Genomic DNA, 274,305 nt, shown 5'->3' on the forward strand with positions numbered 1-274,305 from the left:
CTGGTCAAGATTGTCGATATCCTTCATTTTGTGGCATTTCTTCATTTTTCTGCTGTTGGCCCAGCTGTTTTTTTGTTTTGCTTTTTTTTCTTCCAGATTTCCCCTCCTAAGCTTTTTATTATGAGTTAAGTGGGGATTTATGTATCGGATCGTGCATTCAACAACTTAGGAAATGTCCCAATGGCTTTCCCTCACCCCCACCCCCACCCCCGTTATTTTTCCCCCACTTCCCTTTTCTGGGCCACTCTTCCCCTTCACCCAGTTTTATACCAGTCTACCTACCTTCTAACTCAAAATCCCAAACTTACTTTGCTGACTGCCATTGCAGGGGCTGGGGGCGGCGGGATCCTCTGTCCCCTTGGCAATGGCAACTCTTGTACTGTCGCCCATCATCCAGGATAAAGTGTAGGCATCTATCTGCCTTTGCAGCCCCGCCGGATCACTAAGATGCCCCTCAGCGAGTAGTGTCGCCCACTCTAGGAAACACTGCTATAGCCTATTTTTCTCCCCCCCCCCCCCGCCTGCCTCTAGTAACCTGCTGCAAAGTCGGTTTCTTTTGGCATGAAAACCTAACCGTTCCAGGTGTTATAAAATCTTAGCCATAATAATTGAGCACCTGACTTGCTATATCTCTTCCCCTGTCTAAATCTGACTACTTTCAAGAATATTTTAAGAATAGGTCTTTGTGGAAAAACTTAGGAAGCTTTGAATTACACCGTTTTGTTTTTTAATCACATGTTTAAGCAAGCATTTGTCTTTTATCTAAGGCTGGGGTGGGGGTATCTTCCAGATCAGCTGACATAACAGGCCTCACCAAAGAGAAGCAGGCTCCAGCTTTGTTTATTAAATGGCCCGTGGCAGAAATGGGCTCCCCATCCCTGATCTGAGAATACTGTTGACTAGTTGTGTTTTTCCCTGTGCAATTTGTCACTTTGGGAGTGCTCGGACATTTGGCTTTGGCCTGGATGTTGTTAAAGTACATTCACTACAATATATCTTATCTGCTTGTTACCTTTGATTTGCATCAATTTATGTGTTTCTATTTTTCTTAATTCTGGAAAACATTTTCTCATTACTTCCTTAAACATTTCCTCCTGTACCCTCGGCCGCTTCACCTTACCTGCTTCCTTTCAGTAAAGCCCTTCAGGTCGATGCTCACCGATTGAGAGTTTGCTGGTGGCACTCTTGGCTAAGTGATGAGCTGCCAACCACAAGATTGGCAATTCAAACCTGCCAGAGGAGTCTTGGAGGTGTAGTGGTTCCTTGTTGGGTTGCTAACTGCAAAGCCAGCAGTTCAAAACCACCAATCATTCTGTGAAAGATGGGCTTTCAACTTCCAATTCCGGTTTCAGGAGCTCACAGGGACAGTTCTGCCCTGAGTGTGGGAGTCGCTCTGTAGGAGCAAGATAGGGTGGTCTACTTCTGTAAAGAATTAGTCTTGAAACCCCTATATAGGTTGCTATGAGTTGAACTTGGCCTTTTTCCTGGTTTCCTTTTTCATGCGGCTAAAACTTCCCCATATTACCTTATTATTTATTTATTTAAATTCTTAGGCAGTATAAACGTAGTTTGTAATCTCTGGAGCACCAGTTCTTTGGACCTATAGGTCAGTCCGTAGCATCCAGTTCTCCCTTTGCTATATTTACTGATGAATGGCCAATGCCCCATATCTACCTGTGTTCCTGCCAGTGGACTGAAGAGAGAGGTCGTGACTTCCAGACATCTCACAGCCAGAGGGTCACTCCGCCTGCAACACTTTGAAGAGCCACTTTCAGGTCCCGAGGAAGAAGCCACTCCAGGAGGTGTCAGGACCCTTCCTTGTCATTTGCTGACGTCTTTTCCCCCAAGCAGTCAGGGTGCTAGGCATGGGCAAGAGTGGACGTCTCTGGAGCCCATCATTGGTCCTTCTGCCTCCACAGGATGGAGGATTATTTTTACCGTCTTGGATTTGGTAGGTTGAGTTTTGGCAGTTTGGGGTTTTTTTGGTGATGGTTCCTCATGTGCACACTCTCTTCCAAGTTGGATTATTTCTATAGGGTTAATTCTGTCTTACTAGGAACCAAAGTCCCTAGTCTAGTGGCTCTCAACCTTCCTAATGCCACAGCCATTGGTGACCCCCCCCCATCAAAAAATTATTTTCATTACTACTTCATAACTTTAATTTTGTTACTCTTAATGAATTGGTGACTCCCATGAAAGGATCGTTTTACCCCCAAAGAGGAGGTCTTTTAAATTTCAATCCTTGTTATATTTTAGTTGTCTCTCTTTAAAAACTTCTAAGTATATCCAGTCTGTTACCTTGCTTGGTTGTTGGTGGTTTTATTATGCAATTTGAAAACTGTTTTTAAGGGCAACTTTGGTCTATTTAATCTACTGCAATTACTATTAGTTAATGTTACTTTGTTCCCCATCGAATACCACTTTCTTTGGGCCTGAATGGGCTGTCTTAATTTCCTCTCCTTTTTGGTTTGGAAGTCATATATCCTGGTTAGGACATTTTAGTGGATTTATTAGTATCTGTGATATGAATACTTTAATCAGTATCCCTACTATCCTGCTCTGGAAGGACTGCAGATTACTCTCAGTCAGTCACCATCACCGCCACTCCCGTCCTGCATGTTCTTCTGCAGTATTTCCACCTCCTCTCGGCTCTGTCCCCTTCGGATGACCTGGAAAGAGGGACACTAGTTACTGGCTCCTTGAATGCCATTGTAGAAGTGCTTCCTGCATGTGAGGGAGAGAACACGGATTTTCGAGCTAAGGTGGAATACAGTGGTGGTAGTGGTCTCTCCTATCGGATTCTCCACTAGCTGGCATTACCCACCGATGGGCACTTGCCTCAGAAGAACCCGCCCAGAGGCACAGGTGTTTCATCTCGATGTAAAATAACTGCATGGGGACGTTTCCTGGGTATTGACTATGCCATCATTGGCCTGCCACTTAAAGTTGGTGTTAAGATTTGTGCTGTTAGAGACCTTTCAGCAGGCTGTACATAGGTCTGAGGTTCTTTTAGGCCCAGGTTTCAGAAGGAACGATTTTATGCCTGTTGGGGATTTTCTTGAAGCCCGGTGGGCATTGCAGAGAAAACCACGTGATTGCAAGTCCTCCCTGACAACTTGATTCTCCCGGCCACTCGCATCCAGGTGGTCAGTCCACTTGAGGTGCTGGTGAGAGCCCTTGGTGCCTGAGAGCTCTGCGTGTGGCGGTCACCCACAGGTGTCCTCCGTGTAGCCACCTTCCTGTCTGGAGACTCTAACAAGCTGTAGCCATTGGCAGCACGAAGTCTGAAGTGAACATGTTTGCCCTGGACTCGCCCTCGACTCTTCCTTTAGCGAGTTTGTAGAAACAGATCTTTGAAAGCTTGTTTGGCCTGAGACCAGCTGGTGGAAGTTTGCTGCCAACCGCCCCTCCCTGCTCCACAGGTCTCTAGCGCTCCACTCCGCGCCCTTACTGCCTGCTCTTCCTGAGGATCCAGCAGCACAGGGCTCTGAGCACGCTCACAGCTGCACCCGCTGCAGCCCTCATGGGCAGGACGGTGGGAGGGGGAGCATCAGTGTCGCCTGATGGCTGATGACTCGGGCCTCTTGGAGGCCTGCCTGTCACTGAAGTGGACCTGGACTCAGAGCGTCAACAATAGTTTTTGTTCTTTTTTTTTAATGCAGTGGCTAGCGCAAAGTTTATTTCTCATAAAAGCCCAATGGCCATTCTCGACAGGTGGCCCTCCTGTGGTCCTTGAAGGGTCACCGGGAGCAGTTGTTCATGGGGCAGATTGAGTTTGGTACACACCCTCTGCCTTTATAGGGCAGAAAGCTGGGGAATAGCCCTCTCCTGGGAAAGGGAATCCTTCCCATCTGCCCCAAGCACACACTCCTCACCAGGCTTTTGCTGGGTACAGGGCCAATTGTGTTCATCTGGACCCAGCCCCACCGTCCCGCCCAAGAGAACGTGTGCTTCTGGCAGATTTGAGTTCTCCCTTGACCGAATTTACTTCCTTCACTCCAGGTACTTGGTAGAAATGTGCCCCCTAATTTGCTGAGCCTGAAACTCTGGGGTCCCGGCAGGCTGTTTGTTATAACAAGCACTGCAGGAAATTCTCATCCAGGCTCAGATTTGACTCCAGGCTGCTGGGCCCACGTTCTGACCCTTTTGTTGACTTAAATGTGTGAGCTAAGTGACTTCATCTGGCTGTGGGGGTCCAGCCCTCCCAACCCCATCCCTCAGATTGCTTCATAAGTAACACAGGATGACTGAGGCGGCGGGGCCAAACTTACTGATGGGAAACCCACAGGGGAAGAGTAGTGGCCACAGCCTGGACGTGAGGGCAGCGTCCCTGCTTGGGCATGGCGGACAGTTCCTGTTTGTGTACAAAAGGTATGAAAACAATGGGCAGAAAACTCCCCGCCCTTGGCCAAGGGTAGCAGGCAGCCAGCAGGGTGCTGGGCTGACGTGCTCCTGGCCAGCAGGGTCCCAGTGCTGATGCCTGCCCCATGGACAGCCATCCCAGAGGCGCCGTACCACGGAGGCACAGCTGGTCACACGTGGCCCAGCTCGGGGGCGAGGCACAAAACAGCAGGTGAGCATACAATTAAATAGCAGGTTTAATCATCTCACAACAGACAGTAGTGTAGTAGTATAAAGTCTCTTTTAAAAAGTCTCTCCCCGCTAACCCTCCGATTTCTCCTCAGCAGAGGCCCTGGTGGAGGGGCAGGTAGAAGGAAGTCTTTCTAAGTGGAGGGTGCCTTGTAAGTGGCCCAGAGCCCTCCAAGGGCTGAGCGTGCACACCCCCATGGACACGCGCATGCAGGGACCACAGTGGGGCAATCACACACATGCACTCACATGCCACATATTCCAGTCAGCCTGTGGTTGCCCCCACTGGGGACCAGGAGTGGTGGCAGCGCCCTACAGCAGCAGTGGGAGTCCGAGAAAGAGGAGGACTGCAGTGTGTGTCCAGCCAGCTACTCTGCACAGGCCACCTCCGCTCCTCTGGATCCCTGAAACACCAGCCGCCCGTCCACCCCTGGCCAACAGAAAAGGGAGTGGGGCTCCAGGGCCCAGAAACGGGATCTGTACCACCCTTGTCAGTGGGGAGCGGAGGGGGTGCCCGTGTCCTCGGGGCCCAGAGGACAACAAAGCACAGGCCCTCTGTGCACCTGGTGCCGGTGGTGCTTGGTGCTGCGTCCCTGGTGCAGGGATTAGGGGCAGCTCTTGGCAGAACTTCCCAGTGCCACAGCCAGGCTACCCACTTCGGGGGTACTCTTGCTCCTGCCAGAGGTGGAGAAGGCCAGGAGCCTGCTGCGTCTCCCACTGGGACGGGGAAGGCGCTTGCAGAGCAGGAGGTCCTGAGATGAGCAGCTTTGGGAGGCCTCTAGGTCAGGTTTGAGGAGGAAACTCTTCATTCACAGCTTGATCACCGGGTCCTGGAGGAGGGCTGGCTCAAGTACCAGAGGCTCTGGTTGGGTGTGAGGGTGGTGAGACCACCGGTGCTGGGAGAGCAGCTGCGCGCAGATCCGAGAGGGCTCACAGCCCAGTCTGGCCGTGCTCTGGCCCTGGCACTGCCCACCCACGCCCTGAGGAGTCGGAAGAGCTTGCTACAAGATCTCCTCCCGGGGGTTTCTGGCCTTCAGCGGAGCCTGCCCGTTGGGCACAGAGCCATTCTGACCGTGGAGCAGTTTGCCCTTCTCTCGGTCTGGCCACGTGAAGATGGCATCATCGCTGTCCAGCTCGGACTCGGAGTGCATCAGGCTGCTGCTCAGCGCGGGGCCTTTCTGCTTGAGGCCTGCAAGGGAGGTGGGAAGCTAGAGCCAGCCCTGTACCACCCCACCATCCCCACTCCCCACCCCTGCCTAAAGAGAAAGTCCAGGCCCGCTGTGGGAGGGCAGAGGGGAAGGCAGCGGTTGCAGTCCCTCAGCAGGCTGGGTGAGCAGTCCTCCAAGGAGAGCCCCAGGCTAGAGCCTGGAGAAGAGCAGGCTGAGTGCCCCCAGCTGCTGAGCAGCCCATCTATGGAGTTAGTTCCCCTTCTGTGAGGACAGCACCCCACAGGGCTGGGGTCCAGACGGTTCTACCCTAGCACCTGCCACAGTGCCTGGCCCAGAGCTCCCACTTTGTCACGTGTGGAAGGAAGGCAGCAGTTCTGTAAGTGCTGGTGGCGGGCAGATTTTAAAAGGGAGGCAACGGGTTGGGGTGAGCTGTGCTAGGCCATGGGCACTGTGTCTAATACCAAAACCCTCTTGGGCGGCCAGTGCTACCCCAGACCTGCCACCCTTTGCTCTGTGTCCTCATCTCCAAGATAGGGTGGCAGGACAGAGAGGCAGGATGCACCACCAACAGGAACTCAGACTCCAGAAGAAGAGCGTGACCTTGCCGGCTCAGAGAAGCTGGGGAGTGGCAACGTCTCTGACATGGAAGGTGCGACCATTTTGCTCCAAGTGGATGCCTGCTCTGCGGACTCCCTGCTTGTGGCTGGCACTGACCCACTGACCGGTGGTGTGTGTGTGGTTTTTGTGTGTGTGTGTGTGTGTGTGTGTGTGTTTGTGTGTGTGTGTGTGTGGTGGGGCTGGCGGGGCCTATAGAGACAGCCAGTTGGGGGTTAAGTGGTGTCTGTGGGAATCCTAATGCCTGTGCCTGCGCTTTAAAGCCCGTTTGGGAGTGAACTGTCTTTGTCATGTTATTGAGGCAGGGATTAGGGCTGAGGTAGCTGAGAGGTAGCTGAGCTCATCTCTTGTAAGATATAAAGAGATTATACAAGTGAACAGGGAGGGGACAGACAGAGGTCAGGACACAAGAACGGAGAGGCAGGAGCTGAAAAGACCAGGGCCTGCCTTCCTCAAAATCTAGGCTCCGGCTCTGCTTCCGGGAAGCCACTCCTGAGGCTGATCTCATCCGCCTGTGGTGTTTCAAAAGCAACAACACAAACACGTCTTAACCACCTCTGCAAGGAGCCCTCCTTTGCTGCATCGGCTGCAACATGCTCATGGGCTTCCTGTCCAGAGAGCCCTGGACTTCACTGTCCCCTCAACACACACACACACACACACACACACACACACAGAAAGGACATTTCTGTGTGTCCAGCCTCCTTTTGGCTTTCCCTTCTGCAGTCATTAGTCCTTCTTCTCTAACTTGCTCGCTTAGTCACCAGTGATCTCTCCAGTGCCCCGTGCGGGGATCCACTCCTACCCTTGGGCCTCTGCAGCACTCGGTGTGATAGCTCGCCCTCAGGCGTGCCCTCCTCCCCTGAGAGTCCTCCTTGGGTTCTTTTGTCCTCCATTTTCCCCATCAATTGAATCGGTCTTCTCTTACCCAGTGAGGTAGTTATTGTGCCAAACTGGCTGATAAACACAGGTGGGGTTAATTGAAAGGCAGAGGGATAAATGGCTCAGTGAGCCTCACCTTTCTAGTTCTCTGGCCTCTTGCTTTCCGATGATCGGACCAGGATGCAGCTGCCTTAGCCAGTTCCCTACTTTAGCTGGCAAGGCTCACTTCCTGCAAGACATCCCTGAGGAGAAGCCACATGGACCTACCCCGATGCAGCCCTGGGTGCTGGAGCACCCGTGTGGAGACCCCTGCCAACGCTGAAATGCTTACACATTCACTGACTCAGCTTTCCTGCAGTCGGCATCATTGCGTGTGTTTTGTGAGATGGAGGAGGACTTGGTGGATTGGTGTTGGACATATGGGTTAATGTTGGACTTGTGGGCTTGAGCAGCACTGGGTTGGGATGTTTCCTGAATACGCACTTAACCTTTATATAAAACTTTCTCTTATACATGGGTTTCTGTGGATTTGTTTCTTTAAAGTACCCAGACTAATACACCCAGTCAATCCTGTCCTCCCACCCCTGCTGACACCTTACTGTTGGTGCCGTCATCACTTCCTCCTCAGATGGCTCCAGCAATCTCTTCCCTTCCATCTGTGATATGGGGACACTACGCTAACTTCCTCCACAGTGTCACCATCGGGATGAACACTTAACCTCTTGGGCTCCTGGTTGGAACTTTCCAAAGTTGGGTCCTACTCAGTTCTCCAGTCTCAAGCCCGCTCATAACTGCCCTCCGTCCTGATTATCAACGTTTCCCAGAAGGTGACCACACACAACCCACAGCGATGCTCAAACAACATCTCTGAAAATCACCCTTCCCGTCTCCCTTTCTCATGCTTTTGCCAACATATCACTACTCTGTCTTCTCCCAGAGTGCATTTTAAATCTATCTGCCTCTGTATTTAATCCTCTCTTCTCCAGAAAGAAACTTCTGTTTACTCCTCCCTCACTCGTGCCCTTCTAATTCAAATAGCCGCGACCGTTCAGGTCCCTGGCCTTGACCACCTAGGACGGCTTGGACAGCTGAAGTTCAGTTAGCTGAAAGGGAGACACAGGCTGAGAAGAGCCAGAGCTTTGGCCCCTCTGTAAAGCCGAAGACCCATGGAGAGGGACGACCTGCAACTTGAGACCTGCCTCCCAGCCTTAGTCAGACCAGGGTCTGCACAAGTGAGCAAGCAGGGGTAGGGGACCGACAGCTGGCTCTGGGCACTACCTGAGCGGGACGTGGGCTTCAGCTCCAGGCTTTCCTGGTCAGTGGCATCCAGGACCTTGTACCTGCTTTTCCTCTTGGGTTTTCCTTTTTGCCTGAAAAACATAAGCCCCCACCCTGCTCAGGAAGGAGGTTCTGTGTGAGGTTCAGGAACAGACCCAGGGTCCTTTCGGGGGGAGGGGGGCATTAATGGGAAGGGTGCCCTTCTCTTCTTGCTCAGGCAAAGTACAAAGTGTGATTCTTTCTCAACGGTTCCTCACTAATTCTGGACAAAGGCCAGGGACGCAGCCTGCATCAGCACGGCCCCCTACTCCAGGGTCAGGGGCCAGCAAGTCATTCGCAGTGCCGCTCAAGCGTGGGAGGCCCTTGGCCGTCCTTCCATGGCCAGTGTGCCCAAGAGTGCAGGCTGGCCTCCAGCTCTGCCACTTACTCTCCAAGTATCCTTCAACAGGGGTTGTGCTTTCCTGAACCGACTTCCTTCTCTGTACGCTGAGGAAGGGTCGTTATGCTGTTATGCTAATTAAAGAAGATATGGTTGCCAGTAGATTCCAAGGCATGGGGCCTCTGTGTGTGCAGGGAAGAACCACCCCTGAGGGTCTGTGACTTTTTGGGGGCAGACCCCGCACATGTCTTGGGGGTTCAAACAGCTCACCTTCCAGCTAGTAGTTGAGTGCTTAACTGTGTGCACCACTCAGTAACTCCTTAAAATAGATATGACCTACACAATGTTATCATGGTGCTTGGCATGCAGTGACACAGGGGTCATACTTTATTATACGAAAAAGATACAATAAGTATACACATTAAATATCATAAAACTAGCTAGGAAGACACAAGTGAAACACTCCAGAGCACCTAACCTCAGCCTATAATTAAATGGAAACATGCATTGGTTGAGGTCACAGCAGAAAGGAAGGCAGAACCAGGGCCTTGCTCCATGCTCAGTGTTGAGGTGCTGGTGCCGAGGTGTGGAGTACCAAGGGACCCACGTGCCCTCCCACCGTCACAGCCTCATCTCTCTACCTGGGCCACCAATGGGGTGTGCTTCTGCCTTCAAGTGGGTTCGGGGGTGAGGAAGGCCTTTCTGAACACGCGAGGGGTGGACCAAACGACGGCGATAAGGTGACGGGGGGAAGGGAGGGAAGCCAGGCCCCAGTTGCAGTCCTTCCACGGGGAGGGCATGAAGTTCTCTGCCCCGTGAACACATGACTGTAAAGCCAGATGCACTTACCTTTTACAACAACAGACGACAGTCCAAGACAGGATTCCCATGGCAACAATAATGACAAAGGAAGCAATGATGACATACAACACGCTCCACTCTGTCGAGAAAAACAAACCAGTGAGGGCTATGACGGCAGAGGCGGGAAGGTTTGGGCAGGAGGTGGCTCCATCCAGCTGGGAGGCAGGAACTTGGGCTGAGGGCAGCTGGTTTTCAAGTCCTTAGAACTGTCTCTGCTTTCCAGTCCCTGCTCTGGGGCCCCCGAGCTCTGGACAGCTGGGGGCTGGAAGAGCTGGCACAGAGGGCTGTGGAGGGAACAGGCCCTCCAGAAGAACAGGGGCCCTGTAGTCGGTCAGGTTTTAGGTTGCGATTTGCAACAAGTCTGAATTAAGCTTGGGCTTCCTTACACGGCTGGTTCCGTGTGCCTCTACCCTTGAGCAAGTGCGGAGGAAGGGAGTAAAAGTCCTCTGCAAACAGAAGACACACAAAGTTCTTTTCCTTGGCTGCTCATCTGCCTCGCAAACACCAACACCCACCCACTCAGCTCTGAAGCACATTCTGTGCCAACCCGGCTGGCACAGTGCCAAGGAGAAAACTCACCACAGTTGCTGTCGCCATCCCTTAGCTGCACCTTGATGAAATTCTCCATCCAAAAAGGGTCGCAGATACAGCGCTTGGTGAATGAGTCACAGTGACCATGGTCCGAGCAAGTCAGCTGACACGCTGAAGGCAGCAGGAAAGGGAAGACGGTCAAAGCCAGTGGGGACAACGGCCTCCAGGATCCACTGAGATGGGAAAGTGCCAACTGCCCAGTGCTGGCATCTGACCTGGCCACCATGGCTTAGTCAGACCAGAGCAACGAGGAGGGCCAGCAAAGAGCCCCGTCTGGAGATCAGCAGTTGTTCAGTGCCCTGGACCTCCTTCCTTGACAAAACTACATACGTCGGATTAGAAAGAAGAGTAATCATCTTTATTTTTAAAATCTTTTAAGAGCACAAATGTGGAGCTGTCAGTGTGTGTGCCCGTGTCTGTGTTGAAGCACTAACAACACAGAGAAGCAGAGGGAGAAACGATCGGAACGGGGAAGCGGTCAGAAGTGAAAACAGCATCTTGTCAGGCAAGGGGAGATGAAATTCTAGGATTCTCTCTGCCTCAAAGCCATGGCGTCTACTACTAACGCTGGAGCTTGTGTGTGGCCTGCCTCCAGAATTGAGGGAAATCATACACCCCAGCCAGGTTTGTGAAAATGAAGATGTCATCTCCTCCCAGTTGCCCGCCCCCCTCCTCCTGTGGACCCAGGTTAAGAGCTCCTTCCCATTTCCCTGCTCCCTTATATTCTCATTTTTACCTTAAAGCAATGTTTTATCACTTCATCTTCTACTTTATTGGGGGTTCATACAACTCTTATCATAATCAATCCATACATCGATTGTATGTCAAGCACATTTTTATATTTGTTGCCCTCATCTTCTCAACTACTGGAAATGGTGCGACCCAAACAAACAGTGTGCGAGAATAATGATACAGTATGGGAACATGACTTCTGTAGAAATGGGTAAACGAAAAGCCTACTTTGCTGTGTCAACTCTCCTGTTAGATACAATAAAGTATTTTCTAAAAACAAACAAATAAAAAAGCTCCTTCCCTGAGGCAGCCAGGGCTCATCACACTCCCTCTGGTGATGGGCAGGCCCCTGCGTCCACGACCCGGCACCACTCACCAACAGTGTTGATTTCCAGGGCTCGGAAGATGAGAAAGTCTGCCTTTTGCTTCCGCAGCTCACTTTTGAGCAGTGCTGCCACCTCGTGGCCCTTGAAGAGCTGGTGGGGAGGCTCGTTTTGAACAAAAAAGACCATCTTGGTGCTGCAGAGAGACACGACAGCAGGGTGAGTGGAGCTCCAGTGAGCAGCACCGCCAGTTGCTACAGTTTCCCAAGGACCTCCTACCTCCTGTTGCACCAGGCGCTGCGCTAAGTCCCTCTCAGCATTGTCTCACAACAAGCCTGGGAAAGGGGAGATGAGCATCATTCCCGGTTCCCACTGGGGCTCAGAGCAGTTACGAAACTTGCCCAAGGTCACACAGTTCATTTATGGCAGAGCCAGGTCCCAACCCTGGCCCATCTGCTCCGGAGCATCGGCCATTTAAAAATGCCGCAGGTTGCCTGACACAACGACAGGGAACCCAGAGGGCTAGAAAACTGGGAGTGTGGTATGGCTAGATCCCTGTGGTCAGCCTTGGAACTGCTGAAACTGGGGCGGTGCTGGGTTTGCATCGCGGTTACTCAGTCCTGAGGTACACCAGAATGCTCTCTCTATACAGCATTATCAAGAGGTCAGTCTATGTATAGCCTTAGGACACAAAGAAAGACCCTCCACAATGGTGTGGTTGGTGTGAATGACATTACTCCTGCCCAGAATCTGACTGCTTTCTGACTGTCAATTTCTGCTAGACAGACTGGGTTGGAACACTCTTCTGGGCAGCCCAAAATCTGTTCCCCATGCCTTAGCCCTGTTCTTGGGAGACTGCTTCCTGAGCTCCACATTTGTCTCATAAATGGTCAGTGGATCGGGCTGGGTTAGAGGTCTGTCAGCTCTTGTCCCCTTGTGCCGTGGGGGTGGGGGTCAGACCTGGGTCTCTCAGAGGCCCAGGGCCAGTGGGCTCCATGTGACATGAAGTTTGGGAACACTGTCACAGCCTCTTGAAAAGCTTGCTGCAGAGTGAGGCTGACAAAGGGCGTTCTAGATTCCAGAATCACGAAACAAACTCGTGCCATAAAAACACACTGTCCATTTTCCATGACCGCACACCTGCCCTGGCCCCCAGTTACCTGATCCTTGCTTAGTTTCAACTTGCGCTTACAGTCCCATAACCTCCAACCTGCATCTCCCCAGGAGTGACCTCCTCCTCTCTCCTCTGTCCTCCCAAGGAACCAGATCTATCTTTGACAATGCCAGCTAGAATATCTACCCCAGATCTTCCAATCGCCAAAGAAGCTCATCATGATGACCGCCCACGCGCTGAGCATACAAACACCGTCTTATTCATCCTCAATAGCAACTCTGCACAATCTCCAAACCGCCCTGCCCTCCACTTGATTCCGACTCATAGTGACCCTATGAGGGACGGGAGAACTGCCGGGCGGTTCTAAGTCTACAGCTCTGCAGGAGGAGACGGTCTCATCTGTCTCCCTCAGGATGGCTGCTGGTTCCAAAGTGCTGACCCTGCAGTGCGCAGCCACCACTTAACTCCTCCACCACCAGGATCCATTGCTTCATACAGGTGATGGCATCGGTTCAGGCCCCCACACCCGCGGGCCTCGAGCCCGGCTCTTTCCCACTGCTCTGTGCTATCTCCTTCCTCCTCCTGCGCTCTTCTACTGTGTCCATTCTGCCACCGCTCAAGCCACACAGCCAGAGTCATCAATGGTGCACCCTCCACCTCCTCCTGCATGTGCGGCCATGCCAGCACCCTGGCTGACATCTCTCTGCTGCCTCTACCTCGCCAATTCCACCACTGAGGCCAACCCAAGCAGCCATGTTCCCTGTACTTCCCCCTGGGCAGCTGAGCACAGCGGAGTGAGCCCAGGGAACCCTGACTGGGAAGCGCAAGCCCTGCTCCAGTGGACTGCATCAGTAGCTCCTCCTGTCAGGTCTTTAACCTTCACCGAGACCTCACTTTTTCTCAAAGCCACTATCACAACTTGACCCTAATTTTGCTCAGAGGCTTCTCCCAACCTTTTCAGTTCCCTCTGGCTACCACCTCATTCCCATCTGCTCACAGTGGTTTCACACACAAAACCCAGGGCGTTAGAAACCACCCTCTCAGCGCCCCCCGGACTGCCTCTAAACTCACCTGTGACAGCGCTACGTTCTTCTGCTCCTTCTCCTTCCAGACTCAGTGGTCCTGCTCCTGCCCGAGACCCCCTCCCCACTTCTGTAAACTCTGCCCTTTTCGCGCTATAAATAAGCTCCAATACTTCCTCTCATGAAAAGTCATGCAGTGAGTTTTGGTTTTATCACCCATATGACCGTCAGCACAAACTTTCTTGAAAAGCTATTATTCTTACCATCTCTAGGGCTGCACACCAGGCCTTTTATCCTCCACTCCTAACAGCTCAGGAAAATGCTCTTCTTGCTAAGGTTCTGATAACCGACTACTAGTCAGAAGCCCACAGGCCTGTCTGGTTCTCACACCCTTCCAGGCCCTGGCACATCTGAAGCCTAGAACCAGCCCCCTATTGTCCAAGAACCCCTTCCCCTCCAGCAGACAACTCTGCCTGGTTGGCCTCTTTCCTTCCTAGCTTCCTCTGCGAACTCTTTTTTCCGTCCTACTCCTGAAATACTAGTGCCCCCAGAGTTCTCTCTCACCCCTCGGACACTCTCCCAGGCTGACTCAATGTCCTGAGCTGGACTCCTGCCTGGGTGTGCGCCGGGGAATGCCAACGTTGGACTTTTGCCTCCATCCTCACTCCCAGCCTGCACTGACTGCTACCTGGTGGAACATCTTCAAATCCAATAGTCAAACTCAACCTTCTTTCCTTCTAAACAACTCCTTCGGTATCCCTAATCTCAGCTAATGGTATTCACCGTCTTTCTGGTCCCCCAAATCCAAAGCCCCACATCTGATGCCTCATTTACCTGCACTCCCAAAGTCTCATTTGCTTATTTAATCTCCAAAATTTCTTCTCACTTCATCCTCCCTGCCATCCCCAGGGTCACTATCCTAACTTAGGTCTTTGTCACTCTGTTACTAGACCAGTCCTTCCTGCTTGCTCTCTAAGCCTTTGGTCTCTCTCTACCACAGTCTAACCTCTGCACTACCAATCTTTTTTTTTTAATTCACCTAACTAGGAATCTCGTTTTAAAAACAAAATGAACCGTAACTTCACACTTCTAAAACAAATCAACTTGGGTCTTTCAGACAAAACTGAAAAACTAACCTCTTGGCTTGTCTAGGACTGTTGACATCTCAACAGACTTACCGCCAACCACATCTTCACTTCTAATGGAGGAGGAAAAAGCCCTCACTACGACCAGAGTCAGGTGGCTCCCCTGTTTCAAATCCCCCCTTCATTCTCCTTGCTGCCAACACAACTTTTACTTCTTCTGGGAGCTCTCTGGACTGCCCTGCACCCACACCCCCCTGGAAGAAGTCACTGCTCCATTCAATGAGTGGTTCCTGGTCAGAAAGCCTCCTTATAAGCTATTTGCCTGCTCAGTCAAGAACCCCAGGGGGCCCCTGGCCTTTCCTTTTCTCCCCCCAGTCATTGCCCAGCTACCTCTGCTCCGTGTATGGCTGAATCTTTTGCACAATGATGTCGGAATCCAGCACCCCCAGAAGGACCCCAATCTGGCGGATGAACATCCCCTTCAGCCTCTCAGTTAGCTGGCTGACGTTGACATCCAAGATGATCTCCACCAGGTTGTTTTTCCTGGGATCTGGAAGGCATGTGGATCAGTCATGGTTTTAGAAGTAGAAGAAACACAGACCTGCCTCTGTGCATCTGCTATGGCACAGGAGAGAAGCGCACGGACTTCTGGCACATGGAAAGGCACAAAAGGGAATTCTACTAATTCCATCTGGGGCTGGCTTGAAAGCTTCTAAAACATTCTTGGTCTCTGCACCCACCAGAGAATTACTGGGGATAAATGAAGCAAGAGGGGGTACTAGAGGGAGGTGGGGAAGAGAGGAATGTGTCGGGGCTTTGTTGAAAAGCCCAGGCCTAGGTGGCTTTGCTGAGTTCTCCAGGCCAAGTGGTGGGTGGCAAGCAACCTCTCCCAGCCCACATCTAGTTTCTGATGCCCTGATGAACTTGGTCTACCTTTGCTTTTCAAAGCAATTCTGGGGGGGGAAATGCCCAGCTCAACAAGCTTACTGGTAATGGGAATGGACCTGCCCCCACAGCGCACACACAGACAATCCAGGCAGTCAAGAAAGAAGGATCTGTTAAGAGTACTACTGCTGCTGCCACACCATCTCCTTACAACTCTAGAGCTATGAAACTAATGTTTCACTGTTGACTACAGCCCAGAGACCGCTCTACATTTTGAAGTTGAAAGCGATAATTCAGAATACCTTATTCCCATACTGTTCCGATGTGTAAATTTGCGTAACTTACCAACTACCTACGATCTGATTTTAAACACAGCAGAGACTAATGGTGTCTTGGATGTTGTCCTTTCTAGAGGCAGGACAAGGATTGAAAGACTTCCCAAGGCTCCTTCCCATCGGACACATTCATAATACGGCTTGGTCCGCATAGTAAAGAGCGGGTTTAAAGTTAATAACATGGTCTCATCAGATGCTTAGCAGTTTGTAAGTCTCCACCCTCTTCCCCTCCCCCACAGTTCCTCTCCACCACCAAATTAGCCTCAAAGCAAAACAAAAACATTGTTCTGTTTAAGGAGAAAATTTTATTTCTGCAAATCTTAAAAATGTAAAGGACACCAGTTACTCTACCTTCCCTGGGTTGTCAGACAAAGCCTCAGGCTTAACTTATAAAAATAAATTGTTTTCTGCATCTGGGTGCTGATGAGACATCATGACTCAAGTTCTCCCTGTGCTCAATTCCCAACCCCCTGAGCCCTCTCTCCTCAGTCACACATGGAGGAGAAAGTGCTGGCCGAGGGACACAAAGGCCGGGTTCTGACACAACTGCCCTGTGACACTGAGCACGCCCTGCCCTCTGTGTTTCTATCGTTCGGGCTGAGATGCCCTGGGAGAGGCCCTCCGTGTGTGAACAGAAGAGGTGTGTTGGAATCAGCAGTCTCTACTGGGTCACTAAAAGGAGCCTCGTGGTGCAGTGCTGCTAACCACTAGGTCAGTGGTTCAAAAGCACCAGCTGTTCCTTAGGCGAAAGCTGAAGCTTTCTGCTCCTGTCAAGAGTTACAGTCTCAGAAACCCACCGGGCCATCCTACTCTGTCCTGCAGGGTCGCTCACCAGGAATAAGAATCAGCTTGATGGCGGTGGATTTGATTTCGGGGTTTGACAGGGTCACTATGAGTCAGAAAACTCAATAGTAATGCATTTGGGGCTGTGTCATGGATTTTTCAACGTGGGATTTCTAGATTTCTTTTTCTTTTAAGCTGGACATGCCCTCAGAAAGGGGGTCTCAGGAGAGAGCTTTCAGTTGGCTGATCTGTCTCTAAGTGAACTCACCAGGTTTCACCTCCACAGTGGCCCGGTCTGTGTCACTCTCTCCCTTTGCATCCGTCACTTTCAGGTGAAATGTGTAGGTTCCCTCCACCAGGTTGGAGAGGAGGAGGATGGGGTGATGGTCAGAGCGGTTTAACACCTCCTGGGGGGATAACAAGGCAACACTGCAGAAGCAAACACCAGCCTAGCGAGTCCAGGAACTGAGCCCCTGTGCTAGACTGTCCACTCTGGGCAATTCCTGCTCTGAGGGCACTGCAGCCCCCAGCCACTGGACTCAGGGGACAAAAGTATATCCTGTGTCTTGCAAACAAGTCATTTCTCCTCCCTGGCTGCTCCCAGTGTCTAAGCCAAGTTCAACACAAAAGACTACTTGGTAAAAACCCATTCTGGAATATCAGCACCCCACCTCTCCCCCGAGACGTACCCCTGCTGCTGGGCTCCCATCCTCTCGAGTCCAGCGGTAGCTGATGATTCCTTTGTCATCTGAGGACCTGGTGCCGTCCAGCTCTGCTGTGCTCGTGGGCAAGGTAATCATGACACTCCCTGTAATCTTGGCTACCGGTGGTTTGTTCATTTCTAGCCGAGACAAAAACCCGTGAAAGAACATCATTTTCTGAGAAAGGGAGTTTCTTTATGATGTGCCCATTCCAAACCCCAGCGCTGCAGGTCCTCTTGTAGACACCACAGCAATGGGCCCGAGCAGCCTCTCCAAAAGGAAGCTGCTCCTCCGCTGTTGGGTGACACAGTCATGGGGAACAATGCCCCGCTATTGTGGAATGTGGCTTTCAGTCAGCGACTATTTTTTTAAATGTCCCTTTTGAAGCATGATTTAAAAATTTTATTTTCTGACCATCTTTTTATTCCTTCCTTAATATTAAAAAAAAAAGACAAAGAGGGCCCTACTTGAAGCTTGCCTGCCTATTCAGACATTAGTGTTTAGTGAGGCCAGCTATGGACCCATGTCCCACAGCCCCCACTGATCCCTGCATCCACACACCAGAGCAAAGTCGCTTCCGGCTGCCGGCTGGGGCTTGCAGGCTCACAGCACTGCACAGGAAGCTGCAGTGCCGCACAGTCATTCTAAGGTCTGGCAGCAGGTGTCGCTGTGGCTAACAGGAAAATCCCAGAAACCCGCAGGTCCTGGCAGCACACAGGCAGAAATTAACATGCCAGGGAGAATCGCCTTAACTCTTTATCTATTCAGGAAGGGAGAGGATGAGTTTTTTAAAAAGAAAAAGAATTCACCTTAGAGTCATTTAGTTCAATGCTGTTATAGAAAAGCAATTAGCAGCTGCCCTCATCCTTCGGGCTTTCCGCCCACCCCTGGTTGTCTCCCCTCCACCTGTGCAGCCAAACAAGGGCTGTGCACCAGCCCAAGGTGGGGAAGTACCTTCTCTGACAATGACGTTCACGGAGCTCTGGCTTTGCAGGTTCCTCTCATCTTTGACAGTCAAGGTGAACACATAGGCTCCCCCCTGCAGCCCCGTCACCGTGGCAACACTGCTGTTAGCGTTCTCCAGCCGTACCCCCTCCGGTCCCCTGGACAAAGAGAAACCAGAGGGTGGAGCTGTACCTGTCTGCGGCTTTCTGGTCCTGAAGCAGCAGGCAGTGCGGATTTCCGCCTCAGCGAAGATGTGAACCCTTGTTCCCCAGACCTTGAGAGCACATGTTTAAAAATATTCCATTTGAACAAAGTATCATTTGGCCCCAAAATACAGGCTACCCGCTGATCAGAAAATTTCAGTCACCAGTTGTCAAACACACCTAGCTTTATCCTTTATAGAAGCTTCTAGAACATTCCAACTCTTTTCTTCCAGTCTGTCAAAGAAAGCTCGCTACAGAAAGAATGTGTTCTGATCCAAAGAATGATTTAAAAGAGGTATTTCTGAAAAGCATTTCTGGCTCAGTAGTTAGTTCAGCTCTTGCCAGCAAAGCCAAAATGCATTTCTTCATCACATGCCAACATCCTTCCTGATGAGAAGTCAAGGGAGGGAACTGGGCCAAGGTTGCACAAGACCTCTCAGGGCAAAGCTGTCTTCTGCTCAGCAGTTCTCTGGGGCCACCGAGGACCTACAGGTGCAGGGAAGGAGCACTGTGCCCACACTCATGTCACAGAGGCTGCACAGAACGGGGAACCCTTCTGCCCGGGTTAAGAACGCCCTGCAGCTTTCCTGAAAAAAACACAGCGACCAGAGACATCTGCACGTGACCAGGATTTTGCCTTATTTTAAAATTTATAACCCCTGACCTCAGTACCCCTTATGAAATCTTGCTCCATGGAGCTAGGCTAAGCATTATCTCAGCCTTAATATCGATCAATCTCAACTGAAAGGTTTATCAGCCATATCTTAAACAAAGAGAATTAAAGCAAGCTGGACTGAGGGATTAGCTTCTCAAAAGGTAGAAACAAGACCTAGAGGAAATCATTTCTAGAATCCAATTTCAGCCATCAAAAATCAAGTGGTTTCTGAAGTTCGCTCGCTCACTCATTGCCATCAAATCAATTCTGAGTCCTAGCGCCCTTGCAGGACAGAGAAGTGCCTCTTTGGTTTTGTAGGATTTCAAATCTTTATAGGAGTCGAAAGCCTCATTTTGTCCTTAGGAGCAGCTCGTGAGTTTAAAGGGCTGTCAGTGTGGTTTGCAGCTCAGGCAGCGCCAGGGCTCTGACAAAGTCCCTAAGTCAAATAAATATACCCACCACAAAGCCCAGTCTGGCCTATGACTGCCACCTTTGGAATCGAGAAAGTTTTTAAGTCTTCCCAAGAACTGTCCTGCTTCTTGTGGATGGAGCTTGCATATAATCTGACTTCCATTTGTTTTGGTATAAGGGGGCTGGAAGAAACTGTGAGAACTAGGAATGGCTTGACCAGGCAGCTCCAGTTTAATTAGGAATGGTCCTGGGTACTGCCTGCCTTCGGCCTCTGGCTAACATAATTGGTAACTGGTATCTTCAAGAAATGGTAACAGTGATAAGAGTTGTATGAGCCCCTAATAAAATGATTTAAAAACAAACAAAAAGAAATGGTAACAGATTAACGCTTTCATTTTGTAGATGAATTTTCAATTCCCTTTAATAGCTGTTCTGCCCATCCCCCTGCCAGCCTGACCCAGTTAATTTTGAGTAACAGTATTTTTCTGCTCCATTACCCCTTCCATCCTGCCTCTCCAGTGTAATTAAACCATGCATTTCAGCTGAAGGCCTGTACCTGAAAAAGCACCAGGACCACACACGACTACCTGGGGCTAGCTGATGCTATGCAGCCTCTTTTGCTTTCCCTTTCCTTCCCAAAAGTGCCTGTAATAGAATTTTCTGAGCAATGAAGTTTGAACCTATAAACGTGTCTTTCTCAGTCAGCCCCCAGGTAAGCTAAGAAGACCAGGTTACGTCTTAAAAGCCAAAGACGGCCTCGCATGTCAAAGGTCTGATTCCTTTACATAGGGTTCTGGTGTCAGTACTCACTGTGTTTTTTCCCAGAGATAGGAAATAATTTTCTGATCATCGGAGCTTTTGCTGCCATCCAGGGTTGTGCTGTCCACGGGAAGGGTCAGCTCTTTATCAGGGCCTGCATCTGCCTGAGGTGGCTTGTTATTTTCTAGAAGACAGACACTTGGTCATCAAAAGCAGCCAGTTCAGCTGGGAAAGGAGAGGAACCAACTGGGACATATGCTCTTGGAGCCATGGAATTCTGCCTCCCAGCCCACAGACTGTCAGCTACTGTGAGAGATGTGGATTCAGTCAAGGAGCTCACAGTGACGACGATCAGACAGGAACATATCAATCCACCTTGGGAAAGTTATAATGCCATGCTAACTTTGAAATGTCATGTTACAGGAGCTCAATGGAAAGGGCTTGAGGGCTAGGGATGGTTGATTCCCTTCAGGAAATGTGCTGTTAAAGGTTATAGTAAGACTTGGGGTGTCCCAGAAGCTAGCTCCTAGATTCCCCCGAAAGCCCAATAACCAGTCAAGGGCAAGGGTGTAAGTGGAGGCTGTAAGAGTAAAGTACGTACTCTTATCTCTTGCTATGAAGAGAACAGAAGGGATGGACAAGAGAAGCTTCCAATTGATGCCTCTTGCTTCTATCTTTACACAGTTCAGAACTCAATTCCTCCTCTCTCCCTAGCTTAGAGGGACCAGCTAATAAAAGAGTCTGTACCACAAGGTCGGGACTTACCGGGCTGCACAATAACAGTCACTTGAGTTGTGGCCTGTTGTCCTATTGTGTCAGTCACCGTGAGCTGGTAGGTGTAGTCTCCTTCTTGCATCGCCGAGAGCTGTAGAGTTGGCGTTCTAACCCCCTGTGTGTATAAACACAGGACACATGGAAAAGCAGACCACCCGAATCAGCACATCACCTGGGACCTCCTACTCTGGTAGAAATGAATTAACCTGTTTTCTAACCCTATATTGGAATTAGGGCTATGACTTCTCAGTTCAGCATAATTTGTGAGTGCTGAGTCAGACATCTAGGGACAGCTGGCTAAAAGTCTTCCCTTTAAGGGAACAGCCTTCCCTGACACAGCAGCAATTTCAAATAAAGCCAGAGATCTCACAAGGGAAAACATGCGGAGATAACAAAAATCAGTCTCTGAGATCCAAGCCAGAGAAAGTGTCATGAGCATACAATGAAATCACACAGCTTAAAACACAATGCTGAACAAGTCCCTCTTGTGACTAAGGTCATAGGGTGATCCAAAGACAGTCTGATCAATCAAATTCCACAGCAGTTCATTCATTTCAATACCTTCAATGTACCTACCATCACTTATCCCACATCTTCCCTATTTTTCCTGTTTCCATTCCTTTTTTCCCAACCCTCTGAACTTAGTCCTTGCGTAAATGTTGCCCTTTTGATAGTAACTGGTGAGTTATTCTAATAAGGAGGTGAGTTCAGGTCCAGACCTGAAGAGTGACTAAGGGTCATGTCCTACCAGTCTCCATCTGACCAGAGCCTGCTCTCTTTTATGGTTTTGAGTTTTCTTCCACACATTTTTCTCATTCTCTATCCATAATTTTTAAATGTGATTCTTTTCCAAGCAGTTGGGGGTGGTAGCCAGGACTCATCTAGTGTTTCTGGTCTCAGAATTGCGGAGACTGGTGACTGTGTGGTACAATAGTCTAGACAAATTGTTTCCGTATGTCTTTCATCATTCTTCCTTCCTCGACAGGGAGGGAGAGACCAATAGTTGCACCTCAGATGACCATTCGGGAGCTATGAAGACCACAGTGGCTACTCACCAAACCAGGACATGCAGCATTGTCTCTGTGGACTATTTTGTGCTGATTGACCTTGGTTGTCCCCTGAGATTATAGTCATAAGCCCTCAATTTTTATAATCTTTCAGTTAAAGGCCCTTAAATGTTCTAGATTTGTGGACGGATTTGCTTTTCATCTAAATTGCTTTCTAATCCAAACCTAGTGTTGGTAATTAAAATGGACCAGAAATAAGCCTTGATTGGGTAATCTAACCAAGCAGCAATAGTTCCCAGCAAGAGAAAATAGTAACTGCCCCTCCTACCTGCATCTCCACCACTTTTCCTTTGCTGCTTGGGCTGAGGGACCACTCATAGCTGCTGATGCCATGATCATCAGTGCTCTGGTTCCCAAAGAGAGTGATGGAGTTTTGGGGTAGGGTGATGACTTGATTGGGGCCTGCGTTGGCCACAGGAGGATAATCCACAGCCTTATTCACTGTTAGGCTTGCAGTAGTAGAGTTGGTAGCTCCATCTGAGTCGACTACAGTCAAGCTATGAAGGTAGAGAGAGGAGTGTAATCAGGGATGCACTATAAACAAAGAGGAATAATAGTTACCGGACCGAGCGTCAAGGTTAAGAGATACCAAAGTGGCAGCAGGTATCAGTTCGTCCCTATTCCTCTTGAGAAGGCAGAGTATAATGATAAACAGTAACATGGACTGAGCTTTACCATGTGCACTGCTCCAAGTGCTTTCCAGCTCAGTGACTCCTTACTACAGCTCTGTAAAGTGTTTTCACTTAACAAATGAAGATATGGAGGCAAAAAGAGGTAAAACAACTTGCTCAAGATCAGTTTGAAAGCAGCAGGGTCAAGATCTCAAACCAGGTAATTCGTCTTCAGAACCACTTTGCTGCCTGTGGGTATCAGACCTATGGAGGGCGCTGTCTGATATGGCACTCATGATAACCAGATGCAGTTCACAATAACTCTATGACATAGGTATCATAGATTATACTTCAGAGGAAGGATAATTCAAAGAAACCTGCCCAGAGGTATACAGTGCGCCAAGATGCAAGCCCATTACTCAGATCCCAAAGCCTGGAAACCAAAGTTTTAAGAAAAGATTGAGCCCTGGTTCCTATTTCTGTGGGGTTCAGAGAAGCTACTAAAAAGAGAGTTAAAGTCTATTATGCAGCAGGCGCTTTCTCCGATCCTGCTAAGTGCAGCTACGTGCATATCACAAGAATGGATGCCCTGGGCAGTGGGCCTCGGAATGGATGGGGAGGGCTGACCCAAACAGAGCAGGAGCTCGAGGAGAAAAGGAGCTCTTGTGCAGCGCGGCCCCACAGCTTGTGGCAGTGCGCAGCAGGGTCTTCAAGATGGAAGCGGGAAAGCCATGTCCGACAGCAGTCTCTCCCCTAAAGGGCCCTTCTGGCTGAAGAAGAGCCTAAAGCTTCTCAAGCCGCCTCCAAATGTGAGCATGAGCAAGCAAGGAGCTCTGAGTTCCTTTCTTTTTGCTGACAGAAAGAGGAAATGCCTAGGAAAGACGCAGAGGTTGTTCAAATCTCATAATCAGTCACAAATTAAGCCAGGTATCTGTGTATTTTTCCTTTAACCATCCCCTTTTATTTATGAACTGAAAGGGAGTTTGGCTATTATTGTCTTTATGAGAAAAACAAACACTGAAAACAGCAGGCACACACATACATACAAATCATCAAATCATCTGAAAAATAAAAACCCGAGAAATGTTGTCTCTATTTGTCTCCTAGAACAGAGCAAAAGGAAGTGCTGGACAAACAGCAAAATAGCAGTTGCCCGTTGCTCTTTCACCTCAACCAGTCTCCAGCTTGCTTGTGAATCCAGGAGGAGCGGACCTGACCACAGGGCTGGGGAAAGAGGCAACTGCCAGGCAAAGTGGAGGAGAGGGAAAGGCAAGTGAAGTACAAACACTCAGTCGATCCCATCCTGCTATTTCATATTAAAAAAAAAATGGAGGCCTACTCAAAAAGAATCACCTCCGATACCCAATGCACCCAAAACACTGTAGATTAAGATTGTGGTCCAAAGCTCAGACACTGGAGTTGGTGTGGCCTTGGGCAGGTTACTTAACCTTTCTGAGCCTAAATTCCATGAGGTATGAGAATAATACCAGCTACAAGGATTAAATGAGATATTGCATGCAAAGAGTTCAGAACAGCATTCAATAAATGTTTTAAGAAATATCCATAAACATTATTTTTAAAAGGGTCATCCTGGCACAGGTTAAACTTCATCAATGGGGAAAATCCCTATATTGGCAAGAAACCAACTCAAATCTCCACCATAAGCCTATAAATGGGCTCCAATCTTGGTGGCAGGCAGCTAGCCTTTCATTCCCCTGAAGTCTTCAGACCATAGGATGTTCTTAGGTCAGAATGTGGATATTTAAAGACACAGGAGTTGTGGTACTAGAGCACTTACTACTGTTTCCCTATTAGTGTTGAAAACTTGACTGACCTGAGAGCCCTTAAGGAAGACTGGGGCCTGTGAATAAACTGCCAAACCAGGTTAGGTGCCACACAGTGGCACTAAGTGCACTAGGGAAAGAAGAAAGACATAGTCACTTCTCTCTGGTCTAGAGGAAGCTCTCAGAACCTTGTGGAAAAATTTAGTTGGTCCTTAAGGATGAATAGAACTTCAACACACTAAGAAGGACGTTCAAGGCAGTATAATCAAAATATGTATGGGTCAAGTCAAGAAATGGTAGTAAAATGAGCCCTGACTTGGGAGTTAAAAAATATACACTGAGGTCCCCTGAGAACTTACTAAGTACACTCTAAGCATCATTTTTCTCAGCTGTAAAATGTTCATGTCATTTGCTTGATAGCTCCTATACAAATTCTTTGTTACAATGAATTATGTTAACATAAGGAGGATCACTAACTCTAGAGTTAGCCTCAGCCTTAAATTCTTACTAATCACATTCTATAATGTCTTTCTCCAAAAGGACTTTTTTTTAAATAAAATTCTCCGAAAAGTCAGAGAGAACATGAAGAAGATCCTAAATATCCTCATCAGCTATTACTCACAAAGGAGAAGAGTTTGAGGTGTCGATTGTTGAAGAAAGCGTTTCCCAAGTGGAAGGAACAACGAGGAGAGCAGGTTCCTTTTAGATATGTCCTGAGAAGAGACAAAGGCTGGCAGACCTTTTACCTTAATTAACAGCTGTGCCCTCTGCTTCCCTCCACCTGAGGACTATAGGCCCCTGCAAAGTGAGCGATCTACAGGCCTTTGTGAAAATGTGTAAACAGGACCCACGCTTTCTGCACACCAAGGGAGTGGGTGGAGAGAGCACGGGTGGTAAAATACCACCTGCTACTCAGAAAGCCAAATCAGAAGAAAATACCAAGGAAAAACAGATGATAAGAAGAAAAACATAAAGACAGATGATCCATCAAGTGAGAAAATTGACAATGAAGGTGTAACTAAACTAGATACAGATGTCCCTCAAGAAATGTGAGATGAAACTGTAGAGATAACCAAAGAGATGAGGGATCAGGCAAAGGATGAGGTTGTGGCTGCCACTGATCCCCTAAATCAGTGGTTCTCAACCTGTGGTCGACCCCTTTGGTGATCAAACAACCTTTTCACAGGGGTTGCCAGATTCATTACAGTAGCAAAATTTCAGTTATGAAGTAGCAACGAAAATAATTTTATGGCTGGAAGGGGGGTCACCACAACATGAGGAATTGTATTAAAGGGTCGCGGCATTAGGAAGGTTGAGAAGCCCTTTCCTAAATGATGGTGAACTACAGAAGTACTGATCTATTCAATCATGCCATCAAACTGAATCCTCACCTTGCCCTTCTTTATTCCAGGAGAGCCAGTGTCTAAGTCGAATTACAGAAGCTAAACGCTACCACCCGACACTAGGACAGTCACTGAAATTAATCCTGATTCCGCTCAGCCTTACAAGTGGCGAGGGAAAGCACACAGACTTTTGGGCCACTGGGAAGAAGCTGCACGTCATTGACCTTGCCCTTGCTTGTAAACTGAACTATGATGAAGATGCTACCGCAATGCTGAAATAAGTTCAGCCAAGGGCCCAGAAAACTGCAGAGCTGGAGAAAGGGGAAACCAGTGAAGAGTGAGAGATCACTCCAGGTCTCCCAGGGAAGAATATGAACAAACCCAGGGAGGATTAAGCTAGAGGACAATCAGGAGCTCAGCATGGCTCCTTTCCAGATGGCTTTTTTGGGCAGGATGTCTGCTGGAGGAAAGCCTGGAATGGGAGGGGTACCCCTGGCAGGGCAGAAATGTCTGGGCTCAATGAGATTCTTAGTGATCCAGAGGTTCTTGCCACCAACACAGGATCCAGAAGTTCTGGTAGCATTCCAGATTGTGGCCCAGAAGCCAGCAAAAATGTCAAAATATCACAGTAACCCTAAGGTTATGAATCTCATCAGTAAAATTGTCAGCCAAATTTGGAGCTCAAGCATAATGCTCGTTTGACAAATAAGGCCCTTATTGGGGGGGGGGGGATTTGGTGTTCTGACACATAAAGCTTTGAGAAGGGGAACTGTTATGAATTCTGATTACTTCACAAGAAGCTTGGCCCTAAAATGTATCACTGTTGTAATCACAATCATTCCAGAGCTCAAAGATCCTAGGGAACCAAAGCCTATGTAATCAACCAACTCCACTGTGAATTTCCTGTTTGTCAGCGCTGCTCCTATAAGAATACAAAACCCATAAGGACCACTGGAGAAAGACCTTGAGCCCCATCTGTATTTACCTGAAAGTGTAGTTCCCAGGGACAAGTTTACTTAGTTTTAATATGGCTGTATCTTCAGAAATCTTCTCTTCCCTCAGAGGGCCCTTAAGTTCCTCCCAGTGGTACTGGACGATTTTGTCGTCATCGGTGCTTTCTTGACCAAAAAGAAACATCAGTTACAACATGAGAGTACTGAATCTCAGTGCTTACTCCGTTTACACAGAGAAGGGCAGCTACACAGAAATTTGAGGCTAGGAAAAGTTCATGACGTTACAGACTCTCGCTCCGGAGTGCCTTTTCCCTTAGAATACTGGGTCATTCTGCCCCTCCATGCATATCCCACTGTGTGGTTTCCAAGGACGCCAACACAGACAGTCTCTGGTTAAAATGCTACTGCATCAAAAAATGAAAATCAATCACTCTGAAACACATGGAAAGATACTCAATTTCATTTACAAGAAATGTAAATGAGGACAATTTAATTGGTAAAGATGAAAGTTTAATAACACAGATATACAGGTAATGGTAGAGAGAAATAGGCACAGGCTTATAAGTCACAACAGAAGCATAAATTTACACAACCTCTCTAAAGAGCAACTTGGCCATCTGGATCAAATTTTAAAATGCACATGCCCTGTGCCTTGCAATATCCTATTCTAGGGATTGATCCTACATATGCACTTGCACATATGTAAAGTGTCAGGTGCGCAAGATTATTCATGGTAGCATCAAGTAATCAAAATGGTCACCAACAGACATTAAAAACGAAGTACATGTGATGTACATTCATATAATGGAATACTATGCAACTGTTAAAAGAATGTATGAATGAATGAAAAAGTATTTCATGTGTTAATTCAGAAAAATTATCCAAAAAAATTTTTTTGGAGAAGCAAGCAACGTGTGAATAAGGAGGATTAACAAAAAGGAGGAGGAGGATAAAAAAACATGTCATATTGTCTAAGTATGCACAGACCATCTCTGGAAGAGACCAGAACCAGTCGGCCCATTGGCTGTCTGCAGGAGACTGGGTAGCTGGGAGACAGGGCTGGCAGTGCTCTTTTCATTTATGTATTATTTGGCCTTTACATGTTACTTCACTGCGACCTACTTAGAAAGGCACAATAGCATGGTGCTTTGTGAGCCCTTGCTACCATCCTCTAACACAAATGCCCTGTCCTGTTCTTTCTCTCTACTCTTGGCCTCCTATTCCCCTAGCTTCCTCTTTGCTTCACTTTGCACAAGATCCCTCCACTAACGCAGTGACTGCCTACTGGTGCCAAGACAGCGGGGAACTGAGCCCTTATGAGTTTCAAAAGCCATCAGGCAAACACTAACGAGATAAGAGGCCTCAAATCTCCTGCACACACGAGCCAGGGTCGAAGGCAAAGGTTCAAAAACCCTCTCCTGTTAGGAGCCCAAGCAGTGGATGGAGTTCATTCTGTGGGCTCTCTGGGTTCAAGAAGGTTGACAAGAATCTTGCTAGTAGTGATGGCTAGTGAGAGTTCCTCAGTCAGGCGAGGATAGAAAGGAGCTTTGTTTACATATAACTGAGAAAGGCAATTTCATCAAAGCAAATCTGAAGACCAATGTGCTTCAACTAAAATAATATTAAGTACATGTACAATCCCAGGACTACTGCTTGAAAACCAGTCACACTGGGGTTTTTTTTAATAGGTTAAATGGTTGGTCTTCCCATAACATCATTAAAAATGGCCTAAACAGAATGCAGGTATAGCTGGCCTCAAATCTTCCACCAGAGTTTTTCCATCACAATACTCAGTGAGTGTTCTTTGTAGCAGCATGCTTGGACAAGTACTCACGGCTGCCATCAATGACTGTGGAAGTGGTTGGCAGAGAGATTTTCTGAAACTGTGGTGACACAATGGCAACAGGAGGCCGGTTCTTACGGGGCTCTGCAAGAAAGTGATACAGAAGAAATTAAGAGAGGGGCTCTATAAAGTACAGGAATAAACAAATCACATCCGTGTAGATTAATACCAGTTTCCATAATGTAACTAATGATTGAACCATCATCACTAAATGGGAAATTCGCAGATCAAGTTTTCCTTACAATTTAAGACACTTACGTAAATGTATACTTTTCCAAACCTGACCATTCCTGAGACCGTGCTCTAGGGATCCTTTCAATGCTCATGTGACAGCTACTCTATGGAAAGTACTAAAGCAGCAAGTGTCTGCTTTGAAACAAACCTAACCAGAGGTGGACAACAGAGCAGCTTTGTGTAATAAAGACCATAGGCAGCCATTCCTTGGCACAGAGTGTGCTGACAAGGTATTGAGTGAGTTCTCAACCATCCTTGAGCTGTGTGTGAAGGAAAGGTCACAGACTACTCTGGTCTACTCCAATGACTAGGAGCTGCCACCTCAGCAGCTTTTTCTTTAAGGAATGATCAACTGGTGTTTAAGCTGATCACATTTTTAAGAAAGTGAAAACGTGACTTTCCAATGAACTTTTGTTTTACTCTATCAGCAAAGATAAAAGTTAGTATTAAGAATCTGGGCCAGTGACACAGTACCGCTCTGCAACTTCCTAAATTTCTTTGAAAAATACAACACAGAATACCTTACATTTGCACTGAGTTCTACCAACAACAGATCATTTAAAATGAGTGATATCATTTTGTTTTCAAAATGAAAGCAGATCGGTGGGGTTTAGATGAGGAACTCTGCACAAAGACCCACATCTCTGGAAAAGGGGAGAAAGAGTCAACCACTTGGTTGGTTCTCTGTCTGAATGCTTTTCCTAGGCTCCTGACTTCACTGGGTCTATATATTATAATACAAATGTGGTTCCCTCTCAGCATGACCCCTTGGAAAAGTAGTTCTCTGGGCAATAGCTCAGGTGATTCTGTACGCAGACCATGTGACTAATGTTGCCCTGCTTAGCTCAGTGTACCAACAAGAACCAAAGAATTACTTTTGCCATTCCTAACTCTTCATTCCACTGAACTAGGAACTATCCAGTAAATACATTACCAAAAAAGAGAGTGGGAGGGACTTCAAATTACATCTCCATCTCCTTGGGAATCCTTTAGAGGAAACAATGAGGTTACTTCCAGGACAGGGAAACTTACCTGGCTTTACTGTCACATTCACATAGCCTTCACCATGGGCATTTTGACCATCTACAATCACTTTGAATTCATACAACCCTTGAGTGAGCTGCAGAAATGAAAGAAGATCTTTAAGAGGAGGACAAAAGAGCAGCCATTATGTTTAAAGTACATATATAAAAGTCTATGAACTTTCCCAGGCTGAATCTGTCTTTTTTTACTGCTTCCCAAACGAACAAAGTAAACAAGCTGAAGAGATAAAACAATGGATTATACACCGAATACACATAGTTTTTAAAATATGAATCCTATTACCAGCTGACTCTAGGAAAACAGAAGGGGTTTTAGTATCTCCATACTCCAATTTTCTTTTCAGAAGAACATTAAGGGCCTCTAACCATTCTACTGCTCAGAGTTATGAAATTAAAATAATCATCCCTGCAAAGAAAAACACTCTGTAAACATATGAAATAGCTCCCAAATAGCTGAATATTTTCCCCTTTAGACTTCTAACTGCAAGAAACATAAGAGGAAAAAACAATAAAGTTGTCCAAAATCCCTCTAGGTTTACACACAACTCAACATAGTCCCTTATTTCCTTCCAATCCTTGACCACATACAAAAAGTAATAATTTTAAGTGTTCATTCAACAAACAATTAAAAAGAACCATTACCCAATTATTGTCCTACAGATGAATAAGGTAATATTCCTGCCTTCAAGAGCTTATATTTCAATGGCAATTAGGGTCTTGCTAAAATCAAGGTATGTATCAAACTTTGTATTGTGCTTTCTCTCATTCATTTAGCATGAACATGTTCCCAAATTATATTTGAATGGCTGCAGAACAGTACATGAACAAATATGTCACGCTTCATACAAGCATGCACACTGTTGGGTTTTGGGGTTGTTCCAAATGTTTACTATAAATAATGCTGTGATGAACATCTTTCACACTAATGGTGGCTTAATTTTCAATTATCTTCTCTACATACTGTATAAACTCGTGTATAAGCCAAGTTTTTCAACACAATTCTTATGCAGTTTTTGTGGCAAAATGAGGTGCCTTGGCTGACATTCGGGTCGGCTGATACTCGAGTGTGTACGGTAGGTGCTAACTGATCTTTTGGCACGTGGCATTTGTGACTACTTCCTCCTTCTTGTCATACTCTCCCTCCTGGGCCCTCACGTCTCTGCTCATTTCCTTCAGAATCCTCTTCCTTCATCCTTTACGTAGCAGTGTTTCCCCGTATTCCAACCTCAATTTGTTTATCTCTTCATTGTCTGTACTCTCCCTGGTTGGTTTTTAATAATTCTTTGCCTATAGTTATTATCGACTTGAGGATAGAGAGAAAATTTACCTTTCTAGACCAAACATGTGCCCTGATCCCTAACCCCTTACTCTCTAAATTCTTGAACTAACCCAGTAAAATGTCTCATAATCCAAATTCACTGTATCAAAAAATAATCATCCTATTCCCTAAAGCTGCTTCTGTGTGCTCCTCACTGCAGTGGCTATCACTAAAATGTCAACAACGTCCACCCACATACCCACGCCACAAAGCTTCTTAGGAATTATCCTAAACTCCTCTTCTCCACGGTGATCAAGTTGACCCCCACTAAATGTCCAAGTCCACTCATGTATCTTCACTGTGGTGCTGAATCGCTCAATGCAACATATTATTCAAAGCATGGCCTCGAGAGATGGGAAAAACAGCAACAAAAAACCCACTGCCATTGAATCAATTTTGACTTCTAACAACTGTATAAGTCATAACTCTTTGTAGAAGCAGAACTGCCATCTTTCTTCCACGGAGCGGCTGGTAGGTTCAAACCACCGATCATTCTGTTAGCAGTCAAATGCTTTAACCACGATGCAATCACAGCTCCAATTCAAAACTCCCTTTTAGAGTTATAGCAAAAATAAAACAAAGCAACAAACTACCTCTTAATAGCTTTGTAAACTTTAGCCAAATCGCTTTGTTTTTCTAATTTTTAGTCTTGTAATTTTAAAACGGGCATTAAATACATGTTGGGATGGTACAATTAAGCCAATGAATGAATTAATTGTGGAAAACATTTAGCACTGTATCTAACACATGGTACGAGTTCAACAGGTAGTTTAAAATTATTGTTTTCACCATGACCCCAGTGCTGCTTCCAAGTTCAGACTAGACTGGAACCTGTACACAGGTATAGAAAGGGATGGGAGCTCCCAACACACAGAATCCAGGAACAGGAGTGGTGATACCAGAAGGGTAGGGAGAAGAGGGGGAGAGGAAGGGTCAATGGGGGAACCGATCGCAAAGATCAACACATAACCATGCACCCCTCTATCAGGGGAAGAACAACAGAAAACCTGGGGGAAGGGAGACAGCAGTCAGTGTGAGAGATGAAAATATTAACAATGTACAGTCTATCAGGGGGATGAGTGGGTAGAGTAGGTAGAGGGAAGGAAAAAAAAGAGCTGGTACCGAGAGCTCAATAGAAAGTAAATGTCTAGAAGAGAATGAGGGCAACATATGTACAAACACACCTGATTCAATTGATGTATGGATTGTGATAAGAGTTGTACAAGCCCCAATAAAATGATTTTTTTTAATTCTAAAAGAGCAAAAAAATCATTCATTGAGTTTTTCAGTTTTTATTTCAACAGATTTCTCATTGGTCTCCTGGTTTTGAATCTTTTATCTCCCTCAATCTGCATTCAAGGTGATCTAAACCATAAATGTACATAGTCCTGTGGTCACAAATAACCAACTTGTCTCCCAAATTCTAAAATCCTTGCTACCCTTAAAAGCTGGTAAGTATATGATTATTTCACATATCACCAATCTTCTCACCATAAATGAAATTCTGAGAATTATACACTAACAAATACTGGATGTCAGCCACACTTTTGAAGGATTCGCTGCTGAAGGATTGTTGCACAAAAATTCTATGACATCATATATTTTGGGAAAGTGGCCGGCGCTTCTACCCCAGCCCTGCAAGTAGTGAAAGGAGGCAGAGTCACCTTGGATAATTTGAGGATCTGGGAATGTTTCCCTTCCATTTCTCCACTGTAGTCTCTAGGATGAGTAATCAGCTGCCAGTTGAAGGTGTAGGTTTCTCCTAAAGAAGGGCAGTTACAAAAATCATGACAACACACACCTACACATAAGGGGTAGCCACACAGCCTGCTAATAACGAATCACTTCTAAATCTTGACAAGGCCTTAGTTTGAAAGATTTTACCCTAAAGCCTTTAAGGAAACCAAGTCATTTTCTGAGGGGAGGAGTAGGACATGGGATATAGATTCTGCTGATTCAAGGACAATTAAGGCTTCTTCCATTCTCTCCCAGCAATGTCATTCCGGCCCCATATCTAGCTTCTCCAGAGTCAATCCGCCCTAAAAAATACCAGGTTGCTCATGATGTGGCATCCCAGTGAAAATACATGCCCTACCAACCACTACAGATGAACTCATTGGGAACAAAGGCCATTTTCTTACAAAACTTCTTGTGCAACAAAGAACAGCAATGACTTCTAAATAACATGGTTCAAAAATAGCTTTCTACAGAGTGCTAACAATGCTTGTCTCACTGAGGTCATCACACCCTGGTGAGTTAAAAGAGCTACTTCATGCCTGCTGAGCTAAATAACACACTGAGGAAGATGGTAGGGAATGGCCCATTTAAAACAGGCCCCACTAAAATTAATTAAGATCAAATGAAGCATTAAATGGTCCTCATTTGTAGCTCAGACTGTATCAGTGGGTAGGCTGCTGTTGTGCTGTTGGGTGCCAGTGGCAGGTCCAACTCACAGTGACCCTATGCTCCGAGAAAGAAAACACTGCCCAGGTTTTTACCAGCCTCCCAATCATGGCCATGTTTGAGCGTACTGTTGGAACCACTATGTCAATCTCTCTCTCTGAGGGTCTTCGTTTTCACTGACCTTCCTCTACTTTACCAAGCCCGCTGCTCTTCTCCAGGGATTGGTCCATCCTGATAACATTTCCAAAGTGCATCCAACAGAATCTCGCTATCCTCACTTCTAAGGAACATCATGGCTGTATTCCTTACAAGAAAGATTTGTCTGTTCTCTGGCAGTCAATGGGACCTTCAATAGTATTCAACAACCCCATAATCCAAATGCATTACTTCTTATTCCTGTGTTCCTCATTCACTGACGAGCTCTCACATATACTAGAGAAGACTGAAAAAGCCAGGGCTTAGGTCAGATTCACCTTAGTCAAAAAAGTGGCATCTTATTTTGCTTTGATAGCATTTTAAAGAGATGTCACTTGAAAGTGATATTTTACTTTATTTACTATGTTAGCATTAGAAAAAAATCTTTTGCAGCAGAATGGCCCAATGCAATGCACTATTTTACTTCTTAAAAGCTGCTTCCATTGGCATTAATTATGGATCCCAGTAAAATGAAATCCTTGGCAATTTCAATCTTTTCTCCATTTATCATGTCATTTGTACAATTTGTGGAGGCTTTGTTTTCTTTATATTGAGATATAATCCATCGTGAAATCTGTAGACTTTGATTTTCATCAGTCTAAGTGCTTCAAGTCCTCTTCATTTTTAGCAAGCAAGGTTGTGTCCTCTGCATACCAAAGGTTGTTAAGGAGACTTCCTCCAATCCTAATGCCATGTTCTTCTTCATACACCCCAGCTTCTCAAGTTATTTGCTCAGTATACAAACTGAACCATGCCCAAGACCCAAACCCACTGGCATTAAGTTGATGCCAACTCACAGCAACCCTATACAGGGTTTCTGGGACTGCAAATCACTTCGGGAGCAGGCAGCCTCGCATCTTCCACAGGTATGTTTGAATAACAGACCTTACAGTAAGCCGTCCATTACTAACCCTGACACACACCTTTTCTGCTTTTAAGACACACAGTATCCCCTTGTTCTGTTTGAATGATTGCCTTGGTCTGGTCCATTCGGTCGAATATTGTTGCACAGTCAATAAAGGTAAACCTTTTTTCTGGTATTCTCTACTTTCACCAGAGATCCATCTGAAACTAGCAATCAAGTCCTTCATCTCATGTGCTCTTCAGTCCAAATTTCAGGCCAACTTCAAGAGAACAGCAGGGAAGGCAACAACAGATTCCTACTGTCTAAGTGGTCTTAAGCCATTTTGGGAGCAAACTGTACTTTGAAGGGTGGTATTTCGTAGGTAGGTTCAGTTACTACCCAAAAGTAAAAAAAGAAAACTTTTTTTTTAATTTCAGGAATTCAAATGTTAAAAGTTAGCAAACAGATCCAAATTCCAAGATCCCCTTCAACTTCAGGTCTGATTTTATTTTATAAGCAAACAATACAAAGTTTATGGTGCTCTCCCTTCCTGTCCCTTCAAATGATAGAGTCTGTTTGGGCCAGCTCTTGCAAATGTGTACATAGGAGTTGGATGAAGAGCGGAAAGGAAGGAGCAAGAAGACTGGTGCTAAAAGATGACATCACTTCTAAATGTAACTGGACAGTTTCTCCACACAGAAAAAGAGACACATATTAGTTTGGGAACTGCTAATCTTATAATCTCTAAGGCTGGCAAAACAAACTTCTTAAAAGGACAAAATTCCTAGGACAGGAAAGCTCAGAGGATACACTGTGCCTTACAGCTCGTAATTTGCCCCAGAGTAGGAACAACTGAATATAATTCTGCTTTCAATGATTAGGATAGTGGTGTTCAACCAAGTCTCCAAACTGTATAGGAAGTCTGAGAAGTGCTTCAGGGCAGTCACAGATATGAGGACAGAAGAGGAGCAGGCCGACTTGGTCCTCCCCATCACCCCTAATCTTTGAAAGTTTGAAACTCCCACCTCATGTGTGTGATAAAGACTGATGAAATGTTGAAATGTTGAAAAGAATCTGTTTCTGCACTGGTGTATTTTGGGATATCAAGCTACAAAACTATATTAACTCACAGAAATGTATATGTAAATATGGGTTAGAAAAGAAAACTACAGTGGAGCTAAGCATGTCGATTACAAAAGAGTATATCTCAAGTATTCTCAAACAACATTTCTCTAATAAGTTTAACCTCTGTCACCTACTAGGTTTTTGTACAAGATAAACAGGTTAACCTGAATCTCAGTTTATATTATGTACTAAAGTAGGTTAGGATTTTGTGGTGAAGTGAAATTTCTTAATTTGACTCTGCTATTCATGTCTCTGTGGAGCTCTGGTGGTATAGTGGTTACACACTGGGCTGCTATGCACAAGGTCCAAAGTTCAAAACCACAGAGCAGGAGAAAGACATGGCTTTCTACTCTCCTAAAGAGTTACAATCTTGGAAACTCACAGGGGCAGTTCTACCCTGTTCTATAGGGTCACTATGAGTTGACATCAACTTGATGGCAGTGAGTTTGGTTCTGATTTATTTGGTGAGACTATGCAAACAGGATATGTGAAATGTTAACGGATGAGACTGGTCCACGTTAGTTGTCATTCCTCTGTGTAGACGAGAATGAGGCAGCAGAAGCCATGCAAGCCAAGCCCAGAAGCCAAGGCAAGGCGATGATCAGACAGAGCAGAGGAGCAGCACCAACTATCAGACTATGAGAAAGAGCAACAGGTAAGCTACCTGGTCCCTTTGAATCAGACAATCATGTGGTTTACTAGACTGGGAATGATAAAATCAAGAGAAATGCCTGGCTGTGGAACAGACCATCAATTACTCATATGTAAATTCAAGTTGAAGCTGAACAAAATTAAAGCAAGTCCACAAAAACAAAACACGACCTTGAGTATATCCTGTCTAAATTTTGAAAACATCTCAAGATTTGATGCATTGAACACTAATGGCAGAAAACCCGAGGAATTGTGGGATGCCATCAAGAACATCGTACACGAAGAATGTAAAAGATCATTAAAAAAAGAAAGAAAAGATCAAATTAGATGTCAAAAGACTCTGACATTTGCTCTTAATCACAGAGTAGCTAAGGCAAATGGAAATAATGATGAAGTAAAAGAAAATATGACAAGGACATTTCTTCTGTGGTCACTCTGTGAGTTTCTTGGAGCCTCTATCAGTGCCTCTAACAGATGCTCTGGCAGAGAGCATCCAAAGGTTTACCACCTCTGTGGCCCTTAGGAGCCATTATGAGGAGGGCCCTGGGAAGAACTTGTCATTTCAGTGGAAAACAAGTGGCGGTAATGGTTTGTGATGACTGTGTTCTTTGGGTCTGGATTTGCCACACCTTTCTTTATAATAAGACACCAATCGCCTAAGAAATAAGGATGGTTAAGTTCATCTGTAAAACACATAAGAACATTTTAAGAAATCTGACCTCTGAAAATTGGATGAAGTTCTGTGGAACTTACAGCATACTGGTTATGTTTGTAAATAAGCTTAAAACATTAAAAATATATATGACAAAGGACAAATCAAGGAGACAAAGTAGTATAATGAAATATACAAAATATGTGGGGTCACTATGAGTTAGAACCAACTCGACTGTACCTAACAGCTACAAGAAGCCAAACCACTGAAAACCATGGCCCAGATAAGATGACATACAACCTTAACCATAACAATCCCCATATTAATTTAAAAAGGGGGAGGGGGGGTTTGAATCTCTGAAAAGTTAAGTAATTTGCTTAAAATCACATAGCTGATGAGTAGCTCAACTGGGATTGGGACTAAAGCTGGACATTATAGACTATGATCTCAAAAACTATATTAAATTGCCTTTCTCATCACATCAATATGTGTATTAAAGTCTTTACCATGGGCTGTTATACGGACTAAATGAGATAAAGTAGGAGGCTATCATTACAAAATAATGCATTAAGGAAGTTTTACCTTCAAGAGGTTCTTGGAGAACATATGCATTTAATTGAACTTCATTCTTAGGCAGGGTCATCTGAACACTCTCACCAGCTGACACAACCAGTTCCTTTACAGCTGGAAACAAAGTAAATAGAGAAGAGATAAGAAATTAGGTCTAGACTGTCCTACATTTTTCCTTCCTTTTGTAAACTCCTATTACCATCTTTAGTTCCTCATTACTTTGGGCAGTTTGGATCAGAGAGTGTTTTGTTGTGGAGGGACTGTAGTATGCATGGTAGAATTTTCTGCAGGATCCTTCAGCTTCATTTATTACCTATTAGTAGAATCCATCATTACCACCACAGTTGTAACTACCAAAAACACTTTCAGATATTGCCTAATGTCCATTAGAGTGCAAAATAACACTGTACAGACACATTCATCCTCCCCCATGATATATAAATTCTATAACACTCAACATGAATTGTGCATTTGATATGAGACACAGGAACTAGAAACACTTAAAGCGAATAGCTGGTTGGTCCTCCATATCTCAAGATTGGGAAATAAGAAAGGCTTGTTACATAAATGTGAATCTTGAAATTCACCTATCTCTGCTTTGGAACATTACACTTGGGGAGAGATGAAACCAACCTTTATGTAATTGTCAAGACAGAAAATGAACTCTATAAAGTGATTTTCAAAAAGAAAGAAAGAAATCACTATATTCAACAAAAATATAATGGACAAAAAAATGGCTATTCAATATGGTACAATCCAAACCCTTCACAATTACACTAGAAACTACAAGCATTTTCCTGAAATACAAAAATTACTCTGGTGCCTTAGGACTGAAACCTAAAATGTTATGTTCCACTTAAGGATATCCTAAGAAATTACGTTCTGGCAAAAACTCACTTTCACTAGTTTTACTACAAACACTCTTTCGACTATTTCAGGGAACAAAGATCAACGTAGTTTCCCTAATGAACCATTTTCTCCTAACACCTTAGAATAGCATCTATGAAGCACAAACTGACTAAAGGAACCCATTATGAGTAAATCTCCTTCCTATGGGTTCCTTTATTTATAAAAATGCTGTCAAAATCACAGAGTGATATATAACTGACCTAAACTAGCAAGTCAGAAGGCAAATGAGTGTGCTGATCCAATTCTTTCTTCCTAGTAGCTTCTGTCAGCTTGATTCTTTGAGCAGTGTTTAATTAACTCTTGTGCCTTTAAGTTTTAAGCAAAGTGGAATCTGGCTCTGGAAAATGAGTCTCATAAGTTTCTATAGGGTCTGGAGCCTGCTGAAAAAAGAGTTTTCGAGTTCCAAGTCCTATGATTATGAACGATTACAAGGTTTTATTCATCTAACTTCCAATTCCAGTACGTGTCATTTAACATGCATGAGGCATTCTGGTAAACAGGACGTTATGAAATTGGACTATGTGAACATATTTAACATGGAATCCCACTGCTGCCACTGCAGTGCCACTGCTGAGAGAGGCCAGAGAAACCGGTAATACTGGCCGCAGAGCACGAGGGCTCCTGTTCAACCCACTTGAGGAGCAGAAGCAGCCTGTGCCTGCAATGTTACTGCCAGTCCTTCAGACAAAATAAAAGAGCTAGCACAGAGCCACGTCTTCTGTCTTACGGTCTAGTGCTACAAGAGTCTGGGTTGGAGGCCTTTAAAACCATTAGGAAAACATAATGAACCAAACGAGACCAGCTTTCCCATTAAGGAAAAACAAACAAACTTCCGGGACATTAGATATATTATGTGTTTGGACGTTAAAGAACACACACCTGCATTCAAAAGTCATACCTCCCTCCTTCTACTCCTCTGAAAGGGAACACTTGTATCAATGTCCCACTTTCCCATACTATTACAAAGGGCAGGAGCACAGGGCTTCACCTGGTGCTGATGTGCTCTGGGAAGAGGCCTGTGGGGTAGGGGTAGCATAATTGTAGGAGGGAGCCACTGGTAGAGAGGTAGCAATCTGGATTTTCACAGGACTTTTTACTTGCTGGGTGCTGGGTGTGGCACTGGGACCCTCTGAAGGCTCAGGTTGAACTGATGCATTCTTTGGCCAATCAGGAATCTCTGCAGTCAGGTCCATAGTCAAGGGACTGGAAATTGTAGCTGCCTTGGGGACATAAAGAAACAAAAAATAAGTCATTTGAAGCATGTAAAAGTTATATACTGTTTTACGAGGTTACATTTCATGAAATAATTGCACTTTGAAACTTTTTGAAAGTGTAATGGTCTCATAGAATGGGAATAGAGAGAGAAATATAGAACCTCAAGTTCCTCAGGCAAAAAGCCACTTGCGGTGGACCATGTGAGACTGAAGACACCCTAAGACTATTTCCCTGAGATACACTTTAAACCTTGAACCAAAACTAGCCCCTAAGGGGACTATTTAACTAAATAACAGATTGGCTCGCAAAATATCACCTGTGAGTACTGTGCTCTTTTTACAAACCATCTAGATGAAGCCAAACAGTCAACGATTATTTTTAAACAAAGATGAGAACATAAGAGCACAGGAAAACAGAACAACTAGAATGGAAGTACTGAGAATTATGAGTACAACCAATGTCACTGAGCAATTTATGTAGACATTGTTGAGTGGGAACCTAAACTGCTGGGTAAATCTTCACCAAAACCACAAAATACCTAAAACAAACAAAAACCAGGCTAATCTTATAACCCAAAGACAACTGGTACTAAAATGTTAATATAAATCTTTGCTCTTTTTTTGTAAAGCATCTTATAATCCTATTACATATAATACTCTCATCTTCTTTTCTCAATGTCAAGTGCATTTGTATTCAATCTTTCTACAAATATTTATTGAGCACTTATAATAGAAAACAGATTTTGTAGATCTAAATAATAAGTAAAATAATTATGTGCACCTAACCCACCCAAGGGGAGGGTATTGTTCATATCTCCACAGGGAAAGAGGGACCAGACTTCAACCCAGTGCTCCAAGACATGAATGCAACATATTGGCATGAAACAGGGAACCAGTAGAGAGGTCTGAGGGGTCGACCTCAATCCCAACTACATGGACAGTACCCCCTTCCCACAGAAGAATTCACTTCAGAGGACAGCACTTAAGCTACAGCTCAAGGGGAGGGTCATGTCTGATCAAAGAACACAGGAGCAAATGAAGAGAGAGGAAAAGGGAATGGAGCACATCCTGGCCAACCAATCCCTGAGGACAATATTGCTGTGCAGAGCAGCCAATCCACAGAGGACCATAGGGCTGGCCCCACAATGAGATACACGGCTTTCACTGACCCACAGCACTATGGAGGACAACACTGGAGACACAGTGCGAGAATCACGCCAGATCTGACCCCACCACACTGAGGCAAAACACTACTGCTGTGCAACAGAACAGCAAAGGGAACAGGGCAACAAAGTCCCCAGGGAATACCAAAATAGACTTTGGGGCCAGGGTGTGGCACCCATCACTCATCCAGAAAACACTTTATCCTAAAGGTCAAAAACAGACCTTAAACTATTTACAGGTTTTTCTTTTTTTGTTTTGTTTTTTAATCCTTGTTGTTTTCTTTTCTTTTGTTGCTTTGTTTTGCTCTGTCTTGCTTTTTTATGTGCATATTATTATCTCTACAAGTCTATCTAGATAAGATAGGCGGGATAAAGGAGCTGGAGGAGAAAACAATGGGACCAGACCATGGTTTGTTGACCTTTAGGAGTGTTCACTGGGGAATATGGGAGGGGGGAGGGGTGGGGAAGTGGGTGTCAACAAACTCAGGGACAAGGGAACAACAGTGATGAAAAATAATCAATGACGAGGAGGGTGTATGAGGCCTGATAGGGTTTAAGGGCAATGTAATCAAGAGGAATTACTGAAACCCAAATGAAGGCTAAACATGACAGTGGGACAAGAGGAAAGCAAAAGGAAATAGAGGAAAGAACTGAGAGGCAAAGGGCATTTATAGAGGTCTAAATACAGACATGTACACATGTAAATATATTTATATATAATGATGGGGAAATAGATCTATGTACATATATTTATAGGTTTAATATTAAGGTAGCAGATCGACATTGGGCTTCTACTTAAGTACTCCCTCAATGCAAGAACACTTTGTTCTATTAAACTGGTATTCCATGATGCTCAACTTCCTGATTCGATTGCTGAAGATTAATGGGTGCATAAGCAAATGTGGTGAAGAAAGCTGATGGTGCCCGGATATCAAAAGAATATAGCGTCTAGGGTCTTAAAGGCTTGAAGATAAACAAGCAGCCATCTAAAGGAGAAGCAAAAAAGCCCACATGGAAGAAGCACACCAGCCTGTGTGATCACGAGGTTTTGAAAGGATCAGGTATCAAAGAACAAAAAATCATATCATTGTGAATGAGGGGGAATGCGAAGTAGAGACCCAAAGCCCATCTGCAGGCAACTGGACATCCCCTTACAGAAGGGTTACGGGGAGGTAATGAACCAGTCAGGGTGCTGTACAGCACCGATGAAACACACAACTTTTCTCTAGTTCTTTAATGCTTCCTCACCTGCCACTATCACGACCCCAATTCTACTTTACAAATCTGGCTAGACCAGAGGATGTACACTGGTACAGATAAGAGCTAAAAACAAAAGGAATCCAGGACAGATAAACCTTTCAGGGCCAATAATGAGAGTAGTGATACCAGGAGGGTAAGGGTAAGGTCAAGTAGAAAGGGGGAACAGATCACAAGGATCTACATATAACCACCTCCCTGGGGAAGAAAACAAAAAAAGTGGGGGAAGGCAGACATTGGACAGTGTAAGATATGAAAAAATAATGATACCGGTGTACGCGGGGCTGCGGCCGGGTGGGCGGCATGTCCGGGACTGAGAGGGGCGCGCGTGGCGGGGAGCGGGGAGAAGATGCTGTCCCCTTCGGCTTCAGCTCGAAGCCCACAGTAGAGGACATCCGCCGCCTCCATACCTAGTTCACTGCTGAGCGAGACTGGGACCAGTTCCACAGGCCTCGGAACCTCCTCCTGGCCTTGGTGGGGGAAGTCGGGGAGCTGGCTGAAATTTTTCAGTGGAAGCCCGATGAGGAGCCTGGACCCCAAGCCTGGCCTGCCAGGGAGCGAGCGGCCCTTGAGGAGGAGCTTAGTGACGTCCTCATCTATCTCGTGGCCTTGGCAGCCCGCTGCCGGGTGGACCTGCCCCAGGCAGTGCTCTCCAAGATGGACACCAACCGGCGCCGGTATCCAGCCCATCTGGCCCGAGGCTCTGCCTGCAAGTATACGGACCTGCCTCAGGAGGCTGCCTCCAAAGACCAGGTGGCGGCACCTGCAGACCTTACTCCCCAAGACTCCACAGGACAGACATCCACCTAGGGTCCAGGACACAGCACCTGCAACTCAGCACAGAATCTGAGGAGCGGGGCAGGCTGGTCACCGAACCTTTTTTGGTCCTCTCTCAGGTCACGTGCCTGGGGACCTTGGGCAGACAGCCTCCACTTTTCCTAATAAAACTGTGGGCAGCAAAAAAAAAAGATACCAAGGGCTCATGTAGAAAGCAAATATTTTTACAACAAATGTACAAATGTGCTTGACACAATGGATAGATGTATGGATTGTGATGAAAGTTGTATGAGCCCCCAATAAAATGATTTAAAAATATATCTATTTCTATAAAATCACAGAAAACTTTATTAAGAATAGCAAAATGAAAAAAAACAACAACTATATGCTCAGCACATACACAAGCTAGTTGGGGAGAAAAATATCGGTAAGTTATGAGAACCACAGAAGCACAGTCCATGAATACTTTACTCTTCTCCCTTGGAGAAGAGGTGGGTGTGGAAAAGGATAACTTTTTGAAAGATTTTGTCTTCCTGGAGGAAAAAGAGAGCTGAATTTTAAAGGATAAGTAGTTGTTTATGAGACAAAAGGACGAGGGAGGGGATGAGTATAGGTACAAACAATAAGATTAACATTTTGTGTCAAGGGAACTGAGTCATAGGCAATTTTTTTGTTCTTAAGCACAAAATAAGAGGTAGGGAGTAATGGAAGATGAGCTGGAAAGAAGGGCCAAAGTAAAGGTGACATTAAATGATACTTTGAGGAGGCAGGTAATGTTGAGCAATGAGTTGCTGGGTGGTGCAGAGCCCTCAAGTGAAAGTGTACAGGTTCATGTAAACTCAAGGGTGCCTCAGAAGAAATACCTGGGAATCTCCTTCCAAAACTCCATCCATCAATAGCCCTATGGAGCACAGTTCAACTCTGACACACATGGAGTTACCATGATGCAGATATAAGTTAACAGCAACTAGTTAGTGTCAACTGCAGAGAAGCATCGCTGTCAGGTCTCTGTTTAATAGCCTATGAAGGCTGTAAGGAGCACAGGTGATGGAATGGGTAGACACTTGGCTGCTAATTCAAAGGCTGACAGTTGGAACCTACCCACAGCTTCACAAAAGAAAAGACCTGCCAATCTGCTCCGGTGAAGATTATAGCTAAGGAACCCCCTGGAACAGTTCTACATTGAACCATTGAAAATGCTGAGAGTCAGAAGCTACTCAACAGCACACAGAAACACTAATTTAGAAGACTATGGATTTTAAAAGTACAGCAACAACAAGGATATTACCTAGAAGAGCACTGCATTCACACAATGAGAAACGAATGAATAAACATGGTTGGTGCTATGAATTTTTTTAATCAACTTATTTCTATATAAAATACCTGTGTAAAGTGTATATATCTCCCAGCAATTATAGGAAAGTTCAAAATAACAGAAAATGACAAGTGCTCGTAATGGTGGGCAGAGACTAGAATTGTCATAGACTTCTGGGTGGAACAGTAAAATGGTACAACCATTATGGGAAACCATGTGCTCTTTCCTTAAAATGCTAGGACACTTGAGGATATGACATACATAGGTGCCACATCTGACCTCATCTGGCGACACAAAGGGGAAGAATTCAACTGCATACCAGCTCACAGCCACAAAGCAGAGGCTGGACACGCCTCCACTCTCCTCGTTTACCCAGTTCTGACATCACGGTGTTCCATTTCCCTACTGAGTTCAGTGCTATATTGCAATGGCCACGCAGAGCTCACAGAGTACTCACAATTACGGGAGTTTATTAGAGAAATATACAGGCTACACAAATCAGGATCAGAAACAGTCCTTTTTTCTACAGCACCTCTTCTCAGCCATAATGGCAAGCACGTCTCTCTGATCTTCAATCACTCAGACACAGGATCCCTTGGCATCTACCCTGTCCAGACATGTTACAAAGCTCCTTTAAACTGATAAATGCCCAAAGGGCACCCAGCCTCTTAACCAAAGGCACTTGGTTTTACTCATTCCATGGCCAGAAAGCCAGCCACTCCGCCTTACAGACTGAGGCTTACAGTGGAGTGGTATGCCTCTCTGGGCATCTATTAGCAGACCTGAAAGAACTCTGTAACATGTTCAGATGAGCAACTCCACCCTGAGCATTCCTCACTAACATTACAGCTTGTTAATGTCCTCGATAAACTCTTTAATCATGAATTTTGTCTGTGAGCTCTATGTAGCCATTGCAATGGATATTAAAACCAGAGAGAGAATAAAGAAAACACTAAAACACCACATATTCCATCTGGGCTTATGAAATTATGAACACGGTGTTTCCATCTCTGTAACCACTCACCAAAAAACTCTGAGCCCTTTGATTTACACTACATCAAAATCACAGTTTTCGCACCCTCAATGGAGTCCAATTGTGTTCCTTTTAAATATTTTTGGCGTATTATCAATACATTCATTGAAGTATTATTCACAGTAGCAAAAAGATGGAAACAAAGTGTTCATCAACAGATGAATGAATAAACAAGCTGTGGTACATACATTCATACAATGGAATACTATGCAACATTAAGTGAAAGCAATGAATCCACAAAACCCCTCACAACATGGATTAACCTACAGGACATTATATTGAGTGGAACATATCAGTCATAAGAGGGAAAATACAACACGAAACCACTAGTATAAAAAGTCAAGGAAAGGTTTGCATACAAGAAAACAACAACATTTTTTATGGTTACCAGGTATAAGTGGAGGGGCGGGGATATCACTAAATAAATAGAGAGTAGGCATATATGAATTGGAGTAAAGGGAAATGTAACATAAAATAAGGAGGTGATCAGCACAGTATCAATAAGGTGAAGGAAGGCACTAAAAGGTTCACAAGAGTTACAAACAACCACAACACCCCCATCGAGTCAATTCCAACCCAGAATGACCTGATATAGGGTTTCTGAGGCTGTCAAACGTTACGGGAGTAGATAAACTCATTTTCCTCCTGGCAAGTGGCTGGTGGGTTAAACCACTGGTCTTGTAGTTAGCAGTCAAGCACTACACCAGACAGTGCCACAAGAGCTCCTTACAGACAACAAAGGTAAATATTATTACATCCACAATCCTTCAATATCAGTAATAACAATACACACACAGGAAAACATGAAAGCTGAACAGTTATGGGTAGGCAAACAGGACAACACTCATATCCATATATACGCTTAGCAGAGGGTATTTGCATCGCTATAAATATATTTATGTACACAGTAGACCAAATGGGACAAGGGCATGAAAAACTCTTAGATATAACCAAACACCTTGAAGCAATGAGTCACTGGGTTTGGGGGCTTAGGACCACAACCTTGGGGAACAATTGATTAGCATAACACAATTCACAATGTTCGTTATCCTACTATGTTGAGTAGATGAGGGTATTAAAAGCTATGTGAGTTGTTCTCTAACATGAAACTATGGGTCTCTCCCTATCCAGAGGAAAAGAGAGTGAAAAAAAAACCCAAAAGACCTGTCCAAATGACCATTGGCCTGCACAAACCAGTCTCCATTACTCTGAAGCAAGAATCATTCAATGGTGGCGATTCCCACTATGGACTACTCTGATCTAAACCACAGAAATTTCTGGGCAGGATGGAGAAAACTATAAAACAAAATTCAAAATCGTAAAAAGACTAGGTTTACTGGTCTGATAGAGACTGGTGGAAACTCTGAGAATATAGCCCTCAGACATCATTCAAATCGAGCATGGAATCCAATCCCAGAGATCACCTTACAGGCAAACAACAGTTCTATACAGAGAACAATACAACGCTGAAGAACATACTCCTCAGAATAATCCAGCACCCAAGACCAAAAAAGGGCAGCATTTGCCCCAAAACAAGGGTCAGAAGGCAAGAAGGGGCAGGAAAAGGCAAATGGAAACATGGAACAGAAAGATGCTGTTACACTGAGGGGACTCTAACATTATGATACAAAATGTATACAAACTAGCAAATGGAAAATGAAATTACCAAGTAAACTTTCAAACTACAATTAAAAAAAGTATATGTCACCTATTTTAGATAACTGATGTAAGAGTTTTGACACTCCTGTAATCAGAATTCAGAAGGAACATTTCCATCATCCACCAAAGTTGGCTCAAGTAATTTTTCAGTAATTTCCTGCCTCCATTCTGAGGCTTAGAAGCAGCCACTTATTTATTTTCTACTATTACAGTTTGGATTTTCTTGTATTTCATTTAAAAGGAATTATATACATACTATTTTTGTTTCTGTATGTTTTTGACTGAACAAACTAATTTTGAAATGCATTCATGTTTGTGTGTGAATCAGTAGTACATACATTCTTATTACCAAACAGTAGTTCATTGGAGATATACCATATTTGTTTATCTTTTCATTTATTGATAGAGATTTGTTTTGAGTTCTCCAAAACTATTATGAATAAAGCTGCTAAATATTTTAATACAAAGATTTCAGTGAACATATGGTTTATTTAATCTCTGGTAAATACTTGGGTAAATTGCTGATCATATATTAGTATAAGTAATAAGTTGTAAAACTTATCTAATGAACTGTTACTCGACATGAATCTAGTGTTTCACAATTCCACCAGCAATGTATAAGAGCACCAGTTAGTTATTTAACACGTGGTCTTTTTATTTTATATATATATAGCTATTCTACTGGTTACAGCATGGCATCAAATTGTTATTTGACCTGCATTTTCCTAATCACTAATGGTAAACATCTTTCCATGAGCTTATTAAGTATTCAGATATTTTCTTTGGTGAAGTTTACTCCAATCTTTACCCATTTTTTATAGCTGAACACCATATGAACACCATAAACTGAACATTTTAATGTATACAATCTAACCCATTTTCACATATGTGAACATCCATGAAATGATTGCCACAATCAAGATAATAAAACATATCTGTCACTTCCAAAGATTCTTTCTATTCCTTTGAAATACCTTTTCCCTACACTGCCTATTCCTTAAGCAATCCGTTCCCTATCTGTACAGGTTAGTCAGCATTTCCTAGAATTTCATTCAAAGGGAAACATACAGTATGAACTCTTTTTTTCCTCTGGTCTAACATCTTTCATGCACCACAATTACTTTGTTTCCCATTCACATTGTTGTACATATCAATAGTCTGTTCCTTTTTATTACTGAGTTGCATTCAGTTGTATAGAGAAAAATTAAGTTGTTAAGGATTTCATTCTATTTGGATCAACAATCAATGGCCATGAAAGCAGCAGTCAAGAAATAAAATTACTTGCATTGGTGAATGGTGGGCAAATCTTTAAAGTTCTATAAAACAAAGATGTCACTTTCATGACTTAGCTATGACTGACCTGAAACAAAACAAAAAAACCTTACTGCCACTGAACCAATTCAGAGCAACCCTATAGGTCAGAGAACTGCTCCTGTGAGTTTCCAAATTTGTAAATCTGTTCAAGAGTAGGAAATCTCTTGTTTCTCCCCTGGAGTGGTTAATGGTTTTAAACGGCTAATCCAGCAGTAAGTAGTCTAACACATAACCTACTACCCCACCAAGACCTCTCACTTCAAGTGCATGCAAAAAATTTGAACAACGGAGCCCCGAATAAAATGATTTTTTAATTTGCACAATGAAAATGAGAATTAATGCATCTAAATTGCAATATTGGTTAAGAATGTTTAATATACCATGGAACGCCAAAGTGAACAAACTGGTTTTAGAAGAAATAAAATCAGAATAGTTCCTTAGAAGAGGGGATGGCGAAACTTTATTTTCCTTACTTTGGACAAGTTATCTGGAAAGACCAACCTCTAATAAAAAGAAATCATGATGGGTAAAGCAAGAGTCACATAAGGTGGGGGGAGAGGGGAGGGGAAAAAAGAGCTGGTACCAAGGGCTCAGTAGAAAGTAAATGTCTAGAAGAGAATGAGGACAACATATGTACAAACATGCCTGATTCAATCACTGTATGGATGGTGATAAGAGTTGTATGAGCCCCCAATAAAATGAGCCCCCAATTAAAAAAAAGTCACATAAAACTAGGGAAAGTTTCAATGAGATAGACTGACACAATAGGCACAATAGGCTCAAATTTACCAATGGTCATGAAGAGAATGCAAGACTAGAACACATTTCATTCTGTTATAGATTATATTAGCAGATCAACAGCAACTAACAAACACCACCATTCTACTATATGAATATATTACCATTTGTTTATCATTCACCAATAGATAGATGGGTTGATTCCAGTTTGGAGCTAATACAAGTTAAGCATTTATAAACATTCATCGATAGATCTTTGTATTAACATAATTTTTCTTGAGTAAACATTTTTAAATGAAATGTCTGTCTGGTATATTAGTTCTATTACTGCTAGAACAAAAACACTGTAAGTGGAAGGCATGAACAAATTTATTCACAGTTTAGAAGGCTAGAAGTCTGAATTCAGAGTACTTGTTCTAAAGGAAAGCTCTTTCTCTGTTAGCTCTTGAAGAGGGTCCTTGTCTCTTCAATGTCTATGAATCCAGCTTTCCTTGGCATCTATCTTCCCTACAACCTAATCCAGGAGTCCTCAAACTTTTTAAATAGGGGGCCAGTTCACTGTCCCTCAGACCTGTTGGAGGGCCAGACTATAGTTTAAAAAAAACTATGAACAAATTCCTATGCACACTGCACATATCTTATTTTGAAGTGAAAAACAAAATGGGGCAAAAACACCTGGCGGCCTGGATAAATATCCTCGGTGGGCCTGGGTAGGGTATTCTCACAGTAGGAACAACAGTCCCAAAAGACATGCTCTGCTCTTAACTCTTCTTTCTTGGTGGTCATCAGGCCCCTCCTTCTCTGCTCATTTCTCAGACACCCACTGGGACAGTTCTACCCAGTCTTACAGGGTTGCTATGAGTCTCCATCAATGGATGGTCGTGATTTGTTGTTTCTTGTAAGAAAAAAGGTCATACCTTTTTTGTAAAAAAGGCTCCAGGTAGACATAAATTTTGAAGGGATACTATCAATCCACTACAGTGGCATGTATCTCTATTATTTAGTTAAATTCTCTCAGCAATGTTCTGCAGTTTTCATTGTATAGTCTTTACACATACTTTGTTAAATCTATTCCTCCTAAGTACTCCATTCTTTTGGATGCTATTGTATACTTTTAAGTCTTTTCAATTTCAAGTAGTTCATTTCTTTTTTCTTTAAACATTTTATTAGGGGCTCATACAACTCTTAACACAATCCATACATACATCAATTGTGTAAAGCACAACTGTGTATTCATTGCCCTCATCATTTTTAAAGCATTTGCTCTCCACTTAAGCCCTTTGCATCAGGTCCTCTTGTTTTTCCCCCTCGCTCCCTGCTCCCTACTCCCTCATGAGCCCTTGATAATTTATAAATTATTATTTTGTCTTATCTTGCCCTGTCTGATGCCTCCCTTCACCCCCTTTTCTGTTGTCCATCTCCCAGGGAGGAGGTTACATGTAGATCCCTGTAATCAGTTCTCTCTTTCCAACCCACTCTCCCTCTACCCTCCCAGTATTGCCGTTCACACCCCTGGTCCTGAAGGTATCATCCACCCTGGATTCCCTGTGCCTCCAGCTCCTATCTGCACCAGTGTACATCCTCTGCTCTATCCAGACTTGCAAGACAGAATTTGGATCATGATAGCTGGGGGGGGGGGGAAGCATTTAGGAACTAGAGGAAAGCTATATTCTTCATTGGTGCTATATCGCACCCTGACTGACGCATCTCCTCCCCTAAGCCCCTCTGCAAGGGGATCTCCAGTGGCCGGCAAATGGGCTTTGGGTCTCCACTCTGCACTTCTCCCTTCATTCACTATGATAAGATTTTTTTTTTGTTCTGATGATGCCTTATACCTGATCCCTTCGACACCTTGTGATTGCACAGGCTGGTGTGCTTCTTCCATGTGGACTTTGTTGCTTCTGAGCTAGATGGCCGCTTGTTTACCTTCAAGCCTTTAAGACCCCAGATGCTATCTCTTTTGATAGCTGGGCACCATCAGCTTTCTTCGCCACATTTGATTATTCACCTGTTTGTCCTCAGCGATCGTATCATGGAGGTGAGCACACAATGATATGGTTTTTTGTTCTTTAATGCCTGATACCTGATCCCTTCGGAACCATGTGATCACACAGGCTGGTGTGTTCTTCCATGTGGGCTTTGTTGCTTCTGAGCTAGATGGCTTCTTGTTTATTTTCAAGCCTTTAAGACCCCAGACGCTATATCTTTTGATAGCCAGACACCCTCCGCTTTCTTCACCACATTTGCTTATTGACCCGCTTTGTCTTCAGTGGTTGTGTCGGGAAGGTGAGCATCATAGAATCCCAATTTAATAGAGGGGAGTATTCTTGCATTGAGGGAGTACTTGAGTAGAGGTCTAATGTCCTTCCGCCACCTTAATACTACACTTACAAATATAGGCACATAGATCTAGTTCCCCATCATATATATATTTGCATAAGTTCATTTCTAATATATTCAGAAAGTATACAATATCATCTAAAAGAATGTTATGAGTAAAAGCAGTATTCTTATCTTCATCTATAATCAGTTTTCCTTTATTTTCTTATATTATTCATTGGCCACGGCTTCCAGTATAATATTGCTCAAGTACTCCCTCAACACAAGAGCACTTTGTTCTAACAATTCGGCAGTCTGAGATGCTCACCTTCCTGGCACAATTGCTGATGACAAAGGGTCACAAGCAAATGTGGTGAAGAAAAATGATGGTGCCCAGCTACCAAAAGATATAGCATCTGAAGTCTTAAACCTGAAGATAAACAAGTAGCCATCTAGCTGAGAGACAACAAAAGCCACATGGAAGAAGCACACTGGCCTGTCCTGACTCGATCGCTGAGGACAAAGTGGGTGCATAAGCAAAAGTTGTGAAGAAAGCTGATTGTGCCCGGCTATCAAATGATGTAGCATATGGGGTCTTAAAGGCTTGAAGACAATCAGGCGGCCATCTAGCTAAGAAACAACAAAGCCCACACAGAAAAAGCACACCAGCCTACCCTGACACGAAAGCTGAAGACAAAGAGGATGTATAGGCAAATGCAGTGAAGAAAGCTGATGGTGCCCGGTTATCAAAATATATAGAATCTGGGGTCCCAGAGGCTGAAAGATAAACAAGGGGCCATCTAACTGAGAAACAACAAAGCCCACATGGAAAATGCACACCAGCCTGTGAGATTACAAGGCGTCAAAGGGATAAGGTATCAGGCATCAAAGACCAAAAAAAAAAAAAAAAATCATAGTATTGTGAATGAGGGGGCGTGCAGAGTGGGGACCCAGGGCCCATCTACAGGAAATTGGACATTCCCTTGCAAAAGGGCTGTGGGGAGGTGACCAGCCAGTCAGAGTGCAGTGTAGCAATGATGAAACATACAATTTTCCTCTAGTTCTTAAATGCTTCCTTCTCCCCCAGTATCATGATCCCAATTCTACCTTACCTATCCGGCTGGACTGGAGGATGTACACTGACACAGATAGGAACTGGAAATACAGGGAATCCAGGACAGATGAACCCCTCAGGATCAGTGGTGAGAGTGGCAATATTGGGAGGGTGGAGGGAGGGTAAGGGAGGAAGGGGGAACAAATGACAAGGTCTGCATATAACCTCCTCCCTGGAGGACGGACAGTGGAGAACTGGGTGAGGGAGATGTCGGATGGTGTAAGATATGAGAAAATAATAATTATTTATAAATTGTCAAGGGTTCAGGGGGAGGGGGGAGCAGGGAGGGAGGGAAAAATGAGGACCTGATACCAAGAGCTCAAGTAGAAAGCAGGTGTTTTGAGAATGAAGATGGTAACATACATATGAATGTGCTGGACACAAATGATGTATGTACGGATTATGAAAAGAGTTGTATGAGCCCCTAATAAAATGGTTAAATATATATATTTCCTATATTGAGTAACTATCACGTCATTTTCCTTCAAATCTTTGAACAGTTTCCTTTAACATTTTAAACATATTTTAGCAACTGTTTTACAGTTTTACTGCCAAATGTAACAGCTAGGCCACTCAGAATATATTTCTATTGACTAACTTTTTCTCTGAGCATGGATGATACTCTCCTACTTATTTCTTTGCATGTCTTACAATATCTGGTTGAAAACTATACATTTTAAGTAATATATTGTAACATTTCTCGATTCTTCTATTTTTCTGGGAACTATTGGTTGCTTTCAGTATCACCCCTGAACCTAAATTGTAGAATCTGACTGCCCCACACCGCACCCCACCCCATCTCAAGCCTATATAGCATCAACTCTTGTCAATCCACTTATATGCTGACTGGGATCAACTTCTAAATAGTAGAAAATACTCAAATATCCCTTGATTTTTATTTTTTACCAGGTTCTCTTGTACATGTGTACTTTCTCATCAAGAATTCATGGATATGTGGAAAGTTTATCTCAGTCTTTCTATGGCTCTCTGACTTTCAGGATCTTCCTATTAAGTTTCTGGCAAATCTACAATTCACTCTAATGGGCATTGTAAACTTGTGCCAGCAAAGCTGTGAATTCTCCCCACTTTCCCCAATCTTTTTTCTACCAAGGGTCATTTGTATATTTATAACATCATTCATGAGCCATACTGTTCAACTATTTCGTTAATTCACCCCTAATGCGATGGCTAGAAGCCCTGGTGGCATAGTGGTTACCCACTGGCTGCCAACTGCAGAGTCAACATGTTGAAATCAAGTCACTCCACAGGAGAAACACAGGGCTTTCTACTCCCCAAAAGAATTAACTTCTCCAAAACTCAGAGGCACTTCTACCCTGTCCGATAGGGTCACTCTGAGTCAGCATTGATTGGATGGGAGAGTTTGGAATATTTGGAATGTGAGGAGGGGAACAGCTTCTCTTTGGTGAGGTGTATATTAGCGGGTATGACAATTCTGCAGGCCTTCTCCAGTCCTCGGGCTGGATGTCTCCACCTCTGCCCCAAATCAAGTCTATCTGCTGGAGCAATCAAATTGCTGGCAACAAAGTTTCATATCCATCCACACTGGTAAAATTACAATTCTCATCACTTTGGCCTAAGAGACAGAAATGGGGGTTTATGAGAGAAGCCTCAAGCAAAAAGACCATAGACTCACTGTTCTTACTCAAGGCCCTCCGAGCTTTTCTAGAATACTTCATTTGTTTGTGCCTCTGCTGTATTTCCAATGCCCTAAAACATTTATTTTTGAAAATGTTATGTTCCTTTGCATGTCAAGTCATTTTCAGTTGAATATTGGACACTATTTTCATTATAGAGAGTGATTCAAGGAGGAGCCCTGGTGGTGTAGTGGTTTCTCTTTGGGTTGAGATCCGCAAGGTCAGCAATTCGAAGTCACCAACTGCTCTGAGGGAGAAAGACAGGCCATCTCAGAAACTCACAGGGACAGTTGCACCCTGTCTTATAGTGTCACTATCAGTCAGCATCGACCCGATGGCAGTGAGTGAGTGAGTCTTTTAATTTTAGGATTGTTGTTGGGGTTGGGGGGTAGTGGGATGCCCAGCTGTCAGGTAGCTTATGTAGACTGAAACTATAAACACCGTCTCTCTTGCAATGCACAGTAGCCTAAACCTTGGTATAATTCTCAAAGCTTTTTAAAGCTTGATTCTCTGTAGTCCTCCCTATGTAATTTGATGATTAGCAAAGGATTTGGGCCAAAAATTCACTCTTATTTGAGGCCTGCTTTCATTATGCTTTGCTTCTGAGGATTCCTTTCTTATTTTTCAGACTCCTATTCTCTTCTCTGGACCCCAAGTCTATAAGGCTCCAGTTTTCTGAAACCTGAGCTACATATGATTCAGTTAAAAAAGTAAGAAAGGAGCAAACTCACAAAGCTCACCTAGTACACGCTCTGTCTTTCTAAGGTAAACGCCTTTCTGATCTTAAACTTTCTGCTACTTTTATGTTGTGGACTCTTCTCTTTCCCACTATAAGAAAATAAAACTGAGCTTGTAGAATCCAGTTGGATGTGGACTCTCATCCTTATGAAACCAAAGAAGCTAAGCAAACTGAAAATTAGCAACTCTTCTGAGATCCATGAGAATTGAGGATACAGAATAAACTACTGTTGCAAAAATGTGAGACAAGATACAGAGAATCTGAGTTTACCAAAAGCAGTCACCCAGGCTCAAAAATCCTACTGCCACATTCAGCACCAGTAGGAACACTTTAAACAGTAACTTATGAATTGGTAGAGGCTCAATAAGGTCTACATTAAACTTAAATTCACTTCCATCCAGTCAAGTTCAACTCATAGTGACTCTATATATGAGTTCAGAGGCTGTAAATCAGAGGCAGATAGTCTCATCTTTTTCCCTTAGAGCAATGTATAGGTTGAATCACCAACTTTTGGCTAGCAGTCCAATGGTTATGGGAGAGGGACAGAAGAGGGGAGAGGGAGCAAATTTAGGGAGGTCCTCAGTTTCATGAGTTTTACTCGAAGAGACCCAATGAGGTCTTCAAGGTGAAGAATGAAAAAATATTTCCTCATGCTTCTTGCAAAGGTAAGGAAAAAGTAAGCTTTGTAAATAGGCACAGAATTTTATGCTCTTTTTTAAATTGGCCTGTCCTCAGACTAAACTATTTTCCCAAAGTCTAACCCTTGTTTTTAAAGTATTGAGAAGCAAGATGTTACTTTGGAGGACTGAGGTGCACCTGACTTAGGCCATGGTATTTTCAATGGCCTCAACTACATGTGAAAGTTGGACACTCAATAAGGAAGACTGAAAAAGAATCGATGCATTTGAATTGTGGTGCTGGAGAAGAATACTGAAAGGACCATGGCCTGCCAAAAGGATACACTTAGTCTGTCTTAGAAGTAAGGCCAGAGTGCTCCTCAGAGTTAAGAATGGCGAGACATTCTCACGTACTTTGGACATGTTAGTAGGAGAGACCAGTTGCTGGAGATGGACATCCTACTTGGTAAAGTAGAGGGGGTAGTGAACAAAAGGAAGGCCACCAATGCGATGGATTGGCACAGTGGCTACAACAATGGGTTCACCTATAGGAATTGTGAGGATGACATAAAACTGGGCAGTGTTTCCGTCTATTGTGCACATGGTCTCTATGAGTTAGAACTGACTCCGTGCCACCTACATATAACAACCCATTTGGGTTTTACCAAAGCATAACCACCCAGAGAGAAAAGAAATGTCCAACCTATATCTAACCTTCCTATCTTCCCTAAACAGGAGGAAGCTAAGAAGGGTAGGTCACAGTCTAGAGCCACAGACTCACTAAGACTACTGTCTAATCAAAAAGTTATAGAAAGCCTCTCCTCCTCTAACCCAGTGGTTCTCAATTTTCCTAATTCCATGACCCTTTCATACAGTTCGTGTTGTGGTGACCCCCAACCATAAAATTATTTTCATTGCTACTTCATAACTGCAATTTTGCTACTGTTATGACTCGGGCCACCCCTGTAAAAGGGTCGTTCTACCCCCAAAGGGGTCGCGACCCACAGGTTGGGAACCGCTGCTCTAACACCTTATCACTGTATCAACGGGCCTCCTATATAATAATGGGATTATAGCTAAAAGACACACACGAAAAGAACAAATCCTATTTTAAAACGTGTCTCTGGGGAAACCCAAAGACATTAATAAAGAGGAAAAATAAGGACACTGGAAAAAATGTTAACCTCTAGTACCACAGCTACCAAAGCAAAACAAAGCCACTGCCATCGAGTCAAATCCAACTCATACTGACAGAATAGAATTGCTCCTTTGCATTTTTGACACTATAAATCTTTACTGGAACAGACAGCTACATTCTCCTCACTCAGAGAGTGGTCGATTCAAATCATGACCTTGTGGTTAGCAGCTCAACATGTAAACCATTACTCCACCAGGGCTCCTTACTACAGCTACCAAAAAGTGGTGATGAGCCTAACTCCTCTAAATATAAAACCTCACACTAAAGGACTATTTGCCTCAGTTCCTTTTACTCAGCTTTTGGTGAAAAATTGTGAGATATGCTGAAAGGCAAAACACAGTTTGATGAGACAAACTAAGCATCAGGACCAAACGGATACAGCAGAGACTTGGGAGTTGTAAGAGGTGAAGCTAAGATTTTCCACTGCTCTTTTCCTTTGCTATGGGGTTGTCAGATGCCTTCCAGCAAAAAGGGAAAAAACCTGCAAGCTCACAATTCTTATACTATTCAGCAGCCATTTTAAAAAGAGAAAATTCTCCTCTGGCTTCAATCTGTTTCTGACCCCTTTCTCTTTCTGTTAAATACATTGTAAATTTTTATTAAATTTTTATAGTTATTATCTGTAAGAGGGTTCAAGCAACCACTTCACTGCCACTATTACTGGAAATTCTCCCTGGGGGATAGATTTTTAGAAATTAAGGATCTGCTATCTGTGAAGCTGAAATGGATCTGGGATTTGGGGGGAAAAAAGATCAAAGATGGCTCCCATGTTGCCAATCTTTGAGTAAGGGAGTGACTACATGGTGGTGTCAAACCTAAGACTAGAGCAAAAAACATTCTAAGGAAATAACAAGCCAGTTATATTTTAGATATGCTCATTCTAAAGCGCATCTGGGAAATTAAAGTTGAGTCTCAGAGATACAGTCCTCATGTTTTCTCCAAATTATAGTAAGTTAAGCTGCAGGGGCAGTTCATTATTTAATGTGGCTCTTCCAGCCAAAGTCTCTCACCAAATGACCTTTCTCTGTATGGGTCTGGTCAGAAGGTGGGGCAGGGAGGAATACGGTGAACAGAATTCCCTAGAATGCCATCCTGCGGCGTATAAAATGAATCCTCTGAAAAGCAGGAGGAGGGATCATTATCAGCAAGAGCTAGGAGTAGAGCGTTCTCTCTGGACCCAAGATCCCTCTGGCAGTGAACCTCCCGGGTCCCAGTGACAGCTATACCACATCATCAGGGGGAAAGCAGCAGAACCAAGAGGTAGAGTATGGGCTAGGATGATGGACTTCTCACCCACAGAGGAATAACCCCTCTCAAGGGAATGAGTACCAGGATAGCAGGTGAAGGGATAGAATGGGAGGTGTAAGATATGTATAAATAATAATCATACACAATATATTAAGTGTGTTCGCAGGGGTGGCAGGATGGGTGAGGGAGGGGTTAAAAAGGAGCTGATCTCGAAAGGCTCGAATAGAAAGTAAATGTTTAGAAAATGATGGCAACATATGTACACATATACTTGATACAATTGATGTATGGATTGTTATAAAAGCTCTAAGAGTCTCTAACAAAATGATCTTAAAAAAAAAAAAGCTCAGCAGAAAGGAAAAGACCAAGAAAATGTGTTATATCATGAAGGAAGGGGCAATTCCCCAAACAAAAAACAAACTTAATGTCATCAAGTCAATTCCAACTCATACTGATAAAGAGTAGAACTGCTTCTTAGGATTTCTACGATGCATATCTTTACAGCTTCATCTTGCCCCTATAGAATACCCAGAGTTAGCAGCCCAATGTTTGACCCACTGTGCCACCAGGGGTCCTTTGAAGGACAGTTATGATTCCTTCTCAATATTAACTGCCCAAATCAATATTAAAATCCCCAATGGCACAAAGCAATTACAGCCAGTAGAAACAAATGAAGCAAGGTCCAATCAGATAAGGCCTAAAAAGGACTTGGCACTTAGGAAGTTACTAGGTACCAAGCAAAAACAACTCTAGAGGAAATCGACCTCAACTGAAGAATAAATACAAGGGAAGGAAGAGAATGCAAGCACAGACTAAACTTGAAATTTGGAGATGAAAAGACATATATTCAGATACAAAATACCACACCAGGAAGCTCTAGGGTTCAGTTCCTAAACCAAAGTAATCACTGAGCTAGAAAAAGCAATTTGAATAAACAATTTCCAAATTCTAGAACCCAGCTGAACACTTACAGAAAAGCCATGGAGGTGCTCAATGAAGTGAGGGATTGCTGTCTCTCTGTTAAATAAGTCATATGAACCAGCTACTCTCCTCCAGTCCTATTATAGGTGAGACTACTGAGCTCTCATATATGAGAGCATGTAGGCATGTATGCATGTGTGCATGTATGAAGCAACTGCTATCCAACATTCTCAACCCAATGGTATGTCAAGCCCATGTTCCTGGAATGCATCAAAATGGTTGAAACATGACAATAGTATGCTGATTAAAATCAAGTCACAAAAGGTTAAATACTGTATAATTTATAACAAACTAATGTTATAGAAAATGCAAATGTATAGAGACCAACCAAAGTTTATTATTAGTGGTTACCAGGGACTAGAATGAGGAAAAAAATATATCCCCCTAATCAGGAGTAAGACAAGGATATACATTTTCACTTCAACATTGTACTAGACAGTGAAACAATGCACCCACCACTACTAAAACAAAAAGAGAAAATACATCCATATTGGAAAGGAATTAATAAAACTATTTTTATTTACAAAGAACATGATTAGATATATAGAAAATCCTGTGGAATTCACAAAAAAGATACCAGAGAACTTCCAGCAAGATGGCAGTCTAGGCTGATATGCTACACAGTCCCTTTACAACAGCAATTCTCAACCTGTGGGTCGCGACCCCTTTAGGGGTAGACTAACGCTTGGCAGGGGTCACCCAATTCATAACAGTAGCAAAATTACAGTTATGAAGTAGCAACAAAAATAATTTTATGGTTGGGGGATGTATTAAACAACATGAGGAACTGTTCTAAAGGGTCACAGCTTTAGAAAAGGTGAGAACAACTGCTCTACAACAAAAACCAGAAACCATATGTGGACAACTGCCCCTCCCCCCAGAAGAATTTACCTCACTGAAGCTCGGGGAGAGGGGCATGTCTGATCAGTGCACATGGGAGCAAATTAACGGGGTGGAAGAGAGGGTGGAGCACATCCTGGCCCACCAGACCTAAAGGACAATATCCGCGCTCCAAAGAGCCAATGCACAGAGTGGACCATATGGCTGATCCAATTATGAGACATGACGTCTCTCGCTGACCCATGGCCCTACGGGGGACAACAGTGGAGACTCAGTGTTGGGATTGGCCCGAGAAATCGGGGCAAAACACTAAAGGGGTGCGACAGAGCAATGGAAGGGAGCAGAGCAGGGAGCTACCGTAGGAGTGCTAAGGACAGACTCTGGGGCCAGAGCGTAGCACCCCATCAGATCTGACTGAAGGACATGCCTAGAGATCAAAAATCAGACCTTGATCTATTTACAGGTTTCTTTCTTATCAAATTAAAAAAATAATTTTCTTTTTAAAATTAAATTTATTCTTTTATGGGTTATTGGTTTTCTTTTTTGTTGAATCGTGTTCTCATTTGTCGATTTGTCTTGCTATGTGTGGTTTCTGGTGCATATTATTATCTCTACAGATCTATCTAGATAAGATAGGTTGGATGAAAAGTCTGAAGGAGAAAACAGCGGGACTGATGGTTCCAGGGGGGAAGGGGAGAGGGGGAGGCGGGGGAAAGGCAGTGGTATTGACCAAGTCAGGGGGCAGGGGAGCAACAAGTGACCCAAAATTAGTGGCAAGGAGGGTGTGAGAGGTCTGCTAGGGATTCAGCAAGGGCAGTGTAACAGAAATTACTGAAACCCAAATGAAGGCTGAGCATGATAGTGGGACAAGAGGAAAGTAAAAGCAAAGGGCATTTATAGAGGTCTAAATACAGGCTTGTAAATATACTTATATAGGATGGTGGGAAAATAGATCTACGTGCATATATTTATAGGTTTAGTATTAAGGCAGCAGATGAACATTGGACCTCCATTCAAATACTTATTCAATGCAAGAACACTTTGTTCTATTCAATTGGCATTCCATGATGCATACCTTCCCAACACGATCACTGAAGACAAATATGTGCATAAGCAAATTTGGTGACGAAAGCGGATGGTGCCCAGATATCAAAAGACATAGCGTCTGGAGTCTTAAAGGCTTGCAGGTAAACAAGCAGCCATCTAGCTCAGAAGCATCAAAGCCCACAAGGAAGAAGCACACCAATCTGTGTGAGCACGACATCAAAGAACAAAAAATCATATCATTGTAAATGAGGGTGAATGCAGAGTGGAGACCCAGAGTCCATCTGTAGGCAACTGGACACCACCTTACTGAAGAGTTGCGGGGAAATAAGCCAGTCAGGATGCAGGGTAGCAACGATGAAACATACAACTTTCCTCTAGTTCTTAAAGGCTTCCTCCCCCAACTATCATGATCCCAATTCTACCTTACAAATCTGGCTAGACCAGAGAATGTACACTGGTACAGATAGGAACTGGAAACACGGGGAATCCAAGGCGGATACCTTCAGGACCAATGGTGAGAGTGGCAATACCAGGAGGGTGGAGGGAGGGTGGGGTGGAAAGGAGAAACCTATTATAAGAATCTACATATAACCTCCTCCCTGGAAGATGGACAACAGAGAAGTGGGTGAAGGGAGAAATCGGACAGTGTAAGATATGAGAAAATAATAGTTTATGAATTATGAAGGCTTCAGAAAGGAGGGAGAATTGGAAGGGGGGAATGAGGAGCTGATATTAAGGGCTCAAGTGGAAAGCAAACGTTTTGAGAATGATGATGGCAACAAATGTACAAATGTGCTTGACACAATGGACGTATATATGTGTTGTGATAAGACTTGTACAAGCCCCAATAAAATGATTTAAAAAAACAAAAACAAACAAGAAACCAAATGAAACAGATAATGGATGATAATCCTGGAGCCCTAAGTTTCTGAGGAAAGGACAGAGAAGTAGACTGAATACCAGAAGGAGTTGGACAAAAGCAGTGAAAGAGGACAGACAGGTGAACTGTGAGTCAGCCTGATGTGACATGGCCATCTGGAATTTTTGCAAAAAGCATTCTATCCAGAAAGCAGCCTGGCACACTAGAGGCTGGTGATGAGAAAGGTAGAATTTTCCTTGTTCACTACACCTCTCCTAAGGACCAGAGATGTGGAGAGCCCCTACCCTCCCAATTCTGCAAAGTCCCGGCTCTGCCTAAGGTTCAGAGGCACGTCCTCTTGGATCAGAAGCTGGGTATAGCACCCTCTTTTCTGAAGACAGAACTCCCTCTTATCAGATGAGCGGATGGACAAGAACTACTCCCATAATCAGCTGCCATACCCTCAGATACCCCCTAGGGCCAAAAGAATTCCTTCCAGGAATAGACACCTTGGCCTCAGCTACCATGTGAGGCAGCATGAACAACTCCTAGATCAGGTACCCTTACCTATAGGTCAGCAGGAACCCTCTCCTCCTTCCACCATCTGGTGAGTTCCTTGAGAGATGTAAGAGTTCTGTTCCCCACAGTTTTCTCCTTTGTTATTCATTTTCTTTTGTGTTTTTTTATCCTTTCTCATTCTATTTTTCTTCTATATCTCTTTTCTTCTTTTTCCTTTCCAATCTTCTTTTTATCTTAGTTTTTTTAATTATTATTTTCCCCCTCCCTACTTTTAATAATTGTTTCTGTCTTTTACTCTTCTTTTTCTTGACTTTGTTGTCACTCCTTTCTTTCCCCTTCTTTGTAATTAAATTCTTTTTCTTGCTGTGGTTTGCCTGCTTGTTTTTATTATCTTATATTTAATTATTTTCATTTTTGGCTGTGTTTGTTTCAGTTTTTTTCTCCCACCCAACAGAAGACAGAGGTATAACCACATGGCCCAGACACAACCCTATCTCCTGCAGAAACATCTGCTATGTGAGGGCCAGCACACAACCCTGTATCATCTGATTATTAATAGCAGAATAAACATCTAAATCTAGCCTCAATTGTACTTACTATATTAATAACAAAGAGATCTGAACACATACTAATATTATCAGTTTTACCTACCAGGAGACAGGTGATGTGTGGATAGGATCTCACAGATATACAATCATCAATTAAATACAAATATAACACTACGACAATATCTGAGACAAAAGACCATTTCACTTCACATAAAGAAATAAGACAAAATAACTCAAACAATTGGCCAACATAAAGAGCAGGAAGACCTTCTTCCATAATAAAATTAATTGGAACTAGCTAATAAGGAATTCAAAAGAATATATGTCTTTCAATAAACTGGGACAAAGACTGAGTGATGAAGAAATAAAAACAGAAAAAAAATTAGAAACATTCAGAAAAACACTAAAGAATTGATAAAATAAATGAAAAATCAAAACCGCACAAAAATAGTAAAACAGAAATCCAGAAAATCAATAATAAGATTTCAGTAGTAAACAATGCACTGAAAGAACAAAAGCATATAAATGAATTACTAGAAGGTCAATTTAGTGAGCTTGAAGATAAATCAATAATAATCTGCTAGAGGAACAATAAAAAAAGGACAAAAAGATTTCAAAAAACCTGATAAGTATGTGGGAGAAGACTACGTTCTGATTTCTCAGCAGAAAGGTACAAACTAGAGGGAATTAAGTTGACATATATAAAACTCTGAAAGAAAAAAATTGCCAACAAAGAATCTTATACTCATCAAAATTGTCCCTCAAATACAACAGCAAAATTGGGACATTCCGGATAAGCAGAAATTAAAGGAATTTGTAAAAATCAGAGCAATCTAACAATAAATACTAAGGAAAGTTCATTAGACCAGTGGTTTGCAACCTATGGGTCGTGACCCTTTTGGAGGTCAAATGACATTTTCACAGAGTCGCCTAGTTCATAACAGTACCAAAATGACAGTTATGAAGTAGCAACGAAAACAATTTTATGGTTGGGGATCACTACAACATGAGGAACGGCATTAGTAAGATTGGGAACCACTGCTTTAGACCAAGAGCCATCAATAATAGACAACAACTCAAGATTAACATACATGAAAGCATGGCCCTGAAGTTAACCAAGATATGTCCCTGCCATCAAGGTGATTCCAACTAATAGTAATTCTACTTAGGTTTTATGGGTTTATAAATCTTTATGAGAGCAGAAGGCCTCCTCGTTCTCCTGAAGAGTGATGACGGGTTTGAACTGCTGACCTTGCAGTTGGCAGCCCAATGCTTACCTAAAAAACAAACCTACAAGACTGAAAATAGAGAACCAGAGATACTGGTTTGTAACAAACAAAAATAAAACTAGAACCAGAGATAATAGATTTGTAACAAAACAAACTACAAAGTATAAAAGAATAGCATATTTGCTAAACTTTTGAATGAAGAAGCCAAGCAATTATCAAGATAAAACAAACTGTTTTAAACATGAGAAGACATTATTATATAGGATAACATCAAATAAAAGACATAAATCCCATCAAAACAAAAAAATGATAGAATCATTAGTAAACAGGCAATGTAGAGAATAACAAGAAACCTCATGAACAAAATGAACTCTAAGAAGAAAATTATGTAGAATCAAGAAGCCAGGAAAACTACTAAAAAAAAAAACCCAAACACACACACACACACACACACACAAATGACAATAAATTCAAACTTATTAATAGTTATACCAAATTCAAATGGATTAAATGAACCTGTCAAGAGACAGTAATAAAATGGATAAAAAAGTAGGAACCATCAATATGCTATCGACAAGACACATACCTTAGACACAAAGACAAAAAAATCAAGCTAGCAGCAATCAAAATGGAGGAGTGGTAATATTAATTTCAGATATCATATACTTTAAGGCATAATCCAGTATGAGACAAAGAGCATTATATAATAATCAAGTGAACAAGGGACATACCCATAATTAATCACTAAGCATACAATGAAAAAGTTTCAAAATAATTAATAAAACTCTTACAGAACTGAATGGAGAAACAACCCTACAACAATAGATTTTAATAGTATGAAATTATAATATACCACTTTCGATATAGAAGGTACAGAACAACTATAGAGATATTCAACAAAGACACAAAAGAACACAATCAACCAACTTGACCTCCTACAAATGTATGATGCATTACCGCGCCCCCCCTTGCAAAAAAAAAAAAAACCAAACAGAATTGGACTATACAGAGGAGAACTTTCATAGTATGTATTTTTCCAGAGAGGCGAGTATTGCGCAACTCACTCTGAGTTAGTGTACCTGGGGGCATCGCCTGGGAAGCTTCTCTCTGGTCACAGTGAATTTTTTTATAAAAGCAGTTTCACTCAAACCTCATTTTTTGTGGTGGCAATTTAAGAGAACAGCGTTTGGGTGTGAAGTTTAATTTCCCTGCTCAGGAAAAATGCCACAAACTGTTGTGATGTTGAACACAGCTTACAAGGACAGCGCTCTGGGAAAAACTCAAGTGTTACATGTAGTTTTCTTGTTTCCAAAAAAGGTAAAATGTCGATTGATGACAAACCTTGTTCTAGACATCCAACAACTTCTCGAAAAAGGATGCAAATGTCAACATTGTGCATTTGGAGTTAGTTCTACCAGCTCATACTGTAAATCGAGCTTTCTATTTAAATTGTAGAGGTTCTGAAAAGACTGTGTCACAGTTTGTGACAAAAAAGGCCTGATTTGTTGCAGACAGGGGACTGGTTTTCCCACCACAAAAATGCACACGGCAATCTCCATGCGACAGTTTTTGGCAGAAAACAGCATGCCTTTCTTGCCGCATGCACCTCAATCACCTGAACTTGCTCCTTGTGATTTCTTTTTGTTTCTGCGACAGAAGGGCATGAAAGACAATGGTTTTGCAAGGGGCTCAAGTAGAAAGCAAATGTTTTTAGAATGATGATGGCAATGAATGTACAAATGTGCTTGACACCATGGATGGTTGGATGGATTGTGATAAGAGTTGTACGAGCCCCCAATAAAATGATGAAAAAAAGTGTTTATAAACAAACAAACAAACAAGACAGACAACGGTATGACAACATAGAAGAGGTAAAGAAAAAAAAATGAGGGTGGTGCTGTCAGCCCTCCAAACAGGTGAGTTTGAAAAATGTTTCCAAGAATGGAATCACAGATTTGATAAATGTACTAAGTGTAATGGAGAGAATGTTGAAGGTGAAAGGGTTGTTTTGAAAAAAAATTGTATATATAGTTTTGAGAAAGGGAGGGGGGAAATTCTGTTGTTTTCTTTGGGGGTACCCCCTCATATACCATACTCCACCACACAACAGTACCATATACATTCTTTATCAGAATACAAGAAACATTCTCCAGAAGAGACCATATTAGGCTACAGAGCATGCCTCAATAAAGTGAAAAATAATGAGATATTACAAAGCATTGTCTCAGATTACAATAAAATTTGGAATCAATCAGATGATCAAGGGGAAAAACACAAATATATGGAAATTGAATAACACCTGGCTAAAAACTACTGGGTAATAGAAGAACAGTTTTTAAAGTTTTTTTCTTAAGTTAAACTAGAATGAAAACACAACATACCAAAACTTGTAGGACACAAAAAAAGCAGTGCTTGGAGGACAATTTATTGCAATAAATACGAATATCAAAAAGAAGTAAAAACAACACCTTAACAAAAGAGTTCTAAATATTAGACTTAGGGCAGTAAAATAAGCTTATATTCACAAGAAAAGAAACAATAAAGAAAATACTATGAAGAATTATACTCCAAAATTTTTTGAAAATCTAGATGAAATGGACAAATTTCTAGAAACATTTCCTATCCTAAGTTAACATGGACTAAAGTAGAAAACCTGAAATAGACCCATTAATGAAAGAAAAAATGAGCAGGTCATTAAAAAACTTCCAACAAAACGTCTGGATCCAGATGGCTTCACTAGTAAATTCTATTCAGAGAAGAGCTGACATCAATTCTACTCAAAGTAGGGCTAAGGGAGGGAGGGACTATACAGTGGTAGGAGGAAACTTTTAGGGAGGTGAATATGCTGTTTCTTTTTTTGCAGTGATGATTTTGTGGGTATATACCCATATAAAGCTTAAACGATTGTATACTTAAAAATTGTATACTTTATTTACGATATGCCAACTATATTTGAATAAAACTGTCCTTTAAATTAATTGTGTCCACAGAAGAGCAAACATTCAGTGTGACTATACTGAAAGTAGCAGGGAGTAACAAAAGAGCCATTTATGCACCCAAAAATGTATTTTTAGCAGCTGCAGAATAGTCCACTTTTGCCTTATTAGAAAGACTGCTTCCACTTTTCTATTCAATAATGGCATCTCATTATTGCAGGTAAAGCCTTTCTTTATTTAGGAATTATTGTTTTAGAATAAAGGCCCAGAATTAGAATTACTAGGTCGAAGTATGAATATTTTAAAGTTAGGCAGAGATATTTTAATTTCCAAAGCATTTTTACTATTTCGTAGTTTTAAACAATCAGGAAAATGAGATACAGAACAAATCCTTTTACTTCAGAAACTAAGAAACAGTACTAAATTTTCTTAGGGGATGTTATAAGGTCAGGAAGGCAGACAAAGATTTGAGTGAAAGTTTCTTAGGCAGATTTCTCTAGCACTTCACCTAATTCACAGAGACTGACACAATTCTGAACAAACCACAAATCATAAAAATCATTCCTCTGGTGGATATAACTGTTTTTCCTTCAAAGACATCTTATTGAGAATAATGAAGGGTTTCAATTCACATTCTCTTTCATTTTCTTTTTCCTTCCTCATCTTTCTCCTTTTCCCTTGCTCCTAGCTCTGAGGCTATCATTTCCAAATTAAATAAGCTAGCTCCAGTAATTAAGATAATAATTTAAGATACCAAAACAAAAGCTTCCATCACTATCTATTCCTACGGGGCACCCACAGGATGCTCCCATTTATCCTGTTTATAACACCACAGTCCATGCGAGGACATGCCTTGGTAAGATACATGCCACCCAACTATCTCTTTAATCTCTATTAAAATAAAGCAAAGACCTATCATTATAACTAATAAAAATCCTACCAGAAGGCAGTGTCTTCCTATATCCTGCTTCCTGCTAAGACATGAGGCTACACAATAGCAAAGCCAGTGGGTTTAAAAACACCCTTTGAACAATTCTCAGTAACTGAGGTTGGAGAACATTATAGTGATCCTTGTAATAGTTACAAAGCTATGTCTTCTTAGAGTCTCCTTAGAAAGACTCAGGCCATCCTTGAAGTGGAGTGGGGCAGGATGGCAACCTGCCGGGTTAACTAAAGGCTGCTTGGTTTTGAGACTTTTTCCCTCATAGTTTGAGTTCTGTCAATTAGCAGAGATATGTTACTGAACAAAAGGCCTACTGTCTCTTGCTCCATAAGTTAGCTTACAAAATATCCAATAAATACATTCTCAAACTCAAAATCATTTTATAGGGTAAAAAAACAGAGGGCAGATTTAAAGGAAACATAATAAGGAAAAGACATTGTTGAAACTAATATTTTGAAAAAGGGTTACTAAAATTGCAGGCATTTCCATCATATACATATAATAAGCTACCCGGTTTTTCTTTTTCTTTTCTTGAGAATTAATAGAAAAAAATTTAATAGCAATAATTTACTTATAGAATCCAGGTATCTCTTGGAGGGATCTCATAAAGTTTTCAAAAGATTTTTAATGATCAATTTTGAATGGTTTTAACAAACAAACAATACAACTACCAGTATTTTGTAGCCACTTAGTCATTTGTAAAGAGCTCTGGTAATACCATGGGTTAAGCGGTGGGCTGCTAATCTATCAGCTGTTCCACAGGAAAAATATTAGTTTATCTGCTCCCATAAAGAGTTACAGTCTTGGAAACCCTATGGGGCAGTTCTACTTTGTCCCATAGGATCACTAGAAGTCAAAATTGGTTTGGTTTGGTGGCATTACCCATTGGTGGTGCCCTTTTTCTCTTGATGCAATAAACTACTTAGGTGAGTACTTATTTGAGTAGTATGCACTCAGGGAATATAGGTATATAGATGGTACTGACAGATCCAACACAAATTACCAAAGCCAGAAGTCCTTTAGTCTGGAACTAAAAAAAAATTCTGTGAATATTTTCAGCCTATCTATTGCTCCGATACCTGAAAATGAGAACCTAGGACTCGGTCCTGTGGGATTAGGGAAGTACTATTCAAAAGAATAAATGAACCCTTGACAAAACCTACACAGTCTAAGAAGAAAACATTTAAAGCGGTGTGGGGGGAAAGACCAAGCAAACGAAAACATCCTGCAAACTAACACAACTCCCACCAAAAAAATAAAACAAAACAAAAACATCTTTCAAGGAAAACAGAACTTGTTTGGGTTTCTGCTTTACAGGCTCAGAAACCCAATGGAGCATTTCTAGTCTGTTCTATAGGGCCATGCAATGAGTCAGAATTGAATTGATAGCTGTGGGTTTAGATGTTTCTGTTTCTGCCAACAAACCACACCTGTCTTATAAAATGAAGTAAGTGAGTATGTGCAGGCTTTACGTGGAATCAACACAAAAGTTTTTGGTAAAATAAAGCCAGCATGTGAGGTATCCACTTGATTGGTCCATTTATCCTTTCAGGCAAGTGTTCCACAGAAAGGCACTGGTTTACTTGGGGTTGAAATGGTATGATAATTGATTGGAAATGGGTGGGTGGTAAAATTGGAAAAGACACCTCAATCTTCCTAAAGTCAAACCTTACATATGTTGGTGGTGTTAGGAGCCAATGAGTGGCTACCCACCCATAGCGACACTATGCACAACAGAACTGAATAATGCATGGTTCTCCCCTGCATCTTATTTACAATTGTTCCTATGCCTGAGCCCATTGTAGTAGCCATGGTATCAATATATCTCCTTTAGGGCCTTCCTCTTTTTCGCTGTCCCTCCACTTTACCAAGGATGATATCTTTCTCTAGGGATTCGACTCTCCTGACAATATGTCAGAAGTATGTAAGACAGAGTCTTGCCATCCTTGCCTGGGGCACTCTGGCCATACTTCTTCCAAGACAGATCAGTTTGTTCTTTTAGCAGTCCATGGTTCGTTCATCATTATTCTTTCTCAGGTCTGGGCACAATACAGACCTCTTGTAGTCAGTTGGCCAAGTAGCTATCTTCCAAATTTCCTGGCATAGACGAGCGAGTGCACATGTTCACATATATGAGCACACCTAATGAACATAGGGTTTCCTGTGCTCAAAGCCAGCACTCTTTCCCTTTCTTTTTTTTCTTCTTCTTTTTTTAAATTTATTTTTTGTTTATGCAGTCGAGTTTCCCACATTTGGGGAAATCGCAGGGGTCAGCACACCCGGAGTGCAATGGATAAGCCTCGCCCTGGGAAAACCACCTTCCTGTTCATGGTATCTCCCCTGCCAGGTAAGTATACACTTTCCCTTTCACAAAGCAAGACTGACAGTAATTAATTGCCACTGGATGACTTTAACAGCCAAAACCAAACTTACTGCCATTGAGTTGATTCCAACTTGTATCAACCCTGTAGGGCAGAGTAGGTCTACCCTGTGGGTTTCTGAGACAGTAAATCTTTACAGAAGTATAACAAATCAGTGTAAATTCCAGTATCCAATCAACTAGCCTTTGCTGTCATACAAACAATTCAGAGGTTTACAGTGTAAAAAAGAATGTGGTGCTTAAATCAAGCAGAATAAACTTCCTCTGTATGCTGAGAAAGGAGAATAGAATGGTGACATTTCCTTTCCACTTTTGAAACTGCAAAAAGTTCACAGTACTTTTTCTTGGATACAACATACGTAACCTTCTTTAAGAGTGAAAAATGTATCCTGACAACCCAATGCCTTTGCAGCTCAGCAGAGATTTCAGGCAAGAGGAGAGCAATTTATGATAGTTTCTTCCATTTGGGATGCAGAGTTGCTTGACCTAGCTTAGTGAAAACAGGACAAACTAGAAACAAGTGCTGTGAGCCAGCCCTCCCTGGTTAGAAGACCTGCACTGCATGCATTTCTCTGCATTTCCCTAGTTCATTAAACAGAAGTTTGAACTCTGAATCCTCTTCTACAATAAATGCTGAGTAGTTAACTACTCTTGAGTGCATGATTTTACCACCCTTCCAAAGCTTTCTCTGGCTTTCAGAATAAGAATCAAGCACCAAAGCATGATCTATAGAGTGAAATATGTCTGGATCTGAGAGGATCCATTTTGCTTCATTCTGTAGCAATGCTTGCAGTTCTCAACATGTGAGGTCAAACAGCATTATCTGTGTGCAATCCTACCTGCAACAAAGACCCACTCCCATTCCTGGGCTTAGCGTTCAGTGTTACTCCTACTGTGTCCACCCACTCTCCATGTGAGCCTAGAAAGCTCTTGAGATCATGTTCACTAAGAGCAATTGATTGTTCCTGCTTATTGCCAGTAAACAAGAACTCCCCAGACAACACAATCCAAAGATCTTCCTTCCTTCCCCGGCACACCTGAAATCTGTGAGACTTGAGGTTTAGTTTCACTATCTTCCAGATTTTAGTGGTTCATTTCTAATTTCATCGCTTATGGTTGTTCTGTAGTATACTGGAGCCAGCTCGCACCAGCTTACAAAAGATGATTATGTTTATCAGTTCCAATTCTGCTTCCAGTAACTCCACATTAACCTGAGGTGGTCATGATAAGAAATTGGCAAATTCTACAACTTAGGGCTTACTCTTGCTTTTCGTTTGCTTGTTTGTTTGTGGGGGAGGAATTGAGGAAAGAAAATCAGTTCTTATACATTTACAACTAGAACTCTTAATTCCTATAATGATCTTTATTTCTTCTGTGACCCAACCTTCTTTTCTTTCTCCAAAAATTTCTAAATTATCTGGAGTTTCTACTCTATAACCCAAAAGTATCCTATTTCTATCATGCCACATATTGTTCTCTGTACCTCTGAGAGATGAGTTACATAATTTCCAGGGCCAATGTAAAAGGAAAATGCAAGGTATTTTATTCAAAACTTAAGAATATTAGGACAGTAACAGAACTGGACAGGTACATGCCCCTGACGCTGGCCCATACTTCTGGCTTGAAGATAGTTGCTACTTTCTTCACTATCCCTCCCCTAATGCTCTTTTCAAACCATTATTCTTCAATCTTCTTATTAAAAAGCTCTTCCCTCTGCCATCTTGCCATGCTACAACTCTAATTACAGAGGTCATCCTTCAACTTATTTTGATACGTAGTTCTCAAAATCTCTTCAACCTAAGCCTGATGAGTAAGAGGGTTAAGAGAGCAGACTCTGGATAGAAACAGAATATATAGGTTCTGTCATATACTAGCTGTGTTCCCTTAGCTATATTCCTCAACCTTTCTGCTCCTGAGTTCCTTCACTTAACAATAGGGATAACAATTATATGTTAGAGAGTTTGTTCTAAAGATTTAAGAGAGTTAATATATGTACAGAGTTAACATTAGCTATTGCTGATATGATGATGATCACAATCATCAAAGATTTAATGTCCATACATTATTGTTTTTGTTGGGTACCACCTGGTTAGTTCTGTTAGTGATCTTATGCAAAACAGAATGAAACACTGTCTGATCCTGTACCATCCTTACATTTGTTGCTAAGTTTGATGCATTGTTGCAGCCCCTATTGTCAATCCATTTCATTGAGAGTCGTCTTCTTTTCCTAATTTACTAATCATAATGTCTTTCTCCTAGAACTGGGCTTTCCTGACAACATGTCCAAAGACTATACTTCTTTCAAGATAGACAATTCCAAGAAAATGCCCACTTAGATAATTAATTTAATATGTTCTTTAAGCTCACTGAATTCCTTCAACCCATTTCAAATGAGTAAATGTCTTCTCTACCTCAGTGATCCTCCTCCATATTTGCATAAGAAAAGCCTATCCATGGCTAGGTTTGGTGGCAAGTTGACTGAGCCAGGAGTTAATACATGTAAAGAGTTCAGAATGAATAAAACCTGGAACACAATAAGAAAATATTAACTATTGTTGCTATGATCATCATCATGATCAAAGACTCTCAATGCCCATATGTTGTTTTTGGATTTATCAATTAATAGCTAGTAATTCCTCAGGATGTGAACTAATACAATGTAATCAACTCCATAAAAAGACATGCTATGAGCACCCAATGCATTGTAAGATTAGGCTGGAATACATCATTCTTACTTAGATCACAGCCCTGATGAAAAGCCCAATAGAAAAAAATGTTTCCTCAGGGATGTGACCTGCTTCCAATGTAAGCGATGCTGTGGAAAAGCTTACTTGCTTTTTCCTGGGCCTGTATTTTGTTGTCTGGTTCATCAATCTCTGGTTCTTTGGCCTTGAGCAAACTGCCATTTGAGCCAATGGGCTGCCATTTGTCGGCAACCAGTATCTGACCTACTAACTTTGGAATCATACACCTCTGCAGCCAGAAGCCTAACCTGCTAACCCAGGATTCATTCATCTCTTTAGCCACAAAAACTTCTTTCTGTGAATCTTGGATTCATAAGTTTCCACAGCTATGTGAGTCAGGACTTCCACTCACCAAGATGACTTGGCTACTACTACTGCTGAGTACCCAATCTGCCAACAGCAGAGACCATCACTGAATCTGAGAAATGAGATCATTCCACATGGACACCAATTACCAAGCTGGTAACAGGTTGATTACATTAGGGTATTTCCTTCCCGTATAGGGAAGGAATAGACATTTACTCTGGATACAGATTTGCCTTCCCTGTATATAATGCTTCTGTCAAAAATACCATCTGTAGACTTAGAAAATATCTTTCCCAGTGCCATGGCATTCCATATAGCATTGCCTCAGATCAAAGGACTCACTTCAAAGCAAATGAAATAAGGCATGGGCCCATACTCATGGAACCCACTGGTCTTGGAACGTTCCCCATCATCCTGAAACAGCTGCCTTGATACAATAAATAGTCTTCTAAAGACACAATTTTAGTGCCAGATAGGTAATAATACCTTGCAGAATTAGGGCAGTTATCTTCAAGAGGCCTTACATCCTTTAAACTAGGGCATAATATATGGTGCTATTTCTCCAACAGCCATGACTCATGAATCCAGGAACCAAGGAAAGAAGCTGAAGTGACACCACTCACTATTACTCTAGTGACCACTTGGATTTTTACTGAGACCTATTATGTTAATTAAGTCTGGAATTATAATTCCAAAGGAAGGAATACTTCCACTTGGACAAATAACACTGATTCTATTCAACTGGAAGTTAAGAATGTGGACACTCCTGGCCTGTGTCTGAATCAACAAGCAGAGAAAGGAGTTACTGTACTGAATGGTATACTTGATCATGATTACTCATGGGAAACTGAAGTGATATTACATAAAGGAGACAAACATCTGGAACGTAGGAGATTCCTTAGGATGTCTCTTAGTACTATTACCCTCTGTAATTTTTAAAAACTGGTAAACTACAGCAAATCAATTCTGACATGACTATTAATACCCCAGACCTTTCAGTAATGAAGGTTTGAGTCACCTACCAAACAAAGAACAACCAGCTGAAGTACTTGTTGAGAAAAAAAGAATACAAAATGAGTGGTGGAAGAAGTTAGTTCGAAATACTAGCTACAGTCATGTGATCAAGTGCAGAAATGAGGACTGTGTTATTATGAGTTTTCCCCTTATTTCTGTTAGTTCACTTATAAAATATGCTGTATATTTTCAGTTATATGCATGTTAGCTGTATCATGTTAAGAGCAAGGATGAATTTATAAATGTCTTTATTTAGAGATTATATATAGCTTAGGGAGACTTGTATAGGTGCCAAGTTCACAACTGTGATAGATTTTGTGTTAACTGGGCTGAATTCTCAATGATTTGGCAATTAAGACTTAGTATCCCTCATGATGTGACCTAACAATGTAATCAACCCTATAAAGGGGTCTTCTATGAGCAACTAATCAACTATAACTTTAGGATGAGATACAACTTTACCTAGATGAGAGTCTGATGCAATCAATTAACAGAACTCTAAATATCAGTACTACTGTTATAAATTCATGGTATTCATTTTCGGTGTTACCCTAGCAATCCTCCTAAGAGAGCTTCAAAGAGTTCTGCAAAAAGAATTTTAAAATTCTATTATATCTTCATTCCATTTTTCTATGAATTTTTAAAAGAACCCTCCTATTTCCTTATCTCATCTGACATCTCCTATGCTTTAGAATAAAAGGAACCATAGTGTGCCAAGTGTTGGACTGCTAGCCAAAAGTTTGGAAGTTCAGGCCCGCCAGTGACTTCTTGAGAGAAAGAGATTATCTGCTCTCCTAAATATTTACAGCCTCAAAAATCCTAAGGAGCAGTTCTATTCTGTCCTAAGGGGCTGGGCTGTTGTTATGAGTCTGAATCTACTTAACAGCGATGAGTATTTCTTATAATGGCTATCTCAGGCTTGTACTACTCTCCCAAATCTACCCACCCCATCTACCTCTGCTTCTACTCTCAGCAGATGATCTATTCTCCTACTTCTGTGGAAACAGTAATGGAATTAGAACTACCACAATTTCCTTCTGCTGAATCTATAAAACCACTTTAGCTATATCTAAACCACCTTCCTTCCCTTCCTAGCACAATGAAAGAGATGTCTTTTCTGTCTACAGCTGATCTTGTGTTCTGTGCTACACAGTCTAACCACCACCCTCCCCACCTTATAAAGCAGAGGTTCTCAAAGTGTGGTCCCCAGTCAGTAGCATCAGCATTATTTAAGAACTTGCTAAAAATGCAGATTTTTAGGCCTCATTACATACCTACTAAATCAGAAACTCTGGAGTTGGGGCCCAGTAATCTGTTTTTAACAAGACCTGTAGGTGATTCTGATGCATGCTAAAGTTTAAGAGTCAAACGCTAAGGAATTATTATCTATCCCCTTTCTTGCATCTCTAACCTCCATCTCAAGCTCAATCATTCTCGTTCCTGAAGCACTGCAATAGCCTCCTACTTAATCTCTCAACGTAAAGTCTTCCTAGTCTACTCAATACACAGTTATATATGATTGTAATTCCTTGCTTAAAACTCTTAAAAGACATCCCACGAATCTGAAGATAAAGACAAAGATCAACATCTTAAGAAGACCTCAAGTCTCTTCATAACTCTCAAGATTCCTTTTTTCACTAGCACTGAGCTGTTTGCTCATCAAAATCACTCTCAATTACTTGATACTCCAGACAACTCTGAATCTTTTGTCTGAAATAATTTTCCTGTGTCTTCTCCTAATTTCTACTTGAACTTCAATCTCAATTTAAACTTTTCCTCTTTTAAACTTTATTTCCCCTTAGACTTGACTTGTGTTTATTTACTTTAGGTTGTCACAGCCTCCTGTACTCATCCTCTCATACCTTGCATCATGCTTAAAAGTATTTAACATTTAAAATTTTAATGTATGCTGACCTTCCCAGAGTATAAGCTCCATTAAGGCAAAAATCGGTTTATGTACTTATTAGAATAACCCTAGTGCCTAGCTTATTATAATAATGTGTACATAGTAGATGCTCAATAAATATTTGCTGACACAACTACCTACTAAAACCCTACTTATCTCTTACACATACACCCTAACTGCATGCTCCAGTGGATCATTTTCTCTTTTGTGTTCCTACAGTAACGTGTATATAAATCTATTACTGCAATCATCACTAATTCCCCACTAGACAGTAAACTCCCTGAGAGCAGGGTTGTGTTTGGTTTACCTTTATATCTCAAGCTCTTAGAGACCTGACACTAATACCAAACCAAAACCAAACTCACTGCCATAGGGTCAAAGCCAATTCAGAGAGGCCCTATAGGACAGAGTAGAACTCCCCCTGTGGGTTTCCAAGACTGCAACTCTTTACAGGTAGAAAGCTCCATCTTACACCCAAGGAGTGACTGGTGGTTTTGAACTACTGACCTTGCAGCTGGCAGCCCAACTCATAGCCACTACACCACCAGGGCTCCAAGATTAATAATAGGTTTCCTTAAATCAGCGGTTCTCAACCTATGTGTCAAAAACTCTTTGAGGGTTGAACGACCCTTTCAGAGGGGTTGCCTAAGACCACCGGAAAATAAATTTACATGTCGTCAACCTTATCTGCTTTCTTTGAGGAACATGACATTGAACCAGACAAAAGGATTATGATGATCATTTCTGTGAAAGAACACTTGTACATGCTTGCAGACGAAATTTCATCCTACTTTCCAAATCTACCTGACACCCCATGTGCACTTGCCAGAAGTCCATTCACAGTCAAATTTGAAGATGCTCCTGAGACAGCACAAGAGGAGTTCATTGAACTTATTAACAGCGATGCAATGAGAACTGATTTCTCTACAATGTCAGTTACAAAATTCTGGATCAAGTGTTTGCAGTCACATCCTGTTCTGTCTGAGACTGTGTTGTGCCTTCTTCTTCCATTTCCAACAACTTATCTTTGTGAAACAGGGTTTTCCAGCTTGTTGGTTATCAAGTCTAAATACAGAAATAGACTTGTTGTGGAAGATGATCTTTGTTGTGCTCTTGCAAAGACTGCCCGGAGAATTTCTGATTTGGTGAGAAAGCAGGTATTCTCAACTTCACACTGACGTTGACTTTTTACGCATACTGTCGCAAAATGTAGCAATGTAGTTTACTGTTGTTATATTAAGACTTACCCATGTTGCATCATGATTCAAGACAAAATTTCATTTATTTGTAATTAGAAATAACTATTTCACAATACATAATTACATATTGCTTGTGTGAAGAATCACTATGCTTTAATTATGTTCAATTTGTAACAATGAAAACACATGCTGCATATCAAATATTTTCATTACGATTCATGACAGTAGCAAAATTAGTTATGAAGTAGCAACAAAAATAATTTTATGGTTGGGGATCACCACAACATGAGGAACTGTATTAAAGGGTCACCGCATTAGGAAGGTTGAGAACTACTGCCTTAAATGTTTCCAGGCATATTAAAACCCATTACAGGAAGGTGGGGTGGGGTGGGGGTGGGGGGCGAGTTTGTGTAAAGGGGAGCTGATGTCAAGGAGTTCAAGAAGGGAAGGAATGTTCTGAAACTGATTGTGATAGCAATTATACAACACTGCTTGATGTGATTGAACTATGGAATGATGTAGCTCCCAATAAACTGATTTTGGGAGAAAACAAAACAAACAGAAAAACATTACAAACTCCATAGAATAGAGCAGGGCTGCTCCACAGGGTTTCTGAGATTACAAATTTTGGTGGCAGCAGACTGCCTCATCTATCTTTTGAGGAGGAGCTGGTGGGCTAGACTCTTCAATGTCTAACCCCCACTGAGCCACCAAGGTGCCTTAAAACTTATAACTCTAATTTTGCACTGCTAGAGGGTTTTTTTTCTCAATATTAAATCTGAGTTACAATTCTAATTATGCTATTTGTTAGCTACAAGATCACAGGCTAATTAACCTCTTTGGGCCTAAGTTTCCTCATCAGGAAAACAGGGTTTTATTATACCTACTTAGAAATATTGTTATGAAAATTAAACAAAATAACACAGTACAATAATTAGCACACACCGTGACTGGCATATAGTAGCCTCCCCACTCTGACTTCAACGCTATAGAGACAACTAGGACAAAGCAAATACAAAAATAAGTCACAGCAATCAAGGGAGACTGAGCACAGAGTGAGTCACTCCTTTTCATCACTCGCCTAGGAAGATCAACAATGCAGAAGCAGAATAAGCAGAATAAACTCTACTGGTGGCATCTCTCTGTGCATACACAGCTTGGAGAGAATTCACCCAGAGACCTATTGACTAATGACCACATCCGGCTCCTCAGCTCAGCAGGTCATGTCTTAAAATCTGCAGAACTAGGAAGCATGGTTAATTCGGACTGGAATAGAACTACTTCTTAAGGATGTGTTTACAGGGGGGAAATGGGGTGGAGGAGGAGAATTTAACTGCAACCACATCAATCAAGTGTTTTGCAATCTGGCAGAAAACACTGCAGAACTGTTGGTGGAGACTAACACCCACATAACTGCACTTACCTGTAGCCAAGAACCAGCTTAGACTAGATAATGAGATGTTTTCTGCTGTTACCAACAATAGCCAAACTTGCAAGGAGTCAGTGTCTCTAAGGTCAAATTACCCTTGCCCCTCTAGGCAGCACCAAATAACAGGGCACCAGGCTACTTTATGCATATATTCCACGGCCTTGGAGCATTGCACACGCCACAGGAGCTTCGATGCTGTGTGCCAAAAGTTGGGAGCAGATTTCATAGCTCCTCTGCTCTTTCTTCATAACATGCTTACCTCTGCAGAGTCACTGGTAATCACATCACCTACTTCCTTGGAGTCATTCTTTATGAAATGCTGTGTGACTACAGGTGTGGTAACTACATCTTCAATGGAACTATCTCTCTTCTGAAGCTTCCTGATTAAGCTCTGCTGGACACTGGAAGATACAGCAGGTGTGAATGGTGCTCTGGGTGGGTTCTGCCTCCTCCAAGATGACCTGCTCCAACCTAGCCCCAGAAGATGTGGTACATCATCTTCAGGTGGAAAGCCCAAGCCATGTTCAGTTTGAAATAGTTTTAAAAACACCAGCATGGAATTGGAAGAGTTTGTCCTAAAAGCCCGGCAGCTCTGGGGCCTGCTGCAGTTAGCCTGAATGCAAATCCCTTCTAGCCACCAAAAAACATGGCAGGCAGAGTCCTGACAGCAGGCAGCCCAACATGACTGGAGAGTGGGGGTTCCTTCAAGAAGCCGGAGGTGATTTTCTCCCCCAGATCTCAGGCCAACTCCAAATTGTGTCTTCCCCTGCTGGCACCTGCTCTCACTGGCATCTAAAAACAAAGAATGAAAACATTTTAAGATGAAATCACAACAGAGTCGACTGCTACTCAAGGAGCCCTGAAGCTAACATTTGAACCTATTTTGAAGACTAGTTTTTAAAGAAGGTGGGAAAGCTTTCTAGTGAATGGAACAGAGAAAGCAAAAAAGAAAGCCCTTTGGCTCAAGACATTTTAGCTTGTCTAAGTATTGCTTCACATTTGCCACTGGTTCCTCTTAATAAGTCCAGTGGTTTTCAACCCGTGGATCGCAACCCCTTTGGGGGTTGAACAACCCTTTCACATGGGTTGCCTGATTCATAACAGCAGCAAAATTACAGTTATGAAGCAGCAACAAAAATAATTTTATGGTTGGGGGAGGTCACCACAACATGAGGAACTGTATTAAAGGTTGAGGCATTAGGAAGGTTGCGAACCGCTAACATAGACCTTTACACAGAACCCAGTTCATGAAACATATAACACAGAACCTATTCTAGCTGAAATGTATGGAAGGGTGGGGAGAAGCAGAAGCCCATCACTTTGAACCTTCCGCTCATCTCCAGAGGATTTCTCAAAGGCAGTGTGAAGACTATGGAACCAGCGGAACACGTTACTGACAAGCTAGAGTATTTCTCTCCCACTATAGCTGGCAGCAACATGAACTGAGCAACTCTTCAAGTTATAGGTGCTTTCATGTTCTACTAGCTATCTGCATAAGTCATGTGGTTTTGCACATCGCAATATTAGCCAGAGGGATTCTGCTATAAGGAACTTTCTAAAACTAGGAAATATAGGCATGTACATATATATATATATTAATATATAATTATAGGGATATAAGTCTATGTACATATAATTTATATGATAAGAATTAAGGTAGCATACGGACACTGGGCTACTACTCAAGGCCCAATGTCCGTATGCTACCTTAATTAATGCAAAAACACTTTGTTCTAATAACCTGGCATTCTGTGATGCCCACCTTCCCCATACTTTCACTAAAGACAGAACGGGTGCATAAGCAAATGTGAAGAAAGCAGATGGTGCCCAGCTATTAGAAGATATAGCATCTGGAGTCTTAAAGGCTTGAAGTTAAACAAGCAGCCATCTAGCAGGGAAGCAACAAAGCCCACAAGGAAGAAGCACACCAGCCTGTGTGATCACGAGGTGTTGATGGGATCAGGTATCAGGCATCAAAGACCCAAAACAAACAATCATATTGATGTGAATGAGGGTGGTAGCAGTGGAAACCCAAAGCCCATCTGTAGACAATTGGACATCTCCTCACAGAAGGGTCACAATGAAGGGACAAGTCAGCCAGGGTGCAGTATAGCACCAATAAAACATACCACATGACCCCAGTTCTACCTTACAAATCACGCTAGACTGGAGCACATATATTGGTACAGCTAAGAGCTCTCAACACATGGAATTTGGGACAGATAAACTACTCAGGAACAGTACTGGGAGGAGTGATACCAGGAGGGTCTGGGGAACAGGAGGGGAGAAGGGGGAGAAAGGGGGAACTGATTGCAATGATCGACATATAACACCTACACCCACCCCCCAGGGGGATGAACAACAGAAAGGTGGGTGAGGAGAGGCAGCAGATGGTGTAAGATATGAGAATAAATAATAATTTGTAATTTATCAAGGGTTCCTGAGGGTTGGAGGGTGGGGGAAGGAGGGAAAAAAGAGGAGCTGACACCAAGGGCTCAAGTAGAAAGAAAATGCTTTGAAAATGATGATGGCAACATACACAAATGTGGCTAATATAATTGATGTATGGATTGTTAGACAAGCTATAAGATCTCCAAATCAAATGATTTTTTTAAAAAAGGAACTTTCTAATGGCAAGCCATATTACGATTAGAAACAAAGTACAAGCCTACTATTATTAACCTAAATAATATGATACAAAATTCTAGTTAATTTGCCTATGGATAAACTTTTGGCTGTTGAGTTACCTCAGGCATGGCATTGATTTTCTAGAAATATTATTTCACCTTTGTTTGTTCAAATAAAGTGAAATGAAAGTTGTTATACACAGTTATTTTAAGGTATAATAGATGTCCTTTAACAAGCTGTGATCAAGATTATATAAGGCCAGAACCAGGGGGAGGCAAGAAGGCCATCTCATAAAATTAACAGCAAACTTGATTTGTAAGATTCTGAGAGTGAGAGATTCTTAATTTTGAGTCCTAAGTCCCTCTTTGTTACTTGCTCTGGGCTTGGTCCAGGGTCATAACATAAAATATGTAAAATATGCAACATCAGATTCCCCCAGGGTATGAACAGTTCCTAGGTAGATTCATTGTTACCCTTTAAGAGGATGTAGTGTTACAATGGACGTTTTGCTGTGTGAAAGTAGTCAAGCACTACACAGATCAATACTGTATGAGAGCACTGTTCTAAAAAGCCAAGGAAAAGTTTTCACACAAAAAGGAACCAGCTTTGATGGTGACCCAGGTGGGAGGTGATGTGAGAAGAGGGGAAGACACAGGTTAGAGCAGTGGCTTCCAACCTTCCTAATGTCGTGACCCTTTAATACAGTTCCTCGTGTTGGTGACCCCCAACCATAAAATTATTTTTGTTGCTACTTCATAACTGTAATTTTGCTACTGTTATGAATCGTCATGTAAATATCTGATATGCAGGATGTATTTTCATTGTTACAAATTGAACATAATTAAAGCATAGTGATTCATCACAAAAACAATATATAATTATATATTGTGAAATATTTATTTCTAATTACAAATAAGTGAAATTTTGTCTTGAAGCATAAAAAAAGGAAAAAATATGCAACACAATCAAAGTACTTAAGAGAAGGGTAATTACATCTGCATGTGCACATAACTAAAAAGCGCTATGACGGACTAAAGCAATCACCTGGTAATCAGCCAAAGTCAACCTGATGCCGAGGAAATACCTATTAAATATCCAACAGACTAAAGATGGACAATAATCATGGATAAGAGGAAAATAAAAGCGAGGCTACTGTTCTATTGAGTCTAGCACCATGAAAGCCACTCTGCAACTGTTCTTTAACACAGAAAGATACACTTGGGCCAACCTAATGTTAGACAAAGCAAGGAAGGAGGCCAGAGACTATAGAATCATTTTACAAAAAGATGAAGAAATAGCAACAAAGAGAAAACAGAGCTACCAAAATACCCCTCACTGCCTCCTATCTACCTTTCCTCAGTCACCAATGGTATGAATCTCATAAATTCAAGCTATCTAAGTTTACTGCTGATGAAGATCAAAGACTTCAGCCTTCATTATGAATTGCACCTCAAAAGACAAAATCAATGAAACCAAATTCTGGTTTCAAATAATCGACAAAACAGATATAGCTCTAGTAAGACTGATCTCAGATAAAAAAGAGAAATCACAAATAAGCAATGCCAGGAATGAAAGAAGAGATTTCACTACAGATGCAATAAACCAGGGCCAGGAAACTATAGCATGGGGCCAACTCCAGCCTCTGCTGCTCCTGTGAATTAAGTTGGACCATGTAATACATTTATATCTATTCATTTGTGTACTGTCTGTGGATGCTTTTGCACTATAATAGCAGAGTTAAACAATTGTAACAGAAATCTATGGCCCACAAAGCCTAAATAGGTGGCCCTTTAAGGATAAATTCACCAAGCTCTGAGTTAAGAGAATGTACCTTTATTTAACTTAGCACTTAATACTGATTTAGCCTACTAAATCTGAATAAACTCAATGGCAGTAAGTTAATTCATTTTGGTAGCTGTTAACATATAGAAGATTGACAAATTATTTTTGTCTAATTAAAATGCAAATCATTTCATTCAGCAGAAAAGATAACCTCAACAGTTGTAGTTTTATTAACCTGTAGGACATTGATAAGTTTAATATCGAACTTCCACACTTGTATCATCATTCTTTTCCTGACTAACCACATACAACTGTATTCCTCAACAGCCTTTTTACAATCTGATGACCTCATTCATTAGTTAAGGAAATCTGACACAGGCTTCCTTTATATTTGCGAGAGTGATGTTTTTATCTTTTTGAAATTTATGCTTTCACACCCAAGAAGCCCACATTCACTTAAAAAGGCCACAAAACATAGAAGAATTACTAAATTTCAGGGAATAACAGAGATTGTTAAAGTACATATAATTCAATTCCCCTTTGGGCTGACAATCTCTCTAAGACAACTCCAAGTGTTTTCGAGCCTCTGAAATTACCTTCTGCAATTGGGAGTTCATTAACAAGACAGGCCATTCTATTCCTGTATATTCTAAGAGAAATTTTTTCTTAGGGGAATGCTTAAGAACTTATGGCATACCTATCACACATGTTAAAAGATGACTAGAAAATTGCTGTGGCAAGATAGAAAACTGTTTACAATGTAATAGTAAGAACTAAAACAAAATATAAAATTACATACCATATATACTCGTGTATAGGCCGAGTTTTTCAGCACATTTTTAATGTAGTTTTTGTGGTAAAATTAGGTGCCTCAGCTGATATTCGGGTCGGTTTATACTCAAGTATATATGGTATAGAATCTGTTTAACTACCAAAATGTCTACCAAAGGCCATGGTTTGGAAGCAAAGACCTAAGAATCCAATTCAACATTTACTAAAACCTATTATATGTTAGAAATTATGATAGCTGTTAAGGATAAAATGTGAACAAGACATGTTGTTTCAGACCTCAAAGACTTTACAGTCTACAAAAGGAGAAAGACAAGACACGTCATTTCAATTCAACATGACAAGCAATATAGCATGAGCACATAGAAGAGGCCACCTGCGTTTGGGGAGTCGGCAAACTTCTCCAAGGAAGTGACCATGCAACAGGGAACTACATGATGAGAAAACAAAGCCTAAGGAGGTAGGGAGGTGAAGCTAGAGTGCTTTCAGCAAAGGCTTTTCATTAAGAATTATTAAAGACTAGAAAGTTATTTACTGTAGTGAAATATCATTTCTTCCCCTGTACAAGCCACCTACGTCATGGCTCCAGTTACTACTTTCACTCCTATTGCTCCTAAATATGGATTCACATTTCCAGCCCAGACAGCTTCTCTGTTACCTTGAGATGATAATGCAAAATGTGATAGTATTTTATCCTCCTGTTATGTAAAACGAACTAAAACCACATGAATCAAGTAGTTCTTGATCCTGTCACTCCTGAATCTAGTATTATTGTTGTTAGCTGCCACTGAGTCAGTTCTAACTCATGGTGCCCCTATGAAGTACAGAATGAACCACTGCCCGGTCCTGCACCATCCTTCCGATTGTTCTTTGAGCCCATTGTTGCAGCCACTCCTGAATCTAATGGTGGTCTTTAACGTCTACTCTCCAGGTTAATCTCTTGATCACTTCCTATACCTTATGTTGGTTTCAAGTCATATTTGGCCTTCTTTCAATTTCTGAGAAGTACTCTGGTCTCTTCTCCCACAGAAAACTAAAATTGTGAACATGGATAACTTATTCAGAAAGAGGGGAAAGAGCAGACATCTGAGACTCACCTTCAAGTCCCTTTCTCAGATTGGACTCTAAAGCCTATCACTTCAATCTCTCTAGTTTTGACATTCTTAGCAACTTTACCCCACCTGCCTGAGATAATGGCTATCTCAGATGAGACATCTAGGGGGTTGGGGGTTAGTGCCATTGTAAGTAAATGGTCTCCATTCTGACTAGAATTGAGTTCCCACCCTCCTTTACTCTTTCTTCATTTTCTACATTACCCATTTCAGATCTTCTCCATTCTTTTCAAAGAATGCCACCTGCCATCTAGCTATTACCTTTATCTCCTTATTCATCCATCCACACTACAAATATTGAGAACCTGCTTCATCCTTAGGCATTGTTTTGAAGGTGCTTATAATTCAGCTTATGATTCATATGGAAAAGACAAAAATTAAGCAAATAAGTGCAATAATCAATATAAAACCACCAGGCAATATCTGTACTCTGAAGAAATAAAACTAGCATTTACATATTAAAAGTTTCCCTGGTAGCACAAACTGTTATTTACTCAACTGCTAGTGGAAAGGTTGGCAAACCCACCCAGTACTATATAGGAGTCTGCTTCCATAATAATTATAGTCTAGAAAGCCTAATGGGTCAGCTGTCACTTGGGGTCATTCAGACTTAGAATCAACTCAACAGCTCCTAATAACAACAACAAAATGAAGATTGCTATAAACTTGGAATTATCTGGTCTTACTGTGGTAGTCTATGTGTTGCTGTAATGCTGGAAGCTATACCATCGTTATTTTGAATGCCAGCAGTTACCCATAGTAGACAGATTTAGCAGGGCTTTCAGACTAAGATACACTAGGAAGAAATTCCTAGAAATCTACTTCTAAAAAAATTAACCTCACCCCACCCCACCCCCACTATCACGATCCCAATTCTACCTTACAAATCTGGCTATACGAGAGGATGTACACTGGTACAGATAGGAACTGGAAACACAGGGAACCCAGAACAGATGATCCCTTCAGGACCAGTGTTGTGAGTGGCGATACTGGGAGAGTGGAGGGTGGGTGGGTTGGAAACCGGGAACCGATTACAAGGATCTACATATAACCTCCTCCCCAGGGGATGGACAACAGAAAAGTGGATGAAGGGAGACTTGGACAGTATAAGATATGACAAAATAATAATTTATAAATTATCAAGGATTCATGAGGGAAGGGGAGTGGGGAGAGAGGGGGGAAAATGAGGAACTGATGCCAGGGGCTTGCTTAGGTGGAGAGCAAATGTTTTGAGAATGATGAGGGCAATGAATATACAAATGTGCTGTACACAATTGGTGTATGTATGGATTGTGATAGGAGTTACATGAGCCCCTAATGAAATGATTAAAAAATGAACAAGGAAAAGCCTTATAAGTAGGTAAGATACTGTTGGATATAGTGTTAGAAGATGAGCTCCTCAGGTGGGAAGACACTCAAGATATGTCAGAGGAGGAGCTGTCACCTCACAAAAGACTTCACCTTAATGACATGGAAGAAGCAAAGTTTTTACGACTGTCATTTGCACCGAAAACAATGGTGAAAAACAAGGTTCCAAGAATTAACAGGAGGCCAATTGTGGTATTTCAATAAAAAGGTACAACATTGAAAATGTCCATTTATCATTGCTTCTCGGCCTTTTGGCTAAGACCAAGTGTAGAAAATGTCCACTTAGCTATACCAAAAAATTTTTTTAAGAAAGCTACCTGGCCAATCAACTGGAAAAGATCCATATCTGTGCCACTCCAAAGAAAGATAATCCAAAGAATGTGGAAATTATCAAACAATGTCATCACATGCAAGTAAAGTTTTGCTTAAGATAATTCAAAAAAGGTTGCAATCGTACATTGACAGGGAACTACCAGATATTCAAGCAAGATTCTGAAGAGAACTTGGCACAAGGATATCATTGAAGACGTTAGATGGATCTTGGATAAAAGCAGAGAATACTAGAAAGATGTTTATCTGTGTTTTATTGACTATACAAAGGCATTCAACTGTGTGAATCATAACACATGGATAAATGTGAATCATGAGAATTTTGGAACACTTACTTGTGCTCATGCAGAACCTGTAAACAGACTTAGAGGAAGTGGTTCAAACAGAGCAAGGGGAGAGCTGTATAGTTTAAAATCAGGAAAGGTGTATGTCAAAGCTATATCTTTTCACTATCCTTAATTCATCTGTCTGCTGAGCAAAAAATCCAAGAAGCTAGATCGTATAAAGAATAATAAATGTGGAGGAAGGCTCCTTAACAACCATTAATATACAGATGAAACAACCTTGCTTGCTCAAAGTAAAAAGGAAAGGAAACATTCACTGATGGAAGATCGAATGAATTACCATATACCTCAGCAAAAAGAAAACAAAAATCTCCACAACTAGACCAGTAATCAACATCAGGATACACATAGGAAGTTGTGAAGAATTTTGTTTTAACTCACTCCACAATCAATGCCCATAAAAACAGCAGTCAAGAAGTCAAATAATATATCTGCATTGGGCAATACTGCTATAAAAGACCTTTTAAGTGTAACTTTGAGGACTGAGTTGTGCCTGATCAAAGTCATGGCATTTTCAATTGCCTCACGTGAATGCAAAAACTAGACAATAACTAATGAAGACTGAAGAACTGATGCCTTTGTTACAGTATTGGCAAAAAAATACTGAATATACCATGGGCTGCCGGAATAACAAACTATGTCTTGTAAAAGGTACAGCCAGAATAGCAAAGGTTGCTCTTATGTGTTTTGGACCTAATATTAGGAGGGACTAGTCCTGGAGAGAGATATCCTCCTTGATAAAGTGGAGGGTCATCAGAAAAGAGGGAGATCCTTAAGGAGAGAAATTGGCACAGTGGGTTCAAACATAAAAACTGTGAGAATGGCCCAGGGCTGGGAAGAATTTCATTTTGTTGTACATAGGGTCACTCTGAGTCAGGACCAACTCATCTGCATGTAACAATAATTATCCCCCTTGTTCTGTTTGAATATTTACATCTTGGTATATGGACAGGTTCCAAATGAGCACCATTAGGTAGTTCTGTCAATTCCATTCCTCACAATGCTATCTATAACTTGTTATGATTCACATAATAAATAAAACATAGGTAAACATCTTTCTGGTATTCTCTGCTCTTAGCCAAAATCCATGATATCCTTCAATTGATGGTCTGTTAAATCCCGGAGCCTTGTTTTTCACTAATACCTTCAGTGAAGCATAAGCTCTTCTTTAAATGCTATCAATAACTGGTCACATGCTATCTCCTGAAATGACTGAAGAGTGACAAATCTTGGGGAACACTGACTGTATGGCATCCATCTTCCCTTGATGCTTCCTGTGTCATTTGAAATTGTGCCCATAGAACCCTTCAATATTGCGATGCAAGGCTTGAATCCGTTCTCTAGTTCTTTTAGCTTAAGAAAATCAGGCTTGTTATAAGAGTTGTAAGAGCCCCCAATAAAATGATATTTTAATTTTTTAAAAAGAAATTGAGGCTTTTATTGGGAGTTTTTTAATTTGTTGAATGCAAAAACAATGATATATATATAAACCCCCACTTAATTCACAATAAAAATATTGGAAGAAAGAAAAATGCCAAGCATGTTCTTCTTTTGTGGTATTTGTTCATTTCATTGTACTGCTTTATTTTGTCTTCTAGAAATTTGAAATTTTCTGTTCAGCTTTTACATCACTATTTCTTTCATTTCCTTTAGCTACACCTTCTTCATAAGCAGGTTTCATCCATTTTGTTCTCTTCTTGCTTTCCCTTTTCTTTCTTTTTTTAAATAACATTTTGCTTTCTTCATGAATGATACTCTTGCTGTCGTCACCCTACAACTTGTCTGAACATTGATTAATAGGATTCAATGAGTCAAATCTATTCTTCAAGTGGTCTTTAAAATCAACTGGGACGTACTCAAGGTTCTACTTTGGCTCTCTTGAACTTCTTTTAGTTTAATTTTACTCCTGCATCATTTCTATCACCGAAGCCATATTTTCCAATTACTGATGCTTTTTTGTTTCCAAATTTTGCATTCCATCACTAGTAATTATCATCTTGAGTGTATATTTAATCATGTTCAGAAATTGATTTTTTAAATCTTTAATTTTTTTAATCAATGGCATTAGAGTCTGATGTATACATTTGGATAATGGTAGTAGCTCTTGTGGGGGGAAATGCCAGACCCCCACAACTAATCACGGGTTCCATAGGTGCAATTGTACGGTTGAGATATATAAATATTATATTAAAGTCATAACCCACAAGCTCTTACTAGTGTTCTTTGTAGGCATATGAATATGCTATCACTGACAGTGCTGTACTTCAGAGTAAATCTTGAAATATTTTTTGATGCCAAATGTGACACTATTTCTCTTCAATTTACCCTTTCTAGCATAGTAAACCATGTAAGTGTCCAATTCAAAATAACCAACACCAGTCCATTTCACCTTCCTAATAACTAGGATATTGATCTTCAAGCATTTGTTATAATCATTTTGACAACTTTCCTAGATGCATACTTCATACATTCAACAACATGATTAGTAATGGCTGTCTACAGCTGGTTCTCATTCTGAGTCATATCACATCAGCAAATGAAGGTTCCTGAAGCTTTACTTCATTTATGAAGGGGTACCCAAAAAAGCCCGAAATCCCCACCAAGCTATGCATTTGAATTTTCTTACACAACAACCTTATTCCCTTCAAAGTACCCTCTATTACACTTAATACATTTGTCAAATCTGCGATTCCATTCTTGGAAACATTTTTCAAACTCATCTGTTTGGATGGCTGACAGCACCTCTCTCGTTTTTTCCTGCACCTCTTCTACATTGTCAATTTCTTGTCCCTCTTCATTCGTGGAAACAAAAAGAAGTCACACAGAGTAAGGTCAGGTGAGGCAGGTGCGTGGGGCAAGAGATGCATGCTGGGTTTTTTTTTTGCCAAAAAATGGTACGCTGAGATAGCTGTATGAGCAGGTGCATTGTTGTGGTGGCAAAACCAGTCCCTTGTCTGCCACAAGTCAGGCCTTTTCTGTCACATACTGTTAGGCAATCTTTCCAGAACCACTAAATAGAAAGTCTGATTAACAGTATGACCTGGTAGAACGAACTCCAAATGCACTATCCCCCTCACATAAAAAAACAAAACAAATGAGCATCATCTTGATCTTTGATTTCATTTGATGAACTTTTTTGGGGTGATGGCGTCTTCCACTGGCTTGATTGATGTTTGGTTTTGGGATTGTAAGAATAGTTCCATGTCTCATCACCAGTAATGACCCGGGAAAAAAGTCTGGGTCCCTTTGGAGCTGTTCTTTCAAAGCACAGCATGTTTCCACTCAGTGCTCTTTTAAGTGGTCAGTCAGAACCCAAGAAACAAATTTCTCAGCAACCCTTCTCATTCCAAAATCTTCTGTTAAAATTAGCTGAATCCAGCTTCAAGCTAGTCCAGATAACCTCCCCATCTCTTCCATGGTCCATCATCAGTCTTCAAGCACGAGAGCACAAATATTGTCAACATTCTTGCCCTTTTGGGAAGTTGACAGATGTCCAAAATGAGGTCTGTCATCAATGGACATTTCACTTTTTTTTGAAATGAGAAAACCACTCACACACTTGAGTTTTTCCAATAGTGCTATCCTTGTAAGCTGTGTTCAAGATCACAACAACTTCTGTGGCATTTTTCCTGAGCAGGAAACAAAATTTCACAGCTGCACACTATTCTCTTAAATTGGTCATCACTAAAAATTAGGTTCAAGCAAAACTGCTTTCACAAAAAATTCACTATGACTAGAGAGAACCTATCTAGGCAACACCACTAGGTGCACTAATTCAGAGCGAGTTGCTCAATGCTTGCCTACCAGGAAAAATGCATACTACGAAACCTCCACTTAGCAGTGCATTTTTCCATTTTTGGTGGGGGGGATACCCCTTAGTATATCGCTAAGGTCAAATCTACTTTGAGGAGGCAGCTCGTCCTCAGTCATATTTTGGTTACCTTACAACCTGAGGGATTCATCTTTTGGCACTATGTCAGATTATATTCTGCTGCTATTCCTCGGTCAACATTTTTGTTGGTGGAATGGGGGTGGTTGTTCTTGGTCAGCTTCTTTTGAGAAGTAGAAGCTCTTGGTCAGCTTCTTCCTAGTCTTAGTTTAGAACAGCGGTTCTCAACCTGTGGGTTGCAACCCCTTTGGGGGTCAAATGACCCTTTCACAGGGGTCACCTAAGACCATCGGAAAACACCTCTATCCGTCTCCAGGCGAGTCCCACATGCAGGTATGCCTACATGTGTGTCCAGCATGATGACATCATCGCACCAACAGGTGTATGTGACGGGGTTGGCACCATAATGTACTTATGCAGACTAGTCACACATCTGTAGAGAGCAGCTACTGTGCAGAAAGCATCTGCTGTGTTGAAAGTAGCTGCTGTGTTGAAAGCAGCAGTATTGGAGGTAAAATTACACTTCATAAATTATAATTACTAGGTAAATGTAAAATCACGTACTGTGAAATCATCAACTAGTGCAAAAAAAAAAAAGTATCTGTACCATGTGAACTTAATATGGATGCCGATCAGTCTTTTTATATTCAACTGTGGTTGATGTGAATACTGCCCCCTTGTGATAGTAACAGGTATGTAAAAAACAACAACAACAAAAACAGAGAATGGTAAATCATAGGAAACAGCAGGAATTGAGAAACCACAATGTGTTATTTGTTGTGAAGTTCTATCAGCCGATTCTATGAAACCAAACAAACGAAAACACCATTTTGATAGCAAGCATCCGAGCTTTGCCGGCAAGGATACCAACTATTTTAGAAGCACAGCTGATGGACTCAAAAATGCCAGACTTGACACTGGTAGCAAGTATCACAGACAAAATGTAGCAACCATTGAATCTTCATATTTGGTGTCACTCAGAATCGCCAGAGCTTCGAAAACTCACAAGATTGCCTAGGATTTACTGTTGCCAGTTGCCAAAGACATTGTACGAGTTATGATTGGAGACAAATTTGTTACAAAATTTAGTGCAATTTCATTATCTAATGACACTGTCTCAGAAGAATAGATGACATGACTGCTGATCTTCTTGATCAGGTAATCCAGGAATGAAATCTGCTCCACTTCTAATATTTAGCACCCAGCTTGATGATTCTACAGGCATTGCAAACTGTTCACAATTACTGGATTACGTGAGGTATATTAATGATGATGACTTTAAAGATGTTTCTTTTTTTTTGCAAACCTCTTGAAATGACAACTACTGCACGTGATGTATTTGACATAGTTGGTTCATTTCTGAAAGAGCATAAGATCTCTTGGGAAAAGGTTTATGGTATGTTGACAGATGGCGCTACAGCTATGCTAGGAGGTCTATCTGGATTTGAACATTTGGTATTGAATGAGTCACCAAAAGTCATGGGAACTCACTGTATGATTAATCCACAATATTAGCAATGAAGACACTACCACAGAAGTTACAAGAAGTAATGAAAAGCATCATAAGTTCTGTCAATTTTGTAAAGATAAGCACTTTAAACAGTGGACTGTTTTCGCAACTGTGCAATGAGTTAGATGTGCTGAATAATGCTCCGCTATTTCACACTGAAGTGAGATGGTTGTCAAGAGGAAAAGTTTAAAAACGTGTTTTTGAGCTTCATGATGAACTCAAAACATTTTTTAATCAGAAAGCAAGACTGCAGTTTGAAGCACTTTTCAATGATAAAAGTGTTAATAGTTTAGTTGGTTGACATCTTTGCCATCTTGAATGAGTTAAATTTATCACTGCAAGGATCACATGCAATATGCCTTGATTTGTCTGAAAAGATTCAATCATTCCCAATGAAACTTCAGCTTTGGCAAAAAAACAAAACAAAACTGGATGAACATAAAATTTACATGTTGCCTACCTTATTTGCTTTCTATGAGGAACATGACATTGAACCAGACAAAAGGATTATGATGATAATTTCTGTGAAAGAACACTTGTACATGCTTGCAGACGAAATTTCATCCTACTTTCCAAATCTACCTGACACCCCATGTGCACTTGCCAGAAGTCCATTCACAGTCAGAGTTGAAGATGCTCCTGAGACAGCACAAGAGGAGTTCATTGAACTTATTAACAGTGATGCAGCAAGAACTGAATTCTCCACAATGCCAGTTACAAAATTCTGGATCAAGTGTTTGCAGTCACATCCTGTTCTGTCTGAGACTGTGTTGCACCTTCTTCGTCCATTTCCAACAACTTATCTTTGTGAAACAGGGTTTTCCAGCTTGTTGGTTATCAAGTCTAAATACAGAAATAGACTTGTTGTGGAAGATGATCTTTGTTGTGCTCTTGCAAAGACTGCCCGGAGAATTTCTGATTTGGTGAGAAAGCAGCTATCTCAACCTTCGCACTGACGTTGACTTTTTACACATACTGTCACAAAATGTAGCAATGTAGCTTACTATTGTTATAGTAAGACTGTTACCCATGTTGCACCATGATTCAAGACAAAATTTCATTTATTTGTAATTAAAAATAACTATTTCACAATACATATCACATATTGTTTGTGTGATGAATCACTATGCTTTAACTATGTTCAATTTGTAACAATGAAAATACATCCTGCTGGACATTGGGCCTCCACTCAAGTACTCCCTTAATGCAAGAATACTTTGTTCTATTAAACTGGCACTCCATGATGCGCACTTGACTGATAGGATTGCTGAAGTCAAATATGCGCATAGTAAATGTGGTGAAGAAAGCTGATGGTGCCCGGCTATCAAAAAATACAGCCTCTAGGGTCTTAAAGGCTTGAAGGTAAACAAGCAGCCACCTAGCTCAGAAGCAACAAAGCCCAAATGGAAGAAGCACACCAGCCTGTGTGATCATGAGGTGTTAAAGGGATCAGTTATTAGGCATCAAAGAACAAAAAATCATATCATTATGAATGACAGGTGGTGGGGGTGGGTGCAGATTAGGGACCCAAATCCATCTGTAGGCAACTGGACATCCCCTTATAGAAGGGTCACGGGGAGGAGACAAGCCAGTCAGGGTGCAGTGTAGCAACAATGAAACATACAGCTTTCCTCTAGTTCTTATATGTTTCCTCCTCGCCACTACCATGATCCCAATTCTACCTTACGAATCCGGCTAGACCAAAGGATGTACACTGGTACAGATAGGAACTGGAAACACAGGGAATTCAAAACAGATGCCCTCTTCAGGACCAGCGGTAGTGGGAAGGTGGGGTAGAAAGGGGGAACCAATTACAAGGATCTACATATAACCCCCTCCCTAGGGCACAAACAGCACAAAAGTGGTTGACAGGTGATGTTGGACAGTGTAAGATATGACAAAATAATAATACTTTATCAAGGGTTCATGAGGGAGGAGGGAACAGAAAGGGAGAGCAAAAAATAAGGAACTGATACCGAGGGCTCAAGTGGAAAGCAAACGTTTTGAGACTGATGAGGGTGATAGATGTACAAATGCGCTTGACATACAATGGATGGATGCATGGATTGTGCAAAAGTTGTATGAGCCCCCAATAAAATGATTTATTAAAAAAAGAAAATACATCCTATATATCAGATATTTATATTTCATAACAGTAGCAAAATTACAGTTATGAAGCAGCAACAAAATTAGTTTTATGGTTGGGGGTCACCACAACATGAAGAACTGTATTAAAGGGTCACGGTATTAGGTAGGTTGAGAACCACTGGTTTAGAAGCTCTACTGAAACCTGTCTGCACGATTAACCTTGGTAGCATTTGAAAAACCAATGGCGTAGCTTCCAGCATCACAGTAACATACAAGTCACCACAGTCTGTTTTCTTAATATTAATATCTTCAAATGCTTCCAGCCTCCATCCACTGCCAACTCGAAAACCATGTCCACATTTTAGGTATATGTTATATAGCAGCAACCCGCTCTTTCAGTATCAAATATTATATGCACGTATAGACCATTTTTAGAATATTCCAGAAACTGGCATGGTTGCCTTTAAGAAAGGCAGGCTGAAATGAGAAATTTATTTACTCATTACTCTTCTATACCTTTAAAATATATATGTGCGCATTTATTTATTTTCAACATTTTATTAGGGACTCATACAACTCTTATCACAATCCATACATACATCAATTGTATAAAGCACATCTATACATGCTTTGCCCTAATCATTTTCAAAGCATTTGCTCTCCACTTAAGCCCTTTGCATCAAATTCTCTTTTTCCCCCTCCCTCTTCGCTCCCCCCTCCCTCATGAACCCTTGATAATTTATAAATTATTATTTTGTCATATCTTGCCCTATCCGGCGTCTCCCTTTACCCCCTTTTTCTGTTGTCCGTCCCCCAGGGAGGAGGTCACATGTAGATCCTTGTAATCAGTTCCCTCTTTAAATAATTAAAAAAATTTAAACAACATAATGTTTTTCAAACGTTTCCCTGGGTTCTTAAAATGAAGACCAAAATCCTTAATACAATCATCTTTCATGATCTTGCCCCACCACCTATTATACTCTCCGTCCTTCTCTATGTTCCATCCCTCTATCCTTTCATTCCTTACATGGACCATGCTCCATCCCACCACTGCACCATTGCAAGTGCTGCTCCTCTTGCTGAACTCTTGTCATCTTTCTTTCTCTATTTAATTTGGTAGCTATGAAGTGTCAGATTAACAATCACTCCTTCTGAGAGACCTACTCTGACTTTCCATGGTAGGTCAGGTACCTCTATTCCACACTCTGGGCATTTTTGCTTCTGTCAAAGCAGTTACAATACTTATAAACGTATATTTATGTGTGTGATCATTTACTAAATGTCTTTCCCTCACTACACTGTTAATTCAAGAATGAAAGAACCTTGCCTATCTTTTTTCTCACCATTCTACCTTTAATGCTAACACAGAGCTTAACATACTACTGTATTCAAAATAATTTTTAAATGAAGACACAAATCGTGCATGTGCGCATGCGCATGAATGGAACACTGAAAGAATGAATAAATGAACTACCGAGAGACGAGGTGGCCAGGCATCAGATGGAACATACTAAGAAATCTGGGTTGATGATAGGGCTTTGAAAGGAGGTACGGTTCAAAATGCCACAATTAATGAGGCAGGTGAATGATGGTTGGTAGATGAGTAATGATTACGGGTAGCTTTATAAATCTCAAAAAGCAGGAGTTTTTACATGAAAGTGGAGGAGTAATGTTCAAGAAGTGACAGTAAGGAGTGATAAGGACATTAATCCCACCTCCAAACTCAGAGGTACATGGGATGGAAGAATGAACAGCCATTCCTTCCAAGCAAGAGGGAAGTCTTTTTCCAGGACTCAGAAAATTCTCTCTAAAACCAGGGCTCAGAACATTCTGTCTAGTGCCTTAACTATCAAGTCTGAGTATAAAGGCCGTTTAGTAACTCAGTGGATTCTAAACTTGTCACAGTTAAAAAATGAGAGAAGAAGCGAGGTAAGTGAGGATGAGGTGAAAGACACAAAGTTATACAGGGATGTCAAATTAGACTCACAACCCATCATAGTTCAGGTGCTGTACAGCCAGAAAAAGGAGAAGATGGGAAAATATGGTAAGGAACTGATGATGAAAAGATGGCTGCCTATCCATCCCTTGGCATAAAGTGGCAAAAGCTCTGAAGCAAATTGCAGGGGATGTAACATCAATGAAATCTGGGAGAAACACATTTAGACCTGAAGGAAATGGTTAAAAGGGGACTGCTGGGATTACAAGGTCAAAGAAAAGGTAGAAAACATCCTATCTCCTGATTGCTGCTAGCAGCTCTGATAAAATTTAGATCTTTGAAAGAAAAGAGAGATAAAAGCAGGGAGGAAAATGGCTGTCAGACTGAATGTCCTGGGAAGGTCTTTTGTTTTCCACAGCTCATCAGAGAATGTCACACAAACTATACAATGATCTAGGGTATTAAGGGGAAATGTTTCATAACCCAAACACTTCCCTGCTGTGAGCAATGACCTACATGGCCTCATTTAGAGACCACATCCATTATACTGGACCAAAAATAACAAGTCCACTGAGGGAAGAAAGAATCTGAGGAGGACCTGTACCTCCTGATTGTTGGACTGCTGTAGCCTGGGTGGCATAGTGGTTATGCAATGGGCTGCTAACCACAAGGTCAGCAGTTCAAAACCACCAGTAGCTCCACAGGAGAAAGACGAGGCTTCCTATAGGGTCACTAGTAGTTGTAATAGACAAGATGGCAGTGAACGTTTAAAATGACTACTAAAGCCTAGTAATGGGTAAGAGCTCTATAATTCAAGTGAATCTTATCTGACAATTCGATCCTTTGTCTTAGATCAAGGGAATATTTGTTGGGAGATAGGGCAGATGATTAGAAACATTTGTATCTTTGACAATGATTACAAGCAAAAGAATCATGAGACCTGGGGAAGGTTAGTTGGCTATAATTTTGTTTAAATAATTAATTAATCCTACTATTTCCAACTAAATATGGGTAGTTCACTAATCTCTCAATTCACATACCTAGTTAATGAGACTTGACCAAATTAAAAAATAATCATAAATGTAATTTAATCTCACTCCAGTATAAGTTCACTAATAAAAATGTATAGAATGGAAAATATTTTACCTTCATTGACTGTACCATACATAGTTCTCCCTCCTAGAATGAACTCTAACAGTTAAAGGACATGGTTCTAGTTTCAGCTCTAAGAATATCACTTACTGGAAATTTATCCTCTGAAAACAAAGTTAACCTCTCTAAGATTCATTTTTCTTAGTTATATAATTGAGCACACTTCCTTTACCACCTATAGAATTGTTACAAAGCTCAAATGAGGCAATGAATACAAAAATGCTTTGAATGCTGTAGTACTTACAAACGAAAGGCATTATTGTTACTCTTGGGAAAAGCAGTTCATGAGAGGAGGAAGCAGGAAAGTACTGGTAGAGTCAATATTGGATTCTAGAAGTAACTTGGATAAAAGGTAAGATGAAAATAAGATCCAATTTTAGATCAGTTCCTCTCCCTGCCCACGCCACCACAGCCTGGCTCTGCTCCCAGGGCCCAAACAAAAGCAGTATTAAATCGTTTTAAAAAAAATAAGGGGCAGGGGGGCTTATAGTTGGTAGAACCTTAGATTGAAAACCCTTTGGGAAAGTCTGGAGCTCACTGTTGGGAAGAGCACGAAGAAGAAATATTACTCAACGTGAGAAAAAAGGGGGCTGGAGGAAGCAGTGCTGAGCCAATTACTTTCTTCCTACAACCATGGCAAAGCAGAGGAGACAGGGCTTCCATATGCATTAGCTGGAGGGTCTCCAAAACAGAGGCTCAGGGACTAGCAATGCTTACTTAACATTACCACCTCTCAAAAGGCAGACTTCTAATAAGTCTGGCCCAAAATCTAGTTCAGGTTTCATAATTCCACACAGAAGAGTGAAAAAGTTTACAGAATATATGATTTATTGTCAGGAGAAAAATCATCAAATACCTTTAGGAAGCTGTGAGCAACTCTTGGAATATTTAGAGACAGTGCTGTTGCCTCTGGCATTTTAAAGTCTCAGGTAACAAGCTTGACTTCTAGAGCAAACTTGGAAACTGCACTGCTGGCAACCAAACAGGGAAGCTGAGCAGAACACTATCTTAGGAGCCATACTGTTGAAGTCTCAGGGAATTCACACTCAAACCAAATTCAGCCATATGAAAGAGCTGAGAAGGTAGGAATGGGAGTACAGAATATTACCTACCAGTATTATTTAAGTATATTTAAAATCAGAACAGCTTCTAAATTATTCTCTTGGGTGAGGAAGGACAAGGGAACCAAGTTTCTGCTTGAAAACAGTAATATGATTAGGGTGTCTTATAGGCAAAATTTGCATATAATTTCCACATTGAGAGCTACTTTTTTTTTAATTGACAACTTAAATCAATGTTTTAATTTCCTTTTCAAAGTCCAGTCACAGTCATTGAATCAATTCTGACTCATAATGAACTCATAGGGCAGGGTAGAACTGATCCTGTGGGGTTTTGACACTGTTAAGTATTTTCTTTTTTTCCCTAATAAACCATTTTATTGGGGGCTCTTACAGCTGTTATACCAATCCATACATCGAGTGCTACCTTTTTAAAAAATGAAATCTCAAAATTTTATTACAAATTCAAGTTCTTAAAAATTATCAAGAATGCCACTGAAAGCTTTCCCTTGAAATTGTACCTGTAATGAACTATTATCAAGCAGTAAGGAAAAAGCTTTCAATTCAGTGCTGTATTCAGTAACTGAACTATGACTCCACACCATCTGTCTTCCGGCAGCAATTATCAAAAGTATGCATTCTCTCAGAGCATTGGGTCTCAGCCAAGATGGCTGCCACAGGAAAGTGGGCATGTTACCAAACCCAAAAACAACTTATAGAAACTGTTCAAAAACAAGCCACCTCAGGGGGCCTTTCCACCTTCCAACATGTCTGTCACCTGCACACCCACTACAAACAAATACAAAATGGTTCCACCTTGCTCTCTACATCAGCTTCCTGAACATATTCAGAAAGTAAGGTAGAGGAGGTGACGAAATCTTTTGAAGGGTGGAAAAAGCCAGGGTAATAACCATGGCCCTCTCTCCTTCTTTTCAAAAGGGCTAACACTTTTTTCCCTCAACAGTACAGAGGTTGCATTGAAAGGTAACAGTTGCCTCAAAAAGCAGCCCTTTGAACAGAAAATAATTACTACTTATTGCCTTTTCTGTGTGCCTATCTTTGTTAAGAACACAGTTTGTTAAATGTTTTGAGTGTAGGTACTTTGCTGAAACTAAATTCTAAGTAAGAATTAATAGGAGTTCATATCCTGACTCCTTTCTCTTGACTGTAGTGTTTCCATTTTTCTCAAAGACCATTCTGATCAAGACAAAAACTCCCCATGGAACCACCTCCCCAACAGATACCTCTCAGCTACTATTCACAGTAACTCTTGATTGAAGAAAACAAGTTTCTGCTAATGTAGCTCAAACACACTGGATTCTAGTCAATTGCTGATGAAAGAAAAACTAGTATCACATCTCCTTAAAAGAGAACAATACTAACAGGAAAAGGAGGTGGAGAGTCCTTATTAGCTACCTACTTAAAGCAAAATAACTAAAAGTATTAATAGAAAATGAAAACCTCTCTCATTTAGTCTTAGTTTAATAAGAAAACATGTCCAGTGCCAAAGTGAAGTTTACACAGAAGCTTAAAAAAGTAAGTCCAAAATATCTTTCCAAAAGAAAACTTCATAACGCACACCATAGGACAGCCCTGTTCCATAATTGTTCTCACCTCATCTTTTGGCCCCCACTTCACAAATCTCTGGTTTAAGGCTTGGTCCCTGAAATAGGACTGCTTGGATATGAAATTCAACCTAGTCACTTACTAGCTGTGTCACTTGAGGGTACATTTCTCAGTTTCTTCATGTAAAAAAGAGTGATAAAAATGGTACCTATTCTCACAAGGCTATTATAGATATTAAAGGAAATAATTTATGAAAAGTACTTAATACAAAGTTTGACATATAGTAAAAGCTCAGTAAATATTAGCTGCCAGCATAATTAGCTTTTGTTATATTTTTTAATCATTTTATTGGGGGCTTGCACAACTCATCACAATCAATCCATCCATACATTGTGTCAAGCACATTTGTACATTTGTTGCCATCATCATTCTCAAAACATCTACTTTCAACTTGTGCCCTTGATATCGGCTCCTCATTTCCCCCCCTCCCTCCCCACCACCCTTCCCCTCATGAACCCTTGATAATTTATTATTATTATTTTGTCATATCTTATACTGTCTGACGTCTCCCTTCAACCACTTTTCTGTTGTCTGTCCCCCAGGGAGGAGGTTATATGTAGATCCTTGTAATCAGTTGCCCCTTTCTACCCCACCTTTCCTCCACCCTCCCGGTATTGCCACTCTCACCACTGGTCCTGAAGGGATCATCTGTTCTGGATTCCCTGTGTTTACAGTTCCTACCTGTACCATCATACATCCTCTGGTCTAGCCAGATTTGTAAGCAGAATTGGTATCATGATAGTGGGAGAAAGGAAGCATTTAAGAAGTAGAGGAATGTTGTATTTCATCGTTGCTAGCCTGAACGCTTCTTCCACGTGGGTTTTGTTACTTCTGAGCTAGATGGCCGCTTATTTGCCTTCAAGCCTTTAAGACCCCAGACACTGTATCTTTTGATAGCCAGGAACTATCAGCTTTCTTCACCACATTTGCTTATGCACACATTTGTCTTCAGTGATACTGGGAAGGTGGGCACCCATTTATATGATTTTTTGTTCTTTGACGCCTGACACCTGGTCCCTTCTATACCTTGTGGTCACACAGCCTGGTGTGCTTCTTCCATGTGGGCTTTTTGACTTCTGAGCTAGATGGCTGCTTGCTTATCTGCAAGCCTTTAAGATCCCAGACACTATGTCTTTTGATAGCCGGGCACCATCAGCTTTCTTCACATTTGCTTATGCACCCGCTTTGTCTTTAGTGATCGTGTCGGGAAGGTGTGCATCATGGAATGCCAATTTAATAGAACAAAGTGTTCTTGCATTGAGTAAGTATTTGAATGGAGGTCCAATGTCCATCTGCCTCCTAAATACTAAACCTATAAATATATGCACGTAGATCTATTTCCCCACCATCCTATATAAGCATATTTACAAGCCTGTATTTAGACCTCTATAAATGCCCTTTGCCTCCTAGTTCTTTCCTCTATTTCCTTTTACTTTCCTCTTGTCCCACTATCATGCTCAGCCTTCATTTGGGTTTCAATAATTTCTGTTACATTGCCCTTGCTGAATTCCTACCAGGCCTCTCACACCCTTCTTGCCACTAATTTTGGATCACTTGTTGCTCCCTTGTCCCTGGGTTGGTCAACACCACCTCCTTTCCTCCGCCTCCCTCTCCCCCATGTCCCCCCAGAACCATCAGTCCCGTTGTTTTCTCCTCCAGACTGTTCACCCAGCCTATCTTATATAGATAGTTCTGACAATAAAAAAGAAAACCAATGACCAAGAAAAAATTAATTAATTAAAAAAAAAGAAAAACTTGTAAATAGATCAAGGTCTGATTTTTGACCTCTAGGCATGTCCTCCAGTCAAGTCCGATGGGGTGCCATGCTTTGGCCCCAAAGTCTATCCTTTGTACTCCCTTGGGAGCTCCCCTGCTCTGCTCCCTGCTCCCCCCCCCCATCACCCCCATTGCTCTGTTGCATGCCTTTAGTGTTTTGCCTCGGTGTCACAAGGTCAGTCTGGGCCATTCCTGACACTGAGTCTCCAGTGTTGTCCCCCGTAGGGCCATGGGTCAGCAAGGGACGTCATGTCTCATAGTGGGATCAGCCATATGGTCCGCTCTGTGCATTGGCTGTTTGGAGCGGGGATATTGTCCTCCAGGCCTGGTAGACCAGGATGTGTTCCACACTCTCTTCCTCCCCATTCATTTGCTCCCATGTGCTCTGATTAAACATGTCCTTCTCCCTGAGCTGCAGCTTCAATGCTGTTCTCTAATGTAAATTCTTCTGGGGGGAGGGGCAGTTGTTCATGTAGCTGGGATTGGGGCCGAGCCCTCAGGCCCTTCCACTGGCTCCCTTCTCCATGCCAGCACACAGTCACATATAAATGTTATTGTTTTTAATTACACTTCATGTCAACTCAGGCACCATTTCTTCCAGGAAGGCTTCCCCAATAAAAGCTTCACCCTATGACACTTTTCTATGTATCCTACATACCTTCTCTCATTAGATCACACACTTTGACCTCTTTTGGTGCTGGGATTATATCTTGTATCTCTGTATGTGATGTCTGACATGTACTCGACAACTTCACTTTAAATAATTTTGTTTTCACACCTATATAAGATTGAACTGACACAAGTCGTGTGATATACTTACAACAAAGCAGCTGCTGAGGCTGAATATAAACAAACACCTCATGAGATTTTGTTCCTTGACTTAGAGATTTAGAGTCATAGTTTCATAAGACCAAACTCACTGCCATTAAGTCAATTCTGACCCCGTAGGACAAGACAAAACTGCCCCTGTAGGTTTCCAAGACTGTAACTCTATACAGGAATAGAAAGCCTCATCTTTCTTCCACAGAGCACCTGGTAGTTTTGAGCTGCTAACCTTATGGTGCAGCCCAATGAGTAACCCATTACACCACTACGGCTCCTTTGAGTGGGTCTTTATTCACCTGGAACAATAGAAGAAGAGTCAGGAATAGGAGGAAGATGGCCTCCAAGAACAGAAGAATTAGATGGCACCTGGTTACCATTAGTAAACATTTATCAAAAAAGGTGTTATAGAAAAATCTTGATCAAAAGGGAGAAATGCAAAACAGGAGTTCAAATTCTTTTTTCTTTTTTTTAGAAGTTCAAATTCTGACAGACTCTAGACTTCCTAGAGCAGTGGTTCTCAACCTTCCTAATGCTGCAACCCTTTAATACAGTTCCTCATATTGTGGTGACCCCCAACCATAAAATTGTTTTCACTGCTACTTCATAACTGTAATTTTGCTACTGTTATTAATTGGGCAACCCCTGTGAAAGAGTCATTCGACCCCAAAGGGGTTACGACCACAGATTGAGAACTGCTGTCTTACTGAAACTGAGATCATCTTTAAACCTAAACTGTAAATATTCCCTTAAGTTACTAAAAACCAAACAACAGTTTAGCTTAACTGGTTAAAAAAAAGTCTGACTTGAGAATTATGCTCTTTTTACAAACCAATTATGGGATCAAATTGACAACTCAAAAAACTAAAAATCTTAGGGATAATGATTTTATGTTAATGAGGGAAGAACAACTCAAAAAAGAAGGTGAGAATGACTGTGCAATTTGAAAAATGTAATTAATGTCACTAAATTGTACATGTAAGAAACTGTTGGATTGAATAAAATTTAGAAAAATTAATTTGCTATGTATATTCTAAACAAAATTAATAAAAGTTAGAAAATAGTTATTTCACTGTGTATATTCTAAATAAAATTTAGAAAAATACCTAAATTTGTTTATTTTTCAAACTAACAAGAATTTAGCTAAACATGTCAGTTACACTACAAAATTACTTGACCGTTAGTCACTAGAATAAGATCATTACTGCTATTTTCCTTAAAGAAAGAAGAATCAAGAGAGAAAAAGCAAAATTAATAAAGTACATAATATATAAAGGCTTTGAATTTAAATTGGTCAGAGTACTGAATGGAAAATATGATGAGAATATAAAGAGAGAAACCAAAGAAAAGTCTAACGGAATGAGGAGATTACTGAATACAATATAACCAGCTAGAAACATCCCTTCCAGCCTAAATCCTAAACAAACAAACAAACAAACAAACAAAAAGCCCTTTCAAAACACAAAGCAATCTTTCCTTATGAAAGGACCACTCCACTTCATTCAAAGGCAAGATAAGCATTTACCACAGATTTTTCTGAACAAGACAATGGTGGAGAATAACCTCCCTGTTCCCCAAGGCAAATCGCCATCCATCACTGATGACAACCAGCTCAGCCTGCTCTCCATTCCTCCACCCTCCTTCAGAGCAATAATAAGAAAGAAAAAACTCCTCAAAGTTCAGTTCCCTTAGGTGAAAACATAGACACCATTCTATCACAATTCTAAAAACTTTATCTTCCACCAATTCTTATTAACAAATCCAAAGTTTGCATTGATTGGATATAGTTGGTAAGCTACATAAGACCCATGTGTCAAAGTTTAGCCCAAACACATTTTTCACAACCATGTTATAAGTGAGAGTATTAATCAAAATGCTGGTGTAGCTGAAAATAGCTATGCTACCATAAAGTCACCTGCTTAGAAACAATCCAGTCACTGAGGGCTTTATCATATTTAAATGCAGATTGAAGGCTAATGATTAAACCACTTTTTTGAAAAAGCTGTATCTAGGGGGTTACATTGCTGCATATGATGTACTTAGAATTTCCTGCTTCGCTTTTGCTCCCACCACCTTATGACTAAAAGACTCCGCAGAATGCTGTCAGCAAAGAGAGCACGCCTCCAAGCCACAGCATGAAGGAGCCGACACCCCCCTAAAGAATACTGTCTTTGTACTTCAAAAAGCACAGGTATCAAGTGATAATAGACAAACTTGGCCTGTAGAGGAAAGTGGTTCCAAAAAGAAAAGAAAAGATTCTAAAAGAAAAAACATAAGATATGATGTCATGGATCCAGCAAGTCCCACTATAGCCCACTTGGACATCTACATTGTTAAGAGCCTGTAGTTGATTGCAGGCTGATAAAGTATCTGTATTCATCTCAATCATACCAGCTCTGAAAACCTACACAGTGAACCTGGAATCAGAACACTGTTAGGTTTTGAAAAGCTTTTGTTTGGTTGTTTTTTGATGACTTGCTTCGTGTTCCTAAAGAAGTCATTTAGAGGGCCTTTGGTAGCGATACATAAATTAAATAGCTGTAAACTTGGGAAGAAATAAGAAAATAATAAAACTAACCATGAAGTATTATTTCAGCAGTTATGACCAATAAGGGAAAAGTTTATATCAATCCACCCATTAAAAGCCTCTCGTTTTGGAGTATTATGTAAGTGTCATAAAAAAATAAAAAATTGAATTCTGCTGTGGGCTGAACTGGGACATGTGAGGATGCAATACAACCAAGCTTTGGATACTTAAATATCTCAAACCACTTTTTGCTTATAGCAAATAAAATGCAGAGCTACAGATGCTTTCTCATCTGTGTGTAAATGAAAGAGAAACTGTGTGAGTAGTTAGTATTCTTAGAATTTTTGAGAGCCAGTTTATTTAAATTAAATCAAAGCCAATCTGTATCGGCACAGAAATAATTTCCTTAGGGCTTTAATTCTCTAGCCTTTACAGAGCTGCACAGACTCTTCCCTCCATCCCTCCCTCCCTCTGAGATAAAGAACTAAAAATCTGCAGATTTTTAAAAACATTTCACATTAATCTGGAAGAAGATTCAAAGAAATTAGAATATCACATGTCTCACCATTCTGCTACCGAACTGGGTTAGGCTCTTCCTCAAATCCATGAAGGTCACCCCAGCTCAGTGCTTTTTATCCCCCCTCTGGACCATTTTTCAGCTCATTGTGGTGAAAGTACACATAATAAAGCATGCCATGTGACAGCTCAACAATTTCTGCATGTGTGATTCAGCAATACTGACTACATTCTTCAAGTTGTGTGATCATTCTGCTGTTCTTTTCAGCTCATTCTATCACTGTTACGGAAAACTTAACATACAAGTAAAAAGCCTCTCACCTCCGAGAAGTCACTAGTCATCTTTGGTTTCTATACATTTGTTTACTTTGTGTAAGTGAGATCATACAACATTTATCCTTTTGTAGCTGACTGATTTCACTCAGTACAATGTTTTCAAGGTCTGTCTATGTTGCAGCCTACATTAGGTATTGATTTCTCTTTATGAGTGTGTACACCACACTGCATTTATGTATTCATCTGTTGATGGACATGTCAGTTGTTTACACCTTTTGACTATTGTGAAAAGTGCTACTGTGAGCATCAGTGTTTAGGTTTCTGTTTGTAGCATACACTCTTCTTTTTGAGCATTTCGTTGTGCTTTAGGTTAAAGTTTACATTGTAAATTAGTTTTCTAATCAATTACTCATATACAAATTAGTGGGTAACATTGGTTACAATCCCTGCAATGTGTCAGTACTTCCCTTTCCCCAGCCTGGGTTCCCACTTTCTAAACACCTGGTGTTACCGTCCCTCCCTGCCTCCTCATATAGTTGATTGTTTTAAGGAGTACATTCTTCTCGAGTGTTACCATTTATTTTATAGACCTCATATTTAGCTGAAATTTTGGCTCCAAGAGTGTACTCAGTTTCAAGTTGGAAGGTTATAGAGCAATAGTTTCAGGGGCTCCTCCATTCTCTTTCCAGTCTGTTTTTAGTTTATGTGGTAGAGTTACATAATGTGTTGTCAATTGGAGACTGAAAAGTAAAGGGGTGGAGTTTAGCCTGTCAATCAGGTCTCAGCTTGATGACCTCATTTGGAGAAGCTAAGAAGATAAATAGCTCGCTAGAGGCAGGACACTGTCACTCCCTGTGAGACATTACTGACAATGATGAGCCTGATGGCACTATGCTGATGGCAGCCAGAGCCCTGGTGCTGGAGGAGCCACGTGGAGACCCTGCCAGTGCTGAGATGCTTCTGCTGCTACTAGATCCACAAGACTTTTCACCACTGGCCTGTGATCTTCCTGCCTTTGGTGTCATTGCATGTGCTTCATGAGTCTGAAGAGGAATTTATAGATTGTATCAGACATATGGGCTCATATCAGACTTAAGGACTTGATCTGGACTGGGCTGGGATGTTTTCTCAATATTCAAATTGCTCTTCTTTATAAAGCTCTTTCTTACACATGAGTTTCCCTAGATTTCTCTAGTCAATCCAAACTAACAATTTTTTATCTACAATTTTCACCCATTTTAACTGGGACTTTAAGGAATACTAGACTCGATGGCAGTGAGCTTGGAGTAGGATAGTGGGTCAAGAAATGGGCTGCTAATCAGCTGTTCAAAACCACCAGCTGCTCCACAAAAGAAAGATGAAGCTGTCTGCACCTGTGAAGATTTATCATCTCATAAACCCTAAGGAGTAGAATCAACTAGACAGTGGGTTTTTAGCCAGAACCTTCCACTGTGTTCCTGGTCAATAATTAGTAGTGGTAGCTGGGCACCAACTAGTTCTAGACTCAAGGTAGAGGAGGATAAGGGTCGTGTGGGCCACCTGTCCCCATTCTTTGTGCTCTCATAGCACATCTTGGCATTTATCATGTAGTTTTTAAATTAGCATGTTTATGCATATAGTTCTGCCTCCACAGTGGCAGAAATTGAGTTTTATTTAGCTTAGTACAGTGTTTGCTGGCCTGAAATGTATAAATCTACAGTATGCACAGTCTGCCTATGTATTAATTATCAGTAATGATTTTAATTAAACACCCATAGAAGAAGGCATTAGAAATGTGATATGTGTATTTTAGGGCAATGAAAACACATAAATAAAATACACATAAAGAACCAGAGATCACAAATATTAGAAAAATGTAACTAATTAAAGTCATCATTATAACGCAAAACTGACATTCAGATAATTCAGTATTGTTTTGATTCATTTACTGAGACATCTGACTTTTAACAGAGTTCATTTTTATAAACTGAACTTAGATGAACCTTTCTCTTATGCCTCCACTTATTCACACATTCTACTTAAAAGAATAAAACTCTGGTTAAATTGGTCAAGACTACCAAATAGATTACCAAATAACCTAGTGGCTAGCTCTCTCTAGCCACAAAGAACTGCCCTTTCCTTATCCTCATGAGTGTGTAATATGGGAATGACTGCTTCAGAAGTGACATTTGTCCTTGACAGGGTAATGTGAGGAACACAAAAACAAAGGTGTCTCACTTTCTCTCTCTCTCTCTCTCTCTCTCTCTCTCTCTCTCTCTCTCTCTCTCTCTCTCTCTCTCTCTCTCTCTCTCTCTCTCATGATCCTCAAGACCCACAGGAAAAATCTCTGGAAGCACATCCTACCACAGAGGGCCTTCACTCTTACCATTTCCTTGCTACTGCAGAGGAAGCCATGCTGCCAAGACAGCATCCCCCACATGAACAATGAAAGAGTGGAGGCAAAACAGCTCAATCAAAACAGCTTGAGAGAGGAAAGGAGGATATGCTATCAGAGAAAAAAGTCTCCAGGGAACGGCAGGAGAACGTGCTTCTGCCTTGACCCTTCTGGACAAATGACCCAGCAAGAGGTCAGCTTACCTGAGTTTAGAGGCCAAGCCCATCCTTTCACCTTTCATACAGGGATAATATGAAAATCCACTTCCTAATTTGAAAAATATACTGTGAGAACTGCCAGGGTGCCTTTTCTAAGCCTACTCTGGGGAGCATAGCTGGGAGTGATTCTGAAAACCAAGCAGCAGAAAGTGCAGGTAGAAGACGTGCTGGGCATTGCTTCAGCACAAGAGGCTGTTTTGCTTTAGATAAAATGTCTCAGACTGACCCAGCAGGATGCAGATTACTCAACTTCCTGAAATGGAGTCTGGCTCTTCAGCTTCACAAGGCAAGGTTGCTTCATTTATCCCAATTAAGACTCACTCATTCTAAGCAGACCACTTCCAAAAGCCTCCAGCTGACTTGGTGGTTGCCCTCAGTGAAGGACAATGAACACTGAGCCATACCAACAAACCCAGAGGAGCCATTTCTTACCAGGCAGGATAGCAGTCCTTTTAAAATATGTCCTGAATTGGAAATTGAAGTTACAAGAGTTAAACTAAATCCACCTGAACGTACCATTTCCCAGGTCTGGGGATACTAGTCACTCCCCCTATTACCTAAAAGTAAGAGAAATCATGAGCATATATTTATTTCAAATTCAAATGTGTTGCTGGATTAGAATCAAAGCATAATGCTAAGCCAGTTGGAAGAGAGAGAACATTCCTAAAACTCCTGTGATCTGTTGGAAGGCTTAAAAAGGAAACGGGGTGGGGGGTGGGGGTGGTAAACTAGACTGTGTACTCACACTCCTCTCTGCTTTTGCTTTTTTTTGGACAGTGTCTGAGTTCCTAACTCTCCATTCAGAGATGGCTGTAATTCTTTCTCAACTCAGGGTATTTTACAAAATGCTTTTGTGACTGACCCAAGGAAGCTTATGATTTATGTAGTAATTGAGTAATCACCTGATTCTAGTCATTGGGAACCATCCACTTAAGGGCCAAGCCACAAGCCTGATGCAGCAAAGACCTTCAAGGGCAGACTAGGCAGACAGATCAAATACCCATGAAATCACCAAAGGATAACCACTCTGAATTAGTGGCACAGACTGCAACGGGAGCACTTTTTCCACCTCTCCAGATGCCCACCCTGACTGCTTAATAAGGTTATTAAGTGCAAAGAGAGTAGACTGGATTGAAAGGAAAACTAGAGACACGACAGGAACTTAACTTACATGACACCGAGGTTACTTCATTGAGACTAGCTTGAGACACCAAATTGCCTAGATCCTGCAAAGGCTATCTCTGTTATCCCTACGATCATCACATTATATTGGAACCATAAGGAGGCCTAAGCCTCTTTGGAGGGAATCTTGTTATCAGTAACATTACCTCTCAAAGAGATGTTTCTGTTCCCCAAGAATGGCAAAGTTAGCACTAGACAGTCGCAAGTCTCATGAGGGCCAAGGCCACAACTGTTTTTATATTCATCACTATGTTTCCATGTCCAGGATAGTGCCTGATCTGGAGTAGGAACCCAATAAATGTTTTGAAGGAAGGTACCAGTACTAACAGCTCTCTAAGAGACTTCTGACACAAAATCCCAAAGTGCTATAGCATCAGACCCAGCCAAAACACTATCCTGACAACAGAAAAGTGAGTGAAGAGAGGAGACATTGGACAGTGTAAGACATGGGAAAATAATAATTTGTAGATTACCAAGGGTTTGTGAGGGAAGGTGGGGGAAAATGAGGAGCTGATAGCAAGGACTCAAGTAGAAAGAAAATGTTTTGAGAATGATGATGGCAACAAAAGGACAAATGTGCTTTATACAATGGATGGATGTATGGATTGTGTTAAGAGTCGTACAAGCCCCCAATACAATGATTTAAAACAAAACAAAAAACCCACTGTCCTGACAAAAAGGCCAACCTGGCCAAGGATAAGCCAATCAGTGTTGGTGGATGTGGATGTAGACCAGGACTGAAGGTGAGGAGGGCTGTGTGTGTCATGGTAGTACAACAGTCTTCTTCCAGAAAAGTCTCCTTGGCTAGAAGAAACAGCTGGTCTATTTAATGACATGGTACAACTATAGAAAACATACTCTATAGCTCACCCTTTTTATGACCATCAACCAGTCTTAGGCCTGAAAACATGGAGGCTTACTTTTCCTGACAATGTGGAAAAAGCAGCTGTCTATGCTATATTTTGTAATGTGCAGGCTAAGAATTCACTGGACAGGCATCCAAGAAGCCAACAGAGAACTCAAACTTAGTGCTACCTTCCTGGGTCTCCTTAGGGTTACACAGGAGTTAACCAAATTAGATTTTATGTTTATCTAATTGAAACTGTTATGAAGATTTGCTGAATGGTCATTTGTGCATCTAGGAATAGACTAAGCACTTCTAACAGGTGTGTTAGTTATTCCTCACAACAATCCTATGTGAGGCACTACCATTCCCACTTCAAAGATGAGGAACTGATGGATTTCAGTAACATGTCCCAGCACACAAGAGAACCTGCACTCAGACTCAGGCCTGTCTGATTCAGAGTCCAGGCTCCATATTCTTGGTCATTTTGCCTCCTGTCTCTTACTCAATTGATGAATAGCCAATTCTTACAACTTTTCTCTGAAACTTACCAGCATTGTCCAGTATCAAAAGTGGCTGCAGGATCTTTACTCCAGGGATAAGGTTTCTTAAGAAAACTCTTAAGTGATACAGCAGAACGGGAATCCAATCTTTAGTCTTTTGCATGGTAGTTAGGGAACAGATTCTGGAACCAGACTGTCTGGTTCCAGCCAAGCAACAAGGTAAATAACTCAACTGTAATAAAAAAAATTTTTAAGAGGACATTCAAAAGCCAGACCCTTAAATTCCCCAAAACTGAAAAAGGTACTCATACAAGTACCTGTGGGGAGGGAGGGGGGAAAAAAGGGGGGGAAAAAAAAAGAGGACCTGATGCAGAAGGCTTAAGTGGAGAGCAAATGCTTTGAGAGTGATTAGGGCAAAGAATGTACGGATGTGCTTTATACAATTGATGTATGTATATGTATGGATTGTGATAAGAGTTGTATGAGCCCCTAATAAAATGTTTAAAAAAAAAAAAAGTACCTGTACATGCATGTCCATTGCAGCACTACTCACAATGGACAGTATGTGGAAACAACCCAAATGTCCATAACTGGATTAACAGAAACAAAGTATAGTAGTATATACTTACAACATAATATTATTCAGCCATAAAAATGAATGAAATACTGATTGATACATGCTAAGATATGGATAAACCTTGAAAATATGCTAAGTGACAGAAGCTAGTCATAAAAGATGACATATTATATGGTTCCAATTATATGAAATATCCAAAATAGGTAAAACCATAGACTGAACACAAATTGGTAGTTTCCAGGGGCAAGGGGTAGGGAGCAACTGTTTAATAGGTACAGGATTTTCCTTTGGAGTGATGAAAATGGTTGGGAACTAGATAGAGGTGATAGTTTAAAAGAAAATCACTGGAAATGTACTAAATGCCATTGAATTATTCACTTTAAAATGGCTAATTTTATATTATGTGAATTCTACTTGTTTTTTTTAATTATTTGTTTATTTAAGTCCTCAAACCAAGAACTACCTGTTTTGACACGAACTCTTCAATACTATTAAATACTTGAGAATAGGTATTTAAACACCTACCATAACATGGCTTATAAATATGTTTCTACAAATGCCACAGTGCCTTCAACTATTTCAATTACTCAATGCCTTGAGCTGTTCCAATTACTGAAAATCTTATACAAACTCAGAAATAAGTGGAAGGGTTATGCTTTGGCTCTGCAATTGTAATTTCATTTTATAAATCCCTCCGCTGTCTTTTTATTTCCACCCTTGAAGAATTCTTTAGGAGAGACCATTTAAAATAGCTTTTACACTGAATTGGATTTACTGTCCAATTATTCCGCTCCTCATTCCTTTTCACTTTGTCACACCCGTTAGGAAATAAGGTTGTGTTTGTATAGAATTTCTAAATGGCAGAAGGACTCCAACAAATTCTAGTTTTCCAAGATAGAAAGAAGTACTGAAGATGATTGTCTTTTACTGAAAAGTGTTTAATCGAGAGACAATGACTCCATTGTACTGGGAGAGAGGCCAACTTTAAAAGCTCCAGATTGGTCTTAGGCCAATAAAATCAGGAGAAACAAGATCCTTCAGACTTGCTCAAAGCTAACTAAATTTTAGAATCAAAAAGTTTGCAAGATTGTGCTTGCGGCCAAAAACCTCTACCTACCCCCAGCTGCCACGTACTCAAGTCATTATCCTCCAATCTGAAGAGACAGATTTAGGATTAATAATGTATTACCTTCCTGTACTGCAGTGTAGTTAAGAATATAGGACAGTTTGGCAGCAGAAAGTTCCTGCTGAAGGCTCATTGCTGTAAGATATATTCCATTAGTCATCTACCTTAAATTAGGTGCCCAGTGAGCAGGATATAAAACCATAAAAGTCTCAGAAAAAAAACGCTTTTCTTCTGAAAATAAGGCCAAGGAAAAAATACCACTTGGTCTGACTGGTACAGCAGGGTCCTCACAGTACAACCAAATGATAGGGGCAAAAGAAGAAAAGTGAAATCCAGCCCCCCCCCCCCCAGCCCCCACAATGCCTCTTGTGCCAGAAGCATTTACTTTGGCCTCAAAAAAGCAAGCATTTATGAAAACAAAAGAAGGGCAATTAGTGGGGGAAAGACCTCTGAGAAACCAAGAGGTTGTTGGTTGTCATTGGCCTTATTCTCAGTCTCTGGGGTGTAGCATTGGGGAAGAGGATAACAGTGAAAATTAATTTTTCTCACCCAGAGTTTATGACCAATTAAAAATAAATCATGACATAATCTCAAAGATCATCCAGGACAAGTGGTAAACATAAAGACAATGTTCTACACCCTACCCTCTGAGGTATTGAAAGCTTAAAAGTGGCCATCAATATGACATTTGGTCTCTTCCCTTCAGGAGCAGAGTGAAAACAAAACAAAAAAGAATAAAGGAAACAATAGTCCAAAGGACTAATATATCCAAAGAACTAGACCAGTGTTTCCCAAAGTGGGTGCTAACCCCCTTCAGGGGCACTGGGGCCATCTAAGAGGGCGGCATAAGCAGATACCTACACTTTACCCTAGGAGCCTTGGTGGTGTCATGGTTATTGGTTGGACTGATAACCACAAGGTGGGCAGTTCAAAACTACCAGCCACTCCATAGGAGAAAGATGAGGCTTCTACTTCTGTAATGAATTAGAAACTCACCCTGTCTTATAGGGTCATTATGAGTTAGAATAAATTCAATGGCAGTGAGAGTTTAACACTGAGATACTCTGGATTATGAGTTATTGTATAAACGTTTTTCATTGCCAGAGGGCGCTATTTTTTTTTTCTGAAAAGGGTGCATCAGGCCAAATATGTTTGGGACCCCTATGATCTAGATGGTACCAAACTACAACTACGTCTCACTCTAACCAGCAATGGTGAGTGGGACACACTATAAAAACAAAATTTTAAATAAAACCTAACTTACTAGTCTAATAGAGCCTGGTAGAACCCCTAAGGACTATGGCCCACCTTTCCAACTTGGAACCGAACCTATTGCCAGAGATTACAATCTAGTCAAATAATAGGCCTATAATGTAAAAAATAACACCTGAGAGCAATGTGTACCTTTGAAAGATCAACTATACAAGACCAAAAGGGCACCATTTGCCCAAAAGCAAAGTGCAGATGGCAGATATAGACAGGGGAGCAGGCAAACAGAAACAGAAAACTCAGGGAGGAAGAGAGAAGATTGCTGGCACAGTGAACGGGATGAAACCAAAGTGAAGAAATAAAGTGGCGTAAAGATTATTGAATGGGAAATCAATTTGCTTTGTAAACTTTCACCTAAATCACAATAAAGTATTATTTTAAAAAATCAACAAAATGAAAACTGGCAGTTGGAGGTCGATGAAGATCAAAATATAACCTTAAAATACAGTGATAAGGGTGACTGAAGAACGTGGTTTAATTATACAATGACAAATGAACTCTCTAATACTCTGCTGTACCGAACAGAGAGGCTTAATCTGTTGGATAATTGCACACTTTCCTGAGATGGACAGACCAGTTAGAGCATGGCCAAGGAGAGAAGGATGTATGCAAGTCCTAAAGACTGACCATGCCACACAAAAGTGCCACACCAACAGGATTCTTTTCCAATCTCACCACTTAGGAAACTCATTCTTTGACTCATGGCCAGAGTCTGAGAAATGAAGGAGAAAAAAAGAAAAGTTACCTCCCAAATATTGTTCCCTCCTGAGGAATGAGTACCCATATCATGGGTAAGATTAAAAGAATGTAGTAGGCATAAACAATACTCCCCAGCGTGTATATTCTAAGGCAGTACCAATTCTAGCAGTATTATTATTTTGATTTAGTAAAATTTTATTGTTCAAAGCATAGAGTTGGTTGAACCTGCTCGTGTATCTTCACCAGCCCCTGGGGTATCTATGCCCTTGGTGTTCCTGGTGTAAACCCTTGCACTCTGGGTTTTAAAATCAGCTTGCTAAATCTTTTGCTAAGCAGCTCATAGAGGGCTGCCCTGGTCAGGCAATCATGAATCTTCAGTCTCTTAGAGACGACAGCTGGGGTGATAAGCTGATAGTTGGGAACTTCTTTACAGAACTTGTCATATGTGGCTTTGTCAAACAAGACCAGGTTATTGAGCTTGTCCTGAACTTTGCCTCTAGACCACTCTTCTAGGCCTTGCCCCCAGATTTGTTCACTGGTCTTTGTCTTTCTTGTCTGACTTCCTAGCATCCTTCTTCTTCTTGCTGTCCTTGGCAGCATCACAAAGCTCAGAAAGCAGCTGCCGCTGCAGCAGCCTCAATAAGATGCTAGACAAAAAGGAAGCACGGCTCACCTCCAGCATTATTTTTAGGTTAATCCAACAAACCTTTACTATGACCTACCATGTGATAGATGCTAGAAGTATAACTATGGGTAAGAAAGTCTGTGAAAGACACAGCTATATAAAACAAGTAATCACAATATACTTCTGCTCCCAGCCATGATGGAGTAACTGGTACCAGATTCACTATCCTGCCATAAATAACCATAAAACTGAACAGAATATACAACTGCTTATATTCAGGAGATAACAGGCAGGATAAGCCTGCAACCCCATAGAGAAGAAAACCTCATGAAAGTAAGGCCCCAAACTGTCCCTTTCTTTGTCAAACACAAGAGGGACTCCACAAAGCCCAGGAGGCAGGGATCTGAGTTTAGGGTGCTGATGTGGCTAGAATTTGAGGCATGAAACACGGGAGAGAGGAGTTATGAAGAGAGGGACCTCCAGAAGAATGCCATAGGGAGGATCCCCTGTGACTCAATAGTTGAGAGCTGGGCTGTGCATGAACATAGCAAGCCAATCTTAGGCTTACAAAATAGTAGATGCTCCAGGACTGAGAGATCAAACAATGTCAGGGGTGGGAGATGGGGACCTGTTGAAACTCTGAACTCTACCAGACTGAAATAATAACATTAACACCATACTAATAGAGAATCAACTAAGTGGCAACTAAAGATGATGACAACAACAAAACAGCAGAGCCAAGAGAATGGACTTAGAAATAAGGACCCTGCTCTAGAACAGGACCTAATCTCTTACTTCACAAAAGCTAAGACCACACATACAGTGTAATATGGTGTGATGAGAAATGTTTAGACACTATGGAAACATAAAGAAGGAACAATTAGTTCAGGAAAAAGTGTATGTTGACCAGAATCAAAAAACAGCAGCCAGGAATAGTAACAGCATACACAGGAATGGAGAGCACTGCATGGACACACAGATGGTGCTCTGTGAACAGGGAGTTTGATGGGTAGGAGCGAAAGAAGCATAAAATGGCTCAGAGAATTTTTCCACAGAAGATGGATGGAGTTGAGCTTTACATGGCTACAGGTAAAAAAGGAGGAGGAAGAGGGGTAGAAATTCATGGGTTCAGTTTTTATTTATTCAGTTAGAAGTAGTGATGAGACATCCAGTTGAAAGTGTGAGATACTCAGGTGGCCATGTGGTCTGGAATGCAGGTGAGAAGTGAAGGAATAGCTAGATGCAGGAATAGTGAGCACACAGGTTAAAACCATAGGAATGAATCGAGAGCACCCAGGAAGACCATGTAAGAATGAGACAAGGGTTGAAACAGAGTCCTAAACACACATTTAAGAGGCACACTGAGAAGGTGGAATAATGAGAAAGTGCAGTAAATAAGATAGAAGGAACAAAGAAAAGCATGGTATAACTGAAGACAAGCTTGCCCTCTGCTCAAGAAAGAAGCAGAGATGTTAAGTAAATAAGAAGTAAAGGTGTCAACTACAGAGGTCACTGTCTACACTAGCAAAAGCTGAGGTGTGGGCAGAAGTCAGACTGCACTAGAATCAGGAGAGACCAGAGAGTGGAAAGGTAGAGACAGACAGCATGACTGGAAAGAAAGAGATCATGTCACAGAAGTGGCTAGAGAGAGAACCCTTACAAATAGCAGTGTCTGCCTCAATAAATATTTATTGCATAAATAAATAATAAACAAATGAAAAATTAATGAACTAAGAAACCCAAACTCATCTGGTGGTTTCTACAGTCACTTTCTCTTACAGTGCCAGTTTGTCTCTTTGGAAACTAGATATATTAGGCCCTTCGTACAACCTTCCCAGTTTCTCTAACCTTCAATAGGCTTCACTCCACTGGTATTGTGGTTAAGTGCTCAGCTGTTCAAACCCAGCAACTTCTCCATGGGAGATTGTGACAATCTGCTTCTGTAAATATTTACAGCCTTGAAAACTATGTGGCAGTTCTCTTCTATTGCAATTGGCTCACAATAATGGGTTAAGTATAAAAAAATAAAGGTAGGCAATTAAGTGTGAGTGAGGGAACAGAAAAATTAAACCCACACACATTGCTGGTAGGAATGTAAAATGATACAGCTGTTTTGTAATATAGTTCCTCTAAGAGTTAAACATGGAATTACCACCTAATCCAGCAATTCCACTCCTAGGTATACATATACCTAAGAGAACTAAAAGCATATGATCACACAAAAATTTTAACATAACTGTTCACAGTAGCATTATTCATAACAGCCACAGAAGAACCCAAATACCTATCAACTGAAGAATGGATAAACAAAATAATTATCCATATAACACAGTCGAATATTAAGTCATTAAAAACAGAAGCAAATAATAGGAGTGTGAACACATGATCTTTATGTATGCTTACATACATACAGATATGTATACGTACATAGGTGTGCATACATGTGTTACTATGCATGTGTATATGTATTCATGTACTCAGACACATAATAGATATTCAAATATACAATCAAGCACATAGGAGCCACAAATGGATTAAACATCTCATGGGACTATTTAAAGAATCTGAAGGCTTAAGACCATAGTCTCATGAGACAACCTAGTCAATTGGCATATGTAAAATTTGCTCTACATTCTACTTTGCTGAGTAGCATCTGGGTCTTAAAAGTTTGAGAGCAGCCATCTGAGATACAATTCTTGGTATTTCTGTATCCAGAGTAAAATAGAATGAAGGAAACCAGGGACTCAGAGAAGACACTAGAAACTAAGAAGATAGTGCGTGGCTACCACCACAATGGTGCAGATCAGAAAAAAATAGATGGATCCTGATAGAATGGGAGCAAAATATGGGACAGAATGTAAACGCTTACATACTCTATACTTTTTGAACCAGTTAAGGCAGAAGAATTCACCAAGACTATTATTCTGAGATTCTGTGTAAACCTTGAGCCAAAACTATTCCAAGGTCATCTGTTAGCTAAAGAACATATTAGCTTATAAAATAAATATACTTTGTGAATACAATATTTCTTTAATAAAAATAATTAGTATGAAACTAATGGGTCAACACTCACTCTAAAGCAAAAACAAGAAAGCAAAGGGGCAGGAAAACTAAATTACTGAAAATAGAATGAGAACAGAAATCACAGGAATGTTGGCACACTCTATAAATAAATATAACATGTCACTGAACAAAGTATATAGAAAGCATCAAATAAGAACCTAATTTGCTTTTGCCAAAACACAAATTAAAAAAATTTTTTAATGAAGTACAGATACATACATCAGGGATAAACCTTAAAAACATTATGCTAAGTGAAAAAAGTCAGACACAAAAGAATACATATTCTATGGTTCCGTTTATATGAAATGCCCAAACCAGACCAATCTATAGAGACAGAAAGTAAACTAGTGGAGAGAGGAAATGGCAGTGACTATAAGGAGCTGTGGTGGTATACTGAGTTATATGTTGTATTGCTAACTGCAAGGTCAGAATTTCAAACCCACCAGGCACTTTGTGGGACAAAGACGAGGCTTTCTACTACTGCAGAGATTTTATGGCCTCAGAAACCCACAAGGGCAGTTCTCTACTCTGTCCATAGGGACTCTATGAGTCAGAATTTATTTGAAGGTAGTGATTTTCTTGAAATGCTCCTTTAAAGGTAAGGATGGCAATTCTTTGTCATGGGCGTGTTGTCAGGAGAGACGAGTTCCTAGAGAAGGACATCAAGCTTGGTAAAGTGGAGGGGCAACAAAAAAGAGGAGGTCCTGGACAAGATAGACTGACACACTGGCTGCAATAATGGATTCAAACATAAGAACAATTGTGAGGATGGCACAGGACTGGGCACTGTTTTGTTCTGTTGTACATAGGGTCGTTATGAATCAGAACTGACTCAAAGGCACATAACAACAACAATGGGTTGGGGATTTCTCTTGGAATGTGAAAATGTTCTGGAATTAGATACATTATACAGCACTAATTTTTTTAAAATCTTTCTTCAATCTCTTAGTACAGAACTCCTAAATCCTACCCATCTATTTAGCACAGTGTAGGAGCGTTGGTGGTGTTGTGGTTATGCAGTGGACTATGACCGGCATGGTTGGCAGTTCAAAACCAGAAGCGGCCCCAAGGGAGAAAGACTGGGCTTTCTACTCCCATAAATAGTTACAGACTTGGAAACCCACAAGGGGTCACTACGAGTCAGCAGTGACTTGATGGCAGTAAGTTTATTTAGCAATATATCTACCAGTTTATATTGAGTGAAACTGCTCTCTTCAGTGAGAGACCTTGACGATAATGAGCCTCATTAACTTCCTACTAAATGCCCTGACCTCCATCTCCTTCCTGTACCCATCATCATTCTACACTCAAACAACAGTCATCTAGAAAGTCTGCCATTAGTACTCATGTGATTAAAAGTCTTCAGCAGCTCCCATCCCTAACACAGTTATCTCCTAAATACGGTGTTTGCTTACAGGTGGTATGTAAGACAAAAATTACTGAGGTATGAAAAGAAAATATTAGAATTACTCATACTTGTTTTTTAGTACATCCTTTAAATTTTTATTTTTGGCATCTCTTATTACTTGTACATAAGGCATTAATACAATGGTACTTTTATACTAGATAAATAGAAGAGTTCATTTTCATTGAGTGGGTAACAAAAACCTTGGCAGACTTCCTGCCTAAAAAAGATTAAAACCAACACTTAACCTCTCTAAGAGCTGCCGCTCCAGCATTTGTTGTTGTTGTTAGCCGCGACTCGACTCCAGTGACTCCATTTACAGTATGACGAAACATCACCCAGTCCTGCACAATTGTTATATTATGTTTGAGCCTACTGCTGCAGGCACTGTGTCAATCCATCTTGTGGAAGGTTATCCTTTTTACTGCCCTTCTACTTTACCAAACATGATGGCCTTCTCCAGGGACTGGTCTCTCCTGACAACATGTCCAAAGTTCCAAAGTATGTGAGATCAAATCTTGCCAGTTTTGCCCCAAAGGCAGCAGTTCTCAAGCTGTGTGTCACAACCCCTTTAGGGGTCGAACAACCCTTTTATCACAAGGGTTCCCCAAATCATAATAGTAGCAAAATTACAGTAATAAAGCAGCAACAAAAATAATTTTATGGTTAGGGGTCACCACAACATGAGGAACTGTATGAAAGGGTCGCGACATGAGGAAGTTTGAGAACCACTGCTAAGATACATTCTGGATGTACTTCTTTCAAGAGAGATCTGTTTGTTCTTTTGGCAGTCCACGGTACTTTCAATAATCTTTACCAGCACCATTCCAGCGTGGCTCTATATATTCTAAAGAACTAAATCGATTACAGAGTTTCTTCTATATGCCATGCTCTCTATTAATTTTGTCTTTGCTCTTGCATTTCCCATGTCTAGGAGTACCCGAGTCCTTGAGATTCAACCTTCCAAACTCTGCTCAGATATCATCTCTAGAAGGAATTTCTTAGATCTCTCCTCTTTATCCTCCCTTCCCTGGAAGCTAATGCTTCTTCTCCGGCTCCAAGGCATGATGTACATCCCATTAAACTAGGAGTTCTTTCCCAGACAAGAATTACATAGTTACCATTATTACCTGAGTACCTAACCTAAAATCAGACTCCTATTAAGTCTAAAAAAAATGGTTTCTGAATAATGTGTACGTATAAAATGTCAAAGCTTCTGGTCAATGTTTACCTCCTGACTCGCCCCCACCACCACCCGATCCCACATATATTCACAGCCCTTCAAATATACATATTTTTCTTTGGAATATATTGATATATTTAACAGCCTTGCTTGTCTCAAAGGCAGTATTTCTTTTTTTTCAATCATTTTATTGGGGGATGATACAATTCTTATCAAAAGCCATACATCCATCATGTGAGCCACATTTGTACATTTGTTGCCAAGATCATTTTCAAAACATTTTCTTTCTCCTTGGTATCAGCTAATTTTTCCCTCTCTCCCCCACCCTCCCTCCATTGTGAATCCTTGATAATTTATTTTAAAATTTTTCATGTCTTACACTGACCAATGTCTCCCTTCACCCACTTTTTTGTTGCCTGACCCCCTGGAAGGGGATTATATGTAGATCATTGTGATTTGTTCCCCCTTTCTCCCCTGATCTTCCCCTGTGTTTCTTTCAAGTGTCTTTAACTATCTCTGCTCTGATCATGTTGATTTTAAGTTTCAAATCTCAAGTGATAATTTGTATTGATTTTAAAGTTTAACTCTCTCTTCACCTAAATCACAATAAAAAAATTTTACAATAAAATACAGTATAACTCTCGAGGATAATTCCCTTACTGCTAATTCCTAATTTTCTTCAGTCAACACTTTTATGGTGCACTTACTATGTACTTTCTGTATTTGTTAGTGATATATAATACAAATAAGTTTTTTTAAATTCCTATTTCTCAAGAAGCTGACAATCTATTGTAAAATTTCTAAATACTCCCCAGGTCCAAATGCTATTTTTCATAGCACTTTAAAGTAAAATTAAACAAAAAAAAACAAACAGTGATTCAATGGCCCACATCAAAAACTCAGATCATATTTTATTAGCCTAGTTGTAATCACTGATTTCTAACAGATCTCATCACTGAGCTCAAAAGTGAGAGAAGAAAGAAGTCTACAATATGCAAGCTAGCGTAAACAGCTTAGTGGTAAACAGAAACAGGGACAACTAAAGAGCTGCCTTATTCTGTGTAGTGTTTCAGGAGTAAGCCATAAGCTAAAAATGAACAGTAAACAATCAAAGATGTATTTTACCAGGGAAAAACCTAACTGAGAACTTAAGTAAAAAATGAACAACTCACAGGTGGAGAAAAATAATGACTCAGGAAACTACGCATAGGTTTTTATAGCTGTTACTTTGTAGTTTTTCCACATAGGGTTTTTTCTTTTTGTTAAAAATAAATAATTATACATGGACACTGAAAAACGATCTGGAAAACATAGAAAAGTATAAAGAGAAAATAATTCCACTACAGATAAATAGATGCATTTAGTTATCTTTTTAAAATCATTTTCTATTATATAATATTTTTTCTTTCTTTTCACAAAATTGGCATCATAATGAATATAATTGTGTATCCTGCTTTTTTTAACTACAGTTAAAAAATATAATTGTGTATCCTGCTTTTATCACTGAACATTAGGAGCCTTCTCCCCACCCCACCCCAGTGCTTACTAGCTTTACAGGTGCCCTCCCTGGGGGTGTAGTGGGCTGCTAACCCACAAGTTCAGAAGTTAGACTCTACCAGGGGCTCCAACGAGAGAGATGAAGCTTTCTGCCCCCATAAAGAGTCATGACCTCAGAAGCCTCAGGCAGTTCTACTCTGTCCTCTAGAGCAGTGGTTCTCAACCTTCCTAATGCCTTTAATATAGTTCCTCATGTTGTGACCCCCAACCATAAAAAGATTTTCGTTGCTACTTCATAACTACTTTTGCCACATAATGTTATGAATCTTAATGTAAATATCTGATATGCAGGATGTATTTTCATTGCTACAAGTTGAATATAATTAAACACAATTACAGTGATTAATCACAAAACAGTATGTATTTATATATTGTAAAAAGTATTTTCCGATGGTCTTAGGTAACCCCTGTGAAAGGGTACCCCAAAGGGGTAGCGACCCACAGGTTGAGAACTAATGCTCTAGAGTAACTGTTAGGGAATCAACTCAATGGCAATGGGTGTGGTATTCTTCTAAAATATGAAGTTTGAAAGTATTTTACCTTGTGGGCATATACAATTTTACCAGTCTTCTATAGTTGGGTTATTTGTAGCTGGGTTTCCCAAAATAATTGTTAAATTGTTGATAAATTGTTGATGAATGCTCTCATCACTATCTGAATTATGTCCTAGAGATAAATTCCTAGAAAATTCCTAGGTCAAAATTATGAACTTTTTTATAGATCCTTCACACTTATGCCCCAAAACTCATGTTTAAGCTATCCATCACTCTACGAGGGCAACCACACTACTCATGGCAGCACTAGGTATTTCATTTTAATCTTTGTTAATAGGATAGATTAAACGGAGCGTCTCATTTTAGTCTGCCATTCTTTGATTAGTAATAAGAGTGGACACTTTAAATATTTTTTATTAAGTTGAAACTATTGACCTGTCTGGAGCAACGAAGAGTGAAAAAAAAAACAGAGCTGTATAGAAATAATTAGTCCAATGAACTAATGGACCACATGAATCTTAGCCTTTACAAATCCTGAAACCAGAAAAACCACATGGTGCTAACTACTACTACTGACCACAAAAACAAGAATCACATTAGGTCTTGGACAGACTAGGAGAGAGTTGCAGAACAAAACTCAAATTATTAAACAAAAGAGAGAGAGAAGACGAGGCTTACTGAATTCAACCAGATAGAGACTATAGAACCCCTGAGACTATGACCCTGAATCATCCTTCAGGTCTGCAACTGAACTCACCCCAGTGAGTAATTTTCAGCCCACCCAGGCAAGTCTATAAGGGAAATAATAATACTACTTAAGTAAGCATTTCTTAGAATAATGAACCATTTAGATCAAAAGGGTGATATCCCAAGAAAAAAGTTGAGAAGGCAGAAAGGGTTAAGAAAGAAGAAGAGCATGATAGCGGGACAAGATGAACGTAAAAGGAAACAGAAGAACTAGGAGGCAAAGGGCATTACAGAGTCTAAATACAGGCATGCACATATGTAAATATACTTTTATAGAACGATAGGAAAATAGATCTCTGTACATATACGTATATGTTAAGTATTAAGGTAGCAGATGGACATTGGGCCTCGACTCAAGTACTCCCTCATCACAAGAACACTTTGTTCTAATAATCTGGCATTCTGTGATGTTCACCTTCCCCACACAATCGCTGACAACAAAATGGGTGCATAAGGAAATGTGGTGAAGAAAATTGATGGTGCCTGCTATCAAAGGATATAGCGTCTGGGGTCCTAAAGGTTTGAAGATAAACAAACGGTCATCTAGCTGGAAGCAACAAAGCCAACAGGGAAGAAGCACACCAGCCTGTGTGATCATAGGTGTCTATGGGATCAGGTATCAGGCATCAAAGACCCAGAACAAAAAATAATAATATCAATGTGAATGAGGGAGACTGTGGAGTGGAGACCAAAGCCCATCTGTAGACAAATGGACATCCCCTTATAGAAAGGTCACCAGGAAGAGCCAGCCAGGGTACAGTATAGCACCAATAAAACATACAACTTTCCTCTAGTTCTTCAATGCTTCCTCCCTCCCCACTATCATGACCTCAATTCTACCTTACAAATCTGACTAGACCAGAGCATGTACACTACTACTGATAAGAGCTTGCAACACAGGGAATCCAAGACAGATAAACCCCTCAGGACCAATAACGAGAGTATCAATGACAGGGCGGATGGGGGAGGGGAGGGATAGGTAGGGGGAGAAAGGGGGAACTGATCACAATGATCTACATATAATCCGTTCTTATGGGGATGGACAACAGAAAAGTGGGTAAAGGGAAACAGCGGTTGGTGTAAGACATGGGGGTTGGGGGTAATTTATAAATTATCAAGGATTCGTGACGGAAGGACGTGGGGAATGAGGAGCTGATACCAAGGGCTCAAGTAGAAAGAACATGTTTTGAAAATGATGATGGCAACATGTGTACAAATGTGCTTGACACAATGGATGGATGGATGAATTGTGATAAGAGCTATATGAGCCTCCAATAAAATGATTTAAAAAAAAGAAAGGAGGAAAAATCCAAATAGGAAACACAGGTGGGATAACTGACATGATATTGTGGGGAGTACCATCAATGATATGAAACAAAATGTGTACAAATTGTTGAATGGAAAATTTATTTGTGCAATAAACATTCACCCAATTCATAATAAAAAGCTGTAACAAATGTTTATAAATATAATTTTTTATTTATAGAACCATTTCTTCACTTCCTTTACCAACTTTTTTTCTATTAGGGTAGTGCTTTTGAAAGAATGGCATGGTGGAAGCATCTGACCTCCTCATTGAACTTCAAGAATAGAAGAGAGGGACATTTTCTGCAGCAACAGAGCAAAGCTGAAGGCTAGAAGCAGAAGTCAGATATGCCTCCACTCTCCAATCTTGTTATCAATTTTGACACCAATCATTCCTCCCAGGACACTCCCTGATTCTCTGTTAGGTTCAATAATTTTGTGCAATGATCACAGAAAACAAACTCTCAAACATTAGTCATGATTATGACTATAAGGTGTATTAGGAAAGTAATAGGTAATAATTCAGGTTCAGGAATGCTTAAAAAAGAATTCTTTAATCAGGATAAATTCTACTGTGTGGCCTTGGCTGGTGAGCCCAGAGGAAGTGGCTCAGCTCCAACTCTAGCTCTAGGGTCAGCAAACCTAACTCCACCTTGTGGCACCCTACTCTTTCAATAAGCCTCTTGCCCAAAGGTGCTCAACTGTCTTGCTTCATGAGCCAAGACACCCAACATATTGGCTCTTGCCAGTCTCCTAATTTTGCTGCCACTGTTTCTCTGCTGCTGCTTCTGTCTCTTGTTATCTCCAGCACTTTCAGCTCACTCCATATATGAGGGATACCCCTCCAAAAAAGGAAAAACTCTGTTAAGTGGAGCTTTCATAGTATGCATTTTTCCCCGCTAGGCGAGCATCAAGCAACCTGCTCTGAGTTAGTGCACCCAGTGGTGTCGCCTGGGAAAGTTCTCTCTGGTCACAGTTAATTTTTTCATAAAAGCAATTTTGCTTGAACCTTGTTTTTTTGTGATAGCCGATTTGAGAGAACAGCTTATGGCTGTGAAATTTTGCCACAGAAACTGTTGTTATTGAACACAGCTTACAAGGACAGTGCTATCGGAAAAACTCCAGTGTATGAGTGGGTTTTCTCGTTTCAAAAAAGGTGAAATGCCAATTGATGATAACCCTCCTCCTGGACATCCAGCAACTTTCCAAAAAGACAAAAATGTTGACTCAGTGCATTTGGAGTTAGTTCCACCAGGTCAAACTGTTAATCAAGCTTTATATTTAGAGGTTCTGAAAAGACTGCATAATGGCGTGTCACACTATTTGTGGCAGACAGGAGACTGGTTTTTCCACAACAATGCACCTGCTCATACAGCCATCTCAGTGTGCCAGTTTTGGGCCAAACTCAGTATGCCTCTTTTGCCCCACACACCTGACGCATTTGACCTCGCTCCATGTAACTTTTTGCTTCCAAGAATAAAGAGGGACACAAAAGGACAGTGATTTGATGACATAGAAGAGGTGAAGAAAAAAACGAGGGAGGTGCCGTCAGATGAGTTTGAAAAATGTTTCCAAGAATGGAATCGCAGATTTGACAAATGTATTAAGTGCAATGGAAAGTTCTTTGAAGGTGATACGGTTATTTTGTTAAAAAAAATTTAGATAGATAGCTTTGGGGGAAAGTTTTCCAAGTTTTTTTTGGGTGGAGTACTCCCTCATATACTTCCTGGGTAGGGAAGGTTTTTAGCACAGGGATCGTAGGTTCAAAGGTGTATTCTATTGCCATCTCTTCTTGATGCTTGTGAGATTCCCTTTCCACCCAATCCCCTGCTCCATTTCTGTAAGCCTCTGAATAGCTCATTTTAAGCCTACCAGGATGACAAAATTGATCAATTCCCTCATGAGGGTTCCATATACCTTACTTGCCTGATTCAACCCTCACATGGGTACTGTACACTTCATTTGCATTATTAACAAGCGTTCAATCCCTTTGGTGGGGTCATAAGCACCTTATTTGCATAGTCCCATCCAATCATTAAGAAGCCCTGGTGTGTAGTTAGAGGAGTCCTGATGGTGTAGTGGGCTACTCATTGGGTTGCTAACTATAAGATGAGCAATTTGAAACCACCAGCTAGCAGAAGATGAGGCATTCTACTTCTGTAGAGATTTACAGTCTCAGAAACCCTACGGGGGGCAGCTCTACCCCGTCCTATAAGGTCACTATGAGTTGGAATATACTTGATGGCAGAGGTTTTTTGATTCAATCATTTGGTATGAGTTATAAGACTATGTCAAGAAAATCCATATAAAAACAATAAAACGCACTGCAGGTTTTTGAAAAATGGACTTGAATGAGCTACGAAAGATTGAAATACACAATAAACTTATCTATTATTTGGTTATTAAATCCTCCTTCAGTTTCAACACTCATGCTTTTTGATCAACTTCCATAGTAAAAGCTCCAAACTTTTTTTTTTAATCGTTTTATTGGGGGCTCACACAGCTCTTATCACAATCCATACATCATCCATCCATTGTGTCAAGCACATTTGTACATTTGTTGCCATCATCATTTTCAAAACATTTTCTTTCTACTTGAGCCCTTGGTATCAGCTCATTTTTCCCTCCCTACCCCTGCCTTCCCTCATGAACCCTTGATAATTTATAAAAAAAAAAATATTGGCCTGCAGTAGTCAGCTATTATTTTTTTCATGTCTTACACAGATCGATGTCTCCCTCCACCCACCCAAACTTTTCTAAAACGGAAAGAGTACAATCTAATCCCCACTAGAACTCCTAACAACCTTTGCATTTTTACAATCAATCTTCTCACCTGTCCTGTTTATATGCATCAAGTAAAGATTAACCTTGGGGCCTCACAAGCTTGATGAAGTCCAATGAAACCACAATGCTATTTAACCAAGTACTAGATGGAAAATTTAGAAAGACTCAGCATTGCCACTACCCCACCCACCCACCCACTTTGAATTAATGGTCCAGCTAAAAAAACTGTCTTTGGTCCTCCAAAAAAAGACCAACAATGGTTAAACGGCAGAGAAGCAGAAAAGAAAACATGAGCTTTAGAGCAGACAAACCTGGGCTTAGATTCCTGCTCTGTCATGTCCTTACTGGGTGACCTTGCCAGTTAGCCTCTCCGGGCCTCAATTTCCTCATCTATAAGATGATATTAAAACTATGTGTTTTAGGATTCTTTTGACAATTAAATTAGGTAAAATATGTAATGTTTATAGCTAGAAGCTCAGTATGTGGTCCCCTTCAGAAATGAAATTTCCTGAAACTGATGGTGCAAAGTCAGTTGCTTATTTAATTCAAATTATCATACAAAAAAAATATTGGCCTGCAGTAGTCAGCTGTCCTAACAAAACATCATCTGGCATAAAAACATTTAGGTCAGCTCTCTGTCAATTGCAATTCCAACTGCTATAATTATGTAATCACCAACCACCACTGCGGGACAACAAAAACACCAAAGCTGATGTTACCAAAACTGCTAAATACAGTAATTACTTGATTTTCAAGATCATGGCCACCAATTCCTTTGGGGTCAAAACAACAACAGAAACTTTCACAATTATAGGAGCAAAAGTCTGATTATGAGTTATCCCCAGCAGAGATCTCCACAGCAGAAGCCTTTTCGGTTACTGCCCAGAATGGCAGCATGCACGCACAGAAGTCTTTCTCAAATTGCTGTGTTCTCACAATCCAAACTCTGAGGAGCAATGCCAACAAAAGAACCGACAGGAAGTAAGAAAGAAAGAAAGAAAGGGAGTTCTCCTTTGAAATGCAGCCTTCTTGGCATGGTTTCCTGGCAAGAGGCTCTAGGCTGGTGAAATAATACAAAGGAGGAAAGCACACCTTATAAAATCAATCAGCATGTCCCCTTTCTATGGGAAAACCAAAGAACACATCCTCCCCATGAGTGGAGATTCAGAACAGAAGGGGCATGAGAAAGGGTAGGGAGCAAAGTACCACTGACAAAGCACTTCTGTTGCACAGTGTTGTACTAGACACTTTAATTACATTATCCTAGAAATTAAGCTACAAGGGAGATAGATATTATCCTTCCTTAAAATAAAAAATATGTAATTTTTACATTTGTTACATTTACATATTCTCTGCTGAGAATATACACAGCTAAACATACACAGATTCAACAGTTTCTCCATGTACAATTCAGTGGCGCCAATTTGATCCCACTTACATACGTCTATAAAGAGTAATATGCTCAAGTTTTAAGATTACTTCACTTTTGGTTTGGTGTTAAAGATTACCTCAGAACACCTATCCACTATGGCTTCAGAATCTGAACTTCTGTTCTGCATTTTCTCCCTTTTGATCAGGATTCTTCTACTGACTCTCTGATCAAAACGTTCAGTTCTGGTCTCAAGGCAAGAGATGCAGTTGCTCAGGCAGGCAATCAGCTTCACAGCATTCCGTTCCCCCCCATTCCAGGCTCTCCACCCTCCTCTGACGCTATTTTCATTATGCCTTCATCAAACCTCAATATGATCCTGCTGAATCTTCTAGATGAAAAAGAATTCAACTTAATATTTTGTCCCAGATGAAAACAAATAAATCCTAGCAAACTAAGTGTCCACCAAAAGGAGGGCCATATCCCTAATGTAGCAGATTGTGTAGTCTGCCCAGGACGGCAGCATGCTAAGAAGGTTTTCTCATGGCTGCTTGCTCACACTCTACATTCTCAAAGGAATAAAGCCAACCAAAGAACTGACAAGAAAAAAGGACTTTCAGAAAGTCTTTCACATGAATGGACTCATACACAGAACACCTTTTTCTTTCTTTCCAAGCTTAAATCTATAGCAAAAACCATACCTGTTGGCAATAGCAGAGTACTGAAGCAGAAACAGGTGTAAAACAGGTACAGACTTCTCAACCACCTCACAGGTGGCTGCCAACAGTAGCTTGATAAAATCCAGGAAGCAGGGCCTGGCTTGACTTCCAAGGCCTTCCCCATGGTCTTCCAGATAAGTAAGACCAGTGCACTAGAGAGAGAGAGAAATTATCCACCAATTAATAGCTGATTTCTGAAAATGTGGAATGCTAGGAAATGTGAAACATTAGAGGGGGAAAAATTGCAAGTCTGTCTCTCACTGCTCATTCCTGTCCATACATTTTACACCTGAGCTTTGACACAACCTGTAATTATCAGGATAACACAGCAAGGGGTAATGAAATGAATCCCTTATAAACCTGAAACACTTTATATTCCATTATGGGCTAGTCTAAGAGCAAATCAGTGTTTAGAGCCCCAGCCAGAGAGAGAGATCTGAATTTTAGTTCCAGCTCTGCTCCCTCCAGCTCTGACTTTGACCAAATACTTTCTATTTATAAAAAAGAGATTGATCATCAAAGACCAGCTGACCTGAGAGTTTGGTATGACACATAGACTCACCTGTAATGTCCCTGACACTATTATCTTAAAAATCAATCCAATGAAACGGCCATGTTACCTCTCTGGTCCCCAAAGTCATTTGCAATTCTTGGCTTAAATTCATACCTATAGATATATTTTACACAGCCCTTATGACATGGCCAGATAACTTAGGGCCCTTCCAGCAGAAAAACTGGTGCAGCATAAATGTCTTCCTTTTTACACAACTTGACCATATTGCATAATTATATGAATCTTGGCAACATTTGAGAGCCGATTGTATTCTTTAGAAGCAATTAAAGAATCTTCTGTCCTAAGTGTGCACATGTCAGTCACACTTGGCAAATGCTCAAGGTTACAAACCCACCCCACCCTCACCCTCAAGCTAGCATAGAGGGAGACTTGACTGGCATTGCCTAGGTTAGACATCAGTGCTGACTGAATGCAAGGCACCCACACAGAGAATTGCAGAACTGAGGTACAGCCCACCCAAGAAAGGCTTTCACTGAGGACTCTTGTTTTGCTCATTTACTTCCATCCACTCCTATAGCTACATGTTTTGTAGTTCATATTGGGGAGCAGGGGGCAGAATGGAGGTATGTGGGCTGTAGACACATTCAAGAGATTAAGAAATAGAGCTTAATTTTCTATAGCCTTCCACACTGGCATGGGTGGAATGTGCAAGTGCGAGTGTGCATGTCTATGGATATTACCCAACTCTGCTCTGCCTGCCACAAAAGGATTTTAAACTCAAAGTGACTCAACACCTGTCATCAATAGCCTGGCAGGTAGGCGATAGAAGCTTAAAAGAAATGAATAGGTTTCAGAAACAGGAGTAATAAACACGTTGGGCTAGCAAGCTGACTTAGAAGAGCTGTTTTACAAAACCATGCAAAAGAGGCTAATTTCACTTGACTGCCAAACCTGTCTTTCCTAGGGCAACCTACAATTGCCAATTGCCTAAGGACACAAATCACCCCTCGGGGCAAGCCAAAGGCTAGCTGACCAGAGGCAGACACCACAACACCCCACCAAGCTACTAAAGGATTCTTTAGAGAAGCATGGGGTAACAACCCAGGGAAGGAACACACACCCCCACAATCCTTCACAAAATGAAAAATCTAGAAAAGCTTGCAATAGTTCTGGCATTTAGGGCGTTACAAGCACACCCGAAATAAAAGCACTCTCTGGTGCAGCAGCTGTTCAGACAGAGCAGGGGGTAATGTTTACTTAATACTTCAGGTTGATGGGGGATGTATCATAGTTCAGTCTGTCAGCTACATACGTGGAACTCCATTTATGTACACAGAGATAAGATATGTTTGAACAACGACAGAGCACGTCTGAAACAGCCTATTCAGTTGGTATGAGTAATCAAGAATCAAGCTCTGGGGGGGCTGGGGGTGGGGGGGAGTGCAGATTATTTGGGAAAAGTTATAGAACAGACTGCCATGAATAGCTTTGCTTATATTTGCAGACACTGTTTTCCAAATAGCTGGAAAAATGAACAGCTTGTTCTGGAAGGTCGTCTTTCCGATTTGTTCCCAGTCTGTTAATCACATAACGCACAGGGAGAGGCCGCTAATGCTACGAACTGCATTTATTGTCGGTTGGGCACGACCGTCGGGAGCTTAGCGAATCCCGCCCGAGGCTTTTCTCTTTTGACTTCCTTGCACTTTGGGCGCCCCGCCGCCACCACAGGACCCTCTCTGGGGTCTCCTCTTCAAAGTCCTAGCGAACGCAGCTCTCCTCCCACCATTTCCACAGCGTGCCGACCCCGCCCCCTTTATCCGGCATCCACTTTCTCTCTGGGTGGGAGAAATCACACACCGCAGTCGAGTAAACGGGCTGAGGGCGAGGCTGCAGAGGGCGAGGTGGAAGGAGGGCTGGAGCGCGAGCTGGGGGTCAGTCTGTCAGACTGTCAGGTGACAGAGGAGAAGCATGACAGGCCAGAACCCGAAAGAGTGGGGTTCCGCTTGGGACTCGAGTTCCACACCTAAAAGGCCAGAAACAACTGGCTGACCCGGCCGGGCCAGGAGCTCCGCCTCCGGGTCACAACACCCAGCCAGCGCACCCCCAGAATCGCCATCCCGCTAGCCCCTCCCCTGAGCTCTTGGTCCTAGGCCTGGCAGCCAGCCGCCCCCGGCCACCTACCGGGGCTCAGGGCCGCACAGCGGGGCCCCGACTCTCGGCAGCCTCTGCCTCCTCCCGGTCCATGGGGTCGGAGCCCCAACCTTCGCTCCCCTTCACTCAGAGTAGGAAGAGGAAGAAGGTAGTGCGGGTTTCCCACCCGGACAGCTACCTCTCGCCTCAGCCTCCTAGGACAGCGACGGCCGCCGGAAACGCCGCCTCCTCCCACCGCTCTGGGCTCAACCCGGAAGCACACTCTCCCTGCTAAGCAAGCCCGCCTTCTCCCGGAAGCGCAATGTCAGCCACGAGCCCGAAGGGGAGGAGGGGCAGCGCTGGTGGATAGAGCCACGCCCACGCGGAGGAATCTTGGCCTCCAACCTTTCGCCTCGAGCTCTCCAGAGGCAGTCTGCCTCAAGTAGCCTCCCCCGCAAGAGCCTCAGGCCCCAGAGTCGGGCAATACCCACAAGCAAGATGGCGACAGCGGCGGCACCCCCCACGGCTTAGCGCCCTGCCATACTATTGGCCAGAGTCTGAAGTGAAGTCTCCACGGATTGGTCGAGAGCGGTGCGTGGGTGGGGGTGGAGCTGCGGCAGGCTGGAGCCCGGAGTGGGCAACGCGGCGTGAGCAGCGGTCCCAGTACCGGCCTCAGGCTCCCGGAGCATCGCGCTCGGAGAAGACTTCGCTGCTCGGGGCCGCAGCCTGGTGAGCTCAGCCCCTTTCAAGCCCTCCCCTGCATCCCAGCTGGGACCTCTCCGAGCGGGCGCTCATCGATGCCGACACACCCCGGGGACCCTGTCGCGACTCCATCGCTCCATATCGCGACATCACCGTGCCCTGTCGAGACTCCATTTTGTCAGAGCCCTTTTCAGTATATAGCTCTATATTTTTTATTTGCCCTGTCATCTTTGGGGGCTGCCCCTTGTCGTGATTTTTGCCGTGATCTCTCCGTGACATCACCACGCCATCGTGAAGTGTGATCTCATCGCTGCCCTGTCGTGACTTCATCAATGTCGTGTTGTGACCTGGCCGCGGCGGGACAGGTGGTGACTGCCAGGAATCCTCCTCCCTATCTCATCTCCCATCTCAGCACTTCCACTTCGATTATCAGGCTTTTGGATTCTCCGCTGTCCTGGGAGCTTCCCGGGACCCCTTCTTGCTTCTCCAACCTCTGCCAGTATCCACAGGCTGGTGGTGGCAGGGCGGGGATGGTGAGGAGAGGGTACTCAAGGGGTTAATGCTGCTGCTGCTGCTGCTGCTGCTGCTGCTGCTGCTGCTGCTGCTGCTGCTGCTGCTGCAGCCTCTGCCCGAGGGAGGGAGAGGAAAGGAGGCAAGGAGCCCGCGGGGGCGTCTGTGAGCCCTGGCTGTAGGGGTGGGGTCCCCAGAGGGGCCTCTATGCCCTCCTTGGTCAGCACCCAGCAAACTCTCTTCTGCTGAAGCTCGTTCCTTGCCTCCTAGGAAGAAGGGGAGAGGAAGCTTAGGATACCCCTTTCCCCCTTTTTAGCCTGAGTCTGGATAATCGAACTTGAGCCCTTGTCTGTCTCCATTCCTCCCTGTCTGTCCTTACTACACCTTCCTTGTGTGCCTTGATTGAGGAAGATAAGACCAGACCTGGCCTGCTGTGCCAGAGGACAGCTGAGCAGAGGGACCCTCCACCCCACCCCCACCCCCCTGACTGGTTGAGAGGAGCTGTCCAACAGAGCAGCAGAATGCATGGTCCTTCTTTCCTTTGCTTTCCGGAGGTGACCTTGGACAGGGGTCCCTTCCCCATCCCTAAGGATTTTTAGGTCCAGTCCTTTGAAAAGACTCCCCCTGAGGGAGGTCAATCCTGAGTATCCTACCTCCTCTGGTTCTCCCCTCCCCGTGTGCTAATCCCTCCCTCCATCTTCCACTCCCACCCCCGCCCCCACCCCTCCTCTGCAGAGGGATGCTCAGTCCCTCTTGTGTTCACAGTTGGGCAAGGCGGGCACCATGGCCTCGGATTGTGAGCCAGCTCTGAACCAGGCAGAGGGCCGAAACCCCACCCTGGAACGCTACCTGGGAGCCCTCCGTGAGGCCAAGAATGACAGTGAGCAGTTTGCAGCCCTGCTGCTAGTAAGGAACTGGCTGGAAATTGGGAGGTGGGAAGGGGTGGGTGGTTGAGCGCTCTAGTAATGGGGTCAGTGAGTCCCCAAAGATATAGAGGTGGTGCTAGGGCCTGGAGACACCAAAGAGCGCCTAAGACCCCTTCTTTTGGACTCCTTTTTGCTCCCAAGAGAGTGGAGGTGAAGGGAAGGAGGGTTTGTGGTCCCTGGGGCCCTGGAGGAGGCTGCCTGGGCTGTTCTCTGGGGCGTCCCGGAGCAGATGGGGACTGACTCATAGGGTAACAGCAGCAGGTAGTAACTAGTGCAGAGTACTTGAGGCTGAGGATGGCTGCTCTGGGGGTGGAGAGAGTAGCAGGGCTGAAAGGGGCTGAAGAAGGACCCTTAGGGACAGCCAGGGTGGCGATAGGTAGGATGAGGACAAAGGCACTGGTTTGAGGCTTAGCCTTGCTAAGTTAGGGACCAAAGCTAGGGACAGCAGAGCAGAGCTGCAGTGCTGGCAATGGAGGGGGGGGGAGTGAGTGTGTGGGGGGTAGAGGGAGGAGGGAGAACAGCACTGCTTGTTTGCCATGGCAACAGGGAGAAGGCTCCAGAGTCAAGGGCTCACACTGCAGCAGAGGAGGTGTTTAGGTGATATGGAAGGGGAAATGTTTTGACAGCAGCGCGGCGAGACATAGGAGCCATTTCCCCTGAGAAGGTGGCGGGAATGGATCAGAGGCTTCTCCCGAGGGAGCCATCAGAAAGGACCCTCAACCCTCGGGGGTTTGTAAATACCGAGTTCTGAGCCCCGTCCAAGTCAGAGTGTGAGCATCTAGATGAGGCATCAAAAACACCTCCGGACTGACCAGGAGTGGTGGTTGAGGAAGAGCGGACCTTCATTGCTTAGAGGTGAGCTTAGATGTGAGGGATCCTGGAAGCCACGCCTCTCTGCCTCCAGGGAGAAGGCAGGAGCTGGATAAGACCATCTCTGCGAGGCTTCCAAACCCAGAGGGAGCCCCATTGCATAACCTACCACTAGTCCTCAGCACTTCAGGATTCAGGGAAGGACAGTCGTGGCCTTCTCTTTTTCCATCCTGCTGACAGTCCCCCACCCCAACCCCCATAGGTGACCAAGGCAGTTAAAGCAGGTGACATCGATGCCAAAACTCGGCGGCGGATCTTCGATGCCGTGGGCTTTACCTTCCCCAATCGCCTTCTGACTACCAAGGAGGCACCAGATGGCTGCCCCGACCACGTTCTGCGGGCCCTGGGTGTGGCTCTGCTGGCCTGCTTCTGTAGTGACCCTGAGCTGGCCGCCCACCCCCAAGTCCTGAACAAGATCCCCATCCTCAGCACTTTCCTCACACCCCGGGGTGACCCCGATGACGCTGCCCGCCGTTCCATGATTGACGACACCTACCAGTGCCTAACGGCGGTGGCAGGCACACCCCGGGGCCCCCGGCACCTCATTGCTGGTGGCACCGTGTCTGCCTTGTGTCAGGCGTACCTGGGGCATGGTTACGGTTTTGACCAGGCCCTGGCACTCCTGGTGGGGCTGCTGGCTGCTGCAGAGACCCAGTGCTGGAAGGAGGCGGAGCCTGACCTTCAGGCTGTGTTGCGAGGCCTCAGCGAGGATTTCCAGAAAGCCGAGGATGCCAGCAAGTTTGAGCTGTGCCAGCTGCTACCCCTCTTTCTGCCCCCGACAACCGTGCCCCCTGAATGCCTCCGGGATCTGCAGGCTGGGCTGGCACGCATCCTGGGCAGCAAGCTGAGCTCCTGGCAGCGCAATCCCGCTCTGAAGCTGGCAGCCCGCCTGGCGCACGCCTGCGGCTCAGACTGGATCCCAGCGGGCAGCTCAGGGAGCAAGTTCCTGGCCCTGCTGGTGAACCTGGCCTGTGTGGAGGTGCGGCTGGCCCTGGAGGAGCCGGGTTCTGAGGTGAAGGAGGATGTAGTGACCGCCTGCTACGCCCTCATGGAGTTGGGTATCCAGGAGTGCACCCGCTGTGAGCAGTCCCTGCTGAAGGAGCCCCAGAAGGTACAGCTCGTGAGCATCATGAAGGAGGCCATCGCAGCTGTCATTCACTATCTGCAGCAGGTAAGAGGTTCAGAGGATCCCAGGGTGGGCGGAGCCAGTGCAGGAGCCCCAGGGCAAGTGAGAGGGGAAAGTGAAGCCCCCTGCCCTGGTGTGCTGGGAAATGGAGGCGCTCCTACACCTCGCCACTTGGGCTGATACTGCAGCAGGCACTCCAGGGAGTAGTGTGCGGCCAGACCTCCCTACGCTCCTCCCTCCGGGAGCCTCCACACAAGCACCATACCACACACCATATGTGCGCCCACATCACACTGCACACACAACACAATAACCTCCCTCCCACCCACACCACTCTCCCCCAAACACACACACTGTACACGACACACATCTCTTCCTAACACACACTCAGTTGGAGCAGTCTGTTGTACTCCATCCGTAACGTTGTTTTACATACTCACACACACCGGTGATGGTGCATAGAGAAAGCCCGAGGCCGCCTGGTCCTAGTCCTGGTCTCTACAGAGGTTCAGCTAATTCTGTTGGATACCCCCACTTCTCCTTCTCTGGCCGAGGGTGCAGCATTCTTTCCCCACAGAGATTCAGCCAACACTTTGGTCACTTCAGTGGCCTGCTCCAACCACTGATCTCTCCAGCCTTGTAGCCCATACACCAGGCTAACTCTGTCCTCCCGCCACCGCCACCCCACATCAGTCAGCCCTGCTTAGACGAGCGCTTACTCCGCTTTGGTCCGGTGAGTGTCCTGGCCTTGAGATAAAGAAGAGGTGGGGCCCAGGGGGAGTTAGGGTATGCTTTGAGTCGCAGGGAGTGTGGAGCATTTTGTCTGAGGTCCAGCTCACTCTGCATACGTGCCCAGTCAAACCCCTGTGGAGCTGGTGTCTCCCATATATAAGGTGTTCTGTACAAGGGGCGTAAGAAGAATTAGTGCCTGCCTCTGAAGAATTGATTCAGAGGTTAGAGCTCTCTGAGTTGTGTGTTCTGTGGCCGGCCAGCAGACTAGCCAAAGCTGGGAGAGTCTCTGTTCCTGCCCCATCTCAAGGGAAACTTGTGGCAACAGGTGGGGTCGGAGAAGCAGAAGGAGCCCTTTGTGTTCGCCTCGGTGCGGATCCTGGGCGCCTGGCTGGCCGAGGAGACCTCATCCCTGCGCAAGGAAATCTGTCAGCTGCTGCCCTTCCTCGTCCGCTACGCCAAGACCCTCTATGAGGAGGCTGAGGAAGCCAATGACCTCTCCCAGCAGGTGGCCAACCTGGCCATCTCCCCCACCACCCCAGGGCCTTCCTGGCCAGGGGATGCTCTCCGGTGAGTTAGTAGTCACAATTTGTCCACTGAGACACCCCCTCCCCAAACAGGGCTGTGCCAGACTCCTGGCCCGGGCATGAGAAATGCCCTTCTAAAGGATCATTTCTACTGGGGAAGACCTAGTCTCACAAGAAGCCTGGACTCCTAAATGTTACTTACCGACCCCAAATTTCCCTATAAAAAGTGGGCTCACATTCATTGATCACCTACTGTGTGCCAAGCATTTTACTCCAGTGACCTCTACTTTTTACTCCAGTGACCTCACTGGTCTCCACAGTAAATCTGTGACCTAAGTCTTACCGCCATTTCAAGAGGCTCAGAGACAAAGGAACCTGCCCAAAGCCTTATTAGTGCAGAGCTCAGGTTCAATCATAGGCTGATGTCACTCCAAAGCATGTACTTGTTCTGTGGTCCCTACAAGGATGTGTCTGTCCTCTTCCCCACCTGATTTCCATCCCTCAGAGGTGGTACCTCCCTCTCCCATCCACCCCCACAAGAGCTTCCTTGTGCCTTCACTTACGTCTGTCCCTTCCACACCCTTAGGCTCCTTCTCCCTGGCTGGTGTCACCTGACAGTGGAAGATGGGCCCCGGGAGATCCTAATCAAGGAGGGGGCCCCCTCACTCCTGTGCAAGTACTTCCTGCAGCAGTGGGAGCTAACATCGCCGGGCCACGACACTTCGGTGCTGCCTGACAGCGTGGAGATTGGCCTGCAGACCTGCTGCCACATCTTCCTCAACCTGGTGGTCACTGCACCGGGGCTGATCAAGTGAGGGCTCGGGAGAGGCCGGGGAGGACGCCGGGGCTGACACTTGCCTCCAGTCTCCATCTCCCATTTCGTTTCCCTGTGCCCATGGGTTTCGATTAGCATTCCCATGAAAGGTTTCGTAGTTGGCAAATGCCAGGCAAGGCTCTGGCATACCTAGAACCCCCAGCCATTCTCTCTGGGCCTATCTGCCGGCTCTGGCCCTCACCAGACTCGACTCCCCAGATACCACCTTGGGACCCATAGCTAATGCTTCACACTGCAGCCTGAGTACTGGCTAATCCCCGGACAGGGAAGCTGGGAGCTCAGGGTCCCAGGCTTTCCAAAGGGCTCGTGTGTCCACACTCACGCTGCCTCTCCCCATCCTTCCCCAGGCGTGACGCCTGCTTCACGTCTCTCATGAACACCCTTATGGCGTCGCTGCCTGCACTCGTGCAGCAGCAAGGGAGGCTGCTACTGGCCGCCAACGTGGCCACCCTGGGCCTCCTCATGGCCCGGCTCCTCAGCACTTCTCCAGGTAAGCCCCTGGGGGCTCAGTCCTAATGGGGGGGTGGGTAGGCAAAGTACTGGGTGGGCTTCCTCCATTGCAGGCATAAGCCACCATTGTCAGGAACCGGTTGTGCACAATTCTCCAACCAAGAGGGAATCTCTGACTGTTACTCCCTTCCCCCACCCCAACCTCCTTCCCAAAATGACACTGTTCCTTCCTCCTTAAGACTTTAAGGCAAGGTCTGGTGGGTGTTAAGCACACGCCTGCTCAGAGGTGCAGGCATAGGCCCCTCGAATCCCCAGCGGCCCCAGGGATCTGGATCCAGTGTTTTCAAGGTGGAGCCGCCCCCACCCAGGCCTTGAGTCAGAAAGCTGACTCCCCTCCATTGAGCTTTTTCTCTGCTTAGTACCTCGCCTCTCTTGGTGGCAAGCTTTAGCCTCTGCATTCCTGTTTGATCACCTTCACCCTGTTGCCTCCGAGGGGGGAAGGCGTCCCCTCCAGCCCCTGCCAGCCCTCTGTGTCTCCCACTTTGGCCGTGGGTGTCTGCTTGGGTCCCTCTGTCCCTGCCTGTTCCCTGTGCCCCATCTGTCAGGTTGGAGGAGCTGAGCAGATGCCCAGGAACAGGGTGTAACGTACCCTTAGCTGCCTCTTCGTTCCCTGTATGGGAATGGCAGCAGGGTACCGAGCAGTGGGAAGGGGAGCATGTCCCAGTGGCCCTGGACCAGAACCCCCCCAGGAGTCCCACAGTCCCCGGCTGCCCCTCACAACACCTGAATAGGGCCACCATGTCTTATCCCCAATGCCCACCTCATCTCTCAAATGCCACCAGGTTAGACTCACAGCCTCTTAGAGAACTTCTGTAGCATGGGGGCATCCCCACTGCCTGGCATATAAGCAGAAGCTGCTTCGCCAACTCACCATCCCCTCTGACTCAAGAATCACATGGGTGACATGGGTCAACCCTTTCCACCCACCTCCTCCACCAAGAAGGTCCTGCTGGTTGAGTGCCATCAAGCCAGTTCTGACTCCAGTCAGCCTACAGGACAAAGTCCCACTGCCCCCAGGCTTTCTCTGAGCTACAGTCGGAGCGAGAGCAGATCCCCAGGTGGGGTCCGACCACCAGCCTTCCAGTTAGCAGCCCGGCTCCTAACCATTGCGCCACTGGGCCCCTTAGCTGAGCATGGTGGTCCCCTTTTTGCAAATGAACAAATTGAGACCCCAAGAAGTTGTCCAAAGTTCCCATTAACTCCAAGGTGGAGGATAAACCCAGGCAGTCTGACTCCAGGCTCTGCTGCCTCCGAACTGAAAGATCTTGGCTCCCCAAGCACAACCCACACCAGAAGGGGAAGGTGGGGTCTCCTGAAGCAGCCTGCCCACTGCCTCATGCCCCCTGTACCCTCCTTGCCTTGCAGCTCTTCAGGGGACACCAGCATCCCGAGGCTTCTTCGCTGCTGCCATCCTCTTCCTTTCACAGTCCCACGTGGCCCGCGCCACGCCTGGCTCGGACCAGGCTGTGCTGGCCTTGTCCCCTGACTACGAGGGCATCTGGGCCGACTTGCAGGAGCTCTGGTTCCTGGGCATGCAGGCCTTCACGGGCTGTGTGCCCCTACTGCCCTGGCTGGCCCCTGCTGCCCTGCGCTCCCGCTGGCCTCAGGAGCTGCTCCAGCTGCTGGGCAGCGTCAGTCCCACTTCCGTCAAGCCTGAGATGGTGGCCGCCTACCAGGGTGTCCTGGTGGAGCTGGCCCGAGCTAACCGGCTGTGCCGGGAGGCCATGCGGCTGCAAGCCGGCGAGGAAACGGCCAGTCACTATCGTATGGCCGCCCTGGAGCAGTGCCTGTCGGAGCCCTGAGGGGTGTCCACTCTGGGGACAGGCCCAGGGCCGGTAGTAAGGGAAGGAGGGAGGAGGCATCTTCCCTGAAGCCCCCAAACGGAAACCCCCCTCCCTAGACTTCCCCCCACATTCCCCAGCTTTCTGGCTTTTCTGAGGGCCAGGGCATGGTGCCTGCCCCTCAAGTGCAAGGAACCGCATCCCGCCCCCCGGGGCCCTCGTGGGGGCAGGGATCATCTTGAAAATCCACGTGGATCCCCCCGCCAGGCTGGGGAAGGTCGGAACAGCCCCCAGGGAGGGGGCACGAGGTGTCATTGTGCCCAATGTCTGCCTCCCCACAGGAGGGAGGCCCAGGGTAGGACAGGGCTGGCAGGAGCTGACTGCCACAGCCCATGTGCCCTGCCGGCCAGGGCGTGGGCTCCCATAGGCTGTGGTGCCCCCGCTGGCCCCCAGGTCCCACGTCCTTTAAATTGGCCCTTGGCTCTTGCCCTTGGATCCTTGGGCAGAGAGTGGGCTCAGGCCATCGACCTCGCAGTTCTTCCTATCAGCTTTAGTGACCCAGGGTCTGAACTGTCTCCATCCTTCCAGGGAAACCCAGGACAGACAGGCCTAGGAGAGGGTGGGGAAACCTCCTTCCACCTGAGCTCCCTTTGCGGAGACCCAGGAGTCCTCGGGCCCTGGTCTCCAGGCTTTTGTGTCGTGTTGCAGCTGAGTGACAGTAGGGGTTGGGGGTTATTTATTTTGCCAGTCCTTATCCCTGCTTGGGCGCCTGAGCATCTGATCTGCCCTCCTGGTGCCATCTGGCCTGGCTGAAGCCAGGAACAGGAGGGCCGCATCCCCAGAATCGCATGTTTCCCCAGTGGTTGCACCCCATCGCCACCACGGTGCCTGGCTTGAACTCCCACCCTGGCTCTGATTCCTCTCTGCAGGGAGGCGCGACTGGCGGCTCCAGCAGGGATTGCCTTTCTTATGGTCCCAGGTTCCCCACCCTGACCTCTCCCCCACCCCCTGCCCTTTCCCCATTGCGTTCTGTGATCGCCAAGTTCAAAGCTGTGCACATGTGACACTCAATAAATGTTCATCGTGACCAAGTGGCTCCCGAATGGTCTGTCCTACACTTTGTCTCTCCCTCCCAGGTGCCTCCCTCACAGCTCCCATTTGCCCCACATGCTCTGCTAAGCACACTTCACAGGTGTTGGCTCCTGCAGCCCTGGCACGAATCCTATGAAGAAGGCACAGTGGTTGTCGGCAAGTCAGTTCCCTCTGCACAACAGAATGCAGCCCTGCCCAATCCTTCACCATCCCAAGCCTCACACAGCCACTGTGTCAATCTGCCCCCCTGACGGTCTTCCTCTTTGTAGCTGCCATTCTACTTTATCAAGCAAGACACCCTTGTCCAGTACCTTGATTTACAGATGAGGACACTTGGCTCCAAGTGTTTCAGGTAGTGAGTGCCAGAGTCAAGACCCCAAACCCAGGAGCCCCAGACCCATCGACTAGCAAGCCTACATTTGTCACTGGTTCAGCAGGTTGAGAACCTCAGATATTTCTGGAGCCAGTGCTGGTCGGGGACCTGGAGCTTCATGTCCCAGAGTGGCAGCCTCCCCTCAGAGTCAAGGGGGTGGTTGCCGAGAGAATATGAGCTCAGCACTGCCAAGGCCCCCAAATCCTAACCTACATTAAATTCAATTTTTACATGCTGTCAACTGCTTTAAAAATTAAAAAGAAAATCCAATCACTACTGACCCAACGACGCAGCCTAAAACCAAATGTGGCTTAGGGATTACGGACTGTTCTCCACCGGTGCCAAGTGAGAAGGGAAGGGAAGCAGGCAAGCTTGGCAGAAGGCTGGAGCCGGCCCCCATTGGCTTAGTGTGGAGACAATCCAGCCCCAGGCCCACCCTCTGCAGACGGCCTTCCCCCCAGCATTTGCTCAGCACATCTACATGCCAGCCTGTGCTTGACTATGAATGGCCATTTACTGAGTCAACCAATAACTACTCTTCGCAGGAATGCTCTTGGGCAAATACGAAGACAGATTTCTGCCTTCAAGCAGGTGAATGTAGACTGGATTTCTACATTCAGCCAGCCCAGGAAGTTTTAAACACAGAGGCCAGGACAGCACAAGAGGCTCAGTTGAGCTGCAAGCACCTGGGAAAAACCCGGAAGTATTTGCTCTGTGACCCGAAAGATGAGGCATGCCAAGTAGGCAGGTAGAGGAATCGCAATTATAAAGGGATGCAAGTGGCATTGAGGAGGCACCCAGCAGGTCTAGGTCAGATGATACCAGACGCAGGCTCATGCCGAGGGATCTGGCTGCAGCTGTTTGAGGAGATTAAATGTGATCTGGTTCCCAGGTTAGAGAGGTGACTTTGGCTGCAAAGTGAATGACTTGAGGCAAGGAGTTCAGAGGGGAGGTGGTGACTGAGTTAGTGGCCATGAGGATAGAGAAGGGTGACACATTGCCATTGAATTATTTCCAGCTCATGATGGTCCTAAGTGTTCCAGAGTAGAACTGAACACAGAAGCAGGTCGACGGGGCTTCTCTGGTGGCTCTGGGCAGATGTGAACCACATTTAGATAAGTAGTCCATTGTACATCATTTGCCGCATGCAGAGTTGGTAGGACTTAGGGATTAATGGGAAGTGGAGGGGAGAAGAAAGATGGGGAAAGCCAAAGATGATGCCCTGATTCCTGATTTGGGCCACTGAGTGAACAAAAAGGAGAGCATTGGAAAAAGAATGGATTTGTGGGAAATGAGGTTAACTCAGTAAACGGTGACTTTGTACTGTTGTGGGACATCCAAGGGGGCAGTTGGTTTCTATGATGAGCAGGGTGGAGAGAGGTCTGGGAATTGTCAGGCTAAAGCATCCAAGACCTAGCAGTACGGTAAGTTAGGCTCTGGACAGCAAACTGGAAAGTCGGTAGTTCAAATCTGCCAGCTACACCATGGGAGAACAAGCTATCTGCTCCTGTAAAAGTTTATAAAGATTTGCAGAAACTAAGCTGCAACTACACAGGGTTCCCATGAGCTGGAACCAGCTTGATGGCAATGGCTGTTCTGGTTTAAGAGTCAGAATAGACTTGAAGGCCATGGTTTGGGGGTTTAAGGTCACGGAGTGACGGATCTCAGCTGAGGAAGTGAAAAGAGAAAGGGACTGACCCTAAACAAGTGTCAACCACTCAGGGACCCTGTTCTCAAGGTGCCCTCCCTGGTGCAGTGGGGGAACCAAACCCTGCAGAGCCACACCTTCACCAGGGATGGTCAGGGAGCAGTGGACGCCAGAATAGGAAGAGGGGCTGAGCTAACAGTAGGACCTGAAAGGGCGAACAGGACCTCAGAGCTACAACTGTATGATCTGTCCACGAGGTGGCGCCTAAGCTTCTCCTTGTGCCAGGTTTCCCCCATCCTGAAAACAGTAAACCTGGCTCAGAGCTGGAGGTTGTCAAAGTCTGGAGAGAAGTAGCTGACTGCATCACCTGAATTTTTTTTTTTTCCTAACAAAATCCAATTGCAAACTCATTTCCTGAGACAAGAAGGAAAACCCTGGGAGAAGAGCAATATATGCCAAGTATGCCAAATGAGAGTCCCTGTATGTGTGAGCATATTGCAGTGGGTCCGGTCAACCATGTCTTGTGCTCCCCTGTGGACATATGTATCTCGTGAATGTCTCTCTGACTGTTGTGAAAACCAGGTATGTCTGCATGTGACCCACTGTGTGCACACCAGGACCCCATGTGCGTGCATCCTAGAGTGAGTCATCAGCCATCCACACCTCCACACCTCCAAAGTGACTCTGAAATCCGAGAAGGTGGCCAAAGTCGAGCTTTATAATGCTTTACAGGAGCAGATAGCCTCGTCTTTCTCCCATGGAGCAACTGAGGGTTTGAACCACTGACCTTGACCTTCCAGTTAGTAGCTGCCCAGAGCCTACCTCACAGCACCACAAGAGCTCAGATGCTTACCACTGGCAATCCCTACATCTGTCACTCACTCAGACCTCTCCCAGGCTGCTGATAGCAGAAACCAACTGGGTGTTCCACTCCCAGCCCAAAGTCTCTGTTACCCAAGCTGACCTTATTCCTGCAAACCCATTCTTCTTTCAGGATTCCCCTTCTTATTCATTCAGGAGAACCCTTAACGTAGCTGCATCTCACCCAGCACATCCACTCTCCCGAGTAGCCAGCAGCAAAATCACTCACTGATCAGAGTTCTTGTTCGCTGGTTTCCAGTCAGCTAGACAGGTGACAAACCATGAGTGTCAGAGTGGAATTGCGTTCCCCAGGGTTTTCCAAAGCAACTTTTCAGAAGTAGACCATCAGATGAGCGTGAACCTCCATGGTTAGCAGTTCTTGGTTAGCAACTGAACACATTAACCATGCTTCACCACGCAGGGGCTCACCCGATAATGTGCTCCGATTATGCCTCAGCTCTTTGGCTACCCAGGGTGATGCTCTAAAGCAGAGGTGGAAAACCTTTTTTTCTGCCCAGGGCCATTTGGATATTTGCAATGTCATTCTCGGGCCTACTGGTCAAACATTTAATTCACTCACCCCTAATGTGTTGGCTAGAGCTGCTTCCCTTTGGTGAGGCTTGTGATGTCAACCGGTATTGATGATGGTGCAGGCTTTCCATGGTTGGTGGGTTGGACATCCCAACTGCTGGTCTAGAGGATCAAAAACATGTCCTTCCATTCATTGTTTATTTAATAAGCATAGGCTGGGCCCATTTGCTGACTTGTTTTGTTTTTCTTGATTATTCTATTTGTGAAGTCATTAATGAAACGGAGAAGGAAATTTAGCTCCAGTGATAAAGGACCTGCCTGGGATTTCATGTTAGAGTGTGTGAGCAGTTTTCTGTAGATGGGCCAGGGGAGTCCCAGGAGTTTTCAGTAGGGAGTAACATGGTTCAGCCAGTCTTGCTGCTGAATGGAATTGGGCTGGGAGAGACATGAATGAGGCAGGAGACCAGTTAGAGGACTCTTGCAAGGATCTAGAGGTCTTGGGGAGGAGCTAACTGTGTGTACTCAACCATTAACATAAAGGATGGCAACGCAACACTAAACACTACCAACCTGTGGGTTGTGACCCCTTTGGGGGCCAAACGACCCTTTCACAGGTCACCCAATTCATCACAGTAGCAAAATGACAGTTATGAAGTAGCAGCGGAAATCATTTTATGGCTGAGGGTCACCACAACATGAGGAACTGTATGAAAGGGTCGCAGCCTGAGGGAGGTTGAGAAGCACTGCTCCAGAGGAAAGGTGTGGTGCTATCTCTGCTTTCATAAAGATTAAGCCCAACTCAACCCAGTGCGGTGGAGTCCATTCCGACTCTTCACATCCCTATAGGACAGACTAAGACTGCCCCACAGGGTTCCCTAGGCTGTAAACCTTTCCAAACACAAACTGCCTCATCTCTCGGGCGGGGGTGGGGGGTGAGGGGCCAGGTTCACCCTGCTAAGCTACCAATCAACCACTGAGCACCTTCCCCCTGTGCAACCGAGCCTTCTGCCTAAAACTGACAATCAAGAGAATGTCAAGTATGGAGTGATGCTACTCTGGAACACATGGAGTCCCCAGGATTTGGAATCAACTCAGAGGCAGTGGGTTAGTTTTATGGATTGTGATGGTCTAGATTATGAGCTTCAAACCTAAGAGTGCTTCTGAATTCCCAAAGGGTTGATCAAAATGAAGATTGCCAGACTCCAACTTTAGCATGGCTGGTTCAGTAGATTTGAAGTGTGTCCCAAGAATCAACACAGCTAGCAAGTTCCTCGATGTTGATGATGTTGCTGTACCAAAGAGCATATGTTGAGAACTACTGGTGTTTGAGAAAGAATATGGTAGTTTAAGAGGGTGGCAGAGGGGCGATGAGTTGTGTAGCGGTTAGAAAGTATAACACTGTGAAAACTGGCCTGAGGAGTGAAGGAAACTGAGGCTCTGGAATGTCTAGGATGTTTCAGCTTAAAGGCTGATGGTGTCATTTACTGACCACAGGAGATGAAGCTGCTTGGGAGTTGATGATGGAGGTGCAGATGTTGAATTCAGTTTGGGGCTTGGAAAGTTTAGGTGGCTACAATCAGACAACTGGATAAAATATCTAGAATACAATTGCATCTATGAGTCTAGCTCTCATGAGAGATGCAGACTGGGAATGAGAAATTTGGGAGATAATAACAGACAGGAATCATTAAAGGCTTGCAAGGGGACAAACTGACTCATGAAGAGTTTGGATTGGAAATAAACTCAGACTCTGAGAATGAATAACTGGCAGAAAAAGATGTGGGTAGGGGGAGAAAAAGAAAAGAAGATGGAGAAATTATCAGTTTAGAAGGAGAACCAGGTAATAAGGTTGTATCCCAAGGTACAGAGAAGTAAGACACTTAAGAAAGTCACCAGGCAAGCAGGCTGTCACGCCATTCTGACCTCCCCTAACCTGCTGGAGAGGAGAGAGAATCCCCAGAGCCAGACAGCAGCAACACTGTTTCTGCTCCTTGACCTCTGATGTCCTGTGACTGAAGTTAAAGCCAGTGGGAACAAGGTGTCACAGACTCACACACCCACACCCAAAGGGGCTCAAAGCATTCGTGCACAAATTCCATTATTCCATAAAACCAAAGCAAGGCAAACCAACCCACCGCAGTTGAGTTGATTCTAACTGAGAGAGAATTGTTCCTCTGGGTTTCCAAGGTGCTGAATCCTTACAGAAGCACACAGGCTCCTCAGTCTCCCCAAGTGGCAGGGCGGTTCTAACTGTGAATCTTTTCAGTGAGCAGCCTGATGCTTAGCTCATTGCACCCTTAGGGCTCCTACGTGACAAAATAGACACCTGATCTCTAGGCAGAGGGGTTGTAGAGCTGCCCCAATTCTCCTTTATCCACTCGTTGGTCTGCTTAATCTTCTTCCTAAGGAGCAGCAGCCTGTGTGGTGGGACCAATGGCCGTGAGGTTAGCAGTCCACTGCTTAGCCCACTACGCCACCAGGTGTTCTTAGAAATGAATGCTAGCCCAGGCGCTAGGAACCACTGTTCTGGCAGAGAGAAGGGATCGAGCCTCACTGCTCCAGCTCTGCTACCAACTAGCTGTTTGGTGTTGAGCAAGTCACGTAGTAGTCTCTGAGCCTTGTTGCCTCCATCTGAAAAATGAGAACGATGCAGAGTAAATGGCTCACAAAGCACTTTAGCACAAAATCTGGGAGACTCTGTAATAAAGGTTTGCCGTGATGGTGGTGCTTGCTACAGTGCTGGGATCCTCGTGTCTCCTTGCTTCTTAAAATCTTCTTTCAGCTTTCTAAAATTCCTTAGCATTCCTCTCATTTTCCTTTCTACTGCCTCGCAGGGCAGGAGAGTTGAGTTTGGGGAGAAAGAAAGAGGGAGTGACCACACTGGCTGAAATAAGCTTTAGAGTCCACCAGGGCCTGCAGACATAGCAACACACAGCCTGTGCATGTTAGCGGGGAACAAGCAGAGCCCAGTCCATGCCAGCCAGTTACTACATACACAACAGTCCCTGGGGTCACCCAAGCATTCCAGGAACCTAGGGTTCCAAAAACATCTTGACCCCCTTGTCAGGTGGAACTTGTGCCCCAGGATACTTTGGTCCGTTTGTATTTAAAACGTCCTGAAGCCTTAGCTGCCAACCCGGTCAGGCTGAGCACAGTGGGCTCTCTGGGATAGGACGGAGACGTAAACCTAGAGCTTCAGAGACCGGGCCTCCGAGCCTCTGTTCCACCAGCTGTGAGCTGCCAGCCCAGAGGGCAGCTCAGACTTGGCCCAGGTAGGACTCTCGGGCCAGCTTCACCCCAGCCCGCAGGAGTTCGAACAAAGTCACGCCCCGCCCCTTAGACCGCCCGCCGCGGCGGGTCGCGGGGGTGGGGGGAGGGAGAAGAGGGGGATCGCGGTCACCGCGTGTCTCTTTAATGCGCGCCCCCGGAGGCCCGGCGCGCCCCCGTCGCTATAATTGGCGTGCATGGAGCAGGCTGCTCTCAGAGAGAGAAGGGCGAGCGCTGGGCACCCGCTGGCCGACTTTTCCCAGGACGATCCGACCCGTGTCCGTCTGGCCCGGGGACGAGCGGCCGGCGCAGGGTCCGTCCCCATGGGCCCGCCCGCAGGCGCCCGCCGCTGAGGACCCGACGCCCGCGGACGAACCCCGGGCCGCCGGGCCGCGACGCCGGGGCTGCGCGCGCTCCCCACTCCCGCGACCCCGCGCTCGCCGTCGGGCGAGGGCTCCGCCGCCGCCACGCCTCGCGCCCCTCGCGCCCCGCGCTCCCCGCCCCATGCTGGTGCACACCTACTCCGCCATGGTGAGTGCGCCCGGGCTCGGGGCTGGGGGCCCACCGACTGGCCTGGGGGCTCCGGGAGCCCAGGGATGGGCCTCCGCCACCTCCCGCCCAGTCCCCCGCGGCAACGAAATATCGGGGCGAGGGGGTCCCCGGGGCTCCGCCTGCCGCGAGCCCGGCGCCCAAGAGACCGCTGGCTCCAGCCTGAGCGGCCGCGTCCGCGGGGCGCTCGGCCAGCGACCTCGGGCCCCGGGAAGCGGGCGGGACGGCACTTGGCGAAGGCGTCGAGCTGCCAAGTGCTTTGGGGCTGGAGTCACCTTCGGCGAGTCGCCGGCCTCACCCCTCTCCCTTCCCAGGAGCGCCCCGACGGGCTGGGCGCAGCGGCTGGAGGGACCCGCCTGTCGTCGCTGCCCCCCGCAGCCTACGGGCCGGCGCCGCCGCTCTGCCACACGCCCGCTGCCGCCGCTGCCGCCGACTTCCAGCCGCCCTACTTCCCGCCGCCTTACCCGCAGCCACCGCTGCCCTACGGCCAGGCGCCGGACGCCGCCGCCGCCTTTCCCCACCTGGCGGGGGACCCGTACGGCGGCTTGGCACCCCTGGCGCAGCCACAGCCTCCGCAGGCCGCCTGGGCCGCGCCCCGCGCCGCCGCCCGCGCCCACGACGACCCGCCCGGCCTGCTGGCGCCGCCCGCCCGTGCCTTGGGTCTGGACGCGCGCAGCGACTACGCGGCCGCCGTGCCGCGGCTCCTGCACAGCCTGGCCGACGGCGCGCACGGCCTGGCCGATGCGTCCCTTGGTCTCCCTGGGCTGGCGGCGCCGCCCAGCCTGGAGGACCTGCAGGTGAGGCCCGGGGCTCCGGCTCCGAGATGGGCCCGTCGCGGCCGCGAAAGTCATGGCAGGCCTAGAGGGACGACGAATGGGGGAGCCTGGCTACTCCCCAACCCGCCACTCACTCGTCACTTTGACTCGGATTAGACATAGCTAGGCATTGAGACACTGGGGGTGGGGGGTGGGGGGTGGCCTGGCTGAGGCGATAAATGGCAGGGCCTTAACTTTGCCTTCCCCTCCCAACCTGGCTGTCCCTGAGCCAAGTAGGACCACCTTTCCCAGGCCCTGGTTGGCTGGGGCAAAGAGAGGTGGGGTAGTTAGTTGCCTGTCTAAAGTTTTAATTCCCTTTTTTGGCTTGGCACCCTGAGGCACCCAGACTTTAGCTCTTCTGCCGAAGGTGTTGCTACGGTCCCCTCGGGGCAGAACAGATAGAAACCAGGAACAACAGGGGCTTGGGAAGGGACTGAAAAGCCATCCAGACTCATCCTCACCATCACACCCTCCTCTTTCAGGCCATGGATGAGCCGGGAATGAGCCTCCTGGACCAGTCGGTGATCAAGAAAGGTAAGTGATGGCTAAGTCTGAGGGAGCCTAGCAGGGCAAGACACACACACACACACACACACACACACACACACACACACACGATGATGAGTCGATGCCAACTCATAGTGACCCTGTAGGACAGGGTGGATCTGCCCTGTACGTTTTTTGAGACTGTAACTCTTTCCAGAAGTAGGAAGTCCTGTCTTTTTCCAGCAGGGTGGCTGGTGGTTTTGAACTGCTTAACGGTTTACGGTTTACAGGTAGCAACCCAACTCATAACGACTACCCCACTAGAGCACCAAAACCAAACCAAACTCACTGCCATCAAGTCAGAGCTGACTTGATCAGTAGCAACCCACTGTGGGTTTCCAAGACTGCAGTAACTGTTAACCCCAGTAGAAAGCCCATTCTTTCTGCTGCGGAGCTGCTGGTGGTTTCCAACTGCTGACCATGAGGAATGTAGCCTGGAAACATAATCACTACACCCCCAGGGCACCTCCATTAGCGCACAGATCCTTTTTATTCCAAGCACCCAGGGCCTCCTGTGCCCGGCACTCCACTGCCGCCCAGTTTCAGGTTGCAGGGACAGCAGCAGAAACAGTGCGCTGTGGGGCACGGAGTTGGGAAGTGCCCCCCCCCCCCCACCAGCCTGAGATCCAAGCGCTGTCTGAGCCCACTGATTCACCTTTGGGCAGCCGTAACCAGCTATGCGGCACCAGGGCCCCGTCACTCCTCTCCATGCTCAAGGAAGGGCACTCTTGTGGATCTGGAGTTAATTTGCCGAACCAGTTAAGCCGCTTCCCTCTTTCCTAAGAGGTGGTGATGGAAATGCTTGCCGTTCACACGGATTTCGGAAACAATTTCTCCTGTCCAGAGCCTTGCCATTTCGAGCCTAACAAGCGCTCTCCCTCCGCTCCTTCCTTCTCACCAGGGCCTTGGGGACCTCCCATCTCCCTGGGCAATTTCCTCCACACACTAGAGCATTTTCAGAATAAGGGAGTTTGGCGTGTTAATGTGGTGTTAGGCTGCGTGGTGCTCTGGGTCAGGGTCTGGTAGCTTCTGTGGGTGATTGCCTGTGAGTTCAGGACCCTGTATGTGTCAGCCTCTCTAGGAGCCTCAGTGTTTCTATGCGTGTGTGTCTCTGTGGCTGTGAGTGTATTTGTGAGCCTGGAACATTGGCATACATATGCGTGTGCTCTGGGTCTGTGTGTGTGTGTGTGTGTGTGTGTGTGTGTGTCAGGATCTGTCTTTTTTATATCCTGGAATGAATTATTTGGGACCCAAGGGTCTTGCTCTGTGTATTTGTGGGGGTGCTGATGTGTTTTGTTGTACCACTGAAAGCTGGGAGTATGAGCCCCCGCATTGGAATGGGCTTTCTGACCTGAGTTCTAGCTGCCGAGTCAAGGCATAAATAAGGTACATCAGGTATGGCACGTGTTCCGCTTCGGGCACCACTTAGGCGGAATACGGATGAGCAGTTTCTGTGCACTGTGGCAGGTTCCGTGCCAGCTGTGAGAGATCACTCAGCTGCCGCCCCCTGCCTCAATTGTAAACTAATTCCCCGTAGGTGCCAAAGAAAGGGCAGGGACAGGGAGAGACAGGAGCAGCTCTCACTGGACAGGTGCTGGAGCTTTGGAGTGTGTGCCCAGAAGGGATGCGGAGAAGTCCCAGAGGGACCCTGCTCCCATAGGGGATTTGGCTGAGTTGTTTTTCCTTCAAGCCTGACTCCATTTGCCATCCCTGTGTTCTTAAGGGGTCTGGGGAGGGAGGTTGGGGCTCTTAGGAGCTGAGGGATGGAGGGGTGGTTGTGGGTGTCGGACCTCCAAGAGCTGGGGCAGGAGGGAGGGAGTATGGGGAGGGCGGAGAGGAGGAAGGAAGGGACTTCTAGGAGCTTTGCTGGGTTGTCAACCCTGGAAGTTATCTGGACGCCCTAAAGGGGTATGTAGGGAAGATGAGGGGACAGCCCTCCCAGAATGTGGAGGGGGAAGGGAAGGCTCTAGAAGTTGGGGTAAGGTCACCTGAACCCATGAGTGTAGGGAGGACACTGGGGACCCAGACTGCCTGGAGTCCGAATGGAAGTTTGCCTGGGACTCAGTTCTTTGTTGGTGGGTGCTGTTGGAGCTTCATGGACCCTGCCTCTTGCGAACTGGATGGAAGGGAGAATTTGGTCTGAAGTAAGCAGGAAACTGCTGCTCATCTGCGCCCACCAGAGGGATCCCACTGTGGTGGTGGGCCCCAGTTACCGACTGCGACCTGCAAGAACCTACGAACGGGCGGGCAGAAGGAAGACTCTTGGAGACTTCTGAACAAGGGGAGTGTAGAAGATTCAGCCTTCTTGTCCAGATTCGGGACATCTTGAGCCCCTCTTTCCCCAGGGCCAGGGGGTTGACCACTGGAAGGTGGAATTTCCCACAATTTAAAAATTAGTTTCTTTCAAAGGACATCAGTTTCCATACCTTCCAGATCCTTGGCGTAAGATGGGATCGGTGTCAACGCAGGCACCATAAGGCCGGCCACACGTCTTGTGGATGTGGGCGCGCACCCCCACCGGGACAGCCGTGCTCCCCCGCAGGTGACTGAGTGGAGCATGGCGAACCTCTAGATGTGAGCGAGGGACTCTCCCCACTAGGGACAAGGAGTCACACCCCGGAGCAAATTGGAAAGGGATGAGTGCAGGGCACTCCCGATAAAAAGAAGCGCTTGATTCCTGCCTGGTTTGGGAGCCAGGAGCTTGGTCTTGAAGGAGAGCGGGTCCGTGCTGCAGGCTGTTGGCCTCATAAATGCAGCAGCAGGGCTAGGGCCAGGTGACCTGACCTTAGAGGTGGGTGCTCAGGGGGTGGCCAAGCTAAGCATGGCAGCAGAGCAGGTGGCCTACCTAGAGTTCTTCATTCTGGAGTCTTGAGGACCCGCACTGCAGGCCGACCTCAGCTCTTCCCCTCCTCACTCACTCTGGGGCTCCTTCCACCCCCAGCCCATCTTTCCCCTCTGGCCCTTTAGTAGTGCCTGGAGCCTCCACCCCACCCCTACCCCCTTGCCTCCTTGGACCAGTAAGGAACCATCCCCCCCCATCATGAGCCCTAGAATTAATAGAGAGTCACTCATGGCCCCCAGCTTCTCCTTGGGCCTAGGAAGGAAGGGACTGCTTCTCAGGCCACTGGGGCCTAACGGAGTCCACTTGGGCCCCCTTGAAGAAGCTTTCCTGCTTTCTGGAGATCTCAAGCCTTGACTTAGCAGATACCCATGGGGAGCGGAGGGGCGCCTAGAAGCTTTCCAGATTCTGAACACTTGTACCTGCAGGAAGGAAAGTCCCCGCTTCCCTCCCACCCCCCACTCCTGCTCCAGGGGCAACAGGACATCCCAAGCGGCCACTGAGTGGATCTGGATCTGGGAGCAGCCCCCATTTGTCCCCTCCAGCTTTGCAACTCCTCTAGCCATGCCCCAGGGACACAGGCAGCCCGAGGAACTGGTGGAGGAGCTAGACCAGGACAGATATTTTCCAGGCTCCAGAGGCAGGGAGTGGGGTCTGTGCAGGAGGCTTGGTGGGAGGGCTGAGGAGCCGCGGTGAGTGCCTGAGGCTGGCCTGGGGCTGGGCCGGGAAGTGTGTACAATGAATGGATGAATGCTGGCTTTTGAAATCTGAGACCATTGTGGGGGGGAGGGGCGGGATCCCCAGTGGGCTGAGCTACTTACACCTCACCTGGTGCAGCACCCACAAGTACCTTCTCCCTAGAAAAGCCAACATTTGGGGGTTATTCCATCGCCGCTTGCAGGGATTGCTTTCGGGATGAGAGTTTAAGTATGGACTTTGGAGTCTATTCCTCTGTAGCCACTCTGGAGGAAAGCGGCAGTTGCCTCACTTAGGGGTGAAGACTAGAAGGGGACAGTCTCCTCTCTTTCCCAGGGACTTCCTGGTCCCACCCCAGGGGGTCTCCAGCAACCGGGGCTGGTGTAATAGCCTCCCGCCTGCCCCTCGCCCTCTCAGCTTTGGGGCAGGAGTAGGAAGGCAGGGAGGAACTAGACTTCTAAAGGCATGCTCTCAAGTGGGCGGAGGGCAGGACTAGGGTGAGTGTGGCATTTGCCTCTGGGACCAAATGTCAGGGGGCACTAGGAAACTCAGTACTCAATATCAATAATACCTTAGTGCAATACCCAACAAAATAAAAATCAATGCAAACATTTTTCATCAATTTTCCCAAACTGCATCCATGGCTCACCAGCCTCCTCTCGCCCCAGTGCTTCCTCCAAGGTCTACTGCCTGCCCTAGAAAGCAACCCAGGAGGGCCCTTGCAGACAGCACAGACTGGACTGAGGGCATTGGGATCCTTGTTTGGTTTGTTCTTTTTTGAGTTACCGGGGAGTGACTGATCACCACTGTTTTTAAGACACCCCCAGCTATTGGTGAGGAGACTTAGCCTGCAGGTCCCAGCAGATCATATGTCCATCCAACAACTTCTCCATGGATGGTTCAGAACATTGGCTTCACCAACTTCTTCATGGATAATTCAGAACATTGGCTTCAACAACTTCTCCATGGGAAGTTCAGTGACATTGGCTACATTGTTCCTGTGGGTCACCCTTCTCTACATTTCTGTTCATATTATAGCATCGCCAGTGACTTAAACTAGCTGCCCCATTTGGGTTTAGAGTTAACTATTGTCAACTTCATGTAACTAATTTTTTCAGAGTACAATGATCGAAGAAAACCTTCTATACCAATTCAGCTGAACAGATGCGATTTGGTAATTTGTAGTAAATTCATAGAATTATGTAACCATCACTACCATTCATTTTCCATCACCTCCAAACATTCTCGTTCCAGTTTGTAGTCAGTCCCCACTCCCACCCCAAGCCCTAGGCAACCACTGATCTGCTTGCTGTCTATAAACGTGTACATTCTGGATGTTGCAGATACATGGAATCATAATATTTGTGGTCTTTTTTTGCATCTAGCTTATATACATGAATGTCTGGTTCATGTATGTTGTAATAGCTATCAGTAGTTCATTACTTTTAGTGTATGGATGAAATTAATTCTTCATGGTAGACATGGTGAATAATGTCTTTATGAATGTTTACGTACATATCCTTAGAGGAACATGTTGTCATGGCTCTAGCAGAGCTGCTAGGTTATCTGCTAAGTTTGTGTTTAATTTTAAGAAACTGCCAAGCTGTTTCCAAAGTGGCTGTCCTGTTTACGCTCCCACCAACGATGTACCACCGTTGTCTTTTCTTCCCATTCTGACCAACACTTGTTGATTACAGCCCTGCTGCCAGGACATCACGTTATATTTTAAGTGTTCATTTCTCTAATAACTAATGATGCTGAGCTTACTAGCCATTCACATATCATTTTAATGCAATGCCTATTCAGATTTTTGTCCATTTTCTAATTGGGTTGTTCAGCTTATTATTGAGTTATAAAAGCTCTTGATCTATTGTAGGTAGGTACACTTTATTAGATGTGTTATGTCCACATATTTTCAGATGTGTTTTGTCTTTTTAGTTTATTGCTGTTGATAGATGCTATCGCGTCTGTTCCGACGTATAGCGACTCTGTGTACAACACAGCACAACACAACCCTGCCTAGTCTTGCGCCATCCTCACATTTGTCCTGTGTTTATTTTCTTAGTGGTTTTATTTTGTTTTAGGTACAAAAGTTTGTAATTTCACAGAAATCCAACGTACCATTTAATTTCTTTCATGGCTCGTGCTTTTGTTGGTTGCATCAAGGAACTCATAGCCTGACCCCAGGTCAGGAGGATTTTATTTTCCATTGAAGGAATTTCAGTTTTTGCAAAATTTCTGGAACAATCTGTTGCACATTCCACGAATTTGGTGATCAGACTGTATCTAGCCCCTGAGGACAGGGAGAGTGTGTGCAGACTTGCGATGTGAGAGTCTCGTCTGGCAGGTTGGGTAACTGGAAGCCCTCATGTCTGCAGGCGTGTGCGTGCGAATGCTTCTGCTCGTGTGGGCAGGACACCCATGAGCAGACCAGCCCAGCTGCAGAAGTTTCCTGTTGGTGGAGACAGAGAACGAGGGCCTCTGCCTTGCAATCTGCGCTAGCCCCATTCCTGCCTCCCAAAGCATCCCTCTCCTCGCCCCTTGTGCTCACAAGCCCCAGGCTCACTCTTCTTTCCATTTTTGAGATAAAGGGAGCAGGTAAGGTGAGCGGTGATGTCCGCTGTTTGTCTGTACGACACATATCTAGATGTCCTGCGCCTACACTGACAGCTACACCTACGCTTGCAGAAGTGGGCAGTGGTGGCCCAGCGGTAGAATTTTCTTTTTCCATGTGGGAGACCCGGATTCAATTCCTGCCCAATGTACCTCATGGGCAGCCACCACCTGTCAGTGGAGGCTTGCGTGTTGCTATGATACCGAATAGGTTTCAGTAGAGCTTCTGGACTAAGACAAGCTAGGAAGAAAGTCCTGGTGATCTTACTTCTGAAACTCAACCAATTAAAACTCTGTGGATCACAGTGGGCTGATCCACACCTCTGAATTGTGTCCCATCACGCATGGCATCACTAGGGGTGGGGGTGCGGAGTAGGGATAGGGGCGGGGCTGACTCATTAACAGCTGAGACAATGCTTGCTTAGATCCAGCACGCCTCACGCCAAGTTTACGTATATCAGTAGTAGCAAAACGCTTGCAGATATCTGCGGACATGCTGCCACAGCCCTACAATGTTCAAGGCGGGCATCATGTAGCTGGGGGCAAGAGCATGTGTTTTCTGTGTAACATCACTCCGTGCTGTGTATGTTTGCATATGTGCCAAAGCCTCACTCCGCTTCGGTCTCTCACCATTCTCTCAGGGGCTGACCTCAGGGAGCCCGTGGTTTTGAGGAAGTCAGCTGGAAGAGGCTGAGCCTGCAGATAATTGTCTGTTCCTCTGACCACGCCCTCTGACAAGGGGTGACAGAAGGGCACAGTCATTTTACCCTTCTTTCAGTTTGCACTTGTCAATTTGTATTGCTATTACTAATCTCTTTTTTTGAGGAGGCTTGATGGTGCAGTGGTGAAGCGCTCAGCTGCTAACGGAAAGGTGTGCAGCTGAAACCTACCAGCCACTCCTCGGGAGAAAGCTGGGGCAGTCTGTGCCTGGACAGATTCACCGTCTGGGAACGGCCATTCTCCTGCCTTTTAAAGGTCGCCCGGAGTTAGAACCAACCTGGTGGCCATGCGTTTGATTTTGGTTTTAGTATTATTTTTTAAGTCAAGTGTTTTGACGCATAATTTACACATAGTGCAGTTCACCCTTTAGCGATGCATTTAGTTCTGTGCATTTTGAGCAAGCTAAAGATTACTTCTGTCCACCCCAATAGTCCTCTCAGGGAGAGGGACAGTTGGGGGGAGAGGCAGGGGAGACAGGGCAGGGAGGCACTCTAGTGCGGGTGCACCGTGGCAGTGTCTGTTGAGTCAGGACATCTTTGTACCTCACTCAGTGGCAGGACCAACATTCACTCATGTGAGGCAGCCATGCAAATGAGACCCTCTCTTCATTTTAAAATGTGATGTTTTATTCATTATGAAGTTTGGATATTCATTTTGACTTTAAAAATATTACATTACAATGCTATTTATCTTTTTTAATGCTATTTATCTTAGCTGTTGAGTTTATTGGTGCCTCTTTAAATGTTGCACCCTGGGTAAATGCCTCCTTTGCTTCACCATCCTTGTGTCCCTGCTCTGAGGACAGGGCACTTGCAGGGGTGCAGAAGGTCAGGGGGAACAGACAGCAGGGAGAGAGCACGTTGTGCAGGGCGCCTCAACACTCCACCTTTCCTGACCCTCTGGCCCCCCTCCCTGTGCCTGCTCCTGTGGGGCCCGGGGAGGAAGGGGAGTGTACCATCAGTGTTAACAAAGGACTCTGGTTCCTCTCATGCTCCCTGAGCAAGTGTGGGGCCCCTGGGCTGTGGCCAAAAAACACCCCTTTTCCCACTTCAGGTTCCAAGGGCTTTCTGTCACTCATTATCGCACACAGGCTCACCTGTACCAAGACTTTCTCCACCCCATCCCCCACCCTGACCCCCCAGGCACTCAGACCGGCAAATGCAGGGTCAGTGCAGACCGGGGTGGGGCGGGGAGAAGGGGTGAGGCTGCGGAGCAGTAGAGTCTGGGGGCTGAGGCCCGGGAAGCAGGGGTGCTGCTCAGTAAATGGAGAAGGCTCACGCAGGAGACAAGAGAGTGAGCAGTCTAGGGACTCAAAAGAGCTCCCGCCTGATGGTCCCAGATCTAGGCTGGCCTGTGCTTTGTTTATATATGTTTGTATATATCTATAAAGCCGCTGTCATCATCGGGAGCTCTCGGTTCATTTTCAGCTCCTAGCAATCCCAGGTTGACAGCGTGGCACTGCCCGTGGGGTTTTCTAGGCTGTGATCTTTACGGAAGGTCCAGGAAACCGAGGAACCAGCAGATGGGTTTGAACTGCCATCCTTCCCGTTAGCTGTCGAATGCTTAACCCTGTGTGCACCAGCACTTCTCTTACCAATGTTTAAAAATGCTGAGAATCCTGGTGGCGATCTAGAACCTTGGCTTCTTCAGCCCCATTCCACCCCTGAAAACAGGGAACCTGGAAGGAACTCTTGTATTCCGGCACAGCAACAACTAGCTCAGCCAAGTTGCTCCTTTCAGTAGATCTCAGTCTACCTGCTTAAGTTACCTGCTGGCCCCTTTGTCATCTACAACTGGGCTACCCAGGGCCGAGGGAGCCACCAGCTAACCACACAGGGCGGCTGAGCTCTTGAAATGTGGTTCGTCTCCATGAGCTGGGCTGTCCGGGTAACATTTACACTAGGTTTCAGAGAGCATCAGAAAGAGAGAGCCAGTAAACATCCTCATCGTCATTCTTAAGACACCGATTACATGTTGAAATGATCTTGTTTTTGACAGTTTGGGGCAACTTAAAATATATCCTTAAAATTCCTCTCCCGTTTCAACTTTTTTCAGAGTGACTGCTGGAAAATTTAAACGCATGTATACAAGTCATATTGTATTTCCATTCTAGAGCCTGAAGGACAAGTGGGAGGGGGCAGGCAGGAGGGGCAAGCGTGGAAAGTGGGAGGGGGCAGGCAGGAGGGGCAAGCGTGGACTGGACCCCAAAAGAGGGATTATAACCCGATGGTTAGCAATGAGAGTCCAGACCAATTTCTGCTCCTTCCTTGCTGGGCTGTCTTTGGGGCTACTTGCTTCTTCAGACCCTTGGTTTCATCATTTGGAGATGGAAATACGGCTAATAGATAGCACCTAGCCATGGGATTGCTAATGTTGGCAGACGGTTGGGACTCACTAAAGGATAAAGACCAGTTACTGTCAAGCCTTCGGGGTTTCAGTGGTGGAGATTTGGGGAGTAGATCGCCAGGCCTTTCTGGATTTGCGTCTCAGGGACCCAGCCCAGCACTGATGAGCTGCAAGCTGCAGGGTGATGTATGTTTCAGGAAGAGTTCTCGGGAACCAGACAGGGGAACCTAAGAGACTGCAGAATTCAGACAGGAGAGGAGCTCGTGTCTGTGGGCATGCCGACAGGTGGAGAGGTGGATGGATTCCAGGCATGTTGCGGGGCCTTGGAGAGTGCCTGGCACATCCCTCCCTGCCCTGGAGTGACCCTGTAGGGCAGAGTAGAACTGCCCCTGTGGACTCCTAAGACTGTAACTCTTTATGGGAGTAGAAAGCAAAGCGGCTGGTGGTCTTGACTTTGAGGTTAACAGCCCACCACTTGACCATCATGCCACCTGGTGCTCAGGAAGAAGTCGCCAGATGGCATGAAGGCTGGCAGTGCTGCCTTGGAAGCCAGTCTTGGGTGGCCCTTGGATCTCTGCCCACTAGTTGCAGGATCTCAGCCACCCTCCTTTATCTCCTTGGGCTGTAGTTTATTCATTCATCTGCAAATTGCGAATAAGGCCTGTGGCCTCCTCAAGGCTTGATTTGCGGATTCAGTGAGGTTGTCAGTGTAAGCACCCGGTGCCCGATTGCTCCACGTACACGGTTGTTGCCACTCCCAGTGACCCTACAGGACAGAGTCTCCAAGCACTGCCGTCTTTGTGGGAGCAGATCACCAATTCACCTGTCCCCCGAGGAGCTGCTTCGAACCACTGACCAGCCTTTCAGTTAGCAGCTGAGCGCTTAACTATGGTGCCACCAGACTCTAAGCACATAGCTCAGTGACTGCCCAATTGCGAGAGTGCTCAGGAATTGTTCGCCCCAGGCCGCCCTTTCCCCGACTTCATCTTTCCACAGGGCTTTCTTTACCAAGGCTCTCATTTCCTGGAAAGAAGAGAGAGCTGAAGCATTTCTCTGGGGGGGCCAAGCCTCAAAGTCCAGCTCACTGCGAGTGCCCATGGTTAGCAGTCAGTCTGGTGTTGAAGCCACGACGCCACTAGGGTTCTTTCTGAGGAAGCTCCTGCCCCAGGAGTCTATTTCCTGGGTGGGTTCTAGGAAATTGACTCTCAGGATCCCTTTTCCGCTCTTCATTCATAGTGTACTGCGTGCCCTGGGGTGACAGAGAGCGCAGGACACAGCTCCTTAGTCTTGGTTTGTTGTAGCATCTGAGTCACTTGACAGAAAGTCAAGAAGGAGGTCACGGCTGGAGGCCTTGTGGGGCTATGTGTCCTCCTGACCCCAGGGGTTTGGGAGAGGTGGAGATCATGAGTGGGAAGAGGGGACACCTTGTGCTGGCCCCAGCCTGGTGGGACCCTGCTGCCGTGGCCCCAGGAATCCTGTTCCCCACCTCAAACTCCCATTTCCTCATGTTACCTCCTTCTGATTGCCCACGCTCACACCCACGCTAACACTCGGCCGAAGCTGTTGTGAGTTTTCCTAGGGAGCCATCCTGCCCTAGGGAAGGCAGGGGCACATGGATTTAAGAGGCAAACAGCTGTGGGGTCCAGTTTCCACCACGGAGTGAACTTGGACGTGCCCTTTAACCTATGTGCTCCAGCTCCTTTGTAGAGCAGGGAGAATGATCCCTCCCCCAAAGGCCCTGCGACACTGACTTCCGGAGAGGAGCTTGGCACCCAGCTCCCAGGGCGAACTTCACCCACACGTTCCTTCCCCGCCCCCCCCCCCCCGGCCTGGCTGGTGTCTATGTCCTGTAGTCCCTTGCTCAGTGTCTTCTCTCTCCCTTACCCCACAGTCCCCATCCCCTCCAAAGCAAGCAGCCTCTCAAGCCTCGCATTGGCCAAAGACAGTCTGATTGGTGGCATCACAAACCCCAGTGAGGTCTTCTGCTCCGTGCCCGGCCGGCTCTCACTGCTCAGCTCCACGTCCAAGTACAAGGTGACGGTGGGGGAGGTGCAGCGGCGACTCTCGCCTCCTGAGTGCCTCAACGCCTCCCTCCTGGGGGGCGTCCTCCGCAGGTAGGAAGTCCAGCCCACGAATCCCTGCACAGCGCCCAGGTCCATGTCCCTGGTCTTGAACCTTCTCAGTGGGTTGAATTCTTTTTCCAGTCTCACCCCAGGCCACAGTGTCGTCTCTTGCCTCCTGGGGGAGGAGGGCAGATATTAAGACATAAGATTCTACATGCTCTGGGGGCAGGCCCATGTCCCTGGCAGCTCCCACAAGTCTGTGGGTTGAAGGATGGTGGTGGGAGGCTGACAAGAAGCAACCTGGATAGAGAAGGGATGGAAGACCACATTGGGAAGGATGGGCAAGGCTGACCTCGGAAAGAGAGGCTGTCATCTTCACCCTTTCCCCCAGGAAAGGGCCTCCCAAGTCCCAGAACTATTCCCCATGGCCACCTAGGCCTCTGTGTGGGTTGGGTGACACAGCATGGGGTCCATGGGTGGTTTTCATAGCTGTGTCTCTCTTCACATGTTCTGTGTCTGTGCAGGGTGTTACTGCTCTGGGGCTGTGAGCTGTGATGTGTCTGAAGATGGTGTGTGTGTGTGTCTGTGTTGGGGGATGGCAAGGAGTATATGTCTCTATGTGTGTGAGTTTCCTGTGTTACTTTTAGGAGGTGTGCTGGGTAAAATGTTTCCTTGTGTGTATGTGTGTGTGTGTGCATTTGAGTCTAGATATATGTATGTGTGCCAGTCTCTGCATTTGTGCAGTTGTTGGATTATCTCCTTGAGCATCTGTGCACACGGCCCTGGGACCCTGTGCCAATGTGAACATACGGCGACTTCGTCTGTGCCCCCGGGTCCCTGGGTGTGTGAGCTTCTCTACTATCTGTGTGTCTACGTCTGTCTGTCTCTACGTCTCTCCATCTCTACAAGTGTGATTGTGCCTCTGTAATCTGGGCCCTCCGCGTGTGTTCACCTGCCTGTCTGTGAATGTCCGTCTCCCTTTGTATTTGTCTGCAGGTCCATGTGTCTCAGTTTACGTCTGTTTGTCCCTGGGTAGCTGTGAGGAATGATAACCCCAAGAGGCTAGTCCACTGCGCCCTACCCTGAGCTGACCCAGTTGTTGAGAGTGCTGGGCGGAAACTCCTGAAGGGTGTCTCTTCTCCCTCCGTCTTGGCTGCTTCCAGGTGATTAGGAAGGTTGGGGCCATGCTGAAAGAGGGTCTGTCAGTCTCCAACCCAAACCTCAGACGGAGCTGGTGGGGGCAGCAAGTTCAGAGAGGCTCTCTTAGCCCACATGCTTCTCTCTTGTCTTCATAGTTGTGTGTCTGTCTCTCTGTGTACGTCAAGGGCTAAGTCGAAGAACGGGGGCCGGTGCCTGCGGGAACGGCTGGAGAAGATTGGGCTCAACCTGCCGGCAGGCCGGCGCAAGGCTGCCAATGTGACGCTGCTGACGTCACTGGTGGAGGGTGAGTGAGGCCTGAGAGCGGTGTGCGCCCTTCTGTGTGGGGCTGTCTTTCAGGCAAGCGGGCGTGTTCATGTGAATGTGCTGTCTGCATGTGTAGCTGATGCATCACCATGTATTAAAAAGGTGCATGGTAGAAAGAACATGTTTGGGAAATGATGATGACAACATATGGACAAATGTGCTTGATACAATTGATGTCTGGATTGTGATAAGAACTGTAAGAGCCCCCAATAAAGTGATTTATTTTAAAAAATTGTGCATGTGCATGATGTACGTATAATTTGTGTGTGTGTGTGTGTGTGTATGTGTGTGTGTGTGAAGGAGAAGCCCATGTTTGGAGGTGGTAAGGGACAGACAACTGATGTGGATAGAACCCCTTTCCCAGGGTGAATTGGTGACTAGGGACTTGGCTCAGGGCTTGGTAATCTGCCACCCCTGAGCTCAGAGCCCATGCTGTTTTTTAGTAGTTTTCTTGATATAATACTCATATATCATATACTTTCATAGTTAAGTTGCTTTTAAAAAGAGTTATATGTACATCATCACAATCATTTCTAGTGTCCCCTCCCCCGTAGTCATTGTTTGCTCTCAATTCCCCTCACCCTCCCACCCCGTCCCCTTATTGCATCAGAGCCTAGTCTTGATGGGCCCAAGTAGGGGGCAATGGAATTGGAGCTGGGGGGTGGGGGTGCAAGGTGGGGAGGAACCAGGAGAAGGCATCTACCTACAGAAGCAGACTGAGGCGGGGTGCCCCTGGCACCGATGACAGGTCATCTCTGTCCCCTCACCCCCAGGAGAGGCTGTGCACCTGGCCCGAGACTTCGGCTATGTCTGTGAGACCGAGTTCCCAGCCAAGGCCGCTGCTGAGTATGTCTGCCGACAGCATGCCGACCCGGGGGAACTGCACAGCCGCAAGAGCATGCTGCTGGCAGCCAAGTGAGTAAGGGCATCGTGCGTGGGTAGGCACGCTGGGTTGCGTGCACGAGACACCATGGGTGCTGGGCTCAGGCACAGACATGGACCATGGGCCCAGTGGACACCACTCATGAGCACAGGGCATGCGTGGCACCATACATGGGCACAATTGGGCTCCGTGCTTAGTTAGGCACACAAAAGGCCCCTGTGCCTTCATTCCACAGGCCCACACGGATACCACAAATGGTACATTTGAGGGACCGTACCCCTGGTACTTAGTCATACATGGGTGCCCTCCACTGCACGTGGCGATGCCCAGGGACATTCCTGGGCCCCATGCATCTCCACACAAAGTGTCACATGCAGGCTTCTGTGTGGGAACTACACTCATTCCCTGCCCCGTGGTACCAGATGTCTCCATCCCACTGTTAGTCGGAGGTGCTGTGATCTGATTGTCCCTACCCGAATCTTGCCCAGCGGCCCCTGTGCACTCCAACACCTACCCAGGCCGACCCTCCCTGTCCTTCTTCCACACCAGAACCCTCTGCAAGTCCTGAAGGTGCCGCCGCCGCCCCCACCGCTCCCAGGCTGCCACACCAACTCAGGGCTTTCCTTTCTCTTTCCCGCTGGACTTCACGCCAGGACACCCCCCACCCTTCTGCTCCCTGACCCAACCTCTTCATGGCTTCCAGTGTTACTGCATTGACTTTGCAAACGAGGTTCTGTGGGTGTCTCGGGACCCGCTTTAAAGACTGGTATTCCGGAAACATTTGGTGCGTTAGACAGGGTTCCATTGCCAAGTAAAGAGGGAGGGAGGAAAGGAAGGAGCTTTGAAAATCACTAACTTCTGAGATAAAATGCAAACATTTTGGAGGGTTCCACACCTGACCCTACACACCCCAGCCCTCCTCCTGATCTAACCCCCTCTCCTGTCCAGTGTCCAGACATCTGCGGCCTGCTTTTCTGCTTGGACCGCCACCAGTGCCCAGGGAATGCAGTTCATGTCACCCTTCAAATCACAACCCCGCCCTGCCTCTGTCCCTGGGTCACAGGCACCAGGGACAATCAAACACAGAGACCTTTTGGCTGCTCCCGCTGTAGTGGGCGGACATTGCCTCGTTCCATAGCCTTTCTTGTGTTTCTGCATATCTAAGGTGATCAGGTCTCCTATACAGGATGCACCGAGAAATGAGTCGCGGGCCCACAAACTGGCGCTGGACTCGTCACTCAGGCAGGCTATCTAACTTTCTGGAAGCCAGTTTCCTGTTTCTAGGATAGGGATCCAGTCCTCAGTGTCTGCGGCTGGCTATTTGTTAGTTATCCGAAGCAGATCCGAATTGCTCTCTGTGACTTCAAGTATCAAGCTCTGTGGAGTGTTGGGTGTTTGGGATGGGGAAGCAGAGAGGAGAGGGGGACAAGGAGAGCTGCCTGGAGCTTTCAGCTGGACCCTGAGTCTGTACAGGACTTCAACAAGGAGAGTCCCTGGGTGGCACAAACGATTCGAATTTGTCTACTAAGAGGTCCCTGGTGGTGCAGCCATGTAGAGCTTGGCTGTTAACACAAAGCTTGGTGGTTTGCACTCACCCAGTAGGTCTGTGGGAGAAAAGACCTATTGATTTGGGTCTGTAAAGATTACAGTCTCAAAAACTCTCAAGGGCAGGTCTACTTGTCACAGAGTCCTCATGAGTCAAAATCGACTTGACTTGAAGTGATCAGGTATCAAGCATCAAGGAAAAAAGAAATCATATCATTGAAAATATGAGTGAGTGCAGAGTGGAGACTCAAAGCCCATTGGTAACCAACCAGACACCCTTTACTGAAGGGTTGTGGGGAGGAGGTGAACCAGTCAGAATGCAGGGTAGCAACGATGAAACATATAACTTTCCTCTAGTTCTTAAAGGCTTCCTCCCCCCCACTATCATGATCCCAATTCTACCTTACAAATCTGGCTAGACCAGAGGATGTACACTGGTACAGATAGCAACTGGAAACACAGGGAATCCAGGACAGGTGACTCCTTCAGGACCAGTGGTGAGAGTGGCGATACCTGGAGGGTGGAGAGAATGTGGGTAGAAAGGGGGAACTGATTACAAGAATCTATGTATAGCCTCCTCCCTGGGGGATGGACAGCAGAGAAGAAGGTAGGGGGAGAGATCAGATAGTGTAATATATGACAAAATAATAATTTATAAATGATGAAGGGTTCATGAGGTAGGGGGAGTGGGGAGGGAGGAGGAAAATGAGCAGCAGATATTAAGGGCTCAAGTAGAAGGCAAATGTTTTGAGAATGATGATGGCAACTTATGTACACATGTTCTTGACACAATGGATGTATGTATGGATTGTGATAAGAATTGTATGAGTCCCCAATAAAATGATGAAAAAAGTATCGACTTGACAACACCTCACAGCGACAACACTTAGCAAGCAGTTGTTGGTTAAGACCTATCCAGAGCACGGTGGAAGAAAGGTCTGACCATCCGCTTCTACCAAGCCTTTTTCGAGAAAGCCCTTCGGAGTCCAGTTCTGCTCTGACAGACAGGATCACCAGGGGTAGAATGGACTATGTCAGTGGGCTCGGCTTTTTCAACAAGGAGAGAGATCATGGGGTATTAGCTCCAAGGTGCTCCTAGCTTTATTGGGACAAAGGAGACTTTCTCCCCCATCGACAGTCACAGTCTCGGAAACCCAAGGGGCAGTTCGACCCTTCCTGTGGGGTCGCTGGGAGTCAGAATCGACTCGATGGCCGTGAGTTTTAGTGACTACCAGCCGTCTTTAGGGTGACACCTCTGTGAACCGTAATTTCCTTGCTGTAAGAAGGTGTGTGATCATTTGCAGGCTTTGGGAGTCAGCAATCACCTATGTATATAAACTGCTCACCACATGGTAGTCCCTTCTCTGGGTCCAGACTTGTCCTCTAACCTCTGACCCTCTCCCCACGCCAGGCAGATCTGCAAGGAGTTTGCGGACTTGATGGCGCAGGACCGCTCACCGCTGGGTAACAGCCGCCCCGCCCTCATCCTGGAGCCCGGCGTGCAGAGCTGCCTGACACACTTCAGCCTCATCACCCACGGCTTTGGAGGGCCGGCCATCTGTGCTGCGCTCACCGCCTTCCAGAACTACCTGCTGGAGTCACTCAAGGGGCTGGACAAGATGTTCCTCAGCAGTGCAGGCAGCGGGCACACTGATACCAAGGCTTCGGAAAAGGATGCCAAGCATCGGAAATAATCACTGCCCCTACCCATCCTTAGGGCTTCCCCAGGCCTGGGGGTGGGCAGAGATGGGGCTGAGGGCAGACCAGGAAGAGAATATTTGTCCAGGGGCCTGAGTAAAGGGTCTGGGTTGGTGCCGAGGAGGTGGTCTCTGTGGTAGTTTGTTGGTTATGGGCCCAGGCGTTGGCCTCACATGTGCAATTTCCTGACTGATTGCTGAGCAGAGCTTGTGAGCAGGAGTTGGCATGGGAAACTCTGGCTCATGGGGCAGAGAGAGCCCTGCCCATTAGCATGCTGGAGCGGCAGTGTGCACTCCTAGTGGCCTAGGCCTTTCTGGTATTGACCAATGAATGGCAAGAGGGAAAGGGTTAACAATCAGGTGCTAGTGAGGGATTAGCCTCCACGTTCCCAGGCCCCCTGCTCCAGAAAAGGGGTGCTGGTGGGAAGCCCCGGACACTCTTAGGACCCCACCCATTCTTGGCAAAGAAGTGGATCGGAGGAGACCTCAAGGAACAAAGAAGATAAAGCACAAACTGCAGAACTTGAATCCAGGCTGTGTTTCACAGTCCTGCTGCTGTCTTATTTATTTATTTATATGTTGTAATTAAACCGGAAAGTTTGAGTGTCCAGTGCAACTTATTTATCCCAATGAGTTGGCAATGTTTGTTTCACTGTTTCCTGCGCATGTCCTTTTAAGATGTCCAGTTGGACCAGGACAGAGCAAGTTTTGGGTTGTGGGTGGGCTGGGAGGGGAGGAAGGCGTAGCTGGGACCTTGAAGTCACTGCGATTTTGTACTTGCTGTTGTTTCCCTCGACCCTGCAGTTAATGTTCCTCCCCAACAGACTGCTTTTTCATTCTTTTAATAAAACCTTGTCATTGATATGAAGCCCTCCTTGTCCCTCTTCAGCTCAGATTGGCCTCCTAAGAAGGCAAGGGCACTGGGGGAAGAGCAGGGCATGGGAATGAGGGGTGAGGATGGGAGGGAACCTCTACGGAAAAGCCCAGCGGACCTCTCTGTGAAAAGGGTGGCGGTGTTGGTGGGTGTCTGGACTGTCAGCATGGCTATTCTGCGAAGTGAATCCTGGTGGGTCTATGGGTGTAGCAGTTACTGGATGGTGGGTCTGTGTATCAATGTCTGTTTGGCTGTAAGTTTGTGCATTCTGTTGGTTGTTTCTGTGGGTTGTTTTAATCAAATGCACACTACAATGTTCAAGGGGGGAAAAAAAGGATTGGCTGAATAAGGCGTGCTGGTGACTGGAGGGGCATGGACAGGACGATAACCCAGTTTGCTCGTCTGTCTTCTTGAGTTCACTCTTCGGGCATCTTTTCTCTTCATCATCAGCCTCTGTCTCTACTGAACCATCTACTAGGTCATTCCCCCAAAGCACACATGTTCTGAAATCTTATTTTTAAAATATTTTCATCAAGGCCCACTTAAAGGATAGCCTCCTGAAACCTGAGACCAGAACTGTGTGCTCCCTGGTACCATTACCAATTGGTTCTGACCAAGGCCACAGTAGAACGTCCTGGTTAGAGTAGGTTAAAAGACGTAGAACAAAACTGATATTCATTAAAAAGGCCAGACTTACTGGTCTAACGGAGACTGGAGGGATTCCCAACACGATTTCCCTACGGACAACCTTCGAACTTGGAACTAAAGCCACACCTGGCGATCACCTTTCAGCCAAGTAACAGACTGGTGCACAGGATCACCACCACCCGGCTACCCAAGAGGAATGCGCCCTGGAGAACAACCAACTGTGATACCAAAAGGGCAACACGTCCCAAAGATGAGACTGGACAAATGGACATGGAGAGAGTGCTGAAACATTCCATATTGTGGCGATCACAATGTCACTGGACTATTTTGTGTATGAGCTATTGGAGGAAAAATGAATTGGCTATGCAAACTTTCATCTAATGCACACTAACAGGTTCAAGGGGCTGAGAGGAAAGGACTTCATGAGATAACCCATAGCATGGTGCCTGGTCATTATAAAACTTTCAATAAATGATAGTCTGCCCAATAATAACTTACTTATCAAAGGTTCACTAGAGGGGAGGGAGAAAGGGAAAAAAAGAACTGACACCAAGAGCTCAAGTAGAAAGAAAATGCTTTGAACAACATGGCTGGACCCACTATGAGAAATGATGCCAATACAGGGGCGATACAGGGGACAGCACCGGAGACACAGTGTGGGAATTGCACCTGACCTGATCCCACCACACCAAGGCAAATCACTGGGGGAGTGCAGCGGAACAGCAAGGGAATGGAGTGGCAAGGTCCCCAGGGAATGCTGAAAGTGGACTTTGGGGCCAGGGCGTGGTGCCCCAACAGACTGGACTGGAAAACGCTCCTAAGGGCCAGCAAACAATCCCTGAACTAACTACAAGCTTTTCTCTTGTGAACTGTTTTGTTCTGTTCGTTGTCAGTGGTTTGTTTTTTGTTGTTTTGTTGCCTGGTTGTATACTGTTGCTTTGTTTTCCTCTGTCTTGTTTTCGTGCATGTTAGTGTCTCCACAGGTCTGTCTGAATAGGACAGGCTGGATGAACTATCTGGAGGAAAAACAACGGGACCGACAGTTCGGGGGGGACTTGGGGTGCGGGGGCAGGGGGGTTAAGGAAGTGGTGTTAACAAACCCAGGGACAAGGGAAAAACATGGGACCCCAAATGGTAGAGAAGGGGGAGTGGCAGGCCTGGTGGGAAATGATCAAGGGTAAGGTTGCTTAGAGAAGAGGTATACTCTAGCCCAGGTGGCGACGAAGCATGGTAGTAGGGCAGGAGGAAATTCAAGGGAGATGGAGGAAAGAGCTAGGAGTCAAAGGGCATTCATGGAGGTCTAGACAAAGACATGTACATGCAAATATATATAGGAGGATGGGGAAATAGATCTATGTGTCTATATTTATAGGTCAAGTATTAAGGTGGCGGAAGGACCTTGGGCCTCTACTCAAACACTCCCTCAATGCATGAATACTTTCTTTTATTAAATTGGAACTCTATGATGCTCACTCTCCCGACACAATGGCTGGAGCCAAAGTGGGTGAACAAGTAAATGTGGTGAAGAAAGCTGATGGTGCCCGGCTATCAAAAGAGATAGTGACTGGGGTCTTAAAGGCTTGAAGATAAACAAGCGGCCATCTAGCTCAGAAGCAACAAAGTCCACATGGAAGAGCACACCAGCCTGTGTGATCGAGTGGTCCCAAAGGGATCAGTTACCAGGCATCAAAGAACAAAAAATCATATCATTGACTGCACACCTCCATGATAGGATCGCTGAAGACAAATGGGTGCATAAGCAAATGTGGTGAAGAAAGCTGATGGTGCCCGGCTATCAAAAGAGATAGTATCTGGGGTCTTAAAGGCTTGAAGGTGAACAAGCAGCCATCTAGCTCAGAAGCAAAAAAGCCCACATGGAAGAAGCACACCAGCCAGTGCGATCACGAGGTGCCAAGGGACCAGGTATAAGGCATCATGCAAAAAAAACCCAAAAACGATATAAGTGTGTGTATGTATGTGTATATATGTGTATATGTATATATATACCATATTGAATGAAGGGGGAAGTGCAGAGTGGAGACCCAAGGCCCAAGTGTCGGCCAATGGAGATCCCCTCATAGAGGGGTTTAGGAGAGGGGATGGGTTAATTAGGGTGCGAGGTAGTACCGATGAAGAACACAGCTTTCCTCCAGATCCTGGATGCTTCCTCCCCCCAACTACCATGATCCGAATTCTACCTTGCAGGCCTGGATAGGACAGAGGCTGTACACTGGTACATAGGAGGGCTGGAGGTACAGGGAATCCAGGGTAGATGATACCTTCAGGACCAAGGGTGTGAGGGACGATGCTGGGAGTGGAGGGTGAGTGGGTTGGAAAGGGGGAACTGATTACAAGGATCCACATGTGACCTCTTCCCTGGGAGAGGGACAGCAGAGAAGGGGGGAAGGGAGACTCCGGATAGGGCAAGATATGACAAAATAACGATGTATAAATTACCAAGGGCACATGAGGGGGGAAAGGGGAGGGAGGGGAAAAAAAAAGAGGACCTGATGCGAGAGGCTGAAGTGGAGAGCAAATGCCTTGAGAATGATTGGGGCAGGGAATGTATGGATGTGCTTTATACAATTGATGTATGTATATGTATGGATGGTGATAAGAGTTGTATGAGTCCCTAATAAAATGTAAAAAAAGAAAAGAGGAGAAAAAAATGATTAGGGCAAAGACTGTACAGAAGTGCTTTATACAATTGATGTATGTATATGTATGAACTGTGATAAGAATTGTATGAGCCCCAATAAATTGTTAAAAAAAAAAAAAGGATGGCAATATATGTACCAATGTGCTTAATACAACTGAAATATGGATTGTTATAAGAGCTGTATGAGCCCCCAATAAAATGATTTATTTAAAAAAATACAGATTTAAAACATATTTGGGAAACAAAAATAAGTGTTAGTTTTCCACTTTAGTCTGGCGTCCATCCTCACCAGTCCACCGAGTCCACCCAGCAAGGTTATCAATAACGGTGATGCCACACACAAGGGGCTTCTCTCCGGACCTGACGACAGTCTTTGACATGGCTGACCACTTGCTCTTTTGCCCGCCTTTCCGTGGTTCCTAACTTCGGATCTCTTACATTATTGGTGCAATCTCCTCCTCTGACCACTTAAATGGTAGCCTTCCTCTTCTCTACCCACTCTCTCCCAAGGTGGTCTCGGTCAGCCCACTGCTTGAAGACGCATCTAGGCTGCTGGCCATCTACGAACCCTTCAGGTGGCAGAAGCAGTTAAGCGCTTGACTTGCTGGAAGGTTGGTCCTTTATGCCACCCAAAGGTGCCTTGGAAATCCCATGAGCAGTTCTAGGTACACACATTGGGGTCACGATGAGTTGTAACTAATAACTGAGTTTATCTTTAGCTCAGACTTCTCCCTGAACTCTAGGCTGGAAGATACTGACTCATCTGTCTGAAGTCACTACTGAGTTATCTAATAGGCACGTCAAAGTTCTGGCCAAAATGAAGTGTTTGTCTTACCTCTCTCAAATCTTAACCTCCTTGAGTTTCCCATCTCAGTAAATCCTACCACCTTCAACCCAGCTGCTCAAGCCAATAATCAGTCTTATTTGGTTCTTTCTCTACGAATCCGTCAGAATCCTTTTGACTACATCCATCCTTTTCTATTGTCACTGCCAGCAGCCTCGTCCTCAGGTTCGTCTTCACTGATCACCGTAGCCCGCAATGCTGCAACCATCTGGGCTCCACCTTCATCTGCAGCCGTTCTCTTCTTCGCTCACTTGGCTCCAGCCTCACAGCTTTCCTCTCGGTTCCCACACATCACACTGTCTTTTGCCTTGGGGTCATTGTGCTCATTCTTTGCCAAGAATGCTTCCCCTCAGTTCTGTGCAGCTGTGCTGTTGGACAGATGTTTGATGAAGGGCAGACGTTGGAGTGCTTTGCAGAAGTGAAGGTGTGCTAGGTACCTGGGCTGTAGGTATCAGCCTGTAAGTTAAGGGTCCAAAGATCTGATGCTTCTTCCAAGAAATCACATATAAGAAGAGGAAGGGGTGATGGGAGGAGAGGTTGGAACTATGTCCCGGTTTAACCAAAGCCCACAGTCTGGCAAGAGATATTCTACCAATCAAATTATCGTAAGACTATGGGAAGTTGCACAAAATTTTGCTAACGATCACACAACAATGGTTGTAGCAGTACATGGACAGGGAACTGCCAGTTCACCACGGATTCACAAGAGGACTTGGAAAAAGGGATATCATTGCTGATGTTAGATAGATCTTGGTTAAAAGCAGAGAATACTAGAAAGACGTTTGTTTACTTGTGTTTGATTATGAAAAGGTATTCAACTATGTGGAATATAATAAATTGTGGATGACCTTGAGAATGGGAATGCCACAACACTTCATTGTGCTCATGAGAAACATGTACACAGATCAAGAGGCAGTTGTTTCAATGGAACAAAGGCATACTGCATGGTTTATAATCAGGAAAGGTGTGGGTCGGGGTTGTAGCCTCTCACCGTACTTGTTCAATCTGTGTGCTGAGCAAATCAGAGAAGCTGGAGTCTATGAAAAACAATCTGGCATTAGGATTGAAGAAAGCATTAACAAAATCTTGCATGCTGAAAGTGAGGGGGAATTGAAGCACTTGCTGCTGATGATCAAGAATTGTAGTCTTAGACAAATGTGTGCACATAAGCAAATGTAAAGAAAGCGGATGGTGCCCGGCTATCAAAAGATATAGCATCTGGGGTCTTAAAGACTTGAAGGTAAACAAGTGGCCATCTAGCTGAGAAGCAACAAAGCCCACAAGGAAGTAGCACACCAGCTTCTGTGATCACAAGGTGTTGAAGGGATCAGGTATCAGGCATCAAAGAACAAAAAATCCTATCATTGTGAATGAGGGGGGAGTGCAGCTTGGAGACCCAAACCCATCTGTAGGCAACTGGACATCCCCTTACAGAAGGGCTGCGGGGAGGAGAGGAGAGTACAGGAGCAATGATGAAACATGACTTCCCTCTGGTTCTTTAATGCTTCCTCCCCTCCTCCCACTATCATGATTTCAATTCTACCTTACAAATCTGGCTAGACCAGAGGATGTATACTTGTACAGATAGAAACTGGAAACACAGGGAATCTAGAACAGAGGATCCCTTCAGGCCATGGTAGGAAGGTGGAGGGAAGGTGAGATAGAAAGGGGGAACCAATGACAAGGATCTACATATAACCTCCTCCCAGGGGACAGACAACAGAAAAGTGGTGAAGGGATATGTCAGACTGTATAAGACATGACAAAATAATCATTTATAAATTATCAAGGGTTCACGAGGGAGGGGGGAGCGGTGAGGGAGGGGAAAAATGAGCTGATACCAAGGGCTCAAGTAGAAAGCAAATGTTTTGAGGATGAGGGCAACAGAATGTACAAATGTGCTTGACACAATGGATGGATGTATACATGTGATGAGTTGCATGAGCCCCCAATAAAATGATTTTTTTTAAAAGAAAATGTTGATGGCAATATAGGTACAAGTGCCCTTATGATTATTAAATAATGGTTATAGGATGTATAAGAGCCCCCAATAAAATGATTTTAAAACACTGTATTGGTAACATCATGATAAATGGAGAAAAAGTTGAAGTTGTCAAAAGATTTTGTCATGCTTGGTGGCTCAGCAAACAATGATCATAGAGGCAGCAGTCAAGAGATCAAAAGCCTCGTTACGTTAGGTAAATCTGCTGCACAAGACTTCTTTAGAGTATCAAAGAGCAAGGAAGTTACTTTGAGGATCAAGGTGCATCTGTCCCAAGTCATCGCACTCTCCATTACACCGTATACATGTGAAGCAGATAGTAACTAGGGAGGCCCATGGAAGAATCCATGCATTTGAATTGCGGTGCTGGAGAAGATTTTGAAAGTACCATGGACTGCTAAAAGGACAAACGGATCTGTTTTGGAAAAAGGCCAGAGTGCTCCTTAGAGGTAAAGATGCTGTGTGGTAAAGTGGAAGGGCAGTGAACAAGAAGACCGTCCATCTCATGGCTGCATCAAGGGGCGCAGGCTCTGCTGTGTGTTGGGTTGCTATGGGCCGTAGCTGACTGGATGACACCTAACAGTGTGAGGGCATTATGTGAGAAAATAGACATTTCCGCACCCACAGCCCACAGTGGACTATCAATAAGTGGTGGGAAACATCCTTAAGGTGAGCAAGAAAGAAATGAGCTTATTAATAACTTGTTTCCCCAAACCAACGGCCGCACCTATTTGTTACCGAAGTATAAAAACCAAGTAAGACACCTTAGACATTTGTCAATACAAGTTCAACTGATCAGATGGTGGCAGTCTTCAACCTGGCATGGCAGAATGCTAGTGAATCTAGGTGAATGCTATGTGAGGACCGTCAGAAGGGAGGCTCCTTACAGCTTGGTTCTTCTCCAATGTCTTCTCTTGGAGTTGTACCTGATCTGATTACCAATTTTCATCTGAATCTACTGGGCAATGGGGAGATTCTACTTTGGCTTCTTGGCCAGGAATCCCTTGATCCTGAACTTCTCACGAGAAGGCATTGTGAAAGAAGGTAGAAGCACTCAGCCTGGTGGAGAAACAAAGCGTACCAAGAACTTTGTGGTGTTCAACAACTCTCCCTAAATAGCATGTCGTTCTCACCAAGTCCCATCCTATTAGATGTAAAGGAACTGTAGCTTGGAAGGAACTTGCCCTCAGTCACTTGGTGAGTCACCTTCAATTCAGATCCCTTCAATTCCACTGGCTTTCTCTGCAGTGAAGGGCAGCACCGAGCCCCAGCGCCGGGCTCCAGGGCTCTGCTAGTCTGGCATAGGGCAGGATGCGTTACAGTACTCACAGAGCAGTACAGTGTGCGCACCAGGGGGCATAAGCAGCAGCTGATAAGATCTTAGCATCTGGGTCTTCCCATTGCATTGTTTAGTTGTTTCCCCCCCATTGTTTTAGCCTACAACTCGGTGGCTTTAGTCCTAAGGAACAGTAGATGACAATTAAAAACAAAGAAATTAGGGCTCAAGTAGAAAATGTTTTGGAAATGATGGTAACATATGTATAAAAATGCTTGATACAATTGATGTATAGAATGTTGTAAGAGCTGTAAGAGCCCCCAATAAATTGATTTTCTAAAAAGGAGAAAAAAACACTACAGATGGGATGAATAGAATACAAATATGAATATGATAAATGCAAACCTAACTATCAATAATCACATTGAATGTAAATGACCTAATCATTTAAAAATAAATGAAAAAATAAAATTCTTCAACAGACAAAAAAAAAAAACAAACAAAAAAAAACAAACAAAGAAATTATAATTAAGGATGATTTTTTTCTCTTTTTTTGGAGATGGAGATTATCTGGGGTAGGCAAGCATTGTGCCTTTTAAACTGTGGGGCGTGAGAGTTTATACTAACTTAAGGAAAACAGTTCCCTACTTTCTTTTACAGGACCAGCGGTCCAGGAAAAATAAGAACGGGCAGCCTTTGAAACTCTTCCCTCCCTCAAAGCTCAGGAAGGCAGTCAAGTTGTAGGTTCTTCTCCCAAACATACATACAAACACGTAATATTCACACACACACACACACACACACACACACACACACACACACGCCAACTCAGAAGACTCCTGCTGGGCACTGTGTCTGCTGAAGGCAAAGGACCCAGGTGAGGAAACACAGTGAAAGGCGCTGGGTTCCAGCAGCAGCCCAGACTCTGAAGTGCACAGTTGGCAACGTCAAGAGCTTCTCAAGCGGCTGCCACACTCTCCCCCCGTGGAGGTTGGGGCGCACCTTTCCCTACTCGGAACTGCTGCTCAGTCCAGCCCCCTTTATCCTGGGAGAGAGAGTTGTTTTCTGGGTCTGAAAGCAAGTGGGGACCAGTCACAGGCCATTCTGAGCAGCGTATTTTCAGGAAAGCAAGGAAGGGCATTTGAAAAGGTAAAATGCAGTAGAAGAAAATATGTCAGAATGCATCGACAGGATCATGAGTCAATAGACGTTTACACAAAGCCATGGCTACAGCGATGTGATGTCCTGAGTGTATGTTGAGGCCACGTCAGCCTGGCTGGTTCCAGGGCCTTGTCTGGTGGACAGGAGTCACTGGAGATTGCGGAGCTGCGTGGCAGCGAATGATGAAACGCTCAGCTTTTCAAGTCCCAAATCTGGGCTTTAATCTGAGCAATGGAAAACTTCAAGAACATTTTAAGTGGGATGAATGGAGGAGCATATTTGTTCTGAGAGTTTGGAGAAAGGACTGGAGAGCGAGAACATGAGTGGTGGACAAGCTAAGAAGCTATTAAAATAGTCCAAGAAAGGAATGATGAGGGATGAACCAGGAAAATGGGGATGGAGACTTAAAAGAAGTAGAAATGTCAGAACTCGGTAACTACGTGAGTACAGGCGATAAAGGCAGCAGTAAACATGATGCTGGTTAGGAAATACAGGGTGGTACCCTGGCCTGTATCCAAGAACAGAAAGAGGACTTACTTAATGAGAGACCTAGTGGAATCGGAAAACTTTAGTTGGTTTCTTAGTTCTGACAAATGTAAATGTTAAACAAGAGGTGAAAGTGAGTGAGAGAGAGAAGAAAAATGCATTATCTTTGCAGCTTTTGAATCTTCTTCACACTACATGGTGCTTGAGTTTCTGGCATGGCTCGGTGGGAACCGGTGGCTCGTTATCATGACCGAAGCTAAGAATTACCTAGGAAGTTAAAAAAAAATCCCCGATTAACCCTCAAACATCCTTAAAATCTGGGCGTGCAGTCTGATTCTATACATTAGGAAAGGAAAGGCTCGAGGGGATACTGATAGACACACATCTGGTTTGGGGCCACAGTTACACTGGTACCAACCAAACACATTTATATCCCCTCAAAACTAGGCTAGAAAATATGAGAGCTACCCGGAGATGGCGTATGGCATATCAATTTCATGGATCTGCAACTGTCAAAAAGATTAAGGTAGATCACAAATCTGTCTTAGAAGTACAGCTAGAATGACCTTTACACAGGACAGCAAGACTTGTTCTCCCGCACTTAAGACATGTTGTCAGGACCGAGTAGTGCCTGGAGAGCATCGTCGTTGGTCGGGGAGGAAAGACCCTCGGCGAGATGGCCATACACAGCGGCTGTTACCATGGACTTGAGCATGGCCAGTCCTGCAAGGACGACACAGGCCCGGGTTTGTTCTCCTGTACATAGAGAGTCCCCGAGTCAGAACTGTGTTGATGACACCCACAGCCACATGTACCAAGAGAGAGACTCATCTCTAATACAGGGCTACAGGAAATGGAGCACGAAGGACATTTAAATATCGTTTTGAGAGGCTATGTATGTATGTACACATATATACATGTTTGTATGCGTACACAGATACAAACATTTTAATGCTTTATACATGAACAGAATATTTTTCAAAGGGCAGACGAGAAATTAGTAGCTGTAGTGTCCTCTGGGAAGGGAAATGGGTGGCTGGATTATAAGGAGAGGTGGAAGTACATGTATCACCTATTGAATAAATTAATTTAAAAGTTTTTAAAGCCTGGGGAAAAAGGAGCACTGCTTTAGAGGGCACTGGCTCTGTGGTGGCTGTCAGCTGCTAACAGGAATGAGGGGGAGGGGCAGAAGGAAAGACGTCCTTTCCAAAAGATACAAGGACAATACTCCCTCCAATCCTGCCTCAGGTGATGGGCACATTGAGACCCAGACCACAGAGTTCATTGTATCCATATTCAGCTTTATTTGGAGTTAGTCATCTATCAAGAGTGCACATCAAAAGAGTAGAAAAAAAATAAAGGAACCCATCCAAAAGCTTCCCTGGCAAGTGGGAGGGAGGGCACAGTGTTAGGATCCCTGTTTGGAGAAGGAAATGTTCTCCAGGTCATGGATGCCGTTTTTGTCTATGATTCGAACGCTGAAGGCTGGCAGATTCAGGATGAAGCGTTTCTGGAGCTGTTGAGAGATAGGGAAGAAAAGCAGTCAACAAATATTTCCTGAGCCTTCACTAGGTATCAAAGAGTCCTGATGGCATAGGCGTTCAAGTGCTAAACTGCCAAGGTTGGGCGGCTTGTGGCAGTCAGCTTCCCTACAGATCTGCAGCCTTGCAAACCCTAGTGGGTAGTCCCCCCCTGTCCTAGAGGGCTGCTATGAGTTAGAAAGAACCATATTTGTATTAGAGAGAGCCTTGAAAAAAAAAAGGAGGAAATTCTAGATTTTGTGTAACTTCTATTCTATTAGGACCAGACAGCACTGGGTCAGTGGACAAAGCTCAAACCATTGCAGGAGGCTGCCTGGACGGTCGTGGGCCTGCACTGGCAGGTACAGTTGGGGGTCTAGCATCTCTGGTAAGTCATCTGATGGAAGAATGCCACTCCCAGAGTTTGTTCCCTTGACTCTTTCAAATAAAGGTTTCTTTCTTCAAATGTCTTAAGGTAATACAGCGATTGCCCTAGGACAAACCTCCGGATCAAAGCAGTCCACTTAGCTTGCTTTAGTCACTCAATTAGCTTGCTTTAGTCACTCAATTAGCTTGCTTTAGTCACTCAGTCCCATTATAAGGAGTGTCTCTGTATGTGCAGTTGAGTGGTGGGGAGAGGGGTACAGCAGAACTGATTTGGGAAGAACCCCTAATTCTGTCTCCCCCAGTCCAGGCTGGCTTGTCATTAAAGCAGCATCTCTGCACTCTGTTAAGGTCTTTGCTTGAGAGGCTGGAGAAGCAGCACGCAAGCAGAACTCACAATCCGGGGAACAAAGCTGGAGCGCAGCCTTGCTGGATAGAAGGCACCAGGCTTTCCTACTGTTCCCTTTGGAACCGATCTCAGAACTGGTCACCTCCTCAAGCTTAAGGTCTCCTTCCCTCAGTGCTTCCCGTCTCCATCGCAGCTGACTGGGAAGCACTGCCCCATTCCATTTCCAGAGCCTTCTTTTGCCAATCCTCCCTCTATCTAGAAACTAGCACCCAAACCAGGAAAAGGTGGCAATCATGAGATAGGGGTTAGGATCTAAGGGAAATCAAGTCTTGAAAGTTCTCGATATACGTGGCTTCTGCCTAACAGCCCCTTTTCACATTTGGAGCTTCCAGACGAATATGGTCCCTGAGCTAACTGGTTAAAGAAAGGGGTTTGTAGGAAGGGAGGCACGGTGAACGACAACCAACAGGTTTGTGTGAGGGTCAAACAGACATGAATTATGTCCGATGCTTCCACTGCCTCACTAGCTCATCCTTAGGCCAAAAGCCTAGGAACAGACTGACTGGACAGCTTGGGAAATAATGGACCTGCTTTCTGGCCTCTGCTTTCATGCCTCCCGTCTTGCATCTCTGGTGTCACCTGAAACAGGGAGAACATTTGCTCGACCCCTCATAAACCAAAGCTTCGAAATTGCTTTCTTTGCCCCCATGGACCCTCGGGGGGTTAGTTTTCTCTCCAGATTACAGGACTGTTAAGGGAGGAGAGAGCATGTAATTCCAGGTAGTACAAGAACACAGAAGCCATGAAGCCTGGGACAGTATTTCTTGAAGTAAGGCCCCAGCAGCTCCTGCAGCAAAACCACCCACGGACTACTGGTAAAAGCAAGATTCTCAGGTCCTTCCCAAAAGAAACACAACAGAATTTCTGTCGGAAGGGGCCCAGGAACCTGGTTTTAAAAACAAATTCCCCAGACGATTAACCACTGGTCTGGATAAACGCGAAAGAAAAGTAATTAAATTGCAAAATTGACATTGATGAGGAGGTGACCCGAGAGAAAAAACAAGCTTGTTTCCCTTCAAACCCTACTCCTGGTAGCAATTTCACATCTGGATAGTGAGTATTTATTACACCTTCTGGCAAGGATCTGGAAAAAAATGCAAGCAAGAAATAGAAACAATATTGGCAAACAGAGAGACAATACACTCCTTTTTGGGTCCCCCAGGAGCAACTCACCTCCTCCAGACATTTCCTGAGAAGCTCCACTGCCTTCTCGCGTGAGATGGCTGGAAGAAAACAGAGGGCAAGCACTGAAGCCCCACTCTTCACAATGTGTGATTACATTTCAGGTTAGCATGCCACACAAACGGGAAAAGCAAATATATATGTAATATTAATGCCTATCTTTCTAGCTTGGAGCTAAGTTAGTCCACACACAGTGAGGGTGCCCCAGACGCACCGCTCCCACGGCCATTGCAAATTGATTTGCTACAGAGAAGGGTAAACATGCCAGACTTCTGCCCCCATGGCCAGGGCCTGCCTCTGGAGAAGTCCCCCCTCCCCCCTCTAGGCCAAGGCTTAAATCAGTTCCAGCTGCCCCAGCCAGCTGCAAATCAGGAAAAGGGAAGACAAGGCCAGAGTGTTTGCCTCAAGGCCTCAGCTGGGGGCTCAGCTCAACAATGGGAAAAGAATTCACAGGATGAGGCTGGAACTCTCGAAATAGGAGCCAAAGGACCTGTCCACAGGCATGGCAAACTGGGATGACATACTGCAGAGATAAGCACCAGCGGGGTGGGTGGTTATTTGGTGGACAAATCAGCTGGATTACTGATAGATGCCAAGTCAAGTAACAGTCACCAGGAGGCCAGGCTAATTGTTTTCAGGCTGCAGCCTGGAGCTCTGGTGGCTGAGGTTGAGTGAGAGGGCAGCACCAAGAAGAAATGAACACACCAAAGTTGTACACTGACAGGGAAGAATGGAATGTGCGGGAAGAAGTGGTTATCTGTGTTGCATCTGTAGACCGCAAAAAAACCCAAACAACCCTCCAGTTCCCTTTCCCATCGGATCAAAACACTGGTCTGGGTGGTCGTAAAAGGAGGAAAAGAAACATTGAAGCCTGCCCCTCAGTGCTCTTGGAGCCTGGGCTAGTTTCAGACAGGGTAAAAAAAAAAAAAAAAAAAAAAAAACCCAAACAATCCCACATTCCTTAAACTAGCAATTCCAAGTTCTGCTGCCAACAGTGGCCAAAGCTGAAGCTGGAACGGGGTAGACGAGAGAATCACCATTTCTTGGAGGGGGCAGCTAGGAGGCAATCAGAACAAAGGGCAGAGCCCAGGTTTGTGGCCTTAGAAAGTTTTGATATTTAAATAAAAATTCAGTTGTGCTAGGCACCTGTTCAGCTTCACAGGGTCAACACAAACACACACAACACTGGTTTATAAGCTCACTCTCTAAAGCTAAGATGCCAATAAATACTCGGGCAGGGCAAAAATGAATGAAAAAACCTGAGCTCTTATAACGGGAGAATGACAGTACCTAACAAAAACGTTTGCCTCACAATGACATCTACTCAGCTGTCCTTTTAAACAAAGTAAGACCCAGTTCCAGACAGCTCACTGCGACAGGTAAAGGGGCCTTTGCCCAGCTTTCTGAATAACACACTGACCCATGGGCAAGCACAGCTCCCAGAGAGCACCTGCTTGTGCTTCTTAGGATGCACCCTCTAGTCAAACCCTACAGCCACTCAACCCCAAATTGGGAAGCAGTTGAAGGAACGGCTCTGCTACCACTCCCCACCTAGAATTTCTTGTTGGCACCTACTTGGTGTATAGTATCGATCCAGAATACTGAGAGTCAGGAAGGCACCGTAGCCATGGGCTGCAAAGGGGGCCTTTGCTAAGGCTGCCAGGTAGTCCATGTAGTAGAGTGCTGGGCCCTCATGCTCATCAAAGCCAGCCAGGAGCAGGTTGACATGATATGGAGTCTGCAAAGAAAAGACATTACAAAGTGAGGGTCAAAGCCAACCTCCTTTCCCAGAGCAAATGGGAACATTTCAACTCTTGGTGAGTAAGAAAACATGGCAAATTTAGCACAGTGGAATAATCACTTAGTAAAATGAAAATTTAGAGGACCCAGAGAATACTAAGAGGTAAAGGGAGGTTGGGTTTGTTTTGTATAGAAGATCATTTGGAAGATTTTAAAGTATAGAAAAGGACTGCTATCGTCTTAAAGCTGGACTCTTGCACTCTTAACTGAAAAGTTGGGGGTTTAAGCCCACACGGCTCTTCACAGACAATTCTGAGAGTTCTACATACTGGAGAAAACATCAGCTCCCACTACAATGCCTAAAACAAACAGGCCGAGTATAAGCTTCTGGACCCAAATCCTATGTGCAAAACTGTCTGTGCCCCACTATCAAAGAAGTACCTGTTAGGATGAGAAAAGTTTCAGCCATGAAAGTCAGATCACTCGACTTGTACTAATGGAAGGACATACATTGGTAACTCCAGAAGAACCGAACCTTTAGGTGAAATGCTAACACTTTCCTAATTTAATAGACCCCCTAAAATAACCTAGCAGTAACACACACCCATGAGGCAAAGGAAAAGCAGTTATAACTCAGATGTGTACTCCTCGTTTGAATTACCTTTAAATCTAGACTCCAATGACAAGAACTACCGAGAGTGTTGGCTAAGTGGGCCTCGCATTCCACTTCTCAGGGGATGACTTCGAGCATGCTAAAGCCAGTCTGCCTGTGCCCCCAGGCATCAGTGGTGGGACTCTCATTTCGTTCAGCTTCCTTTTTCTCTGCAGGATATGTTTTTCCTCTTGTCATTTGCCACAGTGGACCGTGAGCAGGCTCTGCCATGGTTGGGTGCCCATGCCAAAACTTATGTGTGTATATGACTGAATTCACACTAAAGGAGACACTGTATTATGGTACATAAAGTAGTAACTGCTAATGGTCCTAAAAGTCATCTTTTATACAACTCAAACACTGATTACCACGGACAACTGGCAGCCTGAAAGAATTCAAGGACACACTAAAATACATAGATACCGTATATACTAGAGTATAAGCCGACCCAAATATCCGCTGAGGCACCTAATTTTATCACAAAACCGGCAATAAAAATGTGCAGAAAAATTCCGCTTATACTTGCTTACGTGCGGTACTTGGATTCCAAGCCAGCTACCTGCACTAGCAGCTAGAGCTCCTAACATCTCTAAGGGTTAAAATGTAGCCCCCTCAGCTTCAAACAAGTTTCTGCCTTGGGAGATGGTCTCAAAGGAATAAGAACAGATCAGCAAGTCAAGACTCTTAAGGAATTACCTGCCTACACATTTCCTAGTCTGTCAGGCTCTAGAATTCCTTCCCTGTTGTAGGACTAGTTTCTCACTAAGTCTGACCTTAGGCAAGATATTTAACCCCTAAGGGCATCCCTTATTGTATCTGTAAAACTGATTTAGTCCTTCCCCTTTCTATCTTCCAAGGACTACTGTGAGAAAAAATTAAATAGAGTTCAGTGAAGTATACTGAATTCTGGAAGAAAAAATGTTACCTAAATTATGAGTGTATTAGCTACATCCGCATAACCTTTTGGTAGCTTAGCACTTTAAATAACAAGTCAAATCTGCTAGCTAAATATAAATATATATTCATATATAAGATAGCATTTTTTCCAAGTGTGAAAACAGAACTGCAAAAGCAGGCAGACATAATATGTTGGTCTTCTTAATATTTAAAATTAGAACAGCAAAAAAACAAAAACAAACAAGAGAATAACAAAGAGATTCTCACTAGTCCCATCTCCAAGAGATGTATTAATAGTCTCTTACTTATCACAAAATTAAAACAAGTGAGTCAGAATTGACACAATGGCAGTGATTTTTGGATCTCCAACGAGACTGTGACTAGATGCCAGATGTGTGTTGTCTCCATGAGGAACCTGCCCATACTATAAGATTTGTTAGTTTCCTGAGAGGGGTATAGAACTATGTACTCATATCTATATTACGAATTAAAGTTGCAGATGGACATTGGGCCTCGACTCTAGTAATCTCAACACAAGAACACTTTGTTCTAACAATCCAGCATTTTGTGATGATCACCTTCCTGACACGATCGCTGTAGACAAAATGGGTGCAAAATGGTGCCTCATTTTTCTCCCTCAGAGTGGCTGGTGGGTTTAAATGCCCACTCTGTGATCAGCAGCCCAAGGCTTAACCCAAGGTGCCACCAGAGCCCCTAGTTAATAGCAGGCCGTAAAAATTGAAATCACTTTCTGATTTTCCTTTCCTCCTGTTACAGATACATTTATCTTTCTACAGCATTGAAAAACAACAAACAAAGCTGATGGTGCCTGGCTATCAAAAGATATAGTGTCTGAGGTCTTAAAGGCTTGAAGATAAAAAAGCGGCCATCTAGCTCAGAAGCAACAAACCCACATGGAAGAAGCACACCAGCCTGTGTGATCATGAGGTGTTGATGGAATCAGCTATCAGGCATCTCATCTAAGACCAAGAACAAAATCATAGGTGGTGGTGGTGGTGGTGCGGGCATCGAGTGGAGAACCAGTGCCCATCTATAGACAATTAGACATCCCCTCACAGAGGAGTCACAGGGTGCAGTACAGCACCGATGAAACACACAACTTTCTTCTAGTTCTTTGATGCTTCCTCACCTCACTAGCATGACCTCAATCCTACCTTACAAATCAGATTAGACCAGAACATGCACACTGCTACAGATAAGAGCCAGCAATGCAGGTAATCAGGATAGATAAACCCCTCAGGGCCAACAATGAGTAGAGATACCAGTAGGACTAGGGGAGGGTGGGGGGAGAAAGCGGGATTTGATCACAAGGATCAATCTAGACACCACCACCCCTCACCCCCGGGGACGAATAACAGAAAAGTAGATGGAGGACAATGTAAGATATGGAAATAATGATATATAACTTATCAAGGGTTGGTGAGGGAGGGTGGGTGGGGGAGGGTAAGAAATGGGGAGCTGGTATCAGGGGCTCAAGTGGGAAGGGAATACTTTGAAAACGATGATGGCAGCTTATGTGGAAATGTGCTTGACACACTGGAGATTTGTTAGTTTCCATCAAGTCGAGTCTAACTCATATTGACTCCATATTATTAAATTATATTTAAAATAACTCATAGGTTAAAAAGAAAAATTATCAAAAGATTTTACATGAAATACTATGCTGACAGATTCCAGAAGCTTTACTGCTTAGTCTGTATGATATATTTATGCTTAAGCATCTGACACACACACTCATCAAAGTTGGTATTCAGAAGCTACAACACGTGGTATAGAAGATAACTCACAAATTATTGTGTGACTTCAAATTACCAACTTTTGCATGTGTGAGATGCTTAAGCATAAATAAATGGTGTTATCTAGACTAATTAAATCAATACATCTGTGTAACAACTTGCAGTTTCTGAAATTCTTCTGACAATGATTCACCAAAGATCCCTGGCTCACACTATTTTGTTTAAATTTAAAATAAAGTCTTGTGTTCTGTCATTATCACACACCCAAACTGAAATGATAAAGCCAGTTACAGGTTTCATGATTTTTCCATTCCTCATATTCTTGATTCATTAGTGCTTTCCTGGAATGAAGTTATGTGCTATTCTTGAACACTGAACCTAATTGTGTATGCATAAGGTGTGACTGTTTATAGTTAGTTTAGTAAAATATTTAGTAGGTATACGACACAACCCATCTATTTAAATGCTTCTACCAATGAAGACAGGAGTAGAGTAGTAAGTAAAAAAAGGTACTGCTACAAAAACAAGGGAACATTTGTTACACACAAATTTCAAAATGTGAAGATACTGTTTCTCAACATATTCTCCACCTTAGGTCCATATACTTCTGGGGGAGGCGTTTCCACCCTTTTAACACTTTCCCATAGAATTCTGTGTTCTTTGGTTTACACCAAAATGTGCAGTTTGGGCACTGTCAAGGGCCTCAGCTGTATTCCTTTACATCGTTCTGAGGAAAAGCGTGAGGGGCAAGGTCAGGGCTGTACGGTGAGCTGGAGGAGAGTTTTCTTCTTTTGCGTGTGATCCAAATGGTTTTTTTAAAGGAAAGAAGTTTCAGGCGTTACAGTAACTGAAAATAGGCACACTCATACATGTGGGAACCAGAGGGGTGCGGGGGAAACAGAAGAGAAGAGAGACAGCACGGCTCAGCAGAAGGCAGAGGAGCAGTGGGAAAAAGGAGGAGTTTTCTAAGGAAATTCTGAAAGGACAGCCCTTGCTACCCTTGCAAAATGAGCAGGTGTCTTGTCTTGAGGGGGAAAAATTATTCAAGCAACTTTCTTGGCCCCTTACTCAATTTCCTTAAACATTTTCCTAAGAAGCCCCATGATTGTCCCGTGTCTTCGAGAAAGTCCAGCAAGACTGCTGTTTTAACCCCCAGCCCCAAATAGGCAGTATAATCTTTTCAGCTGGTCTCTCTGAATGTAACTGGCCCTGCACATTTCCTTGGAAACCGCTATTTTGACAGGAACATTTTTCTTTAAGGCACCCAAATGAGACTAAGAAAAGCGTTATTACTGAAAGAACCTGTCTACAGCCATCCACTGATGACAGAGACAAATTTAGACAGGATTTGTTTGGAATAAACCTGTGCCCTGTTACATGAACTGGAGCCCAAAGAGCAATTACTTCTTGACTTATCCTCATAGGCCTGTCTTGCTCAATTATCTACCAAAATATGTGTTCTCAAAAAACATGTGTTGAATGAGTAATAGCTGTTTGAGAAAATATTAGATTGTTGATATGTACAAGGGAACTTAAAAAGAGCATGGGACAATTTCACTATCTTTTCACTCCATTTTCCCATGTGCTTTTTGATGCCCCCTCATAATGGCGCAGAACCAGGCAGTGTTTCGTTTGGTTGTACATAATTTGCTATGACTTGGAACTGAGTCAGCAGCACCTAACAATAATAAGAACAATGTACATGGCTAATGCCAAATTATTACCCTCCACCAACCAAAATGAAAAGTGAAGCAAACCACAAAATAAGTATCAGAAAACATTGGGTCCTACTTCTAAGAACTGATTGAAGTTTAAATTGCCTGCCAGCACCCTATGAAAACCCCAAAGCCATCACCACTGAGTCATTTCTGATTCACAGGACAGAGTGGGACCACCCCGTAGGGCTTCCAAGACTGTAAACATTAGAGAAGCAGAATCCCCCATCTTTCTCCTGAGCATTCCCTGAGCTTCCTATGAATATATTGCTTTTTACTAGGCTTCTGGGTCCTTGTTCTTTCTAGTTCCTGTTCGACATGGTTGCTCAGTAAACAGAAGCTTGAGACACAGAATAATCTTTGAAATTAATGAAAGGAGATCAATAGCGCAGCAAATTAACTCAGAAAAAGTAGCTGGCCACATTGTATGTAGTTAACCCTGGGTTTGAACTCTGGTTCTTGTGATTTGTGACTTAAAAAAAAATCACTCAATTTCTTATGTAAAATAATAACCCAAACCAAACTTAAGGTCAACAAGAGACCTGGCAGGATGGAGCAGAACTGCTCCTATGGGTGTCGAAGACCGTCAATCTTTATGGGAGTAGAAAGCCTCATCTTTATCCCAAGGAGCAGATGGTGGTTTTGAACTGGTGGCCTTGCAGCCCAACGCTGAATCCATTATGCCACGAGTACAATTACTACAAAAGGGTTGCAATAAAGATTCTACAAGATAATGCATGTAAATAAGCACAGCCTGTAGTCCTAGAGCAGTGCTTCTCAACCTTCCTCATGCCGCGACCCTTTCATACAGTTCCTCATGTTGTGGTGACCCCCAACCATACAATTATATTTGTTGCTACTTCATAACTGTCATTTTGCTACTGTTATGCATCGGGTGATCCCTGTGAAAGGGTCGTTTAGCCCCCAAAGGAGTTGCGATCCACAGGTTGCGACCCGCTGTCTTAGAGGAAAGACTCAATGCATGGTACACATTATTATTGTTGTTAGGTGCTATCTAGTCAGTTCCAACTCAGTGACTCAATGTACAAGAGAAAGAAACACGAATTGGTCCTGAGACAACTTTCACAATTACTCCTATGTTTGAGCCCATTGGTGCAGCTACTGTATTAAATCCATCTTATTGAGGGCCTTCCTCTCTCTCACTGCCCCTCTACTTTACCAAGCATGACGTCCTTTCTCCAGGGACTGGTCTCTCCTGACAAGTATGTGAAATACTTGCCTCTAAGGAGCACTTTGTCTATACTTCTTCCAAGATGTATTTGTTAGTTTATAAGGCAGTCCATGGTACTTTTAATATTCTTCACTAGCACCATAATTCAAATGAATCCATTCTTCTTTGGTCTTCCTTATTCAATGTCCAACTTTCATATCCATACGAGGTAATTGGAAATACCAATGGCTTGGGTTACGCACACTTTAGTCCTCAAAGTGACAGCATTGCTTTTTAATGTTTTAAAGAGGCCTGGCCAGCAAATTTACCCAATGCAATAAAGAGGTCATTGATGTCTTGACTGCTGTCTTGAGCCACTGATTGTGGTTCGAAGCAATATGTAATCCTTGACAACTTCCATCTCTGTTTATCACGATGCCATCTATTGGTCCAGCTGTAACACTTTGGGGCTTCTTTACATTGAGTTGTAATCCATACCGAAGGCTACAATCCTCGATCATCCTCAGCAAGTGCCTCCAGTCCCCCTCACTTTCAGCCAGCAAGGCTGTGTCATCTGCATACTGTTAATATGCCTTCAAATCCTAATGCTGTACTCTTCTGTATCTAAATATACTAGAGAAACATAAACCTCTATGAAGTCCACATTGAGAAGCCCAACTACACCTAGCACTAATAAGACCAGTTTCCTCTTCTCCTTCTAGAACTCCTGTCTAGGACCCAAAGGTGATGATGCTCACTGATACAGCAATCGTATCAGATCATAACTGATTCATGGCCAACCCACTGCTGCCCACCATGAGACCGACAGAGGCAGATTCTTTTGTTGTATACAGCAAGATTTCCTGAAACTCTAAACAATCCAGTATAATACACCCCAGGTCAAGACCTACATCCAGATGTTAAGTACCTCCACACTGTTTTCTCCCTTATAGATGTGCCTATCCTGGATACTAAGTCAGCCTTATTTTCTAGTTTCACCAGTTCTCATCTTTCCAATGATCAATATTATATGCAAGAATTTGCTGAATTATTCTGGGAAAGTAGGAACACAAATTGACAGGAATCTTTCTATTTTTTTTTAAACAAAGCAATCCTTATGTAAGATATAACGGAGCCTGAAATCACTTTGACTATTCTGTTTAGACAACAAGTCCAGGCAATAAGACAAATTTATGAGGTCCCTGAGGGAGGGACTGTGTATATCTAAGCACATTTTCCACAGCAAAGATGGTTAAATATTATACAGTTTTATACTAACCTAAACACCCACATAATGAGAAAATGAATCTGAACATTTAGTGCAGGCTCTGCCCACTGCTTTGTGCTGTACAAAAAACTTTGTTTTGAAAGTTACAGGTAATTGATATATATTTTTTTAATAAGCCATCCTGAAACTCAAAATCAGGGGTCCTCAAACTTTTTAAACAATGGGCCAGTTCACTGTCCCTCAGACCTGTTGGAGGGCCAGACTATAGTTTTTAAAAAAAACTATGAACAAATTCCTATACACACTGCACACATCTAATTTTGAAGTAAAATAACAAACGGGCCAGAAATACCAGACGGGCCAGATAAATGTCCTTGGCAGGGCTGGCCGCATGTGGCCCGCGGGCCGTAGTTTGAGGACACCTGCTCAAGATGAATCTTAGCTTCTGGAATAAGGTTCCATATAAAAAATTTCTTATTATAAGAGGAACCCCCACTCCCCCGACACAAATATAGTATGTTTTCCTCAGTTAACTACCATGATGTAAATTAATGTCATAGAGTAGAGTGTTAGGTCATTTTGAGACTTCTTTACCTAGACAACAGGGATCATAATAGTACCCACCCACAGACAGCGGAGGTGTGGTTTAAATCAGTTTGAACCTGTGAAGTGCTGGTGGGGGGGGCAGGAATAATATAGATTTAACCATTATCACCATCATCATGCTTAGAATTTAAATAGACATTAAGATGATCAAGAAGAGGTACTACAGAGAGTCACTAAAACGATTTGTCTTTTTTTGTTGTTCAAAGAGAGATAATTTAAACGAGAGGATTAGCCAGTGAGAAGCAATGTTATGCGGTTTCTCCCTGGAGTTGCGATGAACTACCTCTTTCCAATGTCTTTCAAGCCCTCTAAACCGGAGCTCAGTTCGGCTCCAGATCCTGTCTGCTTGGGACTAAGTGTCCATGGCACACACGCTAACTCTCCTAAGTTAAACAGAACATCCCCTCTGCTCAACTCTTCTGAGCATTCAACTCCTTGTAGATTCCCTCTTTTGAAGAAGAAACACTTTGGTGATTAAGAGCGTGAAATTCCATAAATTTTACAGCTAAAGAGAACAGTTGTGATAAATACACTGAAACAACAAAATCAGCGACAAGAGTCTGGGCGGTGACAAGCAGGCAGCGGTGTGACATCTGGCGGAAACCAAACTCACAGCAAGGGGGAGAGGTGGGCGTGAGGAAGCATCCTGCGGAGCGTGGACACAGAAAGAGAGAGGAATTGACAGTCTTCCTTTGGAGCCAGGCCAGCCTGCGCCACCTCTAATTGAATAGGATGATGTCGCTCTAAGTGCGGTGCCTTGGAGATGATTCCTTTGTGAGATGCTGCCCCTAGAATGCTGGGTGCAGTGCGAAGTGGAGCTGCATTCCTGGTGCGTCAGCAATTTGGAGGGAGATGCAGAACCACCAATGACACAAAGGCGGTTAGCTAGTGATGTCAGGGGCTCGTACTAAATAAATGTATTAACCAGACCAGGCTTGAAGGGAACAGTGTCTGCTATTTATTTTAACCATCCTCCCTCCCTCCAGCCAAACCCAGTGGCACTGAGTTGATTTTAGTCCAGCTGATTTTCTAAGCTGCCTAAAATTCTCTCCGGCACTGGCTGTGTTTACAGAGAAGGAAGGGACCTAAGAGCTGCATGGGTTCACTCACAGCCCCTTTACATTGCAAATATGAGGAATCAAGTGCAAAGAGGAAACAGTGACTTGCACTAAACCACAGAGCTAATGAGTGTCAGTTGGGACTTAAGGCTTCCTAATTCCAAGTCCTATGTGTTTTCCCAAGAAACCATGCTACCTCCACAAAATAGAAATTAGTGTGACAATATGATTTTGTATGTTCACACTCAAACACTTCAGAATGCAATATTTCTTTTAAAAATCATTTTATTGGGGGCTTGTACAACTCATCAGAATCCATGCATACATCCATTGTGTCAAGCACATTTGTCATCATCCTTTTCAAAACATTTTCTTTCTCCTTGAGCTCTTGGTATCAGCTCATCCCCCCCATCTCTTACGGACCCTTAATAATTTATTAATTATTAATATTTTTTCATGTCTTACTCTGACCAATGTCTCCCTCTATATTTTAAAAGGACAAGTTTAATGTTACATAATTATGATTCTGTCGAGGCCAAAAATTATGCAAAACATAAAGCAGGTACTCAATGAATACCTGTGATGATATATACGTAAGAGCAACACAAATGACTTGCTAATGCCCAATTTTTAAATTTCACCAAGAAATAAAATGAACAAATTAAAATAAAAAGTAAAACAAATAAAACAGATCGACTGCCACTGTCTTACACTCATGCCTGAAACCCTGAATCAGGAGCACATTTCCAATACAACAACAGAATGTCCTAGCTATGTAGTACTAGGTCTGGTGATATAATTTAAAATTGCAGTTTCAATTTTGCCATTTGAACTATAAGACTTTGTACCTATATTGGAATTGTAACGTTCACATTTTCAAACACCTAAAGCAACTTCCAACTGCCCTTGTGACCTCAGTAGCTTTTCTAGCTCTACAGCAACCTTTCTCAACTTGGGGGTCGCGACTCCTTTGGGGGGAAGGGGTTTGTATAACTCTTTCATAGGGGTCGCCTGATTCATAACAGTGGCAAAATTACAATTATGAAGTAGCAATGAAATCATTTTATGGTTGGGGGGTCACCACATGAGGAACTGTCTGAAAGGGTCATGGCATTAGGAAGGTTAAGAACCACTGCTCTATAGCATAGTGGTTCTACGGATGGGGCTGGGGCAGAATTACCTATTCAAAACGCCTAAGTAGCCATAAGCATGTGAAAGTTGGACACTGAATATGGAAACTAAAGAAGGATCGATGCATTTGAATTGTGGTGCTGGCGAAGAATATTCAAAATCCCATGAACTGCCAAAACAAAACAACCCAAACTCACTGCCATGGAGTCAATTCCGACTCATAGTGAGCCTACTGGACAGGGTAGGGCTGCTCCAGTGAATTTCTTACAGTGTAACTCTTTATAGGAGTAGAAAGCCCATCTTTCTTCTGTGGAGCGGCTGGTGGGTTTGAACTGCTGACCTTAAGGTTAGCAGGCCAATACTGTAACCAATAGGCCACCAGGGCTACAGTGGACTGCCAAAAGAACAAATAAATCTGTCTTCGAAGAAGTGCTACCAGAATGTTCCTTAGATGGCAAGGATGGCGAGACCTTGTCTATTCTGGACACACATGTCCCTGAGATTCATCCCTGGAAAAGGACACCATGCTTGGTAAAACAGAGGGCAGCAAAAAAAAAAAAAAGAGGAACACTCTTGGCAACATGGACTGACACAACGGCTGTGTTGATGGACTCAAACATAACAACAACTGTGAGGCTGGCACTGGACCAGGTAGTTTTGTTCTGTTGTACATGGGGTGGCTATGAGTTGGAACTGATTTGATGGCACCTAACAACAATAACAACTAGTAGGACCTGGTGGCGTAGGTTACACCTGGGCTGCTAATAACGAGGTCAGCAGTTCAAAATCATCAGCCATCTCTTGGGAGAAAGATAAAGCTCTCTACTCCCATGAACAGGTCTACAGTCTTGGAAACCCATACAGACAGCTCCTACCTTGTCCTACATGGTTCCATGGCAGTTGTGAGTGAATATCTAAGTGTATGGGATTATGTGTACCGTGATTTTAATACTCCTGCCCATATTCCTTTTAAGGGAAACTCATGTGCAGATTCCATCACATTTTCTAGTAACAATGACAGCTGACCCCAAGGATACAAGAACCTAAATGCCCGGAGAAGCTCTGCAACTGTAACGCGGGTCCTGCAACTGCAACTGCAACTAAGAAATGGGTTAACTTCATGACAATGGGTTTGGGTTGTTTCCCCCAAAGCTATAGTCTCATTCAATATTTGTCCTTTTGTGATCGACTAATTTCACTTAGCATAATGTCCTCCACCAGGTATCCATATTAGAAAGACTTTTTAAAAAAATCATTGTATTGGGGGCTCATACAGCTCTTAGCACAATACATACATACATCTATTGTGTCAAGCACATTTGTACATTTGCTGCCATCATAATTTTCAAAACATTTTCTTTCTACTTGAGCTCTTGGTATCACCTCCCCATTTCCCCTCTTCCCTCGGAAATGACATTTTTATTCAGAATTTTTTTTAGGATGCGCCATATCATTTTCCAAGATTGTTTCATCATCTTACTGTCCTTCCAGCAGTGTATGAAGCCTCCAGTCTCTCCACACCTCGCCAGCATTTGTTTTGTTGCACTTTGCTACTAATGTTGGGGGGGGGGGGATATCTCACAGTTGTTTTGATTTCTCTCTCTAATGGCTCAAGAGCTTCTTCATGTTTATTGTCACCTGAAGACCTTTTCGGGGTACTATCTGTTCCTGCCCCCTGCCCATTTTTAAATTGAATTGCCTCTTTGTTGCTGAAGTTTTCTATAAATTCTAGAGATTACTCCCTTGTTCAAGCTGCCAATGTCAACTTCCTCCCCTGGTTTGCGGACTTTCTTTTTACTTTTTTGGTGAGATCTTTTGATGAGCTTAAGTTATCCCAATCCTCTAGTTTGTCTTCTATTGTTTGTGTGCTTTGTTATATTGATAGTATTTATGCCAATATATCAGGGTCCCTTTGTTTGTGCCTATATTTTCAAAGATCTTTAAATTTCTAGGCTGTATTTTTAGGTCTTTGATCCACCTTTAGTATCTGTATATGGTATGAGATATTGTCACACCATATTGTCTCACTTTTTTGCAAAATAGATATAAAATTTTGCCAGTACCATTTGTTAAAGAGGCCATTTCAATCCATTTACTGAGTTTTGGTTCTTGAGCAAAGACCAACTGTCAACATATAACTGGATTAACTTCTGGCTTCTCATTCAGTTCCACTGGTATAGGTGTCTGTTGTTCCAGCACTAGGTTGTTTTGATGACCGTGGCTCTGTAGCACGTTGTGAGATCAGAAAGCGTGAGCATCCTACTTTATTTTTCTTTAGTAGTGCCTTGCTTATCCAGGATCTCTTTGCACATAAAACTGGTGATTCGTTTTCCATCTCTTTAAAGAATGATGTTAGAATCTAGTTGGGGGATTGTCTTATTATCTGTAGATCACTTTGGCTATATTGACATTTTCATAATGTTCAATCTTAATATCCATGAACATGGTATATTCACCCAATTATGTAGTTGTCTTTTGATTTATTTTAATCGTGTTTTGTAGATGTTATATAGCATATTTTGTTTCTCTGGTTGTATTTATTCATAAGCATTTGGAATATCCCATTATCTTTCAGTTACATTTTCCCACCCATAAACTTTTGGAGTCCTACCTATACTATGTAAGATGTATTGTGCCAAGTGATAAGGATTCTGAGATAGGCAACAGCATATATGACAGTAAAGCAGCATGGACGAACAAAGGATGTTTGGGTACTGGTGAGCATGGGACACATGTACCTAGACAAGGGGTATATTTCAGCAGGAAGCAGAGGAACTAGGACAGGAACCCCAAACGCTGGAAGATTAGGGGATAATGACACTAGTCTTCTTAAAAATATGAACTTTGGTATATACACCATGGCAAACTTTGGTATGTAAAGTCAATGAAGAGCTACTACTTCCATCCTCCCCTCAGTCTGTATTGTGTCTGAAGACTGATGTCTCAGGATTAATATTCCAACCATCCCATGCTTTTTCTGAACCCTCCTCCTACCCCCCTACACCCAAATAAACCATGTTTAGATAGTACAACAGACTGCCATTTTAGGATAGTCTTTGACAGATAAATAAAAGATGAACTAGAATTACGACAGCAAGAAAATAGGGAGAAAAGTTAGGGGAACTACAAGAGCACAGATGGGGGATGACGAGGAGTAAACAAAGGCAGAGATAATGTGGAATGTAAGGTATATTGAAAAATTAGGACTGGTAAGACTTCATAACTAGAAGACTAGAAACGGTGAGGGAGAAAGAATACTCTCAGTAAGGAGAAAAATGGCTGTGCAAAAATTCAGTTTATATAGAATTATGATAAATATAAGGAAATATAAAGAATTTAATTTAGACACAATGAGCATCTGGGAAGTAGAGTCAAAGTTATGAAACTGAAGGCCTTTTAGGAATTTTTTTTAACAGAAACACATCAAATTCCATGCTCACAAGTGGAAGATGGTCATGGGAACAATTACAACACAACACTATAGTAAGAACACAAAGAAGTCGAAGGTGAGTTATGTGTGGAGAAGCAGAATAGAGGGATGTCCGTAGAAAGTTCCCTTAAAATTTAAATTATAACTACTGGTGAGATCTAGCAAGATGTGGAAGTATACTCGGCGGAGAATGAGCAGTAAAGTGGTGAAGTGGGAACAGAGATACAAGAAAGAAGGCAGGGCAGAGCAGGGCAAGCATAAATATTGAGTACATATGGGAATGGGAAAGGGGTGAGGTAGGTAGACAGAGAGAGCAGGGGGGAGGAAGTCAAAGAAGACAAATGAAGCAGCGCCCAATCCCTATGATGATGAAATCCAGAGGGCAGTTCTGGGAAACTTGAGAAGAAAGTGGACATTTCCCCCCACAAGCTGGAAACCTGGGCAATTATTTACAGTTGCCACTCCAAAAAAAAAAAAAAAAAGTTTATAGCTGAAAGTTGAAAACGGTTTCCTCATCAGTGTGAGTTTAAAGTGAAGGGAATGCAAACATCAGAATACTATATTTTCCTTCATAACCTACCCGTCACTCATCCACTTAGAGACCCTGTAAGACCGAGGAGAACTGCCACCCAAGGTTTCTGAAACGGTAAATCTTTCCCCGAACAGACTGCCTCTTCTTTCTCCCTCAGAGTGGCTGGTGGGTTTAAATGTCCACCCTGCGGTCAGCAGCCCAATGCTTAGCCAAACGTGCCACCAAAGCCACTAGTTAATAGCAGGCCGTAAAAATTAAAACCACTTTCTGATTTTCCTTCCCTCTTGTTACAGATACATTTATCTTTCTACAGCATTGAAAAACAACAAACAAAGCTGATGGTGCCTGGCTATCAAAAGATATAGCGTCTGGGGTCTTAAAGGCTTGAAGGTAAACAAGCGGCCATCTAGCTCAGAAGCAACAAAGCCCACATGGAAGAAGCACACCAGCTGGTGTGATCACAAGGTGTTGAAGGGATCAGGTATCAAGCATCATTATAACAAAATGTCTTACCATAGTGAATGCGTGGGGGGAGTGCGGAGTGGAGACCCAAAGCCCATTTGTAGGCTACTGGACACCCTCTTACAGAAGGGTCTCGGGGAGGAGATAAGTCAGTCAGGGTGTGATGTAGCAACGATGAAACATACAACTTTCCTCTAGTTCCTACATGCTTCCTTCCCGCCCCTGCCCCACCACCACCCTGTACTATCATGATCCTAATTGTACCTTGCAAGTCTGGCTAGACCAGAGGATGTACACTGGTACAGATAGGAACCAGAAACACAGGGAATCCAGGGTGGATGATCCCTTCAAGACCAGTGGTGTGAGTGGCGATACTGGGAGGGTAGAGGGAAGGTGGGTTGGAAAGGGGGAACCAATTACAAGGATCTGCATGTGACCTCCTCCCTGGGGTACGGACAACAGAAAAGTGGGAGACGTTGGACAGGGCAAGATATGACAAAATAATAATTTATAAATTATCAAGGGTTCACGAGGCAGGGGGGATAGAGAGGGAAAAAATGAGGACTGGATACCAGGGGCTTAAGTGGAGAACAAACGTTTTGAGAATGATGAGAGCAATGAATGTACAAATGTGCTTTACACAATTGATGTATGTATAGACTGTGATAAGAGTTGTATGAGCCCCTAATAAAAACAAACAGTCATCTATTGATGATGGCAGCAAATGTACAAATGCGCTTGACACAATGGATGTCTGTAAGGATTGTGATAAGAATTATATGAGCCCCCAATGAAATGATTTTTAAAAATAATTAAAAATAAATTAAAAGTCATCTATTTGAGACCAAAAGGAAAAAAAGAAAAGACAACAAGAATTTAGAATTTCTACATTCTCATACTAAAATGAGAAACAAGGTGGCAAGCAAATATTTTATATTCTACAGCCCAAAGTGAAATAAGAGAAATACTGCTCTGAAAACGAGACTGTCTAATCCCTTTTTCCTTCTCCCCAACTCAGGTCATTTCCGGAAAATGTACTTGGTATTCCTGTTTGATGCTGAGATACCAAATAAAATGTAATCATTTAAATTTTAATTTAGCATTGATTAGCTCATCAAAATGTTGTTGCTTAATACACCAGAAAAAATGGTTGAACTCTTCCTGAGCTCCAGCTAAGGAGCCAACATATTTTACGTGTTAAATTTACAGCCAACATATTTCACACGTTAAATTTTAAAAGCAGAACACCTTTCAAATCAGTATTTGAATAAACTATAATTCTAGATCCCATAAGTTCTGTAAAGTAGGCCCACTGCCATCAAGTCGGTTCCTACTCATAACAACGCATAGCACTGACCCTTTGTTTCGAGACGGGAAATCTTTAAAGGAGCAGAGAGCCTCATCCTCCTGAAATCATGTAAGGCACCTATAATCCTGTGAAAAAACAAAACAAACAAAAAACCCAATACAAACCTAAACTCAATCCTGGTTCAGGTTCCCTGTATGAATAATTGTGTTCTCTGGGATCGTCCCCTTGCCTTGAGTTTGAAGTGCGCCATCCACAGTGTGGATTAGAACTATTCAACCACAGAGATGAGGGGCAAAAGCTAGGCTAACAGTCCAGGATGAAAGCCCAGGAAATAGCAAGGTGCCCAAGATCTAGCAACTGAATCTGAATTTTAGGAACAAAAATATTAATATAATACACCTTTTTTCTTACGAAGTTCTTCCTCAATAATTTCAAATGTTTAGTAAATATTATTGCTCACTCATTCTAAGTTTTTAATGGATCCCCCAATAAAGTTGTAACCTCATCGTAATTAAAAGTTTCAAAATTTAATTGAGTTGAAACACGACATGGCAGATGCCTTATTATACCAACTAGTTAACACAGTATTTGTTTTCTACATTAATTTTACTTGCTAATCAAAAATACTGCTTTGCTCCAAATAACATCAAAATAAAATTGCTGATTGTGCAATGGTAAAACCTACACCACCAAGTTTGCAAAAGGGCCACTTAAGTTCTTTTTTTCATGAGCTAGCAGTTTCTAGGGAAAATTTATGTCTCCATAAATTTTCAAAAAATTGAGCAGATTTTTAAAAAATTCAGCAGCAGAATCCATGTTTTGCACACTACAAGGCATATATTCAAAGGCACACGTTAGCAGACCCATGAATATCTTTGACTGTTAAATATCATCAAAGCTGGTTCATCTCCCTGCATTAATAAGTAACATAGTATGCTAAAAAAAAAAAAAGATTGTTTAGGGCAGTGGTTCTCAGCCTTCCTAATGCCATGACCCTTTATTTATTTATTTTTTTTTTTGCGCGGCCTACCACGACGCCGCAGCCACCCGCCATGACCCTTTAATAAAGTTCCTCATGCTGTGGTGACCCCACAGCCACAAAATTATTTCGCTGCTACTTCCTAACTGTAATTTTGCTGTTATGAATTGGGTGACCCCTGTGAAAGGGTCATTTGACCCCCAAAGGGGTTGCGACTCACAGGTTGAGAACGGCTAGTTTAGGACTGTAAGAGAGAGTTTCAAAAAGTTCACAGGAAAATGAGCTTAAATGATAATGGAATTTTCTTTTGTTTTTTTGAATTTTCTTTCCCACAAACCTTTGAAGCTTCTTTTCAGATTTCTACAGCAACTAGACATAAAGAGGAATATTAAGAAAACTCTGGAAAAGGCTATCAGAGAGCCCTTCTATTAGAATACAATGCTCCCCCTTGTCCCCCAGGCCCTACATAAGCTTCAATGGCCACGGAATCTTCAACTGGTCTTCACTGGTCTCCCTCCTTCCACCTTTTTTTGCAAACTCTTCATCAAAAAGCACCTAATAAGCTAACAAAATCTAATCTTAGCCACCTTGCTAAAATAGAGCTTTTAAGATAAAGCTTTCTCATCCAAGTCTTTGTAATATGCACTACCTCTCTAGTTTCAGTCTCTTACCATCCCCCATACAAACTAGCTTAAATGGTAGCTTAAACATGTGCCCCCACACACACCCCTTTTAAAAAGGGTGCATGTGTATACTCCGTTTTTAATGAGTAGACCCTTAAATTAAACACGGCGGGTTGTGTTGGGCTACTAACCATAATGTCAAGTCAAAGGTTCAATTCCACCAGCCACTCCACAGAAGACAGATGAGGCTGTCTGCTCCTATAAGGATTTACAGTCTTGGAAATTCAACAGAACAGTTTTACTCTGTCCTATAGGGTCATTCTGAGTCTGAATCAACGCAACAGCAATGAGACCCTACTATTTCAAGATAATTAGGAGTGGAGGACTCGGAGAATTATTGTTCCTACCCCAAACAGAAAACCACTGTGCCTAACTTAACACACACTCTGCTCAGAAGCCTCCTTGGTCTTACCCTTTACACAAGACACCCTTACACTGTTGTTTCCTCTTAGCCTTAATAACAACTAGTCCTTCCAAGGCTCAGGTTAGGTTCTGTGTCCCCAGGGCAACCTGTCGATATAGCTATTGTAACACCTGTCATTCTGCAGTGTAACTAACTGCTTACTTATCTATTTCTCCACCTAAGGCACATGCTGAGTTTTGTTTCTCGGTATTCCCAGCATCAAGGATAAACCACATTATAGATTTGCTGAATAAATGGCTATTAGTAGCAACAAAACTTCTCAGATACATGAAACCATATATACTGAGAGGTATCAGAAAGAGACGCCGAGGAATTTCAGTAGGTCATTTCTGTTTACAAAGATTCAGAGATAATTATACCCTCCCTTCCATTTCTTTTCCACTCTAGTTAATCCCATTTGCTCTGGCGTGTACACGCAGAAGTGATTTCAATTCTGAACTTTTAACTTTCTCTGTTGTTGGGTGGCTTTGAGTAGGTTTGACTCAGAATGACTCCATGTCCACCAGAATGAAACACTGCCCCATCCTGCCCCATCTTCCCAATTGTTAGGTTTAAACCCACTTTTAAATCCATCTCGCTGAGGGTTTTCCTCTTTTTCACTGACCCTCTACTGTACCAAGCATGGTGTCCTCTTCTAGGACATTGGCCCCTCCTGACAACATGTTCATAGTGAGACAAAGTCACTTCACTTCTAAAAAGCATCCAGACCATACTTCTACTAAGACAGATATGTTCTTTGCCGAGTCTAAGGTATATTCAATATATTTCACCGACACAATTCAAAGGCATCAATTATATTCCAAGCTTTCTTATTTATTCATACATGTAAATACCCCCAGATCAGGAAATAGAACATTATCAAACTCTGCTCTCCCTATCCCTTCCCCACTACCCTTCAATTTAAGTTTATTTTTCAAAAGACTTTTTATTGTGCATTACATGAAGGTTTACAGAACAGATCCCATTTTTACATCCTAAAACTCATACATTCTGATTCATTTAATCCATTATAATCCCCTCAATGTACTATATCATTCATCTTACTTCCTTTCTTTTTCCTTTTTCTGTCTCTCATCTTTCAGAGCCCTACGAACTTTTGTCCTTTGTGAACTACTGCCCTGTTGATCTTACCTGGCTGATTATTCTAATAGGGAGTGAGATCAGTTACAGACCTGAAGGGAAGAGTCAGAGTCTTGGGGGTTCTCAACTGTCTACCTGATCAGTAAGCCAGGTCTCACAGGATTCTGAGTTCTGTTCCACATTTTCCACCCACTCTATCCTGGACCTTCTAATGCAATCCTGTTCACAGCAGCTGGTAACGGTAGTAGGCACCATCTAGTTCTTCTGATCTCAGGGTTGTAAATATTAGTGTTTGCAAAGATGTCCTAATTGTTTCCATATATCTTTCATTTTTGCTATTCTTCATCACTCTGGATGGGGGAGAGGCTCAATGGTTGCATTTTAGATGAGTTTTTAAGACCCTAATCATTACTTACCGAATTAGGATGCAGAACATTGTTTTTATGAGCTGTATCACTTGGTTCTGATCCCCGAAGACCATCAGCTCACTCCCTCACGATGTTTAATAATATTTAAGTTCTCATAACTTTGCACACCTTGCGTACTCCACCACATTCATGGATATATTTGCAGCAAAAGGAAATACTCCTACTCTCCTCCCCCACCTGTTCATCCTGCACATGTATCCAAGAAACTGGGAAATGTATGAGATAAAGGTAACAGAAGCAAATACTGGTACACAATCCTGCAGTAGTGGTGATTTACAAGTAAATGCTTGGACACTCACTTTAGATGAATGATTTTTTGAAGACAGGAACAAAATCTCTTGGGAGTTTTTGGAATCAGCTCTGAATTCATATCCCAGCATGATCCTGTATCAGAGCAGGAAAAAAGCACCACCAAGGAAGCCAGGGTGTCGCTGCTTATGTTGACTGTGCGCGTGAGGTACATCCACAGCTATGGCCACCCATGCTGGGGCACTGGCTTGACTAGAGCTCAAAAGGTGAGAGTAAACCTGCGTTTCTTTAATGGCAAAAGTTTCAACATAACATGTTATTACTCGACTGATACAGCACTCTGCCAACCCAGGCCTAAGTTGAACCTTAATGAGGAAACCATCGCTTAAGACACAAGTTTCAAAATAACACAACTCTCGAGTCGTTCCCTACATTGCTTCACCTCCATAAGGGCAGGAAAGCGGCTTGCGGAAAGTTAGCATGATGGGGCTGCACAATTCCAGCCTGCCATCCAGAACAGGGGTTCTCTGTGCTCCCAGCAGGCATCCAACAGGGTAGCACATACATGCTCTCTCAGTGAGAAAGCAACACCTTCTCACATACAACCCCCTGGAGAGAGAGGGGAAGGGGAGGGGGGAGGACTTTACACCTGCAGACTCCTAACTCTATCAGCACCATGGCTGGGAAAAACAGCACATATTTAAGAAAGAGGAGGAGGTGGAGGGGGAAAAGGCAACCTAATAAAGCCAGCAACTTTCAAAGAAGCATTTTCTTTGGCATCTTTTCTTAGGAGAGTATTAAGTCTAAGAATTTAATAGCTGTGGACTTATGTCTTAATGGATTTACTCAAATCCTATGATTTTATGAGTAAATTGCTTAAAAGAACAGGTATCAAAACTCTTATTCCTCCTAGTAAAAGACTAAAGTACAAAATGTCATATTAATTAAGACATTCCAACTTCAAGACACATCTGTCTCTGAGCCTTTGGATAATCAAAATGACCCCTAATGTTAGAACAGCAGTAAATCCAAGGGGACAGACACAAACACTACCGATCCTAAAACACACCTGTGAGATTTGGCCAGTATCACTGAATATGCATCTGAGTGTAGTCATATGTTCTCAGTGTTTTACTGTATATCCTAGAAGGGACAGGAGACATATAGCTCTTGGCCATAATGAAAATGCAATGAGCAGCTGACCAGCCTATTGGGGAAGTCTAAGTCTAATGGGGAAGAAAGTTTCTCTCCAGATCTGAAAAAGGCAGGTGCCTGTGATGAAAGTCTCGTAAGTTTCATGACGAACAACTTGATCCCCCCCGGCCAAATCTCCCCATCACCAGAAGGAAGCCAGCTCTGTCTGTCAAGATGCCCAGGCTGTGTGGCAGCAGTGTCAAAGGCTGCCATTTGCTCTAAGGCACTGCCATCTGCGACAGCACAACATTTTGTCTCCGGAAAATAAACACATCTGCCTTTGCCAGTGTCCTCCCACTGTGCCGCCCATCTGGAGCAGGTGAGTTGGGAGGCAAGCCTGGGCACGGGTGAGCTGGGGGCAAGCAGGGGAAGGGGAGAAGAGGCCTCTGGGGAGATGGCACATGGAGGAAGAAAGCAGTGCTGTGTCATGTCACATCCTGCTAACCAAATTTGCCAAAGAAGGGAAAAAAAATTATCCCGTCGTAATATTTTAATCACTTGGAACAAATGGCTGGCTGTGTTAAAGGGACAAAACCTGTAATGGCAAGGTTTCACCTGGGCCATCTGTTCACAAGGTCACATGACCTCATCAATATAATAAGCAGATGATGTCTTTGTACCAGCCACTAAAGGCACAAGGAAAATCACTCTGGTGGCTAGCATGAAATGATCAAAGCACGAGATTTCCCCCTAGTTACCATACCTGTCTTCTACGGTCCACACCAAACACACTCCGATTCAGCCCAGAGTGCTGGGAAAAGTATGCTCATTGATATCTGAACTCACTTCCTATGTATTCTTTATCTTACACCGAAAATAGAAACCCAAGTCTGGCTGTGGTCTTGACACCAGATCTTTACACTTTGCTATCTGTAGGCCAGACACTATAAAACCCATTTCATCACAAAATAATAATCTATAGATTATCAAGGGTTCATGAGGGAGGGGGGACAGGGAGGGAAGGGGGAAAACGAGGAGCTGATATTAAGGGCTCAAGTAGGAAGCAAATGTTTTGAGGATGATGATGGCAACAAATGTACAAATGTGCTTGACACAATGGATGTATGTATGGATTGTGATAAGAGTTGTATGAGCCCCCAATAAAATGATCTAAAAAAAACCCAGTAGAGATCTTATCTACATTTGCTTGCATTTAAAATTTTAATTGAAATAAAAGATATGCATAGAAAGCTGTATTGATCATAAATATAGAGCTCAATTGCTTTTCATAAAATGAGAAAATGTATTGATATTATCCTTCAGATCCAGAAACAGACCAGTCTAATAAAGCTCTTCTTTTGTCACCACAAAAAACACTCCCCCCCAAACCCTCATTTCATCAATTCCTCTTTCTCCCCATTTTCCAACCTGATCACAGCAGGTCTGGTACTAAACCTCCTGGGGCATGGTACTGTGGCTACTGAGCAGCAGTACTAAAGTTTCAAGGATAGCACACTAGGGAGAGCTGCTTCCTCCCCTACACCTTGCTACAAACTCAGCACCGCACGAAGACTTCAGATCCTGACTCCACATCTTTACAGTGGAGATGGTGTACCGTAACATCATTTTAGGCTATTTGGTGGCACTGTGAGTTTTGAACATGGTCAGTGATTCAAATCACAAACTGCTCCATGGGAGAAAGCTGAGGCTGTAAGCGTCTAAAAAGATTTACCGTATTGGACACTCTATGTAGGGGTGCTGAGCTGGAACTGACTCGAAGGCAGTGGGTTTGGTTTTAGGAGGCTAGTATGAGTAAGGAACTGGATTTAATTTTAAGCTTACTTAATTTAAATAACCCAATCTCGCTGGATTGTGCACAGCGGCAATAAAGTCCAGCTGCTATGTTAGTTTTCTTTGATTTTTCAATGAACACACATCGTTTCTTATATCCCCCTTTACTAGCAGAGATCAGTTAAAACTAAGACAGCCCTCTCGGGAAGCTGGGCTTGATGACCCACAGGAGAGGAGCTGAGTGCTTACTGGAGTGTGGCACCCAGGCACTGAATTCAGGGAGCTGGGTTTGCTGACCCCAGGAAGCTGGAGCTGACTGCTCAGGTTGAGCCTAACACTGGAGTGGTATGTCCCTGTGGGAATTTATTAGCAGACCTGAAAGAACTTTGTAACATGTTCTTTTAAAAAAAAATCATTTTTGGGGGGGCTCATACAACTCTTATGACAATCCATATATCCATCCATTGTGTCAGGGACATTTGTGGCCCTCATCATTCTCAAAACATTTGCCTTCTAACTTGTAACATGTTCTGATGCACAACTCAACTCTGAGCATTTCTCACAGGCATTCCAACTTGTTAACTTCCCTCACAAACCCTTTAATCGTGGGGAGTGGGGGGGGGGGGGGAGGAAACAAAACCCAGAAAACAAAAATTAAGATAACCATACTAAAATATTCTCTGAAGTTTTAGCAATTGTTTCTTCATCCAAACAATAACAGCATAAAGGCAAAAGTAGTTAAACTACAATACTAAACTGCCAGCAGTTAAATGGGCTGTAAGATTCATTATATGCTTTGTAACAAACACATTCCTCTCCATTCCATGCAATGCTCCTCCCCATATACACTCATAACCAAACAACATGAGCTACAGACATAAACCTATGCAGCACAACTGACTCAAATAAGTCTACAGCTCACGATTTTGCACTTTTTAGGAAAACAGGAAAACAACCAACATCCCTTTGCCAGAAAAATGACTGAAATGTGTACTTATATTTTACAACTAGCAACCTATTTGAAATTGGACACACAGGTGAACCACAGGCCAGGGACAGTCACTATTTACTAAAAACCCATGTCAGCCTACGAGAGCTAGTCCTTCAAAACAGCAAACATTTCAACTAGGAGAAGAGTAAGTGGGTTCACTGCATTTGCATGAAGCAGACTGCCACTCTTCTCTCAATTCTGAAGGAAGCTTAATTCACTTAACGTCTGTGGCATTAATGACAAAATGCTTACTGTGCCCAAAGCTGTAGTTCTTATCCGGTTCTGCCTGGGAACTCAAAGGAACATATGACATCATGAAGCCACAGCTTATCTTGGTTGAAAACCAGAGGAATTTCTGAGTGGCAGGAAAGTTTGTCTCAGGTACATTTTCTTCTCCCCCAAAAGAAAAGGAAAGTGGTCCACAACACTGTATATAAAGCTGCTTCCTTCTCCCAAACCACTCAGCTTTTCCTCAAACACCGTAATCATGCAGACTGCATGAAAGCGTCCATCAATGCCAGCAGAGAAAGCAATGCTATGTAGAGAGGGAAGTCCCTGCATGGTACAAACAGCTAGTGAGCTCAGCTGCTCATACAAAGGCTGGGAAGTTCAAGTCCACCCAGAGATGTCTTAGAAGAAAAGCCCTACGATCTACTTCTGAAAAGTAGTGATTGAAAATGTTTATGGAGCGCACTTCTACTCTGACACTTATGTGGCTGCCACAACTATCAGCAACTCAATGGCAATTGTTTTTAAAGTTATTAACTCAGTCCAGTGTTTCTAGGCAGTATAAATGTTAAGTGTTTAGTAACTTAAAAAAAAAACACACCTCTGCAATTTAGACTTCTGTTGCAACTCACTTTAGGCAAGTGTGAATGAAATCCTAACCATGATGAAAATGTACAGCATCCATGCTTCAGAACACTATAGAAAACTAATGCAGAACCAAGAGTGAATGTTAATTAAGGTTGAGCAGGCAAGAGGCTATGGCACTGTCACTATAGCCTGACCTGCTGTGTGACTTGGAGCTAGTCCCTTTGCCATTTCATGCCTTTCACTCTGTTACTGGTGCTAGAGCATTAACTCATTTGTCTCAGTGGGATAGTGAGTAGATTAAATTATTAAGCAAACTGCTTTGGGCAAAAGACATATGAATGTTAAATATTATGATTTACAAGAATTCATCTTCCTAGCACTCCCGTGGGGCGAGGAAGTTATCTCGATTTCATAGATGAGTAAACAGGCACAGGCGGTTATGGTCACATGGCAAGACTTCATTTACCTAGTCCCTGTGGGAACGGAAGTATACACACCTTTAGCAATCACAGGAACTTTCTGGGCACATCCTACACAACCTTTCATACACTCACTCCTCAACTCGAGGAGGCATCTTTTAACATGCCAACATGGAACAGACACAAATGAAAGACAGCAACAAGGCCAGAATAGTGAAGAGAAATAAAACCGTGTGCTCAAAAGGCATAGATAAATAATCTCAAATCTGGGGAGAAATGCAAGTGTTGCATTATTTTCAAGGTCTCACCCACACTGCCATGCAGGGCAGGAGTCCTGGAGGCGCAGGAGGTTATGGCTGGGTGCTGACTACAAGGTCAGTGGGTGGGACTGCCAGCCACTCCAAGGGAGAGGGAAGGCTTTCTGTTCCCATAAACATTTACAGAAAGCCTACAAAGTAAGCTCTACTCTGCCCTGTAGCGTCCCTAAGCGTCAGAATCGACTCAACAGCAGTGAGTTGGGCTGGATACTATGTAGGGACCTTCTACCAAAGCTATTAGGAAGCATGCTTTGCTATGGAACCAGTTTTTTGTTTTGAGAGGGGACCTTTAAATCACAAGCATTCATACAGGTGTGCCCATTCACAATCTTTGGGAAGATCAGTTTACCCTCTGGGTTTTAATTAGCAACCAGGCAGAAAGAGAAAACAAATCCAAAGAGAATGAATGTTCAACGATGGAAAGAGCTCAGGATGGCCCCCTCAAAGGTAGATCAAGAACCCCAAAGAGCACAGGAGGGGGTCTGCTCACATCTAAGACAACCTACTGGATCACTTACCCGACTCCGAAGACAGTCAGCCAGGTTTCGGCGAGTGAAATTAGCTGCTGCTGTGGGAGACAATTCATAGCCTAGTACAAAAAGATAACGAGGAGTATTTCAATGGAAGCAGAATAAGTGAGTCGCTCCCCCCCCCCATCATCCCACTCCCCCCTGTTCTTAAAGCCCACTATCCTATGTCCATTCGGAGTATATGAAGTAGGGACTGAGGGTGACACTACTTCTAGTCCCGTTCCCCACACAACATTTAAGAAATAACTGGCTAACAGTGAAAGCAACTCAGAACAGAAGCCAGGAGACTGTGCTGTGGTAGGATCAAAGGCGTAGCCTTGCTTAAGACATACAAACACTGGGTGTTTTTTGTTTTATTTTTGTAAAGAAGGTCCTGAGATGTCATTTTAAAATTGTTAAAATGAGGACCCAGGGAAAAGAAACAAGATGCTAGGGCAACCGCAGTTGCTTTATAAGGGATTGTGCTGTTTTGAAGGTCACTTTATTAAGAAATGTGATATGATTTACAAATGTGATATGATTTCCCACAGGGGGAAATGTTTCATCACAATCCATAAAAGAACGTTTAAGACAGCATCTCTGAAGCATAAAGCCTCTTTCAAAAACTTGAGTGTCAGTGAGCACTGAACAGTGCGCCCATTTTGGAATGTAATCCTCCCAAAAAATTTGATCAGCACCGAAAGGGATGAAAATGACCTGCACCTCAGTGGACCTTACAGAAACGGCAGTTTCAGTAGACAGACAGAAGTTACTCCCCGTAACATGTCAAACACCAGTGTCAGACAAGGCAGGATTCGGATGGAACGACTAACACATACTTATTGAGCAGTTGCTGTTTCTGTGCACTTCACTTGTACTACTGAATCTCATCCTCCTCACATGTCTACTGCTGTTGGGTTGTTGTTGGCAAGCGGTCCCCACTTAGAGGGAGCCTACGGGGCAGAGATGAACTGCCACACGGGTTTCTTGATGACCCTCAGTAGCAGTGGTTCTCAACCTCCCTCACGCTGCGACCCTTTCATACAGTTGCTCGTGTGGTGGTGATCCCCCCACAACCATAACATTATTTTCATTGCGACTTCATAACTGTCTTTTGCTACTGTTATGAATCAGGCAACCCCTGTGAAAGCGTCGTTCAACCCCCAAAGGGGTCGGGACCCACAGGTTGAGAACTGCTGATCTATATGGAAGCAGACTGCCTGGTCTTTTCTGCACAGAACTGCTAGGTGAATTCAAACCATCAACCGGTCAGTTACCAGCTGAGTTTTTAGCCTTTGCACTACCAAGGCTATTGTACTACTAGTCTATTAAACGATCCAAATAACACAAAAGACTCCCAGAAATCCACTGCTGCCCCGTTGATTCTGACTCATACTTACCTCATAGACAGAGCAGAACGGATCACCAGAGTTTCTGACACTATGAATCTTTATGGAAGCAGGCTGCCTCACCTTTCTCCCAAGAAGTGGCTAGTAAGTTCTAACCACCAACTTTTCAGACCTAACAGCTTAACACACCACCAGGTATCTTTAGTAGTTTATTATCAAACTCACTGCCATGGGGTCAATTCCACCTCATAGGAGCCCTAGTGGTGTAGGGGTTACACGTTGGGCCGCTAACCACAAGGTTAACAGTTTGAAACCCCAGCTACTCCAAGGGAGGAAGACGAGGTTTTCTGCTCCCATAAAGAGCTACTGCCTTGGAAACCGACAGTTCTACCCCCTACAGGGCCGGTATGAGCAGTTTATTTGTCTACAATAAATCATAATGGGAGCAACCCTTGAGAGGCCCGGACAACCAGGATTATCTCATCCCACAAACTCCAGTTATATCTTAAAGGCAAAGAAGTTTGATGTCTGCCTATAATTTTTCTTTCTTTTTTTGCATATAATTTTTCGTTAGTATTTTGCCTCTGGCTCTAAGTTTAACATGCAGAAGAATTACTATACTATATAGGACTACACCTACAAAACTATTTGACAGGCAATTTAAAGGTTTTGAAGGGTAATTTTAAGGAATTTTGGTGGTGCTATTAAGTGGTGCACTTTGAAAGTTGGCAGTTCACACCCGGCGGCCACTCCGCAGGATAAAGGTGAAGCTAGCTGTCCCTTTAGAGACCATGCCCTTGAAAACACTATGCAAGGTCATCACACGTTAGAGCCGACCCCGACAGGGGCTTTGGATTTAAAGTTAATTTTAACTAAATACAATTTTTGTTTGATATACTGAATTTATACCCTAACCCCCCATAATAAACAATTCTCTCTGGTCTTGGTTACTCTTTGTCCTCTCTCCCAGGGCAGGGCAGGGGAGCAAGTATTGTAACGACCACACTACAGAAATCTTACTGGAGTCTTTCACCCGCCATGCAGGCAGTGAATAATACCAGTTAAAAAACAGAGTTCTTGAAATATTCTAAGCTTGCCTCAACAGAAGTACCACTTACTTTAGGTTTTGGAATAGCAGGGACTAAGCTTTGTTTATCTTTGAATTCTCTGTAGTGCTAATCAGTGTATTTACAATAAACAAGACCCTCAAAAATATTCATGGACTTGAGTGCAGGAAGGGATGAAAGCTACCTGAATGGATCTTACCTAGTTCGTTTACACAGGCAATTATATACAAATGAAGTTCTTTCACAGCTCCATATTACACTAGTGTTGCATATCAGTGTTGTCAAACTATGAAGTAACTGGAAACACTTTTTGCAAGAACATCACTACCAGTTTTCCTGGATGGCAGAGCTTAGCTGACAGGGAAGGCTCTCCAGAAAAAGATGTATTCCTAGCCAAACGCACACCACTGAGTAGATTCTGACTCATAGGAAGAGAGTAGAATTGGTCATTTTTCTTCTGAAACGCAGCTGGTGGTTTTGAACAGCTGACCTTCCGGCTAGCGGGCCAAACCTAGAAAAACCAAAGGACTCCCTGCTGTCAAGTGGATACCAACTCACAGCAGCCCCAGAGAACACGCTCATCTCTCTAGACAAGATCCTGCCAGAGGCTGCACAACATCCTCTCAAACAGTTAATCCCTTACAATTACACATAGCTTTAAGCTTACTAAGCATTTTCATAGTACAATTCGCTAATAAGGATGTAAGTCCATCTGAGAAATAAAGAAAATGAAGGCCCAGTGAGGAAAGGTGACTTGCCACACAGAAAACAGCAAAGCTAAGTTCTGCTTAGGTCTTTCTAGCTCTCAGATTTGGGTATACTTCAGCTCAAAATACATTCTCTGAAAAATCAACACTTAAGACATATGGCATCACCAGGCCCACCTCTAAGATGATATCAGTTTTATTTCCCAAGTATCAGTGTTATAAAGACTTGTATGCTCTAGGATTTTGGAAGAAAATCTTTAAGACGGAGGAAGGTCTGTGCTTTTAAAATGAAAATGACTTGGAAATGAGACCACATAGGTCTGCCCATGTAGACAATCTTTTTTTAGTTCAAATTTAAAGACAGACAAACCAAGGCTACACTCTAGGCATTACCTACCATTTCGCATCTTATAAAGCTGCACGTTTTTCTGAATATATTCTGCAAATTGCACAGTGTCACCAGCCTCTCCAACACACAGGAGTAAGATTTTTTCACTCATCTTAAACATCTTGTCATGATCTGCTCAAAGAAATACAACATGGTATTAGAAATTCCCTTTTCAGAAAACTATGGTTACGATATATCCAACTATAAGCAGGTTTATCAAGTACTATATTGAACAGCATTCTTATTAATTACTATATTAAATAATTTTACTAATTATGTTAGAAGATTTTAATGGACACCTATGTTTGTTTTTTGCTCTCACATTTGGCGATCAACATATTTTATTAACTTCCATTGCAGCTGGAGAATACAGGGAAGTTGATAACCAAAAACTGTAATTAGAAACATTTAAAGATATTTTAAAATTCAACAACAGAACAATTAAAGGGACTAAAGTAATCAAAGGCAATAGGTTCACGACAACAAAATCATGAAATGTCTCTACAATATAAATGCAATGCTGGCCACTACATTGATAACGTAAAAAAGCATACATGGAAAGTTGCGATCAAACCTAAGGCACCATCACAAGACAGGCTAGAGGATAACTGAGAGGGTCAATCACCTTACAAAGAGGCAACCAGAAAGTGAAAACGCCAACGCAAACAGTCTCATGTTCTAGCAGTCAGCGATTAAAACACCTCACAATCCCCTGAGTGCTCTAACTTTATCTAGCAGAACCAGGCTCATTCAGATTAGGTAGCTAAGTATTCAGCAAACAATTGGTGCCTAAGACGGAAAACGGCATATTCTGTCTATAGCTTCAGGAAAAAAATGAAATCCTCCTATCTTACTCTCACTTTCACTTTCCATTTTTCAAATAGTGCTGAATAATCTTCCCTGGGAGACATTTTTCCTTTTTGAAAGCTTCTGAAATGTCAAAATCCCTTAATAGGATTTAAAGAACAAAATGCTACTGTTAAATACTTTATAAGCGTTTGAGAGTTTTAGATACCAGCTAATATGGCTTCTTAAGTGGGGGGTGGGGTGGGGGCGGAAAACATAAAGTGTGCCTGTAGATATCAAATTGCCTCGAAACTCCTAACACATACACAACAGATTTCGAGACTGGTAGTTTGCAATCTGATTTATAAAAAAAAGGTTATATAGATAAAAAAGAAACAGGACCAGAGCATGCATTGTAAATTCTTGCCAGGGGTAAGAGTGTGTGCAATTATTTCCCTTTTCAACTATCAGTATTTCCTAAAATTTTAATACACATATCACTTTTCTAAGAAAACATTAATGAATAAATTTGCAGTATTTTTGCAATCAGGAAAAACACCCTGCTTTTATTTTGAAAAAGAAAACTTACTCATAAAGAATTTATCACATTTAAAATAAAGGCTTGGTAGCAAGCTGTTCAATTCGAAAAGAACCCCATCCAAGACCAAAGTATTTTTTAAAAATATCTACCGCATGTCCAGTAAGTAGCAGATGGGGCTATAAAAACAAAAATGGCAGGTGTTAATTACTCCTTGAGCTGCCCAGGAAATAGTCTATTTATTTCTAGAGAAGTTGTAGTCCTTGGCAAGGAATTTCCAAGATCCACAATGAAACAAGTGGGTATTAAAATGAACATTAATGTGCAGCAATGTGGGAAACCAACTGGATCTCGTTCATAATCTGGCCTCAGCACTCTGACTCTGGGGAAATCACTTGTCTTCTCTGAGCTTCAGTTCCCATAGATGTACATCAGTAATGAATTCTATACTTATACAGTATTAGGACATAAGAGTTCAGATTACACATGCTATAGGAATTCAGAAGAGAGAGTTCTTTGTGGGCTGGACTACTCCAAATGATTTAAAAGCAATTTTGTACAGGCCAATGCCAAACCAAAAACAAACTCACTGTCATTGCGTCAAGTTTGACTTCTGGGGACCCTACAGGACAGAGTAGTTGTCCCTGTGGGTTTCCAAGACCATAACTCTTTATGAAAGTCTCATCTTTCTTGCGGCTGCGGGTTTCAACCTGTTGACCTTGTGGTTAGCAGGCCAACCCCCAAGGCTCCTTTCATACAGGTTAAGAGTGAGGAAGTGCAGCCTAACTGTGATATAAGCATGTAATCTTTGGAAAATGTCTGCCTGAGAGTCTCAGAACATTTTAGAGTGTGATAAAATGTAAAACAAACGGCAAGTATTAGTTTCACTTTTCACTTGGAGACAATTAGTCCCCAAAGATGACTCTTTTTCACCAGTCTCGCCAACCTTACACAATTCCTTTGTGAAATGAACACTAGGAGAAAGTCCTCATTTAATTCCAAACGTTTATGCCAGAAAGGACCACAGGAAAAGCAGAGTGTTGAGTGCAATTATTCCCATCCATTTTTCGAAAACTCAAATTCATCTGTCTTCCAAATCACATATTTTCTCTGAATACCCTTCCAATTCACTGCTGAAATCATTAATTGAAAACCAGCCTAAAAGCATTTTGTAACATTTATTTCCTTAAGGCTTTAGCCTCTTCTGTGGATTATACCTAGCTGAATGCCAGAGGCTTACAGCATATCTGGATGATGAGACAGAAAACCTGTACAAGTACTGATGGATTACTGCTGTACCTCCATTCTAAAATGCCCATCACAGGCTCACTCTTCAAAATGGAAAAATCTACTCTTCAAAAAAACAAATTTACTGACTTTCTCATTAAGTAACTTCACTTAAGGAGCAATTCATGCAATAGATGTTTGACCCAAACTACTTTCAGGGCCACCCCCACCCCCCTTCTTTAAAAAGGCTAGAACTCAAGCAAAGTCCAGCAGAACTCCTTCTACCTCCCAGGTGATCAAAACCTGACAATCAGATGCTTCCTAAGGCAGTAGTAGTGCACACTTTGGGGGGCTTTATTCACACGATTCAGGAAACCCTAGAATTTATCATTTTTCTTGCTTCAAACCCAAGAACTGTCAGCTGCTCTCAAAGTTGTTCCTACTCTCTAAAACTTGAAAAAGAATTCCCTCTAGTAAATTGCTTAAAATTGCTCACCTGGACTACATTTTTACTCTCTATTGCAAGAAAAGTTTGTACTATTCATATAACAGGCCATATAATTATCGCTATATATAGCCTAAGCCCTTATTAAACTAACTAATTTAAAAATTATATATAATAATCTTAGGGTAGGGATCAGACTTTATTCCCATTTGCAGCCTCACTGTAACCTGCACATAAACCCTAATCAAACACACTGCTATCAAGTAGATGCCAACTCACACATGCCTATGTAGGGTTTGAGATTAAATTTTTACAGGAGCAGACAGTCTCTTTTCTCGAGATTCAGCGGGTGGGAATGAACCGCCAAACTTGTGGTTAGTAGTTCAAGGTATCCAAATTATTTGTAAAGCAAACAATCATTGGTGAGACAAAGCAAAATGCTTTTTCCACAGCAGCAGTCACATGCTTAGAGACCTCGTCGCAAGCGCCAAAATCTTTTCAAAGTATTTAATAAGTACTGAAAGGCGACAGTGCAGTGCAATAATGGCCGAAAAGTCTGAAATCACACTGCCTAGGTCTGAACCCCGATTCTGTCCATTTGTGACCTTGGCCAAGTTTCTTAACATCTATAAAGTGAGGATATAACAGTGTCTACTTCAAAAAGCTAAATGAATTCATAAATTGCTTAAAACACCACAGTGCTTAGTAGTACTGTGCCTAAAAAGTACTGTCACCGTGCTAAGCATTCGCACTTAACTGGCTCTGTTCACTCTATTCTCACAACCACGTGAGGTGGGTAGTAGTAATCTGACTTTACAGATGAGGCAATCTGAGCACTGCAAAGTGACGTGCACAAAGTCACAAAGCAAGTAAGTGACAGGGACTGGACTCGAACTTTCCGATTCTACTAACTCGTGAAACGGTTTTCGTTTTCCTGGGCATTGGCGAACGTGGCAGCCAGTGCCTAGGAAAACTCAAAAAGGAGTTTAAGAGCAGCGCCGTGGAAAGCGTTACAGAGGAAGGAAAGAAACGATCAAACGTCTGGTCCCATAATTACACTTCCCACAGGATCCCACCAAACCAAGCTAATCGGTAGCGACCACAGGAAACGTACCGGACACTTTGGAGGCAAGGAGCCTGGTACCCGGCAGGGGCTTAAACACTTACACACCGAATCCTCGCAAGGCAACTCAACACTGACCACTGACCTAGGAGTTCTGGGAGGAAAGGCCGCTAGGCCTTCGTTTGCCTTCCGGAGGAGAGCAGCCTGGGTTCGATCCCCCGGAACTCCCTGGTGCTCACTCAACACCGCCACGAACTCCCTCCCGTGCCCCTGCCCGCGGCCAGGCCTGTGCGGGCCGCCCCTGCTTCCTCTCACCGTCCTTCATCTGGACAATGTTGCTGGCGGCCACCCTGTCGGAGGCGACCAGGACGTAGTCCGGGCCCTGGATGCCGATGAGGTACTCCATAGCGGAGGCAGGTCGGACGCTGCAGATTCGACCGCACACGAGTCTCGCTGGCTTCTCGGCCCTACCGGTGAGACAGCACGGCCGAGCACTACTTCCCGAGCGACGCCAGCCGCGCGACCGCCGAGTCACGTCGCTCTCCGATGACGTAAACTCTCGCGAGAGGTTGGGGAGTGGGCGGGGCCGTCGGCCGAGTTAAACTGCGTTCGTTCGTTCGCTCGCTCGGTCGGTTCGAGTGTCTGCTCGGCGAGTCGCTTGTGTACTGTAATGCCCCGTTTCCTCATCAGGAGAAAAAATGCTTAAGATTCGCTTGAGAATGAAGTCGCACGCTCTGTGTAAAGTGCCAACCACTGGATGGGTGCCCTAAAAGGCGCTAATCCCAGGTGGTCGTTTCCCTTTGCTGCTCGATAAAATCAAAGATAAACGGGAGGCTCCCTGCTTCTGGCTCTCACAAAAGTAAGATATGGTGGGATTAAAATTTACACATGACGGCAAATCATAAAACCAGTGGGGGGAAATAGCATTTTTTATCATCTTCGGGAGGGGCAAGTGTTTAGGAATCCCTGAAAAAAAAAACATGGAAGGAAAACACAGCTTAAACCAAACTAGTTTCCCAATATAGAACCAGGTTTCACCTGGTTTTGAATGGCTGTTCTTTGGAAGCTGATCGCCGGGCCCTTCTGAGGATCCTCTGGGGGGACTCAAACCACCCATCTTTTGTGTCAACCAAGGACCCTAATAGAGAAAACGATTGACGTACATATCGAGATAAAGCTACATGTCTTTGGCGAAGTCACCTGAAGTGCTCAAAGATGAATATGACGGATAATTTGTTTAATGTGTGAACATTCATATCTGTAACTTTTAAATTGATAGAGGAAAGACAACATAATTTTTAAGTGGCCAAAGTTAAGAGCACGCAATTCACAAAAGCCATTCAAATGTCCAGTAAATAAAAAGCTCCTCAGCCCTGATGGAGATTAGGAAAATGGGAAATTAGAAGCAATGAGACATTTTAAGTTGCTGGAGGGATTATAAATGGTTATGGCCCCTTTACAGAGGACAACTTGATAACATCCATTAAAATGGGAGTGTACATAACCTTTTAACTATGTCCTAAAGAAATATCTGCATGAATACCAAAAAATTTGTGAAGGAATAGTCTTTACAGCGCTGCAGCAGCAAAAAAGAGGAAAAACAGACCAACCTATATGCCAGTAAGTAGAAGCATTGTTCCATCATGTCCACTCTTTTGAACTGTGGCTCAAGGATAATGAAAGCACCGCGGACTGCTGAAAGGACCGCCTGTTCCATCTTGGAAGAAGTAGCACCCGAATGCTCCTTAGAGGCAAGAATGGCAAGACTTCCGCTTCATACTTTGAACGTCTTGTCAGGAGAGATCAGTCCCTGGAGAAGGACAGCATGCTTGGTCAGCAGAGAGGGAGTGAAAAAGAGTAAGGCCCTTAACAAGATGGACTGACACCGTGGCTGCGAAAGTGGGCTCAGACAGACGAACTTAAGGATCGTGCAGGACCATTCTGTTGTGCAAAGGGTTGCTATGGGTGGGAATGGACTCAATGGCACCCAACAACAACAACATGCAACGGAATATTATGCAACCATTAAAAAGTATTACGTTAATCTACATATACTAATATTTATTCCAAGTAACTCAAAATATGTTAAGTGAAAATGCATCCAATCTATAGCATGTTGTCATTTTGTAAAAGAGATAACAGCGATAGAAGAAGATCTTGAAATAAGCATGCGAGGTTGTCTGCGGTGGTTGCTTATGGGTCGTGTGATTTGAAGGGAGGGCTTTCACCTTGTTATACGCATCTGTATTATTTGAATGTTTTATAAGATATTCATACTTTTAATAGGTCCAGAAGAAAACAAAACAAAAACAGCCATCCCTTTATATCTTGCAACTATTCCGGAAAACTGAAATAAACCATAACTAGTTTCTAATATATACAACACAGTCTTTATACTTACGGAGAAATGGGGGGGGGGGGTTGCAATTATATCTCCAAACAACAGTGCGATTCATTTGCCTTTGCTGAAACATTCTTTCTGAATGTTTCTCTCAGTTCTCTGCCATGAAAGGATATAGAGCCTGAGGAGTGAGGGGTAGCCCATCTATCATGAGATAGATGCCATGGGCAAGTGAGGTCATTAAGTCAACCATCCTGTAGGAACACAGCTGCATCCATCATCCCAGAAAGATCCTTTCTTAAACACCACTGGGTAAGAAGCCTCTCTGGTTCTTGATTTCTCTCAGTGTGTGTATGTGTGTTTTCATGTGTATTTTAATTACTCAAGTACGTAGTTATATAGTATATATACACATTTGCATATACATAAACACACATAATACAGAAGTGAAAAGTTAAAGATCTTTTCTCCATCCAGAGGTCTGTATCCTTCCAGATCCTTTCCTTTGTACATGCCAATACCCAATTGATAAATTCATCAATTCAGAATTTTTAATGGGAAGAGCTATAATATTTTTTAAAAAAAGAAAAATACCTGTATCTTTAAAATAGACTCTTCAGGTCTCTTTTGAAATACCCCTACCTAAGTCACACTACAGCGGCTCTAACTTTGTGATAATATAGAAGAAAGTGGGTTATTCAAACCTAACTTGTGCTGAACGTCAATAAAAAGAAAACCAGGAGGACTCCCACTCCAATGAAAGTCATAGAGGACGGAGCCTTAGCAGTGTAAAAAAAGTCTGTGGAGCTTCAGAGATACTAGAATGTTCATTGCAAATTGTGGTGGGAGGATGAAAAGGTTCTAAAATGAGCAGGCTACATATGATCCACTCAGGAAGGCCAGAAACCCTACCTGCTCATTGTATGTGTTGGGAGACACCGAGGATTCTTTACTTATAAAAATGATAAGAAATGTTGTTAGAAAGGGACAAGTTGTGTCCCTGAATATCCATAGTGGTGCCCTCTGGAGGGTGGGGGTCTGACAGCAGGAGATGCCTTAGAGACATGCCCTCCCCATTATGGAGATGATGGGATTTCAATTAGCAATGGCCGGCACTTAACCATCAGAAGCAAGATGGGGACAGATACTGAATGAGTTCAGTACATACAGTTAAATACCAAGACGAAGGCAAGCTTCTCCTCGCAGGTTATGTAATCTAACCTGGTCTCCCACCAATGAGGGAGAGCGTCTGCTGAGTGCCTATCAACCGTATATCACCCCTACATCTTAAAGACCACCTTGATGGAGAAGACTCGCCTCAGGTGGGGTCAGTTTCTCAAGATGCAGGGAGAGGGAGAAGACCATTCAGTTGCTGCCATACAACATTGTGCTAAGGTCACCCCAAATCACCCGACACTCCCACAGAGGGATAATTGAACCTTGCTGGAAAGTCAAGTCAAGACGGGGGTGAGGCAGGCATGTATGTCTGAGAGAAGATTTTATATAGACCCTCAAGGGGAGAATATGGCTGGTACTATGTTCCCAATTGGACAATTTAGAATTAGTTTTTTTCTAGCTCTTGGTGACCCAGACTTGTGCTATAAACTACTGGGATTATAGATTCTGGGTTGTTGTTGTTTTTTGAGGTGCATAACGTCCTTCCAAGGTCACACCAGCAGGATTACATGTGGAAATCCTACTAAGAGAACTGGGTTTTACCTCAAACTCACGTGTAGCAGATTTAAGGAACTGACACATACCCTTGGACTTAAGGTTAAAACTCCCTCGTGTGTGAAAAAGCAGCTGACTGCTATCCCAAGGAATTGGTGGCTGTTAGATTTTCATTCAGATCTCTTGCTTGGAGGGTGCCCAGTGAAGTGACTGGAATTATTTACATGAACAATGGGGTTAGTGACAGGGAAAACATTTCAATAACACTCATTCACAAAGGCAGAACCATGCCTACCAAACTAATACATGTCACAAGAAAGCAAAGAGCATTAAAATTACGTAAACATATGATAGTTTCAGGCCACCCTACATTTATTATTTTAATGCTCCCCTTGATTTCTTATGACATATAGGAAGGGAGTAGTCCCCCAAAAAACAACAAAAAAAGCTCCACTAGGCAGATCTTTCATGTACACATTTTTCCTGCTAGGCAAGCATCAAGCAACTCGCTCTGAGTTGGTGCACCTAGTGGTGTCACCTGGGAAGGTTCTTTCGGATCACATCACAGTGAATTTTTTCATAAAAGCAGTTTTGCTTGAACCTCATTTTTTGTGATTGTCGATGAATGTGAAATTTTGTTTCCAGCTCAGGAAAAATGCCCCAGAAACCATTGAGATGTTATGTTGAACACAGCTTACAAGGACAGCGCTATGGGAAAAATTCAAATGTACAAGTGGTTTTCTCATTCCAAAAAAGGTGAAATGTTGATTAATGACAAACCTCATCTAGATGTCTGCCAACTTCCTGATTGGACAAAATTGCCCACAAAATCCATGCACTTGTGCTCAAAGACTGATGATGGACCATTGAAGAGATGGGGAAGTTATCTGAACTATGTTGGAGCTCAGGGAATTGTAACGGAGATTTGGGAATGAGAAGGGACGCTGAGAAATTTGTGCCTCGGGTTCTGACTGACCAGGAAAAAGAGCATTGAGTGGAAACATGCCGTGTTTTGAAAGAACAGCTCCAAAATGACCCAGACTTTTTCCCCAAGGTCATTACTGGTGATGAGACATGGTGCTATTCTTATGATCCCGAAGTGGAAAATGCCATCGTCACCTTGCCCCCCGAAAACTCATCAAGTGAAATTTCACTTTTCTTTTTTAATGTGAGGGAGATAGTGCATTTGGAGTTCATTCCACCAGGTCAGACTGTTAGTCAAGCTTTCTATTTAGAGGTTCTGAAAAGATTGTGTAGCAATGTGTCACAAAAAAGGCCTGATTTGTGGCAGACGGGGGCCTGGTTTTGCCACCACAACAATGCACCTGCTCACACAGCCATCTCAGTGTGTCAGTTTTGGGCCAAAAAACAGCGTGCCTCTCTTGCTCCACACACCTGACTTTCCCCAGCACCTTTATGTGACTTCTTTTTGTTTATGAGAATGAAGAGGAACATGAAAGGACAGCGATTTGACAATGTAGAAGAGTTGAAGAAAAAATGAGGGAGGTACTGTCAGCCACCCAAACATGAGTTTGAAAAATGGAATGTATTGAGTGTAATTGATAGTACTTTGAATTGTAAAAAAAATTAAATACAAAAAATTTTAATACATAGCTTTGGGGAAAAATTCAATTTTTGAGTGTTATTGAAATGTTTGCCCAATTGCTAATCCACATTGTTCATGTAAGGTGACAATTCATGTAGTGTGATCTGAAAATCCGGCAATACAGATCATACTGTGATCTGAAACTATATATATTTCCTTTTCCCCCGCAGTGTTTTAAATTATATACCATTGGCTCAATTAATGACATTATCAATTGAATCACCTTATGCCCATGGGGATGATTCATAATGTCCTGTATCATAAAATGATAATGATGTCTCTAAAGTGAGCCAGAGACATATAACCATAGCTATATGAATAGATTGGGGCTCGCATTTTGTTATCACCCCAATCTAAGAACAATTAGTTCTTATGACATGACCATACTTGATACCCACGCTCATGAAGAGATCATTGAAGCTATGAGTGCTAGAGCAAAGAGTGGTAAAGAAACAAGGTGGCGCCTATCAGAAGGAGTAGCATCTGGGGTCTTAAAGGCCTTAAAACAAGCGATTCATAGAAGTGAGGTGTCAGCTAAGTCCACATGGAAGAAGCACACCAGCCTGTGTGATCCAAGGATTGTAAATAATATAATCCAAGACCTGAGGAATAAAGAGTGAATTAGTTTATTTTGCCAACCTGGCCAATAAACACATGTAGGGTTAATTGAAGGGCGGAGGGATTAATGGCTCAGTGAGCCTCACCTTTCTAGTTCTCGGGCCTCTTGCTCTGTGATGGTCGGACCCGGGTGCAGCTGCCTTAGCAGTTCCCTGCTTCAGCTTGCAAGGCTGACTTCCTGAAAGACACCCCCAAGAAGAAACCGCATGGACCTACCCTGATGCAACCCTGGGTGCTGGAGCAGACATGCAGAGACCCTTGCCAGCGCTGAGATGCTTACATGTTCACTGACTCGGCTTTCCTCCTGCAGTCGGCATCATTGCATCTGTTTTGTGAGATGGAGGAGGACTTTGTGGATTGGTGTTGGACATATGGGTTAATGGGTTAATATTGGACTTGTAGGCTTGGGCTGCACTAGGTTGGGATGTTTTCTGGGTGCGCACTTAACCTTTATATAAAACTCTCTCCTATACATGAGTTTCTGTGGATTTGTTTCTCTAAAGTACCCAGACTAGCACAAAGAGTATTAGAGCTTAAATTGTGAACACCTGGTTTGCAGAAGGCTATGGATGACAACTGAAGCTCAAGATCCATTTGTGCAGTTCCCACATAGATTAAGTCTCTAGTGAATCCTCTCTAACCAGAGTCCAGGGATGTAAATATTGAATGGTGGGCTCATTACTGACACATGGAAGGCCATGAGTTTGAGTGGATCCCAGGAAAGGGCCCTGCACTAGTCTAATGCTACAGTATAAGCACCTCCTGCCCCTTACAACATTTGACTTAGCTGACGGCATGTTGTTGGAGGTGTCTTTGGTAGAGAAAGTTGTCATATGGAACTCCTGATAATTTCCCATGGAAGAGTTGCAGCTCAGACCCTTAGTGTTGTGGAGCAAGTTCATCTCACTCCACCAGAAACTGAGTGTCTGAGCACAAGACATCAAATGACCGTCTAACTTGAACTTCCCATTATGAATTTAGTTCTGTAGAATTCTCTAGGTTAAAAGGTCAGGTAAGCACAGTAGTAATTCATCATAAAATGAAAGTAGTCCATCTGTGATCACGTCTGAGCCGGTCTAGAAGCCACAAGTACATGGCACAAACAATTTGGTATGGATAATTGATCTTAATAATCATAAAGGGATAGGGTTGCAATTATATAATGATAATAGCGGGTAATACGTGTGCTAAGCAGCCAATTCACTGGGTATCGCTTGGTACTCTTGTGTTCAGGTAAATGATTACAGCAACCATGGCTTGATAAGGGTTTGGTGACCGAAGGACCACTCTCGTTAGAAAAAAGCAGCTAGGTTCACTTACAGATAAGACAACATGGAGAGGGAAGCCAGGGGGAGATAATGGATATAAGTTACAGCTCAGGACCAAGTGTAGCAGCACAAGCTATTGTTTATTCTACTAATCCTCCTCATGGAAGTTTTCTTAGAAATGGTGCCCAACTAGACTCGTGGAGACGCTGAGCCTAGACAGAGTGAATCCAACATGAGATGCAAGTGCAGCTGATTGGCACAAGGGGCGGATTGTAATGGATGAATCAGTGGACATATCCTTCAGCTACTAATTTTTAAAACCATTTTATTAAGACATAATCCAGACTTCATACAATTCAATAGTTCAGTTGTATCTTCTGTTACTAGTAAGATTGGTTGATCACCACTCTCCACGGCCCCCTCTAGAGAATTGCTGTTTCTCTGATCTGGGAGACTACACCGTGATTATTAACCAATTCACACAGCAAGACAAGAGGCTGTCTGTCTCTTTTGCCTCAATGGGTCAAGGGAGACTCATTCTGTGGTGTCGTTTGCTCTCCAGTTTCTCATGAAACGAGCTGAGGCCACATTCTCCCTGTCTTGCACTGCATTTCTCCAGAAATGACTCCCCGCTAAATCACTTGAACAAGGGTCCCCGTTTCACACTTTGCTTCTAAGGTGTTCAAAGCAGTTGATATACTGAGTCCATATATGTTGCTCAGAATTCTTGTACGGCCTTAGATAATAGGTGGCGTGGCATCCATTCTGACTCACTGAGAGTCTATGTACAACAGAAAGAAGCACTGCTGGGTCCTGCACCCTCCTCACAATTGTTCCTATGTTTAGGCCCATTGTTGCAGCCACTGTGTCCATCCATCTCTAGAAGGTCTTCCTCTTTTCAGCTGGTCCTCCACCTTACCAAGCCTGCTGTCCTTCTCCAGGGACCGGTCTCTTCTGACAACACGCCCAAAGTAGGTGACATGAAGTCTCGCCATCCTTCCCTCGAAGGAGCACTCTGGCTGTGCTTCTTCCAGGACAGATGTGTTTGTTCTTTTGGCAGTCCATGGTACTTTCCATATTCACGCAGCATGACTCCTAGAAATAATTTCTTCTCACCCCCAGATTTTTCTGGTGAATTTGATAGGAGTTTACATATCAGATCATTTTTTTTCATTCAACAACTTCACTTACTAACCCTCCCAGCAGTTTTCCCTGCTTTCTCCCCCACCCCACTTTTTAAAAACCCATCTCCCTCTTATAGTATATTATCTTACCTTCACTCTAGTTATCACCTGTTGACCCTTTACTCTATTGCTTCCCTTTATTTCCTGTCCCCTTGTAACCATCAAGCCTATTAGGTATGAAAACTGTTATTTCATATATATAATTATATTATAAATTATCATATATAATATTATATATGTATAATACACACATCTGTATAATCAGCGGGCTTATACAACATTCATCCTTTTGTGTTTGACTCACTTTGCTCAGCACAATGTCCTCCAAATTCATCCATGACGTGTCTCACCGTGTCATCATGACTTCTTAAAGATAGAGAGTATTCCACGATGGCCATGTACCAAAGTTTACCCATCCTTCCACCAGTGGACGTTTCGTTGTTTCCATCGTCTGGCTATTGTGAATGATGCTCTGGTGAGCATGGGTGTGCCTCTACCTGTTTGTACCATGCTCTTTATTATCACGCAGCGCTGTTGCTGGATCATATGGTAGTTCTACTCCCAATTGTTGGAGAAAACACCTCACTACTTTCCACAGTGGTTGCACTTCACTGTTTACAGTCCTATCAGCAACGCGTGAGGCTTCCAATCGCTTGGTATCCCCTCAAGCATTTAGTGTTTTCTACTTCTTTGAACTTTGCTATCAATTTTGGGGTCAGGTGGTATCTCATAGTTGCTTTGACTTGCACATCTTGGATCAACCTCCAAAACATTCCTGAGATCAAATTTCTTCTTAACCAGAGCAGGTGAAGGCTTAACTAATATTTCTCTCATATAGAAAAATAGGCCACTTTTTTGCAAGTGAAAGTTGTTGAGTAGAATTGATAACCATCATAGACGTATGTCTTCTGGTCATATGATTCACACGCCATCCCTTCCAGCAGATGAATTTATCGTGAACAAGGTGTATCTTTCCGTTGCCAGGTGCAAGCCAGCACTTGTCAAACAGCCAGCAGTTTGACAAAATGGGTGTCATGTTAGGAAGGCACCATCTGTCAGAAGCGTGCTCGTTAAACCAGCGCCCTCCTCAGGCTTCCCTGTCTCCCGGTGCATGGGCTTCTGTCCAACACAGCCCCTTGCTTCTACCCATGCTTCATAGGTTGGTTTTTATATTCAACCGCTGATCTTCATTGATTGACCTTGGCTTCACACCAGGGCTGCCTTTGCTTCCTTAATTGCATCTGATGTATACTAACTGTCCCTCAAGAACAGGCCCTGGCAATCCCACGCCTTGTATCTTAGGTCAAGTCAGATGTCCCATTCTACTCAGTCTTGGTGAGAACTCTGAGGTGATCTACTACTCCTGATTGAGTAAATATTTGAAGTCGTATGTGTGTGTTTATGTGTATGTATATATGTGTTTGCCATCCAGGCTGTATCGGTGATTAGACACCTGAAGTCACAGCAGCTTTTCGCACACTTGTGGATGTGTGTGAATTTCCAGCCACCTCCTTTTCTACTAAGTACTTTTCTATGGCATAACTTTGGTCTTCATAGTATCTACTTTTACTTTTGTTTACATTTTCATCTTAACTCATCAAATTTCTATTTAGTATCTTCTTCATCAAGTCAAGAAAACTTCTTCCTAACATATACATTTTCAATAAAAAAGAAAAGTAGATGAAGGTTTACAGAACAGATCATCTGTTCAATAATTCATACACATTTTGTTTCAATTCTCCCGTCACTTATCCAACTCACTTCCCGGATTCCTGTTTCTTTTCTTTCCTCATTCCTCGTCCTCTGAACCTGTGTCTTTGGGTAAATGTGGTCCTTTTGATCTTAAACAGCTGAGTATTCTAACACAGGCCTGCGTTTACTGCTAGACCCAAAGGATGAGTAAGGGTCACAGTGTGTCTCTATCTGACCAGTAAACCTGGCGTCTTTTATGGTTTTGGATTTCATTCCATAGTTTTCTTTCATTCTGTCCAAGATCATGCAATACATTCCTTTTCAGAGAAATAGGTAGTGGTCTTCAGGAACCATCTCATTGCTTTGGTCTCAGCGTTGTGGAGATTGATGTTTGTGTGATTCATTAGTCCGTGGGTGTGTTTTTTTCTCATGTCTTTTGTTCAAACACCTACCTTTTGAAGGTACAGATAATGGTCTCTATGATTATGATGGATGTTTGTCATGTTACCAAAAAATCTCATCATATTCTCTAACTGGCATAGACAGTGCAGCATGCTGGTTAAAAAGCATGGATTAGAAAGAAAACAAGCAAAGTTTGAATCCTGGTTTGGTCACTTACTAGCTGTGAGTTCTAGACCAAAATGCCCACCTTTTTTAAATTTCAACTTCACTTTCTATATAATGGAGACTGATCGTGATAGTATTTCTCTAGCAGAGTTGTTTTAATATTAAAATGGCATTCCTACCCTAGTACCTGGTATCACTATGCATTTAATAATTGATATTATTAGCCAATGCCATCTTCTAGATAGCTATGTAAGCCCAGGAACTGTCCAGAGTTATGCAAAGGACCAAGTAAGTGAGAACTCCCCATCTGAGCCATTCACCGGTGCCAGAGGATTCACGATTGTACCAGAAGGAGAGGTGGAATCAGAGGGGCTAGACCAGAAGGAAGGCAGGGTATCAAGTAAAACATGGTAATGGGGGAAAGAAGCTCTCAGAGCCTCAGCTGGAGAGGCAAGGCAGGACATAAGGCAAAAGATGGGTGAGGGTGTGTTGGGGGTAACTGAGGAAGGATTAAGGTGAAAAGGAATTAGCTGTGCAGATCTAGAATGTATCTTAAATGGAAATATTCCCCCTGTTCTGTAGGGTGACAAAAGCAGATGATAAAAGCAGAGTCATGAGAAGCCATGATAGAGTATAGCTTTCTTAAATTTCAAGTTCATCCCTCAGTTTTTCTGCTACTGACCCAGGAAAGGAGAGGCTTGGCTTTCATTAGACATCTTCGGAATGGAGCCAGTCCTGGGGAAAGGGGCTAACTTAGAATCCAGGGGGTCTGGAGATTTGATAAATTTGCGGTTGGGAATGATACTCCAAGTCTTAACTTCTACATCTGTAAAAAAGACGCCATTCTAGAAAATCTCCTCGTCTCTCTTCTGTCATCCCTGGGGTGTATGATTGGCCTAAAACTAAACATGAGCATCGGGCTCTAGCATCCCCATGACTCTCAGAAAAATGACACCTTTCAACGCCTGACATGTTCCCCCGGGGCCAGGGGTGGGGTAGGGGTGGGGTGTCACATCTGCTGGTAGCCAAAAACACAACACTCTTCTTGTAAATCCCATAGGAGCTGATGCAACCCCAGTAGAATTGAACTGGTCCATGATTGGAGAGACCTGTTGCTACCTGTACCGTCTGAAACTGATTGCACCAAGCGCATCCCTTGTAAACAATGATTATTTATCACCCTATAATTGCCTCAACCCTTTTCCTAGAGGCAGGGGAATGGACATAATGACTTTTGGAGGAATCCAGTGGCTTGAGAAGTTTGTAATCATTCCATACATTGATTCTGAAATCCGTGAGGAAAATCATGATGAGGCTTCTGCATAAACACAAGAAGTATCATTTGTGCCACCTGACTTGTGGGCCCCAAGGAGATGAACTAGAACCAGGTAGCCTGGTGTGCCTCTCTCCAGGGATTAAGGCGACAAAGGCATTCAGGACCATGTTAAGCCCAGTCTTACCTGACTACCTCCCACTCTCACCCTGAATCCATTTTCTATCTATAACTCTCCCCTAATGCCCGTCCTCACCAAATACTCTTCAGGCTCTGATTCAATGAAAGCTGACAAGAATTCTAGCTTAAGGCCCTTTAATCTGGTAACTCCCCTGTGATACCTCTCACCTCTTCCATGTCTCTACCCATATGTCTAGGCCATTAGGGTAGATACAGAAGGAAGACTCTGACCCACCCCAGTCATCCAGAAAGAACAGCTGAAAGCCTGGCCGGAGCCCTCTCTTCCTTCTTGCTGCTTAACCTGGAAGAACATTTGTTTTCCTGATGCTTCTCCTGCCATAAGGAAGTACGGCAGGCCAGCTTGCTGCCGGCATCTGCCACACTGTAACATAACACTAACGCTAATGGCAGAAGCAATCACGGTGACATTACGGTTTGGTCTACATGCAGAAGGTACTTGTTATCTCCCCAGGAGCCTGCTGGCCTAGGGCTCCTCTGTGACGATGTGCCTGGCCTCTGGCCCACACTGTTGCGATCACACACTGGCTCCATCTGAATGGTTGACACGATCATTACTGTCATCACCAGTCTGTAATAACTACTCATTTATCCCCGTAAAGCACATTACTGAGGACAAACTACACACCAGGTACTGTGCAAGATTCTAAAGGAGCTGGAAAGATGAGCATTTCTAAGGAGTAATTCACAGGAGGAGAGAAACAGAGCAGTAAATAATTCCAATATGGGATGACCCAAGCTGCTATGGATGGGCAGACTCCAGTGCCTTGAAGAATGCCTAGGGCATGTTTGGATGACTATTGAATAAATGAGTGGATAGATAAATGAATGAATGAATGAATGAATGAATGAATGAATATAAGAAGGACGTTGGGATAGGAAGGTCCCCAAACTTAAGGAAAAGCCTCAATAGATTAACAGAGTCGGTTCAACAATGGGCCCAAGCACATCAAAGATCATGGAGATGGTGTCGGGCCAGGCAATAGTTTTTCTGTTATTCAGAGCTGACCCAACAGCAACTAACAATAACATGGGATCTGAGAAAGGGAAAGAGAAAAGTTTTGTTGGAAGGGAGTCAAGGAATGCTTCCAAGGAGTGACATTGAGCTGAGCTCATTGCTGAAGAGATGTACTAGTTAAGAGCATGCACTCTGCATCTGGACTGCCTGAGGGGGCTTCCAACTTTCTATGACTCTGGCTGTTATTGAACTTTGTATCTCAATGACTCCATCTGTAAAATGGGCTAATAATAATAATACCTCCCCGAGGAGATTACAGGTGACATGAGTTAATATTTGCATAGTGCTTAGAACATAGTGAAGTCTTTGATAAACCAGTGTAAGTGGCCACTACCTCACTGGGATGACAAAATGGCAAATTAAGCTTGGGAAGAACATTCCAAACAGGCAGTGATGGTGAGCTTTTCAAGAGCATGCCTTTCTCCAGGTCTGATGGGAAGCAGCAGGGAACAGGGGTTCAGCCCAGGGCAGCCCACCAGGAATCTTGAATATGAAGATGAATATGGAGAGCCATTACTTATTATTATTATTGCTATTACGTTTAAAAATAGATATTTTAGTTTGGAATAATTCTGCATCTCCATGAAATTGCAAAGATAGTAGACAGACTTTGCATATACACTTCACAAACCATAGCCATCAAGATGATCCTGACTCAAATAGCGCCCCTGTGGGTCTGAGACTGTCAATCTTTACAGGAGCAGTCAGCTCCATCTTTCTTCTGCTGGTGGGTTTGAACCAACCTTGTTAGTTATCAGCCCAATGTGTAACCCACAGAGTCACTACGGCTTCTTTCCTTTACCCAGTTTCCTCTAATTTGACAACTTAAAGGGAGCCATTATTTTTAGAACGAGGAAGCAAAGATAATAATAGTATCAGCTTCATCAGGATGATGTAAGGATTAAATATGTTAATTGGGCATTTATTTTAGAAAGCTCACTGTGGCAGTTAGGAGGAGGAAGAAGAACGAGAGAGACTTGACTCCAGCCGACCAATAAAGAGCCTGGTGCTGATGGCTGATAATGCAGCCAGGATTGGGGGAGGGGGGGAGGGAGAGCAGGGATGTGAGAAACATTTCTGAATCAGAGCAGCAAGCTATGAATGTTCTGGAGAGAAAGAACCACGAGCAAGATGGAGAGATCTAAGCTCTGTTTGAGGCATATTCCAAGCAGCCATTCTTGTGAGTGACTGGGCATCCCTGAGTGGGATCTCCAAGGAGACTAGTTCAGCAAGATGGCAGGTCTTGGGGAGTTGAGCTCAGATAGCTGTGAAGAGCCAGCACCGGAACAGGGGGTGGCCAAGGTTCCTTTCCAGTAGCCTGGACCTAAGTTCTGTGCACTGCTCTGGTACCGCAGGTAGCTGAAGTGGCTTCATTGTTAGGTGCCAGCGAGGCATTTCTAACCCATAGCGACTTTATGCACAACAGAACCAAGCACTGCCCATCTGCGCCAACCTCGTGATTGTTACTATGCTTGAGCCCATTGTTGTAGCCACAGTGTAACCCATCTCCTTGAGAACCTTCCTCTTTTTCACTACCCTTCCACTTTACCAAACATAATGTACTCCCGAAAACCATACCCACTGCCATCAAGTCAATTCTGACTCACAATGACCCAGTAGGACAAAGTGGAATTGCCCCTGTGGGAGTAACTGTTTATGGGAGTAGAAAGTCAAGTCTTTCTCTTATGGAACAGCTGGTGGGTTTGGACTGCTGACCTTATGGTAGCAGCCCAACACATAGCCACTACCCCACCAGAACTCTCAGCTTACTCTGGTAAGGTGACCAGATTTTCACATTGGTAAAGCGGGACACCAGCGGGACACCATTGATAAAACTCATATCCTGGCGAAATAGCCACATGGCAGCCGAAAACCGTGTACCCTAGCTTGTCGTGCATTCTTTCCAAAAATTGGGACTTTTTTAAAACACCACTGGACGTGGAAAAATTGTTAAAAATTGGAACTGTCCCACTAAAAGTGGGACGTCTGGTCACCTTATGTTAGGGGATGATCAAATATACTCAGCTTCCTGTCCCTTCCCTGGAGAAATGTACCCAGATGCGACTAGAAGAATCAGTACAGCTTCACCTTTGCCATAGGGTAAGATGATATTACTTTGGCGCCGTGAAAACTGGATTCAAATCTCAGCCAGACCCCTTACCACCTGTGGTAGTTACATAATTTCACGTGAACTTGATAAATAAGTACCTACCAATTAGATCACAGCCTGATGAAGCCTTCTTGTGGGTGTGGCCTTCTCATAAGGATTCTGGGAACATCCTCTCTTTCTCCCTGGAGGTGGGCCACACTATCACTCTGCCTTCACTTTCCTGTTGACAAGTCACATTCTTGTTGATGAGCCACTTTGAGGCACACTGATCGCAGCCAGATCCCTGAGATGCTTCCACTGTCATCGGATCCACAGGACTGTGCACCCAGCAGCCTATGATTTTCCTGTATTTTGCATCATTGCATGTGACTGTGTGAGTCTGAAGAAGGACTTTTGGACTAGGATTGAATTTCTGGGCTAATATCAGGCTTCTGGACTTGATCTGGACTGGGCTGGGATGTGGTCTTAATGCACAATTACTCTTTGATATAAAGCTTGTTTTTATATGGGTATCTATGGGTTTGTTTCTCTAATCAACCCAGTCGAACATACCAACTTTGTAAAATTGGACAGATTACTATCTTGGACAGATTACTTAGCTTATCTGTACCTTAGTTTTTGCATCTGTAAAACAAGATTAACAATGATATCTGCCTCATAAGGATGATGTAAGGATTAAATAAGTTAATATATGAAAACAAATGTGTTAGAGTCTCTGGGATGGGCTATGCTATATGCATGTGTTTACAGGTGCTCTGGCAGCACAGTGGGTAAGCACAGGACTGCTAATGGAGAGGTCAGTAGTTCAAACCCATGCGCAGTTCCATAGGAGAAGAGACCTGACAGTCTGCTCCTGTAAAGACTGCAGCCATGGAGACTATGTCTATTCTACCCCAGAGGGAGGCCATGTGTAAGAATAAACACAACGGCACACAACGGCTGCATGTATGTAAAAGTTTAACTTTGCAAGTATTTATTGAGCACCTTCTATATACTAGACACTGCCCTACACATTTTTCATACATTATTTCATACTGCTATTATTCATTTTATAGATGGGGCTAAAATGTACCCAATTAAATACAAGCTTCCTAGGAACTGAGACTTTTGATCACTTCCCATTATAACCCCAGTGATACCTGGGATCTAATAGGTACCTGAATAATGAATGAATGAGGGTACATGCAGATGCTCATGCAGAAGCACTTTGCAAGACCTGGTCCGTGGCCAATTAGTGTCTGTTGATTGTACCACTTAATGTCTCAATATCAACTCTAAGTGGTTAAAAGACATTTACAGCCACAGTTGCATTCTTGGGATCTGTTCGAGGGCTAGGGTTATTTCGATAGGAATAGAAACCCACCCACCACAGGTGGTCTATACTGGGTTGCTGATAAAGGGTTAGGCCACGGGAAATTCATCACACCCAACCCCCAAAGTACTGTTGATATGCTCTGGAACTATCCATATTCCTTTCTCTTAGGCCATCATGATTTCCTGCCTCTAGACTTACCGAAGAACTGATGCATTTGTATCGTGGCACTGGCAAAGAACATTGAAGGTACCTTGGATTGCCAAAAGAACAAATCTGTCTTGGAAGAAGTGCATCCAGGATGCTCCTTAGAAACAAGGATGGTGAGACTTCGCGGCCTGTGGGCATGATATTAGAAGTGACCTTGGATCAAATATGAGAACCCTGTTTTCAGGGAATCCAGGGCGGATGATCCCTTCAGGACCAGGGGTGTGAGTGGCAATACTGGGAGGGCAGAGGGAGGGTGGGTTGGAAAGGAGGAACTGATTACAAAGATCTACATGTGACTTCCTCCCTGGGGGACAAACAACAGAAAAGTGGGTGAAGGGAGATGTTGGACAGGGCAAGATATGACAAAATAATAATTTATAAATTATCAAGGGCTCATGAGGGGGTGGGGGAGGGAGGGGAAAAAGAGGACTTGATACAAAGCGCTTAAGTGGAGAGCAAATGCTTTGAAAATGATGAGGGCAATGAATGTACAGATGTGCTTTACACAATTGATATATGTATGGATTGTGTTAAGAGTTGTATGAGCCCCTAATAAACCGATTAAAACAAACAAACAAAAAAGAACTGTGTTTCATTCTGTTGTGCATGGGGCACTATGAGTTGGAACTGACTCGGTGGCACCTGACATACTAACACACCAGGGAGGCCGAGGCCTGGAGAAGGACACATGTTTGGTAAAGTAGAGGGGCAGTGAGAAAGAGGACAGCCCTCCATAGGCAGTGAGAAAGAGGACAGCCCTCCATAGGACACAGTGGCTGCAACAATGGGCTCAGACATGAGAACAATTGCGAGGATGGCACGGAGCTGAGCATTGTTTTGTGTTGTTGTGCACGGGGCAGCTATGCGTCGCAATCAATTCAACAGAACCTAACAGCAGCAACACCATATTTACCGACTGTTCTGCATACACTCTTATGGCTGCCCCAAATGGGAACCTCCCCTGCCCATTGCAGATGGAATTTAAAAGAATCTGATTGGCCCAGCTTAGGGCAAGTGTTCTCCTCCCCCTCATCCAATCTCTATGAGCAGGGGGATCAGGCTGAGGGATGGGAAGGACTCCTCCTTTTGGGACAGGCTAGCAGTGAAAAGACTAAAGGCATTCTCTAAGCACCATCTCCTTTCCTGAGAATAAGGAAAGTGTGAATTACTGGCAAAATACGTAGATGGCGACATGGGTGGTATGTCATGCTTGGAAGTGGGGGGTCAGCCCATACATTTCCCCAGGGTCCTAGAAACCCTCTTCCCAGGTGCTTCCCCCAGCGGGCTGAGTTCAGCTCCTGCCTGCCTCTTTTCTGCTTCTTCTACATGGTTTTCAGAACCAAGACCCCCCCCACACACACACCACACACACACACCTGAAGGACTAACCATGCCATGGAAATAGAGGTCTGAGAGCTGTTTTGGGGGCTACTTAACAGAGGAGAGGGCCCCTTTCGGGGCTCTCTGCACAGGACCACTCTCTCCGCAGCGTCAGATCTCAAGAAGGGGATTTGAGGTAAAAGGGCAGATCCTGGAATGGGGTGACTGGGCCAAGGTTTGAGAGGAAACATCCCAGCAGCAGCCGGACTGTGCTTTGGATTAACATCATTTTGTGGCAGTTCCCAGCTTTGCATTTACTGGGTGTAGTGGGATCCTCACAGACACCCTGCCTAGCTGAGGTGTGTATCCCATTACACGGCTGAGAAAATTGAGGTGAGAAGAGATGAAATGACTTGTTCAGGAGATTTAGCTTGTTCAACATGGAGAGTTAGCTGCTAAGCTGAGGCTGGAGCTCAGGCTTGCTGGATTCCCAGTGCAGAATTCCACCGTCCTATTGCATCTGGGGAGAATACAGAGAAGGCCAAATCTCACAGGTGGCCAGAGGTGCAGAGTTAACCAGCTTCACAGCCCCTCTGGGACAGATGGCCTGACGTGAGTGGTGTGGGGACTGCAGAGAATGAGGAATCGATCTGCCATTCAATGTGAAAATGGATTGTAGACCTAGTCTGCGTGTGTCAATGGAGCTGATTAGCACTTGCGTAAAGTCTCCAGCCATCAGTTGGCAGGTGAGAATCGCTCTGGGAGCAGCAGGGAGCCAGGCCTTTTCCACCCCCATTCCTACCAGCTTCCTCCCACCACGAGGTTTCCTCCCTCTCCCTGCCACCTGAAACCTCCATTCCTCTCCCAGCCCCCAGTTCTAATGAGTGCCCAGTCTCCTCCTCCTCTAGCTGCTGCTGATCAAAAGAGGAAAGTACAGCTAGTTCCCATCTCCTTCTGCCATGCTAGGTGTAACTAGTCAAAGAGCCGATGGCTTCTCATAAAGGGACTTCCTGCTTGCAGGACTCAGCTTGAAGCTTGCACCATGCGATGGAAGGAACAAGGTCTGTCACATTGAGTGTGTGTCCTTGGGTAAAACACTCACCCCTCTGCATCTCAGCTTTCTTCTATGCAAAGAAGGGATTGAAAGGAGCGTTCTTACTGGATTGTCTTTTACTTGAATAAGGAAGTGTGTGTGTGTGTGTAAAAACATCTTGCAGTCCTTGGCACATACAAACACAAGCAACAACAGAACAGTAACTGTCAAGTTGGCTCTGACTCATGGGAACTCCATGGGTGGCAGAGTGGATCTGTGCTCCATAAGGCTTTTAGTCACCAAGTTTTCCTAAGTAGACCATCATATCTTTTTTCCAAGGCACTTCTGCATTGAGATGAAATCACTGCTTTTCGATTAGCAACCAAATGCAAACCATCTGCACCAACTAGTGACTCTCCTGGCACACAGCTCCTCAAGAGGCACCCACTCCAGGAAGCTCCCTTACGGTCTCGTTTCCACCCTTCTGGGTTTGCCTGAAGGAGGCCCTGGTGATGTAGCTGTTAATGTCTTAGGCTGTTAACAGCAAGTCTAGCAGTTCGAACCTGTCAGGGGAAGCCAGCCCCTAACACATCATTACAGGTCCGGTAGGCGCAATTGTACAGCAATAATAAGTAAAGATCACAGTAAAGTTATAGCCAGCATGAGAGATAGAAGAGAAGTATTGAAATAAATGGAGTCAGACAATTCATGGTAGCATGCTCACCTCAGCTCCACTTGATGGTCCACGTGGAGGGAGAGAGTGATCTTTAATGTTAGCCCAGGCTTTTTATATTCTCCAGGGACGTGCAAGCCCCCTAATTATAGGATGAGAACATACATCACAGGGAGGGGTTGTGCCATAGGTAATACAGTAATGAGAGGGGGTGGTCTAGGGACATACATGCAATACATGTGATAAGATGGGCGGATAACTTAACTTTGGATGTCACAGAGTCAGTTTGGACTGTTCCCTGACTCAACTGATAGAGATGGTTATTGGTAGGGTGAGAACGCTTGGTCGCAGGCCTGAAGGAGGAATAGTTTATTATCCCCAGTAGCAGGGAGTGAGGCCTGCCATATAGTCTGGTGACTGACTGCACTCAGGGAGGATATCTGTAAGCGTCTGACCTCCCCCACATGAACCCACTAGCCGCCCCTTCTAAGGAAGCCAGATGAGACTTTCTGTTCCTGTAAAGATGTACAGCTCCAGAAATCCTAGGGAGGAGTTTAACTCTGCCATACAAATTCACTATGGGTCAGAATTAACTCGATGGCAATGGTTTGGTTTGTGTTTCTGGTGTTTCCCTGAAGGAGCCCTTGTGGCACTGTGGGTTAGGTGTTGGACTGTAAGTACAAGGTCAGCAGTTCAAACCTCCCAGACTCTTCACAGGAGAAAGATGAGGCTCTCTGCCCCTGTACCTATTTACACTAGTGGTCACCCTACACAGGGTTGTTATGAGTCAGAATCTACTCAGTGATTGTGTGTGTGTGTGTGTGTGTGTGTCTGACCCGGAGCAGTTTTGCTACTGTGGAAGTTCAGCCTGTAGGATTAGATTGCCTTTGTAGGACTGAATTGTCAAGTTCCATATGGGAACCAAATAAGCTCAGAGTCAAGGTTGGCTCCTGGTGTCTGCAGAGCCCTGAGCATCCTTCCACCTTCCAGACATCGCCTTTCCATTTCCCTCAATTGTACCCATCCACATAGCAGGCTTTCTTCATCAGTTTTCTCTCCTGTCCCTCCAGGACTGGGGCTTGTGCTACTTATCAGTGACCTCATGCCTTGCCTCGGTCTTGCCAGATTTTGTCCCAGGGCCCTGGACTTGTCAACTGATGGCTAGCCTTCTACCCCAAGTTGTTCAAACCACCTATCTCCAGCGCTTGTTGAGATTCACTACTATCAGTCTTGCCTGTATATAGACATTGCTGCCACTGCAGGATCACTGAACATCTCTGATGCCACAGTCAGAGAGGAGCATCTTCTTGAACCCCAAACCTGGAGATTATAACTGAGGGTTATAAATTCTGATATTGATCCCTAAAGCTGAGGTGACAGATGAAGATTGTGTTCAGCACCGTGGACAGAATCCATGGGACATGGGTTTCGTGGGGCTGAGCAAGAGACCAGTGCTCCCGACTCCAGGCTCAAGCAGTCATTAGGCAAACACCGTCAGCACCATGGACAGACACCACTGGCGCTTGTCATCCTGGATCTACAGTAGATGAATCTAGATTAGTTAAGAGCCCACTGATGATAAGAAATGGAAATGTAGTTTAAATTGGTCTTAGCTTGTCTTTGTCTATAGCTGCATAAGTGTTATGGGGCCTGTTATGGTAGCCTTGCGTGAAACGGGTAGGAAGTTATAACCACATGGCCCCTTTACATGAAAATAACATGTAGAACTATAACAGATATAGGACTATGCAGAGTACCTATTTCTTCTTGACAGGGCATGGACAACCTAAGGATATTATCTTTTTGTCCAAGTTGTTGAATGTATTATTATAAAGTTATTTGTGGTATTTTTCATGTTATTTTATCTCTCTCTCTCTCTCTCTCGACTCTATAGCAAAAAACCCTCTCTGATCTCTAGTATTGATTTTGGTAATTTGACTCATCTTTCTTTTTTATTTTTTAAATTAATTTTACTAGAATTTGTCAGTTTTATTCTTCCTGCCACTGCCTCCCTTGCTCTAGTTAGAATGTCATCATTCATGACAGCAGCCTCCTAGGGGCATTCCTGCTCCAGCATCCCCCTCTAGTACACCCTGCATCCAGAACTTCCTGTGAGGCCTCATTAAGATGAAGACTTCCAATGTCTCCTTGGTGCTTTTTAATAATTTCCAGGCCCCCTCACTTGACATTCAAGGGCCTCCTCCACCATCTGACAAGCATTCACATCTCCAGGGTCATCACCCACTTCTTCCCTACACAAACCCTCCTCCTTGCCAGCCCAACAGGTTCATCATGCCCATTAAATCTAGGTGCTTTCTCAGCTCTGTGCTTCAACAGCTCTGTAAGCAATTGTCTGCACCAGACTGGATATTCCATTTATGGTGTACATTACCTGGTTTTCTTCATCTGTAAAATGGGGGTCATACTACTTGCCTTCTTGGTCATTCTTAATTTATTCATCAAGCAACGAATATGCCCTGATACTTGCATGTGTGTGTGCATGTGTGCACATGTGGGAATACACATCATGAGAAGCAGTGCTGACATGCAGGAGTGTGCCCTGAAGACAAGCACAGAGAACAATCATTGAATCAATTGAGTTCTCCGTGTATTTTTTGAGAGACTACTGGAAGGGGCTGCAGGGATATAGAAAGCAATGAACAGACATTAAAAACTCTCTCAAAGACTTATATTTAATCCCTACATCCTAATCTTACATTTAATTTTCTAACCAAAATAATGCATGTACAGGATTTTTTAAAGTCCAAGAGTGATACAAATCTTATCACACATACAACAATAATCCACATCCCTAGCCTCCCTCCACAAGACAACCACTCAAAAACCACTTTTAGCTGTTTCTAATGGCATTTTAAGGAGTTCTGGTGTTGTAGTAGATTGGACACTGGACTGTTCACCACAAGGTCGGTAGTGCATCCCACCAGTCACTTCAAAGATGTGGCTCCCATACAGATTTACAGTCTTGGAAAACCTACAGGGCAGTTCCACTCTGACCTGAAAGTCTCTAAGAGCTGAAATAGACTCAATAGCAGTGAGTTTTGGCTTTGGGATTTACTAGCATTTTCCTCAGAATGTCTAAATACTATATTTACCAGCCAAATTACTAATGAACAATATATGACAATTTAACATTCTTATATTCCACCACCCCCAACATCTCTCTTTTCCCACTCTTCCAGTGTAATCGTATCACAATTTTTTGGTTAACTCAATACTCAGTATTTGACCTGGTTGATTTTGCTTGGTTCATGGCTAAAGTGGCCTTTACCTTTCTTGTACACATTTTGACCTTTGTTGTGTAAATGGCTTTGTTGTTGCTGTTTTTTGCATTCCCATTTTCGTCCTTGTGCATATCCTGGTCATGAATTCTTCCCAAGCTCCTCAGTAGAATGTGGGAACCTTCTAAATGTCCACTGCGACATGGCAATACCTGGAGGCCTCGTCATTCCTTTCTCTCTTCCCCGGAGACAGGCCTCCGTCTTCCCGTGCAGTAGGCATTTGCTGTCCCAGACCTTATACACAACAGCTGTGTCATTTTCCTAGGCTGAATCTCACATCTTTTTTTGTTTGTTTGTTTGGCAGTTGCCAAAATATGATTTTTATTTAGAAATGCGCATGTTTATATTACAATTTACCCATGGATCTAGTCACTCTTATGACTATTATGGAAAGCATTGATAAGCATAAACATTCAAAATATCTGCAACCACTACAATATGATGTAACAAAACCTGTGACTATTTGATTTCTTCTCAATTAAAAAAAATCATTTTTTAAAATTGTATTTATTTATTTATTTTATTTTTATTTTTTAAAAATTTTAACAATTTATTAAGGGCTCATACAATTCTTATCACAGTTCATACATATACATACATCAATTGTATAAAGCACATCTGTACAGTCTTTGCCCTAATCATTTTTTTCTCCTCTTTTCTTTTTTTACATTTTATTAGGGACCCATACTACTCTCATCACCATCCATACTTATACATACATCAATTGTATAAAGCACATCCATACATTCCCTGCCCCAAATCATTCTCAAGGCATTTGCTCTCCACTTAAGCCCCTTGCATCAGGTCCTCTTTTTTTTTTTCCCTCCCTCCCCTTTCCCCCCCTCCCTCATCACATCTTTTTTTTAAAGTAAAACAGTGGGTATTAATTTATTTAGGTTTGAATGTTTTTTGTTAAATAGTTTATTGGCATATACTTCACATTATCACACAATTTAATCAATCATATTGAGACTTGTGCAATCATCACCACACTCAATTTCAGAACATTTTCTTCTTGTACTTACTGCTGATACCTTTCTCTTTTTTCATTTGGTCCATTGTCTCAGGGAGCACAGCCTTGAGTGGCTTTCTTTTGTAAAAAAGTACATGTGAACTAAAAATTTGGGACCTTGCATTTCTGAGAATTTATTATGTCCACAGTTCATGTACAGCTTGGTCAAGCATAGAAATGTTTTACAATTTTGAAGGCATTGCTCCAATGTGGTTGTGAGAAGTTCACTGCCATTCCTGATTCCACATTATATGAGGGAGCTTTGAGGAAATTTGTGGAAAATTCTATTTCCGTTCTGTTTTCCTTGAACTTTTTGAAGCACCTTTGTACTTTGCATGTAACCTGATTTTCTCTCTGGAAACTTATCGGTATTCCTGGCATTCTGAAAGTTCATGTTAATGAGACTTGGGTGTGTTATACATTGAATTGTGTCTACTAAAAATATGTGTGTTAAATCCAAACCTCTATGCCTGTGGTTATAATCCTATTTGGGAATGAGTTATCTTTGTTATGTTACTGAGGCAGTTATCATTTTTTTAAAAAAGGTGAACTAACAAACAGAGATGGGGGAGGAGAGATGCCAAGTCACCAGCAGATCACCCAGGAGCTGAAGCTCAGAGACAAGGACTTTCTTCCAGAGCCTTCCCCTAGAGCCTGCACTCTGAATTTGAGCTTCTAGCCTCCTAAACTGACAAGAAGGAAATCTGTCTGTTTAAACCACCTACTTGTGGTTTCTCTGTGACAGCAGCAGACGGAGTGAATCTGTTTTCACGATGGTCGGGTAGGCCTTTTCACAGAAAGTGCCTGTCTTGTAGCTTTGAGAAAAGGATTGTATGCTTAAGGTCTTCTAATCTCACTTGGAATCTATGAACTATCCTAATAAACCTCACAATTGTGAGAGTGATGTGCAGCCATTGCAGCTGAATAGGGAACCCATCCGAGAAGCAGAATGCTGTGGAAGGGGTAGCTGGAGTCAGAAGAGGAGGAAGAAGGGTGGGCGTGGAGGCATGGCTGACCTTTGTCTAGTCAGAATCACCGGGGGGTGGGAGTGGGCGGGGGGGGGGGCTGATGTGGAGGTGGTGTGTCCTTCTCCTTTGTGTAGCCGGAGGAGGTCAGACATGGCCCCTACACCCTTTTCGTCAGATGGAGGATGTGATCTTTGTGGACTCTGTAAGGGGCCTACTTCTTACACAGACTTTTAACCCATTCCTTGCCTCATCCCACTTTCTGCAATAACAGTCCTCTTCCTTTTTATTTCTAATCTTTCCCTGGTTGGAGTCTCCACTTGGCTGACTTCTCCCTGGCATCCTTGCGGTAGCACTTGGTGTGCAGCTGTCTTAGCCCCGCCCACTCCTTCATCTGCTAGCCATCTTCCAAAAATGTGCTGACATCTGTGGTCCACTAGTGCCTCTTTCATATGATTTTACCTTTATTTTAGTGAGGTTTGTTGAGGGAGCAGATATAAATGCAAGTATTCCATCTGCCACATTTAACCAGAAATTCAAAGATTGCATTCTTAATTACTATGTTATATTGCCTCTCAAATGAGACAGTACCTCTGGGAGCTCACAGCCCAGTGAGAGTGAAGTGAGGTTACATATGTGAACAGATTTTGTGAGCTCCGAAGAGCTATGTGAATGAAAGAAGCTGTGTTAAAATTCCAGAGTGCTCTTTCTTCCTCTCTCCTCTTCCTCTTCTCACCCTCACCAAGCCTCGGCTCAAGCTCATCTCCCTGCTGGGGTCTTTCCTGGTCACCCTAATTCACAGGCAAATCTGAGCCCTGCCTTACCACAGGATCCTCTGTGCTCCTCCCTGGCCCTACGCAACACTGCTTTATTCTAACGTGGACACGGAGCTAGTGGGCAAGATGCATGGTCCATCGTGGCTCCTTGTGTGTTCAACAGAGGAGCCCCTTTTCCTGCAGGCAGGAGACACAGGCTTGACAAAGATGAAGTTTGGGAGTAAGAGAAGGGTTATTTTATTCTGAGGTTAGAAGGGAAGATGGTTTCTGTTGCCCTTCAGACTGAGTAGTGGCTAAGCCATCCTCCCCAGCCCCCCACCTGGCCCCTCACACCCACAAGTCCATCTTCTCCTCCTGACTCCCACTCTCCTTTGCAGTCCAGACAGTGGAGACAGAGGGGCAGAGGCTGTACCAGAAAGTCTGTCGGCACAGACCAGAGGCTGTGTCCTTGCTTCCCGAAGTCCTACCAGAGCGTTGTCTGTGGTTCTGAGAGATTCCGCACCTCCTCAGAGGGCTTGCGTCATAATGTTCACCTCCAAAAGATCCTTGTTAGTTTCCAAGAGACAGATTCCCTCGGGCAGTTGTTACAGAACCTTCCACGGAAGTGGAATGTCCCCTCTCTTGTCCCCTGCATGCTGCGGTTACTGTGAAGGAAGCTGAGGGCACCCCTCCATCCTCAGGACGACAGCTGCAGGGTTCTCTGAGGGTCTGCGCTCGTGTCCAGGCGAGCCTTGAAACACAGCTGTGCACAGAAGCACTCACACTCTAGGCTTCAGGCCACAACCCTCTGTCCTCGCCTGTCCCATGTGGCAGCACCAGGCAGACACCCAGTCCCTCTGCATTCACCTCTCTCTTCCTGAAATGCTGCATCTTAAAGACCCTTGACGTTGAGGCTAATTAGACTCTAAAGAGCCAGCAGGAGCCACTAGGTAAAGAATGACCCGGAAGAGAAAAACTGCACAATGAGGAGGTCACGTCATGTTGGTCTGCCTCTGCCTCTACTACAGATTTCCCCAGGGCTCAGGAGCCCCCTCCCCAGCTTCTTCTCTTGTTCACAGTGGTCACCACTAGATGCATGGGGCTACTGAGCTATTTCTTACAATAGGCTGTGTTTAATGTATACCAGAAGCTGAAGGCTTTGTAAAAAGAATGTCAGCTATCTTGTGATTTAATTATCTGCTGAGATGATAACATTTGGGATATGTTGGGTTAAATACATTAGTAAATTAATCACACCTGTTCTTTTTATTTAATTACTCATGTGGCTCTCACTGTAGCCTGTAGGGTATGTCATTGGACAGCACTTGCCTGGAATTTAACCTGCTCCCAGACTGCTTGGATGGTGGTGTCTGATACTTGGATCAGAACCCTTGCCTTTGTTGGAGTCCTTTGCTGCATGGAATAGTACTGCTCCCATCAGATGTGCACATCACCTCCTAACTGGACTTTTGCCCACTGTTTCTGCTGGTTTGGGAGGCCAGAAGGCACAGAGCACTCCCTCTCCCTCTCTCTAGTATCCATTCGGCTTGCAGTCCCAACAAGCACTGGGTCTCTGATCTGGACACAGACCCAGCACTACAGGAAGTCTGCTACTGGCGGGTCCACACTGTTGGTGGGGTAAGACCAGTGGCCACACATGTCATGTTTTTTCTTATTTTTCATTCTTCCCCTGGTCTTCTCTCTCCTGCCCCCACCTTCCTTGTCTTTTTAAAAAGTATAATTCTGAGCAGCCGGCTCTGTTCAGCCTGACTGGTTTGTTATGGCTTATAATCTGCGCCAGGATTAATTAGCTAATTACTGACAAACGTCCGCTGGCAAGATTCTGCTCCAGCTTGTCAGCTTGAAGTGTTTAATTATTTTAATCATTTACTTTCATCCTCAAAATTTATGCAGCCAAGAGAGTTGCAGGGCATCTTTTAATTATGATTTGGGGTTTCTGTGTTCTGTTTCTGGAGACGGGGACATTACTTTTTACTTGTCTTTACTAAGGCCTGAGTCCCCTTCTACTCCCATGGACTAGCTCCAAACTCCATGGATGGGGGGTGGGGGGTAGAGCAGCTCTGACACCACCCCTCTGCAGCCCCAGAACATGATGTGCACTGATGCATGATTGTCATTTGCATTTTGTGAGTGCCTGTCATTTGTTGGGCCTCATGCTAGACACGTATCTATATTATTTCATGTTTGTGAGCCCGCGACCTGGACACACTGCCTGGGGTGATCGGTGGTGAGTCAGAGAGTAAGAAAGAAGCTCTTGTATTTATTATGCTGTAATTAACTTATAGTAAGGTCTGCTCATCTTGACTGTAGAACTCATGAATTTTTATATGCGTGTGTATAGCACTGTCATGTCTACTGCCATGTCCAACTAGTCAGTTCTTTCTGAGCTCTATGCTGTTCTGGGTGGAATAACTTGGGAGTTTCCTAGAACACCTGCAGTTCAAAGAGGGATTCTAAAGGGTGGAAGATCCTGTTCCCCAAATGGAGCTCTTGTTGGTCTTTCTGGATCTATGGGATTGACTTCAAACTACAGGACTGATTGCAAACTCCATTCCAGAAGCATGAAGGATTAACCCAGCTCCACACTGAGAGTCACTAAGGTGACAGCTCAGAGCTCGGAGACTAAGGGGAGGGAAAAGATCAACTTAATGAGCTCCTCAATGGCATTAATGAGGCATCAGGCAGCATCCAGGGGCCCGATGTGATGACCTATGCCAAGGCAAGCCAAAGGGTGCCACAAGCCAGGCCATGTACGCTTCTGATGTGATGTGATGTGATGTGATGTGATTTGTCCTCTTGATAGCTTCTAGGATGCCCAAGATCAAGGTGAGGATGGATGCAGAGAATCTTTGCCCAGTGGGACTTCCTTCCTCCCTCCTTCTCTGAACCCGGGGCCTGACTCTGCACATGGTATCACGTATTCTAACATGTAGGTTCATACCTGAGCCCCCCACCCTCCTAATACCAGGTGTAGACAAGTCATTCTCTCTAGGTACATTGCCCTTCCTCCAAGCCCCGCCCACCTTTGAAATACCACCTGGAACAGTTTGCTTCTTGGAAAGGTAACTGAGTGTCTTGCGAGCTAGCCTGTCTGGCAAATCCAGAGGGAACCTTCTGACCAGATCCTACCAAAAAAGGAAAAAACCCTTTGGTAGGCCCGTTCAGTTCTGTCTTAGTTATCTAGTGCTGCTACAACAGAAATGCCATTGGTAGATGGCTTTAAAAGGACAAACATTTTTTCGTTCATAATTTAGGAAGCGAGGGCTTTCTCAATGCAGGTCCCTCCCTCCCTGCTCTCTTTCCTTTTGTCCTTTCGAGGTGAAAGGTGATCCGATCCCAAGTAAACTCCCAGTCTGCACTGCAAATTCCACATGTATCACTAAGTGCATGATAAACCAAGCCAAACTCACTGCCACCAAGTCAATTCAACCCTACAGGACAGAGTAGAACTCCTCTGTAGGGTCCTGAGATGGAAACTCTTTCCGGGTACAGCAATTCCCATCTTTCCTTCTTGGAACAGCTGGTGCTTTTGAACTGCCGACCTTGCAATTAGCAGCCCTGTGTATAAGCACTGCCCCAGCAGGGATGGAGCACTGTAAATCCATTTCCCACCTGAAAGTTGATCTAGGCTTTACCTTCCCATATATCCAAATCCTCATCACCAGCCACTTCTGTGGCCCTTCTAGCCACCCAGAGGTAAGTCAGACTTCATGCCCACTCACTCAGCCAAGTGAAAATATCCCTGGCACCTGGGACTGGGCCACTGGGCATACACTAAAGAGTCTGCACAACTGGCTGCATTTCAAACCAGTCGTACCTCACTCCCTCTCTCTGTCCCCCTGGGACGAGGTCACACGCTGGAAGAACTCTATCCTGCATCTACTGCCCATATAGCCTTTCTCAGTGTTAAAAATCCAAATGCACAGACATGTACACAACCGCCAGGAATTGGTGTAACCCGTTATACAAGGGCCTTCAAAAAATTCATAGACAAATTCCATTATTTTTTAATTCCATTTTCCCACTACTTTTCTTAACTCTCTCATATTAATTGATAGTTGATAAAATTAGAATTGGGTATTGTCAACCTGAAAGGATAGCGGAACAATGTGTGACCAAAAAGGCCTGATTTGTGGCATATGGGGATTAGTTTTGCCACCACAACAATGCACCTGCTCATGCAGCCATCTCAGTGTGCTAGGTTTTGGCAAAAACCAGTGTGCCTCTCTTGGCCCATACACCTTACTCACCTGACCTCACTCCATGAGATTTCTTTCCGTCGCCTCGAATGAAGAGGGACATGAAAGGACAGGAATTTGACAATATAGAAGAGGTGAAAAAAAAGAGGGAGGTGCTGTCAGCCATTTAAACAGATGAGTTTGAAAAATGTTTCCAAGAATGGAACCACAGAATTTACAAGTGTCTTAAGTGTAATCAAGAGTACTTTGAAAGTCCCGGCCGGTGCCGGTCCGCGCCTCGTCGCCATGCCTCGCAAAATTGAAGAGATCAAGGACTTCCTGCTCACGGCGCGGCGAAAGGACGCCAAGTCTGTGAAGATCAAGAAGAACAAGGATAACGTGAAGTTCAAGGTGCGGTGCAGCAGGTACCTCTACACCCTGGTCATCACCGACAAGGAGAAGGCCGAGAAGCTGAAGCAGTCTCTGCCCCCAGGTCTGGCAGTGAAGTTGCTGAAATGAACCCGGCTAGCTGATGCAAACTATAATAAAGAAAAAATCTTTAAAAAAAAAAAAAAGAGTACTTTGAAGGTGATAAGGTTGTTTTGTTAAAAAATGTAAATACATAGCTCTGAAAAAATCTGTTTGGGGTGAGGTACCCCTTAGTATATATGGATAAGATATAGTCTGTGAATAGACTTGAGCACCCACTTGAAGGAGTATGACTGTGATAGGTAGGTTTATTGTGCCAACATGGCCAATGAACACATGTGGGATTAATTGAAGGGCAGAGAGATAAATGGCTTGGCGAGCCTTGCCTTTCTAGTCTCTTGCTTTTTGATCATCAGACCAGTGTGTGGCTGCCTCAGCTTGTTCTCTGCCTCAACTTGCAAGCTACACTACGTGTGGGACACCTAACCCGTGGACTGTGTTCCCATAGTTTGAGGTTCCTTCTAGACCTGCTTCACCACACCACTGGAGTATACATCGCTTGAGCTGGGGACTGTGGGACCCTGTCATCTGGCTGACTGTTGATGACCTGCCTTGCTGTGACCGGATAACTTGAATTACTCACAGAGGACTACTTGGTGGCCCTCAAGACTTGAAGGACTGCCAGTGTCTCACAACTGTCTCACGGAGTGAGCTGCACTGAGCCATTTGTACTACTTTATAGATTAACTGTTTATTTATATATATATATATAATCATTAGTGTTCTGATTTTGTTTCTCTGGAGAACCCTGTCTAATAGAATTACCTAAACAAAGAATGCGTAGGTCTCACAATGTGGTCCTGTTAGGTAGCTAAGACACAGGGACAGGGGCTTGTCCCTCCCATGCCTGCACAGCACCCCCTACAGGAGATTGGGAAGAAAAATCAGGCAAGCATTAGCCATTCATAAAGACTTTAACTGGACATACTCCAATGGCACCCCCCTCCCTTAGTCAGGTGGGCATTACACCTGGGTGGCCCAAACTAGGCCCAGGCTCATGACCCCACCCAGGTGGGGCTTAAGTCAGCCAATGGGTCAACCAATACCATCAACTATGCCTCCCCAGCCAGAGGCTTTAAATATCCTGGCTGCGGGAAGGTTGCTCTTTTTTTGCTCTGCTCCTGATCAGAGGCTGGTGGAGATAGGAGTGCCCACGCACTGTCTGGGTGGGGACCCCCTCAGTGCCCGCTCTGGGCCTATTTGGGGCCCACTGCCTCTCTTCTCACTTGCCCTCTTGGACTCCCGCTCCCGATCATGGCAGGTCAGAGAGGAATCTCTTTTCTTTGTATCCCGCTTCTGCACTGGGGCCATGCTGTGGTCTCCGTGGCCACAGGTCACCACCTGTAGGTGCACAGTCCCAGGAGGTTGTCCGCATACAGTTGTGGGACCCAGCACAGGTTCCGCATGGTTTGGCATGCTTCCCTGAAATAGCGTGTACTCTTTTGAGACTGTAAAACCTGACACTTCTCCCATCCTTTATAAAAACCTGCTTGGATTACAGACCAGACTTCGGCATGAATTCTTTCTTGTGTGAAGTCAAGAACCAAGGTGTTACCCGCCCAAGAAACCTAACAGTCCCACCCCAATTTACCCTCATGAGATAACTTAAGTGCAGTGAGGAATCAGATGATGCCTGCTATCATAAAGGATAACATTTGGGGCCTTAAAAGCTTGTTCTGAAACAAGCAGCCATGTAAAGGAGCTGTCAATTAGTCTGTGCAGAAGAGAACACATCAATCTAAGCATAACCAAAGAACTTTTAGTAAAATCTATGATCAGAGGAGGGAATGCATTCGAGTTTAAATTCTAAAACACTTGATTTGAGGAAAAAACTGCTTTTTAGTGGGAGCATTAACTGTTTTGAGTCCTAACATAAATTCAGCCTCTATTCGACTTCATGGACTTTGTTCTGGTCATGAACCAACAATATGGCAGTTGTGTCCCCAGGTAGAGTGTTTGAATATAGATTACAATTCCCGGGCTAAGAAGTGGTCTTTCCCTCACGGAACGTGCCTGGACATGTCCTGAATGTATAGATACCTGGCAAATGGAAATTTGGGTAGCAAGATCACATGGTTATAGATCACACCTTGACCATCAAGTAGCCAAATGAGGAAAGGGCTCCAGGATCAATCCTGCAAGCTTTTCTAATCTGAAATTATGTGTATATCCCAGCCAAGGTCCTTCCTCCACTTCAGTCGTCCGGCTTATGACAGTGATGAAAGTGATGAATTGATCTTCCACCAGCTGTGATTTTAAAAAATAATTTCCTTTATTTTCTATTGTCTATAATTAGCCACATGTTTTTGACATCATTATGGTCTCATGCGGATGAGTTCCCTCAGCAGAATGATTTGTCATTGTCTCTTTGAGGCTTAATAAAAGAGTCCCTGTAAAAGATATTTGAATTTGGGGTTCTTTTTTCTCCTAGAAAAGCCCACAGTGAGTTCAATTGACACAGTGGTTGCAACAATGGACTGAAACATAGGGAAGCTTATGTGGTCTGGACAATGTTTTGTGCCACTGTACATACCAAACTTACTACCATCGAGTCAACGCTGACTCAGAGCGACCCCCCGTGTGTTTCTGAGAGTGTAACTGTTTACAAGAGTAGAAAGTCCAGTCTTTCTCCCAAGGAGCTGCTGGTGGTTTTGAACTGCCGCCCCTTTGGATCGCAGCCCAACATGTAACGACTAGGTTCTATATAAGTCAACACAGACTCCACAGCACCTAACAACAAGAGGTTCAGTCAGAGTTTCATTTCCCCTTGTCAGGTCACTAATTCTCAAAAGGGGCTTACAAAATTCATAGAAACCACGAGTTGGAATCAACTCAATGGCAGTGAGTGTTGAGATGATCTATATCATTGACTTGAATAACTCAAGAGCTAAGAGATGCCAGTCTCCCGTGCAGTCACAATCCATGTATAACTGGGCCCTGTAGCAATACGTGGTTGGACGTCTTGCTGCTCTTGTGGTATGCTCAAGGGCTACAGGTGCCCACTTACCACGCCATGTGATGCTAGACATCTCCAATGAGCAGTGCCTCTCTCCACCTGTGCCATCAAGTGGGACACCCTCACATACACAACCCCCCACCGCACTCTCACTGCTCTTTGACCTAGGCAAATGTGAAGGTGTTAACACCAGGAAAGGTGTACTTCAGTGTCCATGTCTCCACTATTCATGCTGACGTTAACAAAATATACTCTGACTCCCATACACCAGACACACATGCAGCACACTATCTGACACCTATCGGTGTCATTCTGTGTATGGAATTCTTTTCTGTCTTATCAGAAGCTTTGAACACAATTTCTGATTGGGAATATGTGTGATTCTTATTGAATGTTTTATTCTGTGTCCTTCACAAGGTTGTAAGGATCAAATGAGGAATATTTATAGAAAGTCATAAATGGATTGCTAGTCAGGCTCCAGTTCCTATTTGCATGGGTTTATTATAAATAAAACATGTTTAAATAGGTGTCTTCTATCAGTGGATTGCTACAGACAAATTCTTTCAGTACCAGATTTATCTTAGTCTCCATTTATCATGATGTTACTTATTGGCCCGGTTGTAAGGATTTTGCCTTCTTTACATTGAGTCTTAATCCATATAGAAGGAAGAAATCCTTGATCTCTTCAATAACAAATGCTCAAGTCCTCCTCATTTTCAGCACGCAAGGTGAGGTCATCTGCATATCGCAGGTTATTAATAAGCCTTCCTCCAATCCTGATGCCCCCTGCTGCTCTAATGATTTGCTCTGCATACAGATTGCATAAGTGTGGTGAGAAGGCATAATGCTGCTGCCGCACACCTTTCCCGATGTCTAACCAGGCAGCTTTTCTTTGGTCTGTCTGCACAGCAGCCTCTCAGGTGCATGTGGAATGAGTGAGCACATGAAATGTTGTGGAATTTCCGTTCTTCTCAAGGTTGTCCAACGTTTGTTATGATCCACACGGTCAAATGCCTTTGCAAATTCACAATAAAAGTTGCTTTAAAACACACACACACAAACAGGTTCACAGACACATACCCTCAGAGATCCACAAAGTACACAAAGGCTCCCATCCACCTACCTGGCATGCACAGAATCACATACAAGTTTACTTGCTTGGCCAGGACACGTGTTCACACATGCCTAAATATACACAAACACATACACTCCCCTATATGCTCACAAATACATTCTCACAGAGCAGTGTACTCATACCCTCCCATTTAGTCCCATGTGTATGTAGGCATGTGTTTGTAATGTGCACACTCACAGAGGCTCACACGTCTACACAAAATCAAACTCAGAGTCTTCCATCCTGAGGAGGCCTGAGCTGATTCAACATCCCTGAGCCTGGGAGGACAGTTCAGTGAGCAAACGGTTTCACTGCCCTGTAGCTTTGCTCCAGGACATTAGGCTCAGCAGCAAATCCGTGGGTCTAGGGGGGCAGAGAGACCAGCAAACCTGGAAGAACAGTCTTTGTATCCTCCTTCTTTGCCTGCCTCTCTCCAGATGACAAGGGCCAAGTCACAATTTCTGACCCTGGAGAGCTCTGATCCCGCAGGCAGATGCCGCTGCCGATATCATGTTCCTCTCTGGCGACATCGGTAGGAACTCAGCGGCTGAAGCCTCTGCGCCTCTCCCTCTGGCATCTCCAGGGCATCCTCAGCAGGTGAGCAGCATGCAGATGGACCCTCACTTGTGTGGTGGAAAAGCTGAGCCAGGGGAAGGAAGAGCGTCTTCCAAGGAGCGCTGTGTGTTTGCTGTTCCTTCCTGGGGGCCTCGGCCCAGCACATAATCCTCTCACAAGTTCCCAGTCTGTTCCCCAAGGGCTGTTTCAAAATCCTCTTATCAAATCCCCATCGCCACCACCTCTCGGTTTTACTCTCCACCTGTCATCTCACCTCTTCCTCCACAGGTCCATCACTAGGGATGAAGGACTGTCCGAAGGAGACTCTTCATTTCCAGGATGGTCACCCTCAATTGGTTCCTACTGGCACTACCTCCCATCGTTGCCTCCTCCCATATATATCAGATGTGCCCAGGGTTCATTGCTCCTGGATGTCTGTGTCTCCTCCCTCTGACTTCCTCTGGAACTTCCCTCCTTCAGCTACCTCGCTATACTCCCCATCTGGAGTCTCCTCAACCAAATCGTCGCCCTTAGGTATAATTATGTTCACAGCTCTTCCATCTGGGGAAAAAAAAAAACTTTTATCCTACATTCTTTTCTGTCTGTCACTCTCTCTTTCCATCCATTGTCAATTTTCTCTTAAAAGTTCCCTTCACTCACTCTCTCCCTTCTCAGGCTATCTTTTCATTTCCCAGATCACTCCAATCATCCCCTGACACCTCAGTCACTTCTGACCCCTACACACACACACACACACACACACACACACACACACACACACACACACACACACACACACACTCAATTGCTCACCAAGGGAAACAGCCATCTCTTTCTGGCTTTTGGACTAAACTCAATGTTATTTCTCAGTCTCTGGATGTAGTGCCTCTTGGCTGCTTAGCACTACATACTGGTGCCTGCTTCTTCTTTCCTGGGACTCTGCCCCTGGCTGTTTCTTCTCTTGATTTTCCTTTTATCTCCTTTCACCTTCTACCTCCTGCTACCTTCTACCTCCTGTAATTGGTCTGTTCTGCCTTTGCCCTCTTTGACTTCTCAAGTTCAATCAATATTAATTCTATATTTTTACCTCCTACAAACCTCTAAGAAAAGTGTACTTCAGACCTCCCTCCCCCAGCTTTAAACCAAATCAAAGCAACTCTTCTTTAACTGGGCTCTCTACATCCATCCTTGCCTTTTCTGCCTGACTTTCTCAACCGGATCCAAAGGGTCTTTTGAAGATAAAAATCTGACTGCATCCTCTTGCTGCATCATTCACTCATTTCTTGTTCCCTGCAGGCTACAGTTCAACCCTGCACGTGGCTTACCAGGTGCACTGGACTCATATCCTTCCTCCCTAGCCTCACCCCTCACATCTCTCGTCTCCTGGCCTGCTATCAGCCTTTCCAACTCTGCAAACCCCCTTTCGGTTCCTCAGAAACGTCCTGCCCTCTCTTGCCTGTGGGGATTTCCACAGGATGTTCTCTCTGGGTATGCAACCATGGCCTCTTCCTCCTTGTCCCTAGTCAAGTCCCACTTGTCTTCCAGGTAGAGTTTCTGGGTGGTGTCAATGGTGAATATGCTCAGCGACTACTTGGAAAACTGGCAGCTCAAATCCGAGAGGAGGTGCCTCAGAAGAAAGGCCTGGTGATCTTTTCCTGAGAGAGCAGCCATTGAGAGTCCTGTGGTGACAGATTCACCCATGCACATAGGGTAGGCCATTGAACAGCTCAGTCTCAACTCAGCCACTGCCCCTCGTAAAACTTCCTCATCCATTGATTTAGTCAGTGAGGACAGGCAACAACAACAACAGCAACAACAAACCCAGTTACCAAATCAACTCCGACTCATGGGGACCCTGTGTGTGCAGCAGAATAGAACACACTCATAGATGTTTAAGATTGTGACCTATGGAAGTAAAATGTGAGGCTTTTCTCCCGAGACACTTCTGGGTGGATTTGAATCACTAACCTTCTGGTTACCAGTTGGGCACTTAAGCACTGGCATCATTCAGCAACTCCTTTCAGTAAGAATAGCTGCGTGTGAGTTTAGATCAACGGAAACGGGCTGTCTTGCAGTTCTCGAAGCCCAGACTCAGAGCTTTTCTCCAAGGCTCTAGAGCAGCGCTTCTCAACCTTCCTCATTCTGTGACTTTTCATACAGTCCCTCCTGTGGTGGTGACCCCAACAATAACATTATTTTCTTTTTTTTTTTTAATTTTAACAATTTATTGGGGCTCATACAATTCTTTTCACAGTTCATATATATACATACATCAATTGTATAAAGCACATCTGTACAGTCTTTGCCCTAATCATTTTTTTCTCTTTTCTTCTTTTACATTTTATTAGGGACTCATACAACTCTTACCACAATCCATACATATACATACATCAATTGTATAAAGCACATCCATACATTCCCTGCCCCAATCATTCTCAAGGCATTTGCTCTCCACTTAAGCCCCTTGCATCAGGTCCTCTTTTTTTTCCCCTCCTCCCTCCCCCTTCCCCCCTCCCTCATATGCCCTTGGTAATTTATACATCGTTGTTTTGTCATATCTTGCCCTATCCGGAGTCTCCCTTCCCCCCTTCTCTGCTGTCTCTCTCCCAGGGAAGAGGTCACATGTGGATCCTTGTAATCAGTTCCCCCTTTCCAACCCACTCACCCTCCACTCTCCCAGCATCGTCCCTCACACCCTTGGTCCTGAAGGTATCATCCACCCTGGATTCCCTGTACCTCCAACCCTCATATGCACCAGTGTACAGCCTCTGTCCTATCCAGCCCTGCAAGGTAGAATTCGGATCATGGTAGTTGGGGGGAGGAAGCATCCAGGATCTGGGGGAAAGCTGTGTTCTTCATCGATACTACCTCACACCCTAATTAACCCATCTCCTCTCCTAAACCCCTCTATGAGGGGATCTCCATTGGTCGACACTTGGGCCTTGGGTCTCCACTCTGCACTTCCCCCTTCATTTAATATGATATATATACATATATATATACACATATACATATACACATATATATACATACATACACACACTTACATCTTTTTTTTTTTTTTGCATGATGCCTTATACCTGGTCCCTTGGGCACCTCGTGATCGCACTGGCCGGTGTGCTTCTTCCATGTGGGCTTATTTGCTTCTGAGCTAGATGGCCGCTTGTTCACCTAATAACATTATTTTCATTGCTACTTCATCACTGTAGGTTTGCTACTGTTTTGAATCATCATGTAAACATCTGATAGGCAGCATGTATTTCCACTGCTACAAACTGAAAAGAATTAAAGCAGTGTGACTCATCCCCAAAACAATGTAACAAAAAACAATACTGTGAAATATTTATTTCTAATGAAAAATAAATGAAATTTGGTTTTGAAGCATGGTGTAGCATGGTTAACAATCTTCATGCCAGGTACTCGTATGTGGGTGCATCTGCACGTGTGTAGACCCGCCTGGAGACGGATAGAGGAGTGGTGGGTGTCTAGGTTCCTAAGACCATCAGAAATAGGTGTTTTCCAATGGTCTTAGGCGACCTCTGTGAAAGGGTCATTTGACCCCCAAAGGGGATGAGACCCACAGGTTGAGAACCGCTGCTCTAGAGGAAGATCCTCTCTTGCCTGGTCCAGTTCTGGTAGCGCCACCTATTCCTTGGCTTGGAGCTGCAGCATGACTCCATCATCACAGGGCTCATGTGCATTTAAGAGCCTCTAGGCAACTGCAAGGAGCCCTGATTGCCTAGTGGGCTACATATTGGTCAGCAGTTTGAACCCACCAACCGCTCTGTGGGAAAAGAATGAGGCTGCCCCCTCCCATGAAACGTAACTCTCGGAAACCCACAGGGCCAGTGCTGCTCTGTCCTCTAGGGTCACTGTGAGTCAGAATGGGCACATTGGCAGTGGGTTTAGAGTTTCAGGAGACGACTTAGTCTACCTAGGGATTTGCTAAGCAACGAAGGGGGAAAGGGCGAGTGATTTAATAGATGGGAGCTGGGAAGCAGCACTCCTGAGAAAGCAAGAGTTTCATTGAACACAGAAATTATAATATAGAAAAGACAGACTATTCCCACGATGGGAACTATAGATTTCTCCAATGTAGGTTTCAGCTTAAGATTTCTCTCTGGCCACAATGAACTTGCAAAGGGACCGGTAGGGAATCCTACACTGGCCAGGAAAATGGACTTACTAGGAAACCTGGTGGCAAAGTGGGTTATGCTTTGGGCTGCTAACCTCAGCGCCAGCAGAACCTCTAGAAATCAGCATCAGCTAATCTCCTGAAACCACTACCCACTGAAAGGGAGAAAGATGAGGTTTTCTACTCCCATTAAGACTTACGATCTTGAATATGGCGCTGAGCTAGACCCCCTTCTCCTTTTCCCTCTTCCGGTCTCTAATCAAGACCTTGACTCTTCTGAGACCTCTCCAAACTCTGCCAGCCCAATTAGCAAGACATGTACACTATCTGGTAAGACCCTGAATGATGATGTGCAGCAGTGCTGTTCTCCCTACTCCGTTACCCTGCCAACCTGATGAGAAAGTGGCTGCTAGCTGGAGACTCACAAGCAGGATGGAGATCCGGAGCAGAGCTCTTGTCTTCCCTTGGCTGTGGGTACCAAGGTAAGTCAGTTTCCCGTGACATCCTGAGCCGATGGCAGCAAAGTGGTCAAAATGCCTGCCCTCGCCAACCCCTTCCAACAGCAAACATCAGAAATACAGCCAGTGTGGTCCAGAACAACAACAAACGAATTAGGTACCCCAAAGAAATAAATTTTAAAAAATGCATTTGACCCTTAAAATAAATAATAATGAAAATAACTTTGAAAAAAGACTTCCAGTCTTGGAAACCCACAGGGACAATTCTACTCTGTTCTTTAGGGTCCCGAGGAGTTGGAATAACTTCGATGGCAGTGTGTTTTCTGGTACAGGCCTTGGATGAAGCATGTGATGGACGCTCTTGTCATAATCCTCATGACAAGTATTGCTATTCCCATTTTGTAGATGAGGAAACTAAGATTCAGAAGGACTCAATGAGGGGACCAAAGTCTCATGCAAAAGTTCAAGTCTGGGCCCAAAACGGAGTCCTTGCTTTTGATAATCTTCAGCCTATTATGACCGCCACCAGGTAGGGCCTGGGGGGAGGAACGACTGTGCCAAGTTGCTGAGGAACTTAATGGTGGTTCCACACAGGATGTCTCTGTGGCGCTCGTCCTTGTGTGTGAGGACAGTTTGACAGTGTACACAGAGCTCTCCATTAATTCAAATAGCACAAAGGGAGAGCCGCACATACCATGTCAGCGGGTAACTAATGCAGACCAGGGCCCAGGCATGCGGACATGCTCAGCCTCCTCTACCTGCCAGAACCCAGCTTCACTCATTGCCCCCAGCCCAAAGCTGCCACCTGGATCCCACTGGCCATGAACTGTTGCCTTCTTCATGGATGAAGGACGGAGGACCTGGCCTGGCCTCTGGGACCAGATCCTGGGCTATTTCTGTGAGGCTAGACTCTGGTCCTCTCAGCATCCTCTTGAATGTTTGTCTTTTCTAGGGAAGGCAGGAAGTTAGGACCAGAGTTATCAGAGACAAGCCACTCAGTCCAGGACTTCGGGCGTCGTCCCTAAAGTATCAGCCCTTGCCTGTCCCTATCCCATCAGGCTGTCCTCCAAGAGTTGCTGCATTATCGGGTAGGGCAGGACTCTTACATCAGTCTCTCAGTATTGAGAGTTTGGGAGGAGTTGGACCCTATCCTCATCAATGCCACTGTTTGAAATGCAGACTTGCTTCCTATTCCAGCTCCCCACTGAATCTGGAGCCTGGTCCAGCTTCTTAGCTAATCTTTGGGATTCTGTTAGTCTGGTTGTCATTTTTTAAAATCATTTTGTTGGGGGCTCATACAACTCTTATCACAATCTATACATAGATCAATTGTGTAAAGCACACTTGTACATTCATTGTCCTTATCATTCTGAAAACATTTGCTCTCCATTTAAGCCCCTGGCATCAGGTCCTCATTTTCCCCCTCCCTCCCCACTCCCTACTCCCTCATGAACTCTTGATCATTTATAAATTATTATTTTGTCATATTTTACATTGTCCGACGTCTCCCTTCACCCACTTTTCTGCTGTCTATCCTCAAGGGAGGAGGTTATATGTAGATCCTTGTAATTGGTTCCCCCTTTCCAACCCACCCTCCCTCCAACCTCCAGGTATCACTACTCTCGGCACTGGTCCTGAAGAGATCATCTGTCCTGGATTCCCTGTTCCCAGTTCCTATCTGTACCAGTGTACATCCACCCTCTGGTCTAGCCAGATTTGAAAGGTAGAATTTGGATCATGATCATGGGTGGGGAGGAATCATTTAGGAACTAGAGGAAAGTTGTATTTTTCATCATTGCTATACTGCACCCTGACTGGCTCGTCTTCTCCCCGAGACCCTTCTGTAAGGTGATGCCCAGTTGCCTATAGATGGGTCTTGGGTCCTCATTCTGCACTCCCCCTCATTCACAATGATATGATTGTTTTGTTCTTTGATGACTGATACCTGATCCCTTCGACACCTTGTGATCACACAGACTGGTGTGCTTCTTCCATGTGGGCTTTGTTGCTTCTGAGCTAGATGGCTGCTTGTTTACCTTCAAACCTTTAAGACCCCAGACGCTATAACTTTTGATAGCCAGGCACCATCAGCTTTCTAGTTGTCATTCTTTTATCTGTAAATTTTTTCAATAGTTTTTAAGATTTATGTTTTTTTCCCTCTTTTAATATTTTGTCATTTTTATACTGATGTGCTGGGTATATCTCTGTTACTTTTTCCTGCTTGGCACAGGATGTTCACTTTCAATCTAGCAGTTCATATCATACTTCAATTCAGAGAATTATAACTATTAATAAGAAGCCCTGGTGGCATCGCCATTAAAGTGCTGGCTGTCAAGTAAAAGGTCAGTTGTTCAGACCAGCCACTCTGGAAGAGAAAGATGTAGCCGTCAGTTTCAGTAATAATGATGGCTGTGGACACTTTTGACCTATTTCTATCCAGTCCTTGGTGACCCAGGCCAAATGCTGCAGACAACTAGGACTGGACACCCTTTAGAGGTCCTTTAGAGGTAGGTACACAGCGTCCTTCATAGGCCACACAAGAAGGATCCAATTTGGAAACCCCACTAAGTGAACTGGACCTGTAGCAGATTAAAAGAACTGAGTTACTCTCTTGGATTTAAGGCTGAAATTCCCTACTGTGAGAAGAAGCAGATGATTACTGTCCCAAGTATAGATCTGGAAGTCATTGGATTTGGCTTAAATCTCTTTCTTTGAAACTGTTTTACAAATGGCAACTCAAGACCACCATACTTTGCTATTTTCATACTCTGCTTTTTAATGACATGCCAGTTGAGCAGGCATAGTTCAGCTTTTGGGAACAAGCATTATTAAAATGTTTTCCCTTTCTTCAACCCTCACTGTTTGTGTAAGTAGTGTCCAGTCACTTAAGTTTTTAATCTGCACAAGTCAACAGTCCATGTATTTTAGTCTAAAAAGATATCCAAAACATGTGTACTTCCTTCTTCTCAACAGTATTTTAAGTTCTTCTATACCATTGGCTACATTAATGATACTATCAATAGAATTATCATATGTCACATGGGGATGTTTCATCAGCTTGCTGAAATATCTCAAATGGCAAAGTAGAAGGGCAACAAAAAGGAGGAAGGCCCTTGAGGAGATGGATTGACACCATGACGACAACAATGGGCTCCCACACAGGAACCATTGTGAGGATGACACAGGACAGGGTAGGGTTCTGTTCTGTTGTACGTAAGCTCACTACCATTTGGAGCTGACTCAATCACATCTAACAACAACAACAACAACAACATGGGAATGGTTTATAATTTCCTCAGTAAAATGATAAGGTGATCTTTCCCAAAGTGAACCAGACACATATGAACCATAGATATATAAATGGACTTTGAACTCACACTTAATTATAGCCCTCATCTAAGAAAAATTTGTTCTTATGATATGTCGTACTTAATCGTTGTCCTCATGAAGAGATCATTTAAGATATGGGTGCTGTAACAAAGTGTGGTGAAGAAATCAAGTGGTGCCTGACTATCAGAAAGAATAGCATCAAACAAGCACCCATCCAAGTGAGGTGTCAACCGAGTCCACACAGAAGAAGCACACCAGCCTGTGTGATCCAAGGATTGTAAATAAGAAAATCCAAAACCAGAGGTAGGAACTGTATTAGAACTTAAATTCTGAGCAACCAGATTGCAGATGGCTATGGACGGCAGTGGTAGCCCCAAATTCATTTACACAGTCCCCTTTTGGATTAAGCCTCTGGTGAATCCCCTCTGATCATTGATCAGGGACGTGAAAGTGGATTAATGCAGAAGTAGTTAAGTTTAAATTTAACACCTTTGTTTGTTCTCACTTTTGACCCACTTAAAATTTGTTCTAGTTTTTAGTATTTTCTTTTCTATTGAGGTTTTTATCTTTTATTTTGTTATCATTGTTGGGAAATTTTTATTTTGTTTTCTTTTTTGTATGTTTTCCTGTATATTAAATCCAGGATAGCTGAATCTATAGAGACAGTAACTAGATATTTTCTTAGTGTCAAGGCGGGAAGGTTGGGGGAAATGGGGAGCTAGTAACAATGAGTACAAGAAAGAAGAAAATTCAGGGAGAAGACGAGCCAGTCAGGGTGTAGTGTGGCAACGAGGAAACATACAACTTTCCTCTGGTTCCTAAATGCCTCCTCCCCCCACTATCATGATCCCAACTCTACCTTACAAATCTGGCAGACCAGAGGATGCACACTGGTACAGATAGGAACTGCAAACACAGGGAATCCAGGACAGATGATCCCTTCAGGACCAGTGGTGTAAGTGGTGAAACCAGGAGGGTACAGTGGAAAGGGGAAACCAATTACTGGAATCTACATATGGCCTCCTCCCTGAGGGATGGACAACAGGAAAGTGGGTGAAGGGAGACGTCAGACAGTGTAAGATATGACAAAATAATAATTTATAAATTATCAAGGGTTCATGAGGGAAGGGGTAGTGGGGAGGGAAGGGGAAAAAATGAGGAGCTGATGCCAGAGGCTGAAGTGCAGAGCAAACGTTCTGAGAATGATGCGCTTTACACAATTGATGTATGTATAGATTGTGATAATAGTTGTATGAGCCCCGATAAAATGATTTTTTAAAAAAAGAAAGAAGAAGATGTTCCAAAATTGATTGTGATGATGATTGTACAGCACTTTTTAGTATGATTAAGCCATTGGATTTTGCGACATGTGAATTACATGTCAATAAACTGTTTAAAGAGATCACAGCCATGGAAGACTTATGGGGAAACTCCACTCTACCTTTCTGGGTCAGAATGGACTCAATGGCACTCTTGTTGCTGTTTTTATCTCCACTAAAATTGTCTTTCCCTAGTCTCCCTCTTCTCTCCTTCAAGAATTCCTAGTAGGTGTACTTTGAAGCTTTTCATTCCCTTATCTAAGTGTGTTCATTTGTTTTCATGTTTCAGAACTTTATCTTGTGCTGCATCCCAGGTGATGTCCACAGAGCTGTAGTTAGAATTCACCAACTATCTCTTTGGCCGTGTCTAGTCGACCACCTAATTCATTCTTTGTTTTTCAAAGACTACAGTATTATTTTTATCATTTGTTTAAAATTCATCTGTTAAATTTCTATAACATTATGCACTTTTTATTTTCTTTCCCTATTTGAATATGTAAAACAACTAAAAATAAGATACGTCTATTATCTATACTTGGAAAAGTTCTCTCTCGTGGCACTAGATTTCCTTAATTGCGTTATCATTTTTGTGAGCATTTCTTCTACAGATCTCCTCAAATGCCCCAAGCTGATTGTGGATTGCAATGGGCAGTGGGGTTCCATGGCTTGTGATAAATTTCTCTCCTGGACTGGACTCCTCAATTTGGGAGTTGAGGGTTCTGTACATGATGCTAAATTCCAGCCTTTCACGTAGCACCGAAGAACAACATACTCACGTAAACACTGCACAGATAAAGGTTTCTGATCTCTCCGGTTGACACAAATCCTCCCATAGTCTGGGCTGAGAAGCCCATTTCCACTAGGTCCACATGTCCCAGGAAAGTAAAAAGAATTTATAAGTACCAATTAACAAAATGAAAAGCAAAACAAACAAACAAAAAACCAAACACCCCAAACCTACTACCAACCATTCAATTCCATCTCATAGAGGCTCTATTTTAGGGTTCCTGAGGCTTTGTAAGTTTTACAGGTGTGGATAGCATCTTCTCGCCCCCATGGAGCATCTGGTGGATTTAAAACCACAGACCTTGTGGCTGGTGGTCCAATACTTACCTGACAACACAAGAAAGGTTCTTTTTTTGTCTCCCAGCTTTATGCAGGGAGCCTGGTTCTGGTCTGTAGTCTGGATTCATGGCCCTGCATGGAGTGATCATGCCCAACTTCAAGGCTTAGCTCTCAACACCTTCATGGGCTCCCACGCACCACTGATGGAATCCATAGTGACACCTGGGCATCAGAAATGACACCTTTGTTGATTGCAAGCTAAGCTACACACGTTTTGAAATGCAAACAAATAAACGTCTATGCTGCATTTCTGTGTCTGGAGCCAATGCCAGCTCCCTCTGCCATTGTAAGTGGATGGCCTAGAAAGAAAGCCCTGCAGAAGTATGGTGAAACTAAGGGGACAACGAAGCCCCAGAAAGCAAGGAGGGAAAAAATCTTCAGGAATGGAACTCACTGTAACATATAAAACATTGTATTGGAAACAAGTGACGCGAGAGCAGAAAGGATACTATTATAGTCAGAGTTTTGTACTGGTTACAAGTGGTGCTGTGAGCTGCAAGGTCAGCAGTTTGAAACCAGCAGCGGCTTAGCAGAAGAAAAGGCTTTCTACACCCATAAAGACTTACAGACTTGGAAACCAACAGGGGCAGTCCTACTCTGTCCTGAAGGATCACTATGGGTCAGCATGGACTCAGTGGCCATGAGTTTGGTTTGGGTTTGGTCTGGAGGTCACGTTAAGGGCTGTTTCATGGAACAGGGGCGTCAGAAGTCTAAGTGCCGTGAACTAAAAAAAGAACGGGAGGCATCAAGCGAGGTAGATAAAAGGCCCTCCCTCAGAAGGGTGACCTGGCAGAAGGGAGCCTGGACTAGGGGTAGTGAGACAAGAGGTTGTGGGCTGAAGGCAGGAAACAGTGGGGGTGGAAGAGACTGAAGAGGCAGGAAAGCAAAGATGCCCCCACAAAGACTGGAGAGGCAAGAGTCGAATTCAAAAGAATTGCTGACCTTTGCTTGAAGGAGAGACCAGAATCCAGAATGAAACGTGTGGGGAAATCATAGAGACGACTTGATTTGGAAGGGAACAAGTTGAGAGCGTTCACCTCCCTGTCTAGCTGGAGTCATTGTCTTGGCCCTGGGCGAGGAGACAGGAAGGCATGAGATGGTCAGGGGCTGACTATGGGGGAAATAGGAGCAAGAACAGTGCTTAGAAAGGGCATTTATAGAGGTCTAAATACAGGCATGTACATATGTAAATATATTTATATATGATGATGGGGAAATAGATGTGCATATATCTATAAGTTTAGTATTAATGTAGCAGATGGACACTGGGCCTCCACTCATGTACTCCCTCAATGCAAGAACACTTTGTTCTATTAAACTGGCATTCCTTAATGCTCACCTTCCTGACACTATTGCTTAAGACAAAGCGAGGAAAATAAGCAAATGTGGTATCAAAAGATATAGTGTCCTGGGTCTTACAGGCTTGAAGATAAACAAGCGGCTATCTAGCTCAGAAGAAACAAAGCCCACATTGAAGAAGCACACCAGCCTGTGTGATTACGAGGTGTCGAAGGGATCAGGTATCAGGAATCAAAGAACAAAAAATCATATCACTGCGAATGAGGGAGAGTGTGGAGTGGGGACCCAAAGCCCATCTGTAGGCAACTAGACATCCCCTTACAGAAGGGTCACGGGAAGAGACAAGCCAGTCAGGATGAAACATGCAACTTTCCTCTAGTTCCTTAATACTTCCTTCCAACCACTGTCATGATCCCACTCCTACCATACAAATCCAGGTAGACCAGAGGATGTACAGATAAGAACTGGAACTGAAAACAGGGAATTCAGGACAGATGAACCCCTGAGGACCAGTGGTGAGAGTGACGATACCGGGAGGGTGGAGGGAGGGTGGGATAGAAAGAGGGAACTGATTACAAGGATCTACATATAACCCCCTCCCTGGGGGACAGACAACAGAAAAGTGAGTGAAGGGAGATGTTGGACAGTGTAAGACATGACAGAATAATAATAATTGATAAATTATCAAGGATTCATAAGGGAGGGACCTGGGGAGGGAGGGTTAAAAAGGAGGAGCTGATACTAAGGGTTCAAGTAGAAAGCAAATGTTTGGAGAATGATGATGGCAACAAATGTACAAATGTACTTGACACGATGTATGTATGTATGGATTGTGATAAGAGTTGTCCGAGCCCCCAATAAAATGATTTTAAAAAGAAAGAAAGAAAGAAGAACAGTGCTGAGCTTGCCTAAGGGACAGAAAGGCCATGGAAATCTCTCTGATCTTCCACAGTAGACCAGCATAGAGTGGGCGTGAGGCAGCTGCAGCAGGAAGCCAAGGGAGAGGGCATGTAGGTGCTAGGGAAAGAGGCAGTTGTGGTCCAGCAGAACGGAACAGCACCGGTGCCTGCCAAGCATCCTCCAAATGGTTAGGTTTGAGCCCAAGGTTGCAGCCACAGGTGTCAATCCACCTCCATGAAGTCTTCCTCCTTTTCACCGACCCTCTACCTTATCAAGCATGATGTCCTTTACAAGGGGCTGGCCTCTCCGGATAACATATCAAAAGTATCGGAGGTGAAGTCTCGCCATCCTCAGTTCTAGGGAGCATGCTGGCTCGACTTCCTCCAAGACAGGTTTTGTTCATTCTTCTAGCAGTCTATGGTAATTTCAATATTCTTCGCCAACATGATTCAAAAACACCAGTTCTTCTGCAGTCTTCCTTCTTCATTGCCCAACTGTCATATGCATAGAAGGCAGTTGAAAAGACCTTGGCTCCGGTCCTTCCCACCTGAGGCCTCAAAGTGACAATCCTGCACTTCAACACTTTAAAGAGATGTTGCGTGGCAGATTTGCCCAGTGCAATGCATCATTTGCTGGAGCAGTAATAGAGGGAGGGATGGACAGAGTAAGGGTTCAAAACAGATAGCTAGAAAGTGTCCCTTGGCACAGAATGTAAGTTGGCTATGAGCACTGAGTGACAGTAAAATTCCCCAAAGCAAACTTTTATTTTGCAGTTCTATCTAACAGAGGTTTGACCTGCGGACGAAGAATGAATGGTAAGTAAAAGGCCAAAGAAAACCCCAGAAAAAGAGAGATGGAAAGGCAACAAGATGAGCCTGAGATGGGCTGGACAGATGTTGCCTCTCTCCACTCCGCTCTGTTCTCTGCACTTCTCTTACCTTCCCCCTTCCCCTTCTGTGGGGGGGGGGGAGGGAACTTACTTAAGGAAGGCTGGTTCAGAGGGCTGACAAGGGAGTAGGGTGCTGGAATGGGAGGGACTGACTTGGGGAATGCTGGGAGGGAGCAGGCTGCTGAAGCTGAGAGGAGGCAAAGGTGCCTGGGGCATGGAAACTGCAGAGGTGTCAGAATGGAGACTTAATGACAAGCCTGGGGTCCACCTGCACAGATGAGCAGGGTGGGAGGTGGGAGCTGCAAAGAAATTGGAAAAAGGACACGCTCATTTTTCAGCACACTCCCCTCCCTTATACACACACATTCTTTAATAAAGAGCCAGAGGCTTACTCTGTTCTGGCTCTCACCCAAGCAACTTCCATTTCCACAAAGGACTCCTGGGAGTCAGAGGTTGTGGAGGGGAGGGTGAGGTGGGGGGCGGGGGACTTATAGGTTGTAGGGTTCTGGGAAAGGAAAGGGTTTGCCTGGGCTTAGTCACCATTTGCATGCTTGCCTAGGAGAGACTCAGCCAGCCACCTCCCCTGCAAGGCAGCACTGCTGGTTCTGACTCGGGAAACTGGAGATGGAGATTTGGAGAATGAAGAAACAGCTTGAGAGGCTAACAGAGAGGCTGGCAATGACGCAGGTACTCAGCCAGGACCCTGAGATTCTGGGTTCCATGTCTGGCCCTCAGAAGAGGTCTAAACCACAGCCTAGCTGAGTTCCTCTGTCCCCTCTTCCCTCCAACCTAGCATACAGGGGAATCCTTTAACACTCATTAACGCACAACCTGGCTTTCCTTCCATGACCTTGGACCTCGGAAGTGGAAACAGCATGGGCTGAACCACTAGAACAGGCAGGGGCTGGGCTGCTGCTAAGGTCAACATCTCGGGACCTTATTTCTGCCACCACAGCCACACCACAATCCACGCCTGCTCTGGAGTGGTCACATCTATCCCACCAATAAGGGCTTCACCTCGCACGCCTGGCCCTAGAGAGCAAGCCCTGTCTGCCTTTGCCTCTTTGAGGAAGGAGTGGCATTTTCCTTCATTAACTATCCCCTTGTCTTTGGAAGAAAGGCCTGGCAATCTACTTCAAAAAGGTCACAGCCAGTGAGAACCCCAGGCACAGCTCTGCTCTAAAACACGAGGTTGAGATGTGTGGGTGTCAACTCAATGGCAACTAGTTGATTGGTTACCATACACAATCTGGAGATTCCTTAACTGTGATTACATGTTCTTTAAGGTTGCATTTAAATAACAATAACTTTCTAAAAAAATCATTGTATTGAGGACGCATACAGCTCTTATCACAATCCATATGTGCATCCATTGTGTCAAGCACATTTGTACATTTGTTGCCATCATCATTTTCAAGACTTTTTCTTTCTACTTGAGCCCTTGGTATCAGCTCATTTTTTTCCCTCCCTCCCTCTACCATCCTCCCTCCCTCATGAACCCTTGATAATTTATAAATTGTTATTTTGTCATGTCTTACACTAACTGACGTCTCTCTTCACCCACTTTTCTGTTGTCCATCCCCCAGGGACACGGTTATATATAGATCATTGGGATCAGTTCCCCCTCTCTCCCTCCACCTTCCCCTTGGCCTCCTGCCATTATTATTCTCGTTATTGGTCCCAAGGGATTTATCTGTCCTGGATTCCATGTGTCTCTAGCTCTGATCTGTACCCATGCACATGCTCTGGTCTAGCCGATTTGTAAGATAGAATTCGGGTCATGATAGTGGAGGGGAGGAAGCATTAAAGAGCAAGAGGAAAGTTGTATGTTTCATTGGTGCTATACTGTACCCTGACTGGCTCATCTTTTCCTTGTGCCCCTTCTGTAAGGGGCTGTCCAATTGTCTACAGATGGGCTTTGGGTCTCCACTCCCCCTTATTTACATTGATATGATTTTTTTGGTTCTGAGTCTTTGATGCCTGATACCTGATCCCATCGACACCTCGTGATCACACAGGCTGGTGTCCTTCTTCCATGTGGACATTGTTGCTTCCCAGCTAGATGGCCACTTGTTTATCTTCAAGCCTTTAAGACCCCAAACACTATATATTTTGATAGCTGGGCACCATCAGCTTTCTTCACCACATTTGCTTATGCACCCGCTTTGTCTTCAGTGATCGTGTCAGGAAGGTGAACATCACAGAATGCCAGGTTATTAGAACACAGTGTTCTTGCATTGAGGGAGTACTAGAGTAAAGCCCCCATCCTCTATGACACTGGAAGATGTTCATATTCTGTGTAGTTCCTTGGAAGCTGGAAGGTGTTTCCATGTTCTTCAGTGTCTCTCAGGATGGTTAGGATGGTTGTGCAGATTGCAGCCTGTAGAACTCTAGGGTACCATTCAGAGTGACCATAATGATTAGATAACATGCTTGGACCTTTTTTCTCTAGCCAACACTGGCTGTCCAAAAGACAGATTACTCACACTAAACAGTTGAATCCTTCCTAAATCAGAACTTGAGTCTTCCCACCACCACTATTTAAAAGTGATTACTATTTTATTAACTGACCAGATTACAAAAATAATCATGACAGACACATTTGTTCATCCTTCTAATAAGCTTGTTAATCTGATCTTCCCTGTTGCCTCCATTCCCACCTTCTATGAATTGGGTGATCTTTTTCCTCATCCCACTTTGGGGAGATCATTCAAAGGCCCCAGGAAGTTGTTTGCTTCTTTGAAGCATTTCCCAGCAGTTCAGATCTCATACCTCAGATGCTCTGTGCAGAAAATGCGGTATTTACGGAGAGATCGTGCAGTCAAAGTGCTATCTGTGAGTTTTGCCATCAGCACTCCTGTAGATGAGTTCATTCACTGACTTCAGGTGTGGGTGCCCCACGTAATGGATGGTTCCACAACCCTCAGCACGCTCACTGAAGCCCGTGAAGCTTCACAGAGGTGCCAATGAAGATCTGGCGAAGGCCAGGAAGCTGCACCACTTTGGGAACCGGTGGGCTCACACCACTGATGCTGATAGCCAACACCAGCGTGGGTTCTCCAGGCACATAGCAGCTACCAGCCTTTCTTGCCACCCGAGCCATTCAGATTCCAGTTCTGTCCCTCTGCCTGGATTCCTGGTGACAGCACTGAGCTTTCTCCCAGATACGCTTCCTCCTTGCCCTTTGAAGAATCTTTTGGGCAAACTTCTCTCAGGCACTTGAACTTGAGTTCTGCAAAATCTCTTTGCTGTTTCTGAAGGGTCTCGAGAACAGCAGGGGCCTTCTCTTTCTTCTCTGCGACACCCTCCATGGTTCCAGCCAGCATAAAGAGAGAGAGAACTTGAGTTCTTTTGCAAGAGCTAATTCAGCTATATTTGCCCCTTGTCAATGTTCTTGCACTGGCTACAAGAAAATTCTTTTTTTACTCACTAACCACAAGTAATTCCTGTTCCAATTATGACTGTGAAAGCGCATGTCACCTGTAGAATGGGTTCGGTTCCTGCACTCTGATGGCTGAGCTCTGATGGCTGGTATGACCAATATCTCTTAGTGTGCTACCTGAGGAATCTTGGTGATGTAGCGGTTACTCGTTGGGCTGCAGACCCCAACGTCAGCAGTTCAAAGCCATCAGCCAATCTGTGGGAGAGAGAATGGGCTTTCTACTCCTGTAAAGTGTTACAGTCTCAAAAACTTACAGGGGCAGCTCTACTCTGCCCTTACAGATGGGTTGGCATCGACTTGTTGGTGGTGAGTTGAGTATTCTCTACTGGGGGGGGGCGGTGGGAGTGGAGGAGTGGGCTGCTGAGTTTGGATTGTATGGAGTCACCTGGTGTGATCAGTCCAGGCAGCAGTCAGTGCTGTGCTCTCACAAGAGCTGGAGGTGGTAGCAAACACGTGTCAATGGAGTTACCCTGCTGACATTCACTGTCTTAATTTTCTCACCTTCTTCTCACTCCACTGGGTGCTGCAATCATCCTTCCTTCATCATACATCTCCTGAGACATCCCCCCTACCCCCATCCCACAGAGGTCAGTGAAGTTCTGGATGGTCTGTATCTAAAATCTGTGGTTTCCATGACCACCTCATGCTCCTGGGTAGTGCCAATTGTCCTGCCTTACCGAACTGAGTCAGTAGCATGTTGATTATGGCCCCATCCCATAAGCCCCTGCTAGGAGGGAAGACCACAGGCAATGGCCCTAGTAATCTGATTAAGCAAAGACAGAGAACACATCACAGAACTATCATGGCTTTTCCAGATCCAACTCTTTCTGCCTCTCTTTCCCTTGTGTAACTCTCTTCCTTGCCAGCATCAACCTTGACCTCAGAAAGATCTCCCTCTGTTCAAAATCTTCCATGTATCCTCCACCAGCTTCTCGCCTCAGCCCTCATATGGTTACCACCAGCTCCCACCTCCCCTGAGACTCTAAGGAGAGCCAGAGAGAGGCCTGAAGTTGATGTTGCTATCTTTGCAGCCAATGTTCTGACTCTGATACCACCTTCTTAGAAACAGTTGAAATCAAGACCACCTCTTTATTGCCTCAAGGCATTTCCCAAGTTCTAGCCAGCTCCCCTCTCCTGATAGCAGGACGTGGCACAAGAGAAGACAAGACAATCAGTGGCCAGGAGATACTGTTGATCCAGGTTTCATAGTCATGATGATTCTAAAATTTACATTTTTAATGTTATGTCTAGTGAGATTATATATAGTGTCATGGATATTTGATATCATTGTTAAAAACATTAATTTATTAATGGGAGCATTTGAATGATATCACCTTAAAAAAAACCCAACTTGATCCCACCACACTGAGGCAAAACACTAAGGGTGTGCAACAGGACAGCAAGGAGAACAGAGCAAGGAAGTCCTGAGAGAATACCAAAAATAGACTTTGGGGCCAGGGAGTGGCACCCCATCACATTCGACTGTAAAACACTCTTAAAGGTCAACAAACAGACCTTAAGCTATTTACAGGTTTTTCTTTTTTTTGTCATTGTCATTGTTTTTGTTGTTTTGTTTTCTTTTGTCACTGTCTTGCTCTGTCTTGTTTTTTTGTGCATATTATTATCTCTGTAGGTCTATCTAGATAAAACAGGCTTGATTAACAATCTGGAGGAGAAAACAACGGGACTGATGGTTGGGGGTGGACATGGGAAAGGGGGCGGTGAGGAGGGGGAAGGAAGCGGTGTTAACAAACCCAGGGACATGGGAACAAGTGATACAAAATCAGTAGCAAGGAGGGTGTAAGAGGCCTGGTAGGGATTGATCAAGGGAAATGTAACTCAGGAATTACTGAAACCCAAAAAGACTGAGTATGATAGTGGGAACAGAAGAACTAGGAGGCAAAGGGCATTTATAAAGGTCTAAATACAGGCATATACATATGTAAATATATTTATATATGATGATGGGGAAATAGATCTATGTGCATATATTTATAGGTTCAATATTAAGGTAGCAGATGGACATTGGGCCTCCACTCAAGTACTCCCTCAATGCAAGAACACTTTGTTCTGTTAGACTGGCATTCCATGATGCTCACCTTCCTGACACTATTGCTGAAGACAAATGGGCACATAAGCAAATGTGGTGAAGAAAGCTGATGGTGCCTGACTAGCATCTGGGGTCTTAAAAGGCTTGAAAGTAAACAAGTGGCCATCTAGCTCAGAAGCAACAAAGTCCATATGGAAGAAGCACATCAGCCTATGTGATCACGAGGTGTTGAAGGGATCAAGTACCAGATATGAAAGAACAAATAATCATATCACTGTGAATGAGGGGGAGTGCAGATTGGGGACCCAAAACCCATTTGTAGTTAACTGGACATCCCTTTACAGAAAGGTCTCGGGGAGGACAGTCAACGGGCAGTGTAGCAATAATGAAACATATAACTTTCCTCTAGCTCTTAAATGCTTCCTCCCCCGCCCCCCCCCCCACCCACTATCATGATCCCAATTCTACCTTACAAATCCAGCTAGACCAGAGGATATATACTGGTACAGATAGGAACTGGAAACACAGGGAATCCAGGATATATGGTCCCTTCAGGACCAGTGGTGAGAGTGGCGATACCAGGAGGCTGGAGGGAAGGTGGGGGAGAAAGGAGGAACCAATTGCAAGGATCTACATATAACTGCGTCCCTGGGGGATGGAGAACAGAAAAGTGGGTGAAGGGAGACATCAGACAGTGTAAGATATAATAATTTATAAATTATTAAGGGTTCATGAGAGAGAGGGAGTGGGGCAGGAGGGGACAAAATGAGCTGATATCAAGGGCTCAAGTAGAAATCAAATATTTTGAGAATGATGATGGCAACAAATGTACAAAATGGGCTTGACACATGGATGGATGCATGGATTGTGATAAGAGTTGTATAAGCCCCCAATAAAATGATTAAAAATTAAAACAAACAAAAAACCCTGCTTGGCATTAAATATCGTTTTCTTTGTGTAACCATTTTATTGGGGGCTCTTACAGCTCTTATAATATTCCATACATCAATTATATCAAGCATATTTGTACATGTGTTGCCATCATAATTTTCTAAACATTTACTTTCTATTTGAGCCCTTGGTATAAGTTCCTCTTTTTTCCCTTCCTCCCCACCTCCACCCTCATGACCCCTTCATAAATTATAAATGATTTTCATATCTTATACTACTGTCTCCCTTCACCCACATTTCTGATATTCATCCCCCTGGTGGGTGGTGGGGGACTGTGTTAGTCTGGGTACATGCTATAGTTTATTGTGCCAGCCTGGCCGATAAACACAAGTAGGATTAACTGAAGGGCAGAGGGATAAATGGCTCGGTGAGCCTTGCCTTGGTTGTTCTGTGCCTCAGTTTAAAGGAGTACACTACCTGTGGGATGCCTACCCTGTGGACTGTGTCGCTGTAAGTTGAGGTCCCTTTAAGTCCACACGATTGGAATGTTCATCTCTGGAGCTGGGGACTGACAGTTGATGACAGTTGGGGACCTGCCTTGCTGTTTGCTGCCTGGGTATATATAGCCCAGCTCTCTCTACAGAAGGGGACTGGCAACTGGCAGCTCTCAAGCCTTGAAGGACTGCTAGTGTCTCACTGCTTTATAATTTAACTGTTAATTTCTTGTATTATCTATCTGTATATAATTTAACGGTTTATTTCTTAAATTATATATCTATCTTTATAAATATATTTATATATAATTACTAGCAATCTGGTTTGTCTCTCTAGAGAACCCTGTCCAATACAGTACATTAGAGAAACAAATTCACAGAAACTCATATGCATAAGAGAGAATTTTATATAAAGTGTAAGTGCACATCAAGAAAACATCCCAACCCAGTGCTGCCCAAGCTCACAAGTCCAACATTAACCCATATGTCCGTCAACAATTCTCAAAGTCCTCCTCTATCTCACAAAACACATGCAATGATGCTAACTGCAGGAGGAAAGCCGAGTCAGTGAACATATTAGCATCTCAGCACTGGCAGGGGTCTCCACACGGCTGCTCCAGCACCCAGGGCTGCATCGGGGTAGGTCCATGCGGCTTCTCCTTGGGGATGTCTTGCAGGAAGTGAACCTTGCCAGCTGAGGCAGAGAACTGACTAAGGCAGCTGCACCCTGGTCCAACCATCAGTAAGCAAGAGACCTGAGAACTAGAAAGGTGAGGCTCACCAAGCCATTTATCCCTCCGCCCTTCAATTAACCCCTAATGTGTTTATCGGCCAGGTTGGCACAATAAACTTTAACTATATAGGGGGGTGGGGTGGGGATGTGTCAATCACTACAATTGGTTCCATCTTCCCCTCCCCTTCCTCCTACTACCTTGGTATTGGTACTTCCATTTCTGTTCCTGAGGGGTTTACCTGACCTGGATTCCCTATGTCATGAGCTCGTATCTGTACCAGTGTACATGCTCCCGTCTTGCCAGAACTGAAAGGCAGGACTGGGGTCATGATAGTAGTGAGGGGTGAGAAAGCCTAATAAAACCAGAGGAATATTGTGTTTCATCAGCGCTATATTGTGCCCTGGTTGACTCATCCCTTCCTGTGACCCTTCTGTGAGGGGATGTCCTCATATCTACAGATGGGTTTTGGGTCTCTGCTTTGACCCTCCTTCATTCTCAATAATATGTTGTTTTGTGTCTTCTGATTTAAATATCTTTTCATGTACTAAAACACAAAATAAAACCAATTGCTGACAAGTCCATTCTGATTCACAAAAACCTTACATGTTAGAGCAGTGGTTCTCAACCTTCCTCATGCCGCGACCCTTTAATGCAGTTCCTCATGTTGTGGTGACCCCCCCCCCAACCATAAAGTTATTTTCATTGCTACTTCATAACTGTAATTTTGCTACTGTTATGAATCGGGCAACCCCTGTGAAAGATTGCGACCCACAGGTTGAGAACCGCTTTTATACAACTGTTCCATGGGGTGGTCACGACAGTAATCTTTACAGGCGATCACCAGGCTTTTCTTCTGAAGCCTCACTGGGTGTGTTTGAACCAACAACTTTGAGGTTCGTAGTCGAGCTCAAACTGTTTGTGTCACCCACCAGGGTCCTTGGAATATACTAGGGCCCTCAAATAAAGTGACTTGGGCTGCTTTTTGTTAACTTGTGAGGCCCTACCTCCCAAACCCTCCTGGAAACACCCATCTCAACCTGTAGTGAGATGTCTCTGCTCCCTTCCCCGACTTTCCTTCCTCTTACCACCCTCAGTACGTGGGCTCTCACATACATTTTCCC

The 274,305-nt window shown here is 44.1% G+C and overlaps 4 protein-coding genes, 1 non-coding gene and 5 pseudogenes across 11 annotated transcripts; 6 read left to right on the plus strand and 4 right to left on the minus strand.

Annotated features, from left to right (window-relative positions):
* Positions 1-1,305: 1,305 nt before the first annotated feature.
* Positions 1,306-133,422, minus strand: KIAA0319L (KIAA0319 like). 4 transcript variants are annotated; one of them, XM_075553791.1, is made up of 21 exons: positions 133,145-133,349; positions 130,432-130,601; positions 79,137-79,669; positions 39,626-39,857; positions 37,741-37,842; positions 32,953-33,050; positions 29,960-30,047; positions 28,685-28,777; positions 26,883-27,015; positions 22,428-22,656; positions 21,084-21,207; positions 20,370-20,502; positions 18,300-18,448; positions 17,334-17,485; positions 16,913-17,051; positions 15,032-15,191; positions 11,474-11,616; positions 10,354-10,476; positions 9,763-9,853; positions 8,535-8,626; positions 1,306-2,669 (listed from the first exon to the last, which is right to left on the minus strand). In XM_075553791.1, the coding sequence occupies exons 2-21, from the start codon at positions 130,571-130,573 to the stop codon at positions 2,596-2,598; spliced, it is 3,030 nt and encodes a 1,009-aa protein (XP_075409906.1). In that variant the 5' UTR covers positions 130,574-130,601; positions 133,145-133,349; the 3' UTR covers positions 1,306-2,595. The 4 variants fall into 4 exon arrangements, with proteins under 4 accessions (XP_075409906.1, XP_075409901.1, XP_075409897.1 ...); XM_075553786.1 differs by lacking the exon at positions 1,306-2,669 and adding an exon at positions 4,581-5,779 and having other exon boundaries at positions 133,293-133,422; XM_075553782.1 differs by lacking the exon at positions 1,306-2,669 and adding an exon at positions 4,581-5,779.
* Positions 23,502-26,588, plus strand: LOC142428839 (hsc70-interacting protein-like; annotated as a pseudogene).
* On the plus strand, positions 42,539-43,138 carry LOC142428847 (dCTP pyrophosphatase 1 pseudogene; annotated as a pseudogene).
* LOC142438004 (U1 spliceosomal RNA) lies at positions 70,127-70,254 on the minus strand (annotated as a pseudogene).
* Positions 115,401-115,880, minus strand: LOC142428857 (small ribosomal subunit protein eS25-like; annotated as a pseudogene).
* On the plus strand, positions 133,246-142,696 carry NCDN (neurochondrin). Of its 3 annotated transcripts, none has more exons than XM_075553814.1 (7): positions 133,246-133,822; positions 135,071-135,211; positions 136,304-137,272; positions 138,285-138,526; positions 139,070-139,294; positions 139,666-139,808; positions 141,194-142,696. In XM_075553814.1, exons 2-7 carry the CDS (start codon positions 135,089-135,091, stop codon positions 141,628-141,630), a joined length of 2,139 nt encoding a protein of 712 aa, XP_075409929.1. In that variant the 5' UTR covers positions 133,246-133,822; positions 135,071-135,088; the 3' UTR covers positions 141,631-142,696. The 3 variants fall into 3 exon arrangements, with proteins under 3 accessions (XP_075409929.1, XP_075409921.1, XP_075409927.1); XM_075553806.1 differs by having other exon boundaries at positions 133,249-134,160; XM_075553812.1 differs by lacking the exon at positions 133,246-133,822 and adding an exon at positions 134,174-134,328.
* Positions 142,697-149,885: 7,189 nt separating this feature from the next.
* Positions 149,886-168,154, plus strand: TFAP2E (transcription factor AP-2 epsilon). The gene is made up of 7 exons (XM_075539126.1): positions 149,886-149,912; positions 150,245-150,727; positions 151,228-151,279; positions 162,397-162,619; positions 163,894-164,012; positions 164,806-164,947; positions 167,872-168,154. Exons 1-7 carry the CDS (start codon positions 149,886-149,888, stop codon positions 168,152-168,154), a joined length of 1,329 nt encoding a protein of 442 aa, XP_075395241.1.
* Positions 168,155-179,387: 11,233 nt separating this feature from the next.
* PSMB2 (proteasome 20S subunit beta 2) lies at positions 179,388-217,209 on the minus strand. 2 transcript variants are annotated; one of them, XM_075553819.1, is made up of 6 exons: positions 216,996-217,205; positions 212,631-212,753; positions 209,120-209,190; positions 183,178-183,340; positions 181,594-181,643; positions 179,388-179,623 (listed from the first exon to the last, which is right to left on the minus strand). In XM_075553819.1, the coding sequence occupies exons 1-6, from the start codon at positions 217,084-217,086 to the stop codon at positions 179,516-179,518; spliced, it is 606 nt and encodes a 201-aa protein (XP_075409934.1). In that variant the 5' UTR covers positions 217,087-217,205; the 3' UTR covers positions 179,388-179,515. The 2 variants fall into 2 exon arrangements, with proteins under 2 accessions (XP_075409934.1, XP_075409937.1); XM_075553822.1 differs by lacking the exon at positions 212,631-212,753 and having other exon boundaries at positions 216,996-217,209.
* Positions 182,397-182,517, plus strand: LOC142437786 (small nucleolar RNA SNORA61). Its single transcript, XR_012782306.1, has one exon. It is a non-coding gene; the product is annotated as a small nucleolar RNA SNORA61 (small nucleolar RNA).
* Positions 217,210-247,283: 30,074 nt separating the features above from the next.
* On the plus strand, positions 247,284-247,579 carry LOC142434410 (large ribosomal subunit protein eL38 pseudogene; annotated as a pseudogene).
* The last annotated feature ends 26,726 nt before the right edge of the window (positions 247,580-274,305 follow it).

The sequence above is a fragment of the Tenrec ecaudatus genome, chromosome 1 (assembly GCF_050624435.1).
Source record: "Tenrec ecaudatus isolate mTenEca1 chromosome 1, mTenEca1.hap1, whole genome shotgun sequence".
NCBI classification, from domain to species: Eukaryota; Metazoa; Chordata; class Mammalia; order Afrosoricida; family Tenrecidae; genus Tenrec; species Tenrec ecaudatus.

Coding starts and splice junctions, on each gene's coding strand:
- KIAA0319L (XM_075553786.1), bottom strand. CDS start 130,573: ATGGGGAAGGCCTTGGAAGTCAAGCCAGGCCCTGCTTCCTGGATTTTA. Junction 28,778..29,959: donor GAATGTGACAGTAAAGCCAG/GTAAGTTTCCCT, acceptor ACTTTCTTGCAG/AGCCCCGTAAGAACCGGCCT. Junction 17,486..18,299: donor GAACGTCATTGTCAGAGAAG/GTACTTCCCCAC, acceptor TGTCTCGGCTAG/AAATGAACAAACCACCGGTA.
- NCDN (XM_075553806.1), top strand. CDS start 134,128: ATGTCGTGTTGTGACCTGGCCGCGGCGGGACAG. Junction 137,273..138,284: donor TCATTCACTATCTGCAGCAG/GTAAGAGGTTCA, acceptor TTGTGGCAACAG/GTGGGGTCGGAGAAGCAGAA. Junction 139,295..139,665: donor ACTGCACCGGGGCTGATCAA/GTGAGGGCTCGG, acceptor ATCCTTCCCCAG/GCGTGACGCCTGCTTCACGT.
- TFAP2E (XM_075539126.1), top strand. CDS start 149,886: ATGCTGGTGCACACCTACTCCGCCATG. Junction 149,913..150,244: donor TGCACACCTACTCCGCCATG/GTGAGTGCGCCC, acceptor CTCCCTTCCCAG/GAGCGCCCCGACGGGCTGGG. Junction 162,620..163,893: donor CTGGGGGGCGTCCTCCGCAG/GTAGGAAGTCCA, acceptor GTGTACGTCAAG/GGCTAAGTCGAAGAACGGGG.
- PSMB2 (XM_075553819.1), bottom strand. CDS start 217,086: ATGGAGTACCTCATCGGCATCCAGGGCCCGGACTACGTCCTGGTCGCC. Junction 212,754..216,995: donor CATTGTCCAGATGAAGGACG/GTGAGAGGAAGC, acceptor TTCTTTGAGCAG/ATCATGACAAGATGTTTAAG. Junction 179,624..181,593: donor TCAGGAAATGTCTGGAGGAG/GTGAGTTGCTCC, acceptor ATCTCTCAACAG/CTCCAGAAACGCTTCATCCT.